This window comes from Acanthaster planci, linkage group LG08 (assembly GCF_054643075.1).
Source record: "Acanthaster planci isolate LZ-2023a linkage group LG08, COTS_SCS, whole genome shotgun sequence".
Classification (NCBI taxonomy): Eukaryota; Metazoa; Echinodermata; class Asteroidea; order Valvatida; family Acanthasteridae; genus Acanthaster; species Acanthaster planci.
This window is the reverse complement of record NC_141784.1, coordinates 18,946,948-19,151,870: the sequence shown is the minus strand read 5'-3', so window position 1 is coordinate 19,151,870 and position 204,923 is coordinate 18,946,948. Positions and strand designations below refer to the sequence as shown.

The 204,923-nt window shown below is 41.6% G+C and overlaps 12 protein-coding genes and 2 long non-coding RNA genes across 27 annotated transcripts; 6 read left to right on the top strand and 8 right to left on the bottom strand.

Moving 5' to 3' along the window:
• The first annotated feature begins 2,968 nt into the window (after nucleotides 1–2,968).
• On the top strand, nucleotides 2,969–15,979 carry LOC110976670 (uncharacterized). 4 transcript variants are annotated; one of them, XR_015426173.1, is made up of 3 exons: nucleotides 2,969–7,923; nucleotides 15,423–15,555; nucleotides 15,689–15,979. It is a non-coding gene; the product is annotated as an uncharacterized LOC110976670 (long non-coding RNA). The 4 variants fall into 4 exon arrangements; XR_002597839.2 differs by having other exon boundaries at nucleotides 2,970–7,889; XR_015426174.1 differs by having other exon boundaries at nucleotides 2,971–7,216.
• A 57-nt stretch (nucleotides 15,980–16,036) lies between these two features.
• LOC110976147 (programmed cell death 6-interacting protein-like) lies at nucleotides 16,037–39,509 on the bottom strand. Of its 6 annotated transcripts, XM_087140137.1 has the most exons (17): nucleotides 39,241–39,509; nucleotides 38,447–38,501; nucleotides 36,648–36,717; nucleotides 35,909–36,036; nucleotides 34,930–35,083; nucleotides 33,727–33,953; nucleotides 32,908–33,130; nucleotides 31,740–31,863; nucleotides 30,988–31,165; nucleotides 30,305–30,526; nucleotides 29,484–29,643; nucleotides 28,667–28,815; nucleotides 28,061–28,195; nucleotides 26,785–26,950; nucleotides 23,552–23,611; nucleotides 19,765–20,167; nucleotides 16,037–19,468 (listed from the first exon to the last, which is right to left on the bottom strand). In XM_087140137.1, the coding sequence occupies exons 1-16, from the start codon at nucleotides 39,444–39,446 to the stop codon at nucleotides 19,767–19,769; spliced, it is 2,658 nt and encodes an 885-aa protein (XP_086996263.1). In that variant the 5' UTR covers nucleotides 39,447–39,509; the 3' UTR covers nucleotides 16,037–19,468; nucleotides 19,765–19,766. The 6 variants fall into 6 exon arrangements, 4 of the variants coding, with proteins under 4 accessions (XP_086996263.1, XP_086996262.1, XP_086996264.1 ...); XM_087140136.1 differs by having other exon boundaries at nucleotides 16,037–20,167; nucleotides 39,241–39,508; XM_087140138.1 differs by having other exon boundaries at nucleotides 16,037–20,167; nucleotides 23,552–23,608; nucleotides 39,241–39,508.
• A 1,335-nt stretch (nucleotides 39,510–40,844) lies between these two features.
• Nucleotides 40,845–65,794, bottom strand: LOC110975400 (ceramide synthase 1-like). Its single transcript, XM_022227860.2, has 6 exons — nucleotides 64,437–65,794; nucleotides 55,350–55,509; nucleotides 50,855–51,035; nucleotides 50,087–50,248; nucleotides 49,127–49,280; nucleotides 40,845–47,396 (listed from the first exon to the last, which is right to left on the bottom strand). Exons 1-6 carry the CDS (start codon nucleotides 64,695–64,697, stop codon nucleotides 47,274–47,276), a joined length of 1,041 nt encoding a protein of 346 aa, XP_022083552.1. The 5' UTR covers nucleotides 64,698–65,794; the 3' UTR covers nucleotides 40,845–47,273.
• A 305-nt stretch (nucleotides 65,795–66,099) lies between these two features.
• On the top strand, nucleotides 66,100–75,834 carry dcst2 (DC-STAMP domain containing 2). The gene is made up of 14 exons (XM_022227849.2): nucleotides 66,100–66,558; nucleotides 66,768–67,113; nucleotides 67,637–67,807; nucleotides 68,084–68,185; nucleotides 68,420–68,614; nucleotides 69,025–69,087; nucleotides 69,515–69,728; nucleotides 70,329–70,486; nucleotides 70,701–70,865; nucleotides 71,548–71,715; nucleotides 72,409–72,643; nucleotides 73,924–74,051; nucleotides 75,064–75,166; nucleotides 75,512–75,834. The coding sequence occupies exons 1-14, from the start codon at nucleotides 66,316–66,318 to the stop codon at nucleotides 75,723–75,725; spliced, it is 2,505 nt and encodes an 834-aa protein (XP_022083541.2). The 5' UTR covers nucleotides 66,100–66,315; the 3' UTR covers nucleotides 75,726–75,834.
• On the bottom strand, nucleotides 70,109–80,025 carry LOC110975409 (haloacid dehalogenase-like hydrolase domain-containing protein 2). Its single transcript, XM_022227871.2, has 7 exons — nucleotides 79,811–80,025; nucleotides 78,949–79,157; nucleotides 77,834–77,918; nucleotides 77,245–77,461; nucleotides 76,903–76,966; nucleotides 76,403–76,545; nucleotides 70,109–71,701 (listed from the first exon to the last, which is right to left on the bottom strand). Exons 1-6 carry the CDS (start codon nucleotides 79,909–79,911, stop codon nucleotides 76,442–76,444), a joined length of 780 nt encoding a protein of 259 aa, XP_022083563.2. The 5' UTR covers nucleotides 79,912–80,025; the 3' UTR covers nucleotides 70,109–71,701; nucleotides 76,403–76,441.
• Nucleotides 80,026–80,141: 116 nt separating this feature from the next.
• Nucleotides 80,142–82,685, top strand: LOC110976903 (apoptosis-enhancing nuclease-like). Its single transcript, XM_022230608.2, has 2 exons — nucleotides 80,142–80,296; nucleotides 81,198–82,685. The coding sequence occupies exon 2, from the start codon at nucleotides 81,206–81,208 to the stop codon at nucleotides 82,280–82,282; it is 1,077 nt and encodes a 358-aa protein (XP_022086300.2). The 5' UTR covers nucleotides 80,142–80,296; nucleotides 81,198–81,205; the 3' UTR covers nucleotides 82,283–82,685.
• On the bottom strand, nucleotides 82,686–87,587 carry LOC110976911 (huntingtin-interacting protein K-like). The gene is made up of 4 exons (XM_022230622.2): nucleotides 87,330–87,587; nucleotides 84,980–85,035; nucleotides 84,703–84,754; nucleotides 82,686–84,331 (listed from the first exon to the last, which is right to left on the bottom strand). Exons 1-4 carry the CDS (start codon nucleotides 87,480–87,482, stop codon nucleotides 84,236–84,238), a joined length of 357 nt encoding a protein of 118 aa, XP_022086314.1. The 5' UTR covers nucleotides 87,483–87,587; the 3' UTR covers nucleotides 82,686–84,235.
• A 123-nt stretch (nucleotides 87,588–87,710) lies between these two features.
• On the top strand, nucleotides 87,711–90,731 carry LOC147798457 (cytochrome c oxidase subunit 7C, mitochondrial-like). The gene is made up of 3 exons (XM_087140141.1): nucleotides 87,711–87,883; nucleotides 88,830–88,985; nucleotides 89,821–90,731. Exons 1-2 carry the CDS (start codon nucleotides 87,794–87,796, stop codon nucleotides 88,944–88,946), a joined length of 207 nt encoding a protein of 68 aa, XP_086996267.1. The 5' UTR covers nucleotides 87,711–87,793; the 3' UTR covers nucleotides 88,947–88,985; nucleotides 89,821–90,731.
• A 493-nt stretch (nucleotides 90,732–91,224) lies between these two features.
• LOC110975140 (uncharacterized) lies at nucleotides 91,225–106,967 on the bottom strand. Its single transcript, XM_022227289.2, has 11 exons — nucleotides 106,756–106,967; nucleotides 105,274–105,352; nucleotides 104,374–104,486; nucleotides 103,947–104,084; nucleotides 103,180–103,255; nucleotides 100,598–100,985; nucleotides 97,867–97,907; nucleotides 97,490–97,584; nucleotides 96,702–96,851; nucleotides 95,877–96,153; nucleotides 91,225–95,537 (listed from the first exon to the last, which is right to left on the bottom strand). Exons 1-11 carry the CDS (start codon nucleotides 106,879–106,881, stop codon nucleotides 93,436–93,438), a joined length of 3,585 nt encoding a protein of 1,194 aa, XP_022082981.2. The 5' UTR covers nucleotides 106,882–106,967; the 3' UTR covers nucleotides 91,225–93,435.
• A 5,526-nt stretch (nucleotides 106,968–112,493) lies between these two features.
• On the top strand, nucleotides 112,494–126,590 carry LOC110975340 (uncharacterized). The gene is made up of 12 exons (XM_022227750.2): nucleotides 112,494–112,713; nucleotides 115,386–115,476; nucleotides 115,700–115,728; nucleotides 116,237–116,359; nucleotides 116,993–117,094; nucleotides 118,157–118,190; nucleotides 119,494–119,965; nucleotides 121,314–121,357; nucleotides 121,848–121,984; nucleotides 122,348–122,497; nucleotides 122,782–123,088; nucleotides 123,372–126,590. The coding sequence occupies exons 1-12, from the start codon at nucleotides 112,585–112,587 to the stop codon at nucleotides 125,243–125,245; spliced, it is 3,492 nt and encodes a 1,163-aa protein (XP_022083442.2). The 5' UTR covers nucleotides 112,494–112,584; the 3' UTR covers nucleotides 125,246–126,590.
• A 1,653-nt stretch (nucleotides 126,591–128,243) lies between these two features.
• Nucleotides 128,244–176,094, top strand: ctdspl2 (CTD small phosphatase like 2). Of its 4 annotated transcripts, none has more exons than XM_087139689.1 (13): nucleotides 128,244–128,303; nucleotides 146,989–147,140; nucleotides 150,886–150,957; nucleotides 156,378–156,513; nucleotides 157,481–157,588; nucleotides 158,386–158,655; nucleotides 159,524–159,635; nucleotides 161,910–162,021; nucleotides 162,981–163,067; nucleotides 164,587–164,729; nucleotides 166,687–166,813; nucleotides 170,024–170,119; nucleotides 170,341–176,094. In XM_087139689.1, exons 2-13 carry the CDS (start codon nucleotides 147,003–147,005, stop codon nucleotides 170,404–170,406), a joined length of 1,467 nt encoding a protein of 488 aa, XP_086995815.1. In that variant the 5' UTR covers nucleotides 128,244–128,303; nucleotides 146,989–147,002; the 3' UTR covers nucleotides 170,407–176,094. The 4 variants fall into 4 exon arrangements, with proteins under 4 accessions (XP_086995815.1, XP_086995816.1, XP_086995814.1 ...); XM_087139690.1 differs by lacking the exon at nucleotides 128,244–128,303 and adding an exon at nucleotides 128,370–128,388; XM_087139688.1 differs by lacking the exon at nucleotides 128,244–128,303 and adding an exon at nucleotides 133,645–133,799.
• Nucleotides 141,631–143,936, bottom strand: LOC147798456 (uncharacterized). Its single transcript, XR_015426114.1, has 2 exons — nucleotides 142,898–143,936; nucleotides 141,631–142,155 (listed from the first exon to the last, which is right to left on the bottom strand). It is a non-coding gene; the product is annotated as an uncharacterized LOC147798456 (long non-coding RNA).
• Nucleotides 176,095–176,209: 115 nt separating the features above from the next.
• On the bottom strand, nucleotides 176,210–183,403 carry LOC110990196 (migration and invasion enhancer 1-like). Of its 3 annotated transcripts, none has more exons than XM_087139693.1 (5): nucleotides 183,262–183,390; nucleotides 182,085–182,169; nucleotides 180,851–180,948; nucleotides 180,028–180,104; nucleotides 176,210–179,238 (listed from the first exon to the last, which is right to left on the bottom strand). In XM_087139693.1, the coding sequence occupies exons 3-5, from the start codon at nucleotides 180,918–180,920 to the stop codon at nucleotides 179,140–179,142; spliced, it is 246 nt and encodes an 81-aa protein (XP_086995819.1). In that variant the 5' UTR covers nucleotides 180,921–180,948; nucleotides 182,085–182,169; nucleotides 183,262–183,390; the 3' UTR covers nucleotides 176,210–179,139. The 3 variants fall into 3 exon arrangements, with proteins under 3 accessions (XP_086995819.1, XP_086995818.1, XP_022110754.1); XM_087139692.1 differs by having other exon boundaries at nucleotides 182,085–182,126; XM_022255062.2 differs by lacking the exon at nucleotides 182,085–182,169 and having other exon boundaries at nucleotides 183,262–183,403.
• A 478-nt stretch (nucleotides 183,404–183,881) lies between these two features.
• LOC110990192 (migration and invasion enhancer 1-like) lies at nucleotides 183,882–189,082 on the bottom strand. Its single transcript, XM_087140387.1, has 4 exons — nucleotides 188,902–189,082; nucleotides 187,613–187,710; nucleotides 187,022–187,098; nucleotides 183,882–186,525 (listed from the first exon to the last, which is right to left on the bottom strand). The coding sequence occupies exons 2-4, from the start codon at nucleotides 187,668–187,670 to the stop codon at nucleotides 186,442–186,444; spliced, it is 219 nt and encodes a 72-aa protein (XP_086996513.1). The 5' UTR covers nucleotides 187,671–187,710; nucleotides 188,902–189,082; the 3' UTR covers nucleotides 183,882–186,441.
• Between the last annotated feature and the right edge of the window lie 15,841 nt (nucleotides 189,083–204,923).

Sequence of the window (204,923 nt, the reverse complement as noted above, 5' to 3'; positions counted from 1 at the left end):
ATGTTCATATGTACATGTATGTTGTATGTCATGAAGTTCGGTTCGGTCACATACTGTAGTTCAGGCATGTCAAAGGATCTTTTTTTTGTTTGTTGTCTTTTGAAATAAAAAACGAATTTGGATTTTCAATTGCTTTTTTTTACCCATTCAACCACTATTTTGAAAAATAGTGCATGGATCTAGTAATCTTACCGTAAGGAAAGTTGACGGTATCATACACTTCAAACATGAAGTTGTCAAATATCTTATTTTCCAGTTTGTGTATGCGTCAGTGTGTGCATACCTGGGTATCTTTATGCATATGTTGTATACACAACCCTTGTGTTACATGTAGGTCTACCAACACCTGCAAATGAGCCACAACTATCCAACACACACCGATAGCAGTGGTTCAGACGAGGCTTGCTCAACGAAATATTAAATGACCCCATCCAAGGCTGAGCCCCATCAAGGAAACTCAGTCTAGTTTGACTAGAACTTAGGCCGTGTCTAAAACGGGCTTCCAGAGCTACGGCTAGGTCTATCTTCTACACGTCTCCATGCATTTCCAATGGAGTGAAGACCTAGACCTAGCTCCAGACAAGAGATTCAGATGCAGCCTTAGGCTGGACATGGCACTGGCCAGGAGTAGGGAGGGTGTGTGTAAGGTGGATTGGACTTGGTCTGTTGCTAGGCTATTCTGTGACGGGACTTGCCATTTTTCAGCTTAGTTTGTATGTTAACCAATGCTGCAAATTTGTCATTTTTAAGGCCATAGCTTTTGCCTGAGTGATACAATTTATATCTGAAAAATTCCTAGTTTCTGTGGAATCTGTCATTTGTAAATGTACAGCTTTTGCCTGAGCTTTCCAAGCTTTGCTTGCAGATTTCATGTCTGAAGACCTGAGCTGTATATCACCACATTCCAACGGGAATCCCATTCAGATTGTGCCTAGGTCTAACAATCTCCCTGCTGTGAGTCATCGAGAGCAATCATTTCATCTTGCCGAGCTCGCTGCTCTTCCTCCGCCAAGCCGAAATTCATACATTATCACCCCAACGAAAGACATCATAGATATGCTGGAGATTGAGAAAATTAATGCGAACTGCCCCATCCATATGTTTTTTGTACCATTGAACAAGATTTTGCTCGTTAAATTTTCCTCATCTTGAATTGTAAATTTTAAGAACAGATACCTTGAAGAATTGGTGCAAACATATAAAAAGAAGTAAAAAGTGCCATAACGTAAAAATGAAAGAGATTGGCTACATTAAGCTAGAAAATTGATGAGGATATGATGAGGTTGTGACTTTTTTTTTCAAGAACTGACATTCTGCACTGCCCAGATTTATTCGACAACTCAACACACAGTGCTCAGTCACCTAGACAGGACGTACTTATTGGAAGGAATGACATGACTAGCATTTACATGGGTAATGCAACCTTCCTTTTTGTCTCTCCGTGCAAGGAAACCAATTAGGTTTTTTTTTTTCAATTTACTGCTAAGGTCTATTTTTGTGCGTGGGAGGTTTCTTCCTCAGTGGCATACTAAGATAGGAAAGAGATACTGAGGCAGTTTTTAAGAATTAGGGAGTGAGACGTGAAATGTGACCTGTTTTCATGTGGCGCTTTCAACTGTACATGGGCTTGAGACAAAGTTTGGTTTGAGTCTAACCAGGTTGCGAATTTGCTTAGAAAAAAAATTCAAAAGAAAACATTTCAATATCCGTGAAAGGAATTGACCAAGTTTTAGAAATGCTTTCTTGCTTCAGCAGAATGCAGACACAGTGTATTTTTAAGGTGCCTTTAGGTCTTCTGTGAATTTGGCTCTAGGAAACATGAACCGTGAGGGACTGACTGAGATGTGTCAATGCAGGACGTGACACCATGATTCTGACTCCTTGGTCCAAAAGACTGAATACTGCACTTGACACTTTTAAGAGTGGGTGTGTGGGCAATGTTTGACAACCCAGCCAATTTTTTGGACAAAGAAAATACTACCCAACTGCTGTCCCGAACTAACAACATAATTAATACCTGAAGTCAAGGATTTCCATGTTGATTTCTGTCGGTTTTGACAGATTAAGTTAATTGATATGTCATAACTTGGCGAAAGTTAATCATATGTTTATCTTTGTAACAAAGCTTTTCGCTGAATTGGCAAAAAATTCTTGACAATTGTGAGTCTTGGCAAAAGGGACGCATTCTGGCATACCATACATGAATGCAGGGTGGCAAGCATACATGCAGATCTTTAGCTTTGGTAAGAATATGTGCCGAGTGCACAACCCTTGAACTATGGTAGTCTAGCATCCATGCTGCTTTTAGCATCAATTTGCATTTTGCAATGGCAGTGTATCTGCTGGCACAGACTACAGCTGTAAGTAGTGGCTGCAAGCTAACTGGCCTCTTTGCACTGCAATCATGTGACACCTTTCTGACATTTAAAGGGGACCACAGATGTTGTTAATCACACTGCAAAGGCAGTTTATTTGCCTTTTCATGTGTGATGTGCTTGCATGTACCCTCAAAACGAATAAGCTAGGTTCACTGTTTTTGTTGTTTTGCTCTGTTTTTTTTTTAAATTGTCAATGCCTCACGCGGATTTGCATCTCAGTTATTATTAATTAAGTGTAGCAGGTACATACATTTATGTTGCTTGGAATTTTCAGCGGGAGTTCTGTTGTAACTTCTTACATATATTTTTTCATGAAACTGCAGCATATGCGGTGTGTGGATGTTGACTGGGGATAAAGTCAGTTTGGGTCTGTGGATTCTTGGAAAAAAAGAATGCCATTTACTTCATCCACTGATAAAATCAGGTATGGCTTTATATAGCTTGCAGGATATTTGGGGTGAAGGGGGTGGGGTGACTTAGGACATGCTTGTAAACATATATGTCCCCATTTAGGAATGGAAATGTTCCTGGCTTGCAATGATGGAACTGTTAGATCTAAACCTAAACCCTTTTTTCAAATCCCAAGTACAAAACTGATCAAGTTGTTGATGTGGGTTGGGGGGGTAGCTTGGGAAGTCTGTATAGGGTTCAGTGGTATGCACTTGGTTGCAAATTCGTGTATAATCAACAATTATTGTTTTCATATTACTTGGGGAACTTGCTGAAGGGAGGGGAACACGTGCACCTGCCTATGTATCAAACCATGGAGTGCTTGGCCCCAGCAGTGAATAATAATCTCAGCACGTGCACTTTTGTCTTCTTTTTTTCTGTACATTGTAAGGTAACATTTCAACAACAGTGCTTGAATTGTAAAGAACAGTCCAAGTAAATTGTTTTACCCAAACCCTCCTGAACATCACTGTAGTTGAGACCATCACGACTTACCACAAGACCAGTCACAAGTAACAGGGTGAACAGTGACAAAGGAAATGCTTTTGTTACAGTTCATTTAAATTCCTTGTGACTTGAATGCAGACTTGAGGTGTTGGTCATGTGATGGTCTTGTATAGGGCCTTGATTGTGATGGTGGTGTTAGGAGATACTATTCTTGAAGAGCAAACCATCGTGACTAACTTTACTCCAGGAGTGTACATGTACATAAATTATAATGAAAGGAGTGCATACATGTTGACAAGAAGCCCCTTGAATTTCAGCACATGTACTGCATCTAGATCTGCTTTTGTTTTTGAGTTTTCTGAAGTTTGTTGTGACCTTTGATCAAACCTATTCTTAATACAACCACATTATCATGCAGCCACTGTATGCTGTTTTTATTGTCTGTCACATATTTATCCACTAGGTTGTTACAGTCAATTCATCGTGATTAATTTTGGGTTAAAGAGCATGACCTCAATCATCCAATGATTTGTACAGTCACAATGGAAATCCAACCCTAGATCTTGGCTACCTGCCAAACATCAGCTCAGCAGACTGAGGGCGTGAGGCCTGTGTAATAGCTCCATGGTGATATATCATTTGAAGGCTAATCCTATTACTTTGAGGATATGGGAAACTTTGAGACACTGGTGGCAGCAGACACACTGGTCCTTTTCAAGGTATTGCGCATGCTCAGAACTCAGTGTGCGTGCATGCTCAGAACTGCTGAAAGGGACTGGTATATGTTTGTAAGCCACCAAGCATCTCTGAAGTCTCCCATTAATGGATTTTAGTTGGTTCTGTGACCCATTAAAAGACATTTTCAGTGCCAAAAAAGCCGGCCACTGGTATAAATAACAAGACATCTACATGGAAACATGTACATCTTGATTAAAGCTAGTGATAATGATATGAACCCCTATATTAACCAGGTTGCTGACCTGTTGAACCATCAGATAAGAGCTTAATCACACACAGTCCAAAACATCAGGGATCAAGCCAAGGGTTGATAGCAAGTGCCAAATATGATTCCAAATCCGAGTTGGTTCAATCGCCATGTCAACTAACCTTTTCAAACAGCTTGTTAATTACCTAAAAAGTATATGAGAAAATGTGAGAAAAATTTCTATTTGTACCGTGAATGACAAAGCTGTTTGTGTAGCAAGTGCTGATAGCCCGAGTCTTAATTAATGCACACACAGTATACATGCATTTTCTTCCTCCACATTGTCATCATCTGTCTCTGATATTAACCTGGACTTAAATCGGGTAAAATGCTGCAGATATCTTACAGTACAAACATCTGAGTTTTGTCTTTGTTGCAGCAGGGGCAGCTGTGACCACATGTGCTTTAGAGGCTTCCCCTGACAGTGAAATTCCCGAGAGATTTGGGTTGTGAATCCTAGCAAGGCTCACTTTCGACAGGTCCAGCTAGCAGCACAGGGCCAAATTAATGCATCCCTCCCAAGTCCTCTGGGGAATGACAGGAGGGAAGTCTGTCACCATTTGTCACTGTCTGTGCCTTTTGGCACTGACCTATGAGTGGCTCAAACTTGTTTGCCAAAACTCAAGGCACAAAGGCCAACATAAAACAAAGCACAGTAAAACCTTAGCTTGCGCTACAGCTCTTGACATGGGAAGATTACAGGGGAGATCTGCTAGACTACTATGGAGGAAGGAAACCGGATTCCTCCATGTTTGATTTGATTACTCAGTGGACTACAACATGACAGGAAAAATATCCCAGTGATAGCACAATAAGAAATGGACTAGAACACACACCCAATGGAAAATTGAATGCAGCTAGTCCCTTACAATATAATTGAATTTGGTCAAGAAAAAAATGTTAACAACCAAGATGCTAAATGCTGAGCTGCAACTGATCATGACTATGTAATCCGGTGAGGTATACAACAAGACAGAGTGCTAGCTGTTCATTACAAGGCCAGCTGTATGGTAGAATGGTTACTGGGGTCATCTTGTGTGACCCTGATTCGCAGGGCAGTGGTACAGACTGGGAAGGGATGTCAACAAAGGGCTGAGCTTGGGGCTTAGACTTGTACCAATACAAGTCATGTTGTTATTCAAATAAAGTTTGATTGCAGCTTTGTTTTGATTTCTAAGCCACATAATGAATTCATTTTATCATCGGTGGTGCCTGGTACGGTACCCCAGTTTATACTGCATCTATGCAACGAAATTCTGTGAGGTTTGTAATTGTAATGCCCAACTTTAATTGTAGACCTGTATCCAATGTACCTGCAAGACGCCGAGAATTCTGCTTGACTATAAATAGAATATAGTGTCCTCTATGTGTCTGTTTGAAGAAAGTGCAGGTATTGCTTTCATTGCAAGGCATGAAAGGACTTGACAAATCTAACCCCAGGAAGTTGAACCATTGGTTTGATCCTAACCAGGAAGAAACATGTCAATATCCTGAGGTGCAGTAGTCTAGCTTGGTTGTTGCCTCAAGCACTAGGCAGTGACAACAGAGCTCCCGAAACAGATACACCAAAGGCTACACTGGCAGATTAACTGTCATCCTTGAATACAAGCAATGCGCTATTGGTACTGGCTGTTGTTAACTCTCTGTATTGACAACTTGCCAATAGGCCTAACTGGGCAGCACCTTTGTAGCTCCGTGATTGGCAAATACATGCAAAGACCATGTTTATAATATATCTTGTATTCATTTGTTTTCTTCGTTTAGACAGTGAACCTCATTACAGTTAGCAAATGTATGACAGTCATGCAGTTTCATGGATAATGTGTTTATAGTTAAGCAAAGCAAAATGCAAACCTATGCTCCAGCAGTAATTTACACTGTTAAAGTGGTTTCCTATATGCCCTAGCTGTAGAGGAAATGAAGGCTGGAGCAATAATTGGGCAACAGTTTGCATGCCCCTTTAAGCCAGCGTCCACAGTAAATATGCACCAGGTTCCAACAATTTGCAGCTCCGAACGACACTATAACTTTAAAGGTGCAAACCACACAGATTGTATTTGATATTTGATGGAATCATGCTTTTTGTGTACAAAATAACACACAAAAGGGCAATTCAAGAAAAGTCTCCCTCTGTTGAGAATTCAGCAGTGTGAATAATTTAACAGTTAAGAGTTTTCCACCGTGAAAGTTCAACTGTTATGCAGTTCTATCAGCCCTGCCCTAGCTCTCCGTATCATGATTCGTGTGTATGCTTAAAAATACATGTACATACATGTACATGTGTGCCCAAATATTCTGTAATCGTCGCTCCACATGACGAATGCAATGCGTGTGTGCTGGCATGAATCTTTTGGCACAAGCCTGTGCACTTCATGATCCAAGCCTACCTGGATTGGGTCCCTCCCCGGCCAGGGGCTAAGAATGACCTTTGAACTCCCTGATATCTATCCCCTGGTGATGGTGATGAATGTTTGATTATTTCTTGCTTCTTGAAAACATTTGAACCTGATATTTGCACATTTGAAAGGGCAATTAAGTTTAATGTTATTTTTTTTTATTTGGAAATAGTCCAATATTTATACTATTTTTCAAATTAGAGCTGGTTTTAAATGAATGAAAATGAAACTTGATATATCTGATAAAATGATAGGCCCTACTGAAATCAGTGTGACCTGCAGTTATCGTGCCAATCTACATGGAAAAATGGGGCACTTCATTCCTTCCTCCAGGATTGGATTTATGACATGCTTGAGATTTTTTTTTTCATTTGAAAGGAAATTGGAAAGGAAACAGGTCTCTAGGACAGAAATCAGTCTCGCAACCATAGCATCCATATTCTGATTAGGGTAGAAATCCCCATACTTTGAGCAGAGCTGGACTGACTCGGGTGGATTAAAAAAAAAGCAGCCGTTACCATCACAGCACCTCACAAATCCAACAAGATTCTTTCGAGTCTGTAAGTTATTCAAATGAGCTGCATCAAAAGCATGCCTTTGCCATTGTTCACCCTGATTCTTGTGACATCAGCTCTTGTAAAGTCATTATGGTCTTGTTTTGTCTCGATTACAACTGTGAAATAACATATAGCCTTGATTTGGGACAAAATTATCACTTCATAAAGATGTAATCAAGTCAACTATGAGGCACTGTGTGGGTGAAGCAATGCCTTATCACAGTTCACCAGCATACCTCATTTGTTACCACAGTTTGTTAAAGTACTTTATTTTTTACTTAATACTTGATATATCTTGTGATTGTTTTGTTCAAGGATGCTGCTCCCATCCTAAATCAAACAGGATATAGCCATGTATGCATACTTAGTGTGGACGAATGAAAAAATAAACTTCTTGTAGGAATACATACACATATTGTAAAGCACAGATATCGGCTTCGTATTTTCTATAAGCTGCGGGTATTGACAAATGAACATTGGTACATTCTGCGTGTATACCAATTCTCTGACTATGTAGTTTTTTAGTGGACCCCTTCCAATATGCCATTTTGCATATATATACCCTAGAAATAAATCAGCATATAGGAAGTATCATTGCTGTCGTGCATGTGAGATGTTTTATACCAGGGCCTTTGAAGCTGACCAATAGCTCAGTGTACAGGTGGATGGCCAGGCCGTGAGTAGAATAAATTAACCCAGGGCTACACGCAGTAAGTGCTTCATTGAGTCTCATGGTTTCATTATCATCATTCATGCATTGGCAGAGTACGGGCCCAGGCGGGATATCAATTGGGCAGATTTTCAGAAGAATGGGGTAACGTAGGGGCATGTCACGACATGTTCGAAATTTCAGATTTATGCCTCAGAAAAAAAAAAAAGATGTGAAGTCTACTGTCTATGGCTGGTGTGTCGGATGCTCAGATGGATGTAATGAAATTTTCAGTTGGTTGGAAATTTGCATGTTAATTGGATCTTTAAATAGAAATTGGTTTGACCGTATACGGGTGTGGATACCTTCCAGGCATGTAGGAATCGCTGTCTGTCATTTATTTGGAAACCTAGCCATTTCAGAAGGGGGTTAATTGGCGTGTGTGTCGGCTGTCTTCCTGTCATATCTGTAACTAATTATGTGGCAACCACTGTTGTAAGTTCTGCTATATAAAAAAAACATGTATGGGCCTGAAGTCTATAAAGAGTCATTGACAATTTTGAATGAGTCTGGCATATGGCACCATTACAGCACTGAGCATTATATATATAGACCAGATTTTTTTCTGGACCCTGGTTCTGGACTTTACCTGGCTGCTGGGATACCACAAAGAATTAGTTACATCCTAAACTAATTTGTTTGGTGAAGCAGAGAATGTGGCTCATACAGTGTACCTCAAAAATAATCAGTGAGTCATCCAAACTGTAAACAAACAATATAAAAGGGGCCAAACGTTGGAAAAGTAAAAATCAGACAAACACGACATATGTGGCCTTATTCAGGAAGAACAACATAATGAAGTGTAATAATAATATACATCCACAGAATTCACCCGTTCTCGTGTTGCCTGTCTAATCATTTGGTGATTAAAAATACTCTTGAGTCCAGTTTTGTTTTGCTTGGGAATATGGCATTTTGATAGGCACAGATACAATTTGATGGCAAAAGGAGATAGAAAGAGCTGTCCTTTAATCTTGCAGTATTATTGACCTGATGATATATCAAGTGATCGAGATGCCGCATCCAGGCAGGGCTTCATAGTGAAGCTTATCAACTGATTTCATCGTGGGCACTGTGATCAAGTAGCAGGCAAGGCCCAGAAAATGCAGTGTACAATCTGATGCAGTTGTTACACCTGTGTGCCTAACATTTCAACTACATGCAAATTGCTTCTGCTGTACGTAATGGCATACCTATCTAAGGACAGAAACCAGTGTATAATTACTCTAGCTGTAATATTCATCTTGCAGCACTTGTTAAGCGCATAGTATGTGTCATTCAAAGGCATCACTGGCTTCCCATATGATCGATTTCAGTGGCCAATTATCAGGATCCCAAGAAAGAAAATCTCTCAAAAAGGTCAAAAATAATTTCTGAAATTGTTTGCTGCATTTTCAAATGCACTTAAAACTGTGCGCAAGGTGAAATAATGTGTAATTATCTGCAAAATAATCCCTCGGTCATCAGCAAAAGATTCCTCATTAGATAATTATATGAAATAAATCTGGAAATTATGCTCTGCCTGGAATCTTGACAGAAGACAGCAAATAAAAAGAATTCTGCTTGAATTCCTCTGTGGATGGACTATCAGGTATTTAGCTGTCAGCCATTACATGACTGTCTCACACACTGAGCTTTCAACAGATTGATAACAAATAGTAGAGATTTACACCCAACGGACAGGTGATTGTACACCGAAAGGACTTTTGTTGTAAACAAAATCTCCTTCAAAGTACAGCAGCCTAAGATTCTCAACCAAATTTTTCCGCAGTGTCCGCCAAATGTTGAGTGCTAAAGGTTTTTGTTTTGCTTTTTTTTTTTACTACAATAGGCTCATCTCCATGCTCAATTTTCTTTAACAGTTATCATTCCCCTAACTGGCTGAAAAATCTGATACTGTTCATTCAGGTTATTGATCGCTTATGCACCTGATGTATGACTTGGCAAGTTTGAATCGAAGTTTTGCAAAATGTTTTGACTGGTCCTTTGCACCTGGAATATCAACCTGACATGGCAACTGCCCCCACCCCAACCCTTGGGTCTGATGCACACCTGCTCCTAACCCAAAACTGTCCCCCTGATGACAGACCCTGTTGCCCTCATTTATTAGTTCCTTCCAAGTAAGCCTTGCACAGGACGCCTGACATTTGCTAAGCCAGCATTTTAGTGGGATGAGTTTCACTCAGTTTTATTTTTAGTCCATCGTTCCCAGTACTATTAAAAGAATCCGCAGCAAGTAACAAAAAATATGGACTGAACCCATGTTCCCCCCCCTTAAATCTAGGTCCTGGATATAACCGAAACTTTGTCTGTCAGCACGGTCCCAGGTTGGTTCCATCAAGTGTTCTTTACCAAGCATCTGTCAGCAGTCAATAGAATCCTCCTCAAAGCTGTAGTCCTGACCTTTCATAGGGACCCCAAGTAGGTTCCAGATAGGTACACGGGCATATTAAGGTGGATCTTGGATAGTTTGGAAAAAACATGGGGATTGATTATCTTAACAACACTGAAAAGTCCAACCCCAACATTGAAAACAACTTTAAACCAATCTTTCTCTTACATTAGTGTTCATCTGTTGAATGTAGCTGCTACTGATGTTAATCAAAATAGATCTATGCTTTTTAAATTTACTGTACTACTCTCCTTAAAAATATTCAATACATGTATTTGGAATTAACACAGAGACCTGTTGAAGGGTTCTGCTGTAGCACAGCCAAATTAACTATAAAAAAAGAAACCAAAAAAAACAAGACCAAAAAAAAAAAAAAAAATACCCACAAAACAAAACAATTCACTGTGCTTTCCTCTTTTTGAAAAAGTAAGGAAGTTACTTTTTGTCTCAGGTTTAGATTTCTTAAATTACAGGAGCCTTAATTAGCACATAGCCATGTTGAAAGAAATTGCAGTAAATTTCCAGGTACAACTACCTCCACGATAAAATTTATCAAATACAGTGTCAGAAATTGATACCTGTGCAAAAAACTTCTGCTCCTGGTGAAAAACCAAGAATGAATCCTGTGCACATTGTATGGTTCAATACACACCTTTGCTTCAAAACTATTTTCTTTTTTGGGGGGGGACTCCGTCCCCTCCAGTCCCTCGGGTTATTTACTGAGATCTTGTGATCATGATGGGTCTCGCCCTCTCTGACACTTCCTGCTTGGAAACAGCTTGTCGACATTATTTAGAAATTTTCTTCCGTTCTGCATTATCTAATGGCCTGGTTGAAATTAGGCGACTGGATGTCAGTAACGAAACATCAGCTCTTGGTTAGAGTGACTCACTGTGCAGTACTTCTTTTCCCTGCACTTTCTAATTAGGTCATTTTTTAAAATTCAAATCTTTACAAATGGGGTAGGTGCAATGTAAGTCGGAGCTAAAAATGGAATACGGAATGACTGAAAGTGGTATATCCTGGATTGAGTGGGAAAGGATGATATTTAAGGCTATGAAAGTCCAACACGCAAGAAGTCAAGAAGCTTTATCAGATTTGGCAGAAAATTTCAACTTAACCTTTAGCCTGATTTATTAGTATTTGTGAAAATCTGTAGATTTTGTACAGAAAGAGTTAATAACACTGTACACCTAACAGGTCGCAAGAACTCCACTGGGTGCATGTATTTAGCGGGTACGGCTGATTTTCATCAGAATGAGCACAAAAGCCCATCAGGTGTTGGCAATATATAGTTTTTGTAGCCTGTCATACTGCTCTCTATATGTCACTGGGGGATATTTGTGTCACTACACTACAGAGAAGTAATATGTCACATGGTGAATACACGTGCACCGTAGTTCAACTCACTGAAATACAATGTCTGATGTGGAGAAACCTGTCAGAGGTGTGTCGCTTATTTATTTCTTTTGGGGGACTGGGGGCAGGGGCTGTGGGGAATGTAGACTCATTCCACGTAGAATCTTACCCCATACTTTCACCACGGTACAAAAATTTCAAACTCTGTTTCCAAATTTCCAGCTATTTGTAAAATTTTGCCCTCTTAAAATGTCTGGCATCTAACGTGAATTCTATGATGTTGCTGTAGGTTTTCCAAAGGTTTTACAACATCAAGAACCTATTCATTATGTACAGAGTGATGTGTATGCACACAGCATGTAGTTTCCTTGCATGGTTGCACTTTAAAGTGAAGTGGTCTTATTTCCCACATGCATTGATTTTGAAAATGAAAAGCATAGTATGTAGACCAGACTGCTTGAATCTCTCCTGAGATTAACTTCCCAGCACACCCACATTACCATCAATATCAACATGATAAACAGATACATGATTAGCCATGCACTAATACATCTTCCATGGCAATTCCTACAATTTGAAAAACATTACAGCAAAGCTACAAAGATAGTAAATTAAGATTGCAGTAAGCACTTTCAGACAAAGCTAAAGTGATCCATTGAAAATTACATGAAAGCATTTTTTTAGAAACATAATTTTTCAGTTGGATAATATCTTTGTGCACCTATATAAATCTCAAATATGATTGGTCTCCTTTCGGTTTCAGGTGCATGATTTCCTGCAACTCTCTGTGTCTCCTGACAAGCCCCACCAATGTCACTAATGGGACTTGGTCATTTACAATTCATGTTGGCTGAGACTGCGGGGGCAGACATTTAACCAGACTGAACTTTAGCCTTGCTGTGCGTATACGAGTCGAGCGGCTCATCCAGATGAACTGCAGGATTTTTCAGACTGTTAACCCCTTTCCTTATACAAAGCCAAATTCTCCAATGCAACTCAGTCAGTGTTGACAATAAAAATATTCCTTTCCCTCTCCTTTGTCCAAGCTCTTTGGCACTAATTAACATTTTGGTCTGAACAAAGTGAATACTGCCGAAATTATAAACTGTGTTGCATAACATGAATAAGAAAAATCATTGTTTGAGAATACAGCTGCCAAGAGTTGAGCCAATACCTTCAGAATTTACTCATAGTTAATGAAAAAAATATAGAGTGTCAGCTTGACTATAATTCTGATTTTGGAATTTTGAAATTAAGTTGGATTTTTGCCTTGCCCGGCGTGTATTATAACACTGTCTACTCAGGGCAAAATATCCAAAATTAACATCTCCCCGCCGCAAATTCATTCTTGGAAATTTTGAAAATGAAATAGGTCTGACATAACAGTGACAGAGAAAACATTTTTTTACCATTTGTCAATCAACGGACAATTTGACTCCTAACCAGAGATAAGACACCACCAACAAACAAATGCAACGAGAGGTGTACATGCCAACAGCCATCATTGTTTAAAACTTGTGATCCGAGAGTAGTAAGAGTTTGCATCTAGCTGTTGGCTATACAGTTGTGTCCCCAAGCAAGCCACTTTACCCTCAACTTCCCTGTAATCAGGAAATATCCTGCAGTGGATGGGCATATCACCCGTGGAAACAGGTTGTATCAACAGTACGGTACCAAAGAAAGAGGAGATAAACATCAGACATTATGAGCAGTATAAGCTGAAGACAGACATGATTTACTTTGCCAGTCTTGTAACAGATCAAGCACACTCAGCCAGAAACCAATCACACTCACTCAAAAAACCCAATGTTTTACTTAAAACTTCATGTCAGTAATCGGGATGACCCGACAACTTGCATAAAACTGTATGGAGCAGTTTTGGACAAAATCAGCATTTGAAACATGCCAAGATAATCAGAACTGGAGGCATTTGGTTCCCATCTTACATTTCAATTATACTTTCTGTGCATAAAACACCTGATACAGCAGGAACTTCTGTTTTTCTCAAATAAAGAAAGAAAGAAGAAGAAGAAAGAAAAGAATTCACATTGTGTCTAAATATCTATGGCCAGGAATCAAGGCTTCAGTGCTTGCAGTGAAGTATATTTTATTCATTAATTTTGTTATAACCAGAGACTGCATACAGCCCATTGTATAACGACAAATGAGCCCCTCAAAAGTATACATCAAATGCAAGCAAACCTGTCATGTCACTTCCCACGCAAGCAAACTATGCGTATTTGTCACAGTGAGCTCAGTCCAAAGCTTACAATGCGATAGTCACAATTTCCTGTCAGAGTTGTATTTATAGCAAGGAAGGAGGCTTGAATATCACACAAATGCCAATCATAATTTGCAATCCCTCAGCTGCATAGACAAGAACACTGCATTTCATTAAAATGCCATGGTTTTTTTCTTCCTTTTCTGGATGTGGGTGGGTGGGGGGGGTAGAATATGTATTTTCCCTGAAAATGTTCAGTTAGGGTTGACAACATAACTAAGGAAAAACGAACTGTTACCTAGCTCAATACAATAGAAACAAACATACACTGGTTTAGATGTACCGCTAATTCCCCCCCCCCGCCCCACCCCCAAAATAAATAAATCAGAATGTGCATATGAGTAGAGGCGTGTAATAGATGTATGGATATTCATTCCCACATTCTAAGTCAAAGCACAATCAAACGGACTAAAAACTGTAAATAGAATAATGTACGAAGAAGAAGCTGTCAGATTAAACAGAGTAAATATGGTTGGACTGAATCAAATGTGAGCTGAACGTCAATTGCATCTCCATGTAATCTGTATCAGCACCCAGTCTCACACATTCAGAGAGAGCATGAGGTCAGGTAAGACAAGCAACAAAGAACAGTAACACATGAACCACATGAATGGCTATTTAGTGCCCCACAGAGCTTGATGCAATGCCCAGGAGCGACACCACAGTGTACTACAAGTGCACTTGGCATTCACGCACACACTGATGCTACGGATTGTGCGCATTCAAATGAAAACTGGTTACGCATTGTCCATGCGGGTGTCATACTGTGAGAACGATTTTGGTTGGTAGGTAAATCTAGACCAGGCTTTGGGGGGAATTCTGTGAGGCATCACAACAATTTGAGTACACGTGCAGACATATTCCACGATGAATGTGTACACCATGTGGTCTCGGTGGAGAACCTCATTGCCTTGCACAAAGTCCAGCAACAAGCATGGGTGCATGCATACAGCGTGTGCCACACACTGGAACTCTTATGTCGCGATCACACAATGTTTTCAACTGGAGGTCCCAGACCTGTTTATATTAGCATGCTTTGCAAAGCTTCACTGGGGCATATCGGGTGTCAATGCAAAGTGATTAAAGCCTCTAGCCAATGGCTTCCCAATATTCTCATAGGCTCACATGATATTTCTAGCCAAGGCCGCTATTTTTGGACACGGATGAATGCTGGACATTTTTATTCTCACATTGAAAGTTCACACACTTCTGCTTGAAATGTATATGGCTGTAAACGAAGCCAAGTTGCCACTGGAAAAGTCTCGGGAAACATATACATGTAATATAATTTCGGTATTTACGAATCTGTGGTTGAGTGTGGTGTTGCATTCAACATGTTCTATGCTATCAAGCTAATTAAATTGTTACTTCATGAACTCACAGCCAAGGCGACTCTCATGTATCTGAGTTTAAACAAAGTAAGAAAACTTGACAGCTCACTTTACAACTTTATACTCACCTTTTCCAGGGACTGTGGATGTTAGGATGGCCCTCAGAAGTTTGGGTTAGCAGTTGTGCTGCCTTTTTTCTTCAGCTTTCATTTCCACTAGCTGCAAGCCAGTGGAGAGGACTGTAGGAAGTGGACATCTTGTCTTGGTCTGGTAATGTTCCAATCTGAACTCAGTCTACTGGAAATCCATGGTGATTGCTGAATCCACCAAGCTTGTTGATAACAAAAGGAATCAGCTGGTGTGGTGTTTTAATTAAGCTAATGTTGATCTTTCTTTCATCCAGGCCATGAGACTCTCAGATTACTGACGATTTGGAGACTGCAGAGGCTTCTTGGTATCAGACCAATGATTAACATCAACCATCCAGTCTTCACTGTAATGCCTCTGAACTCGTTAAAAATCAGCTGTGGTAGTATCTTGCCCATATCTCTTGGAGCTCTACAGGTCTTTATCTTGATCAAGAAATATCAGAATCCCGAAGTCTTCTGACTTACAATTTCACACACGGAGAGTCTCAAGTGGAACCAGACTACTAAGATTCCTATCAATGACTGTCATTACCCCTTATATTATTTAAAACTGCCATAAAAAGCAAGAAACTCAGTAAACAATCAAAACAAAAGAAAATGCATAGCATGATAGATAAAGGGACACTATTTATTCAGCTTTAAATTTCTGGAACAAAATCACAGCCACATTAGTATCTGATAATCTCTTATCCAGACATTGCTGAAACACAATGGGCAACCAAAAATGTAGATGGGATACATTCAACCACTATGATTGGTCCATTTTACTACATCTGCTCTGCTATTGGTCTGCTGTCAAGTAAGTAACCAATAACAGTGCAGCTCTCATCCTTGTGGACAACCACTGCACTGACCAAAGATTCTGGATGTGGTATGAACCCCTGATAAAAACTGAAATTAAATGCTTTCCTTTGATTTTTATTCCGACTGCCAACTTTACTCCATATTTCCATTTTAATGCTGGAGATATTCCCCAAACAGATATTTGTGACAAGCAATTTTAAATGAAACAGTTTTATCTATACTATACCTTCCATTTGAATACACATGTTTTTTACATTGTCAGTTAAGAGTACTACACTGGCCCATTTGCCAAAGCAACATAAAAAAAGAACAGTTTCCTCTTTAAAATTACAAATAAATGATTTTTTTTGTTTAAAGATGAATTAAAATGTTTTGTAGCAATCTTAAATCTTTCTTATTTTACACGTTTGATATCTTTTTCACAAAAGAAAGATCAGTATGCCTTTAGGAAAACCAAGCAGTTTTCTTTTTACACCAGGAATAATTACATTGATTGGTTTCTCAAATCTTTGCTACAACATGCAAGTTACATTTGGCTGCAGAACTGAAAAAGCCTTAGGAGGCACAAAATAGTCTAAACTACGATGTGGGTAATTCCAGAAATTAGGGGTCCAAAAGTGTGACAGTTTTGTGTCCCTGTTACGTCTGACCTTTGTTATTTGACATGGAAATATCTCTGGAATCGATTTCAAACTATTGGTTTTTGTTTGGCAGACAATTTGCATTCATTCATCACTCTTGGAAATTAGAAAATGTGTTCTGATCTTATAAAATCATAAGTCAGATGTGACAGGGACACGAAAAAACAATGGACCCCTGATTTCTGGAATTACCCATATGCATCAGCGTATATTACAAGTGCATAGAGTTCCCAGTGCTTTCATTCTGAAATGCTCCAAAGATGGCAGAATTTAGAAATGTCACCACGGCAAAATCCAATGGATTTTTGAACAGACAACTATGGTCAGCAGAGGAGAGCCAGTCAGAGAAAAGAGTTAAACACTTCTTTTTTTCTGTAGAAGTTGGTCAGTAAAGCGAAACTTGCGCATACAATGCATAGTGTCATACCCTAGAAAACTGGCCACATAAAGACTATTTAAACTCAGACTTTTTTGACAATTGCCTCGCAATGAAAAAGAAGCCAAATGATGTTGCCTGTGAGGTTGCCTGGCTGAAACCAGAAGTTGCTAAATGTTTATGGAGGACGAATTTGCATTGTAACGGAAACGTCCCTTTACAGAGTCACGGCATGCTGGAGTGTTGTTGTCGGAACTACTAGAATTTGGCTCAGTGCCAACTTGTGCAGTACATATAACACATGCCTTCTATCATTAGAGAGCCTGTTGCAGGAACGTGAGGGGATTTAGCTGTAGGAACTATCAACGGTGGATGAGTCACCCTACTAGGGGCATTGGACAGATGCACAAACACACAAAACTGCCTTCCCTTCCTCGGAACACTGACTTGCTTCAGTGACGAGTGCAACGTGGGGAATCGACACAACCTGTTGACCCACTTTAACTGAAATTTAAACTGATATCTTTTTTTCCCAAATATACGGGTATATATTAAACGAGTCTTTTGTGTCAAAGACAAAAACAGCTGGAGAGATGGAATTCTTCAAGGTAAATAAACTTTATTTTGCTGACTGCATTAATTTTTAGGGTTCCTGAATGAGAGAAGTCCTAGATTTGGAAAAAACACTGAGTTTCAGTAAAAAATGTCAGGATTGTACAACAGCATGAAAAGAAGCATCTGTCATTCACTGCTCCGTTGAAATCACTTGAAATCAGCCAATTAGAAATTGTTGGTTTCTGAGGGACTCTACACAGCAGTCAGTTTACAGACTTGAGGTCTGATGACTTTACTCGAAAAATACTCTTGCAACCTTTAACTAACACGAAAATTATTCTATTAATTTCCATACTCTATTTTGTCAACTTATCGTCAATTGATAGCCTGAATGGCCCCAACTCCTCCAATTTTACCAATTTTATTCACACACTTTTGGGTTTTTTAGGGTTAATAAGACTCAAATCATTTTACCTGATGCTCGCCTTGCTTTAATATCAATAAGAATTAACAAAATCTAGAATGTGCTGGACATTGAAATCTGGAACAAAAAAATTTGAGACCGTGAAAAATGTAGATTATGAGTGTCAACAACAGAGACAATAATTGACACTTAATACTAAACTTTGCATCAAGCTTACATCATTGTGCCACTCCAATTTGCAATTTACACTTTTAGAAAATATTCAGTGAGATGTACGCAATCAAAGTTGTAATTTTTAAAAACCTTTGACAAGCACACAACTTTGCTGCTAGTCAGATACTAAAAATCTGTATATTTGTTTTTCAACACTCTTGTATTTGGAACTGGCATCCATTATGCTGCCAACTGGGCACGAAAATGGAAGGATTATCCATCTGGGCCATTCTACAAATTATCGGGGGTCTGATGTGTGACATATCTTCCCATCCTTACTACACCTGACCTGTGTAATTTGCTAAAAGGATACCAATGAAATCGATATCCAACCATTTTTATTGGTTTGGTTGGTAATTTGCATTACTTAATCACCCTTAGAAATTAATGAATGTGCTCTCAACGTACAAAATCACATTTCGGATGTAACAGGAACAGGGAAAAAAACTGGACCCAAACATTAAAGAATGACCTATCTGTGAATTTAAAAAACTGTACCATTGCAATTGTGCCTGCAAGTGACATTTTTGAATTGTACAAAGTTGCACAATGTGACCTTTCTTTATCAAGTACAAAGCATTTTGACGAAGAGGTCTTGGAAACAACAGCTACACAAAACTAGAATGCAGCAAGGCTACGGATCCAGATCTTCAATACAGTTAAACAACGTCACTTAAACACAGAACGAGCAGCAAGAACAATCAATTACCAATTTGAACATGCGATCTCTTGAAATCCATGTTTACATCAGGCATCTTCTATCTTGGATTGATTTATCAACTGAAAAAGTTAGTCACTGTCTACAATGAGACTATAACCCCCATTCAACGAAAAAATTAACTACATCATATATACTGAGCAATCAACAGCGATTGCCAAATGCCGTAAACAATTTCATGAAGGAATGCAGGGGTTTCTAAAAGAAGTTTTCGGGCACTTTGATACTTCAGGGTGTTGAGAGGTGTAATTCTGGAGCTAGGGAAAGCACTTTCCTCCTGGCCTGCATGTCACCGGAAATCAACTATGTGTGATGCAACATAACAAAATGAGTCATAAGTCTCTGGACCTACTTTTGGGAAGAAACAGTCTTTTTGACAAATATTTGTACAATGGAATTCGATAGGAACCATCAATACGCTCACCCAATAGTGTATGCATTAGTTTAGATGTCAAACTGATTTGGTATAAAGTCAATCGCTTAGAAAGTTCCTCCTGCTTCAGTTCAGAAATACATGTACATGTAGGTGAAAACTATGAGAAACTTAAGACTCATTTTGTGAGAATCAATCGGGTATGTGTGTTTGGTGCTACCTGTACCTTCAGTGTTGCTGGTACGGATTGTAGCCTGGAGCGGATGGCTGCGGATATCCACCACCTTGTGGATACTGTGGATACTGCCCAGGCTGCTGCTGTGGTTGTTGATATGGGTTGCCATACTGTGTCGCCGGCTGCTGGGGATAGCCTGGGGTCGCGTAGGGGTTGTAGGGGGTTGGCATGGGGGTGAACCCGCCATAGGGGGCATAGCTAGGCATGGGTTGGTAGCCAGGAGCATGGCTGGGCAGCGGCGCACCTTGGGGATAGGGCTGGGAGGGAGGGGTGGGTTGAGGGGCTTGAGCTGGGGGTGGGGCTTGGGCTGGGGGTGCTTCTTGGGTTACAGGCGGGGCTTGTGGCCGGGAGGGCGGTTGGCTTGGGCGAGGAGGTGGCTGTGCCCTGGATGATTCTGAAAGTAAAAACCAAAGAACCTCATCATTACATCTTTGGTAACATCCATGTAATAACCCAAACTCCAAAAAAAATCAAATCTACAAGGACACGGTTGCAGTATTGAGGAATATTTACTTAGACTGTCATCGCACAATGTGGATTCAACCAGGTGAGATCTTTAAAGAATGAGTGCCAGCTCAACTGCTGATACTGCAATGACACATTAAACCTTTACTGATACAGGCAGAAAAGTAAAGTATCCAGCGTATTGGAATGAAAAGTCCCTTTGAGGAGTTACAAATACAAAACTGGGTAACATTTTCGTATGCAGTCTTCAATGAGATGAATTCAAAGGTTTGGGTACAAGGCAGTATTTAAAGATTCTGAAAGCCCACCAACTTATATTGCATAAATTAAAGTCTTAACATGAAAGCAACAAAAAGTCAGCAACAGCAGAGAAAAAACCCCCAAAACTGAGTAGCTAGGCAACAAATTGAGGTGGAAGATGCAGTTCCCTCGTGAGAGTAAAGGCCAGGTTACATTTCAAAATAAACAGAGGCAATGTGGAACAACCCTTATGGCATCATGGAATTTAGTTTGCTTTTCCATTTGCCGATGGCAGGATTCACCTTCAACCTTTGAAAATTTATTAAAAATTAAAAAAAAAAAAAAAAAATTGAACCAAGGAACAACGATGAAACTCCTAGTTGAACTTGGGTAACATGCATGCAGTGGTAGTCACATAAGATTGGTTGTTAGTGCCGAACATAATGTGTGCTTTGCCAAGGCTTCACCAAAGAACACTAACAAATTATTTCCCGGAGGTTGTTGCCAGAAAATACGCTACCCACCCCACTGTAAAACATCAGATGCAAATGACCTGGTTATTACGGCAGGGGAAATTCACCAATGGGAAGGTACGATTAACATCATTTGTTATGAATATGTAAAAGAATTCAGGGAGCATCTTGAAATATGAAATTCCTGTTCTTTTCTCAGTGGTCCTTGATGAACATGGTCTACTCCAGGTAGGAATGCAGTGTTCCTTGCTTATTCTCAAGTGGTAATGTGTTATACATGCGCACACTTAGCCACATAGCCCAGGTGCAAGTTTTCACGTTCCCAAATTGGTACAAGTTCCCAGATAGAGACACATGTTTCCATATATAGGCACACATTCTTATTTAGACACAAATTCCCAGATGGGAGAAACTCATGTCCCTGGGCTGTTCCCAAAAGAAGGACTCGGTGTTCCAGATAAGTTTAGAAGAGGAAGTCTTCCCTGTGGAATGTTCCAGGCTTTTTGAGTTTTAGCTCCCTCTGTATGACTCTCAGCAGAAACTGTGGTGAAATGTGCGGTAAATATGCAAATGGCTGTTAGAGGCAAATTCAATACACAGAACCATTTGCTGTTGAGTGTCTGTTTACAATTGCATTCTTCTGACTTGAAATTTTTTGTAGTTAATTGGCACGGTCCTCAGATATATTGTGTGAAGTTGTTCATTACATATAACAAAGGTATCACATTATAGTGACCTACATATGAGGAGGTTTGCGGTGACAAGGTGTGAGCAAGTCTCTTTTGTGAGAACATGCGGTTCCCAAAAGTTTCACTTCACGATTACACTGTGTACTTTCTCTTCACTTTCTCCATAGGATGATCTTAGCACACTGTTCCAACCACTGAGTGAAAATCACACACAATGAGAGAAGAGAATTGCTCACATGGTGTTACAGCAAACCTTCTCACATTTAGTACTTCTGCCATGCGCTGCCTGAGGTCTTATTTATAGTGACCTACAAACCAGAATGTGTCACAAGTCTTTCAAAAGGGTGAAATCTAAAAGAAAATTGTTCCAACTGAGAGAAAAATAAAAAAAACAGTTCTAAAGCCACCATTTGGGGAAAAGAGCCAGGAGTGCCCAACGGTGAAGGGCAATACTTATTATTCATGCAATACAATCTATAGGCTGTGCCAGAGGTTGCAATTTACATAAAGTTTGTAGTTGTTATGCCAATCCAAAGCTTTATTAATGCACGAGGAAAGTACTTTATATTTACACGAACACAAAAATTCGGTGGGATTTCTTTTTAATGCACATGCCGGCCCAGATGAGCAGATTCCTGCAGTAGGCAACTGACTTGTAACTTCAGCTTAACTGTTTTGTTTATGATTTCTTAACTCTCATATATTTTGTAAACAAAAGGAATCCCAACATGGCCCAAATCTTGAGGGCAAAGCTGGCATGGTCCAGGACCAACAAACCTTATGCAAGGACCTTACTTATGGCCCAATGCAACCTGTTACACGGACGTCAACAAACTGTGGTCACGAGGTCATGTATCCGCAAGTCAGTCACAAGTCAAGTGGCAAATTATTTAAACGAAGGGTGATAATGGCATTCAATAATCACAGTTCATTCTAGTTTTTCTCGACCCAGACTTATGAATGAATAGATTTGAAACATAATGACGTCACGCTCTGTTTACATCTTTGCTTTCCTACGTGGATCCATTGATCCTGTCCCACCTCACTGCCGTAGGAAAACGTACTTGTAATCAAAACCGTGATGTCATTATACCGGTTGGTCTAATGTGATTCATCCATGGCAGACTTGACTTACAACTCTGGCAAATGGACATGAAAATGAAGATCTGGAGACATTTCATTACCATCACCCACACCCAGTGACACTTAGATTGAAAACATGGACAATCTGTGAAATTGGTTCATTAACAACCAGAGGAGTTCATTTATGAAAGGTTCTAACCCTTTCACGCCGGGAAGCGGTAAGAGTCGCCGTAAAAATTGAGATCCCTCAGCCCGCTTTTCAGCTATTATTCTCGGCCCACGCTCGAGCGAACACGGTGAAAGAAAGCATACCCTGGCTCTTGTATACATGGTGATTGGCCTTTGTGTGTTGCCAAGAAATGAAAAGGTCCAATTTGCATCATAATCACCAGCTTCACAACAGTCCCCGCTTTGAAAAGAGGCAACGGGAATGTGGAAGCTTGAGTAGAGCCGCATGCCACCAAACAATGAGCCTTTTCACTGTGTAAATCAAAGCGTGCAGAGCACGGAGGGCCATAAACCGAGAATTTGTGGTTTGGCGGGTGGCCTTCATGGCCAAGCGAGGCTGGAATTCTCTGAGTCGCCTTTCAGAAAAAAGTCCCGGCGTCAACGGGTTAACTTCCTTGATGGTGCATACAACACACGACACAAGGCCCATACACAAATCGATGTACATGTACCATCAAACGACCAATGATGTTAGTGAAATGATTAGGCCAGAGGCAAAGGTGACGAGGCTAACTAGTACAGACAGAAAAAAAAAACCGACCTGACTCTATAGGCATGATTGAGAGCAGTGACGGTGGATGATCTTTGACTTTTATCTACCTGGTTGGCCAGGTGCGGCAGAGGAGCCTGGTCCCCCGCTCTCAGTTGTGCCGGAAACTGCTGGTTGGACATGCATTTAAGACAGAGGAACGGCGGGGATTAGAACGAAAGAATCGACTGCAGGGAAAGCTTGGGATGCCGAAGGGTGTGACAAGGTCAGGTACAACTCTTGTGGGAGGTGGTTAGCAGGGTTTCAAGAAGAGCAATGGGAAATTTCAGTCAGTGCTAGAGGAATCCAAAGTGGAGCTGTCGTTTGTTTATCAGTACAGACAGGCCTTTGCTCACACAAAGTGGGGCAGCATCATCACATCAGCCTGTTCCAAATTAAGAACTGGATATACACGTTTATCCTGCCATGTGACCTTTGCCAGTTCCATGGTTGCGTGGTAAGATAATTTGCACCACTGGGTAGGAGGTTGCAGGCTTGAGTCCCGCCAGAGGAAGCCTGTCATTTTGTTTCTCCCCATGAACTCTGAAAAGGCACTTAGCATGGATTGAGGAGGAGAGCTTGACAGTGAAGAACAAAGCCTATATGAAGGTCAATTTTCGCCGACAGCTATGTGCAGAAATGTGCTAAGCAAATAAATACTTGCTCAGCAACTGCAGGTTACCAGCCAAAAAGCCATGCAGTGAACACGTCTTGCGACTGGCTCTCAGCTTCTTTTTTGCCAAGCAGATTTTTTTAACCAAGCAGTTCTACACAGCTGGGCTCTGCAGGTCTGAAAAGGGGACACTTTGTCATAAAAAAGCCAAATGTTATGAATTACTATCCTAAGAACATAAAAACTGAAGACACAGCACCTTAAAAAACTAACTGAAGTTGAAGAGAAGCATAAGATTTCATTTTTTCTAAAGATACTCCTTCAGCAATAGCTAGGAAAGCATCTGGCTTTCTGAAACTTCACAGGTTAGTCCTGTTAAGGTTCTAACTCTCAGAATTTTGATGTTTCTAGCAGAATTCCACGGCAATGGGCATATTCATCTTTGGGAACAAAACTGAAACACAAAAGTGTTTGATTGAGATGTTAGACAGATGTGAATGACTGAGCCCCATGTTCTTCCTGGTGACTTAATTGACACTCAAGGATATGACATGGACTGACAAGAAATCGACTCGGATGTCTGGGAAGGAAGTGTGATGACAAGACAAACGTTAGGGGAAACAATCGCCTTCAACAGTAATTGACTCTAGGGAGCGGCAGACACATGTTGACTGCCTCAAGTGATAGGGTGAAACTAGCTTCCTAAGGCATGTATTTAATTTTTCCCCGACATGAAGGGAAAATGGATCATCAAGAGGGACTAGTTTTAAAACACAGATTCTGCAGAGTTTTAGAAATGTAACATTATCTTAACAACAGCAGACAAAAGTACTTCTGCTTCAATTTGACATGAACTGAAAAGTCACTTTTCAAATTTTCCCTCGGTGAAAATGTTTCCCCTATTCCAACTCTGGACACAACGTACCAGTACCACAAACATGTGTGTAGTTTCTCATGCAGAATGCCGGTTGCTCACAGCACAATACTTTCACATCAAGAAGCTGCAGGATAGTATTTTTTGCATGCCAAAATTTGGAAAATAAGTGAATACAATGTGATGTGCTCTTGGTCAATCAAAACAATGAAACCTGTGGGTGGAGCTGTTATTAAGAAACGTTGGCAGGTTTCAAGGAGAAAAAGTCTATCAAGGGGTAATTTCTGCAAGTTTGTTGAAGGGGACTGAAAGACCACCTCACGGATTTCATTTTAAAGAGGCACGCTGTTTTGAGAACACCATATCATCCAGCCATTTTTTTTTACAAGGATCATGTAAATAACAGTGCCGTGCCAAAAAACAAAACAGCCATGCTGTTATTCATCTAGGGCAGCTTAATCAATGCATTTACACTGGCCAGATGTCTGCACAACATCCCCAGCCATTAAACAATTCAAGCAAAGTGCAGCGCAGAAGAGCTGATAGGCAGGGAGCAATTACTGCTTCACTCACAGTACATGATGGGGAAAAAAAAACACATCCATTTATAGACGGCGCCAAATGCAATTTGGGTGTTGGCTGTGTTTTTAACAAAAGTACTCTTCTCTGTTCGTAATAATAGTTGCTAAATTAGCATAGCCTCCGAATGCAAACTCATGCTAAAACAATAAAGGAGTGCTTACATGCAGACTAATTTTATTTAGAAGTGGACCTCAAAATTGAAACAAGCATGCAGGCAGCCCACGAGCTAGAAATGTAATGCACAGTGAATCCATGTAGCATAAACCAAAAATCAGTTTGCTGTTCTTGTTGCTGTTCAGAGCACAGAGACACAATGGACGCGATCTGGTGGCTGGCTGAAACTCGGTGAGGTCACAGTAAAATGGCATCAACTCCCGACATCTATCACCATGTGTTTCCCACAGAGCGCCCTCTCCTGGTTTTCTTGCCTTGAGCTCCTTTAATATCAAGCTCAAATTTGGAGTGTTTCCCTTTGAGAACTCAGGACAGTTTCAGGGGACAGAAGACTGGGCCCAAGCCGGAGTTAAGGTTTAAGAAATGGCTTCCGTCTAGGACCCTGTTTGAATGGCGGTAAGCATTGTGTTGGGTTTTGTGACAGAGCAACTGTCACGGAACAGTGGCTCCATAAAATGATTGTCCCAGTGCTTACTGCCATTAAAGGGGGCCACTGTGAATAACCAGTGATGGCATTATCGTGGTTACTGGAATTATCTACAGTTACCACACGCAACCGGTGTCCAAAAGTTGTAGCTGGGAAATAACACATTACACCTATGGGAAGCCACTGTACCGACAGTCGCTTGCCACTTCCTATTGGTTTATGTGTAACTCCAAGCCACAGCCGACTGATTCTAGCAGGGCTGCAACACCTTCTTACATGTTATTTTATTTGGTTATTTACTGGGGGCTAATCGTAATTGGCAGCCATGTGGCTGAACTACAAAGGACGCAGCTACAACGTCGAGTTGAAGGCATATAAGTGTGCCTTTGTAGCACACAACCCATATATAATAATGGAGCACGACAACAAATCATAAAATGTTAACTTTTCAACAGAGGCAGGAATGCTGGAAAAACCCGAAGGAAAACTCTCCTAGTACAAGGAAGAACCAACTAACAATTCCACTCACACGTGGCCTGGGGCCGGGAATCAAGCCCAGGTCACAGGAGCGGGAGGTGAGTGCTTTACAAAGCCATCCATCTGTGCCATCAATTCTCAACCGAACTTTCCTCACCTTGGGCGTGGTGGGCCGGGGTGACAGGGGGCGGGGAGCTAGGCTGGTTGGCGATGCTCTGGGTCAAGTCACGTAGCAACTCCTCCTTCTCCGTCTTCCGGGCAAAGCAGAGGTCAGTGACCTTGCCTTGGAAACGCACCAGCAGCTGGGTCAGGTCGTTGTAGAACTGCGAGTGTGCGGAGGCAAGCACAGAAATTTCCATCAGTATGGGTACAAACTTCTCTTGCACTGGCGGGCAGAGGTGTACGTTCCATAATGGGACGAGGCTTTACGGTTCGACCTATTAACCCCAACCCTCCTCAATCCTCCAAACCCTCTGGTTGGTTTTGGAGGATTGAGGAAGAATGACTAAATTGTGGGACTGATTGCAAAGGATGCATTGTCTCAAGGGTGTGGGCTAGACCTTGTATTGTTTATGTTCACCCACGCATAGATTCATACCTACATTATACATGAAATCCTCCATATTGCCCTGAGATACCATTTGCACTGCATCAACATAATGACAGGAATTGCTGGAGGATTTTGAAGGATTGAGGTCGTGGGCACCCCACAAATGAGCATATTTAAGAAATGTTGGAGGATTTTAGGATTGACGATAACTGCAATTTTTCGCATGGATAATTTGAAGATTTTGAAGGATTGAGGCGGTGGGCACCCCACAAATGAGCATATTTAAGAAATGTTGGAGGATTTTAGGATTGACGATAACTGCAATTTTTCGCATGGATAATTTGAAGATTTTGAAGGATGGAGGACGGTGTCTAGCAAAAAGGCTACGGAGGTCAGTTCACGTCTGATGCCTGATGGTCTCAACTCCCCCCCCCACTTTAAAAATTGTTCTGCCACCGTTGCGCTCCTATTATATACAGCTATACAGACAGACGTGCTTAATGTTGACCAACTGAGGGCGCTATTTTTAGACATGAGACAGCAACACAACACAAGCATGAGGATGAACTCCAATCTCAAATGCGAGCATTTTGACTTCCATTGTATAGGACGTGTTTTTGTTTCTTCTGTTTAATCAGCCCGCATTCAAACTAACCAGAGAAATAGAGAAGCTGTTTTGGCACGACCTCTTGTTGTCAGCCATGTTTGCAACAAGTCAATACTAGTAACAGGATGAGCAATAATAAAGGAATATTTTTTCCACAAGAGACTTCGCTTAAGACTGGACAGCTTGTGGTGACTCGAACACAACACTGGACATCCCCCGTAGCAGTTCGACAAGCCACAAATTCATCTTAAATTTGCACATGGTCTCTTTTCTAACCTTCGTGCCCTCTGTCAGGTTGGCGGTGAGCTCCATGTAGGCGTCGTGGGCGGCTGCCAGCTTGCGCAAGACGTCCTCACGATTGCTGGCCGAGGTGTCTGACTGCTTCGCCTGGCAAAATTTGGTGTTGGCATCCTGAGAAGGAATGTGTGGAAAAAAAGATGCTTCAGACATCACTCTGAAGAAAGGGCCACTTGTTTTAACTCTTCAAAGCTCTGGCGAAAGAGACACATGAATATCTCTGCCGAAAGTTGGTGAGCACGTAAGAAAATCCGTTTTAAGTGTATCTGTCAAGCTTCAAATCAAGTTGAAGGAGAGATTTGTTGATATGGTCAAATACGCTTTGCACTTTACCCCGTGTCAATTCATGCATTGAGCACAAGTCAATGGAAAGTGAGCATCTTTTGATTGACTGGTCTTGGAACATTTTGAAAGAAGGGCATGTTCGATTTTTCATAAAATTGGAGTGAAGATGGCCTCAGCATAAAAACCCTGGAACACTGGTATGTGTGCCCCACATGTGCAGAAAGTGCACTAATTCACGGGAGACTGTTTGCGCAAGCATCTGGCATCCGAAAAAAATGCGAACCGATTTTTGGATCTTACCTGGACATTGTTCAGCAGTACCTCCTGCCGGTGGATGCTGTCTTGGACCTGCTTGATCAGGGGGGAGAAGATCCGGTCTAGCTCCTGGTTGGAGATGTCTTCCTCATTGATGGCCCCGTCGGCTGCCAAGGCGCTCAGGAACTTTTGTGCTGTGGAGATGAGAGCAACCAACAGATATGAAATTGGCATGAAGCAAGTCTGTTCCGAACCACAGCAGCTCACCAGGCTGGTGTTCACTCCAGTTGCCTTGATCAGAACTGAATGAGAATACCCCCCGATGGGTTGAGTCCATCAGAGGATACTCCCCAACTAAAGGCTGGTTCATACTTCAGGCGAATTCGACATCACAAAAACTGCAGCAAAATTTCTCTCGAGTTGAAATGTTTTTGACTGGTACAAATTCGCAATGCGAATATTTGATCTGAAACCGCAGTTTCGCTTTCGTTCAGTTTGGTGCCCCTTATGAAATGATCTAAGTCCCCGAACCCATTCATATTCCTGGGCGAAGAGCAGCAAGCAGGGGTGAAGAGGCTTGCCCAATGCCACGACTTTATGGCCAGAAGTTGGATTGGAATCCCGGACCCTCTGATGATGAGTCATGAACCCTTACCACTAGGCCATATCCCTCCAAGAAGTCGGCATAAACAAAGAAGAACAAATTCCGATCTGGCAAAGGTTCGGAACAGCTTCCTTCATTTTTAGTGGTAGGAACTTGGACAAAAGAAATTTGTACAATTTGTACAGAAATTGATGCATCGTGCATATCCATAATTTCTATATCTTGGATTGAACATAAACATGAAAATTCCAGACTCACACATGTCACTCTTGGTATTCTTGATTTCGGCCTCGTTGACCTCGCGCTCTGTTTTGATGGCCTCCACTTGTTTCATGAGATCGCGCAACTTTCGGACCTCCGGGCTGTCCTTGAGGGCTGCGGCAGCGCTGGTGGCAGGCAGGTCGGATCCCATCTCATTCTGCATGCATCATAAACAATACAACCAATTGTGAACTTTGTAGAACCCACATGCTCTAGGAGTAGTCCAGGCTTCAATTCGAGCTAAAGTCACTGCAAACACTCATGTTTGCAATTATATACTTGTACTTCAGACAAAACATCAAAATAAGTTTCCTCAACTTCTTCTTGAAACACAAGCTCTGAAAACTGCAGAAAGAGGTAAGAAAACAACATAATCCAAAACAAAACAAACAAATCAAGACACCCCTCAAAATACAGGAGTAGCCAGGTTGGCAGAGTATGTTTCCATGCCACATTTTCATCTTTGCGGTCTGGGTTCATTTCCCGGCTCGGTCCACCTGTGGATTGGGTTTTCAGTCCCTTCCTGATTCTGTAGGTTTTGCCCAGAATATTCCTCTGGGGTTTGCCTCCCACCTCTAAAACTGTGACTGCTTCTCACTGTCTCCTCTCCACAGGTTTCTTCAGGTTTGCAAGCTACGGTGCAAAGGGTGCTTTTGAGGTATCCTGGGTTTATTTACCAAATACACTTAACAAAGATACCATGAGTAAATATAATTAAGTCAGATTTTCCACACACTAAACGGCTTGGCTTTGCCGACTTTTTTAAATCGACGACACAAAATATCGGTTGATAAAAGAAAACTTATTATTTTTCTTACCGGTGACTTAGACAGGATGCTAATGAATTCCCGGTTGGCCTCGTACTTTTCTCGCACGATACTGTCCGCCTGGATAGCGTTGTTCAGGATTGTCCGGTACTTTGACGCCTCCGCTCGTAAGGGCGTGGTTAGCTGATCTGATGGGAGGCGGGTCCAGCGCTCCTTGAAGCGCTCTTTCATCTCCTTGTCTGTTTTGCCTTCGTCGTCAAGGAGGCGTATTGACTGAAACCAAATTTAAAGAAGAAACCAAATTTCACTCTTGAATTCAAAACTTGTCCTACGCATTCATTAAGTGATGATGATTAAAGTAAGCAGTACTCACACAAAGTATCACTTTGCTATTGGGCTTTAAAATAATTATGCGATCACTGATCAACTACTTTCAGGGTGGGGACTGTTCTGGACAGTTGATCTTGTTTGCACAATATGCACAACATTTTCGTCAGAATGTGCATGAAGCAACCGTGTATCTACATAAAAACCACTTTTGTCAAGTATCTCACTGTCGCTTTGTACACATTCTGATGAAAAGCGATTCTTCATTCTGCATGCCGCTGAGCGTTGGACTAGACTTCTCAACATGCAAAGTAATAGAGACTGCATTCCATCTTCCTCAATCCTTCAAAATCCTCTCAAATGTCCAGGTGGATTTCAAAGGATCTGCGAGGGTCAGAGTTCATTACCTCGTTCAGAATCTCTGTGTTCCTCTTCAGCAGGTCCGGCATTTCATGAAACAGCTTGTCAATGCTCTGGATTCCACCTTTCTCACGCACCGCATTGGACTTCTGCAACAACGAGGGCGGTATGCTCGACCCTCCCATGTCCTCTATCGCAGCGGGTAGGTTCAGCGATGCTAGGACACTGCAAAATTGGTAGAAAGAGACATCAGAACAAACACTCCAAATGAAAATGTCATGAGATAACACTGTGCAAGAGAAATGCAAGGACTATGAAGCTTAGATATAAAGCAAGCCAACAGAAACGAAACCTTATCTTCAAATGCTGTCTCAAGCTTCAGATGCATTTTAAGGTTCAAGAACTATTCCCAGACATGTTCTGTGGGAACCAAAGGTTGGTCGAATGCTGGCATCACATTAGAACCTCTTTCAGTTACAGAACTTTTCAAGAATCTTGTACAATGTAAAGTGGTAGGAACGCTCAACATTTTTCATATGCATGTTTAGTTTCATCACTATGCCAAACTCAGTGACACATCAGCAACACAGAACTCAATTTACTTTTTCCAAAGAAACTAAAAACAAAACTACAGCCTTGAGACTCATTTTAATGAACCTGATCCCATTTGCTGCTGATGTAGCCACACTGAGATGAAGGTCTCATCTGAGGCACCATATGCATGAAAACTTAAGCCTGAGTCAAAGGTGAGAATTGCAGCTGAGGGATGGAAAGTCTCCAGGCTGGCCGTCAACGCTACCTGTTGAGGAGCTGTGTCTGTTCCCGCAGCTTGCCCACTTCCCTGCTGACGATCTCCACCTTCCTGGCCTCGTAAGCGTCCAATGCATTGTGCACGGCCAGGGGAACCAACTTCTCAAACAAGTCTGTGTGCCGGGGGGGGGGGGGAAACGAGACATGGAGTGTTGTACACGTATAGAGCAACAATGATTACACTGGTCAATTAAAAAAAAATTGTTTGCTTCTCTATTTTATGGTATATTCCTTGAGCAAGTAGTCCAAAAGCATCTCCTTACATGGACTTGGCGCGCATGGTGAGCCGCGTGCACACAGACTCTTGACCGATCAGAATGGATTCAACTGTCTCGCATCCAGATCCAGATAACAGCGTGTTTTTCACACAGCAGGCATTATCAAATGTTAATACACGGTCAAGTTGCTTTTCACACAGCAGGCATTATCAAATCTCAGCTGGCATTATCAAATGTTAATACACGGTCAAGTTGCATGCTGTTGAATAGGGAAGCTGAGGTATTTATGAATCGTGAATTGTGAACCTAGGTCTTTCCTATACGTGTACACATGTACATGTAGGTACTGAAAAATACCCTATCTGGAGCCAATCAACAATTTTAAGCATCAATGTCATTTTCAGTGATCCAGAATATGCCAGGTTTGACTTCATTTATTTTAGAAGCATTCTGGCTGTAGGCCAGTGTTACTGGCAACACAAGATGCCCAGACTACAGCTATCAGCACTTTCTCAAGCCTGAAATGTCTCAAGCATGCTGCCAAAAAATCTTCTATGGGGGCATGTGGCCTAGTGGCTGAGGTTTGTAGCTTCGGATCATAGGGTCGGGGGTTCGAATCCAGCTTGAGGCAGCATGTTGTGATCTCAGGTAAGTCACTTTATATCTCTGTGCCTCTTTCCACCTAGGAGAAAATGGGTACCCGTGAGGGCAGATATGGCTATGTCTAGCCGTTTTTGCCTGATATGGCTGCATCTGGCTAGAATACTCCCCAGGGAGTTGAGATGGTTTCAGGAATGTTCAGTTGTTGTGAGCCCACCGAGCAGGGATAATGATAATACATTGAATAGAGACTTTATAGTATTATGCGCTTTATAAGAACTATTTATTACTATTATTAATGCAGCCAGGTGGTGTCTTTCTTTGCAGGTGCGGACTGACCTGTAAACTTCGGATTCATGGGCTTGGGGATTTCCAGCGGCTTGGCAATGACGGCCGATCCGATGGGCTTGAGGTTGGACACGTCTGGTATGACGTCGTGGTAGATGAAGTCATTGTCCTTCTTGGCCGCCGCAAGGGCACGCTGGACTTTCTCTGTCGTCGACTTGAAGTTGACGTGCTGCCCGCCGCGATGCGAAGCCGCCTGTAGGTGCTCCAAGGAATGCTGGAGAAATGATAAAGTAAAATTTAACCATTTGTGATGTTTAAAGGATAACAAAATTTTGAAAAACTGTAAAGTAACAAATTTGCTGAGAAAGGAACAAAGTTTGTGGAGCCCCCCAAAAACCAATCCACAATCAGCCAAAAATTTAACTTGATATAAACATCTGTAGAGGCTGCTCATACTTCGCAGGAAAGTGAACAAGACTGCAAATATGTGACATCTGATCAAATATCTGCACTGCAAATTCACAAAAGCAGACCATATGTCAAGTGAAGAGAATGTCACTGAGAATGTTTTGCAATGTTGATTTGGCTGAAGTATGAACTGGTCTGGACTTTTTCTCGGTTGTTTTTTTTTTTTGCTCAGCAAAATATAAATGAAGAAAAAAATTAAAGAAGAACAAAAAATTCTCAGCCATGTCTTGTGCTAAGCCCTGACAAGAAATTCTGCCCTGGGTAGTAGATAATGTTTGCTAAACCTTTACTTCGTTATCAAAAACAGCTGGTAACAGGTAAAACACATCACATGATATGTTGGCCCGTAACCTGTTGTTAATTACAATGTACTGTCAAAGCTTAGCATATTTCTGGCCTCACGTTAAGCCTGCTGATCTCTTCTCCGTAGCACTTGCTGGCCTGGCAGACCTGGGACTGGTGGAATTCGGCCAGGCCCTGCATGTGGGCGTGTTTGCCGCCCACAATGGGGATCCATTCCTTCGGGAGGACCTCCTTGACATGCTGCACCTGGCATAGCTTCAAGGCCTCGGAGAACTCCTCGGCTGCCGTCATGGCAATCTTGGCGACAATGGCAGGCTTCATCTTGTCTACGCACACGGGAAGACAGAAAAAAATCTTGAAACACCACAGTGAACAAGTTCCCTCATGGACCAGCATGACTCGTCGAGTCCATCCTGAGCTATTAAGTTGTAAACTATCCAAAATGAATGTGACTGGCTTTGCGTGGCTGGACTCGTGAACAGCCTTGTGATTACACTAGTGATAGACTCAACTACAGCCTTGTTGACTCAAAAACATCCCAAGTTGAAATATCATTGAACGTCACTCTTGGTTAACTCAAAACCTTGGCACCTTCTGCACACTTTGACATGTTTAGGTACTCATAACCCACAGTGTAACCAACCTCAATAGACTAATTCCAGGCAGCGGACAAGACTAGTCCAACTACAACTGTTTAGCACTCGATCAGAGCTTGGCAAAAAAATAAATGACTTCAGTTCTAGACTGAACTTGCTCAACGTTGCTGCCATTTTGGTCTTTGTAGAAGTCAACTTAATAACCTTAAACCTAACCATCCTCAATCCTTCAAAATCCCCCAGGCGGTTTTGGAGGATTTTGGAGGATTTAGGTTGCATGGCAAAATATCATTGCTGATGGTGAAGGCTGCATTGTGTCAAGGTTGCGGGTTAGACCTTGTGTTATGTTCACCCATGCATAAATTCATGCCCACATTATGCGTAAAATCCTCCATACTGCTTCAGGATACCACACTATCTCAACATAATGAGAGGAATTGCTGGAGGATTTTGAAGGATTGAGGCAGTGGGCACCCCTCCACAGAACATATTCAAGAAGTATTGGCATTGCTGGAGGATTTTGGAGGACTGAGGCTGTATCCAAGTTTTTCATTGGGGCAGTTGGAGGAGTTTGAAGGATTGAGGGTGTATCCTCGCCCAAAGGGCCAAGGCGGTTAGGGTTAAGGTAAGAGGGGACCAACTTTCCACCTCCCCCAGACTTTTCCAGGGCACAAGAACTGAGACCAAATGACTGAATGGAACAGACCTTGCTGAGCTTTCTTGAGGATGCTCTCTTGGCCCTGGGCCAACATGAGCGCTCCCAGTGCAGCCAGACAGTCAGGGTGGATGTCAAAGGTGCGGATGTTCTGGACGGCTGACACCACGGTTTCTTTGAGATGGTTAAAAATACCAGCCGCTTGCTGGGGAAACGTGTCAGAAATTTGGGGAAAACATTTTGTGAAAAGATGTGTACATGATGAAACTCTCAAAAATTGTGTCTGGGGACATCCAATATTCCAATACGGATTTGCCTTAAAAAGTTCATAAAATATGCACAAGGGATAATCACCTCGGAAAAAAAAACTGGTTGAGAAACCTACAGCGTTAGGTTTTGAAAAGTCAAAAGCAAAGGTTTTGAAACACTTTTGTGCAAGACTTACTGATGAATTCTTATGAACTGGTAGTGAGACTTTGGGTTGGCTAGTTGGTCGGTGCATGGGTCGGGTTAAGTTGGATTGAATTGGGTTGTATCGGTTTTGGCTGGGTTGATTGAGATGAGGTTGGGTTGGGTTGACATGGATAAGGTTGAGTTGGGTTGACTGAAGTTATTTTGTCTGGGTATAATGGGATAAAGTTGGGTTGGGTTGACTGGGGTTGGTTTTGGCTGGGTTGAATGGAATAAAGTTGAGTTGGGTTGACTGGGTTTGTTTTGGTTGGGTTCAATGGGATAAGGTTGGCTTGGGTTGAGCTTTGTTCCAATCAACTTGGCCCTCTGAAGGGCAGTGCCCTACTCGGTGTTGCACGTCCACCAATTAAATCTTACTTTCACATCATGCAGACAAGATCAGTTAGTCACCACTTAACAATTTGCCTCTGTATGTCTCACACACCATCAAAACTAACATCTTTCTGAACGAACCCATTCATAAATGTTGTTCGGTACTGCTGTGACCAAGAAACATTGCTTGCTTTCTTTGGCTGATCACCAGAAGTAGAATCAATACACACAAACAAAGCTATCATACCTGGAACTGCTTTGCTGCAGTCTTGAGTGCCTCGTCATCGTCCGAGGTCTGCAGAGCTGCTATCTGGCTGTTCATTGCAGCAATGTTGAACAACACACAGACCTTCTCATAGCTACCAGTGGACCCACCTAGCAATAAAACAACGACCAAAATTTTCCAAGAAAAAAACATTTACATTCCTAGTTATGTACCTGAACTGAGATAAGTTGGTGGGAATTTGATGCCTATCTACATATAAGCACCCTGAATGAGTAATGACTCAAACATACATTTACATCTTTGAATTTCAGAACGGAAACATCTTTATTACTTGAGGTAGGAGCTAAAATAAAAATGAAAAGGTACTGAATATTTCCACTACTTAGTCCTGTAAGTCTGTCACAAGACGGCCCGTCAGGCTGGCACTTATCTCCGTTTCTGAAAGTCTGAAATGTCTAAGAATATTTCTCTTTCTCTCAGCTGGAATGCCAGTCATTCATGGGTTTCTCCTAGTACCCACTTTATGCTCCCTTTTGGAATGAGCCAAGTGGGGGGGGTAATGTCGCTTGCCCGAGGGCACGGCGTAATGACTAGCAGCTGGATTCGAACCCCTTACCCTCTGATCACACGTCCCAAACCACTGACCGCAAGACCACAATCTAGAATAACCTGTGGACAATACATGAATACAATTTCCCTAATGGCTGTAATGGACGTTGGCAAAGTAACTGCTTGTGGGCCACTGCTACCGGACACTTACTCTGCTTTCGGCCTCCTCCAAAGAAAGAGCCCTTGTCAAAGGCGTCCTGCCACGTGAATGTCATAGAGACCTACATGTACAAACATTGACATCAAAGAGATGAGAAAATTGGAATGGACTGGATTTATTTGGTATTACCTCACAATTAGGTAATACCAGGGATAGCCCCTGGGATTGCAACTTGTTTCCAATGGGGTCCCTACTGAGTTAGGAAGAAGGTCCAGTTTTAGAGGCAGGAGGAAAGCGGAGTATCCGTAGAAAACCTGTGAGAGCGAGTAAGACATGCTCCATCGTTACACTCCAACTACAGCATCTGTCCATACTGGAGCCGGGAAGGAAGCAACTACAGTGCAGGATACAGTTGGGTTAGCCCCACTATGGGAGAGTTTAGGGATGTGTATCATGGACCTATAAACATGGACAGGATGGGAACAAAGGTAAGACAAAGGTGTAGTGTTGTTAGGTCCTGACCACATCGTTGGTGCTAAAAGTTGGGAACAGTCCCAAATATCCGCCCTGAGTTGAAGTGCACCCCCAAGCGGCAAAAGAAAGACAGATGGCAGTAAGTTTCCCAAGCGCGTATGCAAAGAGCATACATTAAAGAAATAACTTTGTTACGCGTACTCAGCATGCTCCGCATCGAACACGCCACTGATCTCCATTATAAACGTGCGCCTAAGCGGTGAGTACTAAAAAAAAATGCCCTCTTTTGTTCCGCTCGGAGCGGATAGTGCTGTACTTGGGCCAACACAACTATGGTATGGTTTGCCAATGTCTGTCATAGTACATGCCATTCACCATGACATACTTGCCGGCAAAGCATGCAAGTAAAATCTAGTTTCTTTGGTGTGCCATGGATGAAATGAAAGATCGGCATACTTTTGATGTATTCTACTAGGCACGACACAACAAAGACTGGGGAAGGTTTTTATGGAAGTCTTTTATGGAAATTTGCTGATTTTACTGGGCCAGCCTAGCTACAGCTGTAGTAAGAGGCTGTCGTACAACTTTACAGACAGAAGGTAATGACCAATCAGATAACAAGTAAAATCACAACAAGGCCAGGCTGTCAAAACTATGATTTTTTGGGGGGGATCTAAACATCTCCTGAATTAAAACCAACTTACTTTCACTACAACATGGCTGAAGTTATCTGAGCAATGAAGTCAACAGTGCTTGTGATCTGAACAAAACAGCCAAACTGTGTGCCTGGATGGAAACACTTGAGGACACTAAGGAAAAGATTGGGACAGCATGGGCTACATCACGCCTTACCAAGGGGAAACGTTAACACCATACCCCTTCATTGCAGAATCAGTCAACTGTGTCCAAAGGGAAATTAGTCAACCGTGTCCAAAGAGAACTCACGAACCTAGTCCTTATTTCTACACATTCCTTTCCACACCCATGCCACCAGACCACTGCGTGGTCTGTCTTTCAAAAGACCTACCTATCTGTGGGCTTTAAAATGTGATCATGCAGCTTTACTTTCAGGATCAAAATGATGGAGGCATCTTTAAAATATCTGAGCTGAGTCACTTCCAACTTCTCTGAAGAAATACTGAGGACCATATCTTTGAGCCGCAAAAATGTGAAAATCTTTTGAAAACTTTGAGAATTTTGTAAAAAATGTACAAATTCTGTCAAACATTTGAGAAGTTCAGAGAATTTTGTGAGAATGAGTAAAATTGGCCTGATTCTGTCTTGCATGTTTTTTTAGGACTGGAGTCCTTGTCTGGTCAGAGATGTTGTCAGTGACTTCTCAGTTGACATGTCATATACTGCAAGCTCTTTCTTACATGTCCTTCTGAAATTGGTAGCTTGTCCTCTATGGCCTGGAGCTGGTCATAGTATCTGAAGGAAATAAACATGAGTATGTACTACTCAAAATGCATTTTCATTTCAGCTGCCACCTTAATAATTTCCTTACTACATTATAGGCCAGTGTGGTTTCAGATATTTGGAATCATGAATGTTTCTCACTCTCTGGAAACAGGAAATCCTGTGAAAAGTTTGAGCCAGGTTATTTTAGGAATTATTTCCTGGTGGTAATACACAAAGATATGAAAGTAATTAAATTATACTGACTTAGGCTAACAATTACATACAAAGTAGTTTAAAAAATGGGATCCTGACCAGTGTTGACAATATAGATCTCTCTCATAGGATGCCATCCTCGAAGGAAAATTACAACAGCGTTTAATAAAACGCCAACAGGTGTTTGTATGCGCAGCGTGCAAATGTTCTACACACGTGCCTGTTGATCCAAGTACGAATATTTGAAGTAAAAAATGCTGATGCACGCGGCAATCTATAGGAAGTGATGGCATTTGAGAGAGACCTATAAACCTGGAGTTCCAATGGAAAGGGGTCAGTCACTTTCATTTTGAATAATAGAAATTCCAAAGTTTCTGATAGATGAGGAAATAAAATTACAAATATATACCATAAACTCACAGATTTAAGGACAGGATCTTAGCTTCAAAAGGATCACATGTGGTATTTAAACGACTTGTTTAAAAAGGAGGAAAGAGTTAACATTGTACTGTCCGGGAAATGGACCAAAGAAAAGTAGGCCTAGACCGAAACGCACCTTGCGAGGATTTCGAGAGAGGCGCTGTGTTTATCAAGTTTTCGACACACGGCATTATTTCGCAGCCTGTGCAGCTCGTCCAGCTGACTGGTGTAGTCATTGCTTTCGTCTTCTCCCCCAAAGGTGTTTCTGATAAAATTCTTGAGGGGCCGAACGAAGTCTAGTTCGGCGCTGTTTTTCAGAGGCACGGCAAGCATCGTAGCCATTTTTTTCTTTGCACATCCGTATCATGCCAGTGCAAAGATGTGTAGTGTACCCGTACTCAGTATAGTACTCGACTCTGCAGCTGTACATGTACGATGATGTCATTGTCACATTCGTTCAAAGAACAGCGCCCTCTGTTTGTAAACAACACATCACGAGGCGTTGAGTGTACCTGACTCAACCCCCGCAACTCAATGGCCCAACCGCATTTTCCCTACGATTTCAATTTGGGTTGGAAAAGTTACTTTGAACAATTCTGTCATGCATGAGTTGAAGTCGATTACGATTCTCTCTGGTTAATGAAACACAGGATTCCTTAAAAGTGCACTAGGAACTATAGCTCTCAAGCCTGAGGAAATCTGCGGAGAACAGCTAGTTTAAGAGGTGGGACGAAATCCCAGAAGATCTTTCTGGTTAAAACCCACAAAGTCAGGTAGGGACTGAAAACCCAATTCACACATGGACCAAGCCGGGAAAGAACCACTCCACCAACCTGACTTTATTTGCAAATGCAACTGTACAGAAACAATTTCAGTCTGTCCAGGACAAGAGATGATAATCTTCAATGGATATATTCCATGAAGACCCCCCCCACCTGCAAATCCTGTCTTAAATGCTTTATTCTACGGGACTAAAATATATATATTTAACCTTTTGAGATTATTATCAGTAGTATTAACATTTTTACTTCCTTGTAAGTAATCCGCTTTCATCATGCATATTCAGCAACACAGAAAAACAGGTGCAGTGTCAAGTATAACAGAGCAGGGGGGGAGGAAGAAATAAATTATCATGGAAGCTTCAAAACAGTCTGGGGTAAGCTCGATCTAAGCTGTTTCCTTGCTGTAAACACATTTTTTTTTACTGTAAGAAGTTCAAGATACTACCATATCTATCGGGAATCAAAATTAGAAAATGCCACCTCTAGTTGGTACTAAAGCTTGATTACACATTTCTTTACCCTGACCAAGTACCTACGTATATCACTCCTACCTCATCCATTTTTTTTCAGGGTTGGAGGCCAGTAAATAGGCAATTCTCTACTCGAGCTCTAGGCAGATCATTTTCTGGTGTGTGGATTGGGTAGTTTGTTAAAAAAAGATGGGTGGAAGCGGTAGACAAAATATAGGGCCCTCCAAGTTTCCAAACAGCTCACAACATTTTTTAGGATGTGTGGATAGAAATATCTTCATAAATCACGGGTCAACCCACTAGAACTTAAACAAAAAATGAGACTCCCCAAAAGAAACTGAATTTGATGGGCATCTTCAATACCTCTGGAATTTGCATTTTCCCTGATTTTATTTTGACATGAGAATATTTATCAGTGTTGTGCATGGCAGCTCACTTAATAGTCTGCAACTGCAACCTTAACATACATGTAAGTGGACAGACTCATGTACTTTTCACAAAGTTTTATTTACGCACACTGCCCTCTGTTGATATTCAGGCAGGCAACAAACATGGCCTAAAAAAAAATTAACCTCAGGGCTCAGTTCCGCTTCAAGTCCACGAGCTTTCATTGCAATTTTCATAGGCCAATAATTTGTACAATACCTTCTAAAAGAAGACCGACAGGCGCAATTTTTGTTTATAACAACTGCTGGTTCCTTTCATAATTTTACTTTAGCAGGGAGAAAAACATCAAAGGAATTTGTCAATTTATTACTCAAAATCATGAGCTGATCATACTTGCAGGGATATGACAATATTCCATTTATTCAAAATGTGACACTTATTTCCATTTTATGATGTGATTTTGCCAGATTCAACATGCTGAGTGAACTCACTATTTTGGAGGCAGCTCCATTCCAGAATTTAAAACAACAAATCATTATAATTCATGAAAAAGAATTGGACAATCTTAATCTCTTCCATATGTACAGTACAGCAAAACAAAAGAAACCATTCAGCATTAAAATTCTCGTAACAAGTTGCAAATCTTTCTTTTCCTTACCTGAAGGAAAATAAAATCTCTGCCTTTCCAGAAGGCAGCAAAAAGTTTGTTTTCATTCAAGCAGAATAGACTACTCCAGGCCTTCAGAAATAATCTGCTATGTTACTGAATACATTATTACACTTAAGCAGACATCACAGGAAACAAGGAACAGACCAATTCTTAACTGAAAAAGGAAAGCCTCTGCGGGAAAGATTGTAAGAAAGTAAATTTACAGAGCCAGTGGCACACTAAGGATTTTTTTTTGGGGGGGGGCTCTGACTGGAGTTAACATTTGAGCTCATCATACTCAAGCCAAGCCCCCCCCAGTTGTGCAAAGGGTGCTAGGATTTATGGCCATGTCGCAGTTCATAGTTCAAGATGTGGGTGTCAGTGATGTAGTGCCTTGATGCTGAGCCTTGGCCTTAAGGGTGCCTTAAGGCTTGATTTTATGGCCTTGGCCATGAAGGCTTGAGGGGCAAAAGCCTTGGCCTTGAGGGATCAATGCCTTGTAATTTTAAAGCCTTGCTCTTTGAGGCCCTCTGATTTTGAAATTCTCCAGGGGTTTGTTTGAAATGTTGTTGTTCTGTAAACATACATGGAGAACCTTGGGGTGAATTCCACTAAATGGGTTGATTTCTATGCGCAGGCTCAATATAAATATATTGTGATCCCATTGGGATTTTACAATAAGAGGTTTCATCATCAGGATCGATTATAGACATTTTTTCATAAATCACCAATTTGGGACTTCTGGCATCCAACTCGGCATTTTTTGTTCACAAAAAACCTCCTACCCGTGGGTCTATTTTGCATAGAGGCGGGTAGCTACATTAAGAGCTGAGTGCATAGATTTACTCCAATTTTTGGGGTGTTTTTTAGCACAGGGAGAATTGAAAATAATTCTCGTGGCTAACCCCTTGAAGGGGTCTTGAGGGTTAAGCCCCTTAGCCTTGAGGGTTAAGCCCCTTAGCCTTGAGGGTTAAGACCCTTAGCCTTGAGGGTTAAGCCCCTTAGCCTTGAGGGTTAAGCCCCTTAGCCTTGAGGGTTAAGCCCCTTAGCCTTGAGGGTTAAGACCCTTAGCCTTGAGGGTTAAGCCCCTTAGCCTTGAGGGTTAAGCCCCTTAGCCTTGAGGGTTAAGCCCCTTAGCCTTGAGGGTTAAGCCCCTTAGCCTTGAGGGCTAAGCCCCTTAGCCTTGAGAGTTAAGCCCCTTAGCCTTGAGGGTTAAACCCTGACCTTAGCCTTAAGGCTTGAGGGTCCAAACCTAAGCATTTGCTCCAACACTGGTGGGTGTATATTGTATCTATGTTTTCAATTAAGAGGAAAAAGATTTGGAACCCACCCCAGGGTGCCACTACACAGAGCCAAGAATTCTTTAAACATAACCAAAAGCATCTAAGGAATTCACAAATGAGCGATTGCAGCAGCAATGCCAAAGGATCACAATGACCATATTAAAATTCAACACTGTGCATATTCTTAACTCCCCGAATAGACGTTACGCATTAAAGCATCCTCAGAGGGAAAAGAAGTTTGTATCACGAGGATAGGCTGGAGTAAACCTTTTGAGCACTTGTTTTAACGAAATTAAAATAACAAAACAGCCTCTGAGACACCACAAAGCTGCCAGGGATGCATTACCTCTACTACTGGTCAGCCAATCCCGGCACCAACATCAACTAGACAAGAAACCTGCCAAATGGCATGCTCTCTATCCTCGTAATTAGAAATTCAAAGCCCCATGATGGCCACGTGCAAGCCAATTGGGAAATTTGCAAAAAGAATATTCCAGAAAATGGAAGGGGGTGTTTGGGAAACTGCAAGTAAAATTCTAGAACGGAATCACTGGAAAGCCATCACATATTGACTTCTTCAGACCCCCTGACTAAAAAGGTATTTAGGAATGGGAATAAATATGTGTTTGCGGCTCAGGCATTAGTCGCGTCCACTTTCCTGCCAAGCACATATTTATTCCCTGAAGAAATATATTATATTTGAGTTCAATTCTCGCTGTACTGATCAAGTCAGCCAAATAAAATACATATCCTAATGAATGTAAGGAGCAACACTGTAATATAAGTTAATTATTACAAAAGTTACTTAGCCCAGGTAACCATGAACTGATTCAAATTTAGTTGCTGTCGAAATTCTTCTGTAAATACAACCTTATACTTCCTAATTTTCCTTCCCTGAAATACTGAATTCAAATAAAACCAGATATTTTATTACTTGGCATTCTATAAATGCACCTACGGACAATGCACACTTCAGTCTTTACTGGCTCTGCCAAGAATTGTTTCAAACCACTATCTTCCTAGCCTTGGTCAAGGCGTTCGTCATTCGTTGCAGCGCAGCGCGCATCAGTGGCTGGCTGACCTAGTTCATACCTGCGTACGTACATACCTGCACACATTGCAAAATCAAGGTGAAGAGCGACCTCAAGCGGCCTAAAAAAATATGCAATCTATTTCTTAGGCCGCGTGAGGTCGCTCTTTGCTTCTTAGGGTGCATGAAGTCGCTCTTTGCCTTGATTTTGCAATGTATGCAGGCATATACGCACGCACGTTATGTACATGTACTAGGTCAGCGAGCGGCTTGTGCGAGCCCCGCTGTGCAGCAATGAATGACGAACGCCTTGATCAAGGCTACAATCTTCCAAGAACTTAATTAACAGCTTAAACAAAATTTAAGTTTCTGTTCCTTTTTAAACTGATTAAATAGCAAATAAAATGTAGTAACAATATACAGTTATGCTTGTTTATGCTTATTAATTACCAATGATACACAATATTCACCCAACATGTTAAAGAGCACCTCTAAGGAAAACATGTTTTCTCTGATTTTATCTGTTCAAATAACCATGGAAGCATCCAAATCAAATGCAGTGTCATTAATGGCTACCTGTATTGTTTGGCATGCACAAGGGTTTATCCACTACGAACACAGGGTGAGGGTTCCCCTTGTTTTCTCTGGATGATGCAATCTACATTCAGAATTTGCATCTTGGCACGACGGAAAAAACCCTTTTAAGGTTGTTATAGTTGAGTTCTGAAGACAAATGACACTATGTTGATTTGGATGTTTTCATATTTTTTTGAACAGATAAAATCAGAGAAAACTTGTTTTCCTTAGAGGAGCTCTTTAAAGGAGAAAAACTGAAAAAAGAAAAACTCCATCCCTCCTGTTTTTGGTTTTGTATTTAAATATAATGTACAAGTCATTTATTTAATTGAACCTAACGTTCTTAAAATTTGCCTCCACTCATATGATAGTAGCCAAATTTTGGTGCTCAAGACAAAAAAAGATGTTCTTCTAAGAATTCTATGGCAAACATCTTTAGCGCCAAGTGTCTGAATATCTGGTGAGGGGTATCTTTTTCATGCAAGAGCAGGCAACCGTACACACACACATGTTGACATGTAAATGGAAATGCAGAATGCTTCAACTTAGGGCAAGTATGGGCATGCCCCGTAAAGAAATGTGCTTTGACCCTACGTCTTGCCCGCACCGGCCATTTGGAACTGGACCAAGAGGAGATGTGCATCACGATGCCCTCGCTTCTTAAACGGCAGCTGCAATCAATTTGTTTTCGATGCAAACCTTCAAAATGCACCTTTGTCTGTGATGTCGCCCTGGGAAGATGTCCTCATGTTACACTGGTTTGTGCACAAAAAGGTCCTGCATTTTTTTAAAATTCAACTGGAATACATTTTCTCTTTGCTGATTCACTGTTGCTTGTGTGCACAGCAATTAGCAAGCATCCATCTCTTTCTGAGAAATGCTTTCAGTGAGTGAATTCTGGGTTTACAATTTGAACAGAAAAACCTATACATGGAACTATGTCTTCCCTGGATGACATCACAGCAACAGTGCCCTCACTTGTCTAGGAAAGCATGCACCATTTTAAGTTAACCCTCCTTTAGTTTTACAGCACAAATATGCACAAGTGCCCAGGGTCACTCTCTTGCATGTTGGTGCAGTGCACAACATGACACAGCTGTGCTTCTTTGAGGTGTTTACCAAGTGACCCAAAGAGTGACTTCAGCATAGGAGGGTTAATGAAAAAAAGTGCACTTTTCAACGCATTTGACCAAATAGGAATGTTAAAGAGTTTTCACACATTGAAGAGAGTTCAAAGTTGCAGAAAATTTGTATCTAACAAAAACCTCATTACAGCTACCTCTTAGGCTGCATCCAAATCTCTTGTCTAGAGCTAGGTCTAGATCTTCACTCCATTGGAAATTCATGGAGACACGTAGACAATAGACCTAGCCGTAGCTCTGGAAGCCCGTTTCGGACACGGCCTTAATTAGGAACAGAGGGAACAGTGGCGTAGCTAGGATTTTACTAGAGGGAGGAGGCACAAAAGGGGGATCAAAGGGGGCACCGGTATCGGGGGGGGGCAACCAGCTTTCAGTGGTTTGTTTTTTGGGGGGACAAGTGTTTGTTAGCATTGTTCAATATCCATTCGTCCATTTTTTTTTCAGTGGGGGGCACCGGGAACTTGTGGGGAGCACCTGCCTCTCCCCCCCCCGTGGTTACACCATCGAGAGGGAACCCCTGTCGTGAAAAATGATTGTGTGACATAAGCAGAAAGGAATGCAAGCAACAGAAGACGTCAGTTGACGATATCACTGTGATTTTTGTCAATAATTGACTGGAGTTGTTTAAGCAGGACTATACTCTACCTGCTGATGACAAAAAATGTACAAGTTGACATATTTTGGCAGACAGATTTAAAAACTTTCACATAGACCCGTCTTCATCTTTTTTGATGTGTGTGTGGTAAGATGTGACACGTACAATGCAGCATTATGCTAAAATATTGTGACACAACCTTGACTTTGAAGCTTCTACACACCCCACAACCCCCTCCTTAAAGACAGCAAGAACAAACAAAAACAAATCCCCCTATACGGCTACGTCTTGATTTAGACTTGTGACCAGACCATTTTCAGCTCTACTTTGACTTCACTGCTCTTATTGCAGGAATTTTTGTTTAAGTATGTTGCAATGATCATATTTTCAAGGACAAAAGTCACCTGTTCTAGGAAGGAATTTGTTTTTTTGGGGGGCAGGGTAGTTTACTGTAATGGCTGAACATAATTGAAAAAAGTGAAAGTTTTACAATAGATGATCAAACCAAGCTCTTGAAGGCTGGCCAGGAACCTTGCCAAATCCTCCTGAAATGCCCCACTGTTCAGGAAACCAATGGATCCATCTTTACAATTTTAAACTTTCTAGGAGCATCAAGCCCAAGTTAAAAGGGAACAGCAATCCTTCAAGATCCTCCTGCACCTTCAAAGAGGGTCTGGGAGGGTTGCTAGCTCAAAGGTACAGTCCATCATTTGCAGTGATCCAAAAAAGAATGAATGAAATTATTGTTGAAAAGTGTGCTTGGTTCAGAGACGGCCATGGGACTAAAACTCCCACAGGAACTATTCTTCCAAGTTTTTAGCAAGCTGTCATTTTGAAGGTAACAAGGAAAGAACACCAGTTCCAGCAATACCTCTAAAGATGCATCACTTAGCCATTAGAAGCACTTGCGAGTGTTGACACGAAACACAAGCCTGCGCAGTTACTATAATTCGTTGCTTCTGAGTCAGACATTGAGCATCTGAGTTCAACTGAACATGACAATGTGTCATACATGTTGAATTCAGGCACAATTCAAAACATGACTCGGTAACTTTTGATCTTAAATCAAAATCCTAGAATATTGTTGTTCTCGGAATACTCAGCATTCACTGAGCGGAAACTTCACCAGATTTGTTCTTTGGCACCCTTCTCTAGATTTTGAGTGATTTTGTTACCTCAAAAGGAACATAATGCACTAATGCCAAATGATGGACTGCACCTTTAATATTACCAATTGTTTTGGTCGACATTTTCATTACTCTCGCTTTGCATTCTTAGCCTCTTCTTCCATGAGTTGCTTATTTACGTCATAGTCACGTATATCGTCCACTTCCTTCATCTGACCCATGGCCACCTTCTTCAAAACCACCACAATGTGCTGGAGAAGAGGAAAAAAAGAATAAAGAGTACAAGATTACTTTATATCAACTCCACCTGGGAACTGTTAGACGCAGCGAGTGGCTTACTCATCAGATCCACGTCAGGTTAACTCATGAGTATGGACTGGATCATGGGTGACCAATTTTCAACCCGCTGTGCACAAAACTGGCAAACCTCACACTCTGCACGTCTATAATGTCCTGTTACAAATGCATAAGGGTTTGTTGAATAGACGGCACAAAATCCCCAGAGTGTTCAAGAAATACATGACTCAGTAAATGAAATTATTGAGGGTACTTTTCAGAAGCCGTGCTTAAGTCGAGCCCGCCAAAAGTCCTCACAAGGCCTCACAATAAAGGCTATCAGAAATAGGTCTAACACAGTCCAAAGCCAAGTCAAGCGACTTGAGTAGATTTTGACAAAGGCACTCCCTTGCTGTTGTTTCTCCTTTGCTACTTTTCATGGGACTTATGATGGACTTAATAACACTTAACAGTCAGGCAACTACAGCTGTGCCGAGTATTTGAATTGGCCACTGTTTGTCAAAAATATCTGAAGATTGTTTACATGTATGTTGGACATTGAATATTTGGACATGAAAAATATTTTACAGCCCTGCTAAGCACACAATTCTACACTAACAAAAGCCCTATGAATTTCATGGAGACCATAAGCAGTAAGCACAGGGAAAGGCACGCTTACAACGGAGGAAGACTTTGCTAAACGCAGTGAGGCAACAATGGAACTCTCCATGCCTGGCAATGCAATTTTTCTGCTTGAAAAAGCAACCATGAAATGCTTGCTGTGAAATACATTTACCGTGCTACGGTTAGCAAAAAATTTCATAATGGTAACAATAAATTCGGCCCAGCTGGTTGCCTGGACAAGGTCGTTCTTTTCTATTTCTCCTTTTTATAATAAGGGACCCATTTGGTACATAATTAATATCTCCATGTACTTAAAAGTTTATGCTTTCTATTTCTGTACTGTTCAGACACTGGATATGTACATGTGCATCATGGGGAAAACATATGGGGATGGTTGATCAGTTACAGTATAAATAACCTACTCACAATATTGATGACGCAAATGAAAGCAGAAACAATTTTTATACGGAAGGGCAAGGTCTCCATGGGAAGTTACAGATGTAACGGCAGAAATATTTCTGATGTAATCAGCGAAAACCCCTTCACATGGTGAGATTTGTCTTTTGGGTGCATATCAACTTCAAGTTGATCTGGACACTGCCCTGTTTTCAAAACTGTTGAATTTGTGATTCTAGACAACCTAGATATATGTTGCAGACAACCCAGAATCATAAATAGAATAGATCTGAAAACAAGAGCATGTCCATATTAATTAGAAGTTTATATGCATCCAAATAACAAAGATCACCATGTGAAGAGTTTTTGCAGATTGCATCATATTTATGCTTGCATACATTGATTACCAAATTACATGAGCAATTTACAGACGTATCTGACTACCGGCACAAATTACACATGAAGGCCTGCACACAGAGAAAACGTACATTAGCTAAAACCAGGAGAATGTCCTTGAAGCCCTACATTATGCAACATGCACATCTGCACGGAATCAATGTGCCTCTACATGAATGCGATGACTCAGAATGAGTTGGGCTTGCTGAACGGTGGACTTTGGCAGTGCCGTGATGGCACAACAGGTTTGAATGGACGGTGTACAAATGACAGGCACCTCGGGACCTACCATAAACCAGTATATATCCAGTGCTAGGAGTAGCCACAGCATGATGTTGAAGAGGATGCCAAAAGGCACAAAGCCGATAGCATGCTTCCTGGCCACAGAGGGAGTGCAATTCCTTAGCACTTTGAGCGGGTACCAGTAAAGACGCATCACACACCTAAATGGCGACAAAAAGCAAGACCTTGTTAAAATGGAGGCTAGAAAATACATGTAATTCATGTGGTCAATTTTGGTACATTTTCCAAAATTAATGACATCGTCATACCACAGTACATCGACAAATATCGTTCAAGTATAAAGCAAGCAAATCTTATTGATAAGTAACACATTTAGAACCGAGAGGTAATGTATAGAAGTTATGTGCAGATGGGTTGACATGAACTCGACGCAGAGCTTTGTCCTTGTTGACAAATGCATCCTGAGAAACTGACGGACACTTCAGTGCCTTTTTTTCTGTCAATAAACCACTTGCCTTTTCCTCGAGCAAAAGAAATGACAGCTCGGCAAAAAAAAAGTGGGCCAACACATCGCGCTGTGATGCATACTGCTTTTGAGTGCTCCTCCGTGTATTCTTGATTAGCCCTTCCAGACCATGATTTACTGCTAACATATGCGATGGGGCTGTTGATAACTGTACACAAGGATGTAAGCTCTGACATTTCAGCCTAAAATTTCAGGTGCACACAGCCTGGACAAGTCTACGCTTGTCTATGTTGCCAAGATGTTGTCTTACAACTGACAAAGGCATGAAATCGGACTGATAAGGGTGGGTTTACTTCCCTGAATAAACAAGTACAGGTAGGTCATTTTTGGGGGGATAAAGTTAGATGTTGTACAGTTTTAGACGAGTTATCTTGTTTTGAAACTGTTGCGAAATCATTCTTTGAAATCAAATCCGGTTTCATCATGAGAATTGTGCTCTGAATATCACAGAAACTGTGTTTTCCATTTGTTTTTTTTTACCAGGAAATGGTGAGGATGGTGAAGCAGATGTTGGCAAACGTCTGCCAGTTTTGATGCTTCTTGCCGTTGCGGAACTTCAGGTAGACACACACCTTGGAGACCTCCAGCCAAATGTCATCGAAGTCGTGAAAGAACGAAACCAGGATCCCAATGTTGTGATATCTAGAAAAGGAGAAGGAAGGAAAAGCTGACACAACTGTTTTTGGAATGGCTTGGAGGCACACAAGCGTGGAATCAGTAGGTATTCAAGTTTGGAAACAAACCTACTTATTTTTCAATTTGGATAAAGCATTCACAGTCCAACATTCTTCGGTGATATTTTACCAGTGATTGAAGCATTACAATATTGCAAGTCAAATGGTATAAGGGGGGGGCAGACAAGTAGTTCCCCACCTTAAACTGAAGCCTGTGCTGCTGTGTCCCCCAAATTTAACAAACCAACTACACAACTGAGTGAAATGGTATAATGATGAGGGTGTGTAAGGGTCGCTCCACTCACCTCAACTTGTTAACAGTTATTGGCCCCAACTTTCACAGAACAACTAGACAGCAGAGCAGAAGACTGCAGACTAAGATTTACCAGTGATCGTTATGAGCCAGTTCGGCTGGTCATCTAACTATTTTACTCTCACAAGCACGTCTGAATATTGTGGCTATGGCTAGAGATAACACACGCACCAATGGCTAGCTGGCTGCAGCCACTTTCCACAAACGCATGTGTCGTTTCCAGCCGTAGCCAGTTGACAGGGACCAGGCCCTATTTTTTACCTCGAGGCATAGGAGAAGGTGATGAGGGTGAGGGACAAGACGTGGTGCAGGGACATGACGACCGTGTCCGTCCGCCATATGTCGTGGAACAGCGTGTCCACAATGCGGTGGAGATAGTAACCGCCCTGAATGGCATACACCAGGTAGATATCCGAGGGCACACTGTTACCCACTTTCCAATCTGGAAAACCAAGTTTCAGACATGAAAATTTGTAAGTAAGAAATTAAATAAAAAGGGGAATAAAGTGTTCAGCATGTTACTAGGGTAACCGCAGAAAACTTACTGCCATGCTCAGACCCCAAAAATATGATCTTAATATGGATTTTATTTCATGAAGATTTCTTGTTTTGCTAACATGTGCAATTAATTTGGGGAAAATAGCTCAATAGCAGAACAGTCTTTACTGGTGGCCATTCAAATAAACTATATACGGATGAGATACGCTGTGCATATAGTGGCAAAGGAACTTGGTGCAGTTTAACAATAAGACCAAACACTACATGTACTTTTTCAGAGAGATAAGCCATCCACACAAAACACCTCCCATTTCCTCAAGTTTAAAAAGGGAAACACAATGGTTCCACTCTCATAGTGTAAACTATTTTCTGGATTACACAAACACTGCACTGACCCAGCTGGTGCATAGTTTTCCTATCAAAAGTGACTGAGGCTGAAAGCTATTGTTAACTCTTGTGTCAACACTCCATCAACAGTGGGAGGCTACAATCCAGGATAATGACAAGATATTATCATATTACCAAAAACTGCTTGAAGTTTCATTCATTGCTAATAGTCAGGCTAATGTTACCTTCACCTTCTAACTTAACTGCCATAAGTAATACAGTAAAGGATATATACACTTACTGTGATTACAAATAAATATGCATTTTTTGTTTACAAGTAAACAAATGAAGTCTGGTATTACCGGTACATGCGGCAGAAAGTTCATTAAATCATCCCCCCCAGCTCAAGTTTTAAAAATCACCACTCTCATAAACCTTGTGATAATGACAAACTTAGTAGGTTAACAACAGCCTAAAATCCGGCTTTTGTCTGAAAAACTGGCATCTCATTACATGTACATGTATTATTTTGCTACAAAATGACCATGCACTGGTTGAGGAGGGTTCAACTTCATCAGCTTTGGCTTGATCCTGGTAACAGGGACCTTCTTCCTTCGCAGGGCAGGCATCACCCCACGTGGGAACTGACCAATAGGAAGCGCTTGAGAAGTCCCACATTCACTGCCTTGTTTGTCTAAGCAAGGGGGATTTTGAGCATGAAAGGAAAAGAAACATCTTAGACTGCCATTGTGATGGTTGAAGGAAATGAGCTGCACGCCCAGTCTGGGCAAACATAGGTACCAGTGCTTGTACATACATCTGGCCCATGCATTCCACAAAAGCCTGCTGAAGTGGCTTTACTGTACAGTATGCAAATATTGAATGTTGTCTATTTTTTTCTATCTGAAAAGAGGAGGATTTATGCAGATATGGGTACAAGCTATGGTAAGAATAATTTCATGAGGTGAAAGATGAACTATTCCATTCCATAAGGCAAAGTAGAGTGGAATTGAACATTTCATCTGTCATTGATGACATGTGATCAACTATCCACCAATCAGATGATGGGGATTTAGGTTTTATTTGGGATGTACATTGAACAAGAACATTATCTGATGAGACATTTCTCTAAAAAGTTGCTCAACACTTTTACACTTTTGATGTTACATGCAGTCAGAACATGAAAGTGGAGACAAGAAACCTTGCTGAGCCACATTTATACACACTGATCAATTTTTATAACTAAGTCATGTACGTCATGTACATGTATTTATACGTGTGTGCTTGATTAAAAAATTTTAATCTTGCAATTTTTTTTCAAATTGTGCAAAAATCGTGTTAAAAATACTTGATTTCCTGGGAAAGCAGTGGTGTAGAATTTGTGGAAAATAATTCCCTCAAATGCTAAACTGGGATAGGATTAGCTGGGTTTGACCTTTTATTATCTTTTGCTGACATTATTTTTGGAATGCCGTTTCCTGTACATGTATGTTCTAGGTAATGTACATGTTTATATAACATACATGTGGATGGAACTAAAAGGCTAGGAGCCTCTCCACAACAGGAATTATGCATAACCGGTACTGTCCCACATCTTCTTTAGATTTGTGAGCACTTTTGTTGCCTCAAGTGAATGACAAATGACAATGACCTTACTTGTAGATGTCTGCCCCAGAAACTCGTCCATTACATGCATGCATGTGCAATACTATCCAGCCATGGGGCGAGCCATCAAGAACCTTTGTTACAATAATGTCAGGATTGTAATGCTATCACGCAGTCATTAATTAATTAATCTGTAGAATATACACCATGATCACCTCCCTACTGCCCAGTCTGACAAAAGAAAACTAACCATCCATGCAAGTCTTATTTACGCAGATAACAAAGAGTTTCACATTCACTGTGGGTAGTGTTTACATTTTTATGAAGGTGCAGGCAATTTTGTGTGGGGCTGTACATGTAATTAAGCAGTGACTGCGAACAACCATTCAGCGAGACTACAGATGAAGTTATTTCCCTGCACATGTACAGTACGCATGTAGCTCAAATTCCACCGTGGCACGCTTATCTTTGTGCTTCAATACCATGGTTTGGGGGTGCAAATAAGGGACAAGGAGTGCCGTTCACATCACATTGGACACACCGCTCAATGCGTCAGCATGAATCAGCTGGCCCAACACTTTATACACCGACAGTAATATATGTACATGTATTTTTAATACCAGTTTATTGACCTCTTTGCTTCATACCCCTAAGGAAGGGCTTTAACATAAATGTTAATCATATGCACAGTATACGGATAGTAAAATGTGCTGGCAGCCTTCAAGTTCATCTATGGAGGAACAGCAACATTTACGACAAAAGTTTGTTGACCTTATATTCCACAGACAGCCACACTGGTTGTGGTTGTCTAGCAAGTGTGTGCTAGCATATCAAAGGGCGCAGTCTACTAATTCAAGTGAGAATTTTGGGCCAGCTCATTAGCATTAGAAGTGCCCCCCACAGTATCTTTCGAAAAAGGAGATTGTTTGGCCCCCAAAATGGTGAGATTGTGTAAACCGTTGCCAGGATCAACTCCCTGGGTCTTTGAGCTTTCATATGAGAGCAGAATGGCTAAAAAAGATACAGTTGAAAAATGGTCCTAAGTGCTTGAGAAAGTTGAGGGTTGCCACTTGAAAAATGGCTACAATCAGACTTCACAAAAATCCTTTTTCTGGGGTGATTTGGTTTTGTGGAAATAATTTAAATGTAATTGGTTGAACAACAAAAACTTGAAAAGAAATTCAAAGATTAGTGACCAGACAAGAATTTAATTTATGTTTCATATATCTCAGGGATGTTGGCATGCATATTACTAGGCCCTGAACAATACTGATTTTACACTGTTTTCAACGGGGCTTGAATGAGTGGACCTTACCCCTAATGCACCGACCATGCTGACCTTCAAATGTGCATCAAATGCACATTCAAATTTGAAGACAGCGTTTGCCCGCCGTGCAGCATCCACCAGCAAGTGTGACATGCTTCAAGCAGGCACCCCCCCCCCGGCATACGCGTGTTTAAAACATGAATTATTCAAGCCAAGTTATGACCGCCCACTCCACTGTGCTTTGGGTCTGGATTTACACAAAGGCTTTAATCAATGTGCAGATGTGCAAACCCCTTTATTGTCTTATTTAACCAATGCCAAAGTCAATATTTGGTTTCAGATGATCCTGACTACCAAGTGCTCACTGATTTTGCTTTAAATTCGTCCTTTAAACAGAATTACGAGATCACAGAGATTAATGTACATGTATGATTTTTTGGGGGGGTCATTACCATCATGCATGTGATCTCTGTCTCCTGCTCAATTAAGTGAACACCAAATGTTCTTCCCTGCTTTTTATATTCAGCTGCCAGTTCAAAATTAGACTCTAAAACCAGTTACATGGAAAATGTGCAGTTATTGGTTCCTTCCTCCCTGATGAAAACAATCTCTGACATTCCTGAGGGTAACCTGTTTTTGTCAAGTACACATTGTGACACGCATTGTATATAAGCTCAATTATTGACTAGTAAACCGTGGCCAGCACAGGCTGGGGGTAGGGGTTGGAGGGGCAAGGCGGCATTTCCCTCCCCTGCCTGTTGGGAAAAAAATGGAAAAATGTAAAAATAGAAAAAAATGAAAAGAAGAAGTGAGAGAAACAAACCAAAGGAGGAGAGGTGATGAGAATCACCAATTCACACAGAAATATGTCAGCAAGCCCTTCCACTTTTAATAGTTTTCAGTATGCTGCTGATGAATGTTGCCCCCCCGTTATCCTGACACCACCCATGTTGGCTGGAAACTGTCCTTTTAAGACATTCTAAGTGGCTGTACATTATGCCAAAGTGTGATTTACTTGGATTGGAACATTTTAAAAACAGAGAGAAACGTAAAACAAACCTTTGAAGGCTGTGTGTGGTCTGAAGAAGATGTCTGGATAGTTGCTCAGCAAGACGTAGGCTGCGAAACTCCACGTGATGCAGTGGCACAGACAGCGCCAGGCACTCTCGGGCAACTTGTTAATGTTGTCCTCTCGCAGCTTTCCCCAAACTGCAAGCGGCTAAAAAGGGAAAAGATCGCAGAAAGTGGGACAAGAGTGATTTTTCGATCGTCACTTTCACTCGTTTCTCAATGCCTTGTGACCAAGGAACGTCACAGTAACAACCGTTGACAATGTTGGCGGAGAGCCCCAAAAATGCCTCACTGGGAGAAAGAACGACCAACAGTTTCAACACAAAACATAATGAGGGCTTTCTTTTTCCCCTATCCCTTGGGTTAGCAGGGGCAACATGAGTGTACATCATTAAAACTTGTAATGCCCTTCATTCAAAAATTGTTTTCAGTTTTGCAAGAGCTTTTTTTTCCCTTCTTAAATTTCACACACAGTGTCCGACTAGAGAGTGCCAACAATTAAAACAAGTTGGTGCCTTATCAGACATACCCCTGAGCACAAAATATATCACTATCAGTACTTCATTTGCATGCAGGAAAGGAAATGAGCTACGGCCAGCAAGACTTTAAAGTCATTAAAATTTTCACCAGTGTGGATTTGCAGGGTGGAAAATGTTGGGCGAGTGATAAGGCAGAATGACAGGAACACTGTCCTTGTGCACTTCCTCTTTACTCGGGCCAATGACCAATGCAATTTGAGCATACTCTTGGACAATGATGCAGCAAAGGGAAGCAAATGTGTTAAAAAAACAGGACACAATTTGGATCCTGCTATACCGTACGTACATGTAGGATTTAAATCTGAGCCCTAAACATATGTATATATTCAGTGCCCAGAAATGTGACATTTTTGTGTCTCTGCTACACCTGACTGGTGTAATTTGACAGGGTAATAGGATTGAAACTGACATCAAACTAAACTTGCTTGGCAGGTATTTTGCATTACTTAACCACAGGGACACCAGCAAATGGAACCCAGATTTTTAAATGTATAAAACCCTAGATTTACATAAAATGACCTATTTTTGTTTTCAGGAAAAATCTTAACAGGCATATGACAAAGAAACAAAACTTTGGCTGGTGTCTGTAGAAACTGTGCTCAAACACATCCATTGCCTCAACCATTTTTTCCCTTCGAGTCCAGAACATGACCATCATGTACCTGTGCTTAGACTGTGCTCTATGTGGGCATAATGGCAGTATTTACAACTGTTCTCTATTGTGGACATCTCCATGAGGTCTCAGAACCCCCGCACAGATTCCTAATTTACCATTTTTTTGCATTTACAGTCCACACCAACTTATCAATTAACGCCCTTTGTGTGTAGGAAATCTCATGTCTGCATTGTAGGTTCAACAGAAATCTCATCATCCCTGTGTTGCCTGTGGCCAAGTGTTTTCAGCCAACGCTGATTATTCTGTGGGTAAGGCCCTGGTCTGGAACACACATGCAACCCGCCTTGATGTGCATTATGTAATGCGAGTGCTGTAGGCTCTCAAATCCAGAGATTGAAATCATTTGAAGCTTACTGCGTAACTCGATGCCGGGGGAAATTGAGTTTGGCCTGCATCCTGTTAAGACCAAACTGCCAATTGCAACTACCGGTAATTCTGTTCCATCAAGGGCTTCCACCTTTCAAAGTAACATCCCTTGGATGCATGGTAAAAACATACAGTTACAATGTCTGTGGTTCAAGTACAAATATCGTACGTGTACAAATGTATAGATCTATTATTATTATTATCATTATTATTGGTTTATTTTAAAACACGAACATTGCAGCCAAAGGCTGAATTGCATTTCATATCCATGATCGTAAAAATATTTAAATCCACAACGTGTAGGAAAATTAAAATATATAAATTATGTTATAATACTTTTATAAATAAAACGGACTATAACACAAATAACCCATGAAAACACAACTAGGCCAAAAAGGGCCTGAATATACTATCAAGTTAATTCTGTAAAAAAAAAGATGGTACTATGATAATCAAAAATCTGCGCAAATTCACGGGACATAGTACAAAATTTAAAGCCAGTACATTTACAAAGACAAAAGCTACACAAATTTAATTTAAAACTGAATCCGAAGAACAGGACTTAGAAGGTGAGAAAATCCCCTCCCCCCCAAAAAAGAAACATACATTGTAATTGGTCAAATTACTAAGAAAAATACAGAGCACTTAAGACAGAAAAAAAGGTGAGGGTACACATTTACATAATACTAGATAAATATCACAAACTTTAGGGGGGCCAAAGGGCCCTTCCGTACCCCCAACATCAGTTTGTGTACCTGGCCAAGCTACCGGTACATGTACAGTACATGTACTTCAAACAGATCAAAGGCCAGTGAAACACATTGATGTTTGATAAATTATGCCACACAAGAGAGAGGGAACCATCCCCCCCCCGAAGCATATACCCAGCACTTAATCAAGCTAAATACAAGTGGGAATTCACATTAACTGGAAATAAGGACACATTAACTGGAAATACATTTAACTAGAAACAAGTGGAAATAAACATTATCTGGATTTGTTGAGCCTGTCAACCAGGACCAGAATACAAGTACTCTTACACCGATTTGTCTAACATTTTAGAGTAATAATTTTGTTTGAATTTCGTAAGTTATTATTTAAGGTTTTGAGGAAGCCAATGGCTGTACGTTTTGGACTCTAAAAGGGTTTCCAAATTTGAATAAGAGTTGCTCCAGTCTACCAGCGATAGTTGGTAGTCCGTAGTGTTGACATATTGCATCATAAGGTTTTGTTGCACTAAGATCGCCACCTAACATGATACAGAGAGCTTTCTTTTATAATCTCTCAAGAATAGCAATCTGCCACTTAGTAAGTCCAGAGTACCATACAGGGCAAGTGTATTCAATTGTGGGTCTCACGTACATGATGTACACTGTTAGAAGGTCCTTAACGGAAACATAACTTTGTTTAGGTTGTCGTAAAAAATAAAGCCTTCGGTTAAAGTTACTACACATGTTACTCATTTGGGGGTCCCACTTCAGATTACTCTGTATATAAATGCCCAATACTGGTACATGTAATTTCGGTTTGTTGAACTTGGAGATCAGAGATGTTGAAAGGGCGTGGACCTGGTGGATTATGCTGAAAACAAATGTTCATATATACTGACATTTTGAAGGGTTTAGTTTCATTTTGTTTAAATCGGACCAGTGTTGAAGATGATTGAGCTCATTTTGCATGTTTAAGGATTAGTTGGGATCTGAGAATGTCTGACTTAATGTCAGGTCATCAATGTATTTATAGTGTTTTAAGGCCGGATGGTTGGGAACAAAATCGTTGATCATGATTAAATATGATACAGGTCTGAGTTTTGTTCCTTGTGGAACTCCAACATGCAAGGACTCCCATGTTGACAAAATACCATTATACCGAACTGCCTGCAAACAGTCTGATAAGAAACTGCTCATCCATGGAATTAAGGGAGCTCTCACCCCTAACTGAATGAACTTATTAATGAAAATGTTAAGATCAACTCTGTAAAAAGCCTTACTGGAATCAGTGGCAATTAACATGCTGAATTCTGTGGCTTATCAAGAACAATGTGAATCTATCAGTGTCTGTTTCTCGCACCCTTGTGGTTGCAAGACAGTAACATACCGGGAAGCCCCAAATTTCCTGTGCACACCAAATCACAATATGAATACATGTACTATCAAATTCTCTTTAAGCCATGTGGACTGAATCCTTTGTAAAAAAGCAGTATGGAAGCTACATGTACCTGCAGGACCGCTTGCTCGTATTTCTCAAAATATTGGTCAAAACGGGGCCCTTTTATGATGGAGTATAGGCATTGGCCAAAATGAGCTACGGTATGTCAAACACAACAGAAGGGTGCTTTGGTTTGGAAAAACTGTTTTTGGGTTTCCTCTAAATTTACCGCTACAAGTGGCCCCCCTATTGTGTCCGCCCAAGATGCTTTCAAAAAGGCCCATGGGAACGACAGTGAACAAGTACGTACTTGTAGGAAGTGACCGTTCACGGACAAAGGGAGAGGAACAAAGAGAGGGGAAGAGAGTGGGACATGCCGATAGGCATACAAAAAAGAGCAGGGGACTTCACATGTCATGCATGTAGGTCCTTGGGATACAAGGACTGTTTGGTTTGAAGCGCTCCTTGTACACAATCACAGTCAATGTCACTCGTGACGTGACATACTACAAGTGCAGGTAACAACAGCTGATAAAGTGACTTGCATAAAAAAACATTCTTTGTTTCCTTTCCACAAGAATACACACATGTTCATAAATTTGAAAAATAAACAAAAATGAAAATCATAATTTTCAAGTACTGACTGTTTGCCAGGGTACAATAAAAGCGTTTCAATATTCACTCAATTCTTTTCTATGATGACTGCCTTGGGCTCTTCTACTTCCATTTGAAATAAACTTTCAGGTCTGGTAGAAAGGGTGGTAGCCACTTTGAAACCTAAAGTCTCTTGTAAAGAAGCATTTCTTCTGTCTTTCTGGCAGCAGGATTTACATGTACAGTGCAATTTTGAAGTGTTCATCGGCAGTAATAAGCCGATGTGGTAAGCTCCAACAGTAAATGCCCAAACTAAGGCACATCCGACGCTATCTGGGAACAGCAGCACGTGAACGTGATTATATGCCCTACATGAATCGGCACAACCGTCGCCCAACTCATGTACTCACTTTGTTCCCAAAAGACCTTGCCCTTCTGATAATACCTACATGTACTGTACATACATGTACATCTGGCTCATTTGAAAAACACATCCCCCCAAAAAATGCATACTACAGGTAATTAATTAACATGGGTGTGTAAACACATGTGAACCCCACCACAATGCTTTCAAAGCTGGTGGTCGACATAAGAGTGTGTAATTTTTCACTGAAGAGGCTAGCTTTTGAGGCACATTTCATTCAACTTGTCCATACATACATACATACATGTACAGTACATTGTATGTATATGTATGTTTTTTAATGTGTTTTGTGTAGGCCAACTAAAGCTTAGGAAACTGGAAAGCAGTACATGGGGCTCTAATGGATTCCTGATAATTAGCCCTTACCCCCTACAGTGTACCAGTATGTAAAATCATTGGAGAATGAGGACTGCAGTTAGGGTTAATAATTAATAAGCCACTTGCGAGTTAAAGTTAAATAAATCTGGTACACTGTGTTATCTCAATGCATAGATACGTAACAAGCTGAATTCCTCAGACTAAAGACACTGTTGCTATACCTCGTGATTCGGGGCAAGGTTTTGCATAGCGACCACCATCTCTGGAATGGACTGGTTCCTTTGTGCCGTTCCTATCCACTGAGAACAGTGTATTGTTGCAAGGCGTCTCTTATGTAACTAAGCAAAAGCTTGCCCTGAATCACGAGGTATAGCAACAGTGGTTTTAGTATGGTGAATTCAAGTTGTTATGTTCACGTGAATTTAAAGAACTCAGTGTACCAGATTTTATTCAAATTTAACTCGCAAATGGCTTATTGCAGCAAGATGATACCTGCACTGAGGTCAGCAAGCAGTAACTACAGAATGCTTATCCATGAATTTACATACAGTACAGGTACATGTTCCACACAGTGGTCTATTTAGACAAAAAGGCCACTTCTACATGTACATGAGGAGATCGTTCCATGTCCTTTGTGCAGGAAGTGAGTAATAACCAATGTGATCCAATGTCTGCTCGTACATGTATGAATAAACCACACGTGCAGCTCTCCAAGTCTTAGAAATGATTAACAATGGGCCTCAGGGAACAAAATCTAAAATGATGATTATGTACATGAACATGTACACTACAGTGTCTAATTTGGGGACCAAATAAACCAAAGTGTTACTTGTAAGAAAATACTGGTTTGTTTTGGTGAAAATTCCTTTGGAAAGCTGCATCAATAATTTTTGAGGTCTTCTTTGGGGGGGGCCTCAAAATACGGCATACAATAAAATAAACAGTTGGGCAGGAAGGATCTTTCATGGCCATGGCCTGAGAAAGCAGCCACATTTATGTACTGTATGTAGATTTCCAGGTTTCTCAGGATTGTTTTTGAACACTATTCAACCAAGTCTTGATCTAAATTCGGTCCATCAAACATCCATGGGTTCCAAGAAAGCTTTTTAAAAAATCTAGGGACAACGGTTCACCTAAAATTTGCAATGCTGCTGCGCCCAATTATATAACGTGCAATACGTGCACACCACGGCCCCATGCTGATGTCCATTATATTTGAAGCGGCATTGTGCTGGGCTTTCGTCTTATGGTACGTTCCTAGAATCCTACGTTGAAGGATCAATAGTGGTCATAAATGATATTCTATTTCCATAAAGGATGTCACAGATGTAGTGTGGAGATCAATACAGACAGAATCTCATTGTACAGTGTACAGTTTGTACATGTAGCATCAAGATACTCCATCCAAAAATACTGTGCTTCTTTCTTATTACGGGCATTTTTCTGAAAACACCCACTGAAAACTTGTATGTTAAAAAGTAAACATGCTTGGAAGGAAAATCAGAAACTTAGGCATTCATACAGTATATTTGGTAACAAAATTGCATAAAACCTGTATTTCCTACAGTGGACATTTTTCAATGTTTCTCTGCCCAGCATAGCTACTGTATCTTTCTCCTTGTATGCATGCAGCTTTTAACAGGCCTATGCAAACAAGGAACCAGTTTATTTCTGCCTGCCCATGCTCTGAATAAAAAAAAAAGTTACTTCATTTGAATACAGTAGAGTGCCACTCCTGCATAAACACAGAGTCATAGACTTGTCTCAAATGCCTGGCCCACAGTGTGGGTCAAGTAATGATCTGTCTTCCTCCCTCAATGTCTGAAGCTACCAGTAGGGATGTCCCTTGTGGACTTTTTTTTGGAGATATACAGGGTTCAACGTCAGAAATTTGCTATGCCAAGAAATACACGCTAAGCAGAAACAAGGTGCCATGCAAAGCATCGCTTAGGACTGGTTCCCTGCAAATGTTTGCTCAGTAACAGAACTTTACTGAGCCAAGTTAACTGTGCTTATGCAGCCCTACAATGGCTGCATGATGTGCATAACTCATGTACATGTACTGGTACATACATACAATACAGCTTTCAGAATGACAGCTGTAGGTACTTGTACTAAGCTACATGTACCGGTACATGTCATGCATGTGTGTGCAGTGAGTCCTTGCACTGAGGGTGACGTCCCAAATTTGATCAGTGACCAGAGACAAGTCTGTTTAAGGTCGTTCGCCCTGATCAGGTGGCAAACTTTTTTGGTAAACACTGATGGTTCTATTTGTTTAAGGGGAGCGCAATGCACAATGATCAACCTTCTTTTACTTTTCAGACTAATGTACTTTTCAGACTACATGTAATGTTCACCAGGACAATGGCAAACTTTCAATCAATCTTGTCAACGTCAATCGCAGCGCCATCCTGGCGACTGTTTGGACATTTTACGATTGTGGATAATACTTCCCGTGAATTATGCATTCATATGGCTTTCACTACACATTAATAAGAGATTCATTTAGCACTAACCCCATGGCATATCACTTGAGAGACAGGAGTTAGTACTACAAAATACTACCGGTATATAGTAGTCAGAGCTCGAAGGGCGTACAGTACGTGTACATGAAGTGCCACAAATTACTACTTCCGGCTAGGGCACTTCCATTGTCATTCTTACAGAGAACAATAAAGTCATGTACAGGCATTCATGGTGCCACACCACAGTATGGTACACCATCTTAGTTAATGCATTTTACAGCTTCAGAGAACAATAAGGTATAAATTCAGTACATGTACACGTAGTCCCCTACTCATGCAAACCACAGCACAGTATGCCACATTTTACTAAGTAGTATTTTACACTGAGCCAATGTAGGCACATTCCCCCAGAGGAATTTCTGTACCAGCAAAATTTAAGTGAATGCACTTAAGACAGTAAATTTACCTAAAACATCTGCTCATTAATACTATACATGTACATTACCGTATGTACACATGTGTAGACTATAAATTCCCTAAATTTAGTTGCGCAAAAAGCTGGTTTGGGCTGTACGAAAATTATACACATCTTTAAACTGTAAATGAACCTGATGAATGGGAACATCTGCTGCCTTTTGAATGTTGGCAAATTACATTTACAATACGCATGTAGAACTTCCTAACTTCAAACACACCTCTCAAACTTTTTACAGATTAAATTAAGGTCTCTGCCTCTGTGTTCAGAAGCTATTAGTATTTCCTACTAGTTTAAATAGTTGAAGGTTAAACCCTTATTCATTATGACCCTGAATACACTGCAGGGATACCTTTGGAGGAAATGGTGGCAGATTGCAGTTATTGAAGGTAACTGTCAAGGTTTCAATTGAGCAACAATGCCAAACTGCTTTTTCAACATATCCAATATCTTTATCCAAGTACTTTTGCATACGAGGTATTTCCACATTTGTGACGCATTCTTGTGCCTTCTTCTCAACCATAAAGACAAAGGAATGTAATAATGGTACACGCATCATTCAACATTCCCCATCCCCAACAGTCCCAAATCCTCCGATTTCAATATAATTTTACGTACACCCTAGGGGGTTAGGATTAACCCTTGGGGCGTATGTAAAATCAATCATTAATGTGACCTCATCGATTTTTTTGGGTGATCAGTGATAGAGAACAAATGCTCAGTCATATACTACAAATGGCTACAATCAATTGCTCATTGTTTGGCATGCATGATAAAGGTTTATCCGCTACGAATACAGGGCGAGGGTTCCCTCGTTTTCTCCGAATGACGCAATCTACATTCAGAATTCGGATCTTGGCATGAACAGAAAAAAGCCCTTTTTAGCTTGTTACGGTTGAGCTCTGAAGACAAATGACACTGTCATGACTGTGTTTGATTTGGACGCTTCCATATTTATTTGATGATAAAAATCAGAGAAAACACGTTTTCCTTACAGGGTGCTCTTTCATGAGCAGAGGTGAATACAATTTACTTTTGTGTGTGTTGGGTCTTTCTGTCGTCCCTACCTTGAAAACTTGAGTTGTCATCAGCATCCTCAGCAGTGTCCAGACGACGGCCAGAAGGAACGGCAACTTGAGTTCTTGCCAGGAGATGGGCATGCAGTAGGTCCGCAAGTCGCCCAAAAAGCCATCGGGATGGGTTGGCTCCTCGTGGTAATAGTCCCACAAATCAGGGACAACAACGGTCACGAGTCTGTGGTATTCCGGAAACACAACGATGCTCTGAAGATCCATGTTCGCCGTCAGATTAAACATGGAAAACGGCATTCCTGTCTCCGCACACGAAAGAGTTTCGTGAATCCCCTTAGTTTCCTGTGGATTTAACTTTCAAGATTTGGGTGCTTTTTGCGGTTGTCCTCAGCTTTCGGTGCACAGTAGAAAACGACAAATGAGGCTGCCACGTGCCGATACAGCTGTACAGGCGATTATAGGGGATGAACTGTACTTCCGCGTCAAATGTCTTCACCGTTATGTCATCCACATGTTTGTTCACTGAACAGATTTTAATTGCTTTTCAAATTGACCGTCTCGCAGGTTAGCAAGCAGTTAACATAAAACTCCACACAGACGAAATACCGGTAAAACAAACAGTAGGGCTAAGTCCACTTTGACGACCGTAACGCGATGGTGCTATGCTGTCCACGTCGGCCCTTGTGAAGTCTGCTGGCCTATCTGTCCACATGCATGACATGACATGTGTGCTGCACGCTACGTACGTACGTGTTCGCATTTATTTTTAACACTGCTTATTCATTCAATGCAAATTTCCCGATGACGTACTGTGTGACCGTGGACTCGTGACCTCCAAGTCAATCATCAATCAGCTGATGCTTAAGGTGACATTTGGGTAAACTTTGCATCGCACACCATGTCAGAAATAACCGATGAAAAGCGCTTGAGAGATAAAAATCTTAACTTTTTTTTGGGGGGGGGTGTTCACCACAGTCATTTTTTTGTGGAGCCACGTTCAAACGTACGAGCATGTAGCTATAGTTCACTCGCAAATTCATTGTCGAAGTCCGACAGACTCAAACAGCAATAAAAACCAGAGTAAACGATTTACCAAAGAGAAAAACAAAAATATGACGACGTTGTGATTAAGTAGCAAGTAACATCGCTTCAGATGACGACATTTCGTCACAATCAAAAATTTAAAAGCCCTTTAACATAGGCTTCTTTGAAAACGGTATAGGGCCTAAATTTCAAATCAAAACACGATGTCTACAACGGACAATTTAATATAGTTGCAGCACATAAATACTTCTTCGTTGCTGCTTTTCAAGACAACTAGCCAATGAACGTGGAGATCTTTGGTGGAGATCTTGGAGAATTCAGCCCACAGCACGCGCGTGAGGCGGCGGCGTATTGCATGCTGCGCTGCAGACAATCACGCGCGCGTGTCGCTTTTCCCGAATGACCTCGGACACGCTTCAGTTTTGGCATCGGCTGTTGGAATTGTAATCGATGAATCCAACGTTTTAAGGCCTTCAGTCAATATCCTTATGAAGTTACTCACACTTACGGTAGCCAAGTTTTTTTTAACATTTCTTCAAATATTTCGCCTCCACTTCGAGGCCTCTTCAGAATATCCTCTTGGAATATCGAACTGGCTCATAATATTTTTCATTCAACCGATGAGGGTCTTGGTCCCTAACACCAGCGTTCATTGTTTCGCGCACGTACGCCATACGCGCACCACTGCCGAAATTGAGCGCGTGGAAATCAAGTTAAGAGTTCAAAACGTTTTATATAATAGCTCTACGGTTCGAAAACTTCCACGCGGTGTAAGTCGAAAGTAATTTTGCTTAGGCCTAGTTGGTTACTGGGGGATAAATGTTAGTTCCAGTCGTTGGTTACCGGAATTAGAAAACGCAAGGTTATCAAAATGATTGCCGCCAGATTAGCAACACGACAGGCCGGTAAGCAAGTGGCCAAGAAGCAAATGAAGAAGCAAATGCAGAAACAGGTCAAGAAAAAAGTCCAGCAAAAGGTGGAGGACAAGATGACAGAGAAGGCGCAGGAGAAGATGCAGGACTCGATGGATAAGCGGCGAGACAAGAAGGCGGCTAAAAAGAAGAAGAAGCCAAGGTTCATGGGGCTCGGCGACATGGAAATCGACATGCACGATGTAAGAGACATGGCCATGGACCAAATGAAATGAAAACCGGGTCTCAAGTTGGGGCTTTTTGGAAGAATGGTAATCATGTTACCGCTATCGTAGAAACTTTCCCAAACCTGAAGTGGGGATGTCAAAGTGCAAAAATCTGCAATTTGCACACACCCTCTTTTTTCCACACAAACAAGCACTTGACCTTCATTTCAAACTTTTCAAAACAGGATACAGACGACGTCGAAGAGGAGCGCAAACCTCGCAAAGGCGTGCGCTATTCTATCTTCGCCATCTGCCGTGGCATCGGTAAGTTCTACCGTTTCCTGAGTAGATACATGCCCTGCTGCCGATCCGGGACCTTCGCCAACCAGATCACCAAGAACGTGGCCGGCTTCCTGTGCGGGATCATGTTCCTCATGCTCTTCTATCCGATCTTCGTCTTGGCGCTCACACAGGACCCCAAGCAGGCCGCCCTGACAATCATGATCATCGGGCCGTTCGTCTGCTTCGGCATGGCCTTCTCCCGGCGGATCCGCTGCGTTATGCTGCTGATGGTGCCGCAACTTTTCTCAGGTTTTAGAAAACTCTTTTGGCTCTCACACGATGACAGTTACTACCGAAAATATCATGCAGAACAAGTTCCAAAGAGTTTGAATTTCGTTTGATTTTTGTTTCTAAACGTTGAACACGTTTTATGAAACAGGGCCTTTAAAAATAAGTAGGCCAAGCCAAAAAGATTGCCCAAACCAACTTTGGTCTTTGAATTTGAAATTGTGTTTTGGATGTCCCATTTTTTCATAAGTTTCTAATTTTTTTCGATCAACTGCAAATATTTCAGTACTGGTATTCAACATAAATTGGGATAAGGGCTATTTAAACAGTATCTCCCAAGCACTATTATCACTTAACATTGTATCATGATTTCAAAGTTGAGGTGAAGGTGATCCTAAAGATTCCCGGAACACATAAAAATGACACGTTTAATGATGATATTTGTCAGGCTGGGACATATTTATGATCAATATGAGGTATGAGGTATATGAGGATCATTATGAGGTATACTTTTGGTGGCTTCTGTCTTTGACACAATGTGTAGGGAAAGGCAGGACAATTCTCATGGCCTACGGCTTCCTCTTAGTGCTGAGCGGTCCTGTGGAGAACTTGAGCTACAATATGGACGTGGCTGGGCACAGCCAGGTCTGTGGCAGTGAGCTGGCCATGAACCAGTCCTACAAGCTGTTCCAGGTGGTCACAGCCCCCATGGCCTGTGAGTAGAAGCTACAAGCAAGGTTTTGATCATGCCAGGAGAAGATGGGAACTGTGCTTGCTTAAAATTGAGGAACTTGGCATTCAGGAAAGGAAGTATGATAGTATCGTGGGTTAGATTTTCTGAAGGCATTGCAAGATATTAGGCTACTGCGAGTGGAAAATGATATTCATCCCTGAAAATCTAATTAAATATTTTTACCGGGAGAGCATTATAATCTCTGAAGTGATGTCCTGTATGCACCTCTAAGGGTAATCATTTGGGTTTTTTGGACAGCTTTTTCAGATGAAGTCTCATCACTGATCCACAAACTCCGAGTCATCGGGAATCGGATCACAGAAGGGTTTCTGGCCATAAAAGATGCTGTGGACTCTTTGGGTAGGTCACTCAGGCAGCAAGAAAGCTGGGGAGAGTGGAGTCTTTGAAAGCCTTCTGGAGATATCAAGATGATTTTCTGGCATTGGAATACTTTATGTTTAATTGTCCCATGAGCCTTGGCCTGCTTGTTTGTCGGATGGGACATTTGTCTGTGTATTGAACTCTGCATCTCTACAACCTCAAATGTTATTCTTGTTCTATGACTGGGCCTCCAACCATCTTTTTTTAAACCAGGGAATGCGGTCACAGAGTTTTTTGATTGGCTGAGTGACATGGTGGACAAGTGCAATGAACGGCTGGGTGTACCTCAGAAGAGATGTGAGAGGGCCTTTGAACATGCTGCTTACAAGTGCCGCAAACATGCCTCCATCTTCAACTTTGTCTGTGGCATCGTCGATCTCATCTCGAACGTTTGCCACATAGCTGGCAGTAAGTAATGAAAAATTTTTGTTCTAAAATTTGCAGCAAAACAATATCCCTGCAGAGCCACACAATCTTGCAACCACTGGTTACCAAGTAGCTTTTCCATTTAAGTTAGAAGTGGAAAATGGAAGACAAATCTTAGCAGCCAAAAGCATGCTCTCGGAAGAACTTGTTTGCTGTTTGAAGAATAACTGATAACTAACCCCATCCTTGTCTGCTGATCTGACAACCAGTCGATGATTGGGTGAGTTTCATTTACAGGTAGTCCCGATGACCCTCTGATCCACCACTGTATTTCTTGGTCACCAGACTGCATGTCAGATTTACTTGACCTTTCTCCAATGTTTTCGTTTCTTTGAGTCTGCCTCTGATTTGAAGGGTAGTTGTATGCTTTATGAGGTCTTGTTTCTCAACAGTTCTGAAAATCCTGTGCATCTTTCCACAAATAATCATAGTCCTTGCAGAGGAAGCGAGCCAGGGTAAGTGTATTAGGCCAGACAACAGATCTGGTGAAATCTCTTTTTGTTCCACTTCAAAAGTCTCCAAGATATTCCCTGCATTGATATGATATTCAACATAATGAATAAGTACTTGACAAGCACAACAAATTTACTTTTTGACAGCTTTAAATATGTTCATTAAAAAAGATACTGAATTTGTTGGACAGTTTAAGCAGATTACTGTTTTAATCAAGCAAGGTTATCACTCTTCACATTTCTTTTGGATTGGATTTTACAAAATAGCTGTGCTCTGTTTGTTTCTTGAAAAGCTGGTTCAAGTCATTGAAGATGGTAATTGTTGAAAGCAGTATTGCTCTCAGGAAATTTTAGAACAATCAAACAGGCCCGATTTCTTTTATTGCAAGAAGGGTAAGCAGGACTATCTTGTCTGGGTGATTCTCCGCAGTAATTGACAGTGCAATAGATAAACTGGAAGACCAGTTCTATGTGGACTTTGAGTTCCACCATGAGATACACATGGACTATAACTTCTCCCAGACGGCCAGGCAGATCAAGGAAAGCATTCTCGGGGAGATGGAGGAGAGGACTGAGGGCTTCCTTACGGTGGTCACCTGGCTCAACCGTCTTATGTCCTTCGCATTCATCCTCCTCATTCTCAAGTAAAGTCCACAGAGCCATTTCTATTTTTATTTGAGGGGATCCTTATATGTTCTTTGGCACTTCTGTTCCCAGCTTCCTGGTCTTTAGAGGCGATGAAGAGTGAAAATGTGTCTTGGAAATGAGAGGATGCTTCTGTGGAATGTAGACTAGTCTGCATAACAGCACAGAATCTGTTAAGGTCTAGGGAGTCAAACCGAGATCAGGAGGTTGCCTTAACATCCTGGGGCAAAGATTCATCCAACGCCTTGGTCAAGGCTAAACTCAGTGTGGACATGAACCCTGTACTTATTTCCTACAAGCCACTACTATATGCTGGTCTCCAGATTGGAGTTCAAAAATGAAAACAATAATTCAAGAAAACTCTTTAGGACTCTCTAAATACTTTTGATTTTGGAGATTTGTTTTAATAATATAAACCTCTGAATATTTCAAATGTGATTTACAGGTACTTCATTGAAATACAGTAAGGTAGAAAAACTTTCTCACTATTTCCCTTAATTTCTCCTTCCAGCAATTTTTTGGAATCCACCTTCAGATGTAAAATGTCACCCACATGTTAAGCAGAGCAAATCCATTCCTCACTGATTTCTGAAATGCAGAGCATACAAGTATTATCACGCCTACCGAGTTAAGGACAAACATGACAACTGGTACGTCACCAAGTACTTTGAGGGGATAGATGAAAAACGAAAAGAGGCAGGCAAAGAGACCCTCCTCCCCCTGAAGAGGAAAGAGCGCAGGAAGTATATCACCCCAAGTAAGAAAACTGTACCTGGTAGATGTGTGTGCTCAGTAATAATGACTCTGTTGATCAGGTGACCAATTTCCGACATAATGGGTATAAATCTGTAATGTTGCCATGAGACGAATAAACCTTATGAATGAACCTTAGCAACGGTTGGACAGCAGAATGTGCTCACAGTAGCACGTGTTCCTCAATGCGCTCCCGGTTATCATGTCCCTCTGTACAGGTTCCGTATACCTAGCCAGGCCAGAGAAGCGGCGGATTATCCTGGGTTTTGTGATGTGGACCACGCAACTTTTCTATGCGGCAGTACTTATGGCAGCTGACTGCATGGCTTACTGGTTTTTGGACTGGGTTCGTATGCAAAGCGAGCTCAACGTACACATTAATGGTGAGTCATGCTCTGGAGCTGAGTGAATAAGCCATTTGCGAGTTACATTTCCATAAAATCTGGTACACTATGTTATCTCATTGCACATAAATGCAACAATTTGAATTCCTCAGACTAAAGACACTGTGATTTCGGGCAACCTTTTGCATAGTGGAATCCCTGGAATGGACTGGTTCCTTTGTGCCCTTCTTATCCATTGAGAAGTGTGCATTGTTGCGAGGCGTCTCTTATGTCACTAAGCAAAAGCTTGCCCCGAATCACAAGGTATAGTAACAGTGCTTTTAGTCTGAAGATTTCAAATTGTTATGTTCATGTGAATTTAAAGCACTCAGTGTACCAGATTTATTCAAATTTAACTCCCAAATGGTTTATTGAGCAAATGTTAAAAAGCTGAGCTCATGGGGTTCCTAAGCACACTTGTTTGGTAAGCGCAGAAGTGCATTTCCTTTTGAATAAAATACAGGTCACTAATCAACACGTCACATGATAATAACAGAAATGCTTCCCGGCTTCTAGGACAAACATGAATTTGATATGCAGCATTTTTCTGCTCCGCTACTAAACTGGGCAGCTGGTCATCAAATCATACCAAATCAGGGCATTCTAATTGGCAAATGCTGGCTTTCATCAAGTGATCAGCCTGATTTCTATGCAACTTGGCATTACATGTACCTGTCAACAGCTCCAGGCGCCGTGACACTGGACGTGCAGGGAGATGGGATTCTTGTTGATATCTACCGTGCTCTTATCCAATCGCTTGATCCACGGTACATCAGCGACTTTGCGGTTGACACTACAAAATGCCTTCCCTATCCATCGCAGCCAGACATTGGAACCTATAGAGTCATAGGTAATAATGCTAACCGTTATTACAGGAAGTAAGTTTATTTGCACTTTGAGATAAGTCAGAAAGTGTTACTGGCCTTCAGGAAGATGTACAGGATTCAAATCCACGATTCAAATTCAGAATTTTAATTCAACCAGCTGGCTTCCAAAAGTTGTTCAGATTGGCCCAAAAATGTTTGCAGTAAGAATTTGTAGATATTAGATCCAAATCTTAACTGAGTACCCTGATTTTTTGGCTGACAGATAAAGTAAATCAGCAACATTGTAACACACATTAATGGGAGGGCATTTTCCAGTCAACTTTACAGATTAAGAGATCAAGAATTAATCCCTGTAGTACTTGTAAGCCACTGGCTTCTTGAAAATCAATCCCCTTCAGAGCATCTTGAGAATCCAAAACCAGGGGCATGGTTAATGGAGAATACACAATGGCCTCACTGCATGCCATGGCTTTAAAATACCGAACAAAAAAAGCACAGCAGAACTTTCAAAGTTTACCAAGAATTCAGTATGTCTGCTTATATTGCGTGACAGATAACTGCACTTGCAAGGAAAATGCACACCTTTTTTTCTATATTGGCCTAGTGGAACTGAAGAGGCCACAGTGCATGCAGGTGTTGTGTGTTTGGAGAGAGCCTCAAAGACTGAACAGTCATAATACCCTTGTCAATTCTTCTCTGAACCTGTACTGCCCCAGGTGCCATCTTCATCATCTCTTTCTTCCTGATCATGTTTGAGGCCTACGGGCTTCGCCTGCGCCGCCTCATCATGTCCAGGCACTACCCAGAGAGGGAGCGCGTCCGCGCCGTCTGGCTCTACAACCAGATCCTCCGCCGGCGCGGCAGCTTCAAGAAATTCCTCAAGAGGAACAAGAAGACAGACAACAGCCAGGGAACGAGAGACTACGGTTTTGCCAGCCACCTTGCATCCAGGTCACTATTATCCCTATTGTATTTGGATAGCAAGTAGAGCCCAATGACTAGATGCCAGAAGATGCCATCTTCGGAGGCCCAAATGTACTTCAACCACTTCGTGCCGGGATGCCTGGTTTCAAGCACCGTGTGTTTGTACGCAGAGCCGGGGTGCCCAGTTTCGGACAAAAGAGCTGGTCTGTGTAACAAAAGACTGTACTCGGAACAAAGGACCTGCTGCTGGGAATCGCTCTTTCCTGTTTTGAGGGTTCAGTGTCAAATATTGAAGTGGAGGCCAATTTTGGCTTTTTGTAATATTCGGAAAGAAACCTATCTATTTAATTCCAAATTTTGTTTGCAGGCTCAGATATTTCAAAATGTCAATTCCTCATCAATTTTGAGGATGTTATTATTTGTACCCGGTCAGAAATGTTGAAACAATGTCTAAAACAGAGACGCAAAGCTGCCAGAATAGTGTCACATTTTCACCTTATACTTTTGCCCTAAGTGTTCCACTTACACACCATTGGAAAGCTCTCTTTCTGCTGAATTAAAAAATACCAATATTTCAATTTTTGAAAATTCCGACTTTCAGCTCATTTTGCAGTGACAGGTCACAAGTATTGCTCCAAACTGCTTAAAAAATTGAAAAATTACATAGTGCAGCACTTAATTTTTGTAATAGCCATCTTTGGAGGCCTGAAAAACCATGGAACGTATGCATCATTTGTGCATGGCAATATGGCTATGACAGAAGTGGCAGCAAGTCATTTTATACAAGTTCAAGTCAAGTCACAAGTCAATTTCTGCAAGTCCACGTCAAGTCACAAGTCAAAGCTAGTATTTACAAGTCAAGTCACAAGTCACAAAAATAGCGAATCGAGTCCAACTCCAGTCGAAGTCACATGACTCGAGTCAGCAACTCTGGGGTACATGCAAACCAGTAATGATATGGAAAAGAGTGATCTCGGTGAGCTCAGAGATGATAGCGTATGAATGAAAATGATTTTAAAGGCACTTCGGGGGAAAAGTAAGACTGCCGTCTCATGTCAGAGTTCTCGGATAACCATTCTTTGGGATAATTGAAAGAGGTGACAAAAATCTAATAATTCTTTTGTTTTTGCCCCAATGCACACCTTTTACAGTTTGGTTCAAGGAATATTAAGCATCAGTATTAAGTGAAAAGGGTTTTGAAAGAAGAAAAGTAAGAAGCGTGATCAGAACAAGTGAACAAGTAGTAGAAAATGATCCGAGGAAAAACAGACTTTCATGCAACACTGTCATTCTTGCATTATGCACAGGTCAAAGGTTTGGGCCAAAATTCTCCGAATCTGTGGATTCAAATGGAAGTTCTGTGTGAATTGCAGTGCGCCAGGAAAAGTTAAGGACACAGAGGGTTTTGTGAATTGCGCCAATGCTGGATGCCCAGGTAAGACATTCCTTTATTTGGCTGGGAAAGCTACGACAGCACACTGCCCCTTCAGAAACAGTGTTGTAGTGAGTCCATCACAAGTCCTTTCTGAAGTTCAGTCGTAAGTAAGAGGATGAATATAAAAAAAGGAATGTTTTGTCACAGATCATATAAATACCTTGTGACATGACTTAAAACTGGACATTCAATGGACTTCACTACAGCACTGCAAAGAAGCATGGACAATATCTTACGACGATTATCATCAAGAAGCCGTTGACAGCCTTAATACTGAAGAAGCAGAATTGGGATGAAGAGTGAGAAGAGAGTTTAATAAATTTTAGAGAATTTGAAAAGCATCCGACTGAAGCATAGACAAGAAATGTTGACTTTACTTTAGGTGTGAGCCCTCTAATGAACCAATATTCGATTACTTTCACTGAGATATCTTTACCCATCTTCCCATTCTCCAAAACCATCAACCTTCAATCAGAGGTACCACTAAGACGTGAAGGTGTCACATTAGCTCAATGGCATAGCCATGGGGCAGGGCCTGGGTGTACGTGCCCCCCACAAATTCCCGGTGCCCCCCTCCCCCCCCGTGCCCCCCACTAAAAAAAAAACACGGAGGAATGGATATTGAACAAGGCTAACAAAAGCTTTCCCCGAAAAAACCACACCACCGAAAGCTGGTGCCTCCCATAAGATGCTGTGCCCCCCCCCACTAGTAAAATCCTAGCTACGCCACTGTACGAGCTGTGCTCAGGAACTGTAAATGGCATTGTCTGGCCTAGTTTAGGAACAAAGGTAGAAGGCATCATATGATCTCTCTAGTTTGCTAGCATGTTAATTTTCAACTGAATATGCGCAACTAATTGCATCTTCACACACCTTTGTATGGATGCACAGCACATGCGATAGTGATGTTGGATATTTCCTGCTAAGCCCATCTCCGTCCTTAAAAATTAAGATAGAATGCATAATCAAATGAACATGAAACAAGTTTGTTTTCATTTGAAAATCTGTGTAGGCATTTACTGTCTGGAATGTGTTGACGAAATCCAAAATGTGTGTCAACTGTGCAGCAGGCCAGTGGACTACACTGTAGACATCGGGGCGTTTGATTTCGAAAGGTAGGTTGCGTTTGACTACAGATGATCCCTTTTTCTGTTTCTGACTGGATGCCCACTAACCATGTGAGTGAATATACATGTACTACTGGACAGAAAAGTTTTGGCTGTTGTGACACACAAACCCACCACATCGAAGCAGATTAAGACCGTGGTGGCCCTCAGGTTTGTGGATGCTAAGATCTTGATACAGAGCCCCATCACTTTGACTTCACAGAGGGCTTGATGCCCCTTCAAAGTCAAACTACACAGAATGAACCATTGAAATCATGCACTGTGCGGTACCACAGGCTTCCTATCTGAAGTGACAAGGGAGACAGGAAAAAAAAAATGTTCTTGTCAATGCAGGGCTTCAAGTGATGAAGATGTGGCCAGCAGGAGAAAGAAACAAAGGGGCGGAGATGAAGAGAGTGTATCCCTGGATGAGGAATCAGAAGAGGAGGAGGATTTAGACTACTCCTACCAATATGAATCCATCGACAGGAAGCATGATGAGGACAATGTGTGGAAGACGTCTGGGGCCAAACCACAGTCAGGGCTCCTGAAGGGGCTTCGTAAGTAGGAGGAAGGGGAGGTTTTGCAAAGCGAGAACAAAGAAGACGAAAGAGAAGAGGTTTCTGAAGAAGAATATAATGAAGATGAAGACAGAGTAAAATATGGGACAACTCCGTTCAGTTTTGGAGGAATAAGTATTGAATTGCAATCAAAGATAGATCGGAAGGGGTAGACACTGTTAATGCCCTGCAGTGTGGGTGGTGTAACAAGGTATGAATTTCAGGGAAAATTTCCAAATGAGAAGTCCAATAGCTGACCAAATCCACAAGACAGGAAAATAATTTACCTTCGACCAATGAATGTAAAATTAAACAGCACAGGAGAGGAGAAAGTTTGTATGCCAGGGGAGACCTGTTTTTACTGGTTGATCTCTGGTGCCAAAGTAGCAGGAAAAATCACAGGAAACCTGGTCATCAGTGTGGTATAAATCATACTGAAGAAACAAGGGACGAAAGGAATGCCTTTGTGACAGTTCATGAGAACAGCTTGAGACCACATGACTGGAGGTTGGCAAGCAGTTGACTTGTTACAACTCTATTGGTGATGGAATTCCATAGATTGGAACATGCTTAAACAACCTGGCAAGGACAGCATCAGAGTGGATGTTCCTTGAGACATAGTGGGTCAATACATATGCATCCGCTGTCGAAGTGAATGAGATGCAGCCCTATGTGACCAACTTACCTCTATGTTGACCATTCAGAGAGGATGGGGGGCCCTGGGTCACAACATCTTGGAAAAAATGTGCTCTACAGCTTCAGGGAAATCTCGGCAGACAGCGGTCGCTTTGAGCTGGATGCGATCCTCATCACCTTGGCGATATTTACCTGTGTATCAGCACATGAAGCCAAAATTTTTAAAGACCTTAAAATAATGAGGTCCTTTAATTGAAAAGTTTCTTGGGGACAATATGCAGTCATTTTGGTTAGGGTTTTGTGGCTTGTTTTTTATCGTAAAGCTTCTGAAAACTATTCTTGTGTGGGTATTTTGATCCCATTTTACTTCTTGTAAAATTCTCATTTCTCCAACAAAGTGCTTAGTTGAAAGTAGTGACCAAACTATGAAGTGTTGTTTTTGGTTGAGATGTGTTCAGATATGAATGTTTCATGTATTTATTCACCTGCCAAAGGAATTAAATGAACAATGAATTACTGACTATTCAACAACATAGAAATATAATTGACCTGTTTTGACCAAGATTCCTTGCAAGCCAGCAGCCACGGCTCCCTCCACATCATCTCTGGCATCCTGCAAATCATTTCACAACAAACCAGAGAAAATATTAGAGTAATACATGTAGCAATGACTAACAATCAGTATCATTTTGAAGAGGGAAAAGGAACTGAAATTCCCTTTGAAGTAATACTTTTCTCCAATATCATATAAGTCTTGAGGATGCTCATGTATAACCTTAGCATTGAAGTAAAAACCTTTGATGGCCATGTTTGTAGAGGTGAGCTGACCTCTAAACTCCCCATCTCCCCAAGGAATTCTCCATACACTGTGCCTCCATATATCAATCTTACGTCTCCTATCATCACGGCTTCATCGGGATGGCATCCAAGGCTCTTCAGGGCCTCCAAGAAGAATGCCTTCTCCGGTTTCCCGAGGACGGATGCCTTGGTACCACTGGCGTACTCCAGGGCTTCGACGAAGGGTCCTGGGCCAAGGGCCAGGCCGTCCAGCCTCTTGTAGTACCTGGCCTTGTGGATGGCAATCAGCTTTGCATCGTCTAGCAACAATCTAGAAAAAGAAGTTTCACAGACTTGGACTCTTGGCACGGAAATAGTGAGACATGATCACAGCCTAAAAAAAGGGATTCATATCCTAATATTGCGGTCAGCAGATGGCATATTAATTGCCATTTATTCATCAATCCACTCACGTGTTAACGTTTGATATCACAGCTTCTCTCTGCTTTTTTGGCAGTCTGTTCACCGAGCAGACAGTTTAAAAGACACATCCAACTGATCTCTACTCTGCACGAGGTAAGCTTGGGAAAGTTACTTCCCAATTGGAAATCAGTGGTCCACAGGTGGCAGCCACACAGAAAGAGAGGTATCTGATAACCCAAACTGATGGCCTTGCGGAGCAAAGAGGCAAACATGTCTCTACCTGAATGCCAAGTTGAGTGTTGCATAATTGAAGCTGTCGGGGGACAGACCAACGACAACAGAGTTGGGCGAGTCTGTAGGGATGCCTGTTGGTGAACAGATTAGGAAAAAAGCTACATACGTGAAACAATAAGCGAATTCTCCAATTTGGGCGATTCACAATAGTGTGCCTCCAAGAGTTTGCAATACGTTGGCCTATCAGGATATGTGAAATCTGTCAACTCTTTTCAAACGCCCATCGGGTCGACAGATTTCGCGCGACGTGATTGGCCAAAGCGTTGCAAACTCTTGGAGGTGCACTATTGTGAATCGCCCGTATTTTAAGACAGTTTCAAAGAAAGTGACCTTACGCCCAATACGCATGATACACTTTTTACCCAGGTCATTTCTGACCTTAACTGGCTCCAAACATGTACCCTGCATCTGAACTTAAAAAATGAACCCATATCAAAGTGTTGAAAATACCATTTAGGAAAGATCTAACATTACACATCCTATCCACCCCCAGCTGAAGTGCACCCCCAATCGGCGAAAGAAAGACAGGTGGTTACAAGCGGGTTTTTGCAAGCGTTCTGTGTGTGTGCAAAGACCATACAAGCCGGACTAAATTAGTTATGCGTACTCAGAGTGCTCTGCGTCCAACGCGTATACACTTGCGCATCTATGCTGTTAGTGCCCCCCAAAAAACACACCCCTTTTTGTTCCGCTTGAAGCAGAAACCTACTAACATGGGAGACGAGAGATGCTTGGTGGCAGCAAACATGCCAGTCACATGTTACCAGTCCACTAGTGTGTGCGTCATTTTAAGCAAAAGGTGGCCAACTCTACCAGTTCTCATACTACACTGTAGTTGATTTTTAAAATTTTTTTGTAGATAAACATCAAAGATTGGTTATCTTAATTTCTGATGCATAAGCCTCATCTTACATGAATAGGAGTAATAGTAAACATGACATGTGAAATTCTACTCTTCAGAATAAAAGGGATACTTTTCTCCGGCCAGTTCTTTTGAAATTCACTATGATAGGTTCCGTTGGATTATGCAAGACTGGAAAGGCCTCATAGAAAGAAACGGTCAAGGAGTCAAGGTTAAAGATGATACCCCACTCGTCACACCTTCAAAGTCCTTCCGAGCGTCCTCCTGCAGAAGCAGCATGGGTCTCAAGCCGCCCTCTGTTACCACATTTCGAGCCGCTGTCAGGGACGAGAAGATGTCGTGCACTCCGATGTCAAAGCCCAGTCTCTGGAGGCGCTGGTGGAGGGTGGAGGTGCTCTCTTTGGTGGTGTTGGTCACAAACTTGAGTTTGACAGGTGCTGCTCTTAATCTAACCAAGCAAGGGAAAAAAATCCAAGGGTTTATTTCTAATATTTAAAATACACCCACACTGATGTTGCTGCGTGACAATACTGGTAATCCTGGGCTCAGAAATGGGTACCACTACCCCAAGCGGCCTAGAACCAGAGCTCCATGTTTTGTTTCTGAGCTTGGAGAAGCTCCATAGTTCTGGGGAGAGGGTACTGCATATTTTCAATTTGAATCCAGTAATAAGAAGGCAACTCTCTCCATTTTAAAGTGTATTAATGATGCTGGGAAACTTCCAAAGATTGAAGAGAGAGAGAATTCCGTACCAGACTGTCACAGTTTCACCCACTAGCTGCGCCATGAACACCCGAAAGTTTATTGCTCCATGGTTTACCCTACTTATTAAATGTGTCCCCCTATCTATTGCTACAGTAGACCTTGGGGTCCACTCCAACTCTCTACAAGAGAGGGGCGGAGTCAGTGTACACGACAAACTTAACTTCTAAGGCATCCTTGAGTACTACTAGTAAAAAGTAGGTATGTAGTGATTGTGATGGTCGGATGCAGAATTTGTCCCAAATGATGTTTATAATATCAATAAAACTGCTCAATGCTTAGGCCCATATCCATCTTTCCCAATCCCTACGATGTTCATTTTCAAAGTTCAAGGTCAACCTTTCTAGCGCTTCCACTGCTCCTGGAATAATGTTGTCTTCAATGTGTAATGTACCACTCAGGTCGATTAACACTGCTCTTAGGCCAGCTCGCACAGCCATCACACATGTTATTTGTTAATGCTTCAACAACACATGGAAGATGAGCGATCGCTTGTTGCATATGCGCAGAGCTAGAGCTAGAGACGCGAAGCGGTCTTTTTTCTTGCTGCGCTAAACGACTCAAAGTAGTGTGATTTGCGCCCTCTACTGAACAAAATAGGCAAGGTCGGTCGAGTCCACGAGTCCACGTGCCGTTTGTGAAGTCAAAATCCTGACGTGCATGTAATTTATCGTATGACTCAGATCAATTGTTAAGGGCACCAGACTGATTAGTTCGCCGGGCGTTTCGGTGTTTCGCAATCGGTGTAGATATCGGTAGAAACTGGTCATGCACATCAAGATTCAGTGTGTATATTTCGTGTTGGTTAGAGAGTCACGATATGAGGTAAGTATACTATATTAACATTTCTTAAATCAATGCATCCAGATGAGAGAAGTAGAATGTATTCCGATTTGTCCAATTTTCGGACAGTATTAATTTCCGGATCTAGCCATGGCATGGGTCATACAACTTGCAAGTCATGATGGTTCAGCCAGCATTGTCATGATTGTTCAGTTGTTGTTACTCCCAGCTATAACATTAGTCCCAACTATATTTTGGACAGTCCCAAAACTGTATTTGGAACTGATACTAGGCCTATGCCGTGGTTATGGCGTGGTACTGTCATGACTGTCAGCCGGCGGCATACACTGTTGTCCTGGCCATGAACATTTTCATGTTTATATAACATTGTGTATTAACTCATGTAAACATGGGATCATTGACCATGTAAATTGAATCAGAAATTAGCATATAAGACTTAAAGGTTTTCATGGTGAAAGAAACTAGATCTATAGTAAAGATTGCGGTAACACCATGTATTTATCTCTTCTTTGAGTATGTGTGGTTCTTCTCAGAACCACACATACTCAAAGAAGAGATAAATACATGGTGTTACCGCAATCTTTACTAGAGAAATTAGCATGTTGCGTGATGAATACTTTCACTGAACATAAACTGCTTACCTATACATGTAACAGTGTAATAATGTTTTTGAAGTAGCGGTTAGGTTGTTAAAAAAACTTAAAAAGAAAATACAAAGGAATAGGTTTTTCAGTCATAAGTGGAGTTTTGGTACATCAGGTACATCATTTACTTTGTGCTTCATGTTTCTTTATTCAGTGATCGAGTCAAGTACTGAAGCTTTCTGTACTTTTTTCTTCTTTCTTCCGTACCATTTTTCTTAACTCTTATCATAACTTATCGACCTAATTACATGTACTCTTTTGAAAATTTCCATTTTCAGAAACAATCATGCCATCTGCCAAAGTCAAGGGTAAAGCCGATGAGGCTGGCCACCAGGCCCTCAGTGCATCTGGAGCAGCTTGTCCAGGCAGCCAGTCACTGAGGCAGCCGAGGAAGAGGACCAGAAAGAACAAGGCAAAGAAGGCAGCCAAGAAGAAGATGCGGAACATGAAACTGCCGACGAGACTCGCCAGACTCCTGAGCTACAAGGCCAAGAGGGCCAGTCTAGAAGTTTTGCAGGCAGAGTCTGTGCAGTTAAACCAAACGTTACAGGCAGGAAGCACAGCACTAACACACTGTGACAAAAATGTTTCACCCGTAGTTTCTAGCGGCAGGGTCAAGGGTTTTTTGGAGGGATGCAAGAACGGATGTTCATCTACCTTTCATAAAGCATTAGCATGTAGCTCTTCCCATGGGGAGAATAAATCGAATGGAACTTTTCTTGGAGATATTAATAGTAGGGATGGAAGTTCGGATGGATGGAGACTGATTCCAAAGGAGAAGCTCATTGCTCTTGATTGTGAAATGGTCGGCGTGGGCCCACAGGGGAGAACTAGTGCCCTGGGGAGGTGCAGCATCGTCGATTACGACTGTAACATCTTATACGATTCTTACGTCAAGCCCGAGCTGGCAATCTTCCACTACCGGACGCCATGGAGCGGCATCCGCAAACACCACATGGTGGACGCCGTCCCCTTCCGGGAAGCTCAGCAGCAGATTGCTGGCATCCTGCAAGGGAAGATCCTGATTGGCCATGCACTGATATCTGACATCCAGGTCCTCCAGCTCGGCCACCCATGGGAGGATACAAGGGACACCAGCATGTACAAGGGCCTGTGTGAGCTGGCCGGATTGACCATCGGCCCGGGTCAGCACCCCAGCTTGAAGAGGCTGACCAAGCAGCTCTTTGGCCACTCCATCCAGCAGGGCGAGCACTGCTCCGTTGAGGATGCCCGCGCAACAATGAACCTCTACAAACTTGTTGAGCGCCAGTGGGAGGAAGAAAGAGTGTCTGGTTTCTCCGACAAGGGTTTCCGGGTCAGCTTCATGGACGATCATTTTTGGCCGGAGGATCTAGACCAGTAAAATGCCTTGACGTGGCCCTGGCTTCTCCGCCAATTTCCTTACCTTCATAACTCCGTCACCATGCTCACATGAATTTGTCAATTTCTGGATAAATGAAATTCATTTTTGAACTTGTGAAATGCAAAAATTTTAAGTTGTCGGTGAATTTTTGCTTGGCAAAAATGCATTAGAAAAATATATTTAATATGCACTTTATGATTTCCAAAATTCTAGAATTTCAGAATTGTGTTCTTCGTAAATTTATCCTTCAATCTATTTAATCCTTTCATTATATGAAACACCAAGTTGGCTTGTTGAATAATCTAAGCTACCTTCTCGTCTTCCACGGGCTCTGCAAAGTTTTGTAACCCAAAGACATGAATATTTGTGAACCAAAAATAAAGCAAAAACATGACAAATGGAATCTTTTTCTAAAGCTATCAGAGTTTATTTATTTTACAACACCACTCAACTCGGTGACCTAAATGTCTCTTTACAATGTACAGAGCAAAGGGTCCACCCTACAGTCATGTAGGTTCCTACCCCAATCAAACCTTTAAGGAAAATTGCTTTGGTCAACTTAGCATAGGCATTGGCCTGTCAGACATTATATTTAGCCAAGCACAAACCCACAAGCTGTGAAGTCTCCTACATCGTCAACAACACTGCTTGCCCCTCATCAAGCCACCGACATGCAAGTCGTCAAAGCATTTTGGGGGATGTAGCAGTTAGGCTCAGTATGAGATTTAGTGATTTAGGAATACAATAAACCTGTACATGTATTCGTAAAGACTGTTTAGCCATCCCTATTGGAGGCCTGTCATGTGGCTGGCCGTAAACGGTTGATGAAGCACTGTCTAGCTGTGCATCACCTCGTGCAGTATGTGCCACGTGCACGCCAGTGTCCGTGTATGGAGATCAACTTCTTGTGAGAGGGACACATGCTGTTAAAGCAATGAAGTATGGTTACATAAAATCAAATCGTTGGAAATGTTCATTGTAAAGACAGCATCAAGAGAATGGATGCTGAAAATGCCGTTCTCCCAATCTGATCTTGAACACTGAAGACCAGCAAATGTATAATGTATTCGTTAACCCCAACGGTCCTCAATCCTCCAACTGCAAGATGATTTAAAATAACCTAAACATAGAGCTGATCAGATCATGAACTCGTACACCTGAAAATAACTGCACATATACAAGGCCTACACAGTCGGTGAAATCCCAGATGATACAAGTACAAGTACATTGAAATGGACTCAGAGAATTTTTTTCTACAGGCACTGCAATCATTCCGCGCTGGATGTTTTGGAACCCTAACCACCATCCACTTGTATGTACCCCTTTAATGTAAGTTTTCACATACCTAGGGGTGGTAAGTCAGACCCCTCCTTTCATCCAGTTTTCATTTGGGCATAAGGGGGCTACAGGTTCAACACCTCCAATTTCCCTATCATTTCTTTGGAAAACTAAAAGTTGCATCCAGCTTCGCAGTAACTGACGGAGCAATGACGTCAAGAATATCACAAAAATAATACTTGTGTGTTGAAATAACAGTGAATCCAATGATCAGTATGCACATGAAAATTTCCCCTTTTCTGTTTCAAATTCTAAGCACTTGCCTCAATCCATACCATTTGGTTACATACACTACACCGAACACTACTTAAAAAAAAACACATTACTTGCAAAACCTATGTTTTCAAATTAAAGAGTCAATAAATAATCAGAAGTGATGTGCGCCACAACTAAGCACTGAGTGTCTTTAGATCTATGTCGAGTCTGTCAAATTCTCAGAGGCAACTTAAAGCTTATGTTTTCTCAAAGCAATGGCACGGTTATACAAGATCCATTCCCGACATGAGAATTCCAAATCACCCTCTAGATGGAAGCCCGGCTATAATACCAGCCCCCTAGGGGGTTCGAGTACAGTGCGGGTCGGTTCCCAGATGTTATGGTGAATGCTGCATGCCATCAGTTAGTGAGATGAATCAAGGACTCCACTAGATTCCCTTTATTCTCTCGCAGGCTTCTTTCCGCTTCCGTTCTACTGATTTCCAGCTCTTGAATCTGCAGTGAGGAAACAGAGTTTAGATAGGCAAAAAACCTCTTTTTTTAAATAGTCATTCCACATATTTTTTTGATTCAGGGCAATTTTTTTCCAAAATGACTCGGCATCATCTTTGGCTTCATCTTCATCTTGGGTTCAAATGCCACCACAACACTGCACATTATGGATACACGTTGCATGACGTGATGTTCCTGTGACACAAAGTTGAACTGCATTTGGTAAAGATCAACACTTGTTTCCCACAGGTCAATGAAAAAACATGCAACTGAGCCAGGGGGGATTTCTGAGTCTTCTCTGGGCCATGTAGTGCTTGGTTCAGAAAACTGCAGTTTTGTAATTCTCCAAATGGGTATGAAACATGATCACTTACGATCAGATCAACATCTGTCTTCTTGATGACAACTTTGGCTAATTCTCGCTCTCTGTGGAAATACAAGAGTTTGTTGTTAAGGCAGTGAAATGCAAAAGCTGACATAAACATCTTGGCCCCATTATAGAGAAAACATGGAACAGTTTTGCCATTGAAGCAGTAAAAGTGGGAAAAGTTCTTTGTTATTTCATAATTTGGCATTTTTGGAGAGGTGTTTTCAATTTTTCAAGGATCGGGGAGGCCTCCAGACAGAACTGCCACAGACTACAATCCTCACCTTTCAATTTCTTCTGATTTCTCCTGTGATATTCTGTGGTGTATGGCTGCAAATGCCTGCAGTTAAAAACAAGAAAAGCACAGTAACTTCATTAATCATTAACCCTAACCTTCTCTAACCGTACAGAATTGAACACCAGTAAAGTGTGTGAATTTGTGGCACTGGGTACTGTACCCCTAAACTGCTTGTGCTTTAACATGGGTTCAGGCAAACCCCCCCCCAAAAACAGAGTCTAACAGTTTTTGTGCACAGTTTACAATATGGGGTTGGAATTTGTGTGAATGGGTGTGGTTCCTAGTAAATCACTCTGGGGAGTTAGGGTTAAAGTTTCAGGGAAAAACCCTGCACACTTTTGTGTCAACTGACCACATATTGACACATGTTGAAACTTAACAAAGACTACATGTATCAGGTCAATGGTTGACACTTTGCCTCAGATGGACAGGTCATTTGCACATTAGTACTCTGACCACACAGCAAGAAAATGGATGCGCACAATTGCTTAATCGGCACACTCGTGCTGCAGGTGATCTCATAGTGCAATCATTTGATCTGATATGAAATGTTTGACTTTACTTCCCTTTCAGATACGACCTTTTACAACCATGAATTGGAGGGTAAAAGCGACTGCATAATACCAGAATTTTTGACAAAGCAAACATGAACAGAACGTGCAAAGATTGAGCAAGAATAGATCAACTGAACACGCTCAACAGATACTTATAGATAGACATGTAGAAAGTGCCAAAGGAAAGTTTTCAGCTATCCTGATTGTAAGTACTTAGGTCTACTCTGATGTCAAAAATATTTACGCCTTAATTTTTATACGTCCTTTCTTTACATGGTTAAATGTTGACTATGGAGGTTTGTTTACCTAATATCTAATTAAAATGGTGACATTAATTAGAAGTTTGCTGATCCAAACCATGGATGACTGACTAGCATTGTAGTACGACTAAGTTGAAAGGTCATCACTGCCAGCAGTATGAAAACTTGACCAATCACAGCACTGCTCCTATCTTTTTATGTTTCTCTCACCGTCAAATGAAAGCCACACTGTAATTGGTCACTGATGCAGAGATGCAACTCAACCAATAGCAGAGCAGCTTTCATTTAAGGGCAAGAGGACAGAAAAAGGAACTACACTGTAGTTGGTCAAGCCATCATACTGCTGACAATCAGACAATGATGACATTTTATAACTTAGTGAATACACTTACCAGTCAGTCTTCCATGCACAGTGTAGGTATGCAAAGTTCATGACATTCTTGGGCAGTGTGAAGTTAGTTACATGTACTTATTCCTCATTTGAACAAGTAACCTTTTGATATTCAACAATGAATAAGTACGTTTTACATTTGGCGAGTGCTCAGGATGCCCATTCCTAGAAACGATGGAGTGCACAAGGAACAAAACACAAACTGCACCACCTACATTTGAGGGAAAAACACCATGGCCCGGGTTGCAGGGAGTCATCGCAGATTGAAGAAAACAATGAGATCAGCTTCAATCTTATCTTGAGGCAGGGCATGGGGTTTGGGTATTTTAGTTTGATTTGAGAAAAGTTTGGTATGATACATTTGCTTTCCTACTCTGGTTTGCAAGCAAAGAACTCCATTGACACCACTTTAGTCAAAGTCGTTTTGACCATGGAAAACTGCATTACCCTGGTTCAAATGCAAGAAGTGGGTCGAAAAAATGTGGAGAAGCACTTTGAAAGTAAATTTTGACCTTGAGCGTGGTGCTTGATGCATATTCTTTCGATTGACTGAAATAGTTTCGATGAAAACAGTAGGTGTAACTGACCGTTTTGAGCTCAAATAATTATGTTGCTGTAAAAAACTGCCAGTGTCACCTATACTTGTCAGAGGGCTTTTTTGACCCCGAAAAACCCCATGCCCTGGGTTGCCTCTGTGTGGAAGAGAGTTCTGTGTATACATCATGGTGTAATGGCATGTACAAAGTAAATAAGCTACATCATGTGAATGGATTGTTTTATGTGCCTTTTGCACTCCTTCATTTCTAGGGATGTAAATCCTAAATGTCAAAGGGCTACTTATTCAAAGTTCAATATCAAACACTTACTCGTTCAACACTGAATATCGAACCTTGAACATGGACTGGAACTAACTTCGCATTGGTAAATTATTGTAAATTTGACTATTTTGATTGGACACACCAAACTTAAACTAGTAAAAGGTAAAACAAACCTTCCCACATGTATGAAATGTTAGGGCATACATATTCATGACAGCAAAGTAAGTCCATACAATCGAAAAAGCAAAAAAGTCCCATAGCGGTCTAGTACATGCCTATTTGCAATAGGTTCCCAAAATAAATGCCAACACACATTGGTAAGCCGTTGTCCACTGATTTCCTTCTCTTCCGCGTAGTCCGTAACTCTCTCAAGATCCGCCGCCCCGCTGTCGTGTTTCTTCGCTTTGGGCGCGGTGGAGTTTGACTCGACATCTTCAGGGTCGAGGTCAACTTCGTTTTGAGACATCTTACAACACGAATGTACTCCCAAAACTTTAAGAAAATCGGCAAAATTAACCAGAAAATTGACACAGCCCGTACCGAACACACACGTGAAATGAGCGGAACTAGGACTGTAGAGGGCGCTTGTCTTTGTCTTATTTTGGGCGCTTTAAACGCTAAAAGAAACGCGCTTGGGCTAATTATTTCTTATTTATTTACTTACTGGCGATGTCCAAATTGGGCGGAACGTGTTAAAGAATATACAACGGCATTGTACGTCTAGTCTGCGAGTCTCGAGAGTAGAGCTGGGGCGACTTTCTAAAATCTCTTCTAAAAATGGCTTTATCACGGGTATCTAATGTTGTTCGTAGGAATTTTAGCACGTCCGTGATTCGGAGGGCAGGCTACGGTGAAGGACCAGGCAGTGTAAGCCTTCTGAGTTTTTCATTTTTATTCGAAGTTTTGAAGAGTTCATGGCGTAGGCTCTGCAGCCTGCAGTGCTAGCCCAGGTACTAGGTTGGACGTTGTCTTCATTTCATTACGACTGGCGGGCGGTCAGGGAGTCCACCTGGGCTAGTACTAGTAGCCTGCGTTGTGACAGCTGTAAAGAACAAATTTAAGTTACCGTAAACCTACCTCCATGCCTAAACAAAATCCGTTTTAAATTTGATTGTTCGCCTACTTTGGAATATAAAAATTACAATTATATGAATGTATGTTATTCATCCTGTGAACTTCAAGTTCTACAGCCTGTAGAGTGCAACATGTGCTAGGACTGGTCAAAAGTATCAAAAACCATGGAAACAGTAAAAGAAATGACTAATTATGGATTAATGTCAATCTCCAAAAAGTTTTGTTCTTTCAGTGTATTGTGGTCATCATGCCAATTTCATGTCTTTCTGCAAAAAAAGAGAAAAACATTGGCTTATAAATGCTAAGTTTTATGTTCGTTACATCAAGTATGCTGTGTGATTATGTATGCTGTTTGGTGAATGGTTGTTGAAAATGTTTTAAATAAAAACCGAAAAAGAAAAGAAAGTGTCTGAAGGGAAGTATTCCAAATTGGATCATTATTATTTTGTATATCATGAACATCAGGAAGTTGACTTGATCTCTGCTTTTCAAAGGCCTCTTCCCTGAGTAAGGAAGCAAGCTCCTTTTCCATGCTGAAATCCCCTAGTTGTCTTGGTTGCATCATGGCACTTGAGAATTGGGATAGTCTGATGCAGAATTCTTCCCTGTGTGCATACTCCCAAGCCTGGTTGGGCCCTCATTGAGAATAACAGTGAATATGCACAGACACTTTGATGAAGTGTTCAAAATGAGAATATTTTGGTGTACTGAACAGGATGCAATTTTGATACCTTTACAGAATATGCCATTTGACATCAACAAGAAATGGCGCCTGCTGGGCATAATGACGGTGTTCTTTGGCTCAGGGTTCGCCGCTCCATTTATTTTGGTCCGTCACCAGCTCAAGAAGAAGTAGACTGCTTAGCAAGCGGGGTTTTCTGTTTATAATTATCCAGTGAGTGTTGCCTTGTTTTCGTTGATAACCAGCTCAGGTTACATGTGTCATTTACAGATGTGTTGAAACAGCTGGCGTTTCAAATTTTTCAGATGGGCCTTATCTAACAGAGTTGACTCAATGAGCAAGGTTGCTTGTACCATGGAGGTTCTATCTCCATACTTGGACCAGCCACCTGAGCCAGTTAAGAAAAGTCAAGGTCGCTTTAGTATGAAGCATGTGTGCAAGTCGGCATGTGGCCATGCTGAGTGGGCAGACATGGTGCACATTGCTGTTCCCCGAATGATCTTGGGTGTGATGCATTTTGGGCATGCTCTGTTGGAATACGAATTGGTTCATTGCCTTGGTGTTGACAAATTGAGCAACGTTTTACTGGATGTTCCCAATGGCCTCCATCATAGTTGAAAGCATTATATTAGCTTAGTATAGAGCAACTGTCATGGATTAATGGCTCCCGTACAAAAGTTATCACAGCACTTATTTCTATTGACAAAGGCTACTGCAAATGACCAGGGAAAGCATTACCATGGTCACCAGATTCATCTATAATCAGAACCTGTTAGAGGACTTGGAAAAAAATATAAAGAACAAAATAAAAAAACCAAATGAATTCAACAGAACCTGCACTTTATAACAATATGTTGTCATAAGGGTGCTCTTTGCATCTAGAGGTGACTTGATTGTAAGCCCATAAAAACAAGATCTAAAAAATTATTTAGAAAACATGCTTACTCGAAAATGTGAACAAAATTTCAAAGGGATAAGAAAAGACAGATAATGTTCATGTACTTATCCATGCCTCTGAGCTGCTTTTGTCTCTTCGTTTACATTGTAGGTTTGATTTATGGAATACCGGAGCACCCATGATGAATGACATCCCGTAGAACTGCATGTCCTTGAGCCATCCCAGCTCTTCACCTGCAACGCTCATCACAATCTTATCAACTTTCAATCTGTCTCTCACCCACACACGCCTACAGTGGTGGTTCTGCAACAGGCCATAGTGCAGGATGTGTTCTCTGCTGTCTTGCATATATTCCAGTCAGCTACATATCCGACCTGTGTGTTGACTCTGTAGGAACTCGACAGTTATTTGGGGGGTTGTGGAAAATTTGTTTGTTCCAAAGATTGTGTGCACAAATGATTTTAGCCAAGAAGTGCAAAAAACAAAAATTTCTGGGCGATATTCTATCTAAAAGGACAGATTTCATACAAGTGAATTGGGCAATTTGTGAACAATTCCTTTTTAAATGGAATTGAGGGTTCAGTGTTTTTGTTTTGAATCAGTGCGTGTGCCCAAAGAGTTTCAAATATATGCATGGAAAAATACAAGTTTGGGTTTCACTTCAGATTTTCTCTACATGCTTTAAAATGTGTTAAAGTAATAAAAATTCTGTAAATTACTGTAGTTTTTCATCCAAACCTACACTTGTACCTTTTTGTGTTTGTAACAGGCAATGAAGATGCAGGCCCTCAAACCAAGATTTTAATAATAAAAACAAGCAGCAAAACTAATTCACCAAGGTTTAAGAAATTCACTAATTGATTGAAACTCGGCTCACACTCGTAGGCCTAAAATTTGACATGCATTAACTTGCTCTTACCTTCTGAAACTATTTTAGACCAAGGCTGTTCCTCACCCTTTTTTTTGGAAAGTCAGTTTCAGTTAAAGACTTTACATTCACATGGGTACATGTAATTGGTTTCTTGAATGTGGAATTAAAATGTTTCATTCAGAAAACAAAATTGCTCTCTCGTGTCGAGTGCTGTTCTGGTCTTTGAATTTCTTTCCCTCATCCATTTTTAACCCCAAGTGTCACACATACTGCTGGAGTTCCTCTGGACAAGCATGATCTTTTTTAAACCAGTACACAAGCTGTTGTTCATTGTTACAATGTAGGGTCTATGGTAAACGTTTGCTTATAGGCACCCCTTGAAGTGCCCATTTCTTATGTGCTATATTAATTTTTCTATGAACAAGCACCTTAATAGTGCACATGGGATTTTCAAGACTTTCAAAGAGATTGAAAAATCTTGAATTGATGAAAATATCCTCAAATCGAGAGAAATCCTGACAAATCTTAACCCTGATGTACAAGAAACTTGAAAGTTGAGAAAAAATGGAGATTTGTTCGGCCACAGACTAAAAAGCCATAAAACCAGTAATTCATTTTGATGGCGTCACAAAATACATGAACAACATTGCTGCTAGAAAAAAACATACAGCTTACAAATCAGGTGAATTCTTTTGGGCAAGTTTAATTCTCAAGCTATGTCTCAAGCAAAACAGTTGTTACAAAAATGCAATTAACAATAGAATACACCAGAAATTGAAAGTGCAATTACCCATGATTTCTGAAATAAAAAAAAAAAGAAAAGTAGTACTAATAGACGGTAAATCAAACCTCTTTATTTGAAGTCCAATGATGTGGCAATTACAGGCAAAAATTTTATGACGGATACGTCCAAATATATCAATACATAGTGCACCAGACTAAGCAAAGTCAAGTATATTCAGTCTCTTAATTTAATAAGGTAGCCATACAAATGTGTTAAGCTTATGGCAATACAAGTTGCAACTTTTTATCAGGCCTGTATCGGCAAAGATTATGTGAAAACTAAGGTTCAGTGATTACATGTAGTTAGAATATACTGCAGTACAAGTGAATGGTAAGCTACAACTTCTATTCAGTGCAGTACTACGTCAGTCGAGGCAAAATTTGGTTGAAGATGATCCTATTAACCTATTCAAAAAGATAGACTGATTCTTCCACAGAGATGGACGGCACTCTCAAACTGATGACTGATCATGGCTCTTTCAATTTCTTCCCTTTTTGTTTCAAACTATTGCTTCACACACTCCAGGACAAAATGGGTGTCGCGACTGTATCCATTCTAATACATAGCAGCTTGTTTACACGGCATGTTTATAGCAGCAGATAGCATGTGCACACCAGCTAATGGGAAGCATTTATTTAGTTTCCAAATACCATCCTGCACAGAAAAGTTTTTCAAGCAGGACTAGATGAAAGTTAACCTAATGCAAAATTGGCAACTGAAAATGACAACAGCCAAATTCCTTTTTAATACTACTGTCAAGTCTACTTGTCTACATCTTCTACTTTTATTTCAACTTTTCTTCAAAGCGTTTGCCCCAGTACGGCCCTGTTGCCCCGGTTTGTTCAGCAAGCAAGTGCAAAACACAGCAAATGGAAAAACATTAAATACATTGCAAATGGCTGCCAAAGCTGATGCCATCCTGTAAATGAAACATGCACAGTGTCACTGTTACAACACTAAATGGTAAAATAAGCTGCACCACGACTGTTAAAATTCTTTTTCACCATAATGCACTTCAAAGAAAACAATTACAGCTTGGAGACTTTCCATAGGTATAGTCCCATTTTTCCCAATCAAAAACCAATAGACCATATTCGCAGGGTACCCAATTTCAGTCGTATTCCTGAACGTATTTTATACATTTGAAACCCTTAATGGGATGGTACCAGGTGATTTGGGGCATTGGAATGAAATCGTAGAACAGAGTCTGGTTCTTTAAATTTAATGTTTTTAAATAAACACACTATGTTGGGGAATCTGACTGAAATTGGGTCCCCCGCAAATAAGGTCAACTCAAATATAGTGCTTCAGCTTCATTTTTCCTAATGCAAATCTGAAAAAACACAACATGGATGAAGAAGATGTAGAATCCAAATGGAGACCCAAGCAGTAAATTTGGAATTCATAACGAAAAAAGTTATCAAAATTCAGCATCAGAGAAATTTCTCTTTAAAATTTACAGTAAAACAGTGTTGTAGTTGAGACCATGACAAATCAACCTGTCTTAAGCCAAGACGCAAGCCATTCAAATAAACTGTGACAAAAACGTGCCTTTGGAATCACTGACTATTATCCACCTCGAGCAGCAGCACCCCTTCACCGGTTGAAAAGAGCCCCATTGGTCAGGAGTCTTCAATTTGTTAATGATGAGACGGTAACGCATAGTTCAGTTCCGACCAAAGGAGCCTCCTTTGCTAAGAAACTTGCACTAGTCTTGTGCCCTCTCTTGGTCCAACTCGATTCTCCTTTATGACAGGTCTTCTGAAAGGACTTGTGACTAGACTTCTGGACTTGACTACAACAATGGTACACCCGTCTTGCTTACTCAATTACCTTTGAAGGAGAAAGGGCTGATCTAAAGCCTGTTCCGCTGTGAGGAATGTGTTATGTGCTAAAATAGAATCATATTTATTAATAAAGAATAACGATTTTATTGTAGTTATTATCATCTATTCACGCCATTTTTTTCATCACATACAAGATGGGCATAGGAGAGACGACAGCGATAACAATCACTCAGGCTGCAATCTCTTCACATCTATTTTTGTGCATGATATTTTTCTTCTTAATAGGGCAATGTAGCGTTTATGCAGTTTTTGAAATTGTCATCTTAGAAGCGGCGCATAGTACCAAACCTGTTGTCTGTCTGCATCTGCTGCAGTCGATCCAGGCCAACATTGACCCCTGCTGAACCCATCGACATCTGACTGCCTCCCATGAAAGCACCACCCCCCATGGAGCCCTGGGACATCATGCCCATGTTCCCTGACAAGCCTCCTCCAACACCACTCATCATGCCCCCGCTGCTCATGTTACCCCCGAGGCCGACGCCCGTACCACTCCCCATGCCACTCCCCATGCCACCGCCCATGCCCCCGCTCATGCCTCCACCCGTCCCACCACCTGTTCCGCCCATAAACTGACCACCGCCCATGGTGTTCTGGCTGCTCATTATCGAACCCATGGGCTGGCTCTGGTTCATCATGTTGGGTGTATGGGAAGTGCCCTGCATGCCCAAGGAACCAGACCCCCCTCGATTGATGGAGGAATCCAGTCCGCTAGGAGGCCAGCTGGCCGACTCTTGACTTGGCGGCTCGCCCAGGATACTGCCTCGGATCTGCTGCTGAGGCTCTTGCTGGTTCATCATCAGGTCACCTCGGCCGAGGAGAGAGGTATTCCCACCCATCCTAGCACTCATATTTTGCATGGACGACGTCTGCATGGGGAAATCTTGCTTCTGCTGTTGTTGGTAGGTGCCGAATCCACCGGACACGGAGGAGCGGTCCAGGTTTTGACTTCCCCCGGCAGCGTTTGACTTCCAGTCACTGCCTGAGCCCATGTTGCCTCCATCGCGGTTTCCCTTCCAGCTGTCTCGGGAGTTGTTGCCCCCGCTGTGGGAAGGCATTCGTGTTGATGTTCCATCTCTCACCTTATCCCGATCATCTCTATAATCTCGGCCATCTCTCTGTGAGTCTCCTCTGCTGTAGGAACTGTCTCCTCCCCTTCCGCTACCTGACCCCTGGTATCTGGTGTTCTGCTGGTTGGACACCACCCTTCGCTCATCTCGGTCTTGATGATCCCTTGAATCCCTCCTGGAATCGAGCCTCCTGACTGGATCCTCCATGCCTCTGTATCCTTCATCTCTCCTGTAGCTGTCCCCTCTCTTTCTTGATCCATCAGTCCTTGAGGCATCACTGTCTCGGTTGGCCGATCTCCGGCGGGAGTCATCTTGCCTGTCGTTGCTGCGTCTCCCTGATTCGTATCTTCTGTCAATGTCTGAGCGTGACCTGTCATCTCTACGCTGGCTAGAATCATCCCTGAAGCGGCTTGAAGAATTGGAGTCACGCATTCCACTGGTGCCACCAAATCCGGATTGCTGCTGACTGCCAAACTGTCCTTGGTCGATATTGTGCTGGACAGGTGTTCCTCCCTGGCCCTGTCGCATGTCTCGCTGATCGTACTTCTCCACGTGGCGCTCCCCGATGGCCACCACCAGCCGCGTGTCAGAGGGCGTTGTGCTGTTGAAATTCCCACTCATGCCCTCTTGCATCATAGCTCGACGTTTGCGGTCACTGGCGTAGGGATCCAGGGCTTGCTGGGCTGCCTGTTGGGCTGCCTGTTGGGCTGCCTGCTGGGCTGCCTGCTGGGCTGCCTGCTGCGCTGCCTGCTGTGCTGCCGCCTGCTGGTTGGCCAAGGCCTGCTGGGTAGCCAATGTCTGGGTCTCCAAGGTGTGCTTGAGCTTGGCCAAACGCTCCTGGTCAATCTTCAGCTGAATCTCCATCTTGCGGAACTCCTGCATCTCCCGCTGGTACTTCTCCCGGTCATGGACCATCTTCAACCGCTCCTTTTCAATGCGTTGCCGCTCAGCTCGCTCCTTTTCCAGCTTGGCCTGCTCCTGCTCCAGCAGCTCCCTCTCCTTGCGTAGCTTCCGGATTTCCTCCCGGTGGCGCCGCTGTACGTCGTCCCGCTCCCTGCGGATCCGCTCCTCCCTCTCTCTGTCCCGACGACGCTCTGCCTCTCTCTCTTCCCTCTCTCGCTTCTTGTTGTACTCGATGCGTTGCTGCTCTCTCGCCTTGTCCAGTGAAAGGACCTTTTCTTTCCTGTCCTTGTCAGAATGTGTGCTTGAACGCCTGGAGGAATCGCCTCCTGGTGGTAGAGATTCTCCCTTTTTTGTTGCATCAGAGCCGTTGGATGCTGTTTTATCACTCTTTCCTGTATTTTTAAGAAAGCATCTGGTGTGAATCCACCCTAATATTACAACCAATTTTGAAACAAAGTGTTGAATTAATGATGAAATTTTCGATCTTTTGCGCAGTTTTGGATCTACTTTCCTTGTTTTCATGAATTATTTAGCCAAATGTAGCATCTACAATTTGGTTTACAACAAATCAAAGCACAATTTTCTCAAAGGAATTTTTCATACACACATCTACTTTCTCATCTTAGCTCCAATTTACCTCAAAAATGATGACCTTGATTTAATTTTGAAAAAATAAATTGCTTTGATGATGGAGAATAGTAGGTTTTCTTTTTGCGTATCTGCTAGCTTACCCTCAACACTGCTCCGGTGTCCTGGTGACGGCTTCTTGTCATCTTTCTTATCAAGCTCCTTTTTCACTGGACCATCCTTCTTTACAGGTGCACCCTTGTCATCTTTCTTCTCGGGGGTGGATGGAGGCTTCTCATCCTTTTTATCCTCCTTGACAGCAGATTTGGCAGCAGGCTTCTTGGCATCCACATTCTCCTTGTCATCTTTCTTTGGGGCCTCAGCAGAGGTAGACGTCACAGAGGACTTCTGAGCCACGGATCCAGCTGTTTGGTTACGAGCCTGGCAACAAGACAGGAGTTTGAGATTCCAATCAGTTACAACCTTAAGCCTGTCATAAAATACCCTTCATTCCCACTCATAAGGTGGCTTCAAATATAGCAAGTAGAATGATCTGGTGACGTTGTTGCAACATAAACCATGCCCACCCACACGATGTACATGTAGCATTGAAATCACTGGAACCTGAGGGAGTACAAAGAGGTGTATTTGGCAGTTGGTCATCAATGTCTACTAAAATATTTACGAACTGGATAGGAGTCATTGCTACAGCGGTACCAAGCTTGTGCGACAAAGCGTACGCATACATGTAAATGACTCTTCGATCTATAGTGGGTTGCGACCTGCTAGAAATGCGTACATGCACCTCCAGAGTACCAACGTGTGTGACATGCATTAGAGTGTATCAATACAGTAATGCTCGGTGTGGTTCTGAGAGAAATTCAAAATGACAGCTTCAAACAGAGACAACTGTCATGAAGTACATTTCCAACAACCTGAGTTGACTTTGAGACTCAGCAGTGCTGCTGGCCTGGTCTCCTGGCTCTTACCCAGGTCACGTCGATGGTGCGGCCGTGCAGCTTGCTACGGTGCAGTCGGTCGATGGCTTTGGACGCCTCCGCTTGGGAAGCCATGGAGAGGAATCCGTAGCAATGATGGCCGGGAAGTTTGGCATTCCAGATGATCTTGGCTCCAATCACCTGAACAATTACACACCAAATATAGATGACCGAATGAGGAGAAACGATCTTGCGCCACATCAGAAATAAGATGCATATCTTTGAGTTTCCGGAATCAGTTTTTAACACCCTGAGCATCAACAGTTACAAGTTGATAGAAGATTGAACTGTGTAATGACTCAGTGTACTCGCTGGATTCAGAGTTCGTTTTTTTCCCAACTCACTACATTTGCCACATGAAAGGTCTCTGCGAGTCAAATTGCTCATCATTCACAGCAAACAAGAGTTGTATGCACACTTGCACTGTTACTTGATTATTAAGTATTATGCCACAGTGAACTGACCCTCCAGCGGTCTCATTTTCAGCTGAAAATTGTTTTTGTAGTCGAGAGCCCTCAAGACCATAATACGACCAGGGCAAAAAACCTCCAGTCTAAATCCAGTGAAAAACTATTCAAACGATCTGTGGCAAAAGTGGTCCTCTGTCACTGCTCAACATTTTTGGGTGACCGCCTTGTGAAAGGTCTTGAAGACAATGCTGAAATGCTTTCTTTTTAAAGAAGCCACCAGACTGCTTTTCAGGCGATGCTTTTGCTCTTTCCCAGGGTAAAAAAAATCAACCACACCCAATTTCGTCTACTCCAAAGATGTCATCTCACCTTGCCATACTTGCTGAATGCTGTCTTCAGGTCTGTTGCTCTAGTTTCCTTTGATAGGCCACTCACCCAAATGTTGCACTTTTCAGCTTTTGCATCTAAATTAGACAAATTGGGGGAGAAAATGAAAAATGATGATGTTCTACAACAAATGCAATCATTCTTCCAATTTTTCATTTTTTTGGTTGGGAACTTCGTGAATCTTCCTAAACACATAATTGGGTAGGAAACCCATGGAAAATTAGGGGCAGCAAGCCCCATGTGAAGTACAGTGGTCAGGCTCTAGTGCCTTCCTCAATCATGCCAACTTCCCCCCAAAACCTGGAGGATTCTCAAAATCTAGAAAAGCCTGTTCAATGCTCAACTGATTCACTTGTTACCTTTGTCATCTTTAGGTGGTTCCTTGCCAGTTCCAGATGGGCTGTAGAAAAATCAACAAAGAGTTGATATTACAATACTGCAATTGTGTGGCATAGAGATGTAGGCCACATCCAAAACAGGCTTCCAGAGCTATGGCTAGGGTCTATATAATCTGCATGTCTCGCTGTACTTCCAATGGAGTAAAGACCTAGACCTAGCTCTAAACAACAGATTGGGATGCAGCCCTGACCAGTCCTTTGGATCTCCAAATATGAATGAGATCACAAGATAATCAGAGTTGTTTTTGACAGAAGTAATAATGATATCACTTCTGCACAAAAATTTGCCTGAGAACATATTTCAACCGGATACGGATTAAGTTCTCAAACTGTTTACAGCACAAATGTTTACTGCAAGAGAGCAGCTCTGGGAAGGAAGTTGATTTATCTGGTGATTGAATCAAACAGGTGTCCAAGCAATTGTGTTTGCTTACAGAACGACATGCTTACTATTGTAAGCCAGAACAAAATGACCACTCATAATGGAAAACTCATTAAAGACAAGACTAACTTTGAGTAAGTACGGTTCAAACACTTCATGGTTCCCTGTTTTTCAAGTACAATATTCTTTGTGTTAATGTATAACGTCATCAGCAGCCTTGACAATTGAAGGACATCACAGTGGGCAGACAATATCAACAGCCTATTTCGTTGGGTCATGCCAGACTCCCGAGTGACGACAGCTTCTGCCATGCCCAGACTGACCAACCGACTGATGTTAACATAGGGAAGTGCACCGAGTAAGTGCATCTGCGAGTGGTGTGGGCAAAGTGTTGAAAGAGCACTGTTGTGCAAGACAAGAAACACACAGGCATTATAAAGTTTCTGACTATTTCCTTGTCCAGGTAACGCTCCATGAGGAAAAAGTTATCAAAACCCTGGGTATGCAGGAATTTTTTGCTAGTTGCCATGCTTAATACAGTAGCATACAGTACTGGTCAAATTGCAAAGTTTCTCCAGAGCAATGAGATCCGATCGATTCAGAATTCCTCATGTCAGATCTCGGAGACTACACCTGCAAGCCACCGGATGGAATTCCAAATTGTAACATCAGTCACTGCAAGATGCCAAGGAATTCACTGCAGATTCAAAGTTCATTATTTTCCATTCCTGTGCGAGTACACTACATGTGAATGCTTAATCTGTACCAAACAGTCAAATTAAATTTTGACTGTGTTTTTTTCAATGTTCATCTGTCATTTTTATGACAAAATGGATTTTAGGGGTGTTAATTTGAGGTGATCACGGCGCAGTATGTGCATTAAAAGTGTGTTCGCGTGTATGCAGGATCCACAGCAGGATCAAGAAGCCAAGATAGGAATCCTTTTCTAGAATCCCATGAAATAGAGGGCTGGTGAACACATTTAAAATAGAATGAGTGCTTTAATAATCCTTTAGATAATAGAAACACTGAAGATTGTAGCTTTAAATGAAACAGTTTCTGATGAACACCCCCTTTTAACCATATGCTGCCGGGTCTCAATTGAAGTTGCATAGCGAGTTCCCCGGGGATTTTCAGGATATTCTGTTTTCAAAATTCTTAAAAAATTCATAACTTCATTTACTGGATGTTTACACCCACACAAATGACTGTCTGGTGGCTACTCTAATCTGAAAGACAACATCTATTGACGCCTGAGTATTTCAGCCAGGCCTGCCGCCTTGTAAAGAGAGCCCAGATTGTGCGGTGTTGCGTAATGTCCTTTTGTTCCTAAAACTGGCCCAGTGTGCTGCTGGTGTCTTTTCAAATATGGCCGGATTAGTGTGCAGCGGTATTGTATCGCACATGGCTGGAACGCTTTTGTCCCTGGCCGTAATCTGCTCACACTGAATGCCACAAATAGTGGTATACTGCTCCGCTATTGACAACTGAAAAAAGGTGGAAATTTCGCAGCAGCGCAGTCTTTTTTCCCCGACTACGGTCTTTTGGTACAAGGCCCAGCTCCTTTGTCCAATTTGGGGCACCTTGGCTATGCATACAAACCTAAGGTCTATGGTACTAGGCACCCCTGTGCGAAGTGGTCAATGAATGGAATAGGCGCACAGACTGTTGTATGAACAACATGCGCAAAACCCTTCCGTCCGTCCCTCCCCTGGCTCCCCGGACAAAATCCTTCAAAAGTGTCAGCTTTTGAAAAGTCCAGATACGGTGATGGAGTATGGTGCAATGCAAAAACTCATCTGCTTCTACTAATTTTACACAAACGTCTGCAAGTGTGGTAGCTCCAAGACAACTTCATCCGGTGTGACTTAACTTTTAAACTTCAAAGACAAACTGACAATTTACTTAACAATTTCTGTTGTACATGTATTGACACCATGAACACAGTGTTTTACAAGGAAGAAACATCGTGCAAATACATATAGGGTGTGTTTCACATTAAAAAGGACTTCATGCTTTTGCTGTAAATCAAGAAGTACTGTGGTTGAAGAAAAACGTTGGATAGTGGGCTTTCGTCACAGACTGATCTACCTTCAAATAGGACAAAGAATCCTGAAGCATTTACTAATATCACAAACACGTTGAACTTGATTGAATGAAAAAGGAAAACCCTGAGAAAGTGGCTACAGTAGAGGAAGGCCATCTCCGGATTAACACAGTTCAAAGCACATAATGCTTATACCTACACATTACTTTTTTCGGTTGCATGTGAACAATGCAGATACGGCTGTGTGAACAAGAGATTCAAACCTTTTGCTGGAAGGGACACTGGTTCCTGTGGTGGATGTTGCTTTCTTCTCTGAAGTAGAGTCTTTGTTTGAGGGTGTATTACCAGAGACACCTTTTCCAGCATCTCCAGCATCAGGTTTGGATTTTGTCTCCTTGGCAATGTTCCCAGAATTCCCCACAATGGGTTTGTCAGCCTTTGTGCCACTATCCTGTGAGGCAGAATCGGACTTTTCTGCCTGGGATTTCGCGGACTCTCCCGGCGGGCTGGGTTCTTCGGGTTCCATCTCCTCAGTGTCTTCAACGGGCTCTTCCACGGATTCATCTTCTTCTTTGGTGTCAGAAGTGGGATCGGTGGCAGCACCGGATTCGTCTCCCTCTTCTTCAGCACCCTCAGCTACTTCTTCGGCACCTAGGATTGGAAGATTTTGATAATCTCCGGGTCTGGCTCCCCTTGCACATCTTTGCCGCAAGCACATGGGAGACTGGACAGCAATTGCAAACAAACTAACAAGTGGCAAATGAATGCACATCTTCCTGTCTCAAAGAAGGTCAACAACCTAGTGGCATAAAACACTGGAATCTACACAAAATGAAAACCGCTAAAACAATTTTCTAATGATTCAAATGAAAAAATTTGCTTCCCTGAGACTCTGCACAAGGAAACTTGGAGTTAAGAGAGAATCTTGTTTCTGACAATCCTAGCTGACATTTATTTACACTACATACATACGGCCCAAATCTCCTATTGCAACATCACCAATCTAGCACAGCCTACTCAGCAACACTGGTTTGACAGACTGTTTTTAACAGCTGACTTACTCTGAAACTCCATAAAATTCACCTCACACTTTCCACGCAACATTCACACTTAGGAGAAACTGCAACACTTTAATAGCTGAGGGTCTATTTGGTGTCCAACATCACTTAACATCGACGTTTCGAAGTGTCGCTCTTTCGGGTGCGTTACTGTGATCGTCAGAAGTCACAATCAGATTGGCTATCAGTCAGGGAATGTCCACGGTGTTCTTTTTGAGTACTTGTTGCATAATTGTGCCCCACGAGACTTCACACTGTCCATCTTTGCTTCCTCAGCTGAAGAAGTGCTTACTTGATCTAATTGATTCACGATGTCATGCGCTGGCATTTACAAAACCGCCTTGTCAAGTTTTCACTGTTTCATCCACCTGATCACTTAGAGGTGCTGGTGCTGTGCAATCGGAAGCTCTCAAACTTCTGTGTTGCCCAACTCTGAAGATTCACTCTTCATAAGTAGTGATGCAGTTTCGAGGCAAATACAGGACTGCAGCTAATGCCACAACTCCTTCACCTGCTACAGTTGACGAATTCCATTCCTATCTGAAAAAGTGCCCCACGTTGCAACTGCACAAAGACATCAATGCCCTGGTCCTCAAGCACATTTCTCCTCCGAATAAGTTCCACAGCTTTAATCGCCATGGTGAGAGATTACAAGGTCAAAGATTAACATCTGATGGCTTTACAGTACGTGCTCTGGTTTGGTGACAATCTTACGAGCTAGCTGCTAAGTTCCATCACATTAATGGCACACGCAGTTGTAGAAATGTTAACGTGTGGAGTGTGGCCCACACGGATCCTTTGGTGTGATTACCTGAAGTGTCTGAAATGAAGTTGCCGTCCACTGGAAGTCACCACATTTCCACAGCAGAAAGTCTCTAAATGTCTCTGTCACATCTGAACTGTCATGTTGAGCTGAACCGGCTGCTACTGTGAGCCTTGCTCGACAGAAGAGAGCACAGGTCACTCACTAAGCGCTGCTGCAACACCAGTCCTCCATCGAGATGTGTCTTTGTACTTGCTGCCGCTGGTTCCAGCAGCTCTAACTGCCTGTCACAGAAGCACACAACTCTCCTGGTCAGGTTCATCCAGGGATTGGCCGCCCTTATCAGTCTTGGCCTTGGATGCTTGACACGTTGGCTCCATGAAGATGCTTATCTGGATGCCCCAGAATTCAGCTTGTTCATCCTGTTTTCCCCCGTGTCTCGTCGAGTTAGTTCATCAGAGTATATCAGTTTGTGACTTGATTTGAAACTGATGGGTCATGGACCTTCATATCTTGCAGTAGAAATTTAAACACTCATCAGATGGTCAGAATTGTTGCCACTGATTGTTCTGTTCTCATCAGTAGTCAGCTGATCCAGTACATCACAAAGCAGTCGACCGACAGATGAACATGCAGTTTTGCACAGTGGATGGTGGGTGCTTCAAAGATGATAATGGCTTGTAGCTTGCAAAAGCAGCTCTCGACAACTGCTGTCCATTCAATTCCACGATCGCCTCAACAACTCCTTCACCTGGGGCTATTTCCCAAATACTTTCCCCACAAGAAGACTCAACATATTCCCCTGCCAGCCCCTATTTACATGATCTTCAAGGTGACTCTTTAAAAAAAGTGTTTTTCACTCTGCGTTTGGTTTCTGATCCGAACAACAACTGCCAAATAAAGTACATGATAAAAATAGGGAAGATGTCAGAAACAAGATTCCTCGTTAAGATGTATAGGATGGCAAATCTCCAGGCTCCCTTTCTGACATTAAGTTTTGGATCCCTGTGGCTTTGTGCTTTACCTTCCTCCTCTTCACCCTCAAGATCATCTTCGATGACGTCATCTTCAACATCTCCTTCCTGATCCTCCTCCTCTTCCTGATCAAAAAAAAAAAGGCGAGGAGAGAAGTCAGTAACAGGTTGAACATGGGTTAATGACTTTTTTCTCTTAGACAAACAACAAGAATATGGACATTTTTATGCACTTCAGCTCGAGACTTCGGCATCGGTTATCTCTTCCTGACGGATCTCAAACACATCTTCTCATATTTGAGGTTCGACAGATGGGACAAGTATCTTGACTTGGGGAAACATCCCTAGCCCCAACCACGGTTTCTAACATCCTATCCCCTCTGGGCAAAGACGCAGCTAAGGTGGAGGGTCACACGGCGTCAAGTTGGTTAGTCTTGAGATGCAATCTTTGAATTTTGGATTTTTCTAGAGCATACCCACAGCTGAGGGAAATAAAAACCTAATTCAGAGGGGACTTGAACCCTGGACCTATCTCTTGTTGGAGAAGCTTTACACGTCAGTCAACAAGCCCTCCAGGGTAATGGTTCAAATTTAAATAACAAGCAGCAGGCGCTACAAGCAGTGACTCAATGGAATTCTTGAGCAGGATGGCTTGGTTGGCCAAGAAACTGCCTAATATCACAGAGGTCAAGGGTTAACATCTCCCTTAAGCCAATCCATTTTCGTTCAAATTAAACAGTGCAGGAGGACATCCTACTTCTGCAAGTCATAAACAAAACCTAGTTGTCAAGTGTAACTGATGGGGGGGGGAGTCCACCTCTTGCGCAGTCAGCTCCAGGGAGATGTTCATCTCCTCATCTCCTTCTTCCGCTTCCTCTGCGTCTTCTTCTTCCATTTCTTGCTCCTCCTGGCCCATGTCCGCTACCTCCAAATCACCGTAAATGTCTTCCTCCTCCTTCAACCACAGGAAATACGATTCTTTTTCAGATGCAGGTTTAGTGTCAGCTGAATTTGAAAATCAACTAGTAAATGGAACAGAGACCAAGGGTAGTTTTGGGAAATTGCAACTATGGGGCAATCTGATCTAGGTATTGCTTGTGAAAAGCTCCTTTTCCTTTGAAACCATTGAACTGTTATTTTTGTTTCTAATGCCTCAATCAAACCTTGATGGTTCTGTATAGAACCTTTTTGGAAAACAGCAATTTTTTTGTTGCAATTTCTTTGCAACCAAATAAGCAACTAACCAGATTTTCTTCGTCAGAATCCTCAATAAGTTCCATGACAACATCTTCATCATCTTCATCTTCCACTGTGACCTCGTCATCTTCGTTGGCATCCTCCTCTTTCTGATCTTGCTCTGCAGAGGTGGTACAATCAAGGAAAACCCAAACGTAACTATGCCTGACTTCACTGATCAACCACTGCAGGTCTTACAAACCAGTAACTGGCATTTTCTTTCAGCCTTGAGTCAACCTTAACCCCCAACAGTCCTCAATCAACCAATGGTTGGAGGATTGAGGACTATCAACGTTAAGCCACTGATAATTTTTCTCCAGGGTCTCAGGTTTTGCACCCTCCAAACGAATCAATCCTTTTTATCTTTAGCTTTGCCTGTGGTCAAACGAACGTCATTTGGCTGCTACATGACGCAAAGGCATTTGTTCCACTTGACCACACCGTAACTGCATACTTTGTAATTCAGCCCTGTGGCCATAAGAAAGAGTAGTCTCTAAACATAATACAATGCATAAAATAATTCCTCAAATCTTGCAGAATAATTGCATTGAACTTGGAGCATTCAAGACCGTTGCAGTTGAGATCCAATCTACTACTTGGTGCACTACAGGTAGGAAAAAAGACCTCAAGTACCATCTGCTCTGTGCACAAGTGTCCCCTGGTTGGTGACAGACAGAGTCATGCAACATGCCTTGTGCCCGTGCTTGCTATATAACTTCTGTGTGCAATGAGCTGGGTCATACACGAATTCAAAAGCACACAGAGCAAACAGCTTCCAAGGAGAACATTGATTGGTACAAAAAAACTCCCACTAGAACTACAGTTGCAGTTCATCTTCTATGGAAATTGCCAGTATACTGTGAAAATTCAAGTGGATTGCAAAAAGTAAAAAATCTGCTGACACTTACCAGTGGTTTTAGGAAGTCTTGCTGATGAAGATGCTTCTAAGAGTATTGTGTCAGGGTCCTCACCCTTCTCCCTCAATGCCTTCAGACAATTTAAGACAAAAAAGTGACTTTTTCAACAAACTGTACCAAATGTAAGCATTAAGTTACACACAGATCACATAATTTGTTGTATGTTGGAATGGAATTCCACGTGGCAAGTTTTATGAAGGTACATGCAAGAAACGGCCCCTAGCACTTCCAGTAAATGGACACAGCTTTCAATAAAAGCAACTGAAGAAAACTAAAAATTCCATAACTTTAAATATATTTTTTCGTACATACATGTTTGTATGAAGGGCCTAACGAATGTGATTTAGTGGTAGCCAGGCTCCAGATTGAAAGGATGCCATGAATTTGGCCATATTTGCTTGGACATGAGTCATTTTATTTCATGATTGTTTTTATGAAGGTATTTCAAAGTACACCAACTGATGAATAATGAATAAAAGCCTCATGAATGTAATGGGTTTTCAAAATTGTCTGGAGGGAAATCCGGTATCACTAGTCACCATAATTTGTTCACTTACTGCTTAGACCAAAATTTGTTCTTAAATATACTAGGCCTAATTTTTTTATGAATTCATTTTCAGTTGTTGAATGTTGGACTAAAATCCTATGTATATGGAATAATATTATGAAGAACATTGGATGTCACCGAAGCAACAGGAAACAATGTTGTTTGCAAACGAGTCGGATTGGCTGTAGTAAAACTTAAGTCACCATAATTTGTGCATGTACGTTGCAAACGTCATTTTACAGGGTATCGGTAATGCCCTACTTCTACAAAATCTGCCAGTAAATCATAATTAGCATTAATACGAGTTATTTATCTGGACATTATGACAAAACTTCTCTTTCTATGTGTATTTCTGAACAAAAGTCACAAAATACAGTGCCACCAAACTGTCCCTTTTTCCTTCCCACAATGTCTTTCTACCATTGTGCAAAATAACTCATGCAGTATTTGTGATAAGGCTTGTTCTCTCTGGAAAAGCTTTTAATTCGCAAGTAGGCCTAGCTGCAAAAAGAAAAGGGTTGAAGTGACGATCGGTCACTGATAGCAAATTAACGCCAGTGCATAATTCCGTTGTATACGTGAATTTAGGGTAGGCCTACTCCATGATACATGTAGGCCCCCCTATGTTCATTCTCATTGCCTTACAAAAAATGTAGTCCTAGGCCTACTTAGGCAAGCCAAGGCCCAACGTTATCTTTAGTTTCACATGATGTAGGCCCTAATAATATTCAAAGGTGTAACGTGCGTGACCATATACTCCCCGGGTCCCAAATTTCGCCACCTATTAGGTCTGATTGGTTTTTTAGCGCAAGTGGCAAAATAAGGGATCTGGTCACACACATATTTACGTACATTATGAGCATGCTTCACAGAAAAGCGCCCTCACAATTTTTAATGCAGACTCAGTCAGAGAAAAAAAATCTCACCCCTTGCAGCCTTTCTAACAGGACAGCTTTGACCCCTTTTTGGTCCAAGCCCCTCTTTTCTAGTTCTGCTTTCAGGTCTTTGACAAGAAGGTCTGATACCTTCTTTCTCACCCCTGTTTCAGCCATGATTTTATCACTAACTACAATCCCACTCCTTATCACGTATCTCGCGCTGGCATGTGCGTGTAGTCTGGTTTCGATGTTTCCATTGTATGAATAAAGTGTATACGTACGTACGTGGGCAGGTCACCAACAACCGCTCCTTAGTGACGTCATACAAATGGCGGGATAAAGGAGAACTTCAGTGTGCAGGGCAGCAAATAATTTCCCATAGCATGCATAGACAGCAGTGATAAATCCCCATATTTCACAAATATTTTAAAAATACCCACAACTCTCACAGGTGTTCAGGCTGCACAGAAAATGATGTTCCACATGTTCCCTTTCATTTTCCTTTCAATTTTTAGTGGGTTGACCAATGAATTTTTGAGAAATTCTCACCCAAAGCAGACCACCCCTGAAATGAAGGAAATTTCACTGCCCGGGAAACTCCATTTTGAAAAAGCGTCCCTCTGCAAAATGGCTCAAATAGTGCCCCTTTCGGACCTGATTGCATCCAAATTGCTCAGAATTGGAAGCACTGAGTCCGGCCCAGAGGTTCAGCGTCATATTTCTTCAATTCCCCAGTTCCATGGCTCTGAGGACCCTTTAATATAGAATATTTTGAGTCTATAACTTTTATTTATAAGCTCAGCGGACATATTTCCGGACACAGTACGTGGGTGCATCCCTTACTACTGTGCACGTGGTGGGCAATATATGTAACCTGTTTTATGACAGGACACCAGTACCACAGCCACAAATAATATGATAATAATTTACAAAGTATACAAAGTATTTATCGTGCAGCATTAGAACATTCGTTTTTAGTCAATGATACTTCAGAATAGAATTCAATATCGTCAGAACATCACAATTTTCGAGTGATGAACTCAACTTAGAAGTTTGTTCTGCTCTTTAAACCAAGTCAAAGCAAGTTCCTCTATGAAAGCTCCCCTTGGCAGTCACCTCTTGTAAACGTGTTGGAATTTCTCTCACTGACATTCAAAAACGTGAATTCTTTCTGATATATACTTCTAAATACTAAAGAAGACAAACTTAAGTTATATTGCGGCGGCAAACTGAAAGCCAAGCCTAACGACAAACCCACAGACAACTCACCCAACGAAAACGTACGCGTGAACACAACTGCGCTGAAGACTGAGTTTCTTCGAAGGCATGACTCTCACCCAAACTCAGGAATGAATGCATTAGCAACTAACTGACCAAAGATATTTAATCGATTTCATCATGTGGATTGATATAATCAAACTATTCGGCGGGAAAATCCACCGGTTATTATTATGAAGAGCATATGAGAAAAAAAAGACAAAAATCAAACCCAAAACAAAACAAAACCAAACACAGTCACACAAACACAAATAACTGATCAACAAACACCCTTCAGACGAAGTAAATGAAGTGATAGAAAAACAAATACCTTGATTGGCATGCAAACAAAGACATTTATACTGACTGCTCTGCTCTGACATGCAGGAATGGTATCACTGGAACTTCGAAAAGACCATCAATTAAAGATTGAAAAAGTATCGTTTATGATCTTCGCCTCGAAATAAAAAAATGAGGTTGCTTAAAAGCAATCCTTATCAAAGAAAAGATAACAAAAACATGCCGTTTTTTATCTTGTCGCTAACACGCTCATATAACGATGATTGCGCGTGAGGAAACCGAGGAAAGATGGGGATCGAACCCACGACCTCAAGAACATTACTTCGCTTTTGTATTCTACCGATTTTTCTCTTTTAGGTCATGTGATTTTTCAGTTTCTATAAATTGATATAGGCTTACTAGCAAATATCTTCCAAAGCCCCCTTTTCGAGTTGGATTTTTAAGAAGTAACTGAACGAAAAAATATTACAAATTCTAAAATCTTTGCACGTTATTTTTCTCATCCAAGGGCTCCGGAAGCGTGCCATCAGGGGTTAACTTTCAGGCTCTATATACGCAGACTTTATGATGTTGAACATGGCCTTGAACTGACACAAACCCGTACATAACAGCGTATCATGTGATGAATCATCCATGCATGTGAATTTTCTGTCGGTGATAATTTCCGAATTCGAATGCTTAACTTTGCATTATGGAGAGCACAAGGACAGGCAAAAACAATGCCTAAATTAAATTTACTCCACCAATTTCACAGCATAGATCCATGAAAGCCGAACTTTGATATTTCTATTCGGATAATGTTCTGATTATAGCAATAGTATTTCGGCTGTAAGTGGAAGTTGTGAACTGAAAAACAATGGTATAAAAGCTCAGATGGTCACCTGCGTGGATGAACAATGATACTGTATGTTAGAAACGTCGCTGTCAAAGTAGAATTGGCAAGAGAAGGAAATCCTGCACAATACTGGTTGGTGCCCGGCACCCAAGTAGGTCATGCGGGTACACAATAATGCTGCATAACGGTGTGCTTGGAAACCGGTTGAACACACAACCTTCATATTTGTTGGTATTATTTGTAATGGACTTGACATACCGGTAGCCACATACGAATGTGTGGATTAGAATCTTAGAATGTTTGCTTTTCCTTTACCTCGAATGTAATAAACTTCATAATACCGCACTTTGTAGATTAAGTAGTTTTGATGTCCACAACTCAAGGGCCATCGGCGCTTTCTGGCAGACTGGACTACTTTCGCACTCATGCTCGTGAACATGAGCATGAGCAGTTCTTGGGCTTGTTTCAGTTAGAAACCATTCTTCCAGAAATTATAAAGCGTAACATCTTCCTAGAAAGATTGGGGGAAGGTTCGAGCTTATACTGCGTGACCTTGAAATAAATTTGCCTTTCGTGCTCTGTCATGGGGCATTGTGCTAACGCATGACGCAACTGTCCCTCGAAATGGCGTATAACGTGCAACGCATCTCTTAAATAAGGTCAACGTACACTACTGAATGCTGGCTTAGCAGTGTGGATACTTTGTTGAGTGGTTCATTGGTAGAACTTAAAGTTTGCGTCTTTAGAGAGTGGGTTCGATTCCCACCTTGACACCATCCGCACGCGCAATCCAGCATTTTATCTAATCTTATTTCAATTCTCTTTGCTTTCGGCAGGTTCGCCTAAAGTGAGATAAACTGAAGGGAAAATGATACTTTCTTTTGTTTTCTTCTCTTTCCCGATTAATGCAGAGAGTGCTAATGCAATTTTAATCTTTTTTTTCAACTTGTTTGCGACAGGAAGCTCTCAATGAAGAAACAATTAAGGCCTACTGACGAAAAAGGGTTGTCACAGGAAAAGAAACAGAAAAACAAAGAAAGTGGCATTTGCCCTCGGTTTAGGCCAAAGTGCCGAAGGAAAAGGAAGTTAGAGAGAAAAAAGTGCTGGATTGCGCGTGTGGATGGTGTCAAGGTGGGAATCGAACCCACTCCTTAAAGAACCAAACTTTAAATTCTACCAATGAACCACTCAACAAAGTATCCACACTGCTAAGCCAGCACCAGACGTGTAAAACTGACTCTTTTGAAGAGAAGTTAGGCGCTTGATGTACATGATGCAATTTCTTGAGGTATTGTGCAGTGGCGTAACTAGGGTAAAAATGTCCCGGGGCACCCGGGGGCGCCCACATTTTTTTTCAAGGGGACACCAAAAGAAATTTAGCTACAGCTGTATAGCTATAAATTCAACGAAAATTTCAAGGGGGGGGGTACGTGGCACCCGTGCCCTCTGCGTAGTTACGCTACTGTAGCTGTTGTCATTACTATGTTAATGTTCACTGACTGATAGTAGAGACCAACTTGGTGCAGTCACCCCGGCGGAAGCGGGGGGGGGGAGCCCCCTTCATTGGGGCGGCCTGGCCTCCCACATTGTTGCAGGTCAAATAACTGGGTGGGACAAATGGATTGAGCTGTTAATGGCTAATGCCTGATGGTCTAACACATGCATCCCCCCATTCGGAAAACATTCCCCCACCGGTGGGTGCAGTCCACAAATTCAAGCCCCACTGAAAAGCGTGATGTAAAATCAACATCCCCGAGGTTTCTGAAACCAAACTTAAATTGTTTGCTGGTTCCTAATCTTTCGATTTCTTTTCAGTTTTTTGTGGGTTAACTGATTACATTTTTCCCCACAAAACGACCCCCTCCCGAAAAAGTGACTTTTCCGAAGTCTGCTAGCAGCCATTTTTCGAGCGGCAATTCTCAATTTTCTCAGGCACTTAAGACCATTTTTCAACCCCTTTTTGCCATCCTGCTCTCAGATGAAAGCTCAGAGAACAAGGGAGGTGATTCTGACAAAGATTTTCTCACTATTTTGGGGATAAACAATCTCCATTTTCAAAAGGAGCTGTGGGAGCACTTTTCATGCAAATGAGTTGGCCAGACTGCGTAACCCGTCAGACTGGTCTTGCATGTCCGTACTTTATAACAACAATTTCCTTAGTTAAAAAACTTTTTTGAGACTTTAATCCTCGAATTGCTTCAGTCATTTGTGAATACAAATGTAAAACAGTTAAAATCTGCTAAATCTTCGCAATAAATATGGCGTTCAAAGTTAACATTTAATCCGTGTATACAGCTTTTAAGAATAGAGATATTTTTATTCGGGATTAAATGTTAACTTTGCACGCCATAAATAGCGGCTTTCTCGTCATGTCTCGTCGATGGTGCCATGATTTCTTTTGTTGCCTATTACGAAGGCATGGACCTGTACCTCTGCATGTTGCTTTCAAAAGTCTGTGGAAATCTGTTTTGAAAACGACAGAAAGAGGACGTCAAAATGCATCACGTTCAATTTGATAGATGAGAGCCCACAGCCTGTGGAAAAATGCCGGATGGCGCCAGTGCCCGCTTGTGAGGATTAAACCCACTTTTCTACAAGTTAGCGAACATAACTAAGTATCATTAAACGAAGTAACCTCTTGGGTTAAAACCGGCACGGTCAAGTAGAGGATTTTGGCATTATATAAAGTGCATTTAGAACCTCACAATTACATAACATTTTGATCTTTCATTTCCACAATTGTTGCAATCTATGCCAACTTAAGGAATACAGGCCATTTCTATCATTGTGTAGAGCCCGTATGTCAGCAACCTCATCGGTTGTTAGACGTCAATTCAAGTCGTTATTTTCTTTTCAAGTTGAATATCGTCACTGGATTTTCGCCAAAATCCACGCTAGGTTAGAGAATAGCTGACAGATCATATCAGGCTCAGGTAGTCTTCAGAAATCATTTCTAGCAGAGCCTCATTTGGTACTTTTTCCAAGTTGTATAGTTTTTGTAGCAGCATGGAAAAGACACAGTGACTCGAGCATCGAGACGTAAGCTAGCGCGCCAAAGTGTTTTGTCACGTATCACGTGGGCTCCATAATTTCGCAGCGTGGTGCGAAAATGCACTATTTTTTTACGCAATCGCAGGGATGCCAGACGCATCATATGAGAGTTCAAAATGAGAACGCGTTGGGGATTTCTTTTTGAAAATTACATTGAATTGATTGAGTTTTAAATTTATACAAGGGTCTGTTTGGGCATTCGGGGAAAATTTGACTGTGAAACACGCAGTGGTGACGTAAAAATTAAAGCGCACTTTTGTTAGCTGGTTTCATGCCCTTTGCGCAACCATGCATGGTGGTTGGTGATGATGTAAACCAGTGAAGAATTAGGCACGCGCACGCGCATTTAGCATAATCTGACAGGAATCACGCGTCACACACGCCATTTTTTTAAGTTGGTGTTTGGCCTGCTTCTGGTGCTTTTTTCCAGCATCATGGTTTCCCCAGATTCGTCGAAGAAGAAGGTAGCAAATCTCCGTGTGCAAGATCTAAAGCTGGAGCTGGAAAAAAGAGGCCTCGATCATAAAGGTGTCAAAGCAGTTCTCCTCGAAAGATTGCAGAAGGTACGAAAATAGCGTTGGCCATGTCGGCTGTGCCGTACGTACTGCCATGACTGCAGTAGGCCAAGGCAGCATTGTCATCTAACCATGCTAACGTACGTGACGGTTATGACCCCAGAACTGTGGGGTCTGACGTCCGCTCCCATGAACCTTTTTCGCCACAGGCTCTACATGACGTTTAACACGGCACGAACAGGGATTCTATTCTAGTTGTGTACCCATAGAAATGCTGCTCCTTTTCCCCGAAGAGTTCTAGTGTATGGTAGGCCCCAGGCATGCTAGGCCCCCCCATGGCATGGGTTTCGAGTCAACTCGGACCCAAACCAACTCGGACCCATGCCAACTCGGACCCATGCCAACTCGGACCCACGACCAACTCGGACCCATGTCAAGTCGGCCACAATACTAACCCGGACCCACGACCAACTCGGACCCACAACCAACTCGGACCCAATACTAACTCGGAGCCACGACCAACTCGGACCCACCCTGAGTCAACTCGGACCCAACCCCAGGAGCGTGATTAACTTGTTGAAAATTTTTATTTTGTCCACTTTTACATTTTAGCATTTGGTAAATGACACTTTTGCACTGCATGCTGCCAAGCTGTAACGTCCTCTCTACACGTTATGCAGGGAGACAGTGGCACAGGCTTCTCAGAATCTCTCCGTTTTCCAGATCCAGATCACTAGCAGAAATCGAATGAACTTTCACCAAACAGCCCCCAAAGTTTTTGTTGCAATAAAATGCCACAGATAGGCCCTTCTGATGTACATAAGAGATGCTGCATACGTACAACAGATACTGCAGATACACATCAATGTCCCGAACATTGGACCTTTACAGTGTCTAATGGTGTTATCCTCCACCCCACTTTTCAATTTTTTTTTGGCTTGGCAAGTCTTACACCTCCACCTTGCCCCATTCTCTCCCCACCCCCAATACCGGCAAGATGGAGGAATTCATCCATACAGGCCTTAACTGACTGTCCAAATAACGCAAATAGGTTGGTAATTTCGAACAACACAAATCAAATCATTTTAAAATAAAAATGTGGAATATTTCCTATTGGCTTAAACTTGGAGACGGTTTTGAAGCGTCGTATGTCTGCTCGCGAGCTCATTATTAATATTTTGTGATCCCACGGTTTGTTATTTTCTACAATAAGACGTGCCATAATCACGAGGGATCATAGAATTATTTATATAAATCCCGAATTTGGGATTGATAGTTTCCGGTTCAGAGTATTTCTTTCACAAAAAGCCCCACAACGCGGGCCTATTTTAGATAGAGGAAGGCGGCTACATTCATATGAGCGCATAGTTTTACTACTATTAGGGGGTATCTTCGGGAAAAGACGAATAAAAAAGTTCATAAAATTGAAATGAAAAGTGATCGATCTGTCCATAATCTTGAATTTCCAACGAAAAAATGAAGGCCAACCTCTTCGCGAGGTTCAAGAGTCAGCGCTATTTCGGTCTACGGGCGCGTAAGATTCAGTGGGTCCGAGTTGACTCGAGGTGGGTCCGAAACGGCGTGGGTCCGAGTTGGCGTGGGTCCGAGTTGGTTGTGGGTCCGAGATGGTCGTGGGTCCGAGTTAGTATTGGGTCCGAGTTGGCGTGGGTCCGAGTTGGTCCTGGATCCGAGTTGGCATGGGTCCGAGTTGGAATGGGTCCGAGTTGGTTTGGGTCCGAGTTGACCTGATCCCATGGCATGTACGGGGGCAGTGCGGACATCTAGGAGTTTCACAAAAATACAGGTAGCAACTACACCGCGGCCGGTGAAAACAACTGCAACGAGCGCGCACGTACGCACAGATCAAAGAAAAGATTGTATAACCTGATCCTCGGACTAGCTGGTGCGTGCGTACGTCGCCAAGGTCGCTGTTTTCACCGGCGCAGTACCTGCCATTTTGCAAGAATCCCAGATGTTCGCACTGCCCCATTGGTAGATAGGCCCCTAGATCTTTGTACTTTAGTGTACAAGCCCCGACAAATTGGTTGAATGGCTCAGGGCTTCTTTTAGCGTGCGTATTGGCATAGTTTATGCAATGAAAATAGAGAATACGAAAATAACTTCGCGTAAAAAATGCATTCATGTTGACCCTCAATACTTAAAAAATGCTACCTTTTTTACTGTAGGACGTCAAATACGTTGTAAGGGCAACTGTGTAGCCGTATCATGCCACTCACTCATGCCGTTACTTCCTCCTCGTTGCTTGATGGCAAGCCTTCCACTCGACTGAGCACTCGCTCGATGTCGCTCTGCAAAAAAGCACGGCGACATGCATGGTGTCTCACTATAGCGCGCTTGTACGTGTACATGTGCAATACAGTGTGCTGGGGCGGTACGGAATGCAGCTGTTCATGTAAATGGCACATGCGCGGTGTGTACTTTGGATTTGATTACATCAAATTAGTACCAATCAAAACATTGTTACGCCTTTCGTGTAGCACAGCCAAGAGCATCATGCAGCTCCGTCCGATACATTGATAAAGTGATCGATTGTTCGAAAATAGCCCTCTAGCGGCGCACGCAGAATTAGTGTTGTCAAAATGGCATACAGACAACTTAAACTGTCGGGGCTCTTCCGCAAAACACAGCTGTGTTTGCCTTTACTCAAGCAGCTTTCTGAAGTAAGAAAATCCCATTCCCTTATCAAATTGTCTTCACAGGCTCTGATCGAGAATGGAGAGGATCCCAACGAAATAGTCATTGAAACCTCAGTCACCCCAAAGGCTGCTGCTGCCAAGAAACCTCCAACAAGTATGTCATATTCCTTTTTTTAATTTAGGTTCTGTTGCAAGAACAGGTACTTGTTAAGCTTCACTGTTATCCAAACCCATTGTCTTCCATGCTCATTGCTTTATTGGAGGCTTCAAACATTTCATTATGATGGACGCAAAATGTGTAGTTCCCCTGTATGTTATTGAATTTTTCCCTCTGCTAATTGCTGACAAATATATAATATATTTCTCTTTATTTACAGGAAAGAGAGCATCAAAAGGAAAGTCGGGGGTAAGTGAGCTGTTTTTGTCAAATATTTATGTTGTAAATTTCAAAGAAATCAACACAAAGCCACTTGCTTCTTTAAGCATTGCCCATTAAAAATTTTTTTTGCAAAACCCATGATCATTGCCAAAATTTTTCAGTATTTGCTAACAATAGTGACTGGAAGTGGAAATGCTACTAGTCTGTCGCACTTTTTCAGAGTTGTCCTTTTTCTTGGATTTAAAATGCCTTGACGAGCACATTTTCTCGCATTAATCCAATATTCATGTAGCATAATTATGGTTTCAGTTTTTCAAACTGAAAACTGAAGCGTGGAAGAATGTCCAAACTCAAAACTTATATGTACACAAAGAAAAGCTCTCTCTCGTCAAACTTATGTTACCTTTTACCATATGAATGTTTGCTCTTGGTTTTGGTTTCTGTCTGAATATCAGCTGTGTAAGTTGAGGAGGACAATCTATCACTCGACCAGAAGCTGATGCTTTTCTCCTTCCCATTATGTGCACAATTACAGGAAGATGAAGGAGAGTCTGATGACGAGGTTGAGGAGGGCATGGAAGGCCTGGGAGGAGATGGAATGGTGGTGGATGAAGTGACCGAGGAAATGGAGACTAGCCAGGAAGGAGAGACCAGTAAAGTAAGTGGCACATTTCGAAGGAATGGAAATTAATAAGAGTTGAATCGAACCCTGGAATTCTGTCGAATGTTTGACGCAAGACCAGTCATGGACCTTCCTGCCTTCCATGCTGTGGTAAAATAGCATAAATGAATTTGCTTGTCCGGTCTGAGTGTGAAGTGTACCAAATAAAACCGGCTTCAAACAAGGACCAAGGCATGCTTTCATTCCTGTTTGGAATACCAAGTGCTTGCTGTAATGCAGCAGCGTGATGTTGGCAAGTACTGATTGGGCCTGTTTTCTTGAAGCTGTTAAGCAGAAAGCAGTGCTTGGAGATTGCGGCACTAAGCCGAAGTGAGTGGAGGACCAGTCTCAAGTAATACACGCTGTCACTCAGACTTCTTACCTGTTTTTTCGTAGTGTATATTTTTGTGCTTAGCAGAGTTATGTGCTCAGCTGTTCTGTGAGTTTGACCTTGGGTCAACTAAGAGGCAACTGAGTCTGTTGGTGCGAAATTGCAGCCATAGAAGTCAAGTTCATTGTACCGTTTGCCAGGACTTTGAATGTTATTTCTCTGTTGATCATGGAGAATCGGCTTTACTGCTTGGGAACTAATTGTTTATTTTCAATCTTTCCTCACAATCTTGTGTCTAGGCTGAAGATATTGACTTGGACATCATCCTAGGAGGTCACGAGGATGACGACGACGACGTCTTGAATATCAGCCTAGAGGAAGACCAGCTCTTCACAGAAGAGGTAGGGAACAATCATATTCTTTGCTTTGGCCTCAAGTTGTATTTTGTACTCAATTCAGTTAAGCCATTTATTTTGAATGGGTTTGTGGCAAGTCTGTCTCGCGTTTGAATGGCTTGAAAGTGACATGGTCTGAAATGTCTTGTCATGAATTCTGTACTAAATTGATCTGTAATCCGGGAATCTGTTGTTATCAGCTCAGCTCTGTAATACACGTGCATTTGTTTGTCATTGCCTGTTATAGCAGTGATGGAAATAAGAAAATAAAATTGATTAGCAAATTTGCTAATCATTTTGCAAAGCTGGTATCGCGCTTGGGGTGTATGTACCAACGTGTAGTTCATGGTGCCACTTATCTCGTATTGAATGTACATGTGTGCACTCGTACCACTTTGTACTACACGTGCTATATAATCCCACCAAAATGCAGCAACCTTGTTTCCCCATGATCCGTGGGCCTTGTGCTGCTGGACACTAGAGCAAGAAACTGGGGGTGAATTTGTTTTCTCAAACATTTCGTTTGGGGCTGTGCAGGGCCGGTTTCCGATCCATGCCGCGAGCTTGCCGCATGCATGATTTTAAAAGTAATTAGACTGATCCTCAAGTTATAAATCTGCAGAAATTGACCGTAGATGTGATGAGCAGGCAATATGGTCTGCGCCCAGAAAACTCCAATCACCTTTACATGTGATGTACGCACGTGATGTGCATTATTTCAAGAACTGAAATTATGAAAACATGCTGAGATCAGGTGGGAAAAAGGCCAACTCACTCCACAAACCTCAATATTTACAATGTTGGTATACCTATTTCTAGTTCATTTGGAAAGAGTTTTAGATAAGGTCAACACTTCATGCCTCTGTGCACAAACCTATGAGACTTTTCTGAAAAAAACACCCTGTTTTCTAAGTAAATGTTTAGCATTTTCTCGAAAGCCATTTCCAGCTATGTTTTTATATTCCACTTGCACCCCTGATTCAATATCTAGGAAATGTGTTCAGGGTGAAACTTTCTATTGTGGAAAGCATCTTGATGTATTTTTTTCCTTGACCTTATTTTCTGCAGGAAAATGATGGCTTTGCACTTGAAGGCGAAAAAGGTAAAACGAGTCTACAATAGTAGGAATATTTTTGTATGTAAGGTATATAGACGTTGGAAAAATCACACACAGACAAAATTTCAGACAAAAATGAAATCTCTTACATAAATCACTTGGCAGAAGGGCTTGTTTCTGATTGGTACATATTATAGTCTTTCCAGCATGTCCAACGATTTTTTGAAGATGGGTTAATGAGGACTTGAAAAAAATTCACGAAAGACGTTCACTTTGAAACTTTATTTTGCTGGTCACCCCACGAGAGGGAAATGGCTTGTGCTATAATTGCTTTTATGCTGGAAAGACTAGCATATAAAGAAAGTGAGTGGATGCCAAAAGATTTCGACAGTTGGAACGTCGTTAAAGTGAGACTCATTTGATGTAACAACACAGCTCACCCCGGGACCAACCCTCAAAAATTGCCTTATGTCAGAATTCACAGCACCGATCGACATTCTAAGAGTTTATGTCATCAAGAGTTAGCAAAGGCTTGCTGGGGAAACAAGAAAACGATCAACGGTCAAAGCTGTGAAACAGCCCTTTGAAGACGAGGAGTGACATTGTGTACTTTACGGATGGGGGCTACCTTCCGTCCGTGTACACATGTCTGAGTGCTGTCAACAACAGTCTGCAACACCAGTACCAACCTGGATCACAACACCAGAACTGTTGCTGACAATCATCTGTATTCACCTCTCAGCACATCAGTCTCCATCCACAGAGCATGTGGTACTTCAAGCTCTTCATCTACGAGGTCGTACTTACATGGGGAACTGCTTTCGGCAAGAACCAGTAGCTGAAGGCAGTAGGATAGTTGATTGTGCCGTCTGTCATGCCATCACTCCACCACACGAAAGCACAGATAGTTGTGATCCAGTCAGCTATTTCTAGATGACGAGTCATCAAATCCCAGCCAAATTGAGCAGGTTTTTCTTCTAAGATGGCATCAAATCTGCCAGAGCTCAACACCACATTTGCTGATTGCTTAACAGCCATTGCCTCGGAAGTCAAAAGTGGGCGTGTCAAGTACAACAAAGGTTTAGTAGCCAGAAACAAGCCTTTCAATACCCAAATACAGATAAGGAAACATCCATTGAGTTCTCAAAATTACTTAAAGAATATCCTCAAAAATTTGAATGCTTTAAGCCATAACATCTGCTGAGTTTTCTTTGAAGGATGTGCTTCATCTCCACTTTGGCGACTATTCCAGTCTTCATTAGCAGATGGAAGCTCAGAATCGAGCCCTCCAAAAACCTGTTGTTGCTTTGAACAAATGTGCTTACAATTGTTGCCTAACCCCTTTCAGCAAGTAGCAATCAGGAGGATAAAATGGAAGCCGAAGATTCCTCATCCCAAGAAGCAGAAGATGCCAAGGAACAAGACAAGGAGGATTCTTTCCCACTGGATACATCTTTAGATACCAAGGGGGAGGGTAGCGAGTCCTTAGTAGTCCATGTTGATGAGCCTTTCATGTCGGAGCTAGACGAAGAGCTGGCTGAAACTGCCATGCCCAAGAAGTCAGAAGATACCGAGGCCGCCGCCCACGCTGATGACAATAAGTTGGCAGAAGCCAAGGGGGAGGGGCAGAAGGAGAAGGGGGAGTCTGAGCCACCGGAAAAGGCCGACAAGACCGATAAAAGCCCGGCGGGCGACGCCAAAAAAGATGAGAAGGGTGAGGAGAAGGTCACCCCTTCTAAGGCTGCCGCTGCAGGCAAGGAATCAGGTGCGGACAAGAGAGCCCCCACCTCAGCTGGAGCTGCAAACTCACGCAGCAAAAGGTTTGTTGGTCATGCTGATTCTTGCTATCGTTTACTGATACTAGCTAGAGTACCTGGTTGATCGTCTTTCTAAATGCTTGGAAATCCACTTTGATTTTGTATTCTTTTTTTTTTACTGCCAATCCTTGGAGATTTGCAATTGATCATTAAGAGTTTTCCACCAAGCAACGTGGTCAAAACCATTTATCACTTCATCATTCCATCAGTGATGTATCTACCCAGATTTAGTTATAACGGTCACGAGGAAACTAATAGCACTTCCGTCGTTTGGGCCTGTGCGGGTGACTGGTTAGAGCATTTGGGATGAGGATCAGTCTGTCTTCCATTAGGCTTTAGGGAGGAGAGAAGATCGGCCAAGATGGAACCTTGAAGCTGACTGCTGTCCGCCTAGCTCTTGATCAATCGTGTGCACCTGCGGTCAAAACAAGAAGGCTAAAATATTATTGCTGCTGGACTTTACGTGTAACTGATGGATGGAGCTGAAGTCTGCCTGTTACCATTCACATGCGAATTTGCTGCATTTTTATGCTGCCGATGGAAAATCAAATTGCATATACATGCTCTGTTGATGCTCACGAGACTTCTTAAAGCCTGTAGCCTAAAGTTTTGATTTCATGAAAAAGTTCATTTTTTTCAGTGTATAGTCTCCATGTAAAATACAAAAAAAACCAGCCAGCTCATGTATGAACATCATAAGTCTCGAATATGCACAATGGACGCGTCTTCATGTATGGCTCAGGTGATGTTCTCATCTTGTGAAGGTTCCCATCAGAGAGTCTAAGCAGGTGATAGCTCTTCTGGTCTCTCACATGTACATTCAAAACGATTTTTGTCGGGGGAACTTGGACCTTAAGCGCAGTGACTTCTGTTTCTTGGAGTGCCTCTTTCTTGGTAGTGTTGCCCCTTGCAGAGTTTGAGAAATGCGCTCTTCTACGTGAAGTACCATAGTGATTTCACAAAAGAAAAAAAATCAACAATTCCACACTTGAAAATATGAAAATAGAAACCGTACTGAATTTTTTTTCTCCAGATCATATAGTGCTTTTTCTGGCAGTACTAACACTTAGAATGGCATTTGTAGTAGTGGTTGAAGTTATTATCTTTATTGTCCAATTGTAGCACAGCTTTCTGTGTTGGCTGATAGTAACATCTTCACATTTTTTATTTATGGCGTTGTTTATTAGTGGCAAACATTTCTTGGGAAAAAAGTTGGATATCTGCGTGACATGTCTGTGTCGTTTACCCACAGGTAGGTTTGAAATGTAATTGCCCTCATCCAGTGATTTGCAATTAGCTGTTGTTACCATTTCCTCTTCTCTAATACTTTCTCTTGAAATTCTTTCCACAGCTCCAGTTCTTCTGGGCGATCCCCATCTTCCAAAGATGAAAAAGGTTGGTACTATTTCAACTGAGAAATGTGCTCCTGTTTATGCAATCAGTGATGTCAATTTTGGTTGCAGGACATGCCTCAAGTCAGAAGCATTTCATTTGCAGAGGTTGTGGAGACGCACTGAGTAATGGATACTTCTATCATTGCTCCACAAATCTCTCAATGGTTCTAAACCTAAAGTTAAAATTAAGCTTGGGATTGATGTTTCTTTTTTGGGGGGGCTATTTCTTGATTTTGCACCATTCCTGTTCTTGATTTTAGAAGATTCTTCATTCAGGTTTAGCTTTTTCATGCATTCTGTGTTAATAATTCTGAATAGTCAATTTATTGCCATTGTTGAATGTTTTGTAGTCTGTTCATCCTCCAGTTTTCCTCTTATATTGCAGACGTGGGTCCAGGCACATTCCAAACTTTAACAGCCCTGAAATTTTTGTTTGCAGTTGTTAGATTGCACACATTCCACACTTTGACCGCTCTGGAATTTTTTGTTAGATCGGCGTGGCTCAGGGTCATCTCGGCCAGGCTCCGGCGGCTCAGGAACCACCTCCGGCCGTAATCTGTGGGTGAGCAACCTGTCCAGGAACACACGTGCGGCTGACCTGAAGGCCTCCTTCAGCAAGTATGGGAAGGTAGGTGCCTGGTTTCCTGTAAAGAGCTGTCAGGATGGTATAGCTCTCTCTCATTGGAACCATCTTTGTTAGCAAACAACTGCTTATTCAGTGCCCTCATGTGTGTGTGCACTGTGGAAATGCTCTATACATGTGTACAGAATGTATGTGTTGATCCAAATGTCTTTGAAATACAGTATAGCTGATGTGTGTCATGAAAATTTGAAGTCTGAAATCCCAATACACTCGGCAGTCTGTAAAAAGTGATGTCATTTGATAGAAAGCCATTGCATTGATCATCCTCATCTTTCAAGGAAGGTCCAAGCGCTGGTGCCATGCCCTCTAATTTCTGAAACAATTGGAACATGTTGCATCCTCCCGTAGGTTGTCGGTGCCAAAGTAGTGACCAACGCTAGGGGACCCAGGGCCTTCTGTTACGGTTTTGTGTCCATGTCATCGAGCTCAGAGGCAGCAAAGGCCATCAACCATCTTCACCGCACTGAGCTCCACGGACGCACCATCCATGTTGAAAGAGTGAGTCTTGTGTCGGAATGAGGATTTCAGACCTTAGGAAATCATCAGTAGTTTCCCCCATTTCAGATCCCAGAAATTACAGTGAAATGTTACACAGTGTCATTGAGTGTTGACTTAGAAGCATGATTAAATGTGATGTATGACTTCTGCTGTGAATTCTGACATGACTGTTGAAATGTGCTTTACAATTATGCAAAGTTTAGAGTAACAGGTATGTTTGAAGGAAGATCTTTAGTGATGAGTTGGTAGTTGACCAACTTGTCCACGTTGTGCTTCTCTGCTAGGCACGTTCCAACATGATTCCAGTTGCGTCAACGTCAGGGGCGTCGGGCCGTAAGAAGGAACCGTCCCCAGAGGACAAGGATAAGAAGCTGGCCGAGAAGGTGGATACTGCAGAGGCCAAGCGCAGTGGAGAGGCAGCCAAGAAAGACGAGAAGGCACTTGCTACAGCAGCTGCTGCTGCCCCGGACAGCAAGGAGGAGAAAGCCCTGACACCTGCTGCCAAGAAAGACGGGGAGCCTGTGAAGGAGGATGCCAATAAGGATGAAGGCATGGATAAGGAGGCAGCAGCGGATGAATCAGAGGAGACAGGTTGGATTACTGACCTTGTACTTGTTAAATTAATGGAAGGTTTTCACATTTGGTAGTAATTTATTTTTTAAAGAAATAATTAGTGAAATTGGGAGATGAATTTGATGACATCGTCTGAAAGGTTATCTCCAAGTCCATAGTAAATGATGGATGACAAAATGGAGGAGTACAGTTATATATGTTGTCACTGTGACCAGAGTCTGCTTTATTGGCATTCAGGTAATTGTGATGTTTAACATTAGTGATTGTATCTGGGGAGGTTGTGTCTCTCTTTTCTTTTCAGCTGATGATAAACCAGCCAGTGGCTCACAACCTGAAGGCAAGACCGAAGCCACGGATAAGAAAGATGGCGATAACGACGAAGGACGCCCCCACAGTTCCCGATCCAGCACCGCTGATGGAGACAAGCAAGACTCCAAGGACCGCAAAGACATCCTGTCCCTCGACAAGATCAAGGAGCAGCGCATGCGCGAGAGACAGCGCAAGCGGGAGCGAGACCAGCGTGAGATGGAGCGACGCAGGGAGAGGGAGAGGCAGGACTCCCTTCGGCGAGAGAGGGAGATGATCCGCCGACAGCAGCGGCAGCAGGAGGAGCAGCTGCGCCGGCAGCGGGAGCAGCTGCGCCTGGCACAGCAGCAAGAGCGGCTTGAGCGCCAGAGCATCGAGTGGGAGCGGATGAAGTTGCAGCAGGAGAGGGAGAACCTGCAGCGAGAGCTGGAGCAGCACCGGCAGATGGAGATGCAGCTGCGGCTGGCTGCTGAGCGTCAGGCAACCTTGAAGAGGTCCCTCGACACCAGAAATATGGCACCGCGTGAAGTGGATCCCTACCTTGGAGATCAGAAGCGAAGGGCCCCAGGTGGACCACAAGGTCGAGGGGAATTCAACAACAATGGTCCCAACAGAGGTGGCATGGCCATAACCACGCATGTGGTCAACCAAGAGAGGGCACCAGATAGGTTCAATCGTCGAGACACCAGGCAGATGGATTCGGGGCAGCGGCGTGATGATGCTCCTCCTCCGAACAAGTTCACAGGGCCATCGCCTAGGCGTAACGACCAAGGAAGAAGAGATGATCCTCGACGTGAAGATGTCCGCCAGCGACCCCAAAACAGGAATGAGCCAATGAGACGAGATGACCAGCCTCGTCGCGGTGGTCCACCCCAGCGTCGTGATGAACCCCCTCCCTCTCAGCATCAACGGCGGGATGAAGGCCCCAAGCGGGGATCTGGCAACTTCCGACGAGAAGAAGGGGTGAAACATCGTGATCAGCCCGATCGGAGAATGGACACATCTCAGAGACAAGCCCCCAGAGGTGAGCCCAGAAGAGATTCACGAGGGGATGGCAACATGAGAGAGGACCGCCGAGGACCGCCTCAAAACCAAGGCAACCGCTACCAAGGGGGGCAGGGGCAGTCCAGGGGTGGGAATGCACCCTCCTATGGGGGCAGAGATAGTGGCCACCCCAGCAGTGCCCGTGATGGTCACAGGGATCGAGACAGGGATGCAGACAGAGGGGACAGGTCTCGCGACTCCTCTCATCAGGGCCCGTCAAGAATGGGAGGATCTCACGGAGGGGATTCCCGCGATAACTGGAAGGGAGGTCGTGATTCTAGCATGTCGGGCCCGGGCAGCCGGTCGTCAGATTGGAAGTCCAACCAGCGTGGTGGTGGGGATCGCTCCTATGACCGTGATGGCCGCTCACAAAATTATGAGCGTGGTCAAGGCAGTGGTAGTTGGGGTGGTGATGGTCGTTCGGGGGGCCGCGATGATCATCCTCAGCGCGGCAGTCTGTTAGGCTCGCCCCCCATCCAAGATGCCAACTGGGCTGGCGGCAACATGGATGCCCCCATGAATCGGGGCTCTGGCTCTCTGGTAATGCAGGGCTCCTCTCACATCTCCTCCCTGATGAACCAGAGTCAGCCAATCAGTTCGCTGCTCAACACCCCATCCATGTCAGGTCCGTTCATCAGCGGTGGGAGCGTCAGTGGTGGTCTCGGGGGTGGTGTTGGCATGATGCAACAGGTGCCACTTGGGGGTGGAGGCGGGAGCTCTTACATGGGAAGTCAAATGAGTGTGGGAGGCTCTAGTGGTGGTGGGTCTATGGATCGTCATCGGTCCTCGCAGAGTGATGGCCGGTTTGGTGTGCGTCGCTACTAAAAAAATTTCCAAAATAAGGGACAAGGCTGTTTTACATGTTTTAAATAACCAGTCTTAGTATGTTTTTATATAAGTTTTGTTGCTAGAATTCTCTGCAGATTGCGTGGTTGTACATGTAACTCTCACATTATTAAATCACCACTGAATCATAGATGCGTCCATGAACCTAGTCTTATGATTTCTCAGGATGGAAACATTCCTGTGGTGGTAGAAATATCTTTGACACTTTTTATTGTTCGAGACGAAGCACAATGGACCACCTGTTTACATTTTTTTTTAGTGTGAAATCAGTGTACAATGTTGTAGGGTAGTGTTGCTTGTCAACTATAAAACAGAAGTTCAGATTTTTGGACTTGTTGCCCAGGTTTAAGCATGTTTATTCATTTGTAGGTTAAGAGAAAAAGAATTTTTTAACCATTAATCAAGTGATGAAGTTGTATTAATGAGAAGATTTGATGTTTAAGCTATTGGAAAACAATGTAACAGAAAATGTTGTTGCTGTTATATCTCAGAAGATAAACGGATTCTTATGAATTACTTGCTAACATGTAGGGCAAGGGGGGTTAACAGATTTTTGATGTTAATATTTTACTGCTCCAAAACAGAATTTAACTTGTTCTCTCTCTTTTTTTTTAATCCCCAACATTTTAGTCTTTTTTGTCTTTTCTCCAACTTGTAGAAGCCATTGGGTGAAATCATGAAAGAGTTAGCAGCCATTATAAGAAGGTGGCCGAAGTATGTGTATTGCTCAAAGGGGGAGCATAACTGTCATTAAGGGAGTTGAAAAGGGTTACTGTTAATGTTTTTGTCGGCAAGAAGTGTGACTTGAAACCCTGTGGATTCACCAGTGATAATCTTGATATAAATGAAGTGCACATGTATTCCGTGAAGCTTCAGATACAAATGCATTTTAAGTTGAATTTTCCTTTTCTGGTGTGATAAAAGCACTCGTCTTAAAAAATACTTGTGAAGTGCTGAAGAAGTGTTGTGTCGCACATGTACTGCAGATTTTTGAACACGTTTGAACGAGACATTTTTGTATTGAGTTGGGCGGGCTGTGATGGACTATCCTGAAAATCCTGTGGTGCACTTGACATTTTCTAAAGTGTAAAACATTTTGTATGCGTAACTAATCATTGTATTGGCCTTTCCATTTCTCTTGTGGAAAACGAGACGTTATTTTACAATATGCAGAATGCATTCATTTTAATTGAGCAGTTACATTTCTTTGGTGGTTCGTGATTTGTGAAAACAGTTAATCATACTTAATTCAAACACACTTCAACTTCGTTGTTGCCCGGGAAAGTTGTATGAAATAAAGAACTCTTAACAGAACTTTAAAAAAGTTGTTTCACGCTGAGATGTAATTTTTGTACGTTAGTCTCAATAGTCTGATGATAATCACGGACAGTCAAACCTCGTTAATAGGGGATCTGTTGATACAACAATCTGCTCGTTACATGGAAATTTTTAGGTCCCAATCCTTTATCCGTCATTGTTCGGATCCATCATAATACATGCACAAGGTTCATAACAATAGAATCGGCAAATTTCGAAGGATATGTTACTGATGATGGACTCGTCGATTTTTCGCGAACATTTCGTAATCTGTATGTACGAGCCTCGAGCTGCACCAAGAGAGGGCGCAAGCTTCTTAGCAACGAGGGCTCTTTCAGGGTGCAGACCACTAATTCAAGTGAGAATTTCTGACCAGCTCATTAGCATTAAAAGTGCCCTTCACAGTATCTTTGGAAAAAGGAGATTGTTTGGCCCCCAAAATGGAGAGATTGTGTAAATCGTTGCCAGGATCAACTTTCTGGGTCTTTGAGCTTTCATATGAGAGCAGAAGGGCTAAAAACTACGGTTGAAAAATGGTCCTAAGTGCCCGAGAAAGTTGAGGGTTGCCACTTGGAAAATGGCTGCAATCGGACTTCGGAAAAATCACTTTTTGGGGGGTAATTTTGTTTTGTGGGAATAATTAAAAATGTAATTGGTTGACCCACCAAAAATTGAAAAGAAATTGAAAGATAAGTGACCAGACAAGAATTTCATTGTGTTTCAGAAATCTCAGGGATGTTGGTGTGCATGCTATTGGGCCCTGAACGGTGCTGATTTTACACTGTTTTCAATGGGGCTTGAATTAGTGGACTGGACCCTTCAGGCCTGGGTGGAACCAATGGGCGGAAGTGAACTTCTCTAGTTCGCGAACGACTGTGAAATGCGTGCGTTACGTATACGATCATTGGTACTAGTCTGGATATGAGACACAATGATTCTGGCTACTCTAAGAATCAAGGGTCCGGTATCACCCAATGCCCACATGACCAAGACGGAGGAATTCCTCCAGTTTTCCGGAAATAACCGAAATATTTCGTCTGTATTTGGCATGTTTGGATGGTACTGTTGATGTTTGGCAATACCCGGCCGGGTAGCGTAATTTTTTTTCTTGGAAGATCAAGGGTAATTATAAAATGGGTGTATCTTAACCGTTGCGCATGCGTTTGTCATCTTGGAAGGTTTGGGGGCAATAAGGCTGTTTACCAATAGTCAACTTCGGCTCCGTCTCAGGCTTCAACTGTTTTTTTTTCTACCTGACTTTGTAGTAAGCACACTAATTAGTTTAATAGTGCAAAAAAACATCAAATAAGATGCAAGAGAGCAAAAACTTATACACTTATAGACGGTGGTGTTTTCCACTCGTTTTTCCTCCGTTTTTTCCTTGAGTCTAATCCCAGCTAACCTAGTCCAACTTCAGCGAAATATCAAATTGGGTCAATTACATGTAATTCATCTTAACTTTGATGTCCTGCGACTAACTCTTTTTTATAAAAAAGGTGAAGCTAATGAAAACGCTGTCAATCCTTTGCAGCAGGGACAAGGAAACCGCGTGCCGCCGGCACACGCGCCAGGCCTGGCCTCGGCAATGCACGTGCTTAAACTTGTTTATGAATATCCATAGCCTTATTCTAATTATGTTTGCGCACGCGCAGCGTCACTGGCATGTAAAGCTTGTTTTTTACGCTACCGCGGGAAATGGACGGATGAGTATCGTGTGCGGGTGAGTGAAATTTAATTCATGAAATTTGAATGACTGACATTGAATTCGTCCGGTAGCTTTATATGGGATGATGACCAGACTTACCGTAGGTCACTTTAGTTGTTATAATGTTTGTTGACCTGGTGTTTGTAACTTGTAAAATGGATTGCAAGTCACAGATCAAACATGTCAGAAGATTGAAGAAGCCGCTTGTTGCGTGCAGAGCAATCTTTACGCAGTACTGTGTGGTGCTGTTCATGTTATGTACACGTACATGTAGGCATCGTGAACTTGTAGGCGTGATGTACTGTACATGAACATGTACATGTAGGCCTAGGCCTACAAAGCATGTACGTGTACATTTACAGTACACGATGTACAATTTACATGTAGGCCTACGAAGTCGAGCCTTTGTACATGTACAGTGTACATGTACGTGTAGGCCTAATTGGTACATGTAATACTACTAATAATATTGACATTGTGCTGTTTTATTTCCTTAGCCTTGCTCTGTTCTAACAAATATAACGGTGCTGTTGGTGTAAAACTGGTACTTAGTGGTACCAGACTCAACAGGCAACAATACTAGTCCATGTTTGTTCTTAAAATTTGGGAAAAGTTGCATAGGCCGTAGAACCCTAAGTCTCCTCCGATAAAATTTTCACACCCAGCTTGATTTTCCGGAAAGAATTCCTTATACGAAGTTCACTTTTTAGGAGAAATTTTTGCTCCAGGACAGATTTAAAAAGGGGCGACATTTATTTTTGGGGGATAGAGATGTGAAAGGGGGTTCAGTAACTTAGGGGGACAGGTTTAAAAAGAAGGGGCCCCACGCAATAAAACGGCAAAAAAGTGAGTCCTTTTGCCGTTCTTTTTTTCCCCTACTATATATCGTCTACCGTTTCCTCTTCCTTCACTATCCCGTCCTTTTATTTCTCCACAGTTTTCCTGTTATTAGTACAAGGATTATTACAGTTAGTATACACATTTAATACATTTAATCCAAATTGTGTCGTAAAGGGGAAGCGAACCTGCAATGAAGAGAACTGTTAGGTATAGAAATACAGCAGTCTAACTGACCACGCCACACGAGCGCTTGTTGCCGGAGGAACTCGATATGTTCCATATAAAGTTACGGTTGAATTAAGGAGAGGTCACGATGAGGTCAAGATGAATATTTAAAAAAATTAAATATTTATGAAACTGAATATGTAATTATTCACGAATATTTGTATAAATTAGAATATTTGAATATAAATAAATGTGGCTATCCGTTGTTAATGTAAGTAGGTTGTGCCAAAGGAAATCAACTAGGTAAGGTACATGTCTGAGCACAATTGACTGTATGACGTGAGTTATCTCTGTCGTATTATGTAAACCAAAAGAGAAAGAACAAGTAGAAATGCAGTCGGCCGTACGAAAGAAGGAATTTCGTTCCAATGCTGTATAAGAACTCAGGCTAGGTGGAGTCTTGCTTCATCCATTAGCAATACATGCACTATGAGCGAGAATTGGAGTCTTACGCGCAATTGGTGAGAGAGGTGACTATCCACACAGTGGAAGCGACCAGTTTGGGTTCTACCTGGCCGAATACATGTGGCGCTGCCGACATGCAGGAGTAGACCACTTCAATCAAATCTTTAAGGATGTTCTTCTCCTGTACAAGCCTCCCCTCACATTTTAGAGCGCAGATAGCCACACAATAATCTAAAGACAGGTTTCAGCTCCCTTTTCCCCTTCCCTCTGTATAAATATAGAAAAAAACTCCTCCAACTGACAAGCACTCTCTAAAAGAAATTTGTCCTTTTTTTTCCTTCTAAACAAATTGTCCAACTTACAAACTGTCTGTAAAAGAAATTGGGCCCCTTTTTTCCTTCTAAAGAAATTGTCCAACTTTAAAATTGTCGCAAAACACGCACTATTTTCCCCCAAGTAAAAATTGTACATGTACATGTACATGTACAGTAGGGCACATTGCGCAGCATTTTGTGAACTGTGTAGATCCATCCAGACAGATGACGGCCCTCTGCACTCCTCGTGTTGCGGATTCATGCATAAAATTACCTCAATGCTTGTGGCAGCCCAACCCCTGTTACATAATGGTTCTTTCCGGATATGATTCGGTTCATGCGCACACGTCGTGCGCATTCGCCATGTTCTTCAGAAGCAAAGATGGCCGCCTGTCGATGTAAACCTGGTCCATGTGTAGCTCCAAAAGTGTGCCCAAAACTCCATATTTCTGTCCTATGATGTTCAGCTCTTCAATGCCTATTGGAATCGTCTTCATTCAGCGATCATAGTAAGGATACTTTTGTAGTAATTACGCGATATTACAGTGAACTTCGTATATGGAATTCTTCCCGATTTTCCTCTCAGAAAGTACATCCCTGTTGATATGCACGCACACTGCAACAATTTCAGTTTTATGTACAGGATGTAGACCCTACTGTTTGATTCCTAGAATATCTTTGACTTGATTAAGTTGATACCACATCAGTCTGTAGTGTTAGCTCCCTGCTAACGTCATAAAGATAACATCTTGCATGTACTAGCATAATTTGTGTCACATTTTGTCAAAGGTCATAAACATGGCAAATCATAAAAAAGTCGACTGACACATGTATTCAGTATATTGTAGTTTTCATATAAGGTTTGTCTCCACAATTAGAACCATTGTCACACTTTTACCCTGTCAGTTTAATTTGGATGTTAAATAAGTGGAATACAAAGATACATTTAAAGTTTTTCCCTGCTTATTTTTTTTTCAATCTTAGTGAGGTAAATCTCAATGTTATTTTTAATTTGCCTTAATTAGGTCTATGATTCATGCCATGGACTGACCTGAAAATAGGTCAAACTAGCCCTTTACCCCGATGCCATTGGTCTCCCAACTTCCACTGAGCAGTACCTACATGTATGGGTCATTGCAACCAAAACATATCAAAGAAAAAATAGTAATGTGGATTTACTGCAGATATGGAGGACATTAGTTACCCATGTTAACCTATCTTTAATATGGATGTTGCACAACGTTATGTACATGTATTAAGTGAGTAACTTAAGTAGGTTTATAGCCCTCAAGTTACTTGCAGACAGGAATTATTTGTACATGTACACATCTCATGGGCTTACATGGAGCACTTGTTATGGACACCTTTGTTGTCACCTTGAGTTGAAAACCATCTGGCCGTTTTTACTCCAAATTTCACATACCAGTAGAGCAGTCTGCTCTCCCTTGTGAGTGCACATGACTTTATGATAGTAGGGGCTGTCTGCCTGTACATGTAGGTACATGTACAGCACTGTGGACTGTGCATTGACTTACATTTGAATCTCAGACTCAAGGTCTCTCGTTGTTCAATGTGGTTAGACTGCTGATGAACCAATCATGAGGCTCCTTGTGCTAAGGTGATACACGGTATTCAGTGACCGAAGAGTGGCAAATTTCTAACCGATCCACTTGCAGGAACACTGAATACTAGTCTACATTACCATTTATGTGATGTGTCACTCTGTTCAATACTTTGTTTACAGTACGTTGTACAAACCACAAAGTGACTGCCATTGGGTTTTCCAATTCTTGGTAGGGGGAGGGAGGGTTCAAAATTAAACCTCACTTGGAATTCATACCCATGTACCCTGTTAACCATGTATCTAGGGGAACATTCTTGTAGTTATTGTACATGTAGAAAAAAATTCATTAATTTATATCGTTGGGATTTTACACTTGAAAATGAGTTCTTGCAATTGAGGCCCCCTTTTTCGAAAAGGAAATCAAAGTCAAGCCTTTTTAACTGCCCGGTTTGAATTAAATCCTATCCAAATTTATTTTGACTGACGGTTGTACAAATAGACAAATGGACAAGGACCCTTCTATTGTGAAGACAACTTTTGGGAACAGACGTTACATTTATCAGTGTTCTCCCAGCTCACATTTTAAATTTGTTGGGGACTGATATTGAAATGGGGGATTGGGGTGGGTGGGGCAAAGCCTTAGGAGGGGTTAAAGACCCACTTTAGGACTTCCCCCCTTTGTAAAGTTCAGATCCTGTTCATTCAAATCTAAGAGGAAAATGTGTAAAATTGAAAGCAAAATTTTACACATTCATAAACAGCCTTTTTCTTCAAGATGTTGTGTAAGGTGATATTTATTCAATGATGTAAATGTAGCGGCATTGTCTAATCATGTGGATGAGATGAGTAAACGTTGATGGGCTGCTAGGCTACTTACTAGGTTGGAGGATACCTAACAAGTGAAAGGTAGCATTAATGGAACAATGTACAAAGAAAGGACCACGGTTCAACAATATTGAGTCAGGGTTTATAAGATAAAGTGTTGCTGCGGTTTCCAGCAAAGTTCCTAAAAGTCCCAAAGTAGATAAAGAAGAAAAAAGTTGCAAGAATATGTGACCTTCAGAGAGAAACGTTGCAGTCGGATGGAGGTTCAGAAAACATCACAAGACTGGAGGCAACGGCTCAGCTGCTTCCGATGCAGTCATTAGGGAGACTTCCTGTTCCCCAGTCGGGGAGGGGGGAGGGAGAGAGAGTGTTGTTATGTTCAACTTCAGGCCGGAGTCCACTGCATTCTCACGAGATTGGCGATGATGTCGACCTGTTGAGTAACCTCTCGCTGAGCCCTGTTGCAAAAAATAGACCTTGGTTCTGTTTTGTATGCATCTGTGGCTGGGCCTGTGCATCACTACCCCTGTGATAGCATCAGGAAGGTGATCTGTCACATACATGTATACATGTGTGTGCGTGTTCACTTGTAATAGTCACTGTGAAAAAGATTCAGGGTTTTCTCCCTAGATGTGAACCATCTGTTGTTTTTTTTTTGGGGGGGGGAGTAAACTGCTACGATTTTTCAGTCTAATCCAAACTCAGTTTCTAGGCCAATGGAAGTCAGCCCTTCAGGACTCCCTGGAATAACTGAATATCCTTAAGTTATAGTACGTACATGTACATGTGCCAAAAGATAGACTACCATGTTCAACAAAATTGTATTTGTCGGGCATACCTGTACCTTAGAATATATAGAGAGGTCTGTGTATGTACATGTACGTGTTCATTTGTCTTCACATTACCTACATGTACACATATGCCTCATTATGAATACGTTCGCACGTGTTCTGCATGATAGCGTAGAAGGTACATACGTACATGTACAAATGATGTCATTATCAATGCTTTTATGGATCCTGGACAGAACTTGCACGTGTATGTACGTGTGTAATGGACAGAATTTCAGAGCAAATCATGTACAGGTAGCCGTCAGGCCACATTGGGAACAGCACAGACTGCATGCCTTCAGATCTGTGCACAGTCTCCCCCAAATTGGCAGTGTTCAGATTTCTTCCGTGCCGCCTCTTCAGTTGAGTTCAGTCACTCTGTGCCTCTGTACTGCACAAACTCACAGCAAGGATAGGATGTTTTCTTGAAAGCTGACAGAATAACCAAATCACGTGGTTTGTTTGGCTTCCCGGCTGCCTACATATGGTCAAGCACCCATGCTTCAAGGTCAGTCTTTTATTCTTCTTTCATTGATATTCTAAAGGCAGTTTTGGCTTTTACTGTAGAGTAAGTGTACAGTATATCCGCTACAGCCAGTAGAATAGGAAAGAAATGTGCCAAGGTCTGTTTTTCTGCCATTCACATGTATCCAGCATTGTGCTGGTGGTTTTTGGCAAAGTCTTGTGGTGGATAGTTATTGGCTGACTGGGGCTTCTTCTCTGGCGTCGTCACGCCTTAACACAAGTTCATTTACATGAACTGTGCACCCTGTGTGTTTTGTGTGTAGGGTCTTTCACCGATTTTTGTGATGTAAAGAATAAGATGGCAATTGGGCCGTCAGTTGAATTGACTGTTTCAGATCCGTGCAAAGTGGGCACATTTTTTTGGGGGAAAATTAACGAAGGTCTTCACTTTTCAACTCCTTGGACGAATGGACATTGGCGTGCACTGTACATGTACGTGCAAAGTACATGTACACATGTGTGGTCAAAGGTGATTGTACATACGTAAAGTATGGTACATGTACATCTACATGTGTGGGATTTCCTCTTTGCCTTCTGAGAGCTTGACTCACGTTATTGCAGTAAATGAGTCATCAGCTTAGCTCATCCATAACTCAATCAGAACAGTTTCACACTTTGTAATTATTAACAGCACCAAGTGCTCCATTTAAAATCTGGTTCCGAATGGTGGTTCACTGACAAATACTTTTCCTGGGATACAATTTTGAGGTACCAGTACTTGACCAAAAGTCTTTTAAATTTTAACCGTGATGTGCAGTTTAGCCCTGTGCATTTAACAGGTACAGTACATGTACTGTACATGTAATACGTGAGCCTGTACATAATCATGTACATCTGTACATGTACGAATTACCCGGTAGAACAATACATGTAAGTACATGTACATGTAGATGACTCATTTTCAAATAGGGTTTAAAAACTGATGTAATCACCTTCACTTAATGAAATGGTGAATTGGTTTTATGTTCTAAAAGATAAGAACGCTTTATACAGCATTGCTGGCCAATCTTAAGTTGTGAACATCTTCAGTTGGTACAATGTACCGGTACATGTACAGTGAACTTGGCTGTAGCGCCACTGTGTCGGTGTACATGTACGTGTCATGTACATGTGTACCAGCAACTTGTACAGTTTGTGACTTTTGATAGGGAGGGCTTGGATTTGATTCGTTTGCACAGTGTGATATGCAACACACACATGTACAATGTACTTGTAATATGCCTGTCCCTTGAGCTGCTCGCTCTGTGCCTGATACAGGCTACCAGGGAGATGACCCACTGGGGTCAGGGAAAGAGAATTGTCATCAGCTGGCTGGTACTGCGTTTGCTTTGGCTGCCAAGTCAGATGAGGTGATATTGTAAAGTGCCTGCAATGTGCATGCACCCTGGTACATTGTACATTCATACTGTACATGGCAGGAAATTGTTCATGGCACTGCATGTAAGCATAGATCTACATCATGTACATACATGTACCACTACATGCACAGTACATGTACAACGTACCTGATAAATTACATGCACTTTGAATATGTAACATTCCTTTTTACTTGTAATGAAGCTTAGAATGAAGTTTCCCTTGGCCATTTTAAACATTAAGCCCCCTGCAAAAAATTAAATTAATGAATCGGACATAGTCACATAGATTTCTAGGAGAAAATGCACAATAAAACAGTGCTCACCAGAAGAGCGTCGGAGCTTGGTGTGGGACTGGTGATTTGAATACAGAGAATTGCCAGTCCCACAGCAAGCCCAGTCGGGCCGATAATGCAACATTTGATTTGTAAGCATAGAGGCCCCCTTTTATTTATATTTTCTCCATTCTCATCATGAGTGCTGCGCAGTCGTGTTTTGATCGTGTGATACTTGTACCGGTATGCACATGTACTAGGTAGATTTCTGATATTGTGACAACAACAGGAATCTTTTGTTTCAAATATGTGTGATTTGAAATGTTTCTCTTAAAAAAGCATTTATGAACATTTTTACTTTTTTTAACAAGAATGGGCCAATGGGGGGCTTCGTCAAATTTGCATGTGTTCTTTGTTGGCCTATGAAAAGAGTCACAACACCGTGACAAGTGGGGATACTCCCTGAAGTTGTATTGTTGTCATGCATGGATGGTTGACCTTCCTGAAAACAAATCGGACCTTAATCGCACAGATAACTTTGCACGCAAAGGATATCTGGATTTAACCTGAAATGGTTGTCTGCCAGATGGTTACACATCTCCAAGTTGGCTCACTTTTTTGTGGCAACCAACTAGTGTGTGTCTTTCTAAGGAAATTCCTTCAAGTTGAGACAGCACGCTTTCTGAGGAAGTCGTGGGACTCTGAAAACATGAAAAGAGAATTTCCTAATGTCAAATGGTACAAACAATTTGTCATGAAAAGCCAGAAGACAATAAGCCTACAGCATCAGCCTGCCCAGTGCAAGTGAAGTCCAGGCTTTGATCTTTACAGTGGCCACCAGCAGCCACTGCCGCAATGCCCTAGTGAATAGCCGTGATGCCCTTTAAAAGTAGCACGCAGCTTTCGGCCACTTGGCCGACGTGCCCCTTTTCAGTGATCAGTAGGCCTATTTGAAAGTTCTATTGAACTCTCAAGTTACAAGTTACCGTTTAGTGCTAGCATTTCTGTCAATGGCAGGCCGCACCGAACACTATTTATTCACGGACTGGTTATGAATCGCCCAGTAGACAACGTGTTATAGCAACCATATCAAGATTGTTGAGTTGTGTGAAACTAAAAATGTGGCACCAGACTAATTTTATACATAGACTGGTCACAGGTTGCAGCATAGAAGTACACATTCTACACCGATTGGATTTCTGTACATTGCACATATTAAGACCGAGTCACTAATATTTTGGGATTGTAGACGGGAGTACGACCCAGTCTATTTTTCCTCGCTATTTCACTGGTATTCACGTGGGCACGATGGCGGGCTTAAATTGGATAAATGTTTGTGACCCAGTGACCGACTTGCGTGATTTGAATTGTTTGTTCGTAATTACATGTACATTGATTTTTGAAAAACAGACAGTGTTGGCTTTATGGCATCATGAAAAATAATAAGAGTCAACACCAAATGGTAAATTAAAAGTTGGTACAGTATTATTTATTTTCATTTTTATCATTCAAGCAGTGCCACTGCTTAGCATGTAAACAGAAACAATGAAAAATTGTAGGCTGAAAGTTCAACACTATGTTGAAATTGAAGGAAAGTCTATTAAAGTCACCAACAAGTAAAAGTTCAAAAATGGCCTTGGTGCCCTTTCAGTTGGCCTTGGTGCCCTTTGGTTTTGGGAATCTTCAAGGCCAAGTGCCCTTGATCCTCTGAAGCTTAAGGTTGAAGCCTAGAAGTCAAATTGAATTCTCCAAATATGTCAATGGGGCATTTTTCTATACACTATGTGTATGTGTACAGGTGCATGGACATACATGTTCGTACATGTACCTGCATTTTGATGGTGTTGTCGAAAGCAAGTTTTGCCATAAAATTTTTTTACCACACATTACCGTACATGATTTTAATATGCACAAAACAGGATCTCGCTGAAACTTTGAAATCAACGTCGTTTTAAACTTGATTTGATTCATAATTTTGCCTGTTGTCTGTTTCTTACTACCAGGTAGGAATATTTTTCAATAGTCTTTAGTTAACAAGGTCTGCATACCTTGTTATTGTAAGTAGGAAAGGTAGAGGCTTGGGAATTCTAAGTCAAATGGGTTGTGGAATCTTGTTTTACATGTGTACAATGTAAATGAACTTATGTGTAGTTGTAGTCTGTTTATTTTTTAGCAAGCTGCTAATTAGCTATATGTGAAGTGATATAGTGTAAATGTCTGTGAAGTTGATTCTTTTTTATATTCTCTGAAAAAGGAAGATTTGTACACGTGTGCAAATCTGAATGGGGCAAATGTTTGTCCCATTTCCTAAGTCACGTGCTGCACCTCGGGCATGGTTGGTGTCCCTACACAGGCTGGCTTCTGTACATGTATGTAATTCACATAAATCTTTCCGGAATGCCAGAAGACCTTTTGGGTCACAGCGTTACATGCACACACGGGCAGGGAAAAGTACAACCGCGAGCCAGCCATAATCGTTCGAACATATTTTTGTTTGTATTGCACATGCACCATGCATGCCGCTGAGCATATTTGCACTAATGCACTGGTGAGTTACACATGGTACTCTGTGTACACACGTACATGTCCAGCGGCTCTTCCAGAATTTATACGCTTAGCCCCCTCCCCCAAGTTATCTGCCCTTGTGATATTTCAAGTCATTAAATTGTCCATGTCAAAATTATTTACCCTCCACAAGTACTTTGGTCTAATCGCATTGGAGGTCAATGTCTAATTTGCTGAAAGCACCAGCTGCCGTGATACATGTACTGGGCAAACCTGCCTTCTTTGAACATGTGAAGACATGTTTGTTTGGGGGAATTATGAATGGCCGGGGATGGCTCATGCGTAGTGATGCATGTGAACGTACGGTATGGTACATGTACATGTACGTGTGGTCTGAGGTTTTGCTTATTCTCTCCCACTCTCGTTCTGTCTTTGCCTTGTTTGCGATGGATTTGGCACGCTGCCAGGGGTCGCTTTTTGGGCCGGCTTGTTAGGGAAGGCTTTTTACCGCATTCATTAGGGATGATCTTGACATGGGCTACCACGGTGGCCGCGTGCCGTTATGACACCGTGTTGTGTCAGTGAAGTGGATGAGCGTGGTGTATACTATCACAAGCGGCTTGGCGGGTCTCTTGCGGTCAGAGAGATCTTTGGAAAAGCTTAATACATGTCCCGTGTACATGTAAATTCAATTTTCCAACATATAATGTAATTTGCAGATGCGGTTCAGAGCACGTGAATGAGTAGGCAGGCAGGCAGGCAGGAATTTTCAGTTTTCACTTTGTGACTCTGTTGCACAAAGTAGTTAAGTGTTTAAATCTGAAAGACTATGAAAATGAACCAAAGGGAAAAAAAGCACAAAGATGGGGAGAGCAATGCCCTGTAGTTTCATGCACTGGCAGATATTTGTTCTACAATTTTCTGAATAGATAACTTACATGTACCTGAAAAAGCCATGTCACCATGACAACTTGTAGACAGGAAGTTTGAATTTGAATTGCAGATGTTTTCGAACAGTACATGTACATCATCAAATAGTGGGAAAATTTTATATATTTTTTTCTATGTGCGTTTTGCTTAGTTGGTCATCAGGTATGAATGGATTCTCAGAAGAATACCTGCTGATTTGTTTGTATATGTACCGGTATGTACCAGGTTGTACATGTAGCTTCACTTTTCATTGTGTGTGGTTGGTAAATTCCGACTCATAACTAAAGGAATTGGAAATCTTACTAATGCCGAGACATGTACAGTACATTTATTAAAGGAAAATCTTTCATGAATCTTAAGTGGGTCAATCGTTACTCCTTTCTGCTGTTTTGTAGATGACATTATGGATCGCTTGCAATTAAAGATGATACCTCACAATATCTTACTTACCAGTACGTATTGCAGCAAAATGAGGTTAGTTTTGCTCAGTTGATGGAAATCTGTGAAGTTTGGGGAAAAGAGAATAAAGGATTGTACGGTTGATTTTTTACACCCCGGAAAACTCGGTGGAAAAAGAAAAATCCCCAATAAAAAGCAAAGGCTGTAATGTTCAATCTTTTGTTAGAAATTACATGTACATGTATAAGTGATGCCAATAGTTTGTTGTTGACAATATTGTATCCCCCATAGTGTCAGTAGAAATTATAATATCCCCCATCTCTAGATGAAGTGGACAACTTTGTTCTACAAAGGGTTTGTTTGTGATGTATCCACAGATCCCCTCAAGTCGCTTGTTTTTAAAAAACTCTACCAGATCAACCCTGACCCCTGCATGTAGACATTTCATGTGCTTTGCATGTACCAGTATGTAAACTACGTGTATGCAAAGCACATTGGTCTGAATAGGCTCTCGCGAAGCACCATCATGGCAGAAGGCATTCAGTGCCTCATCTTGTCAGTTGAAGTGCACCAACTGTGCCAGGTGACACTCTGCATTTGTGGAGGCTTGTTTTGGCCAAATCACTCCACAGTCCCGAGTGTCATGGCAATACTTGACCTCTACATGCCGTGTGTATTTTGTAGACCAGCTTACACATTCTTAGTTGTACAATACCTGCATAATTTTTTTTTTCACGGGAATGTCAGTTTGAAGGTTAGTGATCCCGTTTGTTGATTGAAAATCCAGATTGAATATTTCTGTTCCTTCAGTCTCTGTGAATGTATGTTTGAATAGCTTTCCATGCTACCAGTGCCAGACTGTGTTGGCACTTTTGTCACCAGGTGAAAGCCACATCTGCCCCTCCATTCATGTGGTGTTGTGATAGTAACTGTTTATCAGCACAATCCCCCATGACCTGCTTAGGTCACTGGTGTGACCCTGTCAGGTCACAGAGTGGCAGAGCAGAGAAGAGAGAGGACACCTTACCCTTGAACATGGTTGGGATTTAGCTGTCCCCCTAGGCTCAGTGTATGTTCATGTACAGGTGCATACAGGTACATGTACATACAGGTTAATTTTACCATAACTCTTGGCAATTTGGTGTTATATTTAACACCACTGATGCATTGGTTCCCTAAACTTGCAATAGGCAAGTTTCCCCTCAAGTGTGCAAAAGAAGAGTTTTTTTACATCTTTTTCCCACACTTCCAGTGGTTCAAATAGATGGTATTAAAATGGAAAATTGAAATGCATGTACATGTATTTATGAACCATGCTGATACTAGTCCTGCCGAATTTTTGTAATGGACGTGTAAATATACTTCATTCAGGCCAGGATGCCAACCAGTCTTTCCTCCGACTTAATGAGTTTCCTCTTTCCTAAAAGAGTGCTCAATTTACTCTTTCAACCAAAATTTGAGTATCAGGGAAAAAAAGTGTTTTAATCACCGGCGGGCCACAGCGTTTCCCTAATTTGGGATAATCTGAACTGTTTTCAGTTTGTCTGCACTGTACACATGCAAAACCCATACTTAGGTGAGAGGCCCTTTAACTATAAAAATGGCATGAGCCTTGGCTACAAGTCTTCTTTTCCAATGAAAACAGTGCTTTGTCTCTCCAATGTACACAGCAATGTCGTGACATACATGTAGCGGTATAGTGTGTAATGCGCTAACAGTGCTACGTGCAGCTCTGTTACTATGTTTCATTGATGATACACTATACATGTACTTGTACATGTGTAAGGACACAATACTGGCCAACAAAAATGGGACACATAGGTAAAAATTCAATCTAGTGAAAAGTGTTTAATTTACTTTTAAATTATGACAATGGACCACCCTCTATCAGAAAATAGCAATGGGAAGATAATCGGCCCAAGAAATTTTCTTCCGTGCAGTGCTTTCTGTAGAGAGGGGCCTCATAAGTTAACGTTGGTTACGGTGTCCACTTTGCAGTCAACCATGCAATAATAAAAGTCAAAGAAAAACAATGTGGAGTTGTATTGTTGTGGTTAAGCTTTTCCTCCTTTCTGAAAGTCATCTTTAAAAAAAATGTTAATTGTTACTAATTTTACGATATCTTAATAAGGTGGACACCGTAACTAACGTTAACAAGTGTACTTTTTCACACACAACAATTTTAAATGATTTGCAGTTTGATGACTTGAGGAAAACAGCTGGTTGCGAAGCTTGCAAGTACTTCAAAGAGGACATTATCATTGACAACCAAAGAACAGATACCCTCAATTTCAAAGATCTTTGTCCTGTAGTTTAACGTTAGTTACAAAAATGACACGGACACCAAAAATTTCGAATCAAAGCTAACATTTCATGTGACAAGTTTATTATGACTTGCTTTACTGGAGCCCTCAAGGTAGTTGCCTCACCTTCAGAAAATTGCCTATGTTACTATGTGCAGGTGTTAATACATGCACATGCTTTTTCATTTCTTGGGAGCATCTCTGTGATCTACATATCTGATAAGCCACTTCAGCCTATTTTTAAATGCCCTACATGTATATGCATGCAAGAAGGTTGCACATGAGCTTCACAGAAGTTGAAATCTTTGACATTGTGAACTTAAGTACATGTATGTATATTTAAATGTGCACCATTTGCAACATTAAACAATTCTGAGGAACAAGTAAATTGAGTCAATGACTATTTTATTTTTCACTCTAATCTTGTTTCTTAAAAACTGTATTTCATTATGGAGGCTATACACTGACGATCCCATCTGAAGAACATGGCACATCTCATTAAATGAATTTCAAATGCGACTACAACTATATCCCCTGGAGTGAGCTGGCGATCGGCAGGCTCTTGTGGGGTCCTGAAATTACAGAAATGGCAACAGGAATGGTTGAAATCGAATAATCTTTGATTTAATTACTACTAAAGCTTCTTTCACAAGGACATGTGAATCTACAGACATATAATCTGATCCAACCATTGAATCTTTTTCTCCTCTCTGGCTTCTGAAATAAGATAGAAGAAAAATAAAATTCAAATAGAGCAATTTTTTAACATAACCGGCAGTGGCTTGATTTGTAGAAACATAAAAAAAAACTCTAACAAGACCCCAGGGGTTCCACAAAGGCAAGTTCCCCTATCTGTGTAAACATCACTTGCCTACGTGTTACATCAACTTCGCTCCATTTACTTTTAATTCACTGCGAACTCGCCCCCATACTATTGGATGACAAATGGGGCGACTTTTAATACGAATGGGGCGAAGTCGAAAGTGCCGGTGTGTAACGAACGTGAAACACTGATGATTTCTTGAACTTGGCAAGGCTATTCATTAAGTTTGTTCATTTTTGTGATGGACTTTAGCTTAAAAAGTGTAAATTATTTGTCGTTTTGCAATTTCAAGCGGGACTTCAGATGTTTACTATTTTTTTCTTCCGTTCGTTAAACATGGACACGATTCACACGAAACCATCCAAGCGGTCCGCGACAAAGCCCAAAAATCACCCACTGACTATCCATTAAAATCTTCCCTTTTACAATGCCATCTGACCTCTTTTCACAAAAAAATACAGAAAATAAAATCTATTTAAGTTGATACAAACCTTTTGGCTGCTCTTTTTCCGGATATTGGCTGCTCTTTTCCTGATTGTTGGAGGGAAAGCTGTCGCGCGCAGCAACTTTCTCCGTTCGTTACACAGAGACGCGAAAGCGGCGCGCGGTGGACACGGTGCTTAAAATAGCTTTATCTCGGAAAAGACGTAATCGAGCCTAAAACAATTGACCTTTAGGTCATCCATGCAGGGTACCATTGCACGTGTACGACCGCTAGTCAGACTGCGTTGATCACCAGTTAAAACATGTGGACATTTTACGTTAGTTACAAAATGGACACGAAAATTATCGCGATCGATATGCTGATGTTTTCTCATCCTCGAGGGTAATTATGGTCTAGCACACATTTTACACGATGTTTATTAAGCTCATTTCGAATAAAAATGGCTTTTACAGGTAAGGGTGAGGCTTGTAAATGATGATTCTGGCCCTTTTCGTCATGGTATGGTGTGGTGGACACGATGTGAAACGAACGTTAACGCAGGTTCAGCTGCCATTTTGGAGCGTGGATTTATTTATTTTTTTTTTTGTAAAGGGCCAAAATATTACTTCATTGCTTAACTCAAAAAATATGACCATTGTGATAAAATACGTGAGCTATAAGTAAAGTAGTTGAGTTCATTAAATTTTGTTCAAGCAATGTCCCATTTTTGGGCGCCATTTTGAACTAAAATTTGCTCTTCAACGTGAATAAAAATTATAGACTCGCATTTACACTGAATTATTTATCTTTATTTATCTCTCAAATACATGTACAACTATAATCTCAAGCAAACATAGCTTGAAAATGGTTACATCATCTGATAAATTAAAGTTCATTTTTTGCATCATGAAAGTTGGCCAGTATTGTGACCTTACACACATACATGTACATTGTACATGTCAGGAGTACACGCAGTGGTTAATGTGAGCTGTACTGTATGTAACTGTCCTTACCCTCTGGCCACCTGGGTAATCCCACAGGTTTGTGTTGAACCACAAACCACAAGCTGTAGTTGATAGCCATCGCCTCTGTGGTGGCCCTGGGGGTTATTTATCAATGAGGGGTTTCTCACTGCCCACAGCAGCTAAACTGTGAAGAGTGCCATATATCTGACATGGATTCCCTCAACCTGTCAAATTGCCAGGCTGGGACAAGTGAGTGTGTTTTTATTTGTCCCAGAATGCCAACACAGATGTAAATGCAGTGGAAACATACTCTGTAGACTGTAGTGGTACTGACAGGTTACTGTAGCATGCCCTGGTATTGTACATGTATAAAAAAAAATGTGTACACATGCTCATCTGCTGCATACTTGGTTTCATTCAAATTACACATGTGCGTACACATGTATACTATATTCAAACTTATACAGAGCCCTGTCCTTACAACCAGAACAAGCAGTGCTGTTTTGACAAGTGTCTGCAAATGTGTTTAGAAATATTGAAATTGAAAAAGGGAATTATGCACAGAATCATAGTTTGGAGTAAGTTAATATCAGATTTTGTCTTGTTTTTTTTAAGTTTAGGAAAAATATACAAATTTGTTGTATATCTGTAAGATATCCTTAGAATAATTGGAAAGTTGTCTTCAGATGTTGGGCTGAGGTAATTACTCCTGGGTATTCGTAAACTTTAAATTTGTGTATAATTCACAAGCACAAACCTCACTTATCCTTGAGTTTCATCCTAATTGAATAAATTCATTTGAGTCAACTGAGATACACGTATTAAAATTGTAATTGGTGTGAGGAATATTAAATTAAAATGTAGAGGAATAAAGACTGTAATATCCGCACTAACATTTTTAGCAGCTGCTGCACTGAATTGTGCTTGTAGATGTATGTGAAATTAATTTTCAGCACTTGCAATTGAACCAGAGCTATAATTGATACATGTGCTTACAGGTACAGTACATTATGACATGTGCATTGTTACATTGTACATTGTTCTGTAAAAATCATTTCCCGCTTTTTCCACTGGTGTGAATATCTGAATGAAAATTTTTTCATGTTTTGTGAAATAAAAATGAATACCCTGTGAAGAGAAAGGTGTGAGAGTTTCCCATTCGCAGGTAAACTTCTAACGAGCCAGTTTGGTATTCCAACAGTGCATGCTGTCATGCTCAGTACGAGGTTATTCGGGAACAGCTACATGTACGTGTGATCATGATAGTTTGACCTACATGTACAAACAGCACATCCATATGCTGGCTCATGCATGTGCTTTGTTCCCGAAAGACCCTGGCTTTTGAAATACCGAACTGGTTCAATTGCAGTACATGTACTCTACATGTACATGTATACCAGATATTTCAACAACAAAAAAAGAGGATAGTACGCATGAATATCCATAAATGCATGCTTTTAAATGATTTACATGTATGAACTGCTTTGGGCTGAGTACCATGTCTGCTTGGGCAGAATTTCAAGGGAAATTTTTTTCATAAACTGTGTTTATCCACTCTTTTGAGTATACATGTACATATTGTTGACCAACCTATGCAACCTGTCTTTCCATAGTGTGTACACGTAACAAGATGCTTCAACTTTCTTGATAGAAAAACCAGTGCGTTAATTTGGTCTTTGCCAAGGTATGAAAAATTGGCTGTCAAGCATAGGCAACACTTGCAGCAGTGTTGAGCTCCTGCAATGCCATATACCGATACGTAGGTGGGGAATAAGTGGATGCATGTACATGTACTAAGTTGCTAGTGCCATGGCGACCGTGAACTTTCAGCACTTGTTCAAAGTGCACCCAGGGCAGGTTTTGGCCAGTTGCTGAATCCTTTGCAGTATTGACACTGATAAAAAGACAGGGCTCCCCCTCTGTCAGTCACTCTTGTTGCATTTCCAAACTTTGGCTCAAGTCCTGAGCAGCCGGCAAGAAAATATTGTATTTGGCACTGCATGAAAAAGTATGTGGTTCGCAAAACAATGTGTGCTTTGCTAAAGATTGGGCTATTGTTTGAAACGTGCCAGCTGGAGCCCTTAAGCGACATGGGAAGGGGCACGAATATGCTGGCAGTTGCTGGAGAAGAAGCAGGTGGTATTTCTGCGTCGAACTCTCCTCCCCCCCATGCCATCCAGACTGCAGGTGTGGTCATGCGCAGATGATTTTAGATTTGCAGTATTCCTTTATTTACTTCTTCGCATTCATCGCCTACATGGCTCTGCTGATTTGGTTTTTTTTTTTGGTTTCCTCTTTCAAGAACCTTTTTTTGGGGGGGGGGAAATAATTAGGTATCAATTTGCTTTTGCAACATACTGTTACTTTATGTACATGGAATGTACAGAAAAAAGTGTGCCGGTAAGTTGTTTACGCGTTTTGTGCAGAACAGATGTTTAACCCTAGCCCCCTAGGCTCTTGCACTAGAAAGCATACTGAACCTCACAAAATCCAACAGGTTCATGTACTTGTCTATGTACTTGTACATGCAGGTTACTGTACCAAACCTGATAAACTCCAACAGAATGAGCCCGTTGGAGTTTGAGTGATATGGTATGGATGGGTCTTTGCAGTATAGGATGACTTGCACTGAACAGTACCAAACCTGACAAAATCAAACATAGTCCAACAATTGGTACAGTAAGCCAGACACTGCACACAGTGACCCGTGTGTGTCCCAACTCACACAGAATCCAACACCATCTCCCTGGGCCTTTCATCCCAAGTCTCACAAAATTCAACAAGAAGTTCCTCAGGTACGGTACCAAACCTGCCAAAACCTCACAAAACCTGCTGTTGGAGTATGGCAGGTTTTGGGCAGTTAGGGTTAAGATATTTTTTGATACTGTTTAAATGTGCAGTCTCTTTGTGCATGGTCTGGTTGAATTTGCCTATACACAATGTATTTTTCTCCAAGGTCTACATTTTAAACTTTGTTCTCTGGGCTCCGAATTTTTAAGGTGGGGACTAATAAAATATTGAAATGGGGGGGGGGGAGGAAAGCCTTAGCACAGGCTTTAGGGTCTACTTCACGGACCCCCATGCCATTTTCAAGTCACATCACAAATTCTGTAACTGCAGCCACTACGTTTTAATAACTTGGCACCAGGCAACGCCTTTAAAATTACTTCTTGTTTAAAAAATTTTGAATAAGGTGACATCATCGTCATGGCAAGAAGGCGAAGGCGGGTGGCAAAGACCAAGCGACAGACCAACTCTACTCACACAGAATCCAACGGGGAAGGCATTGGCATGGGGTCAAAGGTCACAATGATACCCACCAAGGGGTCGGAGGAGCACCTAAGGGTGAGTGAAGCTGTTGTCTTTTCCCGGTTTTTTTTTGGGGGGGAGGGTGTTGCTATTTGTTTCCTTTCTCTTTTTAATAGCGGCCAGGGCTCAGCAGAGACTGGAACTGAATTTCTTCATTTAGCAAAATTTGTGGTTTCTGCGGTGCGCAGGAACAAGAGAGGGCATGTTATTTACATAGCAGTGACAGTCTATTGGTGGCAACTCACCGTGTGCGCGCACAGGTTTATGCGTGCACCTTTGGGGTGGATTGCACTGAATATGTGCAACCAATTTCTTTTTGAATGTATGGCCATCTTGTGTGCGTGCAAGGCGCGTGCCACGCTTCCCACCAACCTGTCTTTTCCTTGCTGGTTAGGGTGTCCTTCAAATCAAGATGGATAGATAGATATTACTTGTCTGAAATTAGTTCTTTGATAAATATATTTCAGTTGTAGATACTGTATAAAAATATGGTATGTAGAGATTCTCTTGTAGTATATGAATCTAAAGATATGTTACCATTCAAAAATTTCTTTTTGGTAACAGAATTATAACAGCATTCTGTGCTTATTTGCAAAACCTGGTTTTGAGTGAACACGTAACTAATCAGTTTTAAGTTTGTGCACAGTATTTAATCTTACTCACATTTTCCAGTGCATACATGTACATGTATGAGGAGAGCTCTACATGTACATGTAAATGTATATGTACCAAGGTACGAAAGTGTATTTAATTTCATTTAAATTCAGTTGTGGTTTCCCTTGCACATCAGACTGCGCACGTGCATTTATGACCGATCTGTATGTACAGGGATGTTATGAATCCTAATATCCACCAGGAATCAATTCTCTTGATTCCAACCCCTGAAGCCTTTTTCTTGTGCCACCCCCCCTCCTGCCTATGATGTATTCTCCTTGTCAGCCGGTCTGTTATACATGTAACTGTCCCCACATTAAGCCGCTGGTTCGCTCCCGGCCTTATTTACATTTGCTTGTCCCCAGGACAACTGCTCATTTCCAATGCAGCGCGTCCGCCGGTGGTATTAATTATTATTTTTTCCTCTTGTTCTTACCTGCGTGTGATATACTTATGATGTGCAAATGACAATTCACCTACAAATGTACATGTACAGCTGGCTGGTGAAAAAAAATTTTCCCAATAGATGATCGAACATGCCTGAAAAATTAGAGAATTTGTTGGTTTTTTTAAGTGAGATTTTCACTTGTCTGAAATTGATCAGCAATTGCATTCAGAAGACAACTTGGTAAGGCCAATGTGAATCAAAAGTGGTGTTGCAATCAAAGAAAAGTGTAGTTGGGTAAATATGACTTTTCCTCTGGATTTTCTTGTTTCATCCGTTTTTATTCAGTTTCACTCAAGATTTGTGCTTTTATTTGCATTCTGATCGTTGCCCATGGACCATCTTACATTTCCTTCGTTGGCATTCAGGAAAAAAAAATGAGACAAAACAGCTTAAAAGCTCCACATCAGTCACCTGTCTAATTTTGTCACGTTCCCTAACAAGTACAGTTAAGATTTATCTCAGAAACATTGGTAAAAAGGAAACCACCCTACTCTGTTGTATGTACACGTCATGTGCATACATGAACCAGTAACTGCACCTGTACATGTAAATCCCCGTATTATTTTCAGTCGCCTGCTGATGTGTTGTAGTACTAATGAAAAATGGCAATAAAGTATTCAGGCCTATCCACTGTATACATTCTGGGTGCCATCGTGGAAGATGGACAGACCGGAAAATGTCACTTTAGGCCTCGCCATTGGCTCTGTAAAATAGGCTGCCACCGAGGCATGCACAATCCATTATTCAGGATTAGTGAACATTTTTTCCATGTCCATTAGGTGAGCGTCATGTATGGTACATACTTTTATTTCATGCGTGCTGAGTGATAAAGAAGTTGTCGTTAATTAATTTAAATATTGAAATGTCCATGAGGGTCTTATGTATTTTCAGCCATAATCAGAATCGTAACTATTGGTCTCTATTCACATACTAGTATATATCTCAGCATGAAAATTGCTTTAGAGTTTAGACAGAACATGCAGGATTCATCATTCATTTTAGTATTTATCTTGGAAATTAAAATGAGAAGACTGATTCTTTTTTTTGTTTGAGTTGATTTGAATGATGGAAACATACATGTACATATACACCGACTGTCATATTAAAATTTTTTGCATGTACATGTTCATGTAGGTCAGCATGTTACATGTACATGTAATTCAACCATCATTTGAATGAACAAATCAGTGAAACAAAAAAGATCTTTGTTGAATGTTCAAAGAGAATGGAATTGAAGCTGAGCTGATTACTGCAGTGTGAATTCATTACCAGAGCCCTGTCTACTTTGTGGGTCATCTACATGTACTGCACAGTATTACGTCAGGGCAGTGAGGAGATGAAAGATGTCAATTGGTAAGCAGGTGCGAGACTCACTGCAAATCGCAACTTTCCACACTGATGGGATGGTGAATTATTTCCCAAGGACGTGGCAGGCGCCTGTTATTTGTGCGTGTTTGAGGATTGGTTTCCATCATAAAATGCAACAGGCAAAAGCTGTGGCTTGTGTGGAAAGCATGCAAAAGCACTGAACCGGTGAGAAGTCAGACATGTAATTGTTCCGTGTGAGTTTATGCAGTGGGAAAAGGACATGTGACTTTTTACATTAGTGGAGCTAAGCATTTTGAACCTTGAAAATACCGCGTGCATCAAGACTTTGAAAATCAGTACTAGCTATGTTGGACTTTGCATTTTTACCATCATAGTTTAAGTACATGTATTATTTGATTTTGGAGGGGTACCCCTGACTTCTTAGGTTCAGTGTAAATCATATACTGGTACGTGTGGAATCTTCGAAGATTTGGGATGGCCCAGGTTAAAATTAAGGTGATTTGGGGGGTTTGGAAGTAATTTTACAGTGAGATCTTAAGGAGGGGACATTTTCATGACTTGTAAGTTACACAGTTCCACTTAAAGATTATTTGCGTGTCCAGTTTTAAATCATAAAGGGATCAGCTCCAGACTATCTGTGTGAACTACTCAGTGTTAGAATCAAGTACATTCACTCTGCGTTTGACAACCTCAGGTGCAATTGGTTTACAACAGTCACTAGGCATGACTAAATACTGTGGTAACGGTTGCTTCACAATAAACCTTTTGCAAATTAAACCGGAATGAGATGGCGGTCGCTATGCAAAATCTTGTCCCGAATCATTATCACGAGGTACCGATATAGCAACAGTGCCTTTAGTGTGAGGAATTCAAATTGTTATGTTTATGTGCACTCAGATAACTCAGTGTACCAGATTTTATTGACATTGAACTTGCGAAAGGCTTATTTGTGTCCCTTGTCTGTAATCTCCACATACCAATGGAAAGTCGATCTGAAGACTCTCTAGACATTTTTGAAACTCGCTTGAAAATACATCAGTTTAAACAGTACTTTTCTTCATGGGTGGTTTAAATTTCTTGTCATTTGTTAATCTCTTGTTTTGTTGTACTTTAATTAATTTGTAAAATGTTGTAATTGTACAGTGCTTTCAGATGTCTGTGACATGGAAAGCGTTTCAAAATATCTATTCTTATTATTTAATAAAGTAAAGCCTGTTTTGTGTGAGGCTGTGGTGATTTTTCCCTGTTGGTTAATTATATTTATTCCATTCATTCTAGATAGACAAAACAAGACCTATGCGTGTGTGTGGTTTTTGTCATCCTTTTGTGCTGTTCTGTTCAAATGTGTAGGGGTTTCGTCTCTCCTTTTCACCCTGCGGACTCATCTCCTCTTTAAAGACTCTAATATGGTCTGCCCCCTTGGTGAGTGTGGTCTAGCCCAACCTTTCTTGACTTTGCGTTAGTGTGAGGGGTATACCATTTGATTTCGGGTGTGTTCTGATTGGGAAGGGTTTATGTTGGTAATCACTAATTACATACAATATTTGTGTGTACGGCACTGTACACAATCAATGCACAAATTATGTGAACTTTAAGCACATACTGTTTTTAATCAGTCTTGTGTCACATTTCAGTTTATTGCAGTGTTCACTTGTATTAAATAGATGTGGGGGTTTTTGTCTGAAACTAACCTTTAATGAACAGCATTTGCACCTGCACTATGTATTGATTTGGATGATAAGGAGATTGAGGAAATATGTGTACGTCACATCAAATGCGTGCATGTGTGGGCAGAATACAGGTGTGTGTACTGATACTTGCAGGGTAAATTAATGTGGATTATATTAATTCACCCAGTTAACTGGTCAATGTGTTTTACCCACATTAGCGTTTGGTTTGGTTGTTGCTAACTGCCGTCATCAAACCGCTGATAAATATTAATCAATGTACGAATTCAGTTAGCTGTTTGAGGATGATTTGTGTTAATTACAGAGGAGTTTTGAATTGTATTGAGTGCTACTAAATATGTAAATCCGTGTCTCTGACTATACATGTACCTAAAGTGCTCTGTTCATGTAATATGAAACCGTAGGATTTACATGTACATGTATGTATAAGCAGTGATCCATGTGCGCTGTATGTACATGCACATGTTCATGTACAGCACCAGTACATGTAGGTAATGCCTAATTACTCAAGATTATTTACCAAAGACGCAAATAATTGGATGTTCTTCAGATTTTTGAACTCGAACAAGTTTACACTGGATGTGGAAAAGACTCACCCTCAAGCTCATTGCTTCATGGATAGCTGTACATGATTATGGAATATATTCCTATATAAGTCGTTCCATGGAAATAATGTACCGGTGCAGGTACTTGTATGAACAACAAATGTACCTACTTCCAATTCTTGACTCACATTGTTCTCTTCTCATGCCTTCCCCCCTTATGTTCTGGGCCCGGTGCATTAGCCACTGTCAAGATAATGGGCTCACAGCGACGGAAGCTCGTTGCATAGTAGCCACTGTTGCTGTCATTTGCTCGTCAGATTATAGCCTGTTATTCAGCTTGGTTACCGCTGATGTTAGACTTGTAGTCTCAACGAGTCCTCGGATGTCAAATTCGCTGGACGTCAAGTTATGTGAAGAATGGCAGTGTGTATACATGTGCACATGTTGGTATTGGTCCGTGCAGACAGTAATATTGTGCAGGTGTGCGTTGGTCGACATTCTGTTTAGGTTGTCTGATTGCCCACAGGAATGTCATTTTAATGGCTGGAAGGGCAAATGTTATCATTAACCTTTCTTTACACAATTACACATGTACAAGCACCTGCAAATGTTTGAGTGTGCATGTTTTTAAATACCGGTACTTGTACATTTATACAAATAACAGTATAAATGTACATGTACATACATGTACATGTACATACATGTACATACATGTACAGTATCACACATTCATCATTCACCTTTGGTTGCAAAGGTGCCGTTGGAAATCGTAATTTGCATACCTTTTTTAACTGGTTAATGACAGAAATACCGGTAACTTGGAATCATAGTTCAGCAGTTGTTTATACAATTCGTAATGTCGGCATCAAAAAGGAAACAGTAGAGGAGGTGTATTTTTAACCCTAACAGTCCCAAATCCTCCAATTTCATATGATTTTACATACACCCTTGGGGGTTAGGGTTGTTGTCAATCCTGTGTGCTGCTTTACAACTAGACTTGCTGTGTGTTTTATAATCATGCGTTTATAGGTCATTTTACGTAGAAGTTCACCTTACAGATTTTGGTATAGGATTTGAATATTATCGGTATGTGTACGTTCATAGCTGGTGTGCAGTGTCGGTGTACTAGCAGTCACTGCAAACTACTGGGTACTGTCTGAAAATTTTGCTTCGTGCACAGATGAACACAGATCCAATCATGTTACTTGCATTAATACCAAGCGTATGAAAATAAGTTTGCTGTCGCCCTTTAGCCAACGCAACAGTTCCCCAGGTCCCTGGTGGGGTTCTGTCATGACAGCAAGGTTTCATTATCCCCGGCAAGGCCTCCAGTAAAAATACGCATGACCCACATATAGTCTCCCCCCCTCCTCTTGTACACGTACTGACAGACGGTCATGTGTTTGTGGTCCCCACCCACAATCGACCAAATGGTTCTTATGAGTCATACTCCCGTTGTCTTACGTGTCCTGGCTGTGTGCTGCGTTCATTCCGACCAAAATGGATTACTATGCGGGGAGCTTGTGTGCATGCGCTTCCTACATGTATGTGCATAGTGCCATTTTAGTTTTACCACAAAACCACATTGGTACATGTATGTTGCAGTCCATAGTGTGCCGTCTACGTTGTGTCACCGCAATACTACGTGTACATGTACACTGTACATGTATATTTACATGTACAGTGTTTCCTTTAATATCAAAACTGTATTTGAAAGTTCTGTCTCCACCACTGAAGCTGCTTGCAAAAAGTGGCGGCCTGCTTTTGTGTTCAGTTGATGTCATCTGCATCGTCTTTTCTGTTGAATTAATTTCACCCCACAATTTATTTCAAGGCCATTGGAAGCTGCAAGTAAGATTTGCAGCGGGCCAAACATGGTGGAGAATTCATTTTGTCTTGTGGACATGTATTTTGCATCTCTTTTTCAGCGAAAAAAGTGGTTTTCTTCCAGGGCTGAATGCATTTCCAAACTGTTATTCCTTCAACTGCATCCCTTCTCTTCTGAATCTTTTTTCTAAATGTCATCGCCGTTAAAAAGATTATCACTTGCCGTGCACCTGTCTCAGGTTTCACTTCTCTTGAGTGTGCGCGTACATGTACATTGTATATTGTATTCATACTCATTTCTGTACTAGACAGGCATCACAAGTGTAAGCCACTTTGTTACTTGCCAGGCTACAGAAAGTACTTGAATTTTGACTTTGTCATGGAGGAGGTCTTCCCAAAAGCGTCAGGTTTCACCATGGAATACTAATTGCAGATACTGATGATGAAATGGTACTCTGTTGTTAATGCACTTTAGCCGATATGAAATCTCTGTGTATCAGCACGTACAGGTTGTATCATTTTTTCATGTACCGGTAGAAACACACCCCTCCCCCAGCTATTTTATGAACTACATGTAGTCTTTCAAAAGCGATAAATCCCTTGGGGTTTCTAAAAGTGGTTTTGTTTGATGATGGAAAAGCAAAATTGCACTGGCTAAGAAGCCCAATGCAACAGTGCATGGTGTGGCTGCTACAATGTACTCTACATGTAGGTACATGTACATGTACCGGTATTCTACAGGGTGTCATAGAGACACATTTTGGTACTGTGTAAGTTACCAGGACTGTGTAAGTTGTAACCAGGACATTGTTGTAAAATGAGTAGAAAACAGGCAAAAATGGAAGAATTCAAGAACCGAGGATATTTTGCAGAATTTGCTCTCGATAACAATATTCTGTCATGACATTGTTCTTTATATTGAGAGCTGACTCTATCTGATAATATGTAAACATACGTAATATGTTCACCTTTCCGAGGGAGGAGGAAGGGAGCCATTTTTTGGGGGCGGGGGGAAGGAGGGAGGTTCAGGGTTTGGACATGGTTCAGAAAAATTAACTATGACCACCTTAGCTTCCAGTTATTTTCTCGGTCTCTTTAATTCGGTTTTCCAAATATTTATTACAGCCATAAAGGACCATAATTAACTGCATGAAGTGTGAACATCTCATTTGTGATGCTCTTATTGTAGAGATATTTGTACATGTTGTACTTGTAAATTGATTTCAAAATATACAGTGAGTGTCAAACTTACATTCTCAGAGGACCATTAAGGGAGTTTGCAATCCTTAGTTGTAAGAATGGCTGTTCCAAAGAAGGTGAACAAAACGGGTAGACTTTTTAAACTTGTCAGAACCAAAACTCATTGGGGGTGTTGCCTTGTTTGTTGAACTCAGTACCAAAAAGAAGGGAGTGATCGTGGATTTCTTAGCTGCAGTATTCTGCCAGTACCTTGGATCATTTTGAGGATCCACGCATTTCACTTCGACCGAGGCCTTTTAAGAGCATGCTCAAATTTGTCATAATTGCATGCTTCCAGTGATGTCAGGAAAAACACAAACTGCTGTCGTTACTGCTTGCTTGTAGCACAGCGAGGTGGGAAAAACAATCACAGTCAAGTTAGATCGTTGGCGTTTTTCCAGGATTTTGAAAAAAGTCAAAAGGATGTGAATCAAATCAGAGCTATGGTTGACCTCACACCTCAAGCAGTGGACTACTTGGGCCAGATTTTGTGTGCTCAGTCTGTTGTCTTAAATTTTGTTGTCTATCTGAAAGACTTTGACGTTTACTGGTTTGCCAAAAAATTGGCATCAAGCAGGTGTGTAAGATAACAATCTTCTGCTCATGCCTCATGGAGAAAGATCATAACCATCCTTGCATTCTTGCGATGTGACAAATTTCACAAGGATTTGAAGAGATTTGACATATTTCTTCCAAAGTACTTCCAATTTTACTGAAGTGTGCTAGGGACTAGCCCCATGCACACACACTTGTACCGATGTCTCTGTTGTCAGTAGCCTCTCTTTATGCAGTGCCTGAAAAAATCCCTAGTCATCAGATTTGAGGATCTTACATCATGTGCTGTTAAATTATTCATTGTAGTGCAAAGCAGTCACAGTTGAGCTTCAAAAGAAAAGTCCTACATGTAAGGTTAAATGGAAGTTCCATTGCTCAGTCACATGAGATTTCTCAACTCAAACATGCAGGAGATCCAAGGATTTATTCAGGCAGATATTTATCCAGGATTTATCTGGGGATGGAAAGGTTTATTTGGGTACTTGTACAAAACAAATTTAATTGTGTTGCATTTGCCCATTCGAAAATTTCACCAAGCTTTGCCTGAATAGGACTGTTTTGTTTTTCTTACCATTCGTTATTTGCACAGTGTAACATGTTTCCATTCTTCTCACATTACACCAAAAGTTTCCATTGCACATCTTTTTTCTTTAATGTTCAAACAGAGGCTTCGGGTCTGAAAAACGGTGAAATCTTGCCAAACAGTAACTAACTTCAGCACATTTATTCATGGGAAGCTCTTTCAAATGCACTGTTCAGTTTTAATCCTTATTTTTTCCGCTGTCGCCTGACAACTTGGTGTTTTTCACACCAGTACAGGCGTCTGTCTGCTAATCGTTTCAATTTTTTTCCCCCTGTTGAAGGGGACGACATTCTTCAAGTACTCCTGGGGTTTCTTGCACGCTCGAATCTGGCGCCATGTCATTCATATTCACTGACAAATCCTGCGTGTTTTGATATCCTTGTCTTTTTTTTTTCTTTACATCAGCAACAGTCGGATATTCCGTGCAAGCGGAAGCGGGAATTGGCAGACGACAACTCCCCGTTCATCACGTCAACGCCGGTCCCCAAACCGAAGAGAACAAAAACGGAGCCAGCAGTTGATGAGTGCAACAACAATACAAGTAAGTCCAGCCACCAGATCCCATCACTTACCTTTTTTTTTGTTTGATCAGTTATCCAGACTACAAATGTTTTTGAAATCAAGCATTTAGAGGCGAAATTAATGAAATCAGAAAGGGAAAATTTAATTATTTGCAGACAAAATTGCTGTCTAAAGCATATTTCACAGTGTTGTAAATAAGCTCAACATACATGTGTATGCCCAAATATAAGGCCCAAGAACTATTGTTCCTTTTTTCCCTTACTTTGGTATAACCAAACATTCAAATATCCGGTGGAATGGAAGGTCGAATGTTGGAATATTCAATTACTTAAATAAATCTTATTCACAGGGAAACCATTTCTGATCATGTTCCCGGAACCTTTCTTATAATTCACCATTTTCCGGACAATTAGGTGGTGCCAGACTACATGTAGTTTGGGTTCCCTGCATCCTTTCATTTTTTCAAAATCTGGCTTGAAACATATTTAACATTATTCGTCAGAATGAATGGCATTAATTTGTAATGACTTTTATTTCATTGCTTTCAATTTCATTACCAGATTCCAAATTGAAAACAGTTCACCTCACTTTCAATTCAATATAGCTGACTTGTGAATGAGGCCAGTTGACCCAGGCATAATTTCTTTCCGTGTGGCAATCTTTTTTTAGTATGATACACAGGTTCCTCACCCTGAATTTCTAATATTCCTCGTGTTCCATTTCTATCTCTGTTTGCACTTCTATTTGCATTGAAAACTTTTAAAGCTGAAAGAAGGACAACCAACCGGGGTGTTGAATGCATTGTATGTCAGAGTGTGTAATGACAGTCAAATGCTTGATTGTTTTCTTGAGGCTCTCCCACGTTGTACCTGCACATTCTGCTGAGAGAGCACAACTCTCAGTCCTCGTAGTTCCAAGCAAATTGAGCACAAAGTCAAGTGCTTGTTTCTCTCCCCTCTTCACCCACATTTTCTGGCTTGCTGCAGTTCCGAAGAATGCAATGGCAGCAAAGTCGGCTCAGGATTATGACAGCCCTCCCCGGACGTCCCTGCTGGGCACGCTGTTCAGCCCAGTTTACCAGTTTCTTCGTAACGGTAAGCAGGTCTTCTGTTCTGTCCTCTCTTAAACTAAAGCCAGATGTGAAATGGTATCCTATCTCGGACACATTTTTGTTTCACCATGTAATGACAACGATTTTTGTGGTATTTTAATGTCAGCATTTATGTTTATGATGTAGAAATATAATTTTTCAAAGTTCAGGTGCTTAACAAGTCACGGGGGATTCTGTTCTGCTGGACACGAGCAGCAACAGAGGCCCTCCTGGACTGGATTAAAGAGACACCAGTTGACATGTTGACTACCATCCATGAAACTATCCCTGGGTTCCTATCCCTAGGGTGAAGTGGCCTTTGCCACTGCGAGTATTCTTTTGGTATACACTACAGCCAGATTGGAGAACAGTATTCTCTGTCATTGTTGTGTTCACTTTCTCAGCTCAACAGAAATAAAAGTAACAAAAAAATATGCTCGCACGGGTACTTTGCTTGGCAAAGGGGGCTCCCTGTGTACATGTATGTATCATCGGCAGTCAACATGTTGCATGTAATTGCTGAAAATGCCAAAGGATCTTTCTGTTGAAATGGTTTGCAAATGTGCACTACCTGAAGCCATCTAATCCGTGTCTGAGCCAAGCTGAGTCCAAAACAAGCCGAGTCACAAGTCCCAAAAAATTGGACTCGAGTCCGAACTCGAGTCCGAGTCTGGACTCGAATCCTCCATCACTGCCTGAAGCTGGACATGGTGAATGTCATTTTATGCAAAAGGACTCTGCACATTCTGGCCGTTAACACTTTATCATTGTGTGGGACCTCCATTGTAAACCCTTTGCCAGGCATGACAGCTGAAAACAAGGAGAACCTGCCCAAAGTGGCCGAGCGGCCAGGCCTGGACTCTGTCTCAGCGGACTCTGTGTGCCAGGAGGCAGCTGTTCCTAGAATGCCTCCGTCTGACGCAGTGACAACTGGTGCCGAGTTACCGGCTGGTGTAGCGTCGATAGCTGAAGGGACCATGCCAGTGGCAAATGACACTGACGATGACGAGGAGGAAGAGGAGGAAGAAGAGGAAGAAGACGACGAACAGCTGGAGGAGAAGACCATGACAGGTCAGGACAAAAGGGACGGGAGTCTTAGGAGTGCATTGTTGGATAACAGTGTTGCATAACAAGGACAGTTGACATCTGTGACATTGAGTGACAAGGCGTGAATGTGTCGTACTACTTTGGCTCTAAATCCTTGAAAATTTCTTCAAAAGTTCCACTCGCTCTCAAAACTTGGGTAATAAATCATTTCTGGCCTAATATCAGCTGGAAGTAAAAGTCCTCCATAGTGGGTGTGTCCTTCCCCCACTAGTTCATGTTCATCCACCAAAACAAGGGGCCATAAGGGCAAAGTGGACAGACACTCCTTTTGTCTCCTTGATTTGCCAGGGTCTCCATTACAAAATATACAGATTTTATTCCACAGGCAATTAAAATACTGCTTACTGTGAACACAGAGGAGAAACACATTAAAGACACAAAAAAACACTTCATCAACCTCTATGTTATAAATATATGCCAGAGGATTTTGCATTTGGGAAAGACTCTTCACAGATCAGACTGGAAACCAACTTTTTCATTTTCACATTTCAGGTCGCATCAGCTAGCAATTTGTAGCGTTTTAAAAATTTTTCACATGAGGGAGACTGCTTGAAAAGTTAGTGGGTGCTGGTGTGTTTGACATTTGGATTTAAGTTGCAGAGCCGCACAGGTTGAATGGAAATTCTAAGGGGGTCTACAAGTTAACTTTAGAGGCCATTTTATCTACTTTCCGGTGCTGACATATACCATCAGATGACAGGCAATAAGGTTTGACATTTTGTGTCAACATAATACCCCCCTCCCCCCGACAAGTAGTCCTAGTTTCCTCGTTTTTTCCCCTGTTGGGCTCTGGGGAAAATCAAAGTTTTTTTCTTTTTCTATGTCCGTCCAGATTCGAACCATAATGAGATGATGCCCTGCTCGCTATCTGCCTGCAACACATACGTGGACGATGACGGCCTTGATGCCGATTACGCACTGGATGAGTGGGAAACCTTTGATCCGTGAGTATTCAAAAAATTACATGAATTACTTATTATGTGTTATGGCCATAAAGCAGAAATGACTACTATTTAACGCCTAACAGTTCGGAAGTGATCAAACGACTCAGGAAAAACACTTTTAAGTCATGCGAAACCCTAAAGTACAACCACTCTCTTTAAAGTGAAGCAAAAGTTGTGGAAAATTGGAGCCTAAGAGATCATCCACTGTTTCGTGGGATTTTGTGTCCCTTTAAAAGTTCATGTACCCGCAAAGAGTTTGGTACGTGCTTCCTGCACAGTTTAAAGATCATTGAGACTTCATGAAGGTTCCTCCCCAAAAAAGCCTGAGGATAGAAGGTTAAATCAAGTGAAACTTAGTTGGTCTAGGCTGCTTGCACTGCATGTTTTCTCGGAGGTTAGATGGAAAGGTGCTTCCAGTGGATAGGCACCTATGGCTGCAAACATCAATGCAGCACACAGGGCACCTTTAAAATTGATTTTATAATTCTGGCACTCCAGTCTCTAATTGGCAACATCCTATCCCGTCCATTTTTCTTCCTGAGTAGGCATTAGATTCTGATGAGGTTGCGACCTCTGTGAGCTACCGGCAGAGCCCATGCGACCTCCGACGTTCGTACCGTTTGGCAAAAAAAAAGGAGGAAAAAAAAGAACAAGAAAAAAAAAGAGCAGCCTGTTCTTATCACATCTATCCTCCCTCGGTTCAACCTCATCAGCAACTGTTACACAGTGACACACTTTCAAGCTCTTCCTACAAACTAGCGGATGTGTGCATTTCACTTGGCATCCTAATGGCCAGAAAAACACGGGGACCCTGAGAGGAAAATGGAAGGAGAAAAAATGGGGAGGGGGGGGAGAAGAGGCTCTAAACCCTTATGAAAATAGACGCGGGGATATTTAGCCAAGCTAATGTATTGTTGTTAAAAAGAACAAACCCTGTGATGGATGGGCTTTTTGGGGGGGGGTGACATGCACAAGTCATTTCCTGTTTTGTGTTTGGAAGTTTGGCGACCCACATCTGCAGCCGCACGATGCTTTTCGCCGGCTCGGATGTTGTGCAGATAATTACCTCACCGGATAATTTGTGGGTGTGCAGTGTGCATGTAGGATTTTGAATTGTGTGTGTGACTCATCGCATGCATTTTTGCGCTGGACATGTTTGGCACTGATTATTCATAGGAGGCATTTGGTGTTCGATTCTAGTTGTTTTTTCAGACGTCCACATTTCTGTCGTGTGGCTGTTTAGTACTTAGAATGCTGTTCAAGTCTTTTTAACTACATGCCCTGACAGTCTGTGTATGCAATTTTTGGCTCAGATGTGCTCAGTCAATTGTTAGTGTCATGAGATGCTGAGTCCAATGTGCATGCAGTTTAAAGGGGCCATGTAACAGGCATAGAGCATGGTTCAATAACAGGCATAGAGCATGGTTCAATAACAGGCATAGAGCATGGTTCAATAACAGGCATAGAGCATGGTTCAATAACAGGCATAGAGCATGGTTCAATAGAAACTTGACTTTTCCAGTCAGTGGCAGATTTCTCAAAAATCGGGGAAATTTGTAAGAACTTGTTCTGATACCTTGAAAATAACATTTCGAAATGACAATGCCTGTAAAGCTTGAGTGGAGAAAAGGTGCCCATTATGGTAAAATACTAATTTGTCCTCACCCATTTATACCAGATCCATAGACGTTAATCTACATACCACAGAAATATTCATTATGTTTTTTTGGGTGCGGTACTGGACTCACCACAAGTTTCCACAAGTCCATCACAGGTCATCCTGTGTGAAGTTCGAAGCTGTTGGATTTGGCTGCCACAGGGATAAAGGCATTCCTTTCTTACAATTCATCCCCACTACAGTACTTCTGAACTGACTTATGAATGGACCTGTCTTTTTTTTTTTACTAAACTTGGGATGTGCTAGACAGTGACCCTGTAACTTTTCAATTCAACGGGTGGTTTCACTCTAAGGCTGAGGGGAAATGTGTTTCAGGAAATGCCCTGCAGAGTTGTTTAAGTAGACTTCGCTACCAGTTGGTTCCCAGTCCTTACTGATCAATCGATGGACCATCACCGCGATCACCCCTCACAGGTTGTGTTAGAAATGAAAAAAAGGAAAGTAGAAGAGAAATTTCCTCTTTGGTCCTGACAAATGACTTGTTTTCATCCGAAACCTGCCCGTTGTAGGTTGATCATATGCTGCTCTCTAGGCATTTCATTTCTGTCTCTGGGTTTGTTATTAAACTGTTCATCCCGTTTCCTTTGTCAAAGCAGATATTACTTCATTAAGCAGCTGCCCCCGGTTTCCAAGGAGACCCTCTACCGCACCCCAGCACTCCCTCTGAAGACGAGGCGGGCTCCCGAGTATTCCTTGGTCCTGGATCTTGTAAGTCCAATGACTATGCTACTAAAATCCTTGCAATGCCTGTTGTGCTCAGAAAACCCAAACTCTTCTGAGCATTCCATCATCGGATCTCTAGATAGTTATACATTCTGTTTGCTGATACTACCCTAGTTTGGTGGCAGGATTCCGAAGTTTTTTGAGGGGAAAATGTATAGTTGGTAAGGGGGAGGAGTTTATTTTCATTTTAATGTGGTTTGAAATGGTTCAGCCGACTTATTTGTGCATGTAATTAGCATCCCATAAAGTACTTGTTAATTTTATTGGAAACAAATGACAGCCAACCTCTCTTGCTGTTGTTTCTGACCCGTTGAATAGCCCAATGGATCAGAATGAAAAAAAAAAGTCCACTTTTTGGCCCCTACCTACCCCTGTTCTCAGGAATCGGAACTATTTGTTGGTTTTGGCCTTTATTACTTTATTGCTTTTAGGCCCAGTGCTTTGTTGCTTGGGGAGTTTTTAGAACTTGAGTTTAATGTGTTGGAAGTTCCTAAATGCCTACGTTTGGACTTCAACTGCACATACCTTCTGACGGCCACTTCACTTGAAAAACAAACCGATTGTACACTTAAAGATATTACTGTATGAGAAATTACAAATACCCATACTTATGAAAGAACCGATTCCATGTATTTTTAAAATAGTGCTAAACTGAAAGAGGAAGAAAGACAGAACATTCTATTTTCATCCGGCAGGAAGTTGAAATAAATTGACTCATTGGGACGTGTTTGGAAAAAGCATAATGTGTGGAACTGCAAAAGGGGACATTCTGGAGCTTTCACGGAGAAGACTCAAAACTCTTCAAAGTTTGCGTCACTTATCTGCAGGCATTCTCCAAGTTATAAGATTGTAAACAAACAGCCAATTGGGGAAATCCCCCTATTGGCCGGCTAGCCAGTGGTGCTGTCACAACATTGCTAATTTACATTCCATTTTTGTTCCAGGATGAGACACTGGTACACTGCAGCTTGGCCGAAATGGAGAACTGCACAATGTCCTTTCCTGTTGTCTTTCAAGACGTTACGTACCAGGTACGGTTCTTAAAAATCTGACCAGGTCAGACCCTTTGACCCCTGAACTTGCCTAAATAATTGAGATTGGGACCTGGCATGAGCAGTGGCATAAGTAGGACATTCCAAGCTTGTGAAATTATCCCGGATGTCACGGCATCTTGCAAACTCTGCCTTCATTGCAGAACTCAGCGTCTCTATTCATGCACAAGTGAGGATTCAAATTAGTTTACTCTTCAAATGTCAGAGGTTGTACAAACGGGAATGTGCTGGCCGTATTCTGGCCCTGAAATCCCCGCAAGAGATATGGGGGATGTAGTTAGACTAAGCTTAACCCCCGAGATGTGACAGTGTCAAATATTGGCCCTGTCCAAGGCAACTGGTTCGGAATTTAGTAAGAATGGTACTTCCCAAATAGGTGCAAAATCTGACAGCCTCGTTTTTCAAAAACATGGAATGAAGTGCATTTTTTTTATTTGTTTGAGAGAGATGACTCAAATCCTTACGTCAAGATTTTCTTGTTTAAAAAGTGTCAGGAAGCAAATGTTTTCTTTGCAGCCGCTCAAAGTTTCTGCTTTACCTCCTCAATTGTCCTTGGATTTCCTTGACTCACCGCCAGTGTGTCAGCCCTCAGTACTCCTTTTCTACCCCGTCCCTCACCCTTACTCCTGCCCCTACTGTCTCATTGCCTCACTACCCTTTTACCCAGCTTCTGATATTGAGGGTGCCGAGCATTACCAAAGCCAACTGTGGAACAGTCTGGCCCCTTGCCATATGGGCGACATTTGTCTTGACCGTTGGGTCCAAGTTGACAGGCCTGCTCAGTTTCAGGAAGTTGGACCCTTTCCAAAATATAAAAAAAAACCACAGACAGGGTACGTGTACTTGCTCTGATACAAGTCAGTTTCCTACCAAACACATCCAGTAAATAGGAAATGGTAAAACAAGTTGATGAACAAGTGCCAAGCCCTGTGACTAAAAATTCTGGGCCACCTGAATGTGCAGCTCCGGCATTGCTCGATGCAAATCCAGGACTAAATATGTTGAGGCCGTGTGACAGGTGCCAGCCTGGGGGCTCTTACAATCCTCCCTGAGGATTATGGTTGGTTGGAATCAACGAAAGCTGTGCCACATTGTTCAATATTCAACTATTTAATCATTTAAGCAATTTTGTTTTTAGTTTTTTGTGTTTTTGGGGAGGGGAGTTGAATTACATTCTTCTAATTATCAGGAATTGAAAAAGAAATTGTTTTTAATACCAGAATCATATTTCTCAAACACTTCTTAAGCAGTTCATGTATGTGTCCACTGAAAATGGTTGATTGGAAATCTTTCAGAAACTTTGTGTTGGATGGCAGCTGTACATGTACAAAGTCAGCAAATTAACTATTTCACAGGAGCAGTTCTGTTCATTCTTTCCTGTTCATCGCTAAAGTGGACTGCTAGTGGAGAGACTGTTTAGCTGAGGCCTTCCTAGCAGCGAATGGAATTTTTCCCTCAAAAGTTCAGTGTTTTATGGGCAATTATCTCTCGCTCGCAGGTGTACGTGAGGACGAGACCGTACTTTCATGAGTTCCTGGAGAGGATGTCCAAGCTGTACGAGATCATCCTCTTTACGGCCTCCAAGAAGGTTTACGCCGATAAGCTGCTGAACTTGCTGGATCCCGATAAGAAACTGGTCAGGTGAGTGGGACACTGCGTCATGTGGGAGTCCCTGTCACTTAAGAGGTGGTCTCAAATGGTGGAATGCCGTCAAATGTGCCAATGAGAATATTGGCAGTTTCAATCAGACGTGGCCGCTGTTCCTACCCTGGACAGCTTTAGAACACAAGCTTATTGGTGTTCATTTTGATAGCTGCCTTTCACGGGAGACTCATGTTGAATATGTGTGTTCGAAGCTTAGAAGGCGTCTTCACATATTAAATAAAATCAAATACCTGCTTCCCTTGAAAGCTAGAAAAGATTATTACACAGGGCTAGTGCAACCACTTGTTGACTATGGATGTACTGTCTGGGGTAACTGTCAGAAAGAATTATTACTTAAAATCTATGTAATGATGAAGCGATATGCCAGAAGTATACTAATTATTAAGGATGTCAGGCAAAGCTGTACAGTCCAACTTTTTAAAGAACTTGGCTGGTTACCTTATTGATAATCAAATTGAGTATTTTGAGACTCTGCAAATGTTCAATTTTGTCCATGGTACTGCTCCTTCATATTTGAAGGACTTGTTTACACCAGTCAACAGGGTTCATACTTATCACACAAGAAACAACCAGGCTAACACTTTTTATACACCAAGATATGTGTCAGCCATGGGTCAGAGATCATTCAGCTACAGGGGTGCTACAATTAAGAACTAGCTGGGTTGGGAGCTTTAGGCCATTACGAATGTTGAAACATTTAAGCAGAGGCTACTCCGGTGGCTGAAACAAAATCTATACAAGTGGGATTCTTTCGCCATTGACGGCAATTTTTAGATGGATACACCAGTGACCTGTTCTGATGCATATGTATTTTAAATCTTGAATATGTTCCTGAGGTTGGTTTTCCTCGAGTGTTGACTTCAGGGTTTGTTAGAGCTTAGGGGGCAGGGAGTTCCACATTCCCTTGGTTCTTATATCACCTTTAATTTCTATTTGTTTTTAATTTTATGGTCCTTTTATATTACACTGGGATACATGTTATAATGTTCTTATAGTCCATGTCTGCAATTTTTTATATTTTTCTTAATGGTGCATGTATCTTGGAATATTTCTATAGTTAATGTGCTGTATGTTTTAGTATTATGTAATTTAGTTGCATATTAGTTTTAACTATTTTAATATTGTTAGATGGCCCATCGAAAATCATCTGTTTTTAGATGACATGGCTACCATCTGTAAATAAAGCTATAAAAATTGGGGACCCAGATGGGAACAGTGGTCTGTAGGCATGCAGGGCTTACTCGGGGCAGCCTGCTGTGAAGCACATGCCCCGTCATTGTTCCCTAGAGGGAACAGGAACACACATTTTGAGAGGCTCCCTCAGCATTCTGTCTCAGGTTAGTGGATGGTACAAGGCATAAACTCGCTAGCAAGGACTGGGGAATCAAATTCTGTTCACATACCACATTGTAAGTAGAAATAAGCCTCTTGCGAATTAAATTTGTATAAAATCTGGTACACTGAGTTCTTTTCAATTCATGTGAACATAACAATTTGAATTCTCCAGACTAAAATTGCTTTTGCGGTGATTCAGGGCAAGCTCTTGCTTAGTCCTCCGCAAAAGCCTAGAGAGATCCAGTCACAGGTGTTGTCTTTATTCATATCTGCACAGCAGAAAAAAATGTGGCTGTCCTCGTGAGGCAAGCTGAGCTGAGATATAGTCATCCCAAGGCAGTTAGTCCTTGAAAACTGGACTTGCTAAGTGGAGTGGTGAATTGTTACAGATGTGATTGGTCATTGTTATGCTTATTTGGAATTGTAATACCTTAAAATACCTTTTTTATGCTGAGTTTCACCCTTTCACTGGCATATATATTCACACTGTGTATTCAGTGTGGTCCAAGAGGGTAAAAACTTGTGTTCAAATTAAAGCCAAGTTTACATGTGATTGAAAAGTTAGGTTTTTTTTATTTTATTAATTTTTTTTCTGAAGGCATCGGTTGTTTCGGGAGCACTGCATTTGTGTGCAAGGCAACTACATCAAGGATCTCAACATCCTTGGGAGAGATCTGACCAAAACGGTCATCATCGACAACTCGCCTCAGGCATTTGGCTATCAGGTATTGGACTTTAAACATTTTGGGGGGACCAGTTTTCAGTAGAATGTGCACAACCATTAGCACTGACGGTAATTGAAATGCACGGGCGCAGAGTGTGTAGGAGAGTGCTTGACCAATCTACAACTGATTTGTGTAAGCAATAACCACTCCTTGCCGGGGATTCCGGATCTGGACACTTATGCTCTCTATGTGTGGCCGGGGTCTCCATACTCGGACAAAGGGAACAGGGCCTTGTAACAAAATACCTTACTTGGAACAAAAGACCAGGCTGCTGGGAATTACCGACATTTTTTCACTCTCAAAAGTGGAGATAATCCAGCCTTGTTTTGAAACAGTATACCACGATTTGGGGCATTTAGAGCAAGCGGATGACCACAGGGGACAAAAGCTCTCCACCATCGCAGCGATGATCCACACAACACTGCTGCATGCTAATCTGGCCCCTATTGAAAAGAGGTCGGCATTACACTAAGCCAGGTTCGTGAACAAAAGAAAGTTATATAACACTGCACAATCCGGGCTCTTTTTACAAGGCTGCAGGCCAGGCTGAAATAGTCAGGCGTCAATAGATTTTGTCTGTCAAGCTAGAGTGGACACCAGACAGTCCTTCGCATATTTGTAAGTGTCCAGTAAATGAAGATAGGCATTTTTAAAGAATTTCGAAAACAGAAAAAAAATGATAAATATTCCGGCCCAGCATCATCAACATTGATAACTGCCCCGGCAGGAAGTGGTTAAGAAAAACATGTTTGTGCACATTGTTGGTGCACAAAGTATAAAATGAAGGACTACTGCAACCTATTAGGTTGCACAGAACCAAAATAGGAATGCATATATACTTCAGCATCACCTCATTTGTACATGGTCAGGAGTCCCATCTGCTTTGCGTTGCCATATTTGATGTTTTGGTCTCAGTTTGACACATCATGTGTACAAAAGCTACATGTGTCAAGAAAACTTCAGTAATCTGTCTTTTGGTCGCTCGACTGTTTCTGTCCCCTGAGTTTTTGGACCAGCATTCTTCAATGCTGAAAGCGCACCTTGTCAGAGCACTGTTCTGGAGGGAAGACCCGCTGCTCACTAGCCTACCCCAAACTAGTCACCAGTGGCCTCACCAACCCCCCTGTGGCCCCTTTCCCCTCAGCCCATATTTCTTGCTTGACAACATGACAAGATGTCACTCAGCTTGCACAAGCACAACATGGGCGCAGACACAGAATGAGGTTAAACAGTGTAATCTTTGGGCTTCCCGTACAGCAGCCCCATTCTCATCTCGGCTTGCACCCTTCACCTTTCGCTGAGTCGCCGTGGTTTTTCCCAGAAGGGCTTTGACTGGCCGGATGCTGAAACAGCTGATCCGACGCATTTGGCAGTCGTTGGTTTAAATAGGTTAAGCCATTTAAGCTGCTGTCTCCCTATGTGCCAAGTGACAATGCGCGCATTTCCACTTGTAATGTGGTTTCACCGGCCGACAATGCGCGCATTTCCACTTGTAATGTGGTTTTACCAGCCGCATCTTTTCTCATCGAGACATGACGGCATATCTATTATTTGTTTCGTTTCGAAATAACTTTTTTGGAAGTTGGAAGATCGAATGAAAGTCTGGAAAAATGTTTGCTTCAAACAAAGGATCTGAAAAGATGTGCAGTTGCATGAAAAAACTCAGTTATGGCTTTGCTCTGAGAAAGCAAGCATGAAGACAAGGACCAATTCATTATAACGGCCGCACAATTTGACAAAAACAGTTTTTTATCACTGGTCAGTTGCATGTTTTAAATTAAAGCCAAATGATGTTTAGCAACCTTCACGGAGGATCTCCTCAGCCTTTCACTATTGATCATGCTTCCAAAGCAAATTGAAGTTTTCCAAAGCTATGAAGTCACTCCATACTTACTGCCAAGTCATTCCCTGCTTGCTTCAGGCAATCAACTTTGATGCCCTAATACGCCCATTTCCTTCCTTGCGCCCACTTTTGCCGGGCTTAGCCATGCAAAGCGAGAGTTTCCACTATATCTCACCAAATTTACACCTGTTACCGGCAGTGTCAGGAAATCCTTCCCTGCCTCACAATTTATCCCCTCTCCAGAGCAATCCTAATGTCACAGCATGCTACATGTACATGTACTTTGACGTCAGTTAAGTGACGTGTTGGCAGTTCTTGGTCTGGGATGAGAGATTGACTGCAGGTGACCGCAAGTGCAACGGGTCCTGTGCACGTAGCATCCCCTTCAGTGGTGTCAGGAGTGTGTGGGCCGACACTTCGCTGTCACTTCACCGCCAGAACCACCCTTTGTCTGGTTTTTGTGTTTTAGAGTGAAGTGCCGATTGGAACTTGGAAGCTCTCTGTGTGGTGGCGTCACACAGTTGCAAAGAGGTGTTATGCACTTTACACGAGTCTTTACATGACGCATGCCTCAAATTCTATAGACTTGCGGAATTCGCGCATGATTCTGCGAGCATACTCTGCAGTATGCACGCACGGCTCTGCATGACGGATGTTGGACCTCCTTGAGGTTGTTGATGGGTGTTCTAAGCCAATACACTCCAGATGGTTCACAGTTTTATGTTTTGTCATTTCCTGCGGCACAGTTCCCCTTCATGAATTTGTAATTGTGACCTAATGACATCAAAAAACTGATTTACATTTGTAGCTAAGACCCAAGGAATTTCAGACTTTTCCCATAGGTTATACAATTCCAGAAAAGAAGTTTCTAAAAAAACCCTTTTTATCAGCAAGGTTAGAATTTTGTGAGTTAAATTTCAATAAAATCTGGTACACTGTGTTATCTGATAACACATAAACATAACGAATTGAATTCCCCAGACTAGACATTGTTGCTACAAGTCGTGATTCAGGGCAAGCTTTTGCATAGCGTCCACCTCTCTGAAATGGACTGGTTCCTTTGTGCCCTCTTATCCATTGAAAACAGTGTATTGGTGCAAGGCATCTCTTATGTAACTAAGCAAAAGCTTGCCCCGAATCATGAGTTACAGCAGGATTGTCTTTAGTATGGAGAATTCAAACTGTTATGCTCACAGGTATTTAAAGAACTCAGTGTACCAGAGTTTATCCAAATCTAACTCACTAAAGGCTAATTGAATGAATGGATTTGATAACGCTATTGACGTGAACAGCTGCCCCTGCTGAAATCTCTTGTCGTTAAGGCTGATTTTGCAGAGTTTTTATCTTTCCCTGATTCTTTGCCACAGCTGGAGAACGGGATCCCCATCGAGAGCTGGTTTGCAGACGACAACGACATGGAGTTGCTCAAGCTTGTTCCATTTCTGGAGAGTCTGGTGCAAATGGTGAGTCCCACATAAACCTGTGCGACGTGGCGCGGTGACAAGGTTAGCTTCTGCCCACTCAGGGTAGCAAAGCTTTGTGCTGAATTAGTAAAATGTTAGGCAAATGCTGCACATTCTTTCAATGGAGTCGCAAGATAAGGGAAAATGCCAAAACAACACAAACTGTCATTTGCACGAGAAAATGATCGTCTTTTTTGATACCTTTTTTTGTGTGTTTTCAGAACGAGGACGTACGACCGCATGTCCGAGCAAAGTTCCGACTGCATGAATTACTACCGCCTGACTGATACTCCGCTACTCTACAACAGGCCCAACTTGTACAGATATAAGTGTTCTAGATGACAAATTTTAACGAAAAAAAAGAGATAACGTGTCAGAGTTGATTAGTGAGGAGAATTTTTACTTTTTTAATTGAAAGCCAGAGAGTAGAGATAATTAAGTGTTGTAAAGATTTCAGAGAGAGAAAAAAAAGATGATACATTGTTATTCTTGTATGGAGGAGCCCATTTAGGGTGGATTTTCTGGAGTTCTTACAAATTAAATTTCATATAGATTTTAGGAAAATTATGAACTGCTTTTTAACACTGTGTAAAGCTTGTGTTCTTGTAAATATGACTTGGAATTCTTATTGCGACTATCGTCAGAGAAACTTACAAAATAAAACAATTTTTTTTTTAAGCATAACCAAACCATTAAAATCTGATTATTGCTGGAACTGAAATTTCCACAGAATGGCCTGGGCTTCATGTCTAGTGCATCAGCAGAACTGCTCAAAAATTTGTGGGCAAATAACCGAGTTTGCCGCTGCATGAAGATTGGATTCAGAGTCACACAGTTAGATGGAAACTTGGAGGGTTATCGGGTGTGTTGGGAATCATGAGGGTCTGCTTTTTAAAAAAAATTATAAGTCTTAGTGGAATTTTTCTTCCGTTGGATTATATTTTGATGGATTACGAATTTTTAGCTAGTGACAACATTCCTCCTGACATTAGTCCTTGTAGTGCTTTCCGTTCTGAAGGTCAGCTTATGCTTCTGTTTTTGTTTAGTTGCGGGACTAACTTTTCAAGTAAAATTCATGCAGCTGTTGGATGTAGATGGATGAGAAAGCAATAATGTGGTGAAAGGGTCGAGGATGTGAAACGTCTCCGAAACATGAGTCGTTTGCATTCACAGATGGTGGACATTTTGGGGGAGATTTCTTTGTCTCTGATATTGTGGACATTTTAAAAGTAATTGTTGGTAGTTAAAAGCATAAAAAGTGTTCAGGTTTTCCCCAGAATATCACAGATTCTTTTTGAATTATCAGAACCTCTTTCCTTCCTTACTGTTCTTGCAACATAGGCCAAAGGTAAACCTATTTTGTTGTTGTTGTAAAGGAATGGTAGTTTGTAGTGCATTGGAAAATTGAGATCAAATTGGTGTTCGATGGTGTCGATGTATTCATTTTGTTGAAAAAGTGTGTTCTTTTCTTGGTCCAGAGTTAACCCGAGAACACTTTTTAACCACTGGGTGTATATGCGGGATGAGTTGCTGGGCGATTTTCAAGATTTTCTGTTTTCAAAATTCTTTAACAATTCATAACTTCATTTACTGGACGTTAACACCCACACAAATGACTGTCTGAAGGCTACTCTAATGTGACAGGCAACCTCCATTGACGCCCCAGTATTGCAGCCAGGCTTGCCGCTCAGCAAAGAGCGGTGTTGCATAATTTCCTTTGTTCCCGAAATTGGCCAGCACCTTGCTGAATGGCAGTGGTGTCTTTTCAAATGCAGCTAGATTAGCGTGCAGCGGTACTGTATCACTCATCGCTGAAGTGCTGGAGCACCTTTGTCCCCGCTGATAATCCGCAGTGGCATACTGTTTCAAAACTATGACAGATTATCCCTGCTAATGCCAACTGAAAAATGATGGCAACTCCCAGCAGCGCAGTCTTTTGTTCCGAGTACAGTCTGTTACAAGGCCCAGCTGCTTTGTACCATTCTGGGCACCCTGGCTATGTGCTTAAAGCCAACATCTCTGAGATGGGGCACCCCGGCGGCAAGTGGAGTTCTTTTCATGTTTATGAGAAAGTCTGAACTTTTTACATAATGCACCAACATTCTTTGAAATTCTTGTTTAAGATCTGTGGGCAGAGAAACACCATAACGAGAGAATATTGGATTTTAAAACTTCTTCAGATTCACCAGTAATCCTGAAATTGGACATTTCAGTGCATCCCTCTCTGGTGTCTACAAAGTACTTATTTTTGTCATCTTGTTCTCTTCTGGATTTCTGGACCAAAGAGAGAACACACATCCTACTAGTTCAGCCAGAGTCTGTGACGGATCATAACGTACGGGTTATAGTCGTTAAGAAAACATCTTGTACATGGTTGTAAATTAAAGAAGCGCCCTTCCTTCTGTAAATACTCCGGTAGATGAGATTAAACCAGGGGAGAACAAATGAAAAAACAAACAAAACTAAAGCAAAAACAAAGAAAAAAACAAAAGGCCATTGTATTTTTGCAGTTCTATTCTATTCCTGTGTAAGATTTCTAATGAAAGAAATGTACATTAAGATAAGTATATACTTGTACAGGCTGCCAAAACCAGTTGCTGAACAGATAAATAATAAAGGTTTGTTCACTTTAAATGAAATACACCAGAAAACAAAATTAAAAAATTTATTTGATTTGTGTACAAAATGCAGATGTTTTGAGAGTGGGGAATTTTGGTGTTAGGTGGAGTACGAAGTAAAAAAGGACAAAACGTTTTGTGTTCTACAGATAGCACTATGTGTAAAATTGTTGGCCTCTTTGGTGGCAATACCTCACAAAAGTTTTGGAATTTGGTGTGCACCTTTCAAGGCCTGGTTTTAGCAGGTTGTACCGATGTCTGCTGTAAAATCTGTTGCTTGTTGCTGCTTTGCTAGTGTTGGCACTTGTGTTCTTGAGCGTCTGGAAAGGATTCCCGTTTGGAAAGTGGTTGAGTATTTCTGTTACTATGTGTACAGTGGCTTGTTCAGGGCCTGCTAGAAGATGTACAAAAACAATTATTCCCCTGAGCTTGTTTTGGATGCCCATGGGTTGAAATGAAAACTAAACTGTTGCTAGTCAAGACACATCTAGAGGGGAACTGGGAAATTGAAATCATCTCCGAAACTGATCAGTGTTTGTTGCGCTATGGCTGTTTCATTTGACAGAAGTTAACACAGCAGTGAGGGGAGGGAGAGAAGCCCCCCGGTCTATTGTCGGTTGCACAGTGGTGAATGCAGGACGCTGACGAGCGTCAAATGCTGAAACCGTTTGGTGCAGCTCGTAGTCGTCGCACAATGTTCAGGCATGAAGTGAGCAAAATATTGAGAGATGTTAGGTTTAGCTGTCGGGCATGAACTGGCTGAATCATGAAAAGATAGGTCAGTGTCCATGTCAGCGTTTAAAGTTGGTCAGGGGTGGTACAGATCTACAGAAAATGCATTTGCTGTAAATATCAGTTGTGGACCTTTAAAGATACCTGCTTTTTTGGTATAATGTGATCAAAATGACATAGAGATACGTAATTTTTTTAAAAACTGGCATGAGAAAGCAAAATCATGATCAATCAAACGTTTTGTCCGTGCCTAGTGGCAGATGTTTTAAGTCCTGGGTGGGGGAAAAATATGGAAACAACTGTTAGTCAGCTTTGTTGCTTTTTTATCATAGCAAGACAAATGCAAGGAGAAGAAAGGGCTGAATGACAAATCTCCCCTCATTTTTGGTTGCATCAAGAAATTCTAGGCAGTTGTTGGAGTTGCAGGGAATTTCCGCGTGGATGCTTGACAGAGCTTCGAATTGACAACTAAACCTGTTATCTCCTTGGCTGCTTACTACGAAGAAACAAGAAGGGTCGGACTCCCATTTTGGCATGCATTATCGACTTGGTTGATTAATTGTACTGATGAACTGTGCACATTGTGATTTTTTGATGCTGTCTGCTCAGAGTTGAAAATGTGTGCATGGATTTGCATTCTGGCAGAAATCAGAATAACAAAGTAGTTTCCAACTTGTGATGCAGTTGGTATTTCTCAAGATTGGTGGTTTACGAGAGAGTCTTTGCTTGGTAACCATCTTGCAGGGCAGTTCTTTTGTTCCACAGGAAACCTCAATTGTGCATACCCTGCTGTACATAAGCACTGGTCTGCAAGATGGCAGCCATGCAAACCCTCTACTGGGTACTTGTACACAACACATTTATCGAGTTCAGTGAATTAATGCAAATTTTGGCCCCCCAATAATTGCTGTTAATTTCAAAGTGTCGTCATTTTGTAGGTTTCTAGCACGTAATCTTCATGAACCTGTCGGAGGTTCTGTTCAGGTCAAAGCTTGAAAAGACGAAAACAGCGTATTCAAGAGTGAAAATTGAAAGTGTAATTTGTGTAGCATATACATGTATGCAAATAAATCAAAACAGAAAGCCATCTCTATTTTCTAACAGTGATTCAAGTGATATTTGATGTCCATTGATTCATTTGTAACTCAACGAACTCACTGGCGTAAACTGAGATGTAACAAGCAATTTTGGAAGTGTTACACTGATACAAAAAAGAAATGGTGGGGGAAAATTCTGTTGTCTTCTGGGTATTTTTCAGACTCTTACCTTGTGGTTTTAGACTGCTTTTTTTAATATGGCTCTTTTTCAACCCGTTTTTAACTCGATGGTATATGTAGACTGTGCGTTGATTACTACAAAGTTGTAATTACAATCTGAAGTGTTCATACTAGTCTACCACTCTGTGTTGTTATATTGAAGCTTTTCACCTTGTATGATACATTTGTAAAAAATACTGACCACAGTGGGTGTCATGCGTAACAAATTCTGTATAGATCTACATGTATGTTTGTTGTCAACTTAACTTGAATTGGTGCCTAGCAGCAGGAGTTATTTCTGCTTGGGTCAGTTATGAATGGGCTTTAACCCTAACCCACCCAAATTCATCAAAATCAGTCAGGTTTTTGAACGATTTGAGAGTGCAAAGGTTTGATAGAGGCAGAGCTCTTCTGCCATCCCTTGACATGCAGATTGAGGGCTTGGGAACGTTCAGTCAAGAAGAAAATAGTATCATTTCTTTGGGTAGCGGTTGATTTTGGACAATCTGTGTTGGCTCCTGTACAGTGAAACTGCAGTAAAAGTTGGGTTGATGTACTTCATTTTGCCATTATTTGCAGGATTTCATGATTTCCAGAAGTCAGTAACTCGAAACTTTGTGTTTTGCCTTTAAGATGTGTCACAGAATGGCTAAAAGTCTCGATTTTATGGCGTAGTTTTTCAGATCGGTGGGATAAGTCTGGTTCCTAGAACTAACCTCATTGCTGTTACACTAGATCTGCCATACAGCAGTGCAGCAGTCACAACAGTGACTAGCAGGATAATGCGAAATGCCAGAATCATATGTAATAATGTTAATAAATTGGTTTTGTGACTTGGCACACTGTTGACATGAATATTGCTTAACCTGGTTAAAGATGAATATGTTTAAGCAGAGTGGCCATGTTGTGCCCATGTCCTTTATGTGTCGTGGACCATCTCCAGGGGTGCGAGTGGTGACACACATAAAAAAAAAGTTAATAAAATAAAAACGGCTAGCATGTAAAAAGCTGAAATATAAAAAGTTACCATACGTTTGCACAGAGCAGGTGTATGGAGAAGCTATGATTCGGGGTAAAAATTGAAACAAAGCTAAAATTACCCGAAGCTTAATTCTCACACCCCTGCATCTCATACACAAGCGCTAAACACAATTTTTGATGGGGCAGACTGAAAAAAGGTAGCCACAAACTTGAGCCTGGACGATGTCAATGCAAAGGTAACAAAATGCAAGGTACAATGTATGGGAGATAGACGTAACACGATATGAGCAGCCAGGTTAAGTTGACAACGAAAGGCATACTGGTATTTTGGAGATGGATTTACAGTATTTTTGCTTAAAAGTAGAAAATAAAGTTATATTCAGGGAAATTGGTGTCATTTGATGTGGTTCTTGTGTCTTTCGTTATTATAAAACAAATGATCACATGCTAAAGGTATGATATTGGTTCAATAACTTGCATTGTCTATTACAAGTGATGCACGTATTAGGCAAATGCGTATGAAATTAATGTAAAAACATTTAATGGGAAAGAATTTACACAGTATTTTGAACATCAACAATGGATCCCATATTTGATACAAAAGTTACTTAGTACAAGTATTTATACAACTTGGTAAAGTTTTCCACCAAACATTATTAATCCATTAAACACCAAGGTATATCAAGCCATGAGCCAGTTATGGTCAATACATATAAGAGATGGAAGGTGTTCAAAATTGTAATTGTTCAAGTAACAAAACCGGAGGGGATTACGTACGGTAAAATCCGTGTACTCAACAGTTCGCCCAAAATTGGATGTACACCAGGTTTGGTAAGACCAACTATTAACACACCCCAAAAATGAAAAATATACAAACATATATATCAATGTTTTCAATAAATAAAGCACCAAAAATAGACTTCTGTTGTAAATCCGGAGAGGTTATGCATTAATATGTCCTTAAGAGGGCAAGAGCTTTGTATCACTAGGATAGGCTCGGGTAAACCTTTTGTGAATTTATTTTAACTAAATGAAATAACAAAAACAGCCTCTGAGACATCATGGGAAATCCAGCAATGCGCAACCTCTGTATGCATCAAAACTCAGATTGGATACGAGAAAATAAATCCATTACCAAGGCACCTGAGTGAAATTTGATCTGCAATTCTATGCACATTCCATTTCCTGAGAAGCTTCCCCTAAACATGAAAGATTAGAATCCTTATACAAATTTAGTTGGTTATATGTACATCCTAAAATGTGTTGCATCAATGGAGATTGTTTCCTTTTCCCATGGGACACAGTTAGAAATGAAAGACTGCCTCAACGGTATACCAGTATTGCAGTTGGATGACTCAAGTTACACATATAACAAAATTTGAATCCATGTACATGTACTGACAAATAATCTGCCGAGTTTAGGCAAAAATTGCAAATGAAAGGTAGCTGCATACAAAGGCAGCAGATGTACTTGAAATGCAGAGAGTCCACAAAAAGGACTTGTTTGATCTCTATCAGTCGCTGGCACATGACCTTAAACTGATAACACAATCTGCTAAAGTATTTACTTTTGTAAGGTTTCTCATCACCAAGTAGATCCACGTGTTGCACAGCCAATTTGAACTACCAGCAAAAATGGCCCAGTCATAATGGCTTTGGTCAAATGCTGGCATGGTATTTATGATTCACACTGCAGTCATCGTAACAGTGTGAATGTTTAAAGGCGTATGTATACTTCTTAACATACCTAACTGGTTGAACTAACTGCCTGTCACCGGAAAATATTGCGGTCAAATGTGAGCTCATAAAAACTAGTACCATACACTGTTCTTTAAAACTGGCCATCAAAACTGATGCACTTAATATAGTATCCAATATATAATATCCAATATATAATATCCAATATATAATCAGGCATCTGTTTCTCCAGCTCCTGACCTGAGTAATGAAATCCAAAACACAAACACATTGCATGTACTGAGCAAACATCATGCTATACTTGAAAAATCTATTGCCAGACGCACAGTAATGTAAATCCTATTTTTGAGAGGTTATATGATTAAACGGCCAACCACATAACATTTAATATCATAATGATTATCAATGATACATATGCAGCAAGGTATGAGACTGAGAGAATCCCCCCTGCTTTGTGTTGGTCATTGTCTCGCAGGAATCTGGGGAATTGCTTTCAGACATCTTGGGGGGATGTGTTAAGTAACAATAGTCTGGAATGTGTATAGGGATTGGACATGTTGGGGGGGTACCCCTCGGTCTCTTTTCTTGCTGGGTATACAATGATAGATTTCCCTTGAAATGACTACTAACACACTTCCAGAATATTTGGCAGGATACAGTGTATTTATAATGTGTTCACACGTGTTCACTTGAGGGTGCAAAATTAAAACAAACTCACACAAAGCAACCACTACTTCCCCTACACACTTTCAGATGTTCCCCGTGCCCCTCGCATGTATACATGAAACGTCAGACTGTGCATCAGGGATTGATTGCGAGGACTGGTTCCCCGTTTGAACCTACCCCGTCATTCGCTGATTCTTTCATGCCATGTGACAGGCATCTCAAACAAGAGAAAGTGTTGGATATGATCAGTGGCTACTGAAATGCACCGAATGCAACTCAAATGAATTCTGAATGGCAAATTCCGTGTACATGTACATATACAGTACTTCAATGCCTACTTCAGTTGGAAAAAAAAACACTGCTTCAAAGCATTTTGCATTTAAAACTCACTCTAATTTTAACTCATTTAATAACGAAACATATACCACGTTTAGTAATTTAGCACTCATACTTGCTACTCTGACTCGAATTCAAAAAGATCAATATTTGGATACACTAGTCTCAATCTCAAAGGCCAAAGTACTCAACTAGACCCAACAGCGTGGTACTCAACAGCAACTGGATAAAAGCATTTAACCACAACGACAACTGTCTTGCATGCAAATGCAGTATTCATAACAGACTTGTAGATCTTTCGCTCCATTCATTTTTTTTTTTCCTTGGATGGATCTGGGTGATTGCGGGGCTTGGGCCTGTTGTTTCAGATGTAGGGTTTTTTTATTCTCTCTAAAGATGTGACATGGTGTGTGGCCATTGTGTTTTCACTCTTCTTTTTTGGTTGTACACATCCTGTATTTAAACTGTTTTTGTAGGATGCTAACATTTGGAGAGCCACTCGATTGTGATTAAGTTCGCACTTGGTAATCCATCAAGGCTGTTGCCATTGCAGTTGTATTGGTGTCTTGTACGTTCTGTATTTGTTTATGCCTTCAGAAATAATAAATGAAATGAAATTCAAGTTCAATTAAACCACAGTAGAAAATTTGAGAGCCAGGTGACAAATCCACATTCATTACATTTCAGTAGCCACTGGTTACGGCAATCTTATTCCATTTGACAGGTAAATGTTTTACAGAACAACACACTCAGACTTTGACTTATTTTTTGGTCCACCATTGGCAGCTTTTATATCGCCCTCTCCACTGTATTTCATGATGGCATCCACAATCTGTCAGTAAAAAATTGTACACAGTTTAGAAGGAAGAAATATCTTTTTCCTCACAATGTTCTAAAATGTCACATAATGCTGTCAAAATTTTCATACCCCACAAACTAAAACCTTGGTCAATTTCGCTCAGTGAAAGTTAGATTCAGTCTGATCTTGAACAATAAACCTCTGACTGTTTTTGATGAAATCTGCCAGCAAACCTTAAACGTAAACCCCACTGTTGGATCACTTGGGGCACAAAGCCAGATCCACAACAAATTTTAGGGGGGGGGAGGGGTCAAGGTATTTGGGGGAAATTAGGGTATTTTTGTGTAATCTTACAACCCTGACTTTTTAGAGCTTATTACATATTTTGGGGAGAGAAGAAAATGACATGGGGGGTTTGGCCTCCCATTTGTTCCTCCCTGATAGATCTGCCAATTTCACTGCAAGTGAGCCTGAGGTGCAATATATCTGGTCAGAACAAGGCAGAGCAAAAACTGTTTTGTCTTTTGTCCAAACTGCATTGTTCACCAGTCCATTATTAAGTCTTGTACATTGTAAAATCCATGATCCGTCCTAGCTTTAGTGAGTCCGGCCCTCTGGTGCTCATCACATCGGGGAATTCGTATTTCCTGACGTTGTAAGCATTATAGGGGTGCAGTTTTTCAAGCTAGATCAGTCCCTGTCTTTCAACAAGGCTTTATATCTGTTTCCATCTGAACTCAGGTGGTTCTGTGATTTGTTCCAGCCCAGAATTTAATAAACCCTTCCCCTCACTGCCAAAAATTTGGGTTGATTTATACATACCTCTGCATGGACAGGAAACCGCCCAACTTCCAGCTTGGAGTAGAGCAGCTGACCATTCAGAGTAATTTCAAATGAAGCTGTGAAGAAGTGTGTTAAAGAAGATAATAGTGGGGGGTGGGGTGGGGGCGGACACCATTACACTCAGGGACACTGATCATGATAAAAATAGATACTAGTGTGCTTTTGTACCTGAATTATGGAAAAGTTGCTTTCATAATCTGTCCACTGTTTTCATGCTATTATACAAAATTTGGCTGTTGGATATTGAAATATGGAATTTTGTACATACATTTGTAAGATGTGATTTTGGATTTCAATTTCTATTAGCATTACCACAAGGGGGCATGATTACATGGTCCGTCAGCCTTTCTGAATAAGTAAGGGGTATGATAAAAACAACAGGCAAGGGGAAATTTGTTGTTTTGCAGTGAAAACTTGGTCACACGAAACACTTTCCCTATTTAGCATGAATACCTTTAAAAGACAACTTAAAGCTTACTTTTTTGAAAAATTATCTTGACTTTTTCTAGTTTGGTTTGTTTATATGTTTTTCTACTGTGATCAGTTTGTTTGGAAGGAATTCCAATGGGGGTTTTCTTCATTACTTAAGTTTCATTTTTTTTGTTTATTTTTCTTCTAGTAATTGTATTTTGTTCTGTAAAGTGCTTTGATGTAACTCCTGATATCAAAACGCTATATATACATGTAAGCAGAATTTATTATTATTATCATTATGATAGAGTTGGCTTTCCATGTTTGGGCTGACATTCTCGGGGTGGCGCTACAAGCAGTTTTGGATAAGACATGGAGACAAGTGACTTACTCCTCCGGCCCACGCTACCATCAACGGCCACTTCAGGATCTGCAGACTGGATGTCAATCTTCAAATCCATGAAGCGGGAATGGTAGCCTCATCCACCACTAATGAAAAAAAAAAAGCAGATAAAAAGAAATTTTAAAAATGTAATGCCACGGCCCAAACTGCGGCATGTTAGACTGGCATTTGCCTATTTTCATTTCACCAATGATCTACATCACTGTATACAGGAACAAGATCAGTGCAACGAGGGATCTTGGACTTTTGTTCCCTTTTTAAAAAGATTTCCATGAGTATGACTCCACCAAAAAAGACAAAAACCATCTATTGCACTTGAAGGTTAACATAAGATCTGACTTGAGAAATAAAGAAAAGAAAGACAGGAGAAAAATGCAAATGCCGGTGGCAGGCACTATGCAGAAAATCATGCTGGCACTCGAAGTGATTGTATACTTGGGGACTTGTCATTTTAATATTGTAAAACTGGTAACTGTCCCACCAAAAACAAAAAAAAAAAGAAATTTCAAATTGAAAATTGTGAGAAAATATGACTTTCTGACTGATAAACCAACCATTGGAGATTTATAAAGATTTTTCCTTTGTAAGTTTGTCAAATGTGATCTTAAGCATGCTGCAAAGGAGGAGCAAGAAAGTTACAACCAAATTGATAACATGAAGTACGAGTGCTCTTAACTCAAGATACATGTACGAGTCATCCAAGGTACGAGTCGCCCAAGGTACGAGTTGACTCGAAAGCAAATGACAAACCCAACAAGGGAACCTATACATACAGCATAACATTTAAACAACACCGTTAACATGCGTCCAGAAACATCATCATCAGACATGTACTAGGGGGTCCAGACAACTTGACTGTTTGCCAACTTGACTTTGGACAACTCGACCGTTGAGTCAACTCGGCCGTCCGTGCGTAAAACAGAGAGACAAGTCGACCATTGAGACAAGTCGTCCATTGAGATAATTTGTCCACTCAGCCCACTCATCTACTGAGGCCACAGTGTGCAATTCTATGCCTTAATAATGGAAGGGAATTTCACGTAGTAGATAGACAAGCCTAATTTCTGAGGTATAATAAAAATGGTGGCTGTAGTAAGTCATTGTTTACGCAATCAATCGATCATGCACCTGTGCTGACCTAGCCACGTACATGTGTATGTTGCAGGTGTTTTCCTAGTTATAATTTTTTTCTAGTTCCGGATCGCTTGAAATAAAAACCTACCTCCTTTGTGCTGTTCTTCAGTTTTACATTCTCTGACAGGCTCTGTTTAAAAGATGAAATGGAAGCTTCTTGCTGAACAAAACTTCTAGAAAAAAAATTTTGGCCAGATTTCTGATTTGCACTTTGATATTTTGAACGGTTTGTCAAAAATTACAGTAGCGGAAAAAAATCGACAAATAGTTACAGGGTGATATGTCACTACTACGAGTGATACCAAATACATTTTTCATACTCAACAGTCATATAAACTTTTCCATTTAATGTCTGTTTTACAATCAAAATGACTTTCAAAGTTTCCATTTTATTATAACTGGCCAAAAACTGAACGTATATGGTTTCCTACTTTTGGATCATGAAGTACATGCACGCAATATACAGTACGTAGTGAACTCATCTTACTATACGGATGTTGCGGCAATGTACGTCATGTAATGGGTTCGTCAACTGTGCAGCGCAAGGTACATGTAGTATCGTTGATGGCTCGCACTGTGCGGCTGAAAAGTTGACATGCGGCAAGATCCACTGTTTTAATTCATTGGAATTCTTATTTATAAACTGATTTTCTCTAAATTAAGAAATTTTCATTAGAAAATCAGGTTTTTTTGTAGCGGCAATCTGAATAATTTTCGCGATCCGGAACTGGGAAAACAACTGTATTATGTGAAGAGATCTCACTGGTCGAGTTGTCTCTCTATCCATCAAAGTCGAGTTGTCCTAACGGACGACTTGGCTAACGGTCGAGTTGTCTGATGTCGAGTTGGCAAACGGTCGAGTTGTCCGATAGATACTATCATTGAGTAGGCCTAGTCAGCTACATGTACATCATGGAGGTAGAAATTGATGTAGGCCTAGCCTACGTGTACATGACGCAGCTGCCGAATGCAGTCACAGTTTTAATTTTAGATATGGGATACAAACGCCGATTTATTTTACACAGGAGTGTGAGTGGCCTGTTAAAATCAAAACTGAAAACAGCTACCAAAAAGCTGAAATGTTAAAAGTTCTGATACTTTTGTACAGAGTAACCATGGAGGAATCCATGGAATAACAGACCAGGTGTACGAACAGCCGAAAAAGGAAAGTTGAACTCAGCTAAAAAGCTGAATTCTCACACCCCCGTTTATATGACACATGACTCAAATCTGTAGTGAAGTGTTTTGCTCGTTGAGGTACTCACCAATACTCAATCTCCACCTTCTTCGTTGTCATTGTGCCCAGATTCCAGCACTTTTTTTCAACCCGGAGAGCTCACTTTTTATGTCATCACGGAAGTGAACTGGCTGACCGACCGGACTAGACTTGCTTTAAGTCCGTCGATTTTTCTCATGGATACTTTCCCGCGGGCGCGAACGGAAATGGGGGGGGGGGTGAACAGAAAGTTCGGCTGGGGCCGGGGTGGGACGCTTCACTCTCTCCGTAGGGCCCCCAAAAGTGTGGAAAACATGTTGCATTTATGAGGTTAAAGTTGAGGAACTTATCAATTACAAAATGTCTTTCTTACTTTCATAGGGAACAGAGAGACCACTCCAATCTGTCCTTGTAAAGAAAAGCAGGAACTGTCAAAATAACTCCATGAAGACTGGTATTTAACCCTCACTTGCTGTGGTGCACAGAATATACGTAAGACAAAAATGCACGAACATGCACCAAAAAGGCCAGTCATGCTTCTACATTCTCCACAAACAACCACCTAGACAAAAACAACAAATTATGTCACATTACTAAGCACCGTAACCCCCTAAAATTGAATGAAATATGAGACGAATTATGAAACGAATGGAAATGCTGTTCAAAAGGTTATAATTTCCAGTGAAACCTTTATTCTGATACCAAACTCAAGAACGAGAGAAAACTTCGATCAATGTATTCTTATTAGAAAATCTAAATTCTTATATCCTCTCTGCCTTGTTCTTTTCACCTCTCGCATACATGAAACATCAGACTGTTCATCAAGGCTGGACTGCAAGGACTGTCTCCCTGTTTGAATCCAGCCTGTCATTCGCTGGTTCTTTCATGTCATGTGACAGGTGATCTAAACCAGACAGGGTGTCACTAGCTGCTGGAACACATGGGTTTGATAGAATTAGTCGATTCAGGTTTAAGAAACTCATATAAAAGCCTGTGTAGAAAGGTAATGAGGTTATGTGTTACGTCCTCAGGGGGCAAGAGTTTTGTATCACTGGGATAGGCTTGAGTAAACCTTTGTTGCATTTGTTGAAACTAAATTAAAATAACAAAACAGCCTCTGAGACACCATGGAGACACCTGCAACGCATAACCTCATAGCCCACGGTTAAAAGCAGGGTTGATAAATATCATGAATTGTTTTTAAAAAACGGATTTTTTTGATTTAAATCAGATTATTTTGATTTAAATCAGATTTTTTTTATTTAAATAGAATTTTTAATAAGCTAAATAACAGTTGGGCCTAACAATCAGGACCATTTGCTTAAAACACCCCAAATTCACTCTCAATCCTTTTAATTGCAACTTCTGGTACCATTCACATGTACAACGCTCACTACATGTATACTTTATTTACATCCACAGACATACATGTAGATCACATGTGAACTGTTTCTTTGTTATCGCTGATGTTGCTATTCTGACCATAGACAACGTGGTTTTATCAATGGCCTGTAAAGCAGGGGGGCATTTGCATACATGTAGAATGTTATATAACAGCTAATGACACTTGTTAATGTGCAAAAAAAATTTTTTTAATGGTACACAGGCAAGAGATTAATTCTGTGCAGGTATGCATACTATAGGAACATCACTTAAAATTTAACATAGGCTACAAAAGTACATGTACATATGTGAATTGCTTCAGAAAACACAGGCCCCTAATGTGTATTGCACATAAAAATGATCAATTTTAACTTAATGAGTGCTTTCTTTGAAGTTCCTTCAGTAACTAACTGGTTTTTTTCTTTGAAAAGAATCAATAAATAAAATAGTGATTTTGATTGGTGATTTTAAAATTTGTTTCTGTTGATTTAAATCGTGTTTTAAATCAATGATTTAAATTGAGTGATTTAAATCAAACAACCCCGGTTAAAAGTTCAGAACAGATTAAACTAGGAAAACAACCATTGATTCATGTTTAGATTTACATAAATGCAGTACAGAACCAACATTGTCAAGACTTACATCAGGAGCTTCTCTGTATTAATGGACCAAAAAGATGTACTCGTGTATGCAAGCCATTTTTCATGACACTTTTCGCTACAATTCATACGCATTATTCTTGAAATGAGTTGCAGCCTCGTCTGTTCTGCTCACTGTGGTCAGAGAGAGTTGACTTCCCCCCAAAGATTTTTCAAATTTCTACCCACTTCTGAAAGAAGGTAAACTTTATCTGTGTATGCTCCCTTGTCCTGTAATACTGAAAAACAACATGAAACAAACAACCACACACAGGATAAATCTCAAAAGAGCAAATATCTCTCGAAGTTTTACCATAAAATTTCATCGAACTCATCGTGCGATTCGCCTTTCCCTGCACTTCACGAAAGAGACCCTGATCTGTACATGTTCAGTTTAATACCAAGGCAGTCTTGGAGTGAGGTGCTTTGGTTGGCTAATACGCTTGGTGACAATAGTCTGCAGGATGCAACAAGGGTTTGAACATGTATGGAATACTTAAGGGTCCAAGTGGGGTGTGGGTTGGTTGGACCGAACCTCCCAATACATGTACAGAACCAGCAGACACGAATGAAAAAGTACAGTACATTTAGGTCATCTGGATTTAGTGACTTATCTTGATGATTCTACTTCATCACTTTTTTTTAGCCAATATAATATACATTTGCCCCAAAATAGACATTTACATCCAAACACCCATAAATATCCTGTTTTCCTGTATAAATAACACACCTGAGATGAAATAAACTGCATGAGTTCTTATCCATAAAAAGAGACCATGAATCATAAATAGAATCTTGTACAAATTAGCCTGTGTAATACGTTAGTAATTCCATGAAAGATGATTGGCACGGTTTAGAGGATATTGGTTGCTATGACAAATATACATGTACTTGGGAACAGACTTTTCTTCATTTTGCTAATCATGACCTGCAGAAGTTTGTGCGTTTTAACTGAAATTACAAACACATGTCAAAGAGTCTACAGGGAGTGAAACTGTGGATTTCCAGAGAACCTAAGGCTCCGACTGAAAGTCATGGCTATGGCTGCATAGGACACATTCACCTCTGGAAACCAACAGCAAGTGGCTGCATTGACTTCCTATAAACGTAGCCTCAATTTACCCTAGAACAGACCAAATCCAAGATCACCATGCATTCCAACAGCATAACCAAAACCAGAGGTCACAACGACTGCTAGTACTGTGTCTTTACAGCAAGATGCAATTGCTGGCAGTGTTGGTGACAGGTGTCACATCCCCCTCGCCTTTATACTCCTTGATGGCCTGGACAATCTGTAGAGACCCGACAGAAAAAACCCCAAAAGCCTTCTGAATGGAAACAGTCAAAAAAGGTCATGAACGAATCTGGTTTACTTCTGGACCTGAGCACGGGGACAGATGAGAAGTATCGTTGGGAAGAAAACTTCGTGAGACTTGACTTTGTATGTGTTTGGGCCATCAGTTCACAAGTGCGTAACAGTCAGGGAACATTTTGCTGCATTTAAAAAAAAAATCAAGAAATGGGTCCACTGAACCGACTCCTACTTTCTTTGTTTTTTTTTGGGGGGGGTGGAATTTTGAGTTTTGGGGGAATAACAGACTTCATACACAGGAGCCACACTTCTAGAAAGGAAGAAGCTAGTATAAAATGGATAGTTACACATTTTAAGAAAAGCATATTGTATATACGCCCCTTGTTAATGCACCAGGGGTCCATGTAATTGCTTATTATGACAAAACTTTTAATTTCTGGTGGAGTTCAGAAACTGTGAAACCTTCATACATGTACCTCCTTGTTGATGGGAAATCCTCCGGTCTTCAGTTTTGAGAACAACAGCTTGCCGTTTAGGGTGACTTCAAAGGAAGCTGTGTAACAGGCAAGCACATTATAGAAGTATTACATTATGGTTCTGTGCATTTTACAGTCCTGTAGGCAACAGGTACCTCACTGAAGCACAAGAGAACAATCCGCAAGCCTGACATTCCAAGGAAAAAAAACAAACATGTCTACAAATTGTTAGTTTACTTTTATACTCCAAAAGTTTCAACAATCGTCCTTCAACATTAATGGGAAGCTGTCTTTATCAGTTCCTGGTTATTTGAAAACTTGCCCACATCTGACCAGTTTGAAATTTTTCTTTCTCATTATCTGAAGAACTAGAAATGTTGGTGATAGCAAAACAAAAACATTTGTTCTGAATCTGTGTCTTGGAGATCTTCCCAGCAACACTGTGCCAGCCAGGATAAACATGCACACAGCACACAAACGCACACAAATGGAACTAAGGAGACATAAACAAAGTTCTAAAGAAAGACCAAATGAAACGCAAAATTTGTGGCTCAAGTCATGTGCCCCAGAGGGCGCTCTCCCCAAACTTACTTCTCCTGCCGACCCTGCCATCTACAACCGCTCCAGGAACTTCAGCGCTTATGTCCATCTGAAGTTCCCTGAAGCGGGGGTAGTAACCTCATCCGCCACTGCCGAAGAAAGCATCACATGAGACTAAATTACATGTAGGCCAGGCGAAGTGGGAAATTTTCACGATTTCCTGAATGCCAGGACTGGAGTTGTTAAGTGAAAGGTTAGTTTTACTCTAAGATAAGTATTAGATGTCTCTCTGCACAAACCTATGAGACTTGTCTGGAAAGACCCAAGTGTTTTCCTCGTAAATGTCTGGGAATTTACCCAGCTAACTTTCACTTTTTAGGACATGTTAACAGCTTATAATGACTGTTTTAACATTTTAAGGGAAAATTAGCGTAGTCTGTATACGGAACTCTTTCCATATTTTTAATTAATTGGATTATGGACTTGGTATGAAAGATGGCAGGACTGACATAGGGCAGAGTTAAGAAAAAATCACATTATTTTCTATTTAAACTAAATCAACAAGGGTCAGAGGATAATTTTAACACTCCGACAACAATTTTTAAATATTTTTTTAGTTCACTCAAAATACTGCTTCAGGGGAAAAACTATTTCTTCAGAGACTGAAAATCCTGTGATGGGAAAAAAAAAGGAATCTAAATCAACATGTAGACTGACCAGATGTGGCAAGTTAATTATCCAACAAACTGAAAAATGTTACTTGTTAGTAAAACGTGTGACCATATAGTCGCCAGGTCCCTTATTGTGCCACTTACTGTGAAAATCAATCAGACTTAACAATAGGTGACAACATTAGGCATGTTAGGGACCTGGCAAGCTGGTCACACGTTAGAACTTACATGTAGAAAAACAGGGTGCCGGGTGAAGGCAAAAGTCTGCATACATAAAAGCTAGTGAAAAACTAGCCCCACTAGTGTGGCACGGATCACTCCCGATTTATCCTTAAAGGATAAATCAGGAGTGATCCGTGCCACACTAGTGCCAGTAGTGGGGCTAGTGAAAAACGCACCAGGGCATGACACAGCAAAGTACAATAAAACGTTCACTCTAACTCAGGTTAAGACAAGTCTTTTTTATTTCAATAGTGCTTTGTACAAAATCACTTAGGCAACATCTGTGATCATCAAACAGGCAATATCTGTGATCATCAGACATGTCAGATCACAGATGTGAACCATATTGATTGGCAACAGTGATACTCGCTGCACCATGTTCATTGCAACATTGCAAGAACAATACTGACGCGAACGCTTACGCACAAACTGCTACAGGCTGCTTACCAGTACTCAATCTCCACTTTCTTTGTTGTCATCGTGAATTAGTGGGGGAGAAAGTCAAGACCAAACTGCCAACCGTTGTACCACATCAACGATATCACGCCTTTGAATTCCAGTTCCACAAGTTCCAGATCGAGCGCACGCAAAAAACATAACGTGAATGTTTACTCATGAAAAGGCTGACAAGTGAGGGCGTGCTTACTGGTAGTAAGATGAAGGCATTCCACCAAATCGTTGTATTTCTGCGCGCGAGCTCATTTTTGCAACAAGACAGTCCATAATCATGAGGGATCATAGAAATATTTCGATAAATTCCGAATTTGGGACTGATAGTTTCCAGTTTGGGATTTTTCTTTCACAAAAGCCCCAACTTGCGAACCTATTTTGAATAGAGGCGGGCGGCTACATTCAGAAATGAGCACTTAGTTTTACTGTTATTTGGGGGGTATCTTCGGGGAATTTTTTTTGAGGGGGGGGGGCTAGCCGCCATAAAATTGAAACGAAAAGTGATCTTCTGGCCACAATCTTTAATTTCCAGTGAAAAATCGGAGGCCAACCTCTTCACGAGAGTCAACAGGCGGCGCTATTTCGGTCCGATTTTGCACTGTTTTCTATGGGCGCGTGTTTGGTGTAGTGCAACCTGTCAGTACCCAACAGAGGTACCGGTTCGCTCTACTGTAGGACAAGGGGTCCGGCGGAGTGGCAGTACTGCATCTAAGTTGCATTATAATCTACACTTTGGTTGCGATATCCTTGGAGTTTTACGTGGCGAAGGGGTCATCTAGGCACCGTAACAAACTGACAGGTAAACGATTCAAGTGCACGCATAATTGTCGTGTCAGTGGCTGGCTACCACAGACTGATCTCTTGCCCATCTCTTGTCTGATGAGCAGTGATTCCTATCAAGCCTTCTTGACTTGGCCTCCTTGCCTTGGCCTCTCGTTCATGCTGCTACTGGCATCGAATTATACTCTGGGAACTTGTTTTCCCGAGTTCTGTCTCTAAGTTGATCTTTGCCCGGCCACAAGCGATCTAAAACTAGCACCGGCAACAACGACGCACAAATCATGCTGTCTAAAGTGATATGGAAGAACGCAACCAAGAGCTTGCTAGTCGTGGCTATCTGCTTTGCCGTGGCTGTAGCAACCGAATTTTCACGTTAGGTTGACTTCGGAGAGTTTCAACACTCAGTACACTGAAGCATAATCATGTTGGCATCCGTCTGTCTCGGAAGACAATGGAGTATCTGCGCCTTGGTCAGTCCGTTGCACTTGCACAGCGCCTGCTGTGATAGCCCGATCGGATGAGGGAGCGACAGGTCATTTGGCATTTGCTACAGGTGTAGTGGAAGTGGTAACAGGAGCTGACTGAAACCTCTGCTGCCTGCGGACCCTCCTTTCTTCTCACTGACCTCCTCGGCTTGCAGGACCCCCGCCTTGACAGTAGATTGCCAAATGGTGCGATCCGATGTTGCTGATTCTAGGTCCGCTGGGCTGACGCCCCATACCTTCAGATCGATCACGTTTGCAGACATCTTTGTAGCGGAGGGTGGGCCGTCCTGCTGTGGGCTGCGTCCCTGTAGCAAGCTTGCCATACAAAACATCTTTTGGGATGCTTCCATCGTCCATGCGGCAGACATGGCCCTTCCAGCGCAACCGTCTCTGGGTCAGGATAGCAATCATGCTTAGCACACCCACTTGAGACAGGACATCTTCATTTGTGACGCGATCCTGCCGAGTGATGCCCAGGAGTTGTCTAAGGCAGCGCACATGAAAAGTAACCAGCCTACGTTTTTGGCGGGAGTACAGTGTCCCGGCTTCGCTACCGTAGAGAAGGGTACTCAGAACACAGGTTTGGTACACCCTCATCTTTGTGTTGGTTGTCAGCATAAGACAAGAACATGACCTCAAGCAATTTCAGCATCATCTCAAAACATTCTTCTTCTCACAAGCTTTTTCACTATGAATGCACAATTGAGTTTTTCATTTTCCACCTAGACCGGCGCCTCTGAATGCTTTGCAGATATAGTGCGCCTTATAAATGCATTATTATTATTATTATTATAGTGTTGCCCTACTCTTTTTGTTAGGCGAGCCATTGCAGTTGCTGCCTTTCCAATGTGCACATTGAGTTCGGCGTCTAGGGAAAGGTTAATTACTTGAGATAGTAGAGCCAAGGTAAGTAAAGTTGTCGACCACTTCCAAGGTGTGGTCGGCGATAGTGATTTGGGGAGTGCTACTGACATCCTGGCCCGTGATGTTGGTCTTTTCAGGCTGATGGTGAGGCCGAACTCGGAGCAAGTTTCCGCAAAGCGGGTGACGAGCCGCTGGAGTACTGTGGGCTGTAGAGCAACGCCCTGAGGAGCACTCTGCACAACTTCGTCTTTGCTTTTAGGCGGGCCAAGTTGAAGAGGTTCCCGTCACTCCTAGTATGGAGGACAATGCCATCTTCAGACTGTCGAAAGGCAAAGTGCAGCAGCAGGGAGAAGAACACGCCGAAGAGTGTCGGGGCCAGGACACAGCCTTGTTTCACACCGTTCTTGATTGGGAAGGGGTCCGATGAAGATCCGTTGCACTGAACGGTGCCAGTCATGTTATCCTGAAAGGATGTGATCATCTTCAGGAGCTTTAGGTGCCTGTGTAGTAGGGTGTAGAAAGCAATTCAGCTGCCCAAGTCGAACGCCTTGGTGAGGTCAATGATGGCAAGAGACAAAGGGCGTCTCTGTTCACGGCACTTCTCCTGTAACTGCCTGAGGGAGAACACCATGTCAGTTGTCGACCTCGCAGCTCTGAACCCACATTGCAACTCTGGGTGTACACACGATCGGCGAGTAGCTGAAGCCTGTTGAGGATCACTCGGGCAAATGCCTTTCCCACGATGCTGAGGGGGGGGGGGCGGATCCCGCGGCGTTTGTTGCAGTCACTGCAGTAGGCCCTAGGAGTAGGAGGTCGTACAAGTGGCTGAGGAGGGAACTCTCTCTTCCAGCCTTGATGATCTTCGGTGGGATTCCATCACTTCCTGGTGCTTTTTCACAGGCTAGCGAGTCAATGGCCATGCTGAGCTCTTCGATGGGGGTAGTATATCGAGCTCCTCCATGGTGGCCAGGGGAGTGGTATTCTCAATGGCTGTGTGGGTACGGTGATTATGTTCTCTCTGGAGTACAGCTCCTGGTAATGTTCTACCAATCTCTCCATCTGCTTGCTGCGAGCTGTGAGGATGTCGCCTGAGGTGGATTTAAGAGGAGCGATTTGATGGCTCTAGGACTAAACGCTCTCTTCATACTCTCGTACATGGCGTGGATGTTACCACAGTCCGTGGAGGTTTGGATATCACGACACAGGGTCAATCAGTAGTCATTGGCACACTTGCGCGCAGTCCGTTTGGCGTTATTGCGTGCTACTCTAAAGGCAGCCAATGTTTTCTCGGAGGGCTGTCTCTTGTAATCGAGGAGTGCCGCACGCTTGGCAATGATGGCAGCGATGGCAGGCTCTTCCTCACTCTCTTCCCGAAGTTGTCTGAGGCGGCCTCATGCACGGCATCGCGGATGTAGTTCCACCGCATAGTGGCGCTGTATGTTGGGCAGTTCACAAGGGTGTCGTCAATGGCTTTGACGAAACGTTTGTGCAGTTCGGGAAATGACATCCTGGCGGTGTTGATACGTGGACGACCCTTTCGCTTGGAGTGATGGATTCATTTTGGTTGGAGACGCACCTTGCTGCTGACAAAGGAGAGGTCGAGGTCGCAGTCGGCAGTGTGGTAAGTGCAGGTGATAAGCACGTGGTTAAGGAGGGGTTTCCTGGTGATGACGGAATCCAGCTGGTGCCGGTGTTGGACCTAGGGTGCCTCCAGGACACTCTGTGGTGTGGTTTGGTGGGGAAGGATGTGTTGGTGACGCAGAGATCGTGGTAGGAGCAAAGCTCAAGTAGACGCTGTCCGTTCTCATTGAGCTTGCCAATACCGAAGTGTCTGATGGAGCGTGGCCAAGAGCTGTGGTCTGAGCCAACTCGGGCATTGAAGTCTCCGAGCAGGAACAGGGCTTCATTCGGAGGGATCTCTCTGAATTTGGCCTCGAGCTCTACATAAAATGCATCTTTAGCTTCAGCTGTAGAGTAGAGGGTGGGGGCATAGATGCTAAAGATGTGTGTGGTACCAGAGCAGGTCATGAGGCGGAGAAAAAGGATTCGCGCAGTCCCCCGAGATGGAGGCTCAACTGACGACAGGAGGGAGTTACGTACTGCAAGCCCGACCCCGAAGAGTCGGCGCTCATCTGGCTCCAGTCCTTGCCAGAAGAACGTGTAGTCCTTCTCCTTGAGACTACCAATGGAGAGGAGGCGTGTCTCGTGAAGGGCGGCAATGTCGGAGTTGAGCTTCGACAGCTCGCGGTCAATGATGGCGGTTTTCCTGGCATCGTCAACTTGCTGGAGGTCATCAGAGAGGCCAGAGCACATCGTTCTGACGTTCCAGGTGACCAGCCGTAGGGCTGGTAGTTTCATCTTGCATCGTTGTTTGCCTGGTGCTGGGTTTGCAGTCTGCTTTTCGGGGATTTTGTCCTAAGCCCCAACCACCCATTGAAGCAGGCAGACTGTGGCGGGTCAACACCTAATTGGCTGGGAGTTGATGACTCTGATGTATTTGTTTATTTGTGGTAATGTTTATATTACGATCAACAAAAAGAATAAGAAGAAGAAGAAGAAGAATAAGAAGAAGAAGAAGAAGAAGAAGAACAACAACAACAACAACAACAACAACAACAACAACAACAACAACAACAACAACAACAACAACAACAACAACAACAACAACAACACCACAAAACTGTACAACAATAATAATAATTATTATTATTCGCTTGTGAGCGACTCATCAATTTTTCGCATGTGATCGACTTATCTAGTAGGCCATGATTATGCAACCGGACGGACCGAGTTTGCGTATCAAGACATGCCAGAATATCAGGTTTTTGTGATTCGCTCCAGTGAAAAACTGGTGTTATGTAACAGCATTGCTCCATGGTAACAGCAAAACAAAACAAGTGTTGCAGTGAGAAGCGTTTTAATTTATCGGGCACAGATGTTGACGGTAAATTCTGGATAACTTTATTATAATCCACAAGTAGGCCTACCGGGCGGAAAACGCGGGACGGTGTCAGAGTAATACTTGTTCATGGTATTTTGCGTCTGATTTATCGTGCATTCTGTCGCAGCAGAACGCCTATGGTAAATAGAACAATCTGTTAAGCGCCGATTCGGCTTGACCAATAAAGTTTTAGAAAATTTTTCCTGTCGAACGATTTTTCAGCCAACGTAAATATCCCCGATCGCCATAGGTTGCTTAGGATGCGATCGAGTGGTGCGTCCGTAGTTGCCACTGGCTTAGTACGTAACTTCCAACTGGCCATGCTTATTGTTAAACTAAGTTTGCGTTTTGTTTGTATTTACAACCGGTGTTTTCGTTCCTGATTCACTTTGTTTATATTCATGAGTTTTGGGTAGAGCAGATTTTGATCTTGGAAAGAGTGTCTGTGTGTGAGAGAGAATGATTTTGATCTCCAAGGCGGTAACATCGAGTGTGTAAGCTGAGAATTTTTACAAGTGACCAGTACGAACTTTCCTGAGGTCTCTGAAGAAGCAGATGACGATCGGCCAGAGAAAATCCAGTCCCGGTACGATCGGATAATCAGATCTAGCTGTTACAGAGCAAGTACGATCCTTCAGAATCCGGTCCCAGAATTGTGCAACACTCAACCAAGACATCGTTGAATAATGTTGCCTGAAATAACCATGGCCGTAACCGTAGGGATATGAGAATACCCTTTACATCCACTCTACGTGTACGTAAGATAGGGTAGTCCAACACCCGAAGTCAAGCTGTCCTTGAAAGGAGAATACGCCGGACTCTGTAACCTGGCTGGAACGCCACGGAACCGGCCGAACGCACCGTTACGGAGTGGGAATTCACATGTTTACTTGTTGAGGGAGTAATCACGTATCAGGGACTTATATTTAACATAATGAAGTTACCAATTTTCCATAATGAAGTGGTCCTCTCGGAAATCTAGTTGAAGAGTAAAGTACATGTGGTAAGTCATAGGACATTTATTTCAAATTTAAGGGCCCATTGTACCGATTATTCCTCTAACTTCAACATCATTGTAAAGAGTGTACATCTGGCATATTAAATACACAAGCCCGAATTTTACACACTGGTTTCAAGTCATTTTTTCCATGTGTATGAAGTATCTTTACCCGGAGTCATCACTAACATAATGACCAAACTGTTCAGTTTAGAGAAGTGTTGACAGACGGAATGGGTAAGACCATACAAATATTCGCACCGACGTTGGTCATGACACAGGCCTCTCTTAATTTTTATCAGGTGAAAGACACCCTGTAGTGCTGACAAAACCATTCAAGTAAAATTATCCTGCTCAATATTGTTGGAAAACAGGATTTTAGCGGCGTAGAATTGATTGTATCTGACCTATTGTGTGACGCACGAGTAAAAATTGTAACAGTCTGCACCTATACACGTGTTTTCCACGTACATGGACGTACATGTACATTATCTGTTGATCAGCGGGTTTAGAATAACATCGATGCGTGATTGAAGGTTGTAAACAATTCATAAATTCAATCCTGTCGGTTTGAAATTTGCGGTAATTTAAACGTCTCCTTAGTACGCAATTTGGAGCATATACGTTAGAGGAACAATTTGAAAGGTACCCTGATTTTGTTTATAGCTGCCGTGTTGCACTCACTTTGCAATAAAACCGACATAGCATTCAATATTTGTTCAAATAAAGGTGTATGTTTGTTTATTTATTTATTTACTTATATTTTTTTATTTAGTTTTGAAAACATTGTCAATATTGAAAAATCCCCAATTACCATTTCACTGTTTTTTATTTGACAAATAAATTTACATGACATATTTTGGAAACCAAAAAATCTATAATGTAAGTTCAAGCTTTAGAAGGTAGCAGTACAGAGGCGCAAGCTTGCAAGCTCAGTAAATTAGTTCATGGCTTGCTGCAACAATGTGTATTCCTTAGCGCAGAAAATAAGGGGTCAGCTCGTGAGTCCGACGCCTCACAAGTCCGAAAAATGACGCCTCGTTAGTCCGACGTCGGATTTATATGACGGCGGACCTTTGAAGTGGCGGAACTATGAGGCGGAAAACAAACACTGCCCATAAATCCGGCGCCTTATTAGTCTAACAGTTCGGAAGTCCGAAAATCCGGACTCTTGACGCGATTGGACTGACGATACCCACCCGCAGGTAAATGCGTTTGGACACGTTTCAAAAGGCGCTTTGGCCGAGTCTTATTTGGGATTTGAGCGCAGGTGTTCTGCAAGCATCACCTAGCAGATTAGACAGGTTAGAGGCCTAATTAGAGTCTTTTGAATCAAGTAAATACAAGCTGAGACAGTTTAGTACAAGTAAGATATCCAGCTGCAGTTGTACGGAAAATCACCCCCTTGATGAATGCAGTAGGAAAGGCAGTAAGACTGAAAACCGGATTTATGAATTTTGTACTGAATCTTGGGCAAGTTGGAACGCCTCAGTCAAAGTGACGGAAGAAGCCAGAAATAGGCTATTGTTCTGGAAACGAAATGTTAGACAACTTAACGATGAAGCTTAGAGTAAAACAATGACAGGCATACAGTGATACGTCTGCTGATGGTTACGGCGCGTATGTTTCCCTTTGTGCGGGAGCCTTGGCTGAAGCGACAGAGGTCGTCGGCACATGCATGGGATGGACAAAAAACAAAACAAGCTCCGCTTGGAGAGAAACGCAGGCTGAGGAAAGAGTAATGAAAAGTAATGAACATGTGTTGCAAAACAAGAAAGTGAAATGGTTGACAGATAATAGAAGTGTCAAGAAAGTATTAAGTGTCAATGAATGTTGTCGAGATAAAAGTATTATTTTGGAGCTAGAATGGGAACAAAAAAGTCATAACACAAAAGCAGATTTGCTGAGCAGAACAGCGGACAGGGATGACTGGCAGGTGCAGTCATGGTTGTTCAGATTCTTGAATGAGGCCTGGGGCCCACACACAGTGGATAGTCAAACTTTAAATGCACATTGTAAAAAAAAAATAATTCAAGATGGTGGTGCCCCGGTACGGAAGGGGTCAATGCATCTGATCAAAATTGGAAGAACAAAAGCAATTGGATGGTGCCCCGACGTGGGTTGGTAATGAAATCATTGATGGCACTGCAACAAGAAAGTGCAAAAGGTACTGTGGATATTCCAATGGGGAAGTCAGCCCCATTCTGGTCGATCTAGTGTCAGAAAACAAGGCTTTTGGTGGTTGACAGTTGGGTATTGTCCCAGGCGAATATTATAAGCAGAGGACGTAATAATGGCATATTTGCTGAAAATTATTCAAAATTCAGAATGATTGCATTGAAACTTGTTTTCTGAAAATAAGTTAAAAAGAAGACTAGAGGTCCAGGGCGTTGTTACAGAAGTTTGTTTATGTGTGACAGGTATTGGGCTGAAGTGACATTTTCACAGGCACTTGAAGAGGCTGGAGTTATGGATGTTGGCATCGCTAGCAAGATGTGTGCGTTCATCATAGCTTCCAAGAGCGACAGCACAGTGACCAAATATTACAGTATGCTTCAACAGAGCGTGAAATTACAGTCGGACATCGGACGTTTTTCTACCACTTACTGTTTTTGTCCGAAGAAATTGAAAGATGCTCAGACAAACTGTCCGACCAACATATTAATAACAGCTCTTAAAATATCAACTCAATATATGGGATTATGGCGTCCGATTTATCATTAGTTTTGGGTTAGAATTACGTTAATTACGCAGAAGGGATTCATCAGGGTTGATAGCTCATCACCCACCGGCCAATGCATGTCACCTAGTGCCACGCGTGTATACTTTACTGCACAGACATGAAATCGTGCCATAATACTTTGCGCTGTCACAGTGGTGAAAACACGTGCGCGAAAATCAGTGCATTAAACGAAGCTGCCCTGGTTCCCGCCGCGCCGCACCTGTGCAAAAAGAATGCGTGATGGAACTGTAGCAACCGTACTGTACATGTACACTCTTCATCGGCCGCTCACGTCGGGAATGCAAAAAAGCTGCGGGCCGGAAAGACGAATGTTATGTTGCAAGAGGTTTCCTGCAAGTTAATTCACAGAACTTGGTCTCTTATATTTATGTATGTATTTTCTGTGTTGATGAGTGTAATTTGAGGTTGTTCTGCTCATGGAACAAGGTTTAGCGCCCGCTGGTCTCGATGCATCACGCACGCTTACCACGCGATACACGGACATTGTTGGCCAGTTTGCCGTCGTGATTGTGTGAATTGTTCATAATTTTCTTGTGAATTACTGTATGCAGAAATGTTTACATAGACATTAAGACAGGTGTTCATCACTTTCTGAGATACTTTTGGAGGCTGTTGCCTCCACTGTTGCCATTCAATCAGCACAGAATTGCCCTCAAACAAAAAAAGTTCCCACCTATTGACCCAATTTTTGAGAGGTGCGCATGCACAGCACAACTACATCGTGTATTTTTTGGCCTAATAAAAGACTGCATGTATGCAGTAGGCCGTAGTTAAATAACAATAATCGTGGATTCTGAAAAAATCTCTGGCAAGTGTTGATCCAATTCGAGCAAGCAAATTTATGACATGGCCTGCCCAATCGCGCGAACTATCAAAAAAAAAAAATCATCGCGGCCTGCGCCCGAACAAGGATTGCTCAATGCAGCTGCGTGTGCGGTTCTGGTAGGACCAGGAAAAAAAAAATTGAATTTCGACCCCTGACACTGCACGTTACATCTCTACCTTTTATATAATATGGCAGATCAAGAGCTGGTAATGGCAGAACAAAATTGATTGTGTTATGACATTTTGTCCGAGCACTTTTTTGGTCTAATTTCGCGCTCTGCTTTATGTCGAGGTTTCTGTTCCTTAACAGGCTTTCCTGCTCTACCAGCAGAACCTGTTGCACATCGCAGTTTATCTCACCGAGCTGTTGGACGGGCACAGTTCCCATCATGTCATCTTATCTGCTGTATACAATATCAAGCGGGCACATAAGCTCAACAATGCCTTTCTGTGAAATCTACACGAATCGGCAAAACACATTACGGGGCATAAAACAGTCAAACAGACGTCGTCACTGCTGATATTGTAAGGGCATTGTGTGATAAGTTTGAAGGTAACAGGGATCTCGCTGTGATCTGGAATTTGTGTATGATTACTACTGTAACAGTATTTGCAGGTTTTTTACGATATGATAAATTGAGCTCCATTCGTTGTACAGATATTCAAATACACCAAGATTTTTCAAAACAGATACGTAAAAGCAAAACGGATTAGTATCAAAGTGGGAAAGGGCGTCATATCTAAAGGTACCACTTCGGCATGCACGTGTACATAGATGTCAGTAGCAATACCCAGTTACTTTTTCAAACCGATTTTCAAATTTAAAGGGATTTGTGAATTGATTTACAAGGCCAAGAAGCTGAACTATACAAGGGCAAGAGAGTGCATTATAAATATGTTAGCTTCAGGAGCACCAGATTTGAGTTTGGGCTTAGATCAGGGGGAATAACAGAATCAACTAATAACCAATTCAGTGAGCACTGTAGTGGTTAAGCATCATGGATACGTTGCAGAGTCACTGAAGAAGCGGCTACAGGTGACCCTATAATTGGGGTTATAAATTGTAAAGTTTGGGTTATTTTTTCAACGGGAGTACTTGGAAAGGAAAGGGTTACGTACAGTGAAACTTATAACTTGAATTGAAACAAAAGTTTGATTCCATAAATCCCTTGCTTTGTTATTTTCTATAGCATCAATTCTCGAGCTGAGCCAGCGCCAAAATTAAGAGAGATGGGTTTAGTGTTTTATAGAGTAAGCAAAGAAAAGACTAATTAAGTTATCTAGAATTGACCATGAAGAGCTGTGCCAGTTAAAATAATACGCTCCTTACTGGTACACTTTTGTTGTTTTACGCGCAACGTTGAATGATGTTACCATGGAGCTGCGCTCTTACATAACACCATTTTTTCAGTGTAGCGGATCACAAACACGTCTGATGATATAGTATTTGTGCATTGGACTGATGAGTCGCCCACATGCAACGAATTTCTTAGGGTCGTTCTATTCTGAATGATAATATCATTTGCTTAATTTTGACCAAAAAATGTTTTTTTTTTACAAAATGTGCTTATGTAAGGCTCAAACATCTGCCGATTATTGGGTACAGAATGCTCTTCTTATTTAATACTAAACATTGTTTTTGTAACTTGGAAAACGATTTGAATATTTTTTTCTGGATGTATACCCATCTTTTAGGCCTACTGATTTTTTTCCAAAAATGAACATTTTCAACTAAAATTCAAGGAATCATTACAAAACTCAGGTTTTTTATGCATATAGATAGAAATACTGTTTAAACATCTTTCTGATCAAAAGTTCGTATCTGTCACTGGTTTCACAAGTTGTGATGAAGATGACAGTTGTAATTTCAAATTAACTGAAAAGAAATACATTTTAATCATTATGCAAATTAGCCAAAAGATGGTCATCTGGATTCAAAAATTCCTTTTTTCCGACAAAATCATTGAAAATACTAATTCCTTAGGCCTTGTGCGAATTTTGAAGGTTGTTGTAACACAAGATCATGTTGGTTGCTAAGCAAGATTTAAATACAACTCACACTAGAGCGAGATATTTCAAAGCCTGTTTTCTCGGTTTTGCAATTTCAATTGCCCGGAACTAGTTAATATGCAAATATGTCATAACTCCAGAACGGGAAAGACTACGGAGCTCTATCATATATCAAATGAAAGCTTACAAAGTGGGCTTTCCAGTCATGTATATAACTTGATTTTTATATCTTATATCAGCTTTTCCTGGAGAGGGTCACATATACCCTGTGCTCAGTGACATTGTATGTCATGGTTAATTCTTTACTATGACCACAACAGTTTCGTCTAAATTTTCAAACACTTGTAACTCCTTCTTTAGTTACGATTAAAACAATTATCTATTTTTAGCACTTTCTTTTTGCATTCGTTTGCGCGAATCAACACGCCCTCCTGTACACAGTTGGGAACTATCCAGTTGGCTCCTCAAAATCTGTTCCTCAAATTATGATAATGAGGCCAAAATGCAGCATTTTGATTGGTCGAGAGGTTAAAATGATGACGTCATATCGTCCATATAGGCCCCAGGCACTACTTAAGGCCACCATACAAATCTGTATCGACACAGACGGCCAGGGGAAACTACCAGAACGGGTTATAACAAAGCTGTCTTCAGGTAGCATTTGACGATAAATAGCGCCCAAACTACTTTGGTAATGGAGGCATCTACAGCAGCCAGCAAGAGTCCCGAGTCCATCGACCTTTCTGCTTCTTTCTATGTGTACATCGCAATGGGATTACTGGGGTTGCTCGGAAACACTTTTGTCTGCCTGGTGATGCTGCGGTATCCCAAGGTTTTCAATTCCACAACCAACAAGCTCATCCTGCATCAATCTGTGATCGATTTGGTGGCGTCTTTGGTTTTCCTTCTCCGCCGATTTCTGGTGGTCTCAACATCGGTACCAGACGGTGTGGTTGGTTCACTCTATTGCACTCTCTGGTGGTCTGAATGGCCGCAGTACGGCATGTTCGTTGCGTCCACCTACAATCTGGTTGCGATATCTTTGGAGCGATACGGGGCGACTTGTCACCCTGCCTGCCACCGTAACAGGCTGACAGGTAAACGTCTGAGCTGCACGATGGTTGGTGTCTGGATATGTGGTTGGCTACCAGAGGCTCCTATTTTGTGGACCACTTACAGTAGCAATGATTCCTGTCATGCAACGTGGCCCAGTCATCTCGTCCAAGCTGTTACAGGCATCCTAATTCTCCTCTGGGAACTTGTTATTCCGATTTCTATCATGATCTTTGCCTACACAAAAGTTAGCATAGAGCTCCGTAAGCGATCTAAAGCTAGGGTCCGCAACAACGACGCCCGAAAGATGTTGTCCAAAGCTAACATGAATGTCACCAAGACCCTGCTGGTCGTGGCTATCTGCTTTGCTGTGTGCTGGATACCGACCGATGTGAACTACATCTTGCTTAATCTTGGGTTGAATGGCAACTCAACTGACAGCGTTTTCTACCAGGCTACGGGCGCAATCGTCGTCATCAACCTGTGCATCAATCCGATCATCTACTGCTTTACGTACGATCGCTTTAAAAAACAGCTCAGGAAGATGGTTTGTGGTGGGTGCATCAGTCGCAGCAACCAAATTGACACCTTGCGTTGAATCAGGGGCTTTGACGAGTTTTAACACACCCGGTCAACAGACTACAACCGCATAATTTTGTTTTGTGAGCTTGAAACGAAACGAAAACACAATGTCATGTACCCTGATTCCCGATTCTTTCTTCAACATGTCGAAAACCAAGTGGTTATCAATATGCATCGGCTGTTTTCTTTTCCTTGTATCATTTTGCGGTCAATCACTCGTGGTTCGCATTACCCCCTTACTTGTTTCACAGCTGAAAGCATCCAGAGAACATTGAGGAAAAACATCTGCACAGAACCTGCACAATATCCAAAAGAAAGGAAGCTTCGACCATGCTGTGAACTGGACTTCTGCGAAGTTTTATCAGACAGGCAAAATAAAGGCTTATTACTCTTTGAATTATCTGATTTACAAGTAGAAATGTGGACATATTGAATGGCATAATGCATGAAGAAAAGATGGAAAACAGTTATAATAGGAAATCATTGGTCTCCTTTGTCCCCGTTTTGTGGCCAGCTCGGATATTTTCGTCCTTGTAGATCCAAATAGACTCAATTTGAATGCTATCTCGGACAAAATAATCGGCTTTGAATGGGACTCGAGCAGACGTCGACTGACATTTTCTTTATTTTGTTTGTGGCAAAAGATAAAAAATATAATTTGAATTTTAAGGATTGAGTAATATGAATCGTGGAACACCAGAGTCTTTTCAAGGGTATGCAGAAATTACAGTAACAGTTTGAGACTACAACATATGTGTATTGCTTTTAAATTGGGAATTTTGTCTGAGGCAATCTTCAACATCGACGGTTAGGGGAAAACTAGGCCTCCCACAAAGGGTTATTATAGCGGCAGAGTATGCAGCTTTTGGTGTCGGGGGGGGGGGGAATTCAAAAGCAACCGATGCGTCATCGGGCTTATTTAGCGTGATGTTGAGGGAGAAAAAATTTAATTCAAAAGCCTTGTTCTCGGTCCCGACATCCCTGCTTTTATTTCACGGTGCTCTCTTTCACGGATCTGGTACTAATATTCATAAATAAATATACCCATTACCTTCTTTCCCCTGTAAAAAAAAGTCCGTCGGGGGGTGCCCCGTTAGATACGCCATGGTTATTAGTATTTACACATGATTGTGCAATTGTCTCTCTGGAACATCAGACGAAAATGCACTGCACTGCTATTCTTACCGCCCAAAAATCAACGGCAGCCAGAAAAACCCGAGTCTGTCGACATTTCTGCTGTACGCATTACAAGCTACGGCATGGAGCTATTCTCATTGAACATTACAGTGTTCCCATTGTTAACAACTTGACATGTCGTTCAGTATAATGAGGATGCCACAGAAGTATCTTTACGAAAACTTATTTCAACTTCCAGGATGGGAAGGTAATTAATGGTGCTTCAACGTTGATTGGAAAATGTACTTCAAATTGCTCAGGGTCGCTTGCAGATTCCTTATAATTGTGAGCAAAAATTCCTTGTGGTTAAATTGTAAGCCCGCCATACAGCACTATTGGTCTAGGCGTTCGATAATCTTACACCATATCGTCATTTTAGTCAAGGCTGCATAATGGTGAACTTGTGATGAAATCGGAAAATTGCGCAGTGGCCATTCAGTAGTTTTAAGATGGCCCGATGGAGTGTCATTGTAACTTATGTTGCCATAGGAAACAATTCCAGTTGTTCAGTGGTGAACCGACTTCAAACAAGTCTTGCTCTTTGAGTCACTGGATCAACTGAGCCCGACTGTTACTGCGCGAGCAATCAAACGGAAAATATTCTGAGACCCCTGGCAAGTTGATGTTCTGAGGTGGAAAATTTGGGTAAAAATGTCAAATTTGCAAATTCTTAAAACATAGGAAAATTTGGGTAAAAATGTCAAATTTGCAAATTCCTAAAACATACTTTAATGCAAGCTGTTACAAAGCACAAGGGTGCCACCTAAAGCGATAATTTTTGTCACAAGCAGAGGCAAGGATGATACTTTAAAGTGATACAAGTAGATTTGAGAAATATATTTGCATTTTGGTTTGGTGGACTTTTAAATACAAGCCAAAAACCAGTTTTTCAGAGCCCTAAGTCGGCCTAAAACACCAAAAACGCAAAATGATTTGTTTCCATGACAACAGGCTATGCATGTTGTTTAATTGCAACCCAAGTCCTTGAATCAAAAAATTGATGTTTTGTTCGTGGACACATGTCTGGTATTTATGTGAAATGACTCTTAAAACATTTTTTCCGCACAACCACACTCACCATTTCGTACGTTTGTGCCTATCACTGGAAGTTGCAAAATATCTGGCCTGTGGGATAACTATCATAGAAAACGAGTAGATATGGATTACAAAAACACACGTAAATTCAAGGATACAACTTCACATGTCGGGGCACAGTTTGAATTCGTATTAGTGCCTATAATGTGGCCTTTGGAGATAAGGTAACACGTTTATCTTATCGGTCGAGGCCGGGCCTTTGAACTGTTCTCAAAACGTCACGTAAATCTCAAATTCCTTTTATTTAAAACGGGGTCAGGTATTCACTGCTTTTCATGACGTGCACTGAACTGAACTGAAAATAACTCAGCAATTACTAATAGATTTTGCGGTATTCAAGTTCAGTAGTGACCCAAAGGGAGGCGCCCCAGAGGTTTCCATTGTTTTTTCTATTTGAGTAATGAAGATACAATATATAAAACACGTGCACGTACCTCTGCAACCACTACATGTAGCTCTAATATAGCA

Coding starts and splice junctions, on each gene's coding strand:
- LOC147798457 (XM_087140141.1), top strand. CDS start 87,794: ATGGCTTTATCACGGGTATCTAATGTTGTTCGTAGGAATTTTAGCACG. Junction 87,884..88,829: donor ACGGTGAAGGACCAGGCAGT/GTAAGCCTTCTG, acceptor ATACCTTTACAG/AATATGCCATTTGACATCAA.
- LOC110990192 (XM_087140387.1), bottom strand. CDS start 187,670: ATGGACATAAGCGCTGAAGTTCCTGGAGCGGTTGTAGATGGCAGGGTC. Junction 187,099..187,612: donor TGGCAGGGTCGGCAGGAGAA/GTAAGTTTGGGG, acceptor CCTGTTACACAG/CTTCCTTTGAAGTCACCCTA. Junction 186,526..187,021: donor GATTTCCCATCAACAAGGAG/GTACATGTATGA, acceptor GGGTCTCTACAG/ATTGTCCAGGCCATCAAGGA.
- ctdspl2 (XM_087139688.1), top strand. Junction 163,068..164,586: donor TTCAAGACGTTACGTACCAG/GTACGGTTCTTA, acceptor TCTCGCTCGCAG/GTGTACGTGAGGACGAGACC. Junction 164,730..166,686: donor CCCGATAAGAAACTGGTCAG/GTGAGTGGGACA, acceptor TTTTTTCTGAAG/GCATCGGTTGTTTCGGGAGC.
- LOC110990196 (XM_022255062.2), bottom strand. CDS start 180,920: ATGGATTTGAAGATTGACATCCAGTCTGCAGATCCTGAAGTGGCCGTT. Junction 180,105..180,850: donor TGGTAGCGTGGGCCGGAGGA/GTAAGTCACTTG, acceptor ACTTCTTCACAG/CTTCATTTGAAATTACTCTG. Junction 179,239..180,027: donor GGTTTCCTGTCCATGCAGAG/GTATGTATAAAT, acceptor TTTTACTGACAG/ATTGTGGATGCCATCATGAA.
- LOC110975140 (XM_022227289.2), bottom strand. CDS start 106,881: ATGGCTGAAACAGGGGTGAGAAAGAAGGTATCAGACCTTCTTGTCAAA. Junction 105,353..106,755: donor TGTTAGAAAGGCTGCAAGGG/GTGAGATTTTTT, acceptor AATTGTCTGAAG/GCATTGAGGGAGAAGGGTGA. Junction 95,538..95,876: donor ACACCGGAGCAGTGTTGAGG/GTAAGCTAGCAG, acceptor TTAAAAATACAG/GAAAGAGTGATAAAACAGCA.
- LOC110975340 (XM_022227750.2), top strand. CDS start 112,585: ATGGTTTCCCCAGATTCGTCGAAGAAGAAGGTAGCAAATCTCCGTGTG. Junction 115,729..116,236: donor CATCAAAAGGAAAGTCGGGG/GTAAGTGAGCTG, acceptor GCACAATTACAG/GAAGATGAAGGAGAGTCTGA. Junction 123,089..123,371: donor GGATGAATCAGAGGAGACAG/GTTGGATTACTG, acceptor TTTTCTTTTCAG/CTGATGATAAACCAGCCAGT.
- LOC110976147 (XM_087140137.1), bottom strand. CDS start 39,446: ATGGCTACGATGCTTGCCGTGCCTCTGAAAAACAGCGCCGAACTAGAC. Junction 33,954..34,929: donor CCTCAAGAAAGCTCAGCAAG/GTCTGTTCCATT, acceptor CCGTGTGCGTAG/ACAAGATGAAGCCTGCCATT. Junction 31,864..32,907: donor CATGAATCCGAAGTTTACAG/GTCAGTCCGCAC, acceptor CCCGGCACACAG/ACTTGTTTGAGAAGTTGGTT.
- dcst2 (XM_022227849.2), top strand. CDS start 66,316: ATGATTGCCGCCAGATTAGCAACACGACAGGCCGGTAAGCAAGTGGCC. Junction 67,808..68,083: donor GGTCACAGCCCCCATGGCCT/GTGAGTAGAAGC, acceptor TTTTTTGGACAG/CTTTTTCAGATGAAGTCTCA. Junction 74,052..75,063: donor CGCCAATGCTGGATGCCCAG/GTAAGACATTCC, acceptor AAATCTGTGTAG/GCATTTACTGTCTGGAATGT.
- LOC110976903 (XM_022230608.2), top strand. CDS start 81,206: ATGCCATCTGCCAAAGTCAAGGGTAAAGCCGATGAGGCTGGCCACCAG.
- LOC110975409 (XM_022227871.2), bottom strand. CDS start 79,911: ATGGCTGTGCGAGCTGGCCTAAGAGCAGTGTTAATCGACCTGAGTGGT. Junction 77,462..77,833: donor ACACTCAACTTGGCATTCAG/GTAGAGACATGT, acceptor TTCTTTTTCTAG/ATTGTTGCTAGACGATGCAA. Junction 76,546..76,902: donor AGGAATCTTGGTCAAAACAG/GTCAATTATATT, acceptor GCTGATACACAG/GTAAATATCGCCAAGGTGAT.
- LOC110976911 (XM_022230622.2), bottom strand. CDS start 87,482: ATGTCTCAAAACGAAGTTGACCTCGACCCTGAAGATGTCGAGTCAAAC. Junction 84,755..84,979: donor AAATCAGAAGAAATTGAAAG/GTGAGGATTGTA, acceptor GTATTTCCACAG/AGAGCGAGAATTAGCCAAAG. Junction 84,332..84,702: donor AGACAGATGTTGATCTGATC/GTAAGTGATCAT, acceptor TCCTCACTGCAG/ATTCAAGAGCTGGAAATCAG.
- LOC110975400 (XM_022227860.2), bottom strand. CDS start 64,697: ATGCCGTTTTCCATGTTTAATCTGACGGCGAACATGGATCTTCAGAGC. Junction 55,510..64,436: donor TGACAACTCAAGTTTTCAAG/GTAGGGACGACA, acceptor TTCCCTTTTTAG/CCGCTTGCAGTTTGGGGAAA. Junction 50,249..50,854: donor ACCTTCTCCTATGCCTCGAG/GTAAAAAATAGG, acceptor CTCCTTTTCTAG/ATATCACAACATTGGGATCC.